The sequence below is a fragment of the Camponotus vicinus genome, unplaced genomic scaffold (assembly GCF_025532165.1).
Source record: "Camponotus vicinus isolate PSW18456_S1 unplaced genomic scaffold, iyCamVici1.0 SCAF_8, whole genome shotgun sequence".
Lineage (NCBI taxonomy): Eukaryota > Metazoa > Arthropoda > Insecta > Hymenoptera > Formicidae > Camponotus > Camponotus vicinus.
Window position 1 is genome coordinate 6,973,445 of NW_028141980.1, and position 288,358 is coordinate 7,261,802.

A 288,358-nucleotide genomic window follows, 5' to 3' on the forward strand; every position below is an offset into this window, starting at 1 on the left:
GTGTTCAATATTTAAAGAATTATTAAAAGAGTATTAATATTTAAAGGCGAGCGATAAATTAATATTTTACATTTTTTAAATGTATATCATTTGGACAACATTTTGCTGCCAAGCAGATGTCGGCTTGCACAGTCTTTTAATTTCTGCCACGTGTTTAATTATTAAATACTGACCAATGTCGCCGCGCGGTTTATACATGAACTTTACGTAAACTTCAAATGCTTTAAATGCTTTATAGCTTTTTTATCTATAATTAATTTATCGCTAGCCTTTTATTAATACTCCTTTAATAATAAAATCAGCGCCGTATTAATTGCGCGGCGACTATTGTCGGTATTCAATATTTCAAGACGAGGCAAAAATTGAAAAAGTGTGCAAGCCGACATCTGCTTCGCAGCAAAATGTTGTACAAACAATATACTTTTGAAATATGGAAAAGATTAATTTATCGCTCGTCTTCGAATATTAATACTACTTTAATAATCAAGTCAGTGCCGTATACATACTTTTTTGTCAGTGGATCTTCTCTTTATCTGTTATGTATCTTCTCTCTCTCTCTCTCTCTCTCTCTAGCTCTTTCTTTCTCTCTTAGCTCCTTTTTCTTCTCGATAAAAATCTTTTCTTTATCTTCCTTTTTATTCTATTTCTATTTCTTTATTTTTTGTTGTTATTAATTCTTTCTTCTTAATAACCTGAAATATGTATTATAATATTAAAAACGTAGCAGAAATTGAAAGGATTTGCAAGCCGACATCTGCTTGACAGTAAAATGTTGCAAGCAATATACTTTTATATTTTATGACGCGTCGACTTATATTAATTAGAATGCCGGATCCTCTCTCTCGATATTTAATATTATAATAACCCCGCTCACGAAATGTCATTAAACTGTCACCGAACTTTCAGCGATTACATTCACACCTCTCTCTCACGAAAGCATCGACCGCCAATCACATACGCGGTAAAAAGGCAACAATACAGGCGATACATATCGACTCGAAACGCAAACTTCTCACGTCTACATGACTTTTTTTATAGAGGAAGGACTAGCTCGCAGCGCGCGCTAACGCGCGCGCTTTCCACGGATCTAATTTTAATTATTTTTATTTTAAAATATTCATCCCATTCTCTCATTTCTATATCTCTCCCTTAACTCATTCTTTTTTCTCTTCTCATTATTCATCATTTTCATATCTTTCCTTCTCTCCTTATTTTATTTACTTATTTGTCTCATCTTTTATTTTTATTTTTCTTCTTATTTCTTACATAATAATTGGTTACACGCCAATCTCTTTGAATATGGTAGAAGAGAAAATATATTTTATCATTTTACATCATTACAATAACATTTTATCTTTCGTTTACAATAATAGCATATTAATATTACACATAATATAATTATTCATTTACTTATTTATATATTTAATTTTCTTATTTGTCATATTTCTTTATTATTTATAAATCTGTTTTATCTTATTAATTTTTTCTTCAAACATCTTTATTCTCTCTTATAATTCTTTTCATTTATTGAAACATAATTTATTATAGACTTTTTCTCCTACCGTATCTTTTTTAATTTAAGTCTTTAAAGTTATTAGTTTAATCCTTTTTTCTCGATTTTTAACTTTATTTCTACAAGTATTTATAACTTCTACAAATATATATATTTAAGTATATAAATGTAAGTATATTAATAATTAAATTATCAATTAAAATATTGCTGAAAGATAATTATTAATCTTTAATTAAATTAAGTTTTTTAAAAATAAAAATCTCTTTAATTTTTGTTTACTTTGTTATTTTTTTTTTATAATAGAGACTACAATCAAGACTGCACCATGAATATTTTGAAACATTATTTTATCTATGTTTTATTTCATGAGAATAAAGTATTTGTAATTCAGTTTTGATTATAGTTATAGTTACGAGTATGTTACTTCTTTGTTTGTGGTTACATTTTATATTAACCTATTTTATTGTTTAATTATTCAATATTTCTTTATAAACATAATTTTTTATTTTTTTAGATAGATTATCACGTTCTAAATAAATTTTTAATGAATCCCAAGAACGAACCCGTGAAAAGGCGACATATAGTTGTCCATGACTAAAAATATTTTTCCGAAGATCTATTGCAATTTTAACGAAAGTTTGCCCTTGTGATTTATTTATAGTCATAGCAAATGCTAGTTTCACTGGAAATTGTCTTCTTTTAAAAGTAAATGGGTACACATTTTCGCAATATAAAGTAATACGATTAAGAAAAACAATTTCTCCAATCTTATTACCTGTTAAAATTTCACAACGTAATAAGTTATTATCTAAATCTAAAACTAATAATCTAGTACCATTGCATAAACCTTCATTGATACTGAGATTTCTAATAAGCATGATAACAGTGTATTTTCTTAAGCGTAATTTATGAGGTGGAAAACATGTTGAATTTAAAGAGTTAAGATATTCTATCGGAATTATTTCGTATATATCTTCATTATTTCCAGTCGTTTCAAGAGTATCCACACTTGTATAAATTTTCTCTGTCATCTCATCTAACAGATTTATTACTTTTTCGTTTATTTCATCAACATCAACATTTCTTGCAGATAATATAACATAATTAGCCATAGTTTTATATTGTTTATGTATTATGATATCTCCGTATATGTCTTTAATCATATCCGAGTTTGCATTTGCTATACATTTTTCTGGAATGTGAACATTATCTGAATAATCATTTAAAGAACCATTACCTAAATTTAATAAAAATTGTGCAAATTCTTTTTCCTGTGGTAAAGTTCTCATATTTTGTGTCAATGAAAATATTTTAAATTGTTTCCATAGAATACTAAATTTTATTGATAAATTTATAATTTCACAACGTGTAGCTCTTTCTTTTACAGGTAATAGTTGTCTAAAATCTCCACCAAGAAGAATAATTTTACCACCAAAATATAAATCATTTTGCATTATATCACGTAATGTTCGATCCATTATTTCCAATACATAACGTGATGCCATAGGAACTTCGTCTATGATGAAAACATCCACAAGTTTCAATTTTTCAGCTTCCTTAGACTGAACTTTAATATTCGACGTAGAATCGGCAAAAAGAGGTACAGGTAATCCAAAAACTTTGTGTATTGTTTTTCCATTTGGAAGTAATGTCGCAGCAATACCGGTAAATGCCATTGTACTAACTATTTTTTCTCTACTTAGTAGATAATACAAGGTAGTATAAATGAAAGTTATACCAGAACCACCTGGGCCATCGATATAAAAATACCTATCACTATTATTACTTGTTGTAGCTACTAAAATAGTATCAACAATTTCTCTTTGTTCTATGTTTAATTGTTCATATTATTGCATACCTATCGATGTGTCCTCCACAATGTGTTCTTTGTCGTCTGTTTCTTGTTCCATTTCAGGAAAATTAGCAATATTTGATCCTTCCTTTTGAAGCAAATTAATAATATAATTATAAACTTTCTTTATTCCTATTATAGATCCAAATCGTCTTATATAATCTTCCGACATATCTTTTTTAAACTCATCCCATAACTTTTTCGGATGAACTGGTTGACAATGAATCAAAATTCGTACGAATAAATTACGAAGTCGTCTTGGCATCATCCAAATTTTTGCTTCATTCATTGCACGATACCATTCTTCATCATCTTCTATGAGTCCTAATGCTAAACATGCTGCGGTGAAAGTTTGATATCTTATTATTAACTGTTCTTAACTCTTGAAAGCTCGTAGCTCCTTTAACATGTAGTAATAGTATACGTAAATGAAACAATTCTATCTGAGACGGGCTGACGGAATACAATTAAGGTATCTTTGACGTTTTTCCCAGCGATTAATAGTTTTGCTATTAATTGTAACTTTTTTAAATACATAATGAGATGGAATATCACTGTATAAATATTGTTTCGCTCCCTCATCTCGAGCATTTAATTCAAAATAATCTATCAACATTGTTACTCGTTCTATAGCAGATCTTATCGCATTATTATTAATATTATCATCGATTATAACATTATGTTCGTTTGGTAAATGAACCGGTAAACGAAATATAGCGTGACTTTTTCTTGCAAAGGTTTACTTAAAATGCGCCAACACGCTTCTACAGGCCCAACATATCGAGCTTCGATAAAATCTTGAATTTCATCATGTATTATTGTTTTATCTACATTTTCTCCAATGATTATAGACGCAGCATCGTGACCCTTATAAATATATTTATACAAATATTTTACAGATTTTATACTCGAAACTATTTCAACATGACTATTAAATAAAAGTAAGAGTGTTGGATTATATGGAACAACATATCTATTATCAACAACATATCGTCTAGGTCTTTCGTACAGCAATCCATTATTTCTTCGACGATATTGTGGATAACCATCTTCATCCATAGTCGTCTCAGGTCGAAATGATTTTGGAAAATGTTTCGAACATTTATTGTCTATCAAACATCAATCTCCACATGGTCCATGAATCATATGTTTCATTACAATATTGTGTAAACTTTCATTTTCATTAGGATTAGGAATTTCTGCAGAAATAAATTTATCAACTATTTCAGAATTGATATTTTATAATTTTGTTTTAATGTAATTAACAAATGTATATGTGGTAATCCACGTTTTTGAAATTCTATTACATAAACATATGCCAAAACTTCACCAAAAAATTTTTGTCTAACGATAACATCGATTAAATAATTCTTTTTTATGTTAAATACGCGAGCACATATATCTGGTCTATCTGCAGGTTGTTGATTCGGAAGTAAATTCTCTTTGATTTCGCGCCAATTTGGATTACAAGTCATAGTAATAAAGATATCTGGTTTTCCATATTTCCGAACAATAGCCATCGCATCTTGATAATGTTGCAACATATTACGCGGTGAACCCACAAATGTCGATGGAAGTATAATCATTTTTCCAATGTGAGCATCGCTATTATTGGCAGCGTTTGCTAAATAATCAATTAATCCTTGATAAGTTTCAGCACGTAATTATTTTTGATTCTGTTTACAATAATTAATTCGATCTTTTTCAATTTTTATATAACTATCTACAAGCCATTGTTGAAATAATCGTCTTCCCATGACGAAAATATTAAAATTATTACGTATGGCTATTCGATGTTTTATATATGCAGCTCTACTTATTCGTTTATTACTATTTTTGCGTTGTAAATTATTATGCCAACCTTGATTACCATATGGATAGTATAATGGATAAATCCATGGTTCTACATTAGGATCCATCGTACTGACTTGTTGTAATGTTTTATTACTTTTATTATAAATTGTCACGTAAGTTTCCGGAATTTCACCATCCGCTGTAGTAGAAAAAACAGCTGCAATTTCATTTACCCTTTGTACATTGTATCGACCACGATCAATACCTTTTTTTGTCAAAAATCCTAATTGTAATTCATATATACTGTTATTTTCAGTTGTTTGCTGTTGCATTTGAATTTCTTCATGCATCATTCGATAAGATTTTGCGAAAATGTTATAGGTACGCATCATATTATCTATTGAATTTAAAATTTCTTCATCGAGATTCGAATTTCGATGTAACCGATACTCTGTTGCTTCATTATTATCCACGATAAAGAGTTGACCATAATTTGGCATTTCGTTAGTTACAGGATACAATGCGGTATTAATTTGATAATAGATTTGTCCTTGAATTTTAAAACAATATGGTCCAGGTCTTTGAGCACTAAAATCTGATATGTTCGCGTTAAACGACGCGAATGAAAATGCATTATTATATGCACGAATACGATTATAAAAATGTTTTGATTTTGGATGATTTTCAGTAAACAATTTATAAAGTTCACGCGGAGGTTGAGGTAAAGAATTTAACTCAACAGTCCCATGGCCACAACAATCATTAAACGAATTACCTTTATTAGCTACTTTTTCAGAATTGAAATGTTTCGCACCACAATGTTCGCAACATAAATTCATTTCTCCTATATAATGTTCTACAATATTTTCTAATTGAGTTATGTGATATGTATTAATGTCTATGTATCCTTTTTCTAAAGCTCGATTTTTTTCTTTCCATCTTACTTGTTTATTTTTAATTATGTTAACATTCATTAATTTTAATTTTGCTACTTTATTATCTATTATAATATTTTGTGATGGTATCTCATGTAAATTAATACAATTTTCGTACCTGTTGTTATCATCTAAGTTTATCAATTTATTTGATGTACCAGGTACAGGAGAAATAATATTACTATTTAAAGAAGTTCCCATACTTGAGTTATGATCATTTTTAATTATATCAATATCATCGTTAACATTAAATAATTTTATACCATCATTTATCGTATTAATTTCATTATTATTTTTTATTATAGAAACATTTTTATTTATTGATGTTTCAATCGTTTGAGATGCAATGTTAATTGTTTCACCTTCTGAATATACTATCTATTTGAATGAAATGGTTGAAACATGAGAATCTATTATAATGTTTTTTGAAAAATTTACAGAAGCTTGTGTTATATTTGAACAAATTTCACCAATATTTGATAAATATTGACAATCTTTTTTGGACATTATTCGCTTTATTTCCCGTCTCTCGGCCTGACGTTTTGCCTTTTTTTCTCGTTTATTACATTGATATTCTTCTTCTTCTTCAATCGATCGAACTATCTTTCTTCGAGGCATAATTATTGAAATAATAAACGTTAAAGCTAACTTTAATTCAATAATCCAAATTAAAGCCAATTATAATTAAACGATCTAAATTAAAACTAATTTTATTTCTGTAATAAAAAGATTTCTTTCAATTCAACAATAGAAAATTAGAATTAATTATAATTTAAGTTAAAATCAATTTTAATTTAAATCAAAGCTAATTTTAAATAAATAGTCTAAATCAAAACCAATTTTATTTCAAGTCAAAACTTATTTTAATCCAAATCAAAGTCAATTTTATTCCAAATATCCAAGCCAATTTCAATTCAAATCAAAACCAATTCCAACCCAAGTCAAAGCCAATTTCAATCCAAGTCAATGTCAATTTCAATCTAAGTCAAAGCCAATTTCAATCCAAGTCAAAGCCAATTTCAATCAAAGTTAAAGCCAATTTCAATTCAAATTAAATTTTAATTCAAGGTAAAGCAAATTTCAATATAAGTCAAGACAATTTTAATTCAAATCAAAATCCATATAAATTCGGGCTTCAAAATCAATTTCAATTCAACAATTTAAGTTAAAACTAATTATAATTAAATAGTTCAAGTTAAAGTCAATTTTAATTTGAATCAAATCTACTGTCAAATCTGATTAAAGTCAGTTTTATATAAAGTCAATTTCAATATAAGTCAAAACCAATTTCAATCAATTTTAACACTTAATTTTATTTCAATAATCTAAATCGAAATTAATTTTAATTTCAACAATTAAAAAATTGGAGGTGATTTATGATTTTAATTCAATAATTAAAAATTAAAATTAACTTTATTTTAATAATTCAAATAAAAATTAATTGTACTTTATAATAATCCTAATAAAAGCTACTTTATTCAACAATTAAAAATTTAAATCACTTTTACAAAAAAATTTTAATTAAAGTCAATATTTTATTTAATAATAAAACTTAAAAAATAAAATTAATTTCGATCAAACAATTTAAATTATGATTTAATGTAAAAATAAAAAAATATAGTTAATTTTAATTCAAAGTATTTAACAAAAATTAAACTAAACTAAAATTAACTTAATTTTAATAAAATTCAAATCAATAAAATAGAATATATTTACACGTATCATTAATAAAATAATATTAATAAAATAGTATATATTTACACGTATAATATGTAAATAATTAAATGTAACAACGAAACGTTATTTTTACAGAAAAAGGTTAAAAAAAAAATTATAATGTTTATTATGATATATATTTTTTTCTTAGTATTTTCTTTTTGTCTGTTATATATTTCCTCCTTTATTCCCTTCTTTTTTGCTTCTCCTGACAAAAAATCTTTCTCCCTCTATCTTCTTGTTTTCCTATCTCCTTTTCTCTATTTTTCTGTCGCTTTTAACCTCTTTTTCTTACTTCTTTTTAACTGTAAATAATCGTTAATTTATTTAGTTTTTTAAATATTTTATATGGTAAATCAAAGTATGTGTACATACATATTTACACATACATTGCGTAAATGATTGTTTATGTAATGAATGTTATTCAAAGCAAGGTTAATTTCAATCTAAAAGTCCAAAACAAAATTACAATTTAATCCAAAAATTAAAAAATGTAGTTAATTTCAATTTATATAGTAATTTCACACACACACAATTTATATATTTAATTTATTTAATTTCAATTTATGTAGTTCTATATTAAAAAATTAATTTTAATATAATAAATAATGTAAAATCAAAGCTAATTTTAATTTTTAACAAATTAAATCAAAATTTAAATTTAAATTAACAGAATAATATATATTGATACATATAACGTATAAATAATTAAGACTCGATTCTACAACTGACTTTAACCAGAGGTTAACTCGTTATAAATAAATCCTGATAAGGTTTATCTTTCTTCCTCTGTCTTCTTTTCTTTCTATCTTTTTTTCTCTATTTTTCTATTATTTTTAGTCTCTTCTTTTTACTATTTCTTAACTGCAAATAATCATAAATGATTATTTATTTATCATATTTTATACGGTAAAACAAAGTGGTACATATTTACACATACAATGCGTAAATGATTATTTATGTAACGAATTTAATTCAAAATAAAGTTAATTTTAATCTAAAAATCAAAATCAAAATTACAATTTAACCCAAATATTATATTATGCACAAAATACTGTTAGCTGTATTACTTACACAAGGAAAAATTTAGGATTAATTATTGTAAACGACAATCGTTTAATTAGGCTTATTTACATTTGGTTTTAATGTGACCTTGAGTATGTTACAATAAATGTTGAAAATGTTCACCATTTTCCTAAATACAAGCAGTGACACGTCGACGCATCGATTCATGGACATGTTCAAAAATGCCTGGCGTACAGCGGATTGTCTCGCCAATTAAAAACCAAATGTAAATAAGCCTAATTAAATGATTGTCGTCTACAATAATTAATCCTAAATTTTTCCTTGTGTAATACAGCTAATAGTATTTTCAACATAACTTCTGAAATAAGCATTTCCGCACCTATGTCCATATAACATTTTTTCATCCTTCAAGTGTAAGGAATATCTCCTTAAATTTTACATACCTTTTTAGAACACCCTGTATATGAACACACATACACATGTATGTATTATTTTTGTGTGCATGTTTATGTATATCTTCTCTCTCTCTCTCTCTCTCTCTCTCTCTCTCTCTCTCTCTCTCTCTCTCTCTCTCTCTCTCTCTCTCTCTCTCTCTCTCTCCCTCTCTCTCTCTCTCTCTTTCTTCTTTAAATTTAATACTTCTTTTCTAAGTTTATTTTATTTATACAAACTGTCAAAATTGGAAGCTGATTCAACAACGGCAAATAACATGAGTGAAGCAGGTCGCAGCGCATAAGCAAGGCAGCCAATCAGCATCGCGAAAAAGAAGTAATAATTCATTTTGAGACTTTCGAGTATCGACATAATATTTTTCCTTTTTGCTGACTGAAACATTAAATAAGGACAGAGCATTTGCAGCCCTAAAAGCATTAAGCCCATATCAGACTATAGATTGAAAATTAAAGATTGGAATTTGATTAATCAGAATAAAAATAATTAAAATTTCTAATTGATTAAATTTTAATCTTCAATCTTCGATCTGAATCTTTAATGCGTAGTTTGATGCGGGCTTTATAGTATTTTTGAATAAAGTGCTTAATCAATCCTAGAGAGATTAATGACATCATTGATTGATTACAATTATTCTTCTGAAGAATAAATGGCTGTAATGGGTCAAGGACGTCATTAATCACCTTCGAATCGATCAAACCTACTTTATTTGCAAAATTTAGACCAATTTGAAAAATTTAGACCAATGAATGATGTCCATTTCTAACAATGTAGATTAAATCTCCGTTTAATTTAATTTTTATTTCTTTCTAATAAGATAAAAAAGCAAGATAAACCAAGATTAAAATTAATCTACATTGGCAGAAATGAACATGACTGATATTGCGAATATAAAACCTAATAATTTTGTTGTAAAAATTTTTCTAACAACAAAATAGAAATAAAAGACTTTAATTAATTTCTTTATACAATATGCAAAAGTCTGTGCTCCGGTCCTCTGTGTCGTATCAAATACATTTTTAAGTGTTATAATTAAACATATAAAAACATTGGCATAACATAAGGACAGAAGCACAAACTTTTGCATGAGACATAATGCACATAAGGGAATATACCAATCAAAATCCTTTATTTCTATACTATTGTTAGAAATAAAGGTTATTGATTGATTGATATTCTTATGCGTTATATGCATAAAAATTATGCGTTATATATAAAAATCTGTACTCTAGTCTTAAAAAGGCAAAAGAAAGAAAGAGACAAATAATGCCGGCAATACGGAAGAAGCATATAACATCGACATAAGAATATATGGACGGAGCATTCTATGCGGGGAAGGTGATAATAGCGGTAAGAGGGGTAGTACCATGACTTCGATTAATTCCGTGAATGCAACTCGGAAATATTCGGCTTTGCGTACAAGTGATAAATGTGAAGTTGCACAAATAATTTATATTGATTGATTTGTTATAATGTTTTATTGGATTTGTTATAATGTTATTTAATAGAAGGAATTAATAGAAATAATCATTTTTTGGTTTTTAAAAGAAATCTTTATTACAATATAATATAATATAATATTATTATAGTATTTTGATTTTTTCGCTGATTTTTAAAAATATATCATCTGTCACACAAAGCGTACAAATATATGACAGATGACATTGACAGATATGAATATATGTATAAGTCAAATCTTTGCTGCGTTCCGATATTCATTGCCAATACTGAAAACCTATAGTATACGTGACGTAAACTATAGATTTTCAGTACTGGCAGTGAATATCGGAACACAGCTCTTATCGAAGATTATCGAACATTACCGAAGATTACCGAAGTCATGATAGTGATTCCCTTACGTCTATTATCACTACCCCCCTTGTCCTAGTTGGCAGTTTCGACTACGTCCATGTATTCCTAGGTCCATAATATGTAATACGTTCACATATTTATTAATTTTAGATACGTATATATATATATATATATATGTATATATATGTACATTAATTTTAAATTTATATATACATTTCTTTTCTTTAGTAAAACGTTTATAAACAGTTATTAATTATGAACATTTAAAAATTAATGAATCAAAAATTATTTCGATTTATTTTATAAGAATATTTTTTAAAAATCTCTTACAAAAATGTGAATGGACTTTCCACATAAATAAATAATTTTTGTGGAAAGTCCATTCACATTTTTGTAAGAGATTTTTAAAAAATATTCTTATAAAATAAATCGAAATAATTTTTGATTCATTAATTTTTAAATGTTCATAATTAATAACTGTTTATAAACGTTTTCTACTTATTAATCTTATTTATTCATTTTAGTTATTATTTAGTTTTATTTTATTAAATTTGATATATAAAATGAAATAATCAGATAGCATCTTTAATTATATCTTACCTATGTAGAGTATTTTTAATTCAATAGTACTTTCTAGCAACTCAATCAATTGAAGAAAGAGAGAGATACAATAACTATTTTTTATTTATTTAGTACATCTTTATTTTTCTCAATATGAACACCATATAATATTTCAAAAAATTCACGAAACAAGAAATGAAATATTGCTTTTATGTTAGAGCAAAAATAAGTTTGCTAATCAATCCGCCCTTCTTGTGGGGGTTGGGATTCATCTTTGTAAGTCGCGCCATTCCGTGCGCCCTGTTTCGCGATCCGCCCCACGTGTAGCGCTTCGCTTTTCTCTTCCGATGCCGGGGCCCGCTTACTTCCTCCTCCACGCGTCAGGACGTACACACGTGCGTCGTGTACATCCTTCCTTGTAAATCTCTTTCTTTTAAATATATACAGTTATATAGCAAGGTGTGTTCTGTCTTAACCTAATCCAAACAGGTTATGGGCCCAGGACACGCAGGATATAAAGAGACAAAAAGTGTGTGCGTGAGTATAGCCTAACTCTTATTGCCTTTGTAAGAAGTAACGCTCTGAAGAAGCACGCCATGTCGATTACTATCGGAACGCAAAATATCGAGAAGCTGAACGACACTAATTATGAATCATGGAAGATTCAAATAAAAAGTATACTCGTATGCAACGAACTATGGAAATATACGAGTGGAGCCGAGATTCGTACAACCGAAAATAGTGATCTGTGGACATTAAGAGACGAAAAAGCGTTGGCACTGATTCTACTGAGTACGTCGAAGAATCAATTAAAACACATCAAAAAGGCAACTACATCGCACGAGGCATGGGAGAAATTGAAAAGCACGTATGAATCTAAGGGCCCGGTAAGAAAATCCGTTTTGTACAAACAATTATATCGCATGAAAAAGGAACAAGGACAAAGCATGATGGAATATATTAATAGTTTTGTCGATAAAGTAGAGCAACTAGAAGATGCTGGAATAAAACTACCGGAAGAACTAACGTCGATAATGATGCTAAACTCATTACCGACTGAATATGAGAACTTCTGTGTTGCCATGGAATCGCGAGATAACATACCGACAATTGATTTTCTTAAGGCAAAACTCATCGAGGAAGAAGCACGACGCATCGATCAAAATGATTGTAAAAATCACGATTCGGAAAATAACGCTCTAATGGTGAATAACAAAGGATACAATAAAAATACAAAGGATACTCATACGAAACATACAAAAAACTACAAGTTCACAGGAAAGTGTTACAAATGCAATAAAATTGGGCATAAGTCGGCGGAATGCAAGAGCAAGTCAAAACGTCACGCAGGAAACAACGTGCAGGATGCTATGTTCGCGAGTGCCCAATATGCTGGACCACAAGGATCGATGCAATGGTGTTTAGATAGCGGCGCGACAAGCCACATGTGCCATGATAAGAAAAAATTTCACGAGCTAGACACGAATAAGAAGTGTAATGTCCATACCGCTACGGAAGACACCGTTGAATCCGGTGGCACTGGTGACATGAAGATGAAAGTGACATTAAGAAACAGTAAAATAAATGACATTAAGTTGAAAGACACAATGTTAGTGCCGAAATTTAAAAGTAATTTGCTCTCGGTATCCCGTATGACTGATAATGGCTATACAGTGACATTCAAGGAGAAGTGCGCGTTTGTGAATCGACAGGATGGCTCTACAGCGTTAGTAGCTAAAAGACAAGGTCAGTTGTATGTTGTAGATGAAGCTGAACAATCACAGGTCCTGGCGGCACGCGACGTTAAGGATGACAACCTCCTACGTTGGCACCAAAGGTTCGGCCACTTAAACCTAAGAGATTTAAATAAATTAAATTCTCAGGAAATGGTAATTGGTCTAAATATGAAAGGTAATTCCAAAGAACTTAATTGTGAAATTTGTAATAAATGCAAAATTCATCAGCTCCCCTATAAAAATTCAATTAAAAGAGAGAAAGAAAGGCTCGGTTTAGTACACTCTGACATCTGCGGCCCCATGAGTGTTCCTTCTTTAGGCGGAGCCAGATACTTTGTCACGTTCATAGATGACAAATCCAGATACGTGGAAGTCGTGATGTTGAAGAAGCGATCGGACGTAATAACGGCCTTCAAACCCTATAAAAAACGTGCTGAAAAGGAGACAGGTTGCCAAATAAAGAAGATTCGTACCGACGCAAAGGAATATATATCCAAGGAATTCAACGATTTTCTTGAAGAGGAAGGAATCAAGAGACAACTAAATGTCGAGTATTGCCCCCAACAAAACGGCGTTGCTGAGCGTGCCAACAGAACCCTAGTAGAAATGGCACGATGCATGCTATTGCAATCTGGAGTTCCCGATAGCCTATGGGCCGAAGCTATTAATACTGCAGCTTATATTCGCAACAGATGTCCGACGAAGTTATTGGAAAATTTGACACCCATGGAAGCCTGGTCAACTGAGAAGCCATACGTGGGTTTCATGCGCATATTTGGCAGTAAAGTCATAGCCCTCGAAAAGAAACCTTTTAGAGGTAAGTTCGAGCCAAAAGGAAAGAAATATATATTAGTTGACTATTCACAGGAATCAAAGGCCTACAGATTGTGGACTCCTGGTACAAAAACTGTAATAAAGGGACGCGATGTACGATTCATCGAAGACTTAGAGAGTCAAACGAGCAGCCCGGAAGAAAACTATGGAGTTTTACTGAACCCGGATTGGAATGAATCGACGAAGTCAATGGATACTAAGCCAACAAAACCGATCACCGTTCATGAAGATGAAGATGAAGAATCGAATGGTGACGTAACCTTCGAGCAAGAATCGAATGAAGAAAGTGAAGAGGACAGAGAAGAAGAACAGACTGTTACCCCGATAATCTCCAAAAGATGCTCCGGTCGACCGAAGTTATTAAAAACCGGAAAAAGGGGTAGACCGAGAAAACTATATCGATAAATAAGATACGATGAAGAAACGTCAGGTGAACCGTCAAATGTAGAAGAAATAAATAATAGAACTGATAAACAAGCATGACTAAATGCTATGCAATCGGAGTACAATTCTCTAATGAAGTACAAAACATGGGAACTCGTACCGCGACCCAAATCTAAAAAGATATTATCTAATAGATGGGTATTCAAAATAAAAAGGAAGCAAGATGGATCAATAGACAAACATAAAGCACGCTTAGTAGTACGAGGCTGCGAACAAAGACAAGGCGTGGACTACAGCGAAATATTTGCACCTGTGGCCAGATATGAGACGATACGCGCTTTCCTCGCCGGATGCGTTCAGGAGGAGATGCATGTACATCAGATGGATATTGTGACCGCTTACATACAAGGCAACTTACCAGACGAAATTTACATGGAGCAGCCTAAGGCCTTCAAAGTTCAAGGACAAGAGGACAAGGTTTGTTTATTGAAGAGACCACTCTATGGCCTGAAACAGGCGGGTCGATGTTGGTATGAAAAATTAGATAATTACCTAAAAGGAATAAACATGACGAATAGCAACGTGGATCCTTGCGTATACATGAGTACAAATGAAAATGACAGAGTAATTATTATAATTTATGTAGATGATTTACTTATAGCATCCAAGAGCCTTCATAAACTATAAAAACTAAAAGAAGTCCTGAGAAATGAGTTTTAGATGAATGATTTAGGTCCTGTGAATGATATTCTCGGAATAAATATAAAAAGAGATGGACCTACGGGAAAAATGAGGCTAACGCAGCGGAGATACATCACAGACATGTTGCAAACGTTTGGAATGGAAGATTGTAAACCAATATCTACCCCATTTGAACCAAACCAAAAGCTAACGAAAGGGATGCAATCAGAAGAAGAAAGAATAAGCATGAAACACAAGCCATATAGAGAGCTAATAGGGAGCTTAATCTACTTGGCGAATGCGACACGCCCGGATCTGGCATTTGCTGCTAGTGCATTAAGCCGATTTTGCACGAACCCAGAAGAGATCCATTGGAAACTCGCTAAAAGGGTGCTTCGATACTTGCAACACACCATCGATTATGGTATAACGTATATTAAAGACTGTAAGAAAATGCGAGCTTATGTGGATTCGGATTGGGCTGGCGATATAGAGGATCGTAAGTCATGTAGCGGAAATGTAGTTATGTTAGTCAGCGGCCCGATAAGTTGGGAATCAAAGAAACAGAAGTCTGTTGCTCTATCCACGATGGAGGCTGAATACGTAGCCCTCTCTGAAGTATGTAAAGAAATAGTATATTTATAGTAAGACGTCTATTAGATCATATAGGTTTTAAATCTTGCGTAGTGGACGCAACAGAGATATATTGTGACAACCAAAGCGCGATAGAGTTGAATAAAAATCAAGTGTTTCATGGCCGAAGTAAACACATCGATATCAGGTATCATTTTTCGCGAGAGATTAGAGATAAAGGAGAAATAAGCGTGAATTATTTGCCGTCTGAAAAAATGACAGCAGATATATTGACAAAGCCTTTAACCAAAGCGAAGCACGAAGAGTGCGTTAGATTGTTAGGTCTGAAAGAATAATAACTTTAAGGAGAAGATAGAATTTAGTGCATATGATTTATACTTAATCCAAAGAATTAATCCAAAGAATTATGTTTAGTTCGTATCAAACGATTAGGTCGTATTGATAGGAGGAGTGTTAGAGCAAAAATAGGTTTGCTAATCAATCCGCCCTTCTTGTGGGGGTTGGGATTCATCTTTGTAAGTCGCGCCATTCCGTGCGCCCTGTTTCGCGATCCGCCCCACGTGTAACGCTTCGCTTTTCTCTTCCGGTGCCGGGGCCTGCTTCCTCCTCCACGCGTCAGGACGTACACACGTGCGTCGTGTACATCCTTCCTTGTAAATCTCTTTCTTTTAAATATATACAGTTATATAGCAAGGTGTGTTCTGTCTTAATCTAATCCAAACATTTTATTATAAAACATTGAAATATATTTTAAACATAATAATCTTATTGCATAAGAAAATTTAACTTCACAGATGATCTAAACATTCTTGTAACATAACTATCGTAGCACACAAAGAAATCGATTGTAAATATAAAGTCAGAGTGTGCTTGTTACTTTAAAAAAATTGATTGTAATTATAAAGCCAAATGAAGAGTGTGCTTGTTGCGACTTTCCTTATTTATTCTATAATGAGCAAATTTTAAATAAAAAATAATTTGAACAAATGTTAATAAACTTAAAATCAATAAACATTCGCAAACAATTCTCTAATTTGCAAGTATATATGTATATATATATATATATATATATATATATATATATGTATATATATGTATATACTTATATATATATATACTTACTAAGTAATAAAATTCTCAACGTCTTTCAATTCAAAACATAACCTTATGTACAAAAAATTTTTTTTTGGTAACTCAGTTGTATTATCACTATATGTCCTTTTTGTGATTGGCTTTGTACCCTTTAAACATTGAGCGAAAGATATCGTTGATTTTTCGTCCGATACTTTTATGTCAGATATATTTTCTACCTCCAAATAGAAAACTTCATCTAAAAAATCAATTTATAAATTAATGATAAAAATAAAAATAAAATAAAAAAATTAAGAATAATAAAATTATGATAAAATTATCTTACTTGCAACTTTCACATATCCCTTAATTTGAACATGCTCTCCCTTCTTATAATAATTTTCATGTTCGTAATTTGTAATTTGTACCTCCAATTTATAAGTCCCGTCTGTGATTGATCCGTAACCATAACTCTTTAAATTATTAGTAAATGTATTAAAGTTAGTTTTTATAAATCCATTTATAACTGAAAAATAATTTATTTTCACGTTAAATTTATTTCAATTAATAGTATATTTAATTAGAAATAAAATTCGACTATAATTTCTCACATCTAAATATTCGTACTTTATAATGTAGAAATCCTATTACAATTGAAAAATATTTTTATATTAAATTTATTTCAATTTTAATAATATAATTAAAAATAAAACTGGAGTATAATTTTTACCATATCTAGATATTCATATTTTATAATGTAGAAAAAGTTTTGGACTTCATGTAATTAATTATATACAATATATAATATTTTTATAATCATGTACAAATTAGATAATTATCTTGATATATAATATACATATAAATACAAGACTATTATTGACACTAAATGTCGTTTTAATACTTACGAATACATGTATCTAAATACTCTGGAATATTCGAAATATTAATCAATTTAGGTTTTACTGCATCAATCTTCGTTTTTAAATTAAAAATGCCAAGATTATTTATTATAGTATTCGAACGAATAATTAATTCGTATGGTAAAGTACCATGATTAAAATCCGCAACTTTTGGCTTTCTAGCTTTTGCTCCGTCAATATGAATTATCTATTAAGTGCAAGAGTGTTATTAAGACAAATTAGATTAGAAATAAAATTATTAAATATTAAGTAGTAATTTATAGTTATAGTTTTTAGTTGCTTTATTCTATTTTTATTTATTGATATGATAAGTTGTTTTTTGTTAAATTACTCTTATAATTATTGTTAATTATTATTGTTCTAAATATAAATTCTAAATTTATTACTCGGTTCGGCTGCAAATGATGTTTGATTCTTTCTATTTCTGTATTCCACGCCACAATTTGTATGCGATGTTTATTATTATTATTTAAAAGAAATTTTAATAATCTATAATGTTGTGCTTTCCCAATTATTTTTGGTCCGTCGATTTCATCGATAAAACCGATTACTTCTCTGAAATATTCTTGATCAAAATTAATATTTCTTCTTATTTTTTAAGGCTTCTAAACTCGTTCCGATATCTTATGAGATTATGACGTCAGAGCTAGGAAATGACACACTAAGAATTCTTGTGTGTATCTCTCATAAATCTACATTTATATTATATTCATTTTATGGCTCTTTTTTTATTAACTTTCAAAGGAAAGGAATAATACTCGGAGCATTTTTGAAGTGATCTAAACTGTCATTTTATGTAAATATTCTATTTGAAAATGGCATGCAAAAATTCTCAGCGTATCATTTCTTGTCTTTGACGTCACGATCTCACAAGATGTCAAAAAGAGTCCTAAAGTTAAAACATTAAATAAGAGATTTAAAATATTAGAATTACTACACAAATAAATTTATTAACTTTTAATATAAATAACATTTATATTTTTAAAATAGAAAACATAAAAACTTACACAGTCGAATCTTCCAGTTGCACCATTTCCAACATTTCATTCGAGGAAAAATTAATAACTTCTATCTCATCTTTTTCATTTAAAATAGATATTTCTTGTTTATTATGTGTTAATCTGTACAAATTAATTACAAAAACTTTAATATATAAAAAATACAAATTTAATATAAATATTAGACAATTTAAATAGATGAAAATGAATAAAATAAGACAAATACACAAAGATTTAAAGATATTATTCTATGATGGTTAACCAATGTGTAATTTATTAATAAATGAAAGAACATTATTACTTAAAATTAAAATATATGAAATACAAGTAAAGAACAAATATAAATAGTGATTATAATATTATTTTTTACAATATTTACAAAACCATTTTAACAGAAAAGAAAATTTAGTCTTCATCATAAAATATAAAAAAGAGAAGAAGGACAAACTCACTCAATTGAATGTTCTGTAGCAGAAATTGAACCTTAGAATTAAGTTTTATCTTTAACAACCTGAGTAGATTCATGACGAGTTGATGATGATCCATTTCCTGTCAATCGCGACATTTTTTTCGTAAAAATAATATATTCTCTTCATAAAACTCACTCTTGCACGTTTAATATTTTACGTTGTTATATACAGATATGTGTTTTGTTCTATAGTTACTATAGAAAATTAAACAAAAAATTGTAGACACATAAATTTGTTAATATAAGGTGTAACAAAAAAATACTGATGAGATACTCTAATACAAATATACACACATCTACATATACAGGGTGAGCCATTTTAATTAACGCAGGCAATTATTTCGGAAACAAAGCATTTTAGAGAAAAATGTTTCAGACAAAAGTTTTATGGTTTCGAGGGGGCCATAAGATGGTATCATTGGTTTGACCTTGAAGAGTTATTTGAAGGTCACATGAAGGTCACTTTCAATTTCTTAAATGGAACCTACTATTTGTCATTGCATACTCTTGTAGCTTATCTCGAGAGCTTTCCAAAACACTATAATTAAGTACCTTTTCGTTAAGTACTTTTTGAGTTATGAGGCTTGAAATAATTTCTTAATTTTACATAAACCGTAAAATATCTTGTAAAATATTCATTTTTCGATTATCTTACCTTAATACTTTTACGTACAAAATAATGAGAGGAATCAACTGGTGTAAAGAAAACACATAGTTGTTTTGAAGAAAAAATATATAATTTGCAATTAACAATTCCATATTTTTTCTTAAAAACAACTATGTGTTTTCTTTACACCAATTGATTCCTCTCATTATTTTGTACATAAAAGTATTAAGATAAGATAATCGAAAAATGAATATTTTACAAGATATTTTACGGTTTATGTAAAATTAAGAAATTATTTCAAGCCTCATAACTCAAAAAGTACTTAACGAAAAGGTACTTAATTATAGTGTTTTGGAAAGCTCTCGAGATAAGCTACAAGAATATGCAATGACAAATAGTAGGTTCCATTTAAGAAATTGAAGGTGACCTTCATGTGACCTTCAAATAACTCTTCAAGGTCAAACCAATGATACCATCTTATGGCCCCCTCGAAACCATAAAACTTTTGTCTGAAACATTTTTCTCTAAAATGCTTTGTTTCCGAAATAATTGGGTGCGTTAATTAAAATGGCTCACCCTGTATACAGGATGACCCATTTTAACTTAGGCAGCCAAATAACTCGAAAAATAAGCAAGATAGAGAAAAATGTTTTAGACAAAAGTTGTATGGTTTCGAGGGGGCCATAAGATGGTATCATTGGTTTGACCTTGAAGAGTCATTTGAAGGTCACGTGAAGGTCACTTCAATTTTTTTAAATGGAACATCCTATATATTTTTATACATTCTTGTAGCTCATCTCGAGAGCTTTCCAAAACACTATAATTAAGTACATTTTCGTTAAGTACTTTTTGAGTTATGAGGCTTGAAATAATTTCTTAATTTTACATAAACCGTAAAATATCTTGTAAAATATTCATTTTTCGATTACCTTACCTTAATAGTTTTATGTACAAAATAATGAGAGGAATCAATTGGTGTAAAGAAAACACATAGTTGTTTCGAAGAAAAAATATGTAATTTGCAATTAACAATTCCATATTTTTTCTTAAAAACAACTATGTGTTTTCTTTACACCAATTGATTCCTCTCATTATTTTGTACGTAAAAGTATTAAGGTAAGATAATCGAAAAATGAATATTTTACTAGATATTTTACAGTTTATGTAGAATTAAGAAATTATTTCAAGCCTCATAACTCAAAAAGTACTTAACGAAAAGGTACTTAATTATAGTGTTTTGGAAAGCTCTCGATGTCAGCTACAAGAATGTGCAAAAATATATAGGGTATTCCATTTAAGAAATTTAAGGTGACCTTTATGTGACCTTCAAATGACTGTTCAAGGTCAAATCATTGTCACCATCTTATGGCCCCCTCGAAACCAAACAACTTTTGTCTGAAATATTTTTCTCTATCTTGCTTATTTTTCGAGTTATTTGGCTGCCTAAGTTAAAATGGGTCACCCTGTATATATATATACAGGGTGACCCATTTTAACTTAGGCAGCCAAATAACTCGAAAAATAAGCAAGATAGAGAAAAATGTTTTAGACAAAAGTTGTATGGTTTCGAGGGGGCCATAAGATGGTATCATTGGTTTGACCTTGAAGAGTCATTTGAAGGTCACGTGAAGGTCACTTCAATTTTTTTAAATGGAATACCCTATATATTTTTGTACATTCTTGTAGCATATTTCGAGAGCTTTCCAAAACACTATAATTAAGTACCTTTCCGTTAAGTACTTTTTGAGTTATGATGCTTGAAATAATTTCTTAATTTTACATAAACCGTAAAATATCTTGTAAAATATTCATTTTTCGATTATCTTACCTTAATACTTTTATGTACAAAATAATGAGAGGAATCAATTGGTGTAAAGAAAACACATAGTTGTTTTTAAGAAAAAATATGGAATTGTTAATTGCAAATTACATATTTTTTCTTCGAAACAACTATGTGTTTTCTTTACACCAATTGATTCCTCTCATTATTTTGTACATAAAACTATTAAGGTAAGGTAATCGAAAAATGAATATTTTACAAGATATTTTACGGTTTATGTAAAATTAAGAAATTATTTCAAGCCTCATAACTCAAAAAGTACTTAACGAAAATGTACTTAATTATAGTGTTTTGGAAAGCTCTCGAGATGAGCTACGAGAATGTACAAAAATATATAGGATGTTCCATTTAAAAAAATTGAAGTGACCTTCACGTGACCTTCAAATGACTCTTCAAGGTCAAACCAATGATACCATCTTATGGCCCCCTCGAAACCATACAACTTTTGTCTAAAACATTTTTCTCTATCTTGCTTATTTTTCGAGTTATTTGGCTGCCTAAGTTAAAATGGGTCACCCTGTATATATATATATATATATATATATATATATATATATATATACATATGTACACATATATACACAGATTTCTTATTAAATCTCATCTTTGTAAATTATAATTATATATGTAAATTATATATGTAAATTGTAATTATGAAACCATTCTCGATACAACATTACAACATTCAATACAACATTCTCAATACAATTCAAAACAAAGTTAATTTCAAACTGAAAATCCAAATAAAATTAATTTTAATGCAATAAAAAAATTAAGTTAATTTTAATTTAATAATCTATAAAATTGATTTTAATATAATAATGTAAAATAAAAGCTAATATTAATTTTCAACAAACCGAATCTAATCTCTGTTTAAATAAAATTTAAATGATAAAACAAAATAATACATTTATACGTACAATTATTTATATACAGGGTGTCCTAGACCACCCGTACACCCCTTTTCTTTCAAAAACTAAGCATTTTAGAGAAAAACGTTTTCGACAAAAATTGTGCGGTTTTGAGGGGAACATAAGATGGTGTCATTGGTTTGACCTTGGATGGCATCGTTAAGGTGAGGTCAAGGACACCTTTAATTTCTTAAATGGAACCACCTATTTTTTATTGCATATTCTTATAGCTTATGTCGAGAGCTTTCCAAAACACTATAATAAAGTATTTTTTCATCAAGTACTTTTCGAGTTATAAGGCTTGAAATAATTTCTTAATTTTACATAAACCATAAAATATCTAGTAAAATATTCATTTTTCGATTATCTTACGTTAATACTTTTATGTACAAAATAATGAGAGGAATCGATTGGTGTAAAGAAAACACATAATTGTTTCGAAAAAAAAAATGTAATTGTTAATTGCAAATTACATATTTTTTCTTAAAAACAACTATGTTTTTTCTTTACACCAATTGATTCCTCTCATTATTTTGTACATAAAAGTATTAAGGTAAGATAATCGAAAAATGAATATTTTACTAGATATTTCATGGTTTATGTAAAATTAAGAAATGATTTCAAGCCTCATAACTCGGAAAGTACTTAATGAAAACTAACTTAATTATAGTGTTTTGGAAAGCTCTCGAGATAAGCTACAAGAATATGCAAAAGCATATAGGGTGTCCCATTTAAAAAGTTGGAGGTGACCTTCACATAACCTTGACAACGCTATTCGAGGTCATAATAATGTTGCTGTGTAATGCGCCACATAAAACCCTATAACTTTTGTATGAAACATTTTTTTTTTAAATGCGTATTTTTCGAAATATTAAGGGGTTTCCACACTTTTGCTAAACCCTGTATATATAAATATATATATATATATATATATATATATATATATATATAGAGAGAGAGAGAGAGAGAGAGAGAGAGAAGAAAAAGGATTTGATTCAAAATTATAGAGGAAGAAAAATAAGAATAATCAAAAGGGAGGGAAAGAAAGAAAGAAACAGAAATAAAAATGGAGAAGGAACATAATATTAGATAATAATATTTTTCATATTATTAAATATATTGTTCAATATTAATAAATATTATTAGTATTGTTTGTTTAACTTTATTAATATTATTTATTTAATTTAATTATTATTATTAATATTTGTTTAATTTGATTAATATTATTTAATATTATTTTATTATTTATATTAATATTATATATTTAATTTTATTAATATTGTTTAATGTTATTAATGTTATATAATAAGTTAATTTAACTATAATATTAAATATTATTAAAATATATAGATAGATAGATAGATATCTTTATTCGTCCCCTTGGGGATTGAAGGCGCTTTTTCGAGGAGCGTACCCGAACCTCTTACAACCTTTTCACAGAATAAATACAGAATCATGCAAATCCAACTAAACCAAAAGAAAATACAAAGAAAATATAAGATAAAAACAAAAAATAAAAATGAATACAATATAATACAATAAATCAAGGTGTAAATAAAGATAAAGAAATATGGAAAAAATAAAAATAAAAATAAAAATAAACTAAAAATAAAACTAAAAATACACCATAAATCGTACAGCAGAAACCTAACACCTATGCTGTAATTCACCGCGCAGGGAAGACAACGCTTATCCGACAACCGCTCGCTTTGCTTACTACTAACTTATTACTATCTTCGGCTTATGTCTGCCTTACATTCTAACTTACGAACTACCCTATCTAACCTAACTAAGAGAGAGAGATCTATCCCTAACTTTCGACTTCCGGTCCCACATACTCCACATATTCTCTTTCACTCCACACACTCCCCTCCATTCACCATACCCTCTCCTTCCACCTCTCCTCCCTGCTCCCCCTTTTCCATCTCTCTTTCACTCTCTATCCCCCTCATCCACCATTCCCCATCCCCTTCCTGACCCAAAATCTCTTCCATTCTTTCCCACCAATTCCCCTCTTTTCCTTCTCCTCTACATTCTCCCAGTACATGTTCCCATGTCTCCTCACCCCCCCCCCACATCGCCTACACTTCCTCCTTTCTTCTGTTTCCCAATATCTCGCTCCTCTCATCTCATTATTCAGCCTAAATCTTATCACCCTCCTCCATCTACTCTCCCCCCATCCCTTTTCCAAATATGCCGGTATTCCCTCCTCTTTCACCTCCCCATACCATCTATTGTACCTTGAATCTCTAATCCTTCCCCATCTTTCCTCCTTTTGCATCTCTCTATCCCTCTGCTCCCATCCATGATATACTTCTTCTCCCCTTCCTCTTTTCTCCTCCATCTCTTTCACTCCTTTTCCCCTGTCCTCAAAAAATTTTCTCCTCTCCTCTTCCCACCCTGTCATTTCCCCTCCCTCTCTTATCTTCCTCTTCATTTCCTCAAAGCATCTCCTCGCTAAGCCTCCACCTCTCCCTTCTTCCAGCTTCTTTTCAAATCCTACTGCCCTTTTCCCCGTCCCTATCCTAAACTTCTCCTTCCCCGTTTCCTCCCTTACCATATACCCCGGTGTGCACCAGTCTACCCCTAACGTCCACCTAATCCATCTTTCCTACATTGCCTCCACCTCTTTCCATTCCCTCCACCCCCATATTTCTGCACCAAACTCCATTACCGTTCCTACCAACCTTTCACACAGCCAAATTCTTCTTTTCCAATCTCCCATAAATCTCCTTTTACCTATCCCCCACACCTGTCTTATCACTGCCCCTGCCTTCCTTACCCTGTCTTTCACATGCGCCTCCTGTCCTCCGTTCCTTTGCATCTTATATCCTAAATATGTGAATTCCTTCACTTCCTCTATCTCTTTCCCCTTCCATCTCCACTTTGCCGTCTTCCTCCTCCCTCCTCCTTTTCTACTCCTTGTCTCCCTATATACCTCTTCTATCCTAATCCTTAATCCTTCCCTAACCCCTCTCCCCCTCATTGCTTCCACCAACACTTCCCTGTCCACTGAGTCAAACGCCGCCTTTAGATCCACAAACGTCGCCACCACCATTCCACCTTTCCGCTTTAGCTGCCTATTCACCAGAAAATTTAAAACATAAATATTGTCTATTACTCCCATCCCCTTCCTGAAACCTGTCTGATTCTGAGGTACCATGTCTTTTTCCTCCATCTCCTCCTTCAACCTCTCCGTTAACACCCCCACATATATTTTGTATAGCGTTGGCATCAACGTTACCCCTCTATAGTCCTCTACCTTCTCTCCTGCCCCCTTTTTCACTAAAGGAACAATTATTCCATCCTTCCACTGCTCCGGCCACCCTTCTCCCCTCCAAACCCTGTTACAGAAGCCCCAGATCCATTCATCTATCCTTTCGCCCCCACACTTCCATACCTCATTTGGCACCCCGTCCGCCCCCGCCGTCTTCCCCTTTTTCAACTTCTCCAAAACATACCTTATCTCACTTCTCCTCAGATCCTCTTCTCCATCCTCTGCCCTTCCTCCCTTCCCTCCTCTTAACACCCTACTTTCTACCCCTCCTAACAACTTCATAAAATACTCTCTCCATTCTTTCCCTTCTATCCCCTCATTTACCCCTTTTCTCCTTTTCCTCTCCTTATTAACTATCCCCCATACCTCCCCTTCCGTCCTTACTTTCTGCGCCTCTTTAATCCATCTCTCGTTTTCCTCCTCTCTTTTCCTTTTACATAGCAACTTGTATTCCGCTCTCTCCTTCCTATACCTTTCCCCCTCCCCTCCCCTTTTCCTCCACTCTCTTAATGTTCTCCTCACTTCTCTCCTTTTACCCTCACATTCTTCATCCCACCATCCTACCCTTTTCCTCTTCCCACTTTCTCTTTCCCACTCCTTCAATTTCTCTCCTATCTTCCCTATTTTCATTTCCAACTCTTCATCAACTCCCTTATCTCTCATTAATTCCCAGTCTATCTCCTCTCTTATTTTTTCCCCTCCTCCTGTTGTCCATCTCCCCCCCTTCTTTCTTTACTTCCCCATCCTCTCCCCTTTGTCCTTTCTCCTTTTCCTTCTAAAAATACTACCACTGGATGATGATCCGACTCCACGCTATCCCCTACTTCCATCCTGACCACCCTTTTCCTTACCTTTTCCTCCCCTACCACATAATCAATCACTGATTCTCCTCTTCCCCCCGTATATGTAAATTCCCCCTCTTCGTCCCCTTCCACCATTCCGTTCAGTATTCCCCATCCCCTTTTTTCTAGTCCCCCTATCAATTTCCTTCCTTCTTCATTAACCTTTCCATCTTTTGATTTTCTTACTCTTCCTTCCTCCTCACCCTCCTCTACACCTCCTCTCAACTTCCCCGTCCTCGCGTTAAAGTCACCCCCTATTATTGTCCATTTGCTTTCCTCCTGCTCCTCTAGCCATCCCTCCAACGCTTCTAGCTTTTCCTTCATATCTCCCTTCACATACACTCCTACTATCCTCCATCTTTCTTCGCCCACCCATACTTCTACTGCCAACACCCCTTCCTCTTTTTCCTCTACTTCAATAACCGAGACTACTCCCCCCTCCTCTTTTACTCCAATAATTATCCCCCCCATCGGTCTTCCTTTTTTACTCTTTTTCTTCGCTAATTGTCTCTCCCACCTATAACCCTTTGGTAACATCCGCTTTACCCTGTCCCAGCTTTTCCCATCAACCCAAGTTTCCACCATTACTACAATCTCCCATCTCTTAATTTCTTTCCAAAACCTTTCCTCCTTATTCTTTACCCCCGCTACATTCCAGAAGCCTACTTTCCACCCCTCTCTTCCTCTATCCCCTTTCCTCCCTCCCTCTCCTTTTCTTTCGCCCTCACTCCTATCCTTTTCCCTCTCTTTCCTCTTCGTTTTTCTTCCCCCTTCATCTCTATTCTCCCCCTCATAATCTATTCTAACATCTTCAGCTCCCCATTCACTACCTCTCCTTTCCCCTTATCCATTTCTTCTCCCCTTAATTCCCCCTTCCAGTTCCTAAGTCTCCCCTCCTCTTCGTCCCATCTCCACCAACACTCATTGATTCTGATTTTTCCGTACCCTGTCCATACCTTATTGCCTTTTTTCCTTTCTTCCTCCGCTATTTCCCCAATTCTCCATTTCATCCTCCTCTCAGCCCACGTTAGATCGTCATCTATTCTGATCTTTTTCCCCTTTAGCTCCTTCTTTTTCTCCATCACCTGTCTCTTCTGCTCCCTGCTTCCTAGCCTTACCACCACCATTTCCCCTTCCCCCCCTCTTTCCCCCTAATCCTCCTAATCCACTCAATCTTTACCTCCGCCCCTATGGCCTCAAATACTTTCTTCACCCTCACTTCCGGCTCTCCTGTTCCCCCCTCCAATCTACGAATCACTATGTTGTTCCTCCTTTCCTCTCTTTCCTTTAGTTCTATCTTCCTACCTATTCCTTTCATCTTATCTACTGTCGCTTCATCCAGGCCTATGCAACCTCCTATACTCCCCACCCCCACTCCCTCTGCTTCTTTCTCCCTTTCCCCCAATCTGGTTTCTAACTCTTTTATTTTTCTTTCCATAGTCTCCATTTTTAGCCCTATCTCCTTCTTTTCCTCTCTCCACTCTTTATCCCTTTGCAATATCTCTAACCTCAAATTCCTAAACTCCTCACAAAATTTCTCCATCATTTTTTCTCCCATCTCATTTATCATTTTACCTATTTCCTCCTTCTCCAACCACATCCCCTCTTCCCGCAACCTCTCCGACCTTCTACTCCTCCTTAACGTCCACTCATCCTCCTCCTTTTCCTCATCTCCTGCCCCCTCCCTTTTCCTCTTTAGGAAGTCCTCAATACATCCTGTACTACCTCTCCTTTCCTTGCCCAGCTCCTCTATCTTCTTTGGCCTTCCTACTTTTTTCCTTCCCTCTTCCCCTCCCAATCTTCTCTCCTCACCCTCTTTTAATTTTCCCTCTCTACCGTCATCCTCCATCTCTTTTCCGTTCTTCACTATTCAAATTCTATCACTACCTAGAACTATCTTCCGCTATCCTACCTTGCTTCTTACAGACTTTATGGCCTAAGCGAACTGTCCCCGCCGACAGCACCTTCCCTAGTGTCTTTCCTAGTGACTCTACACCTGCCTTCTACTCTCTGCACCCGTTTCCTACACTCCCGTCTCCACGTGCCACCCTACCTCCTAACCTCACTGCCTCTTTCCTTCTGTATTTTCTCTTTAGCCTCCACTCCCCTTTCCTCCGCTTCCTCCTTCGCCACTCTTCTCTTTCTCCCTTGCAGCCCACGCCACACTCTCAGATTCTCCTCTCACTCTGACCGTTACTTTCTCACAATTCTCTGACCGCACACTCTCACACCTGTCACTCACACACTCTCCGGAACCGGAAGCCTATTAAAATATATATTAATTTCTTTATTTTTTTAAACATTATAATATTAATATTCTTTTAAATATTTTATTAAAAGTTATAGAAAAGACAAAAAAAAGAATTAGATAGAGAGATCTTATTGTGATTTCATTTAATATCTGGAATGGCGCGCGCGTAGCGCGCGCAATGTTATGTTCTAGTACAATAAAAAGGATATTTGCATATAACTTTCTACAAATTACAAACTATGCACGACGTTCAAATCGATATAATCAGAAGCTAATATAAAATATTTTATGTAAATTGTTTGATGTAATGTAAAATTAATAAATAATATTTATAAATATTTTCATAATACATTCTTTGCCTCAAAAGCATCGAAATAAGATTTATATCGATAATATAATAGGCACTTTCATCGCCCATTTCCATGAGACGTAACCATAATATGTATTTTTTTCGTCTCTCCGATACAAACGAGATATTTATACTGACAATGAGGCATTCTAACGATATTCATTGGAATATCGTGATATGAGTAAAAAAAAATATAAGATATGATATATGAATAATTTACCACTTTAGAAAAAGCAATTTACTTTCAATTTTTAAGAAAATGTTGCTTCATACATTTTACATTATTGAAATATTTTTCTTTACAAGGATTTCCTTCTAAGGCTATAGTTTATAGTAGTGTAGCGAAAGCTGCAGCATAAATTTCACGGCATACCCACACAGCACAAAACTCAACAAATACCTTTCAGAGACCTTCGCAAAGTGTTACAAAAAAGATCTCAAAAATGTCTCATATACATCTTAGATACGTGAAAATGCCCGCTATTTTGTCACAAATACGTTTATGAAAGGTTGCACAAACATTTTCTAGAGATTTTGCAAACGTCTCTGTAATGTTTTGCAAAACATTTTAATTACATTGCATAAAGGTATCTGACAATTGTTACCCGTACCCCTCTCCCGAAAAAAAAAACTACAAAGGAATACGAAAAAACTACTAAGTTACTAGTATAATAATAGTTCTTCAATAATACATTATTATTGAAGAACTATTATATTATACTAGTAGTTTTTCGTATTTTTTTGTATAGAGTTTTTTCCGGGGGGAGGTGGCATTGTGTAACAAGATTATTTTTATATGATGAAGAAACAAATCAATATATTTTTTGTTATTCCTTTCCTTATTTTATCACTTTTCATTTTATAACGTAAATATACAAATTTATAATTGCGAAAGACAAAGATAAGATATATTTTCGAAAGAGATGATTTTATTATATAAGATCTAATTGTATATAATAAATATAAAATTACAAAAAACATAAGGTGATAAAAGGTATATAAAAAAATTAATAATTATTGTTGCACATGAAACATATAATTTCTAATAAATCAGAAAATTAAAAGAATATAATTTTATAATGAGTAACACAACAAAAGACATTACAAATGCAATTTTATAATGAATAATATATTAAGCAGTAAGAATATTAAGGAATAAAAACGAAAATAAGAAAATAGAATAAGAATAAGAAAATATTTTTTTAAATAAAAAAAGAAATAAACGTTGTTGAAGCTCTGTCTTCAGGTATTAAATGACAATTTAATATCTTCTAACATTTATATTAAGACAGAGATTTTGTTTTAAGAGCTCTCATCAGATGATATAGTGGATTTCTCTTCTCATCAGTGCATTTAAAAGATTCCTTTTCGAATTTCTTAGACCTTAAAGAGAATAAACTTTTAAATACAGTTATTTGAAATTAAATACCTCTTATAGTCACTAATATAATAAACACTTACGTAGATCTCGATAATCTGAGCTTAGCATTTATTAGCCATCTGCTAATTATTGGTTTTATTGTTATTAAATCTTCATTTGGCCATCGACGTCTTACTGCTCCTAAAATATATGACATTTCACATAGAATCTAAAACTAGTTAATGTATAAGAACATTTAGAAGAACTAACTTATAATTTCCTTAAGTATATGTAAATTACGAAAACATTCTTCTTTTCGGCCGTCCCAACTAAATTCAGTGGCCACACTATCAGTTAAAATGTTTTTAAGTATGTTTGTGGTCATTTCTTTGCAGTCTCTTCCTCCAATCGAAGTAAAGTAATGTATTAACTATAAAAACAAATATAATATTTAAATAAATATCTTATTATTAAATAACTATACTTAAAAGATAAATAATAATAAAATATAATAATTAAATAACTATACTTAAAAGATAATTAATAATAAAAAATGGTTTCTACATTATTAAATTGTATTATAAAATGTACTATATATAATAATAATATATTATTTCGATTGTAGTAGACATAAACATAAAGTTAAAAATATTTACCACGTCTCTCGATAATTTTTTATTCGCTAATTTTTGATCAAAAGAATATAAATTTGTTTGAGTCTGAAAAGGAAATATTCCTTCTAAACCTTCTAATTCTGCATCCTCCTTTTGTTGTTTATTCACTGTATTTTGTCCATTATTAATAGTTAGTACTAGACCGGTTCTAACGCAGGGATCTCAGGGGGGTGAGGGGCGAGGGGATCTCAGCGGCGCGGGGGAATGACGTCACGCAGGATGGAGGGGGATGACGTCACGCGGGTTCTAACTCAGGTCCTATCAGGGATGACGTCACGCGGGTTCTAACTCAGGTCCTATCAGGGATGACGTCACGCGGGATTTCGGTGGCGCGGGGGCTGCGGGGCGGGGGACGCTTGGGGACGTGTTGGATGTTTTATGACAAGTATAAACAATAAAACAATATAAACAGCGATATTCCTTTGAAGGATTGGATCTTGGAACCTTTTTTTTCTTTTTTCTTTCTTCTTTATTTATTTTTTATTTATTTATTTTTTATTGCTGATGTTCGGCTGCTTTGTACCCTTGCCGCGCGTGTGAGAGAGAACGATAAGAGTGCGAAAAGAACGCGTACGAGAGAGAACGATAGCGAGACTTATAATTAGTGCGAGAGAGAGCGCAAGAGAAAGGCGTGTAAATAATTGCAATTTTTTTGTTACAATTAAAAATATATATAATTTATTTAAATGTGTGTATGTGTGAGTTTAATAAAAAGTATACAATATAAAAGAAAAATAATAATATATAAAATAGACCGGCGGGCTATGTTGGGGAAGCCGTTTCTGAAAACAGAAGAAAACATATGCATTTCATTAGTTTAAATTATTTAATAATTTATTTTAAAATACTTTTAATATATAATAAATTAAAAGATACTTACAATGTTATCCATGACTCATCTATTTTAATTTGTGCAAATAGGGCACATGTTGCAGGCCAATATTTGATTCAAACATTTTCTGCACCCTGTGCATGACATATTTTCCACATGGACATAAGCTATGGTTCTATGTTCTCGAACAGAACTAGTTTCTTCAAACTGATACGGTACTCTTAGAAAGCATTCGATACAATATTTTGATCCATTTTCCATATAGTAATAGGAAATGCAACATATCTTTGTTGCTTCGTTGAATGTTATTATTTCAGGTATGCTTAAATCTCGCTATTTCTTTTGTAACAGTTCATCAAGAATATCGTCACTATTGTCACTATCGTAATCACTGTCCTTCGCCAAGGGTTCTATATCAGATCCATCATCTTCCATCTCTCTCCTCTCTCTCTCTCTCCCCTCTCTCTATCTCCATCCTCTCCGCCACAACTGGATCCATCCAATAATCGTAATCATCATCCGTATTGTCGTCGATAATAATTACGTTTTCTTCAGTCACCGTATCATCGTCGATGATAATTACGTTTTCTTCAGCCATTGCACAAGACTACCGAAACACAGAAGAGCAACGAAAGAAATGATACTCTAGTGCAGCAGAGTCCTCTTCATTATATTTTTTTAACATACACAATATAAATAGAAGTATTCTTTGAAGGATTGGGCGAATGGAAATACGTAGATAACAACACATTTTTGAGATATTTCGGAGTCCGACCTTTTCGAGCAATCTGTGAATCATAGCGAGATAACAACACATTTTCAACCCTAGGTTCAGTTACAAAAAATTTTTTCTTTTGTGCCTCCAACAATCTCTGAAAGTTTGTTGGTTGAATATAAGAAGGATCGAAGCGCATCAGATCATAGTACGTGATTTGAAAGCGCATCGACACGTCGGTATAGCAAAAGTATAGTCAAAAAGTATAGTGTTCTGTCAGAAAGTATAGTGTTCTATCAGAAAGTGTGATAATATATATATATATATATATATATATATATATATATATATATTGTGTGATTATATATTGTGTGATTATATATAAAATGGAAAACATCGAACAGACTGAACGCGACCTAGTGGAGCAATCCAACCAAATTGCCACCTTGGGCGAATATTTTGCATGGCTACAACGATGCAACGAGTACATCGAGTCGCTGGAAGAGCAAAATCGGATCAAACGGCCACGATTATCGATCGGGAATCGACAATCGCTGATTGCTCGGATCGCGCGACTCGAAGGTGCAAAGACTTGATTGCGGAGACAGTTTATGCCCAGTGGTGGTAATTACAGTGGTAACAATAACGCGGGTGCCGGATGTAGCGCGCATCAAAATGAACTTGTGTGGCGCGAGATTGATACCGCGTTCGATAACCATATTCTGACCGGTGCTGTGATTAACGCAAACCATATCGAACCTCGTCAATTTCTCGAGGATGCCAAAGACATCGTGCTCGAGCAAGTGCAAGACGTTATAAGAAGACACAACAGTGTAAAAGTGAACACTATATTCAACGGTGAATTTGTGTCGGGTGATAAGCGTGCGAATAAAAGTATCAATACGAGAAACTGTGAACTCTTTCGCACGTCTGATTTACACGAGTGGTACGAGCGCCGCGTTATCGAGCCCACCCTAACATTGCTAGAAGAATTTCAAGAATGCGATAGTGGCTGGGCATTGTCGCGAATACAGAATTTAACTGTAAATATAAATAAGTATAATCCTATGCGCGCGGGATGTTATATTAAATTGCCGCGAGAAATTATGATGAAGAGAGTTGTAATTAATGTACAATCCAGAGACAATGCGTGTTTCGCGTGGGCAGTGGTGGCCGCTCTATACCCCGCTGAAAGAGACACGAATCGGGAATCTTCATATCCCCACTATACGACGGTGTTAAATGTACAAAATATTGAGTTTCCGATGACGTTGAACTAACTAAAAAAGTTTGAACATATAAACAATATCTCCATCAACGTGTACAGCATCGAGAAAGAGAACAGCATTGTCCCAATACGTCTTTCGGAGCAGAAACGAGATAAGCACGTCAACATGTTGTACGTGGAAGACGGTAACAGCGTCGGACATTTCGCATGGATCAAAAATCTATCGCGACTTGTCAGTTCACAGTTGAGTAAAAAGGATCACAAGAAATATATCTGTGATCGGTACGTATAATTTAAATAGTTTATGTAATTATAAAATATAATGCATTGTATAAATCTTTAATTTAAATATTCTTTTACAGATGCTTGCACTATTTCGGATCGGAGGACAAGTTGCAGTCACATACGGTAGACTGCGGAAAAATAAACGACTGCGCTATCCGATTGCCGAGCGATAAGGACAAGTGGCTCGAGTTCAACAATTACAACAGGAAAGAGCGACTTCCATTTGTGATCTATGCCGATTTGGAATGTGCGTTGACAAAGACTGACGAAGAAAAAAATTATCAGCATCATAAGGTATTTAGTATAGCGTATTATATGCATTGTTCGTTCGACGACTCGTTATCCGCGTACCATTCTCGCCGCAGTATTGATTGTATCGCGTGGTTCGCCGAAGAACTTAAAAATTTAGCGTTACGTGTAAAGACTATTTTAATGACTACAAATGTCTCCATGGTAAATTTAACATCGGACGAGTGGGAAAAATTTCACAGCGCAACGCATTGCCATACTATTTGCGAAAAACCGTTTACGCAAGAAGACGATACACGCGTACGCGATCATTGTCATTTGACCGGACGATATAGGGGTCCCGCGCACTCAAATTGCAATCTAAATTACAAAGAATCATTATATATTCCGATAGTCTTTCACAATTTATCAGGTTACGACGCGCATTTCATTATCGAGGGTATAGCCACAGCGTTCGAAGGGGAAATCGAATTACTTCCGATAACCAAGGAAAAATATATATCGTTTACAAAAACTGTTAAAGTTGCACAAGACAATTGGAAAAATTATATAAAATTAAGTTTTATCGATTCGTACAAATTTCTTACGGCAAGTCTCGACAAATTGGCATCTTATCTAGACAAAGACAAATTCAAAATTTTAAAATCAGAATTTCAAAATTTATCTGCAGAAAATTTCAGTTTATTAACACGGAAAGGCGTCTTTCCGTACGAATACGTCGACTCTGTAGATAGGTTGCAAGATACGTGTTTACCACCGCGCGAATCGTTTTACAGTTCTTTGACCGGTGAAACTATATCCGAGAGCGATTACGCACACGCCGAGAACATCTGGACGCGATTCTCCATTCGAACGCTAGGCGAGTATAACGATTTGTACCTGAAAATCGACGTCTTGTTATTAGCTGATATTTTTGAAAACTTTCGCGATAGTTCAAAAGTTACGGACTCGACCCCGCGTATTATTATACTCTTCCCGGATACACGTGGGATGCCATGTTAAAGCATACAAAGATTACGTTCGAATTGCTTACCGACATCGACATGGTCATGTTTATCGAACGCGGTATACGCGGTGGTCTGAGTCAGTGTTCCAACAGATACGCGCGCGCTAAAATAACAAGTACATGCAACAATCGTACGATCCATCGAAACCATCGTCGTACTTGATGTATTTCGATGTAAATAATTTGTACGGATGGGCAATGTGTCAACCGTTGCCCTATGCCGATTTTCGATGGGTCGACGACGTGTCGAATTTTGACGTAGCATCGATCGCGTTAGATTCGCCTACGGGTTATATCCTCGAAGTCGATCTCGAGTACCCGCAACATCTTCACGATACGCACACTGACCTACCGTTTTGCCTGACACGCGACAAGCCGCCCGGCAAGCGGCAAGACAAACTCCTCGCAACGCTATACGATAAGAAGCGTTACGTGATACACTACCGTAACCTACGGCAATGTATACCTACAGCGACACGGCCTTCGCGTTACAAAAATACATCGCGTATTACAATTTACACAATCTCCGTGGCTTCGCAGTTATATCGAATTAAATACACAGTTTAGAACACTCGCGAAAAATGATTTTGAAAAAAATGTATATAAACTGATGAATAACGCAGTATTTGGCAAGACGATGGAAAATGTGCGTAATCGTGTCGATGTAAAATTATTAACAAAGTGGGACGGACGATACGGAGCAGAAGCAATGATAGCGAAACCAAATTTTCATAGTAGAAGCGTCTTTTCGGAAAATTTGTTTGCCATAGAATTACGCAAACTTGAAGTGAAATTTTATAAACCAATCTATGTCGGCATGTGCATACTCGACATTTCTAAAACGTGCTTGTACGAATTTCATCATGAGTACATGTCACCGCTATATCGTGATAAATGCCGGGTAATGTACACCGACACAGACAGTCTTATATACCACATTGAGTGCGAAGATGTCTATGAAAATATAAAACGTGATATCGCTAGTTTCGATACGAGCGATTATCCAATTGATAACGCGTACGGTATACCGCTCGTGAATAAAAAAGTACCGGGTTTAATGAAAGATGAAAATAACGGCGCGATAATGACCGAATTCGTCGGGCTTAGAGCAAAAATGTACGCGGTGAGAGTGGACGGGAAAAAGGATACGAAGAAGGTTAAAGGTGTCAAAAGTAACGTTGTTGCGAGAACGATAACATTCGATTACACGCGGTGTCTGAATGACGAAATAGAAATGACACGACAGCAATCTTGCATAAGATCGAAATTACACAAAGTGTATACCGTCCGCGAGACGAAAATTGCTCTGAGTCCGTACGATGACAAGCGGTATATCGTACCTGATTCGACCGACACGTTACCATGGGGACATTATAGGATACCCTTATAATATAATGTAATGTAATATAGTATGTGATATAATGTAAGATATTATACTATAAAGAAATATTATTTTTGTATATGTATCTCATATGTATATGTATTTCATATATTGTATTATATACGATTATTGGAAAGGATGTATTAATAAAGATTTTTGTATTTTATATATTTCATGTATATTTTTTATATGTTGTACATATTTTTTCTTAAATTTAAAAATAAATACAATTTGTATGAATTAAATCACATTGTCCTTATGTATCCAAGAATTGTGCGAATTGTCAAATCCCAACCATTTCACGTAAACCTCGTTACCCCTCCTACGCAGTATTTTCTCCACGAGATACACGTCCGGATAATTCGCGCGATGCGAATTCGCGTACTCGTAGAACGCTCCAGCGATAGATTTTTTGCGATAATCCTCCAGTAGATAGCTTACGGGATGAGTATGTTGTACTTCTGCAATTTTAAACACTTCGGTTGTCCAATTTGGCGTGTAACCTTTCTCAAAAACTGTCTTGTACTTGCTAACGCGTACCGAGTCACCTACTTTGAATTTCGCCGGACCTGCGATATTTACATGATTGTACACAGTAGCCAAGAGTCTTTCAGCGATCGCGGGAGTAACGTCGACGGGTCGCATACGGATCGTTCGATGCTTGCGCGCGTTGTAATCCGATACGAGTCGCGGCAACGCGCTGATCCACTTGTAAGATCCGTTCAGCGTAAACATCTTCCACATGTCGTTTTTCAGCGTGCGATTGAATCGCTCAACGATCAATGCCTTCAATACTGGATATGTAGAATAGTGATTGATGTCATGTTTCCGCATGAGCCATTGCACGTCAGCGTTATAAAATTCCTTCCCCATATCAGTCTGTAAGTTTTTCGGACATCTTTTGCTATTTCGAATTATCTCAGCGATAGCGTCAGCTGTCTCGCTTCCGCCTTTACTCTTGAGTGGTACGGCCCACGCGTGCTTGCTCAACACATCGATGACAGTGAGTATGTAGTGGTAATTTCTGTTGAAACGAGAGTACGGACGCATCTCGACGATGTCAGCTTGCCACAGGTCATCGTATCCCCGCACTATGACATGTCTTCGGGGAAAATTTTTTCTCGCCGGCGCGTGCAATTCGTTCACCAACTGCCGTTTCTCTAAACTATGTTGTTTCTTCGCTTCCTCGGTTATTCCCGATCGCCGATCCATCGTTGTTTCGATTCGTCGATCAAACGATGTGTGCCTCGAGTATCACCGTGCGTTTTTTCATTCGTTGCTAGACGTTCCTGGCCCGTTCGATAGCCGTTCGATAGCCGTTCATAGCTGTTCGATAGCCGTTCGATAGCCGTTCGTAGCTGTTCGTAGCTGTTCGATAACCGTTCGATAGCCGATCGATAGCCGTTTATAGCTGTTCGATAGCCGTTCCCAACCCGTTCGATAAACCTTTGCAGATGTTTAATAATTGTACAATAGCCGCTCCTAAACCGTTCACCACAGCCGCTCATTACAGGTTGATAGCCGTTTCTGAATTAGTGTTAATCGCACGCCGAAGCTCGTTTATCGCAGTCTGTAAAGCTCGCACGTCCCTCTCGAACGCAGTCAGCTTCTCGTCTGATTCTTTCTGCTGATTCTTTAACGTTTTAACGCATTGTTCCACGTACAGTTTGTTGACTGCATCGGTATCAGCCTCAGGTTGCGCTACACGGCGAATCTTGCGCGACCTCGCGTCATAGTACGTAGCGACGCGACACAGAGTGTTTTGACGCAAGTAACTTGTCACCGATTTACCCCAATGATCGCTTGTTCTAATTGCTTCATTTCTCCGTTCGAATAATCCAAATTTGTTGATGGGCATTTTTTTCTCGATGCGAGTGACGTCGATCGACTGATCAGTTTTGTCGAGACACCGTTTAATTTATAATAAGACCAACTTCGCGAAGTTCATCGATGATCGACAGGATCTCGTTGTCGTGAGCGTTGTGGCCAGCTCGGCGCGAAGCGTCGAGCAATCGTAGACGATCCACTAGCTCGTTGGGATCGTTCCAGTGCACGTAATCGATCTTATTGTCGGTTAGCATCATCGCGCGAGGCATGAATACTCCCGTACCGCATTTTTTCTTTTTCGATTCGATCGACATCAACGGTGCAATTATGTGTTTATACTTGTATCCCCTGTTGCTCTTTAATTGACCTTGCGCATCAATTGACGTTTATGCGCACTCGTCGCCATTAATATGCTCTTATATTTTTGCATATCGTCCTCAGTGTATATGTCATCATCGGGAATTCTCTTGAAGATCAACTCGTATAATCCAGGTGTACCAATGTACCTCACTTTGTCTATGATTATAGAGTCATCTGCGCCGATGTCGAATCGTTTGTTACCGAGCCACATTTCATTCTTGTCGAAATAGACACCGTACACGTAATCGATCTGGTATTTTTTGTCGCCACTAAGGTGAGCGCCCATGTACTTTTGTGCCAGTGGCCCGAAGTGCTCTCGTAACATTTTTTGACCTTCCAACGTTTGTAACATGTTTCGAACAGATGGTGATTCGAGCGGGTTGCCCAATGGTTTCGAAAACATTTTCGATTGCGAGTGATTCGGGTATCGTGGGTTGTACGATTCTCGTTGTCGCGGACGGTGTGGAGGTTATCAACGGTTCATCCGATGTATGCGATGTCGATAAACGATTCGCCTTCAATCGTTGTCTCTTTTTCGGTGTCGTATCCTCCTCCTCCTCCTCCTCCTCCTCCTCCTCCTCCTCCTCCTCCTCTTCCTCCTTGTATCGCTTGATGGGTAACGTTTTAATTATAGCGTCAGCGTTACTCTCTGGCTCGTTTTTCACCGCGATTAAGCTAGAGTTGTCGACGATTTTTTGTAGTGGCTCGATAATAGGCCTAAAATGGGTCTTGACCGCAATATCGTCGTCGATCTTACCGGTCTTCAAAGCGCGATGTTTCTTGCGGATCGATTCGCTCGTTTTCTCAATCTCCCTCGCAATCTTTTCACGCTCACGAATATTATCGCTTTCAGCCATGTCGACAGAGTGTGTCGGCAGCGACTAATCGTTTTGCGGTATCGCGAACACGTTAAATCCTTTTCTATATCGCCCGTTCGTAAATGAGCTGTCCTTATCTATCACTAGGAATCCATACTTTTGTTGCCAACAAGTACGACATAATTCACTGAAATCCCCGTACGACATGTCGGTATTCACGTGATCGTTGTACACGTGTTTCAAGTTGGTACCGTCCTGTTTAAACAAGATCAGCAGGTTCGCGTTGTCGCGTATAAGATGTTTTGGTATTCTCGCGTACGTCTGACAGAGATAGAAGCAGTCGACGTTCGAGTGACGACCCATTGAGAAGTACTCTCTTATCGTATTTTGCTTGTCACACGCCACGTCATCGAAGACGAAAATCGAGTTTGGACGTGCCTCGCTCGGTGGAATGACGTCACTGTTATTGGAGAACGTAAAATAGCCGATTTCGTCGATCGGCGTCAACAAATTCTCCAGATATCGATATTTCGGCTGTTGCAGCGACTTCGAGTACACGTACACGTTCTCGAAACGTACACCGTGCGGGCTTTCCAGTAGACTTATCAGAACGTTGGTTTTACCACAATTCGAGGGGCCGCAAACGATCGCGCGTATAGTAGTCGGTAGCATCGTACCGTGCCTGCGCATCTCCGCGTTGTCCTCCATTGATTGTAATCTGACGTCGCAATTTGTCACGCATATCGTCAAAGGTTGTCGTACGAATCTCATTTTTTTCAACACTGCTGATTGGATCGAACGCCTGCCTATTTATAGGTGCACGAAATCACGAGTCGCTCAGTAGAGAAAAAATGTTCACCCTGCTAACAAATCCTTCCGATATTCGCGATTTGAGCGTCGAACTAGCTACAATTTGTGCCGAAAGCAGTTCTATTGAGAACATGCGGTGATTACGTCCACTACGTGTGGGACAAACTTCCGGAACACATAAAAGCGGATCCGAAGGTTCAGACATATCGTCGCTGTTACAATCAGCAAACATTACAATCAGCCGTGGCAGGAAACGCACATCGACGGTCCGGCGCCGTTGATAAAGAATTGCGGCGAATGTCAACGAAAATAGGTAGAGGCCTATTAAATCACGCGATAAACGCACTTCCGATCGAATTCCATATTCCCGGCTATCAGTTTTGCGGACCAGGCACGCGGTTGCAAAAGCGATTAGTCAGAGGCGATCGAGGTATAAATCCATTGGACGCGGCGTGTCGCGAACACGATATAGCATACTCTCGGAGCAACGATCTCACCGAGAGACACGCGGCGGATAGGATACTTGCTGAGAAAGCGCGGAATCGCATCGTTGCGAAAGATTCGACTCTCGGGGAGAGAGCCGCCGCCAACTGTCTGGGCAGCGATGAAAGCCAAGACGAAGCTCGGTATGGGTCTGAAGACGAAGACGAAGAAAAAAACGGTGAAGAAACGGATACTTCCGGTAGCGAAATGCGGCGGTGTATTGCCGATTCTACTAATGTTGGGTGCGCTCGGATCCCTGATCGGTGGAGCGGCTGGTGTAGCGAAAGTGGTGAACGACGGAAAAGCCGCGCAACGTCAGTTGCAAGAGATGCTACGTCACAATCGCGCCATGGAAGGTCACGGATTATATCTCGCTCCTTACAAATACGGACGAGGAGCCTCAACGAGAAAAAAAAAACGTCAAAGAGACGCTAAAAATGCCGCAGGGCGCAACTACCAACATACAATTGCTACAACTGGCAAAACGTATGCACATTCCATATTTTAGAGGTGTTTTCATGCGCAACTCGTTACCGATCGGTGGTATATATCAAAACGAGAGCGGCATCGTAAATTTGGATAGCGTCGAAGGACCAGGTACTCATTGGGTAGCGTATGCAAAGAGGGGGAATCGCGCTATATATTTCGACAGTTTCGGCAATCTTCGACCACCGAATGAATTGGTGCGATATCTCGGACGAAACGTAACGAAGATACAGTACAATTACACACCTGTTCAAACTTACGATCAGAGTATCTGCGGACAATTGTGCTTGCAGTTTCTTCGAACGGTCGATGCATGTGAATTTAAAGACAGATATTGCGCTATTTAACTCAGTATTCGTTAAACAGTTTCGTCGACATGTCTATGACGTTCATATTGACTGGGAAGAGTAGCGTTCTCACGGCAAACTTCTTTCCCATCGTAGATTTGAGCGACGGCGAATACGAGCTCGGTCTAACGGATTTTGAGACTTATCACACGATACCGAATGTGAATTCCTCGAATAATAAATTTTACTTTGGCGAAGACGACGAGGAAATTACGACTCCCGAGGGATCGTATGAGTTGCAAAATATACATGAATTTTTGAAACATGCAATTTCACGGAAACATCGCGATGAGAAACACGGCGGTGACTATGAAGATGGCGAATATTCGATAGTGCTCCGCGCTAATTACAATACAATGAGGAGCGAGATCAAATGTGCCTACAGAATAAACTTTACCAAACCTGACAACATTGGATCGCTGCTAGGATTCTCGAATCGTATTCTCGAGCCGCGAAAATGGTACGAATCAAACATGCCGATTAACATTCTCAACGTGAATATTATCCGTATAGTGTAACGTGACCGCGGGTGCGTACAACAACGGCATACTCGTTCATACGATACATGAATTTTCACCGAGGGTACCACCGGGATATAAGATATCGGAAACGCCTGCACAGGTCATTTACCTGCCGATCATCGCGCGGAGCATTACGGATTTAACGTTACGCGTTGTCGACCAGAACGGACGATTGCTCGATTTTCGAGGAGAAGAGATCACCGTAAGATTGCACGTACGTATGCGACGTATGAGATGCTCGTATTGAACGGATCGAAAGACGTGAGAGATAACGCAATCTTTACGAGACCAGCAACACCACCAACAACAACAACAACAACAACAACGTCGACGTTCGCTAATATCAAATCATCCAAGAAAAAGAAACTCAGCGCATCGAACGTTGCGTTTTTACAATCTTTGGGATTTGCGGTGCAAAACAGCTGAACGATGACCGACATTCTCAACATCGGTGATGAACCGATCTTTGACAATCGTATCATCAAGATCGAGACTCACACGTACAACCCGTTCGCCAATACAACGTTCGGACACAGTGACGAGATAAGAATACCCATACAACAACAGGATCTGTATACCCTGCCGTACGAGAGTTTCCTATACATCGAGGGACAACTAACAAAAAACAGAGCAACAGTTGAAGGAGAAAGTGATGCGGTACTGGCAAATAATTGCGTCGTATTCATGTTCGATGAGATTCGATACGAACTCGATGGTGTTGAGATTGATCGCAATAGAAACGTAGGAATAACTACTACGCTCAAAAACTTTGTAACGGCATCATCCGCTAGAAACGTGATTATGAAAAACGCCGGCTGGGATCCGTTGACCTATGAGAATGGACATTTCAATTTTTGCGTACCGCTCCACATATTATTGGGATTTTGCGAGGATTATAAACGAGTGGTGATTAACGCTCGTCACGAATTGATCTTAATACGATCGCGCAACGATAATAATTGTCTGTTTATGAATTCTAAAACGCTGGAGCCTGTAATAGACATATTCAAGATACAATGGCGAATGCCTCACGTGCTGTTGAGCGAGATCGAAAAACTATCGATGCTGCGTGCTCTGGAAAGCGGACGATATCTCAGCATGGGTTTTCGCTCGTGGGATCTGTACGAGTATCCGCTATTGCAGCTTACAACCAAGCATTCGTAGGCCATTAAGACCGCGACTCAACTGGAGAAACCACGATACGTTATCTTCGCTATGCAAATAGACCGGAAGAATTCCTTGACTAAGAATGCGACTCAATTCGACCACTGCAAATTAATCAACGTGAAACTCTATCTGAATTCGGAATGTTATCCGTACGACGATATGAATCTGGATTTCAATAAAGGCAGATGTGTCATTCTGTACGACACGTACGCGCGCTTCTGCAAGAACTATTACGGATACGAGTATCTCGAGCCGAGTCTCTCCATCTATGAGTTTCAACGTCAGGGTCCGTTCGTGATTATCGATTGTTCTCGACAAAACGAATCGGTCAAGAGCGCAACCGTGGATGTGAGATTGGAATTCGAATGTAAGGAGAACGTGCCGGCGAATACCACTGCGTACTGTCTCATCATACACGATCGTGTGATCCAGTACAATCCGTTGACCAACGTTGTACGCAAAATCACCTAAGCGATAATATCGACACAAGAGAGAGGGGAGGAGGATATAAATCAAAGTGCTGCGAGATGATTTTAGAGTTTGTCATTCCTCTCGACTGATGCATCGGGGAGAGAGAGAGAGAGAGAGAGAGAGAGAGAGAGAGAGAGAGAGAGAGATCTCGTCATGTCTATACCAACGTTTGTGGATCTGCAAGGATTTATCATCGACAAACTATTCTTCGTGAAAGAAGCGGCAGTCCTGAGGAAGGGATATGTTCTCTCGCATTATTTTTTCGCAAGTCCTGTACCGTGGAGCGTGCTAACAAAATCTGAGCAACGTCAAGTTTTATGGGTGATTAGAAATCATCACGGATTACAATGGGAAGACGGAAACGTTCCATATGACTTGGCTCAGCGTGTAATTACAACAGCAGTCGTTGGTACAATACACGAAAAAGAATCATCTGTCGTGTATGTTAAAGGACTTGAAAAGCGAAAATGGCTGACCGATATACTAGGCGATGTGGGAAACGGCTATATTATTGAAACCTTGGATGCAGATTATAAAGATATTGATTCTCTAAATAAATTAGATATTACCAATAGTATGCGATGTGGAAAACATGTTAAGAATTGTGCATTACAAAATGTATTCAAAATATTTAACTGGTGGTCGCAACGCCAGAAAGAATTGTAAGAAAAAAATAAAAAAAAAATGTAAACATTAATATGTTTTATCTCTTATTTCCCCTCCTTAATTCTTTCCTTGCGTTTCTAAGAATTTTTATCTGAGCGCCGTCTCCCCTTCTCCTAAATTTCAGAGCGTTAGAAGCATTGATCCCCCCACCACATTATACTTTTGGACGATGAGCGTTATGTACGAGGCATATTCATAAAGTAAGGGCCGTTTGGTCATTAAAAAAAATAAACTCGTGAGAAAAGGTTTTTATTGACAGTTTTAGTTTACTACATATTTACTTCACTTTTCCACATAATCGCCATTCAGTTCTAAGCACTTTTCGTAACGCTGCACCAGTTTCTTTAATCCCTCTGCATAGAAGTTCGCCGCCTGGGAATTGAACCAGTTGACAACGGCAGTCTTGAGTTCCTCGTCGTTTTCAAACCGTTGTCCACCAAGCCACCGTTTCAAATGCAAGAACGCGACGACGCGAGAAACTGTCGTCCGGCGTAATCCTCCTTCACGAAAACGCGCGTCCTCACACCGCTGCCGTAACCAAGAAGAAGATTCAAGATTTTCGTTGGGAACTTTTTGACCACCTTCCATATAGTCCCGACCTTGCACCTAGCGACTACTTCCTCTTCTTGCATTTGAAACGGTGGCTTGGTGGACAACGGTTTGAAAACGACGAGGAACTCAAGACTGCCGTTGTCTGGTTCAATTCCCAGGCGGCGAACTTCTATGCAGAGGGGTTAAAGAAACTGGTGCAGCGTTACGAAAAGTGCTTAGAACTGAATGGCGATTATGTGGTAAAGTGAAATAGATATGTAGTAAACTAAAACTATCAATAAAAACCTTTTCTCACGAGTTTATTCTTTTTAATGACCAAACGGCCCTTACTTTATGAATATGCCTCGTATATTCGGTTATTTCTTATACGATCAGTGTCGCGTTAACACCGCTCTCGTGGTTCACTTTTCATAACTCCCAGAGAAATGTACTACGTCGAAAGAAACAGCGGCATCGGAAGACGCGTGAATAATTACGTGCCGAGTCGTAATAAAACTTCATCGTTTGAGAACAAATGTGACGAGTAAGTTTCGTTTAACTTTTTTCTATTTTTCGATTTTTACAAAATGTATTATTACTATTACTTAATTTTAATTTTTCTGTAGCATTTCGTCGGAGCGTCGTGCGGTTCGTATACTAGATAGACGATACGCATTGACAGCTACGGAATTCAAATTCCTCGAAATTGGTATCAACGTGGGTCCACCGAGTTACGTGGAGATTGTCATAGGAGATCATCGAGAAAAGGAACTGATATTATCTCTCGAAACGTGGAAGGGACTCTACGAGCAACGTCGCAATATTCAAAATTTACTTCGGAACGACTCTAAAGATGACTACAATTTCATAAGCGTTGGACCGCTAACAGTGAGAGTTCGTACGATTAACGACGTCAAACTCATAAGTCTCGAATCTTCAAACGTATGCTTGATGATGGTCGAATTGACGTTACATCGTATGTTCGATCTCGATCAATGCATAGATGTAACTTTTGATCGATTGGATAAAATTATCCAAACAGTTGATGTCAAATTTACGCAATTCTCCAATATCGCGTCCACTGTAATAAATCCGAAAGAAATATCAAATGTAATACGCGCGAGTGATGCTTTCAACAAGCATCAACTCGTCGATTGCGAACTGGCAGCTTTAATTTTTAGTCCATAGTACGTAAGAAAAATATATATAAAACATAAATAAAGAGTTTTAAGTCTAAATCATGACGTAATTTCTTCGCACGCATTTCCATCCACCCAATCCTTCAAAGAATACTTCTATTTATATTGTTTATTAACTGGTAATATTGTATACTTGCGATAATACAGAGATGACAAAGAGAGAGAGAGATAAAAGGGATAAAGAGAGAAAGAGAGAGGGATATTCAGAGATTGTTGGGAGCACAAAAGAAAAAATTTTTTTGTAATTGAACCTAGGGTTGAAAATGTGTTGTTATCTCGCTATGATTCACAGATTGCTCGAAAACGTCGGACCCCGAAATATCTCAAAATATAAGTTTATGACTAATATTGTATACTTGCGATAATACAGAGATGACAGAGAGAAAGAGATAAAAGGGATAAAGAGATAGATAGAGGGATAGAGGGATAGAGAGGGGGAGAGAGAGGGATAGAAAGATAAAGGGATAAAGAGAGAAAGAGAGAGAGAGAGCGAGAGAGAGGGAGGGATAGAGAGAGACCCAAAATCTTCTTCAAAGGAATACCGCCATTTTTGTTCATACGTGCGTCCCCCGCCCCGCAGTCCCCGCGCCACGGAAATCCCCTCCGTCCCACGTGACGTCATCCCTGATAGGACCTGAGTTAGAACCCGCGTGACGTCATCCCCCTCCATCCTGCGTGACGTCATTCCCCCGCGCCGCTGAAATCCCCTCGCCCCTCACCCCCCCTGAGATCCCTGCGTTAGAACCGGTCTAGTACTAACTACTATTATTTCCATCAATTGTCAACATACGATTATCTAGCAAATCAATTTTTACCACTAATTGACTCAGTTTCTGAAGTATTTTCTGCATTAATCCTAGAACAGAAATAAATTAAATATTTTGTTATGTGTTTGCTAATATACAATATTTTATAATTAGTTAATATAAAAAAACATATTACCTATTAAGTAAATAATTTTTTCATCGGTTGATGAACTAAAGGAGGAAGTACTACTGTTTTCCTCACGATAAAAAGCCTTGTTCTGTTTTCTTATATTATGATTGACGCCATTAAAGGTTTGATTTGCATTCTCATCCATATTATTAACTTTAAACGATAATTTTTTATCATATTCTTGTGCATTATTTGCTCGTCTTAATAATAACTTATTTACACTTTTTCTTAACAATTGTTTCTTTAAAAGCGTTGAATCAGATTGCTTCATAATAGAAGGACACTCGTTTTTTTCTTCGCCATCACTATCTTTAGAAGAGTTTTCAGAGAGTAAAATCTTTTTCCTTTTCTCTGGTATTTCACAAACTTCATTGTCAGATAAATTAAAAGAATGTTTATTCCTCTCTTCTACATTCAAATTCAAATCTTCAAATAATGATGTACTAGCAATCGTAGATTTATTGTTTACTGGTGTTTTAACGTTCTTCATTTTTTGTTTTGTAGAAGTGTTACTAACTACAGGTAGGATATATTTCTCAGATAATGTTGACGGTACTTTTGGAAGTGATAGCATATTATATTTCTTCTTTTTATTATTCTTGATATTCGCATTGCCTGGAGTATTTAATATTTCATCTTCTGTAAATACAACTTTTGCACGAGAATGTCTACTTTTTAAGTTGGTGAAAACACCATCAATGTCAGAACAAGTTTCAGCAGATTTTAATTTTTTTACTGCGATTTCATAACAATCTGAAATAATTATTATTGAATAAATTACAACTTTTAATAAAAATAAACATCACATATAAATAAATATATTAACTTACCAGCTGTACTAATAATCCTCGATATGTCAAAGGAACCCCATTCCGATGTAGGAAGTTCCATTTTGTCAATAGCTAGCACTATTTTTTTATCATCCTTATAAGGAGGCCACTTTGTCATTGTTTTATCTTTATTTAACCAATTCTCTGGCACCATTGCTATTGTATTGTCTCCAAATTCAATAATAAAGTACATCATGACAAGGACCAAGACTTTTCTTGCACAAGTATAAAAACTGTATAAAAACAGAATCAGAAATAATTAATAGAATTTTATATAATCTATAATAGTTTTATATTTTCTTTCAAACAATATGCTGCACAATAATAACAGTGTTAAATATTATGATACTTGTGTTAAAATTATGATGATGAAAATAAATATAGTCATAAATCTTATCAGAGATAATACATTATGAATTTGCTAATACATACACGTATGTTATAACATATAGAATGTAAAATAAAAAATAACAAAAATAATTATAATGTGTTAATAAAGATTATAATAAAAATTAAGATTATAATTTAAAACAAAATCTATACTAAACTGTAATAAACTTTTCTTAATTTTTAGTATAATATATGTATTTACATCTAATATATAAGGAAATATAATAAATACAGTATAATAAACAGTATAATACAGTTAACATATTCCAATAAACATATGTATTTTGTTTCGTTTTACATCATTTTATGTATCACAATATACTATAATGAATCTATAATCAAATTTGTAAAACTATTGAAAAGTATGAATAATTGGTAAAAGAAAAAAATTATGCATATATGGCAGTCTGCATAACTTTGCCTTTATATGTCTACATGACCACATTTTTAAATTGGACATCTCTTCATTATTAGAAACAACATATATATTAAAGTTTTGTGAATGACAAGGTTCCGTATAAAGATTTGACGAATTACACATTATTTCTTTTCCTATTAACCAGCTTTTGTTTTTATATTGTATAAAATTATATATTTGTACACAGGTCCCATTATCTAGCAATACACAGTCATTATTTGTGTTATTAACATCTAAAGAATAGTGTTTTGTTTTCAAAATAGAAAATTGACGACAAGTCTTTTGACTAATTCCATTTAATAATGGTCCATTGCAATGATGTTTTTTTAGTTGAATGTTATTAGTACTTGTTAAAATTTCAATATCATTGCGACAATTTATATCAATTTCAGTTAGTCTTCTTGCAATTTGTTGCAAAGGCTTGTCACCTTTACGAATCAACTTTTTTATTTTAGATAGATAGTTTTCGAATCTAAATGCGCTGAATTCGTCTAATGGATCAAATGTTTCTACATACATCATCAGCTAGATGCAACAAGTTATGTACATTGTGCGAAACGTACTTCTTTCCATATATTATTTGAAAGCATTTAACAAAATGTCGTAATAATAAGTTCTTTTGCATACTGAATATTTTCTATCTTAGCAGATAAATTTGGACTAACTAAAATTGTTATGGCTGCATGTAATGTCAGAAAATGGGAATAAACATTCTCGTCTATAATACCTTTAAGTACTACAGGTCCTAAATATAATAAGAATTGCCTTAATTCCGTTGCTTTCCACAATTTAAGATAATTCAGACTTCGTGGTTTTCTAGAAAATTCAAATGGGACATGTTTTCTAAAATTAATTAACGCAGTTGAAATTTGTTTCTTTTGAATAATCGATAATTTAAAACGAAATGATTTCGTAGTCCACAATAGAAGTTTTCGAACTATACCCAGACAAACTAAATGCATATAGTCTAAAGGCACATTTTTTATTAAATCGAAGTTAGGAATATTACATAAAATAGTCTGCCCAATTTGATAATTATTATTATATGCCAAATTTCTGAAATTTTCGTCCGTTCTATGTTCTTCATTTCGATTATAGGGAAAACAATTTGTATCTATATATTCTCCTTTTATAACACATTTAGTATAACTATAATAACCATTGTGATATTTAACTTTTAAAATATAAGATTTCGCAGGTGCATCGCATATTATAGCTTTTACTCTAATATGGAGCAAAGTATTATTTAACATAATACCATTATTTATAAAATATGTTGCTTCATTCACAGTTTGTTAAAGCAAATCATTAGAATTCTTTGGTTTACCTTCACCACAGTAGATACCGATAAGAAAAACTTGTTTTGTAAGAAAATCGGAACATAAGATAGGCCACAAACTTTTTTCAGAGAATGTCCTAAAGGAACACCATCTATGTTAAACATCAGATTTACAGTGCGTGTTTCAAATCCTAGTTGTAAATATTTTTCAATTATCTTAATAATTGCTTCTTTTAATCCTAAGTAACAATATTGCCCGTTATCCATTGTAGAAATAATAGTCATACGAGGTGTTTGTAGTAATGTTCGAGCATCTTTTGGAAAAGGAGCTTCTGTATATTTGCACAAAATTTTAAGCAAAGCAGTAACTGCTGCAAGCGGAATTGTAGAAACAAACTCAACTGCCCACATTGAAATTTCGCTAACAAATTCTTGTCGATACTGATCTTCGGAAAAATTACTCAAATCATCGTTCTCTAAACCTCCACAGTCCAATGTTATATTTTCATTTTCATCGAAAGATACGTCATCATTTATTTCTTCTGCATAATTGAATGATTGTGGTAATGACGCTCTTTCGTTTGCTGGAATATTATTACTGTCAGCGTCGTATTTTTTAAAAATATATAAATATATACGCATATATAAATATACAATATATAGTATACAGTATAATACATGTGTGTGTGTGTGTGTGTGTTTATATTTATGTTTTTATATTCATAATGTGCTGAGTTTTAAAAATTATACTCTAGATACTATATAAAAAAATACTCTAGTCACATTTTATATTCCAAAATTTCAAATAGTTCAATAATTATTAACATCATATATTTTATTTAAAAATAAGAGATAAAATTATTATGTGTATAAGTGTAATATAAAACCTATATTTTCACAGCAAAATTATATTAACTATAAATAACATTAAATAAAAGTTGTATATTTAAAATTATTTATAGTTAATATAATTTTACTATGAAAAATAGGTTTTAAAAATAAACTTAACCAATTTTACATTCACCTGTATATTGAATTGATTCAGTTTCATTACTGGATTGTGAATTGCATAATTCATTATCATATGTTTCATCAATATTACATTGATCATAATTAGTAGAATTATTATTAGGATTATTTAGCTGATGTGGCAATTTTGTATGTACTCCTCTTTTCAAAGATAAGCATTCATTGTGAATCAAACGACGAATATGTCTTTTAGAATACGAACATTTACGTTTCATATTTGTGTAGAAATACACGGAAATATTTGAATTGAATGAGAACACAATACAATAATAGAATTATGTATAATAAAGATATAAAACAGCTTGAGAACAATAACAATCTGAAAACACTAAATAATATATAACAATTGTGTAATTGTGTGTCATAAAAACAATAATTATTTTATAAAATAAGATTTATCTGATTTCATCGCAAATGATTAACTCTAATGGACATATTATTGTAATATAGAATATATACGAGTATATATAACGTAATAAATAATTAATATAAATAATATATATAGATAGTTTATTGCTGCCCCTCAGGGATTACAAGGCGCTTTTACAAGGAGCGTTCCCGAACCTTTCACAATCCAAAAAATTTAAATCCCCCCGACCTGGCCCTTGTGCGACCACTACATTCTAATTTCCCACACCCTCCCTGCGTACCCTCCCCTTCCTTTCTCTCCATTCCTCATCCCCCTTTCCACTCTTCTGACCCTTCTCCTCCCAATCTATGCTTCCTCTCATGCCAGCACCGCTTTCCATCTTCCTCTTCCTCCTCTCCTTTTCTCCTGCGTTTTGCTTTCCCTATCCTGTCTTTCTTCCTTTCCTGTCTCCGTTTCCTTCTGCTCTAATCCTTCCTTTCCATTCTCCTCTCCTTTCCTTTTCCTTTCTGCACCGGACATGCCTGTACAAACTAGACAGAACAAAATTAGTCCGAAAAACAACGGTTATCGACTCCTCCTCTCTACACCCTCCCCTTCCACCCTTTCCCTTCAGCCTTCTCTCCTATCCCTCCCTACCCTTCTTCTTCTACCCCTGATCTCTTCCCCTTATCCCTACTCATCCCCCCTTCCTCCTCCTACCCTTCCCTTTCTCCACTTCCTACCTTCCTCACATTCTTTCCCCTCTCACCCCTTCCTTCTATTCATCACTTTCCTCCTCTGTTTCCTCTATCTCCTCATGCCACCTATCTTTCTCCAAATCCCATCCCCAAGCCTTCCCATCTATCCAGATCCTTCTATTTGTAACCACCACAACCCTCCCCCTCGCCCTCTCTGTCCTTGCCCTCTCCACTAGCTTCCACCTTACCCTCCTCTCCTCCAATGTCAAGTCCTCGTCTACCCCCACCCCCCAATTCCTCCTTATCTCCCATCCTCTCTCCAGCAATTCCTTCTTCTCTTCCATCTTTCTCATCCTCACAATTAATACCATTCCTACGCTCCCCCTCCTCTCACTAACCTCCCCAATTTCCACCCTTCTCCCCAATTCCTCCTTCATGATCCCCTCTATCACCCTCTTCCTTTCCTCCGCGCTGCCCCCCTCTACACCTCTCCACACCACATTCCTCTTTCTTTCTCTCCTCTTCTCCTCCTCCCCTTCTCTCATTCTTTCCCTCTTCTCCAACTCCCTTCTCTCTCTCTCCTTTCTCACTCTCTCCCTCCTCTCCTCAAACTTTCTCCACACTTCCCCTCCTGTTGTCCCCCTGCCCTCCTCTCCTAAATCGTCTCCTTTCCTCTCTCCTTCACCCCCCCATCCTTCTTCTTCTTTCTTTTTTCCTCCTGTTCCTCTTCCACCATCCTCCATCACTCTTCTTCCCTTTCCTCATCTTCTATACTTTCTTCTCCTCCACTCTCCCTTTCCCTCTCTACCCCCCGTCCCTCCTTTTCCCTACCTACCTCTTCCCCCCGCTTTCCCTCCCCCCGCTTCCTTTCTTTCCCCTCTTCCTCCTTCACCTTCTTCTTTTCCTCCACCACCTCTACTCCTCTGTCGTCCTCTCTCCCACTCCACCTGCCCCTCCTCTCCCCATCTACCTCCCCCCTTCCTTCCTCCTTCTCTCTTGTCCCCTTCCTCCCTTCTGTTGTATTTCCCTTTCCTACCCTTAACTCCTCCGTCTTCCTATCCTCCCCCCGTCCCTTCATTTTTCCGTCTATCTCCTTCATCCACTTCTTCTCCCCCCGCTTCCTTTCTTTCCCTTCTCCATCCCCTGCCTTCTCCTTTTCTTCCTCCTCATCTACTCCTCTTCTGCCTTCCTCCCCCTTACTCCACTTGCTCTTCCTCTCTCCGCCCTCCGCCCTTTCTCCTTCCGCCTTCCTCTCTCTCGTCTCCTTCCTCCCCACTATTGCATTCCCCTTCCTTGACTTTAACTCCTCCACCTTCCAACCTTCTTCTCTTCCACCCCCATCCTCCTTTTCTCTCCTTTCATCCTCTTCTTTGCCCTCCTCTCCTGCGCCTTCCCTCTCCGTCCTAACCTCGGCTCCTTCACTTTCCCTATCAACCTCCCCTCTCTTCTCTATCCCCTCTCTCCCCTTACCAATCTCTTCAGAACCAACTCCACCATCACCTTCTTCAGTTCCCTGACCTCTTCCACCAGCTCTCCGCCCTCCATCCTGCTGTCCGTCTTTTGCTTTTCCTTTTCCGCCGACACTCCCGAGCTCTTCGTCACCACCATCGATCTACGCATCGATCTCCCCGTCTCTCTATCCCTCGCTTCCTTTTTCGCATCCCTGGCGCCATCCATCTGTCACTCGCCTCCTCACTCCAGCCTTTGGCGCCATCTCCTATAAATAATATATATAAAAAATAATATATATATTAATATATATACAGGGTGACCCATTTTAACTTAGGCAGCCAAATAACTCGAAAAATAAGCAAGATAGAGAAAAATGTTTTAGACAAAAGTTGTATGGTTTCGAGGAGGCCATAAGATGGTATCATTGGTTTGACCTTGAAGAGTCATTTGAAGGTCACGTGAAGGTCACTTCAATTTTTTTAAATGGAATACCCTATATATTTTTGTACATTCTTGTAGCTTATTTCGAGAGCTTTCCAAAACACTATAATTAAGTACCTTTCCGTTAAGTACTTTTTGAGTTATGATGCTTGAAATAATTTCTTAATTTTACATAAACCGTAAAATATCTTGTAAAATATTCATTTTTCGATTATCTTACCTTAATACTTTTACGTACAAAATAATGAGAGGAATCAATTGGTGTAAAGAAAACACATAGTTGTTTTGAAGAAGAAATATGTAATTTGCAATTAACAATTCCATATTTTTTCTTAAAAACAACTATGTGTTTTCTTTACACCAATTGATTCCTCTCATTATTTTGTACATAAAAGTATTAAGGTAAGATAATGGAAAAATGAATATTTTACAAGATATTTTACGGTTTATGTAAAATTAAGAAATTATTTCAAGCCTCATAACTCAAAAAGTACTTAACGAAAATGTACTTAATTATAGTGTTTTGGAAAGCTCTCGAGATGAGCTACAAGAATGTACAAAAATATATAGGATGTTCCATTTAAAAAAATTGAAGTGACCTTCACGTGACCTTCAAATGACTCTTCAAGGTCAAACCAATGATACCATCTTATGGCCCCCTCGAAACCATACAACTTTTGTCTAAAACATTTTTCTCTATCTTGCTTTTTTTCGTTATTTGGCTGTCTAAGTTAAAATGGGTCACCCTGTATATACAGGGTGACCCATTTTAACTTAGGCAGCCAAATAACTCGAAAAATAAGCACACTACGAAAAAATGTTTAGAATCAAAATTTTGTCATTTCGAGGGGGACGTACAATGACGTTAAAATGAGCCCCCCCACCCCTCCCCCTGGGCGGTGAGGGGGGGCAAGTTTGAAATCTTAAATGGGAACCCCTATTTTTTATTGCATATTCGGAATCTTTGGCTAAAAACACATACAATTTGTCTGAAACATTTTTCTCGATTCATGATAGATGGCGCTGTAATCGACGAAATTCAATTTCTTCGATTTCTCTTACTGAGAACCCATGCTTACGATTCTGCAATAAATTAACAATAAAAATACCACGTTTTCATTGTTAATACTCGAAATTAGTCTTAAAACAAACTTCTCATTATTTTTTATTACTCATTAATTACTTCTCAAGAAACTGCTTTTAGCGTAACCCAGGAACAACGTCGTGGACGTAGCAGTTTTCTGTTCCCTTCGGGGTGCTTGATTAACGTGAGTCCCCTCGCCTCTCACAATTCGGGGTGCTTGAACGTGTGGTAACCCAGCCAGTGAAGGCAAGGTCGTGTGGTGACCCAGCCAGTGAAGGCAAGGTCGTGTGGTGACCCAACCAGTTAAGGCAAGGTCAAGTAGTGACCCAGCCAGTGAAGGCAAGGTCGTGTGGTGACCCAACCAGTTAAGGCAAGGTCAAGTAGTGACCCAGCCAGTGAAGGCAAGGTCGTGTGGTGACCCAACCAGTTAAGGCAAGGTCAAGTAGTGACCCAGCCAGTGAAGGCAAGGTCGTGTGGTGACCCAACCAGTTAAGGCAAGGTCAAGTAGTGACCCAGCCAGTGAAGGCAAGGTCGTGTGGTGACCCAACCAGTTAAGGCAAGGTCAAGTAGTGACCCAGCCAGTGAAGGCAAGGTCGTGTGGTGACCCAACCAGTTAAGGCAAGATTGCATTGTTATCAGCTCTCTCCGCATGGAGGAGATGCTCAAAGTGTGCACCATTATTTTCTAAGGATAACAGTAATCGACAGCGAAAGTTACGTTGTACATTTTCTAGCATTAAAGGAGTTATAGCTTCACAAGCTCTTCTTATTCTTTCCATCATATTCAATCTTGTCGTTGGAGCTTTACTATACACTGCATCTTTAACGTATCCCCATAAAAAGAAATCAAGGGGGTTCAAATCCGGTGATCTCGGAGGCCACAGAACTGGTCCACCCCGCCCTATCCACCGATTTGGGAACCTTTGATTCAAAAACATCCGTACAATACGAGCATAATGAGCAGGAGCACCATCTTGTTGATACCATAAATTTAGTCTAACTGCAAGGGGAACATTCTCTAGGTATGCTGGCAAATCATTTTCGAGGAATTCTAAATACATTGGACTATTAATTGGACGTTCAAAAAAATGAGGTCCAATGACTTGGCCATTGCAAATGCCTACCCATACATATAAACTCCAACGATGTTGATTAAGCACCTCACGATACCAATGTGGATTTTCTGGTGACCAATAGTGGCAATTATGCCTATTGAGACTACCATTGCTGATGAATGTTGCTTCATCACTGAAACAAACATTACTAAAAAAATCTGGATTCTGATCTAACATCTCAAGAGCCCATCTACAAAATTGTACTCTGAGTACGTAGTCGGCCTCACTTAATTCCTGTACCAGAGTAATATGATACGGATGGTAATTGACTGATCGTAACAATCTATGTGCCGTAGTTTGAGGGATTCCCAGTTCTCGTTCTATTTGACGGGTACTAATATGGGGATTTTGATGAACCATAGCCAAAACTGCGAGCAATCTAGGGTCATTATTATTATGAAGTCTATTCCTTCGCCTTTCGCGATGAAGTGGATTATTACGAGATCTCCTTTCAATGTTTATAATTTGTTGATCAGTAGGATGGCGGCGATTTGGGAATCGCTCCGCATAAGTACGGGCAGTAAGTCTGTAATTTCTACCACATTCGCCAAAGGTTATAAGAATATCGACTACTTCTGTAGGCGTATAATTTGCCATTTTACCAGAATTTTATCAGAGTACAAATGTTAAAAAAATACATAAACACTTGTGACTTTGGCACTAAATGGACAAAATTTTGGAGGGATACTTAGAGGAACTCCATCAGATGGAAAGTCCAAAATGTCTCGGTACTTTGGACCATTCAAGTTGCCTAAAGGGCAGGTTACGCTAAAAGCAGTTTCTTGAGAAGTAATTAATGAGTAATAAAAAATAATGAGAAGTTTGTTTTAAGACTAATTTCGAGTATTAACAATGAAAACGTGGTATTTTTATTGTTAATTTATTGCAGAATCGTAAGCATGGGTTCTCAGTAAGAGAAATCGAAGAAATTGAATTTCGTCGATTACAGCGCCATCTATCATGAATCGAGAAAAATGTTTCAGACAAATTGTATGTGTTTTTAGCCAAAGATTCCGAATATGCAATAAAAAATAGGGGTTCCCATTTAAGATTTCAAACTTGCCCCCCCTCACCGCCCAGGGGGAGGGGTGGGGGGGCTCATTTTAACGTCATTGTACGTCCCCCTCGAAATGACAAAATTTTGATTCTAAACATTTTTTCGTAGTGTGCTTATTTTTCGAGTTATTTGGCTGCCTAAGTTAAAATGGGTCACCCTGTATATATATATATATATATATATATATATATATATATATATATATATATATGTATGTATGTATGTATATATAAATAATAATAAAACAAATGCGACATTATTACACAATAGTGATTTGTTCACAATTTTTAATATCTAGCGCGCAGATCTCTTATTATTGTCAGATTCATTTATTATATAATTACAATTCGTTCTATTGAAAACAAAAGACACAAAAATCAGAATAACAAACTCGTGCATCACTCACCACATTCGACTTATTATATTGGTGGTTCTCAGGCAACCATGATTTATCAAGCATTTTATCAATAATTTAGTCGACCACTCTTGCAAAAACTATATGATTTCAGCTACTCGAAATTTCAATTTTATAAAGCAATATTACTTTTGCAATATTTCAAAGAAAAAACAAGAAATAAAAAAGCTGGTATGTCCGCGAAATTCGATCTTTCATCTTTGCGACTTATACTCAAAGAAAAGTACACTCACCGATAGAGAAGATCTTATTCCTGGAAAATCCTTGCTTTGGTTATCTCCGTAAACGTACACGGGATTTGCACACTTTCACTTGTGAACTTTTTTTATTATATATACACAGCCACGGTTTAATATATAATAATAGCCGATAAATGACGCAGACACTGCGAGAAGAGAGTGCAGGATCACGATCGAACATGTGATTGTGTCAGATCAGAGCTGCCAGATCCGAGATGCAAGCAACCGGCAACCGTGAGTGGAGGGGGTAACGGGCATGTGAGCTCACACGTACGCTCACGCTCACATGTCCGTTACCCCTCCACTCACGGTTGCCGGTTGCTTGCGTCTCGGATCTGGCAGCTCTGTGTCAGATATATAACTTGCGCAATGAGAGGGGGAGAGCCAATCATGTGGCTGCTGTCAAGATAACAGCGCCGGCGCGCGTAATACACGGCGCAAGTCTTCGCACCATAATCAAAATGCGCGCGGTACTCGAATCGTTCATCCGGAACCGTTAATAACGCAAAATCCTTTTACAATGAAAATTTTCTTTTGTCGTCTTGAAAGGAGAGTACGCCAGGATTTTCATTGTTTATTTTTATTTTAATTGATTTGTATGTAAAAATATTTCATAAACATCGTGTAAACGTTTCAAATGTTACGTTTCTATGTTATGTTTCTTAGATGTTTTAGTGACGTTTTAGTATAACTTAGAAACTGTTTTGAAACTTTGAAACGTTTCTGCAACATTTCTGTTGAGTTTTGTGCTGTGTGGGTATGCTATCAAGTTGTTGAAGCTTTTCAAATATTATTATTTCTAGGCAACAGCGATGAAAGTAATTTTTTAGGCACCAATTTATCATATGTACAGCCGAGTAGGTATCGTACATTCAAAGGTTGGTGTCATTCAAAAAAATCGCCAGCGATCACTATAGTTTGCTCCAATAATTTGTTAGCTTTCAGCGCTATATGATATGCTAATATATGATATGCTGATATGCTATATGATATGCTAATTATATAAGAATTATCAAAATATAGCACACTTTAAAATAAGAATCATCTTTTATAACGCTTAAAAATGGGTCCAATGATTCATCTTATCTGGATTTTTATTCTTATTAAACATGCTTTTTAGTTGAGGCAGTGTCTTTATGATCTCTGAATTAAATTTCGCTACCAGAATGCACATACAAATCGTATCTAATGTAAAATATTTTTGAAAATAACCAGGATACAAATTAAGATCACCTCTGGATTTTTTTTGCATAACCAGCACCCGAATTAAATCGCCTCTGGGTTTTGTTTAAATCAGCACACGAATTAGATCGCCTCTGGATATTTTTTTGAATAATTAGCTCACGAATAGATCGCCTCTGAAATAAATATTTTAACAATCAGAGCGTACATGCAAACCGCATCTGGTATGAAATATTTCTAAAAATAACCAGCACACGAATTAAATCGCCTCTGGGTTTTTTTAAACCAACGCACGAATTAGATCGTCTCTGGATTTTTTTTCAATAATCAGCTCACGAATAGATCGCCTCTGAAATAAATATTTTAATAATCAGAGCGCACATGCAAATCGCATCTGGTATGAAATATTTCTAAAAATAACCAGCACACGAATTAAATCGCCTCTGGATTTTATTAAACCAGCGCACGAATTAGATCGCCTCTGGATTTCTTTTTCAATAATCAGCTCACGAATAGATCGCCTCTGGGATAAATATTTTTTAATTAATAACTAGAGCGTACATGCAAACCGCATCTGGTAAAATATATAATCTGTATATACAGGGTGTCTCGAAACTATCACGAGATATTTTAAAGGCAGATTCTCTGGCCAATTTAAAAACGATTCTTCCTCAACGAAAATGTCGCGGCACTAATAGTTTTCGAGTTATAAATGATTGAAAATAAAGGGTTTTTCGCATACTAAGCGAATAAAATATTAATAAAGTGGGAATAAAATATGAGAATAAAATATTAATAAAGTCACATTCTTTACTTTAGTAAAATTAACTAAAGAATGTGACTTTATTAATATTTTATTCCCATAAGCCTTATGGGAATAAAATATTAATAAAGTTACATTCTTTAGTTAATTTTAGGTAGAGTTTACTTTAATAGAATTTTAATTTAAGGCTTAGTTAGAAAGATACATAATGACAAAAATTGGGAATATGCAAAAAATAATGATCTCCCTCGACATTTTCGCTGAGGAAAAATTGTTTTTAAATTGGCCAGAGAATCTGTCTTTAAAATATCTCGCGGTAGTTTCGGGACACCCTGTATATATATATGTGTGTGTGTGTGTGTGTGTGTGTGTGTGTGTGTGTTGTGTATATCTATAACTTACACAGAATATTTTCCACGTTGTAACGCTGTTTTCGCGAGGCTTGTTACGCGTACGATTGTTATGACGCCGCGCGACAGCGAGTATCTATGACGCGCAATACGAGAAAGAAAACACAGGAGTGTAATGCCTTAGTGTGTGCGTACATGTATACTGACGTATACTATTACACGCGAAATGGAAGAGAAGGATGGTATGATATTGTCTCTCCTTGTCACACAAACAGATTATAGCGCCTCCTATCGCGACATCGGGCAACTAATCTACGGGTCTGTTTTACTCTTTTGCCTCGATTTCACACAAACCCATATGCACAAAAATTTTCTGCACCGAAATTGTTTTTATTCGACTTTTAAACTTATTTCTAAAAGTTCATCTATATTCCTTCATATAATTACAAGCCTGGACTAATTCTATTTTGCACGCACAAACTGTAAAACTTTTATATTAAGAGAGTATTGTTACGATCTGACGTCAGAAGTCGATAAAAAACCTATAATTTTCTAATTTTCTTTCGTTTTTAACAAAAAATCAATAGCTCCGGTGTATATTACTATGTGTACTTTAATCATAGAAAAGGATTTATTATTCCGTACGATCTATAAAAAAATTTCGGTGCAGAAAAAAATAATCGTTTTGATCGGTAAAATAGGACGGTCCGACATCCTCTTAAGTCTTACGCCTTAAAATCTCATTGTAGACGCCGCTTTAAGCCAAGTTTAGATTGTAAGCCTTAAGTCGTAAGAAATTAACCAATCATATTCGATTACTATTTCACATTCAACTGTGATTGATCAATTCCTTAAGGCTTATTATACCTATTGTAAATCCGGCCTTAATGTGAAAGATTATTTTTCGTTTTTAAGGCAAATAATGAACCAACAAACGTTATAATTAGGCCAACAATCATCCCCAAACGATTCCGTATCGATTGAACCGCTTTTTAAACGAAAATGAGATTTCGCCGGCTAACTTCACGCTAATTTTTGTTTCTTTATTTCACAAAAAAATATAAACTAACAAACGCTGTAATTAGGCCAACAATCACCAACAAACGACCAACAAACGATTCGCTATAAAAAAAATTGAAAAAATCGAAGTTGGCCGGCTAGTTGGATGTGTAAGCTTTGTGGTAACTCTTGTGACAACTCTGCTTCTTTGAAGATCATTTCATTACCGATATTTATCGACTCAACTTTATACATTATTTATCACACCTTATTGTTTTGTTTTATTGATTTAATAATTTATTGACAACGCTATTCATTTATAAAAACATCTTTAAAAATTATTATTATTATTCGTGGTGTCGCAATAGTTGATACAACTAGTCTTGTTATAATATTGTCTAAATACATTTATTAAAATAATACAAAGTGTAAGGGTCAGTTTCACCATCGCCGGTTAACATAATCGGCCGATTAAATTTGTCATCAGAATTGTCAAAGAGACACAAGATGCAAGGCTACCAGATTGCGTACGCTGCATCCAGCGGCGGCACGATTTGAATTCCCACCACTTTCGCACACTAAGGCATAAGCTCTCATACGTGTACGCTCGACGTTCGACTACTTTCGGTTACCTTCGGTTACCTTCGGTTACCTTTGATAGAGAAAGACGGATAGATTAACTTCTATCTCCTTCTCTTTTGAGAAGGTCTATTGTATCCATTGGATCCATGAAATCTCGAGCTGACGAATTGACGGCAACATGTGCGATACTTATTATCGCACATGTTGCCGTCAATTCGTACTTATTAACACATAATATTTTCCTATTGATTTTTTTTTATAAAAGTTTATATGTTGTTTAAAAAAGAGAAAATAACATATACAAAAACAAATTTTACATATTTTTATCTAAATTTTTATCTAACATTTTTATCTCAATTTTTATCTAAATTTTTCCACTCTTGGCCAATATGTACGATTTTTTATTAAAAAAAATTTCTTTAAAAAAATAATTGTAATAAAATAATATTTAAATTTATTTTAATAGAATTGTACTTTGTTATTATTATTTTGTATTAATGTATGACGTACATCTTGTTGCTCAACGGAAACCGCGAGAAGGTAGTGGTCTCTTCCATTAAAAAAGAAATGTAAAAAATTTAATAAATGAATAATAATAAAAATAAAATAAAAATAAAATAATAAAAAAATGATAAATAATAAATAAAAATAAAAAATAAAATTATAATAAAATAAAATATAATCAATTTTCTAATTGATAATAATTTTAAAATAAATTTTTATATACATCACTTAAAAAATAAGTAGGTAAAGATATATATATAAAAATATATACAAGGTGTCCCATTTTAATCGATGACCCTGAACAACTTTTTTAATTTTGATTGTAGAAAAAAACGTTTCAGACAAAAGTTATATGGTTTCAAGGGGGACATAAGATGGTGCTATTAGTTTGACTTTGAAGAGTCACCTGAAGGTCACGTGAAGGCCACTTCCAACTTTTTAAGCGGGACACCCTATATGCTTTTGCATATTCTTGTAGCTCATCTCGAGAGCTTTCCAAAACACTATAATTAAGTTAGTTTTCATTAAGTACTTTCCAAGTTATGAGGCTTGAAATCATTTCTTAATTTTACATAAACCGTAAAATATCTTGTAAAATATTCATTTTTCGATTATCTTACCTTAATACTTTTATGTACAAAATAATGAGAGGAATCAATTGGTGTAAAGAAAATACATAATTGTTTCGAAAAAAAAAAAGTAATTTGCAATTAACAATTACATTTTTATGGCCTACTTGACCAAACAACTTTTGTCTGAAACATTTTTCTCTCCCGGGCTTGGTTTTCGAGATATTCGACTGGATGGATTAAAATGGGCCACCCTGTATATATATATATATATATATATATATATCTTAATATGTAAAACTGACGCTTCTATATATCATAGTACCGTCTAATATCGAATTTTTACATATACAGAAATAACTACGAATAATTACGATATATTGCATTATATTTATATTGGCGCCATTTATAGAAGCGCCAAGTATCAACACAATACTTTTAGCGCTTGTATTTGCCAAAGCTACGTATAGAGCGCGCTCTTTTGTTTATTCTTTTGTTAATTCTTCAGTTTTTCTTCTGCGTAATAACAGCACGTGCAGTAGTCTCATTGTTCGTATATTTCGTAATACATTAAAACGTGTTCAAATGTGTATGAAAAGATTTTTAGATTCGAAAGAGTTTGTACCTTATATTGTTATAATATAAGGCAAAATTTTATATATACCATAAAAACATGATTGGTAGACGACAAGATGCAATTTGGCAACATTTTACCAAATTAAAAGAAAACAATAAACCAATAAGAGCCAAATGTAAACATTGTAAGAAAGAAATGTGTTCTCTAGTAGCACGAATGAAGTTGCATATACATAAATGCAATTCTATAAATATAAATAAAGACGAAATATGTGATCAATTGGAATTGGACGATATCGATTATAATAATGAATCATTAAAAGTGATGAATCAAACAGAAAAACAAAATTGTAAGTATATACATATACGACATTGCATTATAAAATGAAATAATAATATTACATATCATAGTTATTGTAAAAATAAGTTATATACACATAGATACATGTACACACGTTTAAAATTTATCATTTTATAAAGTATAGCAATTATTTTATTTTTTAATTAATATAATATTAATTCGTTCTAATATTAATATTAATTTATTATAATATTAATTTTATTTATTCTCTAAAATATTATTTGAAAATTCTCTGAAATATTTTTTTAGTAATTAGTAAACAAAAATGATTGTCTAAATAATAATAAATAAACCAATAGTAAGAAAAATAATAATAAATAAGTGCAACAATTAATTTATTGATAATAAAACTTGATTAATAATAAATTTATTAAAACAGCAAATTGCAGCATTGTGTATTATTATATTAATCTCTCTGATTACATTTTTCTCATTTTTGCACATATGTATATTGTTTTCATAGAAAATAATATATTATTGTTAAATATTTTTCTTTATGCTTTTCATGTTTTTATTACTTTACTGTTAGAAAAATTTTATCAAGTAATGTAATAGAATTATAATATATTTAATGTGTTATTAATTAATTTATAAAATGTGTGTTAATATATTACACATTGCACAATTACATATACTATAAATAATTTTATGAAAATATTTGCATTTCTTTTCATATTTTGCATTTTTTTAAATTTATATAAATTTTATATATTTTTTTGTCAAGTATATCTACTAAAAACTAAAACAATCCTATTTTAAATTATATTGCTAAGATACCAACTTATTTTATTAAATGTTTTATTTTGTATACATAAATTCTCTAACATTAGCTGGAAAATGTTAATAATAAAATTTAAAATGCATATTTTAATTCCATTACAGACTCACAAAATAAACGAATTAAAGTTACTGATCCTGTAGAAAATATCGCACAATCTTTAGTATTATCTTCAATATCATCATCACTTTCAACTTCTTCAGAAATATCAAATTCTAAATTGGATTCTTTTATAAGAAAAACTACAAAAATGGAAAGTAAAAATATTGACCTCCAAATTGCAAAATTTATATATAGTACAAATTCATCATTTCGACATGTAGAACACAAAGAATTTAAAAAAATGATTAATCTTTTACGTCCAGGTTACAAGCCACCAACTCGTCATGAAATTGCTAACGAATTATTAAATGAGGTTTATCTTTCCGTGAGACAAAATATTGAAAAAGATTTAAAAGGTAAAATAGTATCTATGGTAATGGATGGCTGGAGTAATCTTCACGTTGAACCAATTATTTGTGTCTCAGTAACCGATATATCAGAAGGAAATATTCACTTAATTGATACAATTGATACAGCAGAAAATAGACATACTGCAAATTATTTACTAGATTTAGCTGTTACAGCAATCAAAAGTTGCCAAAAATTTGGTTGTTTTGTTAAAAGTTTCGTAACCGACAATGCAAGTAATATGACTAAAATAAGAAAACAACTCTCACAGCGCGAAGATTTAGACATGCCAGATATAATAACATATGGTTGTTCTGCACATATTCTAAATTTATTAGGAAAAGATATAGATGTGCCAGGTTTAAAAGATGACATAAAAAAAATAATAAAGTATTTCAAATATACTCATTTTTCAGCGGCTAAATATAAACAGGCAGGTGGCACTTCTCTTAATTTACCTATAGATGTCCGCTGGTCCGCATGTCCACTGGAATACTTTATCTGATTGTTTTGAATCATATTTAAAAAATTGGAATATTCTTGTCAAAGTATGTACAGAAAACCGTATATCAATTGATACAGAAATATATGCCAAAGTTCAAAATATTGATTTAAAAAGCAAAGTAGAAAAATATTTATTTAAACTGCAGAAAATTTCAAGTGCGTTGGATAAAGCTCAAAATGAAACTACTATGAAATGTACTATTGCAGAAGTTACTGAAATATGAATAGATTTATTGCAAAGTGTCGAAAAAGAAAACTACTATTTTTGAAATAGATTGTTTTAAAACTCGCTTTAATATGGCAATGACATCATTCCATTATTTAGAAAATTTATTAGATCATCGTTACAGAGGTCAAAAATTAAGTCAAAATCAAGTGGAGGAAGCATTAGAGTATGCAGCTGCATATCATCCTGAAGCAATGCCGTTTATAATCTTATATCAAGCACAAAGTTCACCATTTAGAAAATATTTATTTTTAACTCAAAATATGAACAATGTCCATCCAGTGTCATGGTGGTGTGCTCTTCGAAACAGCATAAATGATGCTATGTTTGATTTATCTATGCAACTGCATACAGCTGTTGCATCCTCTGCAGGTATTGAAAGATTATTTTCTACTTTCGGCTTAGTACACAGTAAAATACGGAATAGGCTAGGAACAGAAAAAGCGTCCAAACTGGTATCCATTATGAGAACTTTAAATTCAAACAGTATAATTCTAAATAATGATTAGAAATAATATTTATTTTAATGTAAATGTTATTTTAATTTTATCAATATATGATAGTTTATATAATGTATACATATGTATATGAAATATATATCAATGTTTTTAACATACATATGTGAAATAATTTTTATTACAATATACATGTATATTAAAATTATTTAATAACTTAATTACATGCTTTAAAAATATATTTAAATAAAACACATTTTTAAAAAATCATGTTTAAAACAAAATTGTATTTAATTTGATGTAATGTTTAAAACATGTTTTAAACATTTGTTTCAAATATAAATGTTTAAAACGTAACAACCCTGCTAGCGTCACATGTATGTGATGTTGTGTGGCATGGTTAATGCTGCTATTGGCCTTGCCCGGTCTGGTGATGTCAGGGTATTCCGCTAATATTTGGTGGAAGTTTGTCTCCCCTAGCACCGTCTTTATTTATGTGACACGGGAATAGCATCTGGAACCTGCTGCTGTGAGTCCTGTCTTTCCATCCCTTAGTTTGGCTCTCCTCATGTCGAGCAGAAGATCATAACGTGCCAGGAAATCAGATCCAATGATAGGCTGTCCCACGTTGGCGATGATGAATCGCCACGGAAAGGCTCGCCTTAAGCCTAGGTCCAGTTGTATTGTTATGAATCCGTACGTGGTTATCCTTGAACCATTTGCAGCGTAGAGTTCGTAATCCATGGGGCGTTGTCTGGTCCGTGTCATAGCATATGGGTAGACGCCGACGTCTGATCCGGTATCTATCAGGCATTTGATTTGCGTATGACGGTCTGTCATATAGAGGCGAAACGGTCCAGGGCTGCTGTCATTGGTCGCCATCAATGATCGCCCTTCTCGTTTCCCTGAAACGTGCAAGGTTTGGTGCACTTCTTGGCTTCTGCGCCGAATCGTCTGTGATAATAGCAGATGCCGTCTTTCCTAGGTGTCTTGCTTCTCGCTCTGTCCCTAGATCGGCTTCGTGCTCGGCCTCGTCCTTGTCGGAGTTCCTTGGCCATAGACGTCATTTGCTCTGTTAAGGTGGCCACTTGTTTGGTGAGCGCCTCCATTTGTGTTGCCCAAGGATTCTGTGGGCTTCCTGTTGCTGTTTCCGTAGCCAATACTAAGGCTTGGCTGTTTACTTCGTGGATCCTATCGGCTTGCTCTGCTATGTCCTGAAGCTCGTCGTCCTTCTTGGTGGCTAAGATTGCTTGCATGGTTGATGGTAGTCGTCCCAACCATAGTGTCTTTAGCAATTCGTTTGATACTGTTGTTCCCGCTAGGGTAGATAGGTGGCGTAGAAACTGCGAAGGCTTGCGATCTCCTAGCTCCTCTCTCTCGAGTAGTTGCCTTATCCGTTGCACCTGAGTGTCTGTTAGACGCTGAATGAGCGCGCTCTTTATAGCGGCATACTTGTTTGTGGAGGGAGGACGTGTGATGACGTCCTTAATTTCCCTCGCTTGTTTAGGCTCTAGCTTGGAAAGTACGTAACTGTACTTGGTGTCGTCATCGCTGACTCCTCCGAGAGCGAATTGTCCCTTAATCTGCGCGAACCAGAGTTCTGGATCTTCGGGCCAGAAGGCAGGGATTCGCACGGCTATTCGGCTGACACTAGTTTCTTCTTCGTCTAGCATGATCGTTGTATCCTTCTTTGGCATCTTCCTTCAGCAGCGTTTCTCCGTCGGGGTCACCAATTGTAGATTTCGTGCGGTGGTAGTCGCTCTATCACTGCCTGTGTGTTCGTAATTTCGCTGCCAAGGAAAGACAGTGATTCCCTAGCGCCGCGTATGTTCGCACGCTCGCCGGGTGAAGGATCCGCTGAATTGAAGAGAGAGAGTGTGATCTATATACAGTTTATTCAAGTCTATTTACAATGGTCCTGACAAGGACCGTTTATATGCAAGCGTTCTCGGTAGGAGATTCGTGGGGTCGTTTCGGTAAGTTTTATCGGCCCCCAGGAGTTGTTGTTGTTCTCGTCCACTAGGCTTCCGGTCAGCTCGGTCTGTGTAGTTGTCGTAGTAGTGCTCGCTTCCCAGTCGGAATCTGATTGGGTGCCTTGCTCTGTGGTTAAGCTGCCTGCCTGCGTTCCCCTATGGATGCGGCTTAAGGCATTGGTTTGCGTCCCTTGAGTCATCCTTGTCTGTGGTGAAGGAGGCAGTAGTGATAGCGGCTCGGGGACCGTCCAAGGTCCAGTTGGCGAGGTATATCGCCGGACACGTATGTCCCAGGTTTCCAGGAGTTGACGAGGAGGCCTGGTGAAGCGTGGAGGCTCCAAGGTGATCGGTCGCAGGATCCACGGCAGAAGCTCGAAGGAGACTCATCTCTCCGGTTCTGCGCCTCTCCACGGCTGTCGTGTCGGCCCGGGTGATCGGGGCGTTGACGCTGGCCGTGGTATCCGACTCCGCCGGTGATGAATGACGTAGAGGCGTAAGCCTCGTTGCCAAAAAGTTACACGTAGTCGAAGACTACGATTTCAAAAGAGTTTTTGCAGCTGCTGGTCTTTTACTGAGCGATCGCACTCTGAGACTTAGTGAGCTGAGACTCGATGTTTCGTCGCTGCGTTCCTTATACAGGGTGATTCAAAATAACCCCTGTGTCCCTGAAATGACATATTCTTGAATCAATTCAAAGACGATTTTTCCTTCGGCAAAATTTCGTCCGAAGCTTAGTTTTTGAATTATTAAAGGAAGTAGCTAACGTATGACGGGTCGAATACAAGAGGCAGGCAAGGGTGGCGCGATTCACCGTCAGACGCGGGTGCTTACGCGGGGCGCCTGCTGCGATCAGCTGGTCGCTATACACATACAGACACACATGCGAACACATACATTCTCTCTCTGTCTGTCTATCTGTCTGTCTGTCAGTCAGTCTGTCTGTCTCTCTCTCTCTCTCTCATTCGCTCACTCACCTGTAATTTTTTTTTTTTTTTTACGAGAGAGGGGAAAATGCATTTTATGCATACCCATCGGTCGATCCAGTGAGTTATGTGGGACTCGAGTACCAAGTCGAATTACCAACTCGGTACTCCCTACCCACTAAAAATTCCTCTCTTTTCACGAATTTCCTTTGACACACTGTCCCTCTGACTTCCCGAGATCTGTTTTCACATAACGTCAAAAAATAGTTATTATTACCTTGTTCGATGACTTTTGATGTATTGCTGTAATTGCTTGAAGGAGAAATGAATTTTCGGATAGATCGTACGTTCTCAAATTTAACGTAGATATCACGTTGCAAAAGACAAGAAATCCACACTAAATTATTAACTGAAAGTTTTTCTTCTTTCATGAACTGTATTCTTTTATAAACTTTAACGTAATCACATTTATTTACTCATTCGATGAGATGAGAAATTTACTAATGACTCTATCACTGATCACTATTAATCACTGTCGAATAATAACTGTTGGCGATTAAAAATCACTCGATGAAAGAAACACGCGCGGACACGTTACTACACGACGCGACGACGCGACAATGCGACGATAATTATTCGGCGACTGCAAGCAGTTTTTTGTCATGGTAGGTTGCGGTAGGTTAAGGTACTACTGGCGCTATCGAACGCGATCATGTGTTCGATTGAAGAATGCGGTAAACATAATAAACATTTAACATATTAATATTATTATTATCATGAATGTGTGTGATATCCATACATCGTATGATATCTATTTAAAAATTAATTAGATTAAATAAGTGTTTTTAAAATATTTATTACTTTTACTATTATCTTAAATAAATATTTAATATTAATATTTTATATGATAATATAAACGTAAGCGCTTACGGCTGTCGTAGTCATGGACGTAAAGTAAGGCAGAGAAAAACGTATATGCAACTTATATATACGTTTTTTACCGTAACAAATATGTCCCACTATAAATATGAAAATGATCTGAATCATTATTTAAACTAATAATATAATAATATATACAGGGTGGGGCATTTTAATCGCCCCAGGCGGATATCTGGAAAACTAAGAGAGATACAGAAAAATGTTTCAGACAAAAGTTGTATGGTTTCGAGGGGGGGCCATAAGAGGGTACCATTGGTTTGACCTTGAAGAGTTATTTGAAGATCACATGAAGGTCACCTTCAATTTCTTAAATGGAACACTATATTTTTTATTGCACATTTTTGTAGCTAACTTCGAGAGCTTTCCAAAAACTATAATAAAATATTTCTTCATTGAGTACTTTTCGAGTTATGAGGCTTGAAATAATTTCTTAATTTTACATAAACCATAAAATATATAGTAAAATATTCATTTTTCGATTATCTTACCTTAATACTTTTATGTACAAAATAATAAGAGGAATCAATTGGTGTAAAGAAAAAACATAGTTGTTTTTAAGAAAATATATGTAATTTGCAATCAACAATTACATATTTTTTTTAAAAAACCTTTTTTTCTTTACAGCAATTGATTCCTCTTATTATTTTGTACATAAAAGTATTAAGGTAAGATAATGGAAAAATGAATATTTTACTAGATATTTTATGGTTTATGTAAAATTAAGAAATTATTTCAAGCCTCATAAAACACGACATAAATCGGATCATTTTTAATCAAATTAATTATTAAATTTTAATTACATATTTAATTAAAAATGATCCGACTTATGTCGTGTTTGGTGTCATTCTAACCGTAAAAATTTTATTAATCCATTGCAATTATTTTCAAATCGAAAAAATGTTAGATATAAGTGTGAATGGCGGAGTAAGTCGACTTACATACACATACACACACATGCGTGCGCTTGCGATCATCTGATTACGCGTAAAGACTCGCAGTCGCGCGATCAATACGCGAAACAAGAAAACAGCGCTAGAACCGACCTTTTTAGCGCGTTGTTACGTGTTCAGAAAACGAGTGGAAAAGAATTACTAATTTTTTTAGTGTATTATAGTGTAGTTCTTATAATAGTGTGTCCATACAATGGGACGGAAATATGATGACAAACATTTGTCTCTGAATCGCCGTCGAGTTTCCTTCAAAAAAGGCTGGATTAAAAGGTTAGTCATATTATCATATATTCACATTTGTTATAAAAAGGATGAGCAAAAGAAAGAGAGAATGAATGAATGGTTGAGAGAGTGAATGAGTGAATGGCAAAGGAAAGCCGTAAAGCGATATATGATTGATCGTTCGCGTCGAGCGTCACTGAATATTGAGTATAAGATATCGATAGAGAAAGATACAACTATTTCTTGTTTTTTTCTTCATTTTCAACATTTAGTTTTTCTTAGTTTTCAACACTTGCAATCACAATCAATGCTAACGATCAATATATTGTCATTTGCGGCACTTATATAGATTTTTGGTCCTTATTTTTCGACATATTATCTTTTTTGTTTTCTCCATTCTTGTTTATAAATAATTAATAAAATTTAGTAAAATTAATTTTTTATAGTATTTTCAAACTATGTTTATTAAATAAAAAATTAGTCAAAAGGTTTGTTGGACCACGCAATAGGTGTAATGTATGCAAGAATAGACAATTATTTCAAATCATGTGATGAAACATGTAAAATTATTTATTTAATAAGACAAACGCTGCGTTTCGATCCAATTCGGATCCTTTTCAATGCCGAATAACGAAGTTATAAGAATAAACATAAAAATAAAATGAATAATAAGAGGCAATAAGGAGCCAACGCGGTTGTAGGGCGTGAAAAAAAAATTTTTCCTCCAGACAGTCAATTGAAACGATCTTTCTTCTTTATTTCATACGTTTCGGCCTCATTTCGAGCCATCTTCAGTGATTCTAATACAATCAAAAAATGCCAATTAAGACAGTAAAAAGGATGCGGTGTCAATACAAAAGAGAAAAAAAAGCATAATCACATACATACAATAGTCTATAGGAGTGAACGCTATCCCATCCAAGTCGATCCACCCGAAAAAGACCGATGCAAGCAGCACTCTCAACGGTAAAAAGCGCGAGGAGCGATGCACTGACAAAGTAAACATAACAGAGTCATATATTTGCAATAAAAATTGATTGACAACAGTCAAGGGCTACTCACTCGGACAACGAGAAGACCGACAGAGACGAAACGAACATCCAGCACGCAAACAATCAACTAAGTCGAAAATTCAAACAACAACGGAAAGCGCTATCAAACTGTGGTCGAACAAAAACAATCCATGTACATGGAGGGCAAACATCAGCTCATTAAATCTTAGATATGTTTTCAATAATCGACAGACACGATGTGTTCAACTTTAAAGTATCGCTTTGGAGGTTCAACGAATTCCTTTGGCGCTTGATATGAATCATTTCAGATATTAGTCTTTTACCTAAAAACATTTCCTCATCCAAAATGTCAACCTTATCAAAATCAAAAGTGTGATCAAGCGCTCTATGTTCCGCGATGACGGACGTAAGATTCCTTCTATGTTCTTTGATTCTCGTTTTCAACAAGCGTCCAGTTTGTCCCACGTAAGAAGCGTCGCAGTCCACGCAGTTAATTTTATACACTATATTACTGCGCGAATCTCTCTGCAAACCATCCTTACCGACCTTAATAAATCGGCGTAAGTTATTGATTCCCGTGTAAGAGAGCCTAACATTAAGATTCCCGACGCAATGTCGAAAACGTTCCGATATGTTCCTCACATATGGGACATTAAAATATGTAACCCTGCTTCCCCCACTAACATCATCTGTCCCGATCTCACAGTCCGTCAGAATGTTATTGCATTTGTCACTGAATCTGTGAAACAGAATATTAAGCCGGTCAGCAATAGTGTGAAAGATAAAAGAGAGCGGATATCCATTGTTCAAAAGAATGTTAATGACAAATTCAAAATTTTCTTTATGGAATCTTGGATGAGAAAGCCAGAAAACCTTATCCGTCAAGCCGATTATCGTACCCTTCTTCTGGCAAAGGGGGTGTCGCGACTCAAAGTGGAGGTATCTTCCGGAAAAAGTCGGTTTATGAAACCAATTAAATTCGATAAATCCATTTTCTAAAATGATTGTGATGTCAAGAAAATTCAAACGGTTGTCGACACTCTCCTCCATAGTAAACTGCAGCCTAGTGTGGAACGAATTGAACGTGTTCATAATAGTATTAGTATAAGTATCGAGGGGGGAGCCGCCAACACAATATCGTCAACGTATCTGAAATAAAATGGAAGATCCACATCAAGAGTCGCGATCGCCCTAGCTTCTAAATCTTGGAGCGTGATCTCCGCGATGATCGGGGAAAGAGGAGAGCCCATGGGCGTGCCAAATGTTTGTTGATAGCAAACATCATTAAACATAAAAAATGTAGAGTTCAAAATGAGGCGAACTGCCATTAAGAACTCATCGCGAGGTATCTGGCAATTCCCTACTATATAGTCCCATCTGACACAAAGACTGTCCAAGGCCATATCTAACGGTACGTTGGTGAATAGAGAGACGACATCCAGTGAAATCAATTTTACATCACCATCGACATATCTACCCTTGAGTCTGTCGACAACTTGTGCGCTATTGATAATTTGGCTATCAGGTCTCGGAATAGACTTGTAAATAATGTCATGTAAAAATTTGGCGAGGCCATAAAGAGGCGTGTTCTTAGATGAGACTATAATGCGTAACGGATTATTTTTCTTATGAATTTTCGGCAGCCCATAGGCCCTCGGTAAAACGCCATCCGTACAATTTAACGCTCTATATCTCGCAACAGAGATGTAATCACGAGCTCTCCATCTCACTAACAAATCATGCAAACTGCTAATCACCTTATTAATCGGGTTCTTATTTACTACTCTATACGTGTTTTTGTCTGCTAACAAAATAGACATATTAGAAAGATAATCGTCCTTATTCAACGCGACTGTTATATTGCCTTTATCGGCTCTCGTGAACAAAATGTCAGGATTCTCCTTTGTGAATTCTTTTACAGCATTCAAAGAACTCAAAATAATTTCATCAACAGGAGACTTTTTTGAAAAGGAATTATAAAAGGTACTTATAATAGGGAAAGATCTGTTTCTCAACGTCGTACGTATCTCTGTGGGCAGCCTGTTGATGTTATACTCCACATTCTTCAGTAATTCGACAGTCGTTCTTTCCTTGTCAACCACCGGTAAACAAAATTTCTCTCCAAGTTGTAGTAAACGTTTCACATCATGGGGTATGGGCGCTGAAGATAAATTAACAAACCATTCGTCTCTTAATTCCAAGATCGGAGAAACACGTGGCGAGAAAGATGAAGGATCAAGGTTGATACAAATAGAAGAGGGGGAGGGTAGGGGATTAAAGGAAAAATTCACATTATTATATATTGCTGAAGATTGACTAACTGGATGCGTCACAACTGCAGATTTATGATTCGGATGCATGTAAAAATAACGAATCGGACGAATATCTTTCAGTGTCTCTTTCAGTTGTTTATTTAACAACCATTTAAACTTCTTGTCTAGTTTCGAACTTACATAGAGATAGAAAGCGCGCTGAGACCTACTCTGTTTAACAAAAAAATTATTACAGATAGATATCGGTAAATTGTTAGATATAAGTCGAACAACAACAAACATCTCGCGGCGCAATGCTCGAATGTGTCTGTACGAATCCTTAATTTCGTTCTTCAATATATCCGTAACGAACCTAGACCTTAAATTAACATGTCGCCTGCGTGACACGGAATGGTGTAATTCATTATGATAATGGTTACAAAAACTCAGATGTTGTGGTGTTACATTGTGACTAATGCACTTCCTCAAAAATATAATACGCAAATTTAATCTAGACAACCGCTTGTTAATCCAAACCCATTTCTTTAAATAAGATACAGTCCTAAAACCGAAATAAAAGCTAACAAATTGAAAAAAGGTTGAAAAACGCATATTTTCAGCCAGCGCAATATTAACATAAAATTACACAAAGTTAAACGCTCCCCAAAATTAACAAATTAAAATGAATAATAAGAGGCAATAAGGAGCCAACGCGGTTGTAGGGCGTGAAAAAAAAATTTTTCCTCCAGACAGTCAATTGAAACGATCTTTCTTCTTTATTTCATACGTTTCGGCCTCATTTCGAGCCATCTTCAGTGATTCTAATACAATCAAAAAATGCCAATTAAGACAGTAAAAAGGATGCGGTGTCAATACAAAAGAGAAAAAAAAGCATAATCACATACATACAATAGTCTATAGGAGTGAACGCTATCCCATCCAAGTCGATCCACCCGAAAAAGACCGATGCAAGCAGCACTCTCAACGGTAAAAAGCGCGAGGAGCGATGCACTGACAAAGTAAACATAACAGAGTCATATATTTGCAATAAAAATTGATTGACAACAGTCAAGGGCTACTCACTCGGACAACGAGAAGACCGACAGAGACGAAACGAACATCCAGCACGCAAACAATCAACTAAGTCGAAAATTCAAACAACAACGGAAAGCGCTATCAAACTGTGGTCGAACAAAAACAATCCATGTACATGGAGGGCAAACATCAGCTCATTAAATCTTAGATATGTTTTCAATAATCGACAGACACGATGTGTTCAACTTTAAAGTATCGCTTTGGAGGTTCAACGAATTCCTTTGGCGCTTGATATGAATCATTTCAGATATTAGTCTTTTACCTAAAAACATTTCCTCATCCAAAATGTCAACCTTATCAAAATCAAAAGTGTGATCAAGCGCTCTATGTTCCGCGATGACGGACGTAAGATTCCTTCTATGTTCTTTGATTCTCGTTTTCAACAAGCGTCCAGTTTGTCCCACGTAAGAAGCGTCGCAGTCCACGCAGTTAATTTTATACACTATATTACTGCGCGAATCTCTCTGCAAACCATCCTTACCGACCTTAATAAATCGGCGTAAGTTATTGATTCCCGTGTAAGAGAGCCTAACATTAAGATTCCCGACGCAATGTCGAAAACGTTCCGATATGTTCCTCACATATGGGACATTAAAATATGTAACCCTGCTTCCCCCACTAACATCATCTGTCCCGATCTCACAGTCCGTCAGAATGTTATTGCATTTGTCACTGAATCTGTGAAACAGAATATTAAGCCGGTCAGCAATAGTGTGAAAGATAAAAGAGAGCGGATATCCATTGTTCAAAAGAATGTTAATGACAAATTCAAAATTTTCTTTATGGAATCTTGGATGAGAAAGCCAGAAAACCTTATCCGTCAAGCCGATTATCGTACCCTTCTTCTGGCAAAGGGGGTGTCGCGACTCAAAGTGGAGGTATCTTCCGGAAAAAGTCGGTTTATGAAACCAATTAAATTCGATAAATCCATTTTCTAAAATGATTGTGATGTCAAGAAAATTCAAACGGTTGTCGACACTCTCCTCCATAGTAAACTGCAGCCTAGTGTGGAACGAATTGAACGTGTTCATAATAGTATTAGTATAAGTATCGAGGGGGGAGCCGCCAACACAATATCGTCAACGTATCTGAAATAAAATGGAAGATCCACATCAAGAGTCGCGATCGCCCTAGCTTCTAAATCTTGGAGCGTGATCTCCGCGATGATCGGGGAAAGAGGAGAGCCCATGGGCGTGCCAAATGTTTGTTGATAGCAAACATCATTAAACATAAAAAATGTAGAGTTCAAAATGAGGCGAACTGCCATTAAGAACTCATCGCGAGGTATCTGGCAATTCCCTACTATATAGTCCCATCTGACACAAAGACTGTCCAAGGCCATATCTAACGGTACGTTGGTGAATAGAGAGACGACATCCAGTGAAATCAATTTTACATCACCATCGACATATCTACCCTTGAGTCTGTCGACAACTTGTGCGCTATTGATAATTTGGCTATCAGGTCTCGGAATAGACTTGTAAATAATGTCATGTAAAAATTTGGCGAGGCCATAAAGAGGCGTGTTCTTAGATGAGACTATAATGCGTAACGGATTATTTTTCTTATGAATTTTCGGCAGCCCATAGGCCCTCGGTAAAACGCCATCCGTACAATTTAACGCTCTATATCTCGCAACAGAGATGTAATCACGAGCTCTCCATCTCACTAACAAATCATGCAAACTGCTAATCACCTTATTAATCGGGTTCTTATTTACTACTCTATACGTGTTTTTGTCTGCTAACAAAATAGACATATTAGAAAGATAATCGTCCTTATTCAACGCGACTGTTATATTGCCTTTATCGGCTCTCGTGAACAAAATGTCAGGATTCTCCTTTGTGAATTCTTTTACAGCATTCAAAGAACTCAAAATAATTTCATCAACAGGAGACTTTTTTGAAAAGGAATTATAAAAGGTACTTATAATAGGGAAAGATCTGTTTCTCAACGTCGTACGTATCTCTGTGGGCAGCCTGTTGATGTTATACTCCACATTCTTCAGTAATTCGACAGTCGTTCTTTCCTTGTCAACCACCGGTAAACAAAATTTCTCTCCAAGTTGTAGTAAACGTTTCACATCATGGGGTATGGGCGCTGAAGATAAATTAACAAACCATTCGTCTCTTAATTCCAAGATCGGAGAAACACGTGGCGAGAAAGATGAAGGATCAAGGTTGATACAAATAGAAGAGGGGGAGGGTAGGGGATTAAAGGAAAAATTCACATTATTATATATTGCTGAAGATTGACTAACTGGATGCGTCACAACTGCAGATTTATGATTCGGATGCATGTAAAAATAACGAATCGGACGAATATCTTTCAGTGTCTCTTTCAGTTGTTTATTTAACAACCATTTAAACTTCTTGTCTAGTTTCGAACTTACATAGAGATAGAAAGCGCGCTGAGACCTACTCTGTTTAACAAAAAAATTATTACAGATAGATATCGGTAAATTGTTAGATATAAGTCGAACAACAACAAACATCTCGCGGCGCAATGCTCGAATGTGTCTGTACAAATCCTTAATTTCGTTCTTCAATATATCCGTAACGAACCTAGACCTTAAATTAACATGTCGCCTGCGTGACACGGAATGGTGTAATTCATTATGATAATGGTTACAAAAACTCAGATGTTGTGGTGTTACATTGTGACTAATGCACTTCCTCAAAAATATAATACGCAAATTTAATCTAGACAACCGCTTGTTAATCCAAACCCATTTCTTTAAATAAGATACAGTCCTAAAACCGAAATAAAAGCTAACAAATTGAAAAAAGGTTTTTCTCTTTTGTATTGACACCGCAACACTTTTTACTGTCCTTTTTACTGTCTTAATTGGCATTTTTTGATTGTATTAGAATCACTGAAGATGGCTCGAAATGAGGCCGAAACGTATGAAATAAAGAAGAAAGATCGTTTCAATTGACTGTCTGGAGGAAAAATTTTTTTTTCACGCCCTACAACCGCGTTGGCTCCTTATTGCCTCTTATTATTCATTTTAATTTGTTAATTTTGGGGAGCGTTTAACTTTGTGTAATTTTATGTTAATATTGCGCTGGCTGAAAATATGCGTTTTTCAACCTTTTTTCAATTTGTTAGCTTTTATTTCGGTTTTAGGACTGTATCTTATTTAAAGAAATGGGTTTGGATTAACAAGCGGTTGTCTAGATTAAATTTGCGTATTATATTTTTGAGGAAGTGCATTAGTCACAATGTAACACCACAACATCTGAGTTTTTGTAACCATTATCATAATGAATTACACCATTCCGTGTCACGCAGGCGACATGTTAATTTAAGGTCTAGGTTCGTTACGGATATATTGAAGAACGAAATTAAGGATTCGTACAGACACATTCGAGCATTGCGCCGCGAGATGTTTGTTGTTGTTCGACTTATATCTAACAATTTACCGATATCTATCTGTAATAATTTTTTTGTTAAACAGAGTAGGTCTCAGCGCGCTTTCTATCTCTATGTAAGTTCGAAACTAGACAAGAAGTTTAAATGGTTGTTAAATAAACAACTGAAAGAGACACTGAAAGATATTCGTCCGATTCGTTATTTTTACATGCATCCGAATCATAAATCTGCAGTTGTGACGCATCCAGTTAGTCAATCTTCAGCAATATATAATAATGTGAATTTTTCCTTTAATCCCCTACCCTCCCCCTCTTCTATTTGTATCAACCTTGATCCTTCATCTTTCTCGCCACGTGTTTCTCCGATCTTGGAATTAAGAGACGAATGGTTTGTTAATTTATCTTCAGCGCCCATACCCCATGATGTGAAACGTTTACTACAACTTGGAGAGAAATTTTGTTTACCGGTGGTTGACAAGGAAAGAACGACTGTCGAATTACTGAAGAATGTGGAGTATAACATCAACAGGCTGCCCACAGAGATACGTACGACGTTGAGAAACAGATCTTTCCCTATTATAAGTACCTTTTATAATTCCTTTTCAAAAAAGTCTCCTGTTGATGAAATTATTTTGAGTTCTTTGAATGCTGTAAAAGAATTCACAAAGGAGAATCCTGACATTTTGTTCACGAGAGCCGATAAAGGCAATATAACAGTCGCGTTGAATAAGGACGATTATCTTTCTAATATGTCTATTTTGTTAGCAGACAAAAACACGTATAGAGTAGTAAATAAGAACCCGATTAATAAGGTGATTAGCAGTTTGCATGATTTGTTAGTGAGATGGAGAGCTCGTGATTACATCTCTGTTGCGAGATATAGAGCGTTAAATTGTACGGATGGCGTTTTACCGAGGGCCTATGGGCTGCCGAAAATTCATAAGAAAAATAATCCGTTACGCATTATAGTCTCATCTAAGAACACGCCTCTTTATGGCCTCGCCAAATTTTTACATGACATTATTTACAAGTCTATTCCGAGACCTGATAGCCAAATTATCAATAGCGCACAAGTTGTCGACAGACTCAAGGGTAGATATGTCGATGGTGATGTAAAATTGATTTCACTGGATGTCGTCTCTCTATTCACCAACGTACCGTTAGATATGGCCTTGGACAGTCTTTGTGTCAGATGGGACTATATAGTAGGGAATTGCCAGATACCTCGCGATGAGTTCTTAATGGCAGTTCGCCTCATTTTGAACTCTACATTTTTTATGTTTAATGATGTTTGCTATCAACAAACATTTGGCACGCCCATGGGCTCTCCTCTTTCCCCGATCATCGCGGAGATCACGCTCCAAGATTTAGAAGCTAGGGCGATCGCGACTCTTGATGTGGATCTTCCATTTTATTTCAGATACGTTGACGATATTGTGTTGGCGGCTCCCCCCTCGATACTTATACTAATACTATTATGAACACGTTCAATTCGTTCCACACTAGGCTGCAGTTTACTATGGAGGAGAGTGTCGACAACCGTTTGAATTTTCTTGACATCACAATCATTTTAGAAAATGGATTTATCGAATTTAATTGGTTTCATAAACCGACTTTTTCCGGAAGATACCTCCACTTTGAGTCGCGACACCCCCTTTGCCAGAAGAAGGGTACGATAATCGGCTTGACGGATAAGGTTTTCTGGCTTTCTCATCCAAGATTCCATAAAGAAAATTTTGAATTTGTCATTAACATTCTTTTGAACAATGGATATCCGCTCTCTTTTATCTTTCACACTATTGCTGACCGGCTTAATATTCTGTTTCACAGATTCAGTGACAAATGCAATAACATTCTGACGGACTGTGAGATCGGGACAGATGATGTTAGTGGGGGAAGCAGGGTTACATATTTTAATGTCCCATATGTGAGGAACATATCGGAACGTTTTCGACATTGCGTCGGGAATCTTAATGTTAGGCTCTCTTACACGGGAATCAATAACTTACGCCGATTTATTAAGGTCGGTAAGGATGGTTTGCAGAGAGATTCGCGCAGTAATATAGTGTATAAAATTAACTGCGTGGACTGCGACGCTTCTTACGTGGGACAAACTGGACGCTTGTTGAAAACGAGAATCAAAGAACATAGAAGGAATCTTACGTCCGTCATCGCGGAACATAGAGCGCTTGATCACACTTTTGATTTTGATAAGGTTGACATTTTGGATGAGGAAATGTTTTTAGGTAAAAGACTAATATCTGAAATGATTCATATCAAGCGCCAAAGGAATTCGTTGAACCTCCAAAGCGATACTTTAAAGTTGAACACATCGTGTCTGTCGATTATTGAAAACATATCTAAGATTTAATGAGCTGATGTTTGCCCTCCATGTACATGGATTGTTTTTGTTCGACCACAGTTTGATAGCGCTTTCCGTTGTTGTTTGAATTTTCGACTTAGTTGATTGTTTGCGTGCTGGATGTTCGTTTCGTCTCTGTCGGTCTTCTCGTTGTCCGAGTGAGTAGCCCTTGACTGTTGTCAATCAATTTTTATTGCAAATATATGACTCTGTTATGTTTACTTTGTCAGTGCATCGCTCCTCGCGCTTTTTACCGTTGAGAGTGCTGCTTGCATCGGTCTTTTTCGGGTGGATCGACTTGGATGGGATAGCGTTCACTCCTATAGACTATTGTATGTATGTGATTATGCTTTTTTTTCTCTTTTGTATTGACACCGCATCCTTTTTACTGTCTTAATTGGCATTTTTTGATTGTATTAGAATCACTGAAGATGGCTCGAAATGAGGCCGAAACGTATGAAATAAAGAAGAAAGATCGTTTCAATTGACTGTCTGGAGGAAAAATTTTTTTTCACGCCCTACAACCGCGTTGGCTCCTTATTGCCTCTTATTATTCATTTTAATTTGTTAATTTTGGGGAGCGTTTAACTTTGTGTAATTTTATGTTAATATTGCGCTGGCTGAAAATATGCGTTTTTCAACCTTTTTTCAATTTGTTAGCTTTTATTTCGGTTTTAGGACTGTATCTTATTTAAAGAAATGGGTTTGGATTAACAAGCGGTTGTCTAGATTAAATTTGCGTATTATATTTTTGAGGAAGTGCATTAGTCACAATGTAACACCACAACATCTGAGTTTTTGTAACCATTATCATAATGAATTACACCATTCCGTGTCACGCAGGCGACATGTTAATTTAAGGTCTAGGTTCGTTACGGATATATTGAAGAACGAAATTAAGGATTCGTACAGACACATTCGAGCATTGCGCCGCGAGATGTTTGTTGTTGTTCGACTTATATCTAACAATTTACCGATATCTATCTGTAATAATTTTTTTGTTAAACAGAGTAGGTCTCAGCGCGCTTTCTATCTCTATGTAAGTTCGAAACTAGACAAGAAGTTTAAATGGTTGTTAAATAAACAACTGAAAGAGACACTGAAAGATATTCGTCCGATTCGTTATTTTTACATGCATCCGAATCATAAATCTGCAGTTGTGACGCATCCAGTTAGTCAATCTTCAGCAATATATAATAATGTGAATTTTTCCTTTAATCCCCTACCCTCCCCCTCTTCTATTTGTATCAACCTTGATCCGTCATCTTTCTCGCCACGTGTTTCTCCGATCTTGGAATTAAGAGACGAATGGTTTGTTAATTTATCTTCAGCGCCCATACCCCATGATGTGAAACGTTTACTACAACTTGGAGAGAAATTTTGTTTACCGGTGGTTGACAAGGAAAGAACGACTGTCGAATTACTGAAGAATGTGGAGTATAACATCAACAGGCTGCCCACAGAGATACGTACGACGTTGAGAAACAGATCTTTCCCTATTATAAGTACCTTTTATAATTCCTTTTCAAAAAAGTCTCCTGTTGATGAAATTATTTTGAGTTCTTTGAATGCTGTAAAAGAATTCACAAAGGAGAATCCTGACATTTTGTTCACGAGAGCCGATAAAGGCAATATAACAGTCGCGTTGAATAAGGACGATTATCTTTCTAATATGTCTATTTTGTTAGCAGACAAAAACACGTATAGAGTAGTAAATAAGAACCCGATTAATAAGGTGATTAGCAGTTTGCATGATTTGTTAGTGAGATGGAGAGCTCGTGATTACATCTCTGTTGCGAGATATAGAGCGTTAAATTGTACGGATGGCGTTTTACCGAGGGCCTATGGGCTGCCGAAAATCCATAAGAAAAATAATCCGTTACGCATTATAGTCTCATCTAAGAACACGCCTCTTTATGGCCTCGCCAAATTTTTACATGACATTATTTACAAGTCTATTCCGAGACCTGATAGCCAAATTATCAATAGCGCACAAGTTGTCGACAGACTCAAGGGTAGATATGTCGATGGTGATGTAAAATTGATTTCACTGGATGTCGTCTCTCTATTCACCAACGTAGATATGGTACCGTTAGATATGGCCTTGGACAGTCTTTGTGTCAGATGGGACTATATAGTAGGGAATTGCCAGATACCTCGCGATGAGTTCTTAATGGCAGTTCGCCTCATTTTGAACTCTACATTTTTTATGTTTAATGATGTTTGCTATCAACAAACATTTGGCACGCCCATGGGCTCTCCTCTTTCCCCGATCATCGCGGAGATCACGCTCCAAGATTTAGAAGCTAGGGCGATCGCGACTCTTGATGTGGATCTTCCATTTTATTTCAGATACGTTGACGATATTGTGTTGGCGGCTCCCCCCTCGATACTTATACTAATACTATTATGAACACGTTCAATTCGTTCCACACTAGGCTGCAGTTTACTATGGAGGAGAGTGTCGACAACCGTTTGAATTTTCTTGACATCACAATCATTTTAGAAAATGGATTTATCGAATTTAATTGGTTTCATAAACCGACTTTTTCCGGAAGATACCTCCACTTTGAGTCGCGACACCCCCTTTGCCAGAAGAAGGGTACGATAATCGGCTTGACGGATAAGGTTTTCTGGCTTTCTCATCCAAGATTCCATAAAGAAAATTTTGAATTTGTCATTAACATTCTTTTGAACAATGGATATCCGCTCTCTTTTATCTTTCACACTATTGCTGACCGGCTTAATATTCTGTTTCACAGATTCAGTGACAAATGCAATAACATTCTGACGGACTGTGAGATCGGGACAGATGATGTTAGTGGGGGAAGCAGGGTTACATATTTTAATGTCCCATATGTGAGGAACATATCGGAACGTTTTCGACATTGCGTCGGGAATCTTAATGTTAGGCTCTCTTACACGGGAATCAATAACTTACGCCGATTTATTAAGGTCGGTAAGGATGGTTTGCAGAGAGATTCGCGCAGTAATATAGTGTATAAAATTAACTGCGTGGACTGCGACGCTTCTTACGTAGGACAAACTGGACGCTTGTTGAAAACGAGAATCAAAGAACATAGAAGGAATCTTACGTCCGTCATCGCGGAACATAGAGCGCTTGATCACACTTTTGATTTTGATAAGGTTGACATTTTGGATGAGGAAATGTTTTTAGGTAAAAGACTAATATCTGAAATGATTCATATCAAGCGCCAAAGGAATTCGTTGAACCTCCAAAGCGATACTTTAAAGTTGAACACATCGTGTCTGTCGATTATTGAAAACATATCTAAGATTTAATGAGCTGATGTTTGCCCTCCATGTACATGGATTGTTTTTGTTCGACCACAGTTTGATAGCGCTTTCCGTTGTTGTTTGAATTTTCGACTTAGTTGATTGTTTGCGTGCTGGATGTTCGTTTCGTCTCTGTCGGTCTTCTCGTTGTCCGAGTGAGTAGCCCTTGACTGTTGTCAATCAATTTTTATTGCAAATATATGACTCTGTTATGTTTACTTTGTCAGTGCATCGCTCCTCGCGCTTTTTACCGTTGAGAGTGCTGCTTGCATCGGTCTTTTTCGGGTGGATCGACTTGGATGGGATAGCGTTCACTCCTATAGACTATTGTATGTATGTGATTATGCTTTTTTTTCTCTTTTGTATTGACACCGCATCCTTTTTACTGTCTTAATTGGCATTTTTTGATTGTATTAGAATCACTGAAGATGGCTCGAAATGAGGCCGAAACGTATGAAATAAAGAAGAAAGATCGTTTCAATTGACTGTCTGGAGGAAAAATTTTTTTTTCACGCCCTACAACCGCGTTGGCTCCTTATTGCCTCTTATTATTCATTTTAATTTGTTAATTTTGGGGAGCGTTTAACTTTGTGTAATTTTATGTTAATATTGCGCTGGCTGAAAATATGCGTTTTTCAACCTTTTTTCAATTTGTTAGCTTTTATTTCGGTTTTAGGACTGTATCTTATTTAAAGAAATGGGTTTGGATTAACAAGCGGTTGTCTAGATTAAATTTGCGTATTATATTTTTGAGGAAGTGCATTAGTCACAATGTAACACCACAACATCTGAGTTTTTGTAACCATTATCATAATGAATTACACCATTCCGTGTCACGCAGGCGACATGTTAATTTAAGGTCTAGGTTCGTTACGGATATATTGAAGAACGAAATTAAGGATTCGTACAGACACATTCGAGCATTGCGCCGCGAGATGTTTGTTGTTGTTCGACTTATATCTAACAATTTACCGATATCTATCTGTAATAATTTTTTTGTTAAACAGAGTAGGTCTCAGCGCGCTTTCTATCTCTATGTAAGTTCGAAACTAGACAAGAAGTTTAAATGGTTGTTAAATAAACAACTGAAAGAGACACTGAAAGATATTCGTCCGATTCGTTATTTTTACATGCATCCGAATCATAAATCTGCAGTTGTGACGCATCCAGTTAGTCAATCTTCAGCAATATATAATAATGTGAATTTTTCCTTTAATCCCCTACCCTCCCCCTCTTCTATTTGTATCAACCTTGATCCTTCATCTTTCTCGCCACGTGTTTCTCCGATCTTGGAATTAAGAGACGAATGGTTTGTTAATTTATCTTCAGCGCCCATACCCCATGATGTGAAACGTTTACTACAACTTGGAGAGAAATTTTGTTTACCGGTGGTTGACAAGGAAAGAACGACTGTCGAATTACTGAAGAATGTGGAGTATAACATCAACAGGCTGCCCACAGAGATACGTACGACGTTGAGAAACAGATCTTTCCCTATTATAAGTACCTTTTATAATTCCTTTTCAAAAAAGTCTCCTGTTGATGAAATTATTTTGAGTTCTTTGAATGCTGTAAAAGAATTCACAAAGGAGAATCCTGACATTTTGTTCACGAGAGCCGATAAAGGCAATATAACAGTCGCGTTGAATAAGGACGATTATCTTTCTAATATGTCTATTTTGTTAGCAGACAAAAACACGTATAGAGTAGTAAATAAGAACCCGATTAATAAGGTGATTAGCAGTTTGCATGATTTGTTAGTGAGATGGAGAGCTCGTGATTACATCTCTGTTGCGAGATATAGAGCGTTAAATTGTACGGATGGCGTTTTACCGAGGGCCTATGGGCTGCCGAAAATTCATAAGAAAAATAATCCGTTACGCATTATAGTCTCATCTAAGAACACGCCTCTTTATGGCCTCGCCAAATTTTTACATGACATTATTTACAAGTCTATTCCGAGACCTGATAGCCAAATTATCAATAGCGCACAAGTTGTCGACAGACTCAAGGGTAGATATGTCGATGGTGATGTAAAATTGATTTCACTGGATGTCGTCTCTCTATTCACCAACGTACCGTTAGATATGGCCTTGGACAGTCTTTGTGTCAGATGGGACTATATAGTAGGGAATTGCCAGATACCTCGCGATGAGTTCTTAATGGCAGTTCGCCTCATTTTGAACTCTACATTTTTTATGTTTAATGATGTTTGCTATCAACAAACATTTGGCACGCCCATGGGCTCTCCTCTTTCCCCGATCATCGCGGAGATCACGCTCCAAGATTTAGAAGCTAGGGCGATCGCGACTCTTGATGTGGATCTTCCATTTTATTTCAGATACGTTGACGATATTGTGTTGGCGGCTCCCCCCTCGATACTTATACTAATACTATTATGAACACGTTCAATTCGTTCCACACTAGGCTGCAGTTTACTATGGAGGAGAGTGTCGACAACCGTTTGAATTTTCTTGACATCACAATCATTTTAGAAAATGGATTTATCGAATTTAATTGGTTTCATAAACCGACTTTTTCCGGAAGATACCTCCACTTTGAGTCGCGACACCCCCTTTGCCAGAAGAAGGGTACGATAATCGGCTTGACGGATAAGGTTTTCTGGCTTTCTCATCCAAGATTCCATAAAGAAAATTTTGAATTTGTCATTAACATTCTTTTGAACAATGGATATCCGCTCTCTTTTATCTTTCACACTATTGCTGACCGGCTTAATATTCTGTTTCACAGATTCAGTGACAAATGCAATAACATTCTGACGGACTGTGAGATCGGGACAGATGATGTTAGTGGGGGAAGCAGGGTTACATATTTTAATGTCCCATATGTGAGGAACATATCGGAACGTTTTCGACATTGCGTCGGGAATCTTAATGTTAGGCTCTCTTACACGGGAATCAATAACTTACGCCGATTTATTAAGGTCGGTAAGGATGGTTTGCAGAGAGATTCGCGCAGTAATATAGTGTATAAAATTAACTGCGTGGACTGCGACGCTTCTTACGTGGGACAAACTGGACGCTTGTTGAAAACGAGAATCAAAGAACATAGAAGGAATCTTACGTCCGTCATCGCGGAACATAGAGCGCTTGATCACACTTTTGATTTTGATAAGGTTGACATTTTGGATGAGGAAATGTTTTTAGGTAAAAGACTAATATCTGAAATGATTCATATCAAGCGCCAAAGGAATTCGTTGAACCTCCAAAGCGATACTTTAAAGTTGAACACATCGTGTCTGTCGATTATTGAAAACATATCTAAGATTTAATGAGCTGATGTTTGCCCTCCATGTACATGGATTGTTTTTGTTCGACCACAGTTTGATAGCGCTTTCCGTTGTTGTTTGAATTTTCGACTTAGTTGATTGTTTGCGTGCTGGATGTTCGTTTCGTCTCTGTCGGTCTTCTCGTTGTCCGAGTGAGTAGCCCTTGACTGTTGTCAATCAATTTTTATTGCAAATATATGACTCTGTTATGTTTACTTTGTCAGTGCATCGCTCCTCGCGCTTTTTACCGTTGAGAGTGCTGCTTGCATCGGTCTTTTTCGGGTGGATCGACTTGGATGGGATAGCGTTCACTCCTATAGACTATTGTATGTATGTGATTATGCTTTTTTTTCTCTTTTGTATTGACACCGCATCCTTTTTACTGTCTTAATTGGCATTTTTTGATTGTATTAGAATCACTGAAGATGGCTCGAAATGAGGCTGAAACGTATGAAATAAAGAAGAAAGATCGTTTCAATTGACTGTCTGGAGGAAAAATTTTTTTTTCACGCCCTACAACCGCGTTGGCTCCTTATTGCCTCTTATTATTCATTTTAATTTGTTAATTTTGGGGAGCGTTTAACTTTGTGTAATTTTATGTTAATATTGCGCTGGCTGAAAATATGCGTTTTTCAACCTTTTTTCAATTTGTTAGCTTTTATTTCGGTTTTAGGACTGTATCTTATTTAAAGAAATGGGTTTGGATTAACAAGCGGTTGTCTAGATTAAATTTGCGTATTATATTTTTGAGGAAGTGCATTAGTCACAATGTAACACCACAACATCTGAGTTTTTGTAACCATTATCATAATGAATTACACCATTCCGTGTCACGCAGGCGACATGTTAATTTAAGGTCTAGGTTCGTTACGGATATATTGAAGAACGAAATTAAGGATTCGTACAGACACATTCGAGCATTGCGCCGCGAGATGTTTGTTGTTGTTCGACTTATATCTAACAATTTACCGATATCTATCTGTAATAATTTTTTTGTTAAACAGAGTAGGTCTCAGCGCGCTTTCTATCTCTATGTAAGTTCGAAACTAGACAAGAAGTTTAAATGGTTGTTAAATAAACAACTGAAAGAGACACTGAAAGATATTCGTCCGATTCGTTATTTTTACATGCATCCGAATCATAAATCTGCAGTTGTGACGCATCCAGTTAGTCAATCTTCAGCAATATATAATAATGTGAATTTTTCCTTTAATCCCCTACCCTCCCCCTCTTCTATTTGTATCAACCTTGATCCTTCATCTTTCTCGCCACGTGTTTCTCCGATCTTGGAATTAAGAGACGAATGGTTTGTTAATTTATCTTCAGCGCCCATACCCCATGATGTGAAACGTTTACTACAACTTGGAGAGAAATTTTGTTTACCGGTGGTTGACAAGGAAAGAACGACTGTCGAATTACTGAAGAATGTGGAGTATAACATCAACAGGCTGCCCACAGAGATACGTACGACGTTGAGAAACAGATCTTTCCCTATTATAAGTACCTTTTATAATTCCTTTTCAAAAAAGTCTCCTGTTGATGAAATTATTTTGAGTTCTTTGAATGCTGTAAAAGAATTCACAAAGGAGAATCCTGACATTTTGTTCACGAGAGCCGATAAAGGCAATATAACAGTCGCGTTGAATAAGGACGATTATCTTTCTAATATGTCTATTTTGTTAGCAGACAAAAACACGTATAGAGTAGTAAATAAGAACCCGATTAATAAGGTGATTAGCAGTTTGCATGATTTGTTAGTGAGATGGAGAGCTCGTGATTACATCTCTGTTGCGAGATATAGAGCGTTAAATTGTACGGATGGCGTTTTACCGAGGGCCTATGGGCTGCCGAAAATCCATAAGAAAAATAATCCGTTACGCATTATAGTCTCATCTAAGAACACGCCTCTTTATGGCCTCGCCAAATTTTTACATGACATTATTTACAAGTCTATTCCGAGACCTGATAGCCAAATTATCAATAGCGCACAAGTTGTCGACAGACTCAAGGGTAGATATGTCGATGGTGATGTAAAATTGATTTCACTGGATGTCGTCTCTCTATTCACCAACGTAGATATGGTACCGTTAGATATGGCCTTGGACAGTCTTTGTGTCAGATGGGACTATATAGTAGGGAATTGCCAGATACCTCGCGATGAGTTCTTAATGGCAGTTCGCCTCATTTTGAACTCTACATTTTTTATGTTTAATGATGTTTGCTATCAACAAACATTTGGCACGCCCATGGGCTCTCCTCTTTCCCCGATCATCGCGGAGATCACGCTCCAAGATTTAGAAGCTAGGGCGATCGCGACTCTTGATGTGGATCTTCCATTTTATTTCAGATACGTTGACGATATTGTGTTGGCGGCTCCCCCCTCGATACTTATACTAATACTATTATGAACACGTTCAATTCGTTCCACACTAGGCTGCAGTTTACTATGGAGGAGAGTGTCGACAACCGTTTGAATTTTCTTGACATCACAATCATTTTAGAAAATGGATTTATCGAATTTAATTGGTTTCATAAACCGACTTTTTCCGGAAGATACCTCCACTTTGAGTCGCGACACCCCCTTTGCCAGAAGAAGGGTACGATAATCGGCTTGACGGATAAGGTTTTCTGGCTTTCTCATCCAAGATTCCATAAAGAAAATTTTGAATTTGTCATTAACATTCTTTTGAACAATGGATATCCGCTCTCTTTTATCTTTCACACTATTGCTGACCGGCTTAATATTCTGTTTCACAGATTCAGTGACAAATGCAATAACATTCTGACGGACTGTGAGATCGGGACAGATGATGTTAGTGGGGGAAGCAGGGTTACATATTTTAATGTCCCATATGTGAGGAACATATCGGAACGTTTTCGACATTGCGTCGGGAATCTTAATGTTAGGCTCTCTTACACGGGAATCAATAACTTACGCCGATTTATTAAGGTCGGTAAGGATGGTTTGCAGAGAGATTCGCGCAGTAATATAGTGTATAAAATTAACTGCGTGGACTGCGACGCTTCTTACGTGGGACAAACTGGACGCTTGTTGAAAACGAGAATCAAAGAACATAGAAGGAATCTTACGTCCGTCATCGCGGAACATAGAGCGCTTGATCACACTTTTGATTTTGATAAGGTTGACATTTTGGATGAGGAAATGTTTTTAGGTAAAAGACTAATATCTGAAATGATTCATATCAAGCGCCAAAGGAATTCGTTGAACCTCCAAAGCGATACTTTAAAGTTGAACACATCGTGTCTGTCGATTATTGAAAACATATCTAAGATTTAATGAGCTGATGTTTGCCCTCCATGTACATGGATTGTTTTTGTTCGACCACAGTTTGATAGCGCTTTCCGTTGTTGTTTGAATTTTCGACTTAGTTGATTGTTTGCGTGCTGGATGTTCGTTTCGTCTCTGTCGGTCTTCTCGTTGTCCGAGTGAGTAGCCCTTGACTGTTGTCAATCAATTTTTATTGCAAATATATGACTCTGTTATGTTTACTTTGTCAGTGCATCGCTCCTCGCGCTTTTTACCGTTGAGAGTGCTGCTTGCATCGGTCTTTTTCGGGTGGATCGACTTGGATGGGATAGCGTTCACTCCTATAGACTATTGTATGTATGTGATTATGCTTTTTTTTCTCTTTTGTATTGACACCGCATCCTTTTTACTGTCTTAATTGGCATTTTTTGATTGTATTAGAATCACTGAAGATGGCTCGAAATGAGGCCGAAACGTATGAAATAAAGAAGAAAGATCGTTTCAATTGACTGTCTGGAGGAAAAATTTTTTTTTTCACGCCCTACAACCGCGTTGGCTCCTTATTGCCTCTTATTATTCATTTTAATTTGTTAATTTTGGGGAGCGTTTAACTTTGTGTAATTTTATAAAAATAAAAGTTAAAGAGTAAAAACACAGTATAGTGTACATAAGTTTCGGAAACGCAAAAACGGGAGAAAAACGATGTTTACAAAGTCAAGAGGGTCAAAAGCAAATACGCAACATAACGGAAAAATTGGAAAATTAATTAAATAAGAGCTCAAAGTATTAACATTCATGATCGAAATATTGCAAAAGAAAAATCTGAATAAAAAATCTTATGTCCGTAATAAACAACAAAGAAGCTGTGAGCAGCGCGTTTCGATCATGAATGTTAATAATGTTTGCGCTCTTATTTAATTAATTTTCCAATTTCTCTGTTATGTTGCGTATTTACTTTCGACCCTCTTCACTTTGTAAACATCGTTTTTCTCGCGCTTTTGCGTTTCTGAAACTTATGTACACTATACTGTGTTTTTACTCTTTTACTTTTATTTTTATGTTTATTCTTATAACTTCGTTATTCGGCATTGAAAGGGATCCGAATTGGATCAAAATGCAGCGTTTGTTTTGTTAAATAAATAATTTCACATGTTTCATCACATGATTTGATATAATTGTCTATTCTTGCATACATTACACCTATTGCATGGTCCTTTTGACTAATTTTTTATTTGATTTTATCTAACGGACCTTTTTATCATTTAATTTTTTTATGTTTATTAATATTTTATTAGAATTAAATTATTAAATTATTTTAAATAAATAAACAATAAATATAGTAATTTTAAAAAAATATGAAATACAGGGTGTCCTAGACCACCCGTACACCCCTTTTCTTTCAAAAACTAAGCATTTTAGAGAAAAATGTTTTCGACAAAAGTTGTATGGTTTCGAGGGGGCCATAAGATGGTACCATTGGTTTTACCTTAAAGAGTCATTTGAAGGTCACGTGAAGGTCACTTCAATTTTTTTAAATGGAACACCCTATATATTTTTGCACATTCTTGTAGCTTATCTCGAGAGCTTTCCAAAACACTGTAATTAAGTACCTTTTCGTTAAGTACTTTTTGAGTTATGAGGCTTGAAATAATTTCTTAATTTTACATAAACCGTAAAATATCTTGTAAAATATTCATTTTTCGATTATCTTACCTTAATACTTTTACGTACAAAATAATGAGAGGAATCAATTGGTGTAAAGAAAACACATAGTTGTTTTGAAGAAGAAATATGTAATTTGCAATTAACAATTCCATATTTTTTCTTAAAAACAACTATGTGTTTTCTTTACACCAATTGATTCCTCTCATTATTTTGTACATAAAAGTATTAAGGTAAGATAATGGAAAAATGAATATTTTACAAGATATTTTACGGTTTATGTAAAATTAAGAAATTATTTCAAGCCTCATAACTCAAAAAGTACTTAACGAAAAGGTACTTAATTATAGTGTTTTGGAAAGCTCTCGAGATAAGCTACAAGAATGTGCAAAAATATATAGGGTGTTCCATTTAAAAAGTTGGAGGTGACCTTCAGGTGACTCTTCAAGATAGAACTAATGGCACCATCTTATGTCCCCTTTCAAGCCATAAAACTTTTATTTGAAATATTTTTTGAAAAAACTTCTCCTTTTCGAGATATTCGCGTGTATTGATTAAAATGGTCTACCCTGTATATAAGTAATCTCGAAAAAATAGCAATTTCTAAAAGATAACGCAGTCTTTTGTTTATTTATCAATCTACAACTAAAAATTAACTACTTTTTAACAGTAGTTAGTAGAAATATTAGTAGTAGTAGTTAGTAATAGTAATAGTAGTAGTAGTAGTTATTGAAAAAGATATTTTATGCCAGAGACGGTCTATTCGTGTGCTGGTTGCTTTTAAAAATACCTTCTCCCAGAAACGTTTGCATGTGCGTTCTGGTTATTACAAAAAGATACTTTTTATACCAAAGACGGTATATCCGTGTACTGATTGCTTTTAAAAATATCTTCTCCCAGAAACGGTTTGCATGTGCGTTCTGGTTATTAAAAAAAGATATTTTTTATACCAAAGACAGTATATCCGTGTACTGATTGCTTTTAAAAATATCTTCTCCCAGAAACGGTTTGCATGTGTGTTCTGGTTATTAAAAAAAGATATTTTTTATACCAAAGACGATATATCCGTGTATTGATTGCTTATAAAAATATCTTCTCCCAGAAACGGTTTGCATGTGCGTTCTGGTTATTAAAAAAAGATATTTTTTATACCAAAGACAGTATATCCGTGTACTGATTGCTTTTAAAAATATCTTCTCCCAGAAACGGTTTGCGTTCTGGTTATTAAAAAAAGATATTTTTTATACCAAAGACGATATATCCGTGAACTGATTGTTTTTCACATCAGATGCGATTTGCATGTGCGCTCTGGTTATTATAAAATATAAGACATTTATGTTGTTAAAATATTATCTATTGTATCATATAATATAGTTAATTTCTAATTAGATATAGATTTATAAACAAAAGACTGCACTTATTTTACAGAGATTTTACTTTTTTCTAAATTATATAAAGTGATATAATAACTGACACATCTTATTTTTGTAAAAATATTTAACATTATTTTTTCTTGCAGGCGACGGTTGCTGAAGCTGATAAAGAGCCAAGAGGAAAATGACTCCAGGAGTAGCACGTTTACTAAGGATACTAGCAACGAATCCATCGATTTTCAGGAATCGGTGGAATTATTCTCCGACACGATGGATTCAAAAGTTAGTACCCAAACTTTAGTACCCACGATGCAATGCCTGGAGTCAAATTTAAATGCAGGTACGTATTGTCGAAATGTCGAAATTTGCAAAGATAACAATAATTTTGTTATCGAAAATGGCCCTCTGGATACAGATCGTATCCAAGAAAGCATGCTTGAAGGCCGTCGCATTGTCGACATTTCTTTTATGTGGAGTGAAATCCACAGAACATTTGATAATCACGCGCGAGGAATAGAGTGCCAATTTAAAGATTGGAAACTCGTAAATTCTCTTCGTCGTGGGCTAATGACGCAGTTGTTCTTCAAATGCCAAATGTGCAATTATGAAGCTAACATCTGGTCAGAGCCCACAAAACCGGAAACATTGGATATTAATACAGCTGCTGTAGCAGGAACTGTTACAGTAGGAATTGGTTATGCCCAGCTCGAAGAGTTATGTGCAGCCATGAATGTTCCTTGTATGTCCGAGCCGACTTACATAAAATATAGAGAAAATTTAGTCGATGATTTTCAAAAAACAGCCATAGAAAATATGAAAATGGCTGGTGAAGTTGAAAAACAACTCGCTATTGAAAGAAACGAAGTTATAAACGGTATTCCGTACATAACAGTCGTGGCGGATGGTAGTTGGATGAAGAGATCGTACGGCAATGCTTATGATTCTCTTTCCGGTATTGGAGCCATAATTGGTTACCGCACGAAAAGGATTCTCTTCGTCGGTGTCCGCAATAAATTTTGCACACTATGTAATGTAGCAGAGCAAAAAAGTATAGAACCAAACGCTCACAAATGCTATAAAAATTTTGATCGGAACGCAAGCTCTACAAGCATGGAGAGCGATGCCATCGCGGAAGGTTTTAAATGTAGCCTTGAAATGCATGGTCTGATTTATAAAACGGTTGTTGCCGATAGTGACAGTAGCGTTTATCAGGCTATTCTTGATAACAGACCATACCGTGACCATTTAGTTACAGTAAAAAAAATAGAATGCATCAATCACTTGCTTCGCAATTTATGCAAGAAGCTAAAAGCTGTGACTGAAATGACTCAGCCAAAAATGCATAGACAGCGTGGCTTTGTAGAGATGCGAAATATTGCACAAAACAACATTTTAAAAATACGAAAAGAAATAATAAAGGCAGCCGCTCTACGAAGAGAAGAAAGACAACCTCAACATTGTCAGGCTATGGAATTACAAAAAGATATATTGAACATTCCTAGCCATATTTTTGGCGAACATAAGCGATGTGAAGCACGTGGTCGTACATGTGAGAATTGTGATGAAACGAAAAAAAATTATGTACCATTTCTAAAATTACACGGTCTCTATCCAAAAATAGAAAGTGCTGTCATATATATAAGTGCTTATTCCGACAGATTATTGTTCAATTTAACAAATAATCCAGCAGAATCGTTTAATTCGATAATCTGCAAACAAATTGGCGGAAAGCGTATTAATTTCGGCAAACGAGGCTCCTACAATGCTAGAATTGCGGGAGCAGTTTTGCAATACAATACGCAACAAGTACTTACACAAGTACATCAAAGCATGTGTAACACTGTTCCGCCTATTGTCGAGAACTTGGAAAAGCGACGACAAATAAAAGTTGCAAAAACCAGAGAATCTCGAGAAGCACAAGGAAGGCAAAAAAAATTTAAACGAGAGCCAGGAACAGATCGTCATTACGGTCCGCAATCGCAAAAACCGGATCTTCCATCCGATATATTCCAACTTCAGCAAAACCACTTAGAAAGATTGTTGGAAAATGCGATGAACTGGCAAAAAATTGAACTCGATACAAGAAAGCAAAGTGAATCACAACTATGGTTATCATTGAGACAAGAAATATTGACGGCATCCAATTTTGGAACCATATGTCGCATGAGGCCGACAACGTCTTGCGCAGCGACAGTAAAAGCCATTTTATATCCTTCCTTCATTGATACCGTAGCCACAAAATATGGTCGCGACAATGAAGAAGTAGCAAGGAAAGAATTGGCCATACAATTAAATAAAGAAATAAAACCTTGTGGATTTATTCATTGATACTGAAAATCCATGCTTGGGTGCTTCCCCTGACGGACTTATTGATGAAAATGGTCTGGTGGAAATCAAATGTCCTTTGTCAGCTGAAAATTTAACAGCGGAAAAAGCCATTGAGACATTGCCTTCTTTGAAAGGCATCTTTGATAAGAAAAATCCACATAAAATGAATTGGAATCACCGATATTTTTACCAAGTTCAAGGTCAATTGAACATAACAAAGCGAGAATATTGCATTTTTGCTGTTTGGACGCCAAAAAGCATGAAAATATTGCGCATTGATAAAGACAACATTTTTTGGAGAAATCGAATGCTGCCTTTTTTAACACGCTTCTATAACGAATGCATGCTTCCAGAAATCTTGGACAGTCGTCATAATAGACATATGCCAATAAGAAATCCAAGATATATTATGGAAGCTAAAGAAGAAGCAGCAAAAAAATTATGTCGAACAAGTAGACGAAATGTTACAGAAAGCGAAAATGGCATGGAAGAGAGCAAACGATTCAAACCGAACGTTTCGCCAAAGGAAGTAACAATGACTGATACTGTTACTATTGTTCCGAATAAAGAGCAAGACAATGACTGTATTATAATAAGTCATTCAAGTAGCAAAAGAGATATAACTGAAGACGTTATGATAAAACATAAAAGACTCTTAGATCACACGTTTACTTCCCTTTCTTCAGTAAAAAATAATGTCTTGCCTATAACAAGTGAATTAAATGATGAATCATTGGATTTATTTTTACGCATCGTAAGAGAAACTTCTTCTTTCGAAACACAAAGTGTGCTATATTTAGAATATCCTCACATAATTGTAGCTAGTCATAGTGACAAAAGCTTACAAATAATTGGAGGAAATTGTAGTAATCACTGGAGATGTATTTTCTTTGACGGCACCAAACTTCACGTGTACGATAGTTTACCTGGCTGTACATACGATAAATTGGTAGCGAAAGAAAAAAATTACATACGTCTTCGTTATCCGACTGTAAGCTCAAGTGACATAATTTTTGAAAAGGTTGAAACACAACCTGATGGGACGAGTTGTGGAATTTATGCTGCAGCTTTCGCCACAACTGTAGTCTTAGGAGGCAATCCTTGCGAGGAAAAATATTCCAAAAATGTTAAATGCATGAGAGAACATTTTTGTACAATTATAGAAAGCAATAAACTGTTGCCTTTTCCGAAGTGATAAGTAATTTATTATTCAAAAATGTGTCCTAATATTCATAAAAGTATATGAGCAAAAAATATTCCTCAATGTTTAGAAATTATAATCGGAGAGACGAAATAAATAAATAATACATTTTGGTTGCGTTCTCAATGGGCGATGGAGGGGCCCTTTCTATATTATAAATATCCAAAATATTGTAACTGTCAAAAAATTTTGTTGCAATATTTTGGAGAAGGTATATTTGGACAGAGGATATATATGTATTTGCATTTATATATAAATATTTATATTAACATTTATATAAATATAAATTTTAATATATGCTTACGTCATAATTACACACACACACACACACACACACACACACACACACACACACACACACACACACACACACACACACACACACACACATGTACTTATGTCTTAAAAATATATAAACATTCACATGTATAGTAAAGAAGTTTATATTACTGACAATGAGCTCTCGATCATATCGATTATAACGATATACTAACGATGATAAAGATTTATCATTGTATTCAAAAAGCTTGTCATAATGTGCAAAAGAATATCATCAAGAAAAAAATCTCAATGCAAAGATTATCTTTATTAATTAAAATTGGAGAGACGAAAAAAAAATATATGGTTGCGTCTCACAAGAATGGGCGATGGAGGGGCCTACTCTTTATTTACAATATTCAGAATATTGTAAATTGAAAAAATGAATAAATTCATTATTCTGTCGCGATGAGATAAATATATAATGTATTGTAAATGTTTGTAAATTTATATTACAAATATATAAACACGTACATATACAATAATTATATGTATAATATATTTACATATATATATATATATATATATACAGGGTGACCCATTTTAACTTAGGCAGCCAAATAACTCGAAAAATAAGCAAGATAGAGAAAAATGTTTTAGACAAAAGTTGTATGGTTTCGAGGGGGCCATAAGATGGTATCATTGGTTTGACCTTGAAGAGTCATTTGAAGGTCACGTGAAGGTCACTTCAATTTTTTTAAATGGAACATCCTATATATTTTTGTACATTCTTGTAGCTCATCTCGAGAGCTTTCCAAAACACTATAATTAAGTACATTTTCGTTAAGTACTTTTTGAGTTATGAGGCTTGAAATAATTTCTTAATTTTACATAAACCGTAAAATATCTTGTAAAATATTCATTTTTCCATTATCTTACCTTAATACTTTTATGTACAAAATAATGAGAGGAATCAATTGGTGTAAAGAAAACACATAGTTGTTTTTAAGAAAAAATATGGAATTGTTAATTGCAAATTACATATTTCTTCTTCAAAACAACTATGTGTTTTCTTTACACCAATTGATTCCTCTCATTATTTTGTACGTAAAAGTATTAAGGTAAGATAATCGAAAAATGAATATTTTACAAGATATTTTACGGTTTATGTAAAATTAAGAAATTATTTCAAGCATCATAACGCAAAAAGTACTTAACGGAAAGGTACTTAATTATAGTGTTTTGGAAAGCTCTCGAAATAAGCTACAAGAATGTACAAAAATATATAGGGTATTCCATTTAAAAAAATTGAAGTGACCTTCACGTGACCTTCAAATGACTCTTCAAGGTCAAACCAATGATACCATCTTATGGCCCCCTCGAAACCATACAACTTTTGTCTAAAACATTTTTCTCTATCTTGCTTATTTTTCGAGTTATTTGGCTGCCTAAGTTAAAATGGGTCACCCTGTATATATATATATATATATATATATATATATATATATATATAATATATACATTTTATACATATATAAAATATATTATGCATGAATATATAAATCAATAAAAATATATATTGTCTCATTTCAGTATATTGAACGCAATGCAAAAGATTGCATTTTCTATTATGCATGTTTCAAACAATAATGTCGGTAATGGCGGAACTAAAAATGTCGATATTATCGATATTATCGACATTTTTAGTTACGTTTAGATGGGGGCGCTAATCCGTCGGAGTTCGCCCGTCGCTTTAGGATCCCCTTAACTAAGAGAGAGTGAAGTAGCACATATTTCTCTTTCTCTCTCAGGATTTTGAAGAAAAATGTCGGACAATCTAACCTAACCTACTTATGTCCAGACTCTGATTAGAGGGTCTCTAGGCGCATATAGCATACGTGACCATTGAACTATAGAACTAACTGGAACGAGCGCTGCCTTTGTTATTGCCCGGTGACCTCGAGCCGAGGGAGACAGTATCTATTTGGTAGAGACCCTCTAATCAGAGGTCCGAATTCATAGTCGTTTCTCAAATCTTAAGACTAGAGAATTTCTTAAATCTATCCTAATGCGACCATTTCATTGGTTGAATAGGATAGCTCAACCAATGAAATGGTCGTATTAGGATAGATTTAAGAAATTCTCTAGTCTTAAGATTTGAGAAACGACTATGAATTCGGACCAGAGTCTGGACATAAGTAGGTTAGGTTAGATTGTCCGACATTTTTCTTCAAAATCCTGAGAGAAAGGGAGAGAAATATGTGCTACTTCACTCTCTCTTAGTTAATGTCTCATAACTAGAGGCGTGCGAATCTGCTCTCACTCCCGCTCGTTCTCGACAGCGAAACTGGATTCTCGAGACTCAGATTATCGAGAGCGCTGTTATCGAGAATAGAGGCTCGAGAACGAGAAATCTCGAGGATAGAAATCTACCCCCACTCCGTCTAATAGAGCATCGAGACTCGGGACTCGCTCGTTCTCGAGCCTCTATTCTCGATAACAGCGCTCCCGATAATCTGAGTCTCGAGAATCCAGTCTCGCTGTCGAGAACGAGCGGGAGTGAGAGCAGATTTGCACGCCTCTACTCATAACCTCTTATTTATACTGCGCGTATGAGTGTAAAGTAATAAATAATGGTTGGATGTGCGGCAGAATTTTATTAATTAATCGTAAATATTACGATAGCAAATCGATGATGATGCATCATAGTTTAAAATAAAATAATGTATTACTTTTTACATGTATAATATAAATAATTAATATATACAATAAATATTTTTTATGATGTGTATATGTATATATATATATGTTACTTATTTCCTATTTCTTATTATTTTTTTAACTATTAATTGATTACTTCAATTTAATTACTATCAAAGTTTATATTTTCAACTCACTCACTCACTCTCTCTCTCTCTCTCTCTCTCTCTCTCTCTCTCTCTCGTAATGTTTAAAAACATTTTTCTTATTCTGTTATTCAGATTGTTATTTTTTATATATTTATAAACTCAATCAAATTTTTTTCTATACCTTTTTATATGTAAGAGATTATTCTAAACAAACTGCAAAGTTAATAATATTAAAACAAATTAAATAAGAAAAATTAAAATTTCCATGTATTTTTTTAAATATTTAATAATTTATTATATTTGATAGCAATAGAAATTTCATAAAACTGGCGCGAATTGAAGAAAAATGGCGGACCAATCAGAGCTTGCTATCTTATGTCCAGACTCTGATTAGAGGTTCTCTACTATTTGGTATTGCCGTCTCTCTTTTTCATGTATTATCTTAGCTAAAAATATACATCTGCGCATTAAAGTTGTGTACAGAATTTTTTCACCAAAAATTTAGCAAAATAAAGCATTATTTTATTTCGTTTATTGTCGTCATTATATTTCCTTAAATAATCCATTTCATTACAATAATATTTTTTATATATTTATTGTTCGAACATATACTGACTAAGGTATGGACACAGATAGTCATAAAACTATAGGAGAAATATACTATAGCATGTTAGTGTAACAGAGACAGCGATTCCAAATAGCGATGGCCTTCGCCGCACAAGCAGGCTCAGCTCGTTAAAGTCACTAGATATACAAAGTACCGCAATCACTCGCCATTTTGGCTCCAATAAGTGGTTCATTCAAATTATATATTTACATGACCCCTTAATGATAATATATTTTTGGCAATTAATTTCAGCCATTTTTTGCATTTTTTGTTGTTATTTTCGCTTTTTGGGATGCGAAATAAACAAAAACCTTTTTTGCTTTGATTTCTATAGCCTTTCACGCAACAACCTAGTCACGAATGCTTCTCAGATTTCACATACAGGTTAGAAAATTGCACTTAAAGTGTACATACATACGTAACAAAAGTGTGCACTTGTACTTTTTGGCGTCATTTTGGTTCGAAATCCTTATACATTGAGTCTTATGGATTGCGGTACTTTGTATATCTAGGTTACGTTCCAAAACGTAAGTAACTGAAGGAAATTTTACTCGATGGCCGATTTGAACCAATCAGAAAGGCTTAAAAGAGTTTCGGAACGGCCATTCGAGTAAAATTTCCTCGGTTACTTACGTTTTGGAACGTAACCCTAGTGACTACGGCTCGTAACAAAGGAGCGCTCATTCCAGTTAGTTCTATAGTTCAATGTATGTGACACAACTGTAAATATGCATATATGCGCTTTACGGAATTCCAACAAGTAGTAGATTTATTTTTAATATTTCCTTTTACTTAACAAAAAAATGTAACATGTATTGCGAAAATATTAAAAGTATCTAAATAAGTTATTTATTTATTTATTTGAGCCGAATTCCTAATTATAAGGCTGCGTTCCACTTAACGATCGCAACGCTCGCAGAATCATCTTATCCTTGTTGTTTGCTAAAAGTTAAACAAAGGCACATCACGTTTACGAGTGCCGCGATCATTAAATGGTCATTAATAACATGTTTTCCGTGTTATTACAATTGGATGTTTCGATTGGCTCACGCTGGTTGACGCGACGCGTGACACGCTCAATGGGAACGAGCCCACAGAGACCGACAATTTATTTCTCAGGTTCGTAACCCTGAAACCAAAGGGTGCGTTCGTTTACGCAGTCGCTGCCGCACACAGATGTCATTCGTTTATCTATAGTGTACGTGATGTAAACTATAGATAAACAAATGACATTTGCGGCAGCGACTGCATAAACGAATGCACTCAAAGTTTCGCATTGTCACCGCGTGAGGTCTCCAATATCAATTCGGAGTTTGCCCGTCAATCCAGCCGACCCTTAGTGTATATATCAGAGGTCTTGACAATTTTGATTATTATTATTATTATGGCAGTGAAATTGAATTTTATCTTATTCAATCAGTGCCAATTCAAATTGTAAAAAAAAAAGAGGCGATTTTGATTGACGGACCGACCTCAATTAGTCGATTTAAAATGACGTTCGTCAAGTGAAGAAAAATCTTCAAAATTTTTCTTTTTATATATTGCATTTACAACAATATAATATTTTCCACAGTGACTATTATGGTAAAGAAATTATGATCTTTCTTTCTTGTTATATCAAAATCAATCTATGCTGATACAATCTGATAGAGAGTCTGCATCTTTTATCTATTGTACAGAATTTGTCGTATATATATATATTGTATAAATAAATTTTTTTATTATTTTTTATAAAATTTAATGTTTATTAACAAATTACACATATGTACAATTTAATCGTAAAAGTAATCTGTATCATTTTCCATCACTTTCTTCCATCTTTCTAGCAAGTGGATTCTGGATCAATAAAAAATTTGATCTTTACTTGCAATGAATTCATCAAGCTATTTTCTTTCTCTGTGTCTAGTGAATATGCCAAGTGGAACAAGACAATTTAACTAAGTTCTCTTGATCGCCATATGAGGCCAAGTATTATTGTGCAAAAATTTAACTAAGTGATGACCTTTTCCTATAGAAATATTTTCTATAGTTTATTCTTTCCAACTTCTCATTCAAATAAAATAACACAATAATAGTAATCTGCAATTTCAATTTTATCGGATTTATAGTAAATCACTTTTATGTGATTATCTTATTCAATCTAGTGCCTTTAAACTATTATTTGTTTTGATGCAGCATGCTTTATTTAATAGAAAATTTTGAAATGTTGAAGAAATAAGAAAATAGTTTGATGAATTTATTGCAAGCAAAGATTGGACTTTCTGTTGGTCCAGAATGTATAATTTATTTGAAATATGAAAGAAAATGTTGAAAAATGGTGGATTTATTTTGAATTGTACATAATTGTATATAATTTGTTAGTAAACACTGAATTTCATAAAAAATAATGGGACTTATTTATACATCATAAATATATATATAAGTGAAAGAATTTACAAAAAATGTACATAAAATATATTTAAAAAAGATTTAAAATTTTCAGGATGACGATATAGCTGCTTTGCAGAATCTGGAACAGCTTATGACAGAATTCTTCTCTCTAGAAACAACTAATGAAAGAAAACGTACAATCGAACATAGTTTTCAGGAATTTGCTGCACAGATTGACTCCTGGAAACCGTGTTTGCATTTTTTATCCTCTACAAGCAATCACTATGTCAGTATGTTTGCTTTGTCTACTCTGGAGGTAACTGTATAATATGATTTTGTAATAATATGATTAATATTTTCTGATAATTTTTAATCTATGAATTATTTGACAGACAACTATAGGAAGACGATGGCCTATCCTTCCATGGGAGGATAGGGCTCTCACAAGATCTACTTTGTATACATTATCATTAGAAAGAGATGTAGCACCCTTTGTAAGAAATAAAGTAGTGAAATTGGTAGTGGATATAGCAAGACATGACTGGCCACATTTTTATCCCGATTTTTATTCTAACATTTTACAGGTTTGTATAAACAGAATTGTTTTTCTTTCTTTTCACATAAATAATTTATTTTTAATGGATATGGCTGTGTATAATATTTTCTAATTTTTATAATAGCTATTAGATCACAAACATACAAGATTGTTAGGACTTATATATTTGAGAACAGCTTCGGAGGAATTAGCCACACCGAGGGAAGATCTGCCGATTCACCGAAAAAGCGAATTGTTCAGATTATTGAGTTCACAAGTGCCTCTGACTTTGGATACACTTACAGGTATAATTATATTATAGGAATCTAGAAATGTATATTGTATTGTGTACGAATAATTTTATAATTTCTCTTTTTTGTTTTGTTATATTAGTTCTTTTAAAAGAGACCACAAAATTGCAAAGTCGTTCTGGAACTGTGACACCACCTCCGTCACCTACCAGTGGACAAAGTCTCGCACCTACACGTACAGTATTAGATGTTGAGGGATTGGCAACAGGCACTAGTGAAGTTTGCACAGCTACTCTTGAAGTTTTAGCACATCTGTTTAGTTGGATAGATCTATCAAGCAGTATCTCTACTAATTTATTGGATGCTATTTTTTCCTGTGCTAAATATTACGATGCAATGGTAGGATTTTACTTCAATGGCTAGAACATGAATTAGCAGAAAGAAAAATATTAAATATATATCTACATTTCACTAGAATGGCAAACAAATAGAAATGGCTGTTCAAGCTTTGACAACGATTAATGAGCTTTTGTATAGACCGCTCTGCTCGCCTGACGCGACTGACACATTGTTATTAGAAATATTTCAAAATGGTATTGGTTTATTCCAATTAATGGAACGTCTAGATTCTATAGAGGAAAAGTATGGCGAATTTCCTTCTAGGAAAAATCTATTGTGATATTCTTATACAATATAATATGCCAACATAAAATACAAGATAAAATATATTCTTTCAGCTATACGGAAAAATTGACGGAGTTTTTACAATTATTTGTAACGAATCATCTGAAGAGGATGGAGTCAAGCTCAAAATTTCCAGTAAATACATTATTAGAAGTACTGTGTCATCATACATTTCAACAAGTTTCCACCGTGAACGGTTATTTGCGTTGTTTAGACGTTTGGACTACACTTTTGGAGAGTACTCAGCCGCGATATTCTGCCGTCGCATTAGCCCTCGCTGAACGGATCTTGCAAAAAATGAGTTTTAAATTTAATGCTCGAGTATTAAGAGATCTCGATACGGAAAGTTTGGACGAGAATGTAGGTATAAATCTGTGCATAACTTGTATAAATATAATTTAGAGATCAGAGGTAATATCAAGTACTTTATTAAATCTTATAATTTCTCTTTTTGCAGGAAGAGACAGAGTGGCAACATTTTCTGAGATGCAATGTAGAATGTTTAGCAAAAATTGCCGACATCTCGCCTGTTCCAATATTTACACTATTGGTAATTTATAATTATATACAGGGTGTCGCAGACCACCCGTATCAGCCGAATATCTCAAAAACTGAGCGCGGCAGACAAAAATATTTCAGACAAAAGTTATAAGGTTTCAAGTAACGCATTACATGGCGATATCGGTATGACCTTGAAGAGTGTTGTCAAGGTCACGTAAAGGTCACCTTGAATTCTGTAAATGGAATCCCCTATTTTTTATTACATATTCTTGTAACTTATCTCGAGAGCTTTCCAAAACACTATAATAAAATATTTTTCCCTTAAGTACTTATTGAGTTATAAGGCTTGAAATCATTTCTTAATTTTACATAAACCGTAAAATATCTTGTAAAATATTCATTTTTCAATTATCTTACCTTAATACTTTTATGTACAAAATAATGAGAGGAATCAATTGGTGTAAAGAAAACACATAGTTGTTTCGAAGAAAAAATATGTAATTTGCAATTAACAATTACATATTTTTTCTTAAAAATAACTATGTGTTTTCTTTACACCAATTGATTCCTCTCATTATTTTGTACATAAAAGTATTAAGGTAAGATAATCGAAAAATGAATATTTTACAAGATATTTTACGGTTTATGTAAAATTAAGAAATGATTTCCTCATAACTCGGAAAGTACTTAATGAAAACTAACTTAATTATAGTGTCCCTCGAGATGAGCTACAAGAATATGCAATAAAAAATAGGGAGTTCCATTTAAGAAATTGATGGTGACCTTCACGTGACCTTGACACTCTTCAAGGTCACCGATATCGCCATGTAATGCGTTACTTGAAACCTTACAACTCTTGTCTGAAATATTTTTGTCTGCCGCGCTCAGTTTTTGAGATATTCGGCTGATACGGGTGGTCTGCGACACTCTGTATAATAAATTATATGTAAAATTATATATAATTATATATATATATAATAATATATATCTATGTCAAATGTATTTTTATAAATGACAATATATTAATATTAATTATAATATTAGTTATAATTTTTTTTCAGTATCGTTCATGGAGAGAAGGATTAATTATTTTTGGAGAATTAGGTGCTGCTGTCGCTAATGGTCAAGTTATTTTATTAAATGATGCAGATGCAGCAAATGTCCATGCGCATTTGAGAGATCTTGCGTCGACTACACAAGCTTTAACCAGATTGTATTCTCTTTTTATTGGTAAGCTATTTTAAACAACTTTATTAATTTGTTTTGTGCTAATAATACGATTATTTGTATCGATAGGAGATCAAATGAATATCGATCAAGCTTTAGCTGAAGAAATTATATCGCAAACTTTAGATGCATGTATATTTGCAAGAGATAATCAATTATATAAAGCAACACTTCAACCAGCTGTCATCGTAATAGATCTTGTAGAAGTGTAAGTTCTTAACTACATCTCGTATATAATTTTTTAAATATGTACACCAGTGCTGGGATTTACTTGCAACTTTCGGCCAGATTTCTTAGCTTACGCCTACTATTCCCCTCTTACCACTCGCGCCACTCGTAACTAAGGAGCGTTCAGGAACATGCGCATCACAAATGTAATGTGGCAATCTATCTAAGTTCTTTTTATTGTTTATTAATAGTAAAAATAATTATTCTATTATTAATTACGTTTCAACACAAATATTTTAAATTTTTACAGAACATATACGTAAGTAATGATAGAATAATTATTTTTATTATTAATAAACAATAAGGAGAACTTAGATAGATTGCCACATTACATTTGTGACGCGCACGTTCCTAAGCGCTCCTTAGTTACGAGCATCCGGCGGCGCGGTCGCTAAGGCACGAGCGGTAAGAGGGGAACAGTAGGCTAAGAAATCTGGCCGAAAGTTGCAAATAAATCCCAGCACTGATGTACACTAACAACTATATAATAATATAATCGTGAAAGCATTCATTATACTTTCATTTGTGTTTAGACATTCCCAGCTTTTGGCTTCTCTTCAAGCATGGTGTCATTGGATAGTCAGGAAACCAGAGAAAACAAAGGAAACACTCTGTCAACGTTGCATCGATTCATGTATTTGGGTGACGACATATACCGCTTCCTGTGATCATTCACCACCTGTAAATCTTGTTCATTCCGCCGTTCATCTTTTTCAAAGTATCATCGCTATTTTGAAACCAATCCTATGGGACCAACCGATTTTTAGGAATTTAATTTCTACGGGCACATACCCGTACTTAAAACCAGATACAATCAAAGTTCTGCGAAGGGCATTGATAAATGGAATTATATTACCACCCGGTGATGTAGCGTTAAGGCAAAGATTATTGGGTGAGCTACCAGATTGTAAAAACTATATAAAACTATATAACTATAAAATATACAGCTTTTATTTTTATAAAAAGATATATAAAGAAAATCTTTTATTTAGATACTATGATATTGGCCTTGTCCGCACCTCTGGGTATGCAAGGACAACCAGTGCCTTTAGAATCAACAATTTCAGTTACGATAACGCCGCTAACTCAATTATTAGAAGATTGTGCATCCTCGTCTACAACTATAAAGAAAATGTTACATTCGTGTTTAGAATCGATCATAAATAGGGCATTAGAGTTATTGTCTTATGTTATAAGATGTCAGGTTATATGTGAAGTATTACTTGGCTTCTTACATTCGGCATTTTCAGTATTACAACAACAATTAGGTCCTGAATTTATGCAAAATGCAGTTCAAGGCATGCTGCAGCTTTATACCAGGTTTGTACAAGATATTATTACATTACAGAAACAGAGGTATTTAATCAAGATGTAATAGTAGATTGCGTTATCGAAGATGATATTCAAAAATATGCCTTTGGTTTTCCTTATTTTAATAAATAATATATTTTAATAAATATATATTTTAATATATTTTCATTTATCAACATTTTTCTAAAAAGTTTTTAGAATTAAAATTGCTCTCTTATCACTTTTGTGAACAACAAATGAAAAAATTATACAATTAATATTATACATATATAATATTATACATATGTACATATTATATATTTTATACAAAAAAATTATATATCTAAAGCTCAAAAAGTATTTTAATCACTTTATTTAACAGAATAATTGCTTAATTTACAGAGAAAATATTTCTGCTGGTCCTGCATTGGATCAGTTGTTAGAAATTTTGATACTCGTCGTATCAGCACCTAGCAACGCATTTAAGGCATTTGTCCCTTCTGTTACAAGTCTATGTTTAGGTCAAGTATGGCCTGCAATCGGAAACAGCCTAAGTGCTCATCCGGATACAACATTAGTTTTATTAAAACTCTTCCATAGGTAATATATTAATAGCATATATTTTTATTTCTATTTTAAAAAGAGAGAGGAGAGATCAATCTCTTCAAAAAATTATTAATTTTTAGTATTCTTATGCATCGATGGCAATATTTCTATAATACCTCGATATTACGTACTCTTGGACATCCCGATGAAGACGAACCTATCGAGCATAAAGAAGAATTAGTAGCAATTTTAGAGGCATTTGGTCAAGCTCTACTTCAGTCGGATGTCAATATATTTCGACAGAGTTTGCAAAGTCTCGAGCAATTAAATATCAGATGGCGACTTTATCAACGAGCCATATTTAAGGCTCATCTTCTCGAGAGGTTTTTGATGGCATTGTTCACAGTTTTATTTCAACAGTAGGTATTATATTCTTTATCGATAATATATTTCTTAGTATTAATTATATTTATAATGTATTAATTTATATAGGTCTCACAATTTGCTGGCGGACGAAATAGCTGTCGCTATTCACAGTCTAGCATCTGTCAATATAGGGTGGTTCTTTGGCCATTTTTTGCCAACGTTTTTGGCAACTTGCGAAGGTGTCGACGATATGCAGAGAGCCACGTTGTTGGGAAATTTTGATAAATCCACGGTACATTTAATCTTTAGCATTTTTTTAAATATAAAAATATATAATACGCTTGCGATAAAACAAAACAAACTTTTTTTTCTTTTTTTAGGATCAACCAACTTTGACAAGATCAGTTCTTCAGCTTATTTCAGACTTAAGATGTTATCAACTGTGCAGACCGGGCTGAAAGGAGCATATTAGGACGAAATTGCAATTTAAAATTATTTCATAAGACTTTTACGATGGCATTTATAAATGAAATCAACATTTTTATCAAATCTCTCCTGTGTGTGAGTGCCTCTAGATACAGATATAAGGGACATTAACTATGATAAAACAAAGAAAAGCAAAAATTTTATAAACATTTACTGTTCTGTGTATGTCACTGCCATGCCATCCTTTTGTGATATTGTAAATGCCATTATATTATGTGTAAAACATGCCGTTTTTATATGTCTATAACTATACTTATAATTTTCAGATTTTTTATATCTACTTTTCCACTTTTTATAGAAATATGTAATTCTAATATACGTATTGGCAAAAATTGCAGCGAAAAATAATATTTACCACAGAGATTGTGAGTAAATTGTTAATAACTTGTTCACATTACATATATTGATCATTAATTGATTCAGATGCATTACCTACCATTTGTTATAAACATAGAATTTTTGTAACATAATACATACATACATACATGAATTAAATGCCACATAAATTATACAAACAATTATTGTGATTAAAAATGTAAAAACTGTTTTTTCTTCTAATAAAAAATGAACGTTCAAAAAATATATATTATTTTTGCATTAAAAAGAAAATAAATTTAATTTTCTCTGATATTTTTCTTCATATTTTTTAAACAACTATATAAAGTTTTTGTATTTTTAATTTATCTTTTTCGAAAGTAATTTTAATAAATTAATGAGATCTTTGCGGCAAATTACATCAAACAATATGATTTCGATAATTTTTAGTTAGCATAAAAATTATGCATCTGATTAAAAATTATCTAAATTTTGTCATATTTGATATCATCCCATACGGAAAATAATTGATATTAGATATTCACTAGATACTTTTCATGGACATTGAGGATATCCACGATATATGAAAATATATAAAAAATAGCTATTAAAGATACTGTAGATATCCAAATGTCCGTAATTCGAGGTTTCATAGGCCGGTATTCATAGTCCGTTCTTATATTTAAGATCGTCTTAAGAACCCATTTAACCAATCAATGACCGCATTGCAGCTATTTGATTGGTTGAATGGGTTCTTAAGACGATCTTAAATATAAGAACGGACTATGAATACCGGCCATAAATATCTACAGAATATGTAAACCAATTTCCTACAGATATCCATACAACATTCAGTGGATATTTATTATATATAGATACCCACACGGAAAAATTTATCTAATAGATATCTAATAAATGTCTAAATGTCTATGGGTGCCTTCCGTTTCACATATAAAACGCATAAGCTGCAGAGAAAACTATTCCGTTTCATTTAATGCGCGCATTGATAGCGCATAGAATTTCTTAGAATCTCCCCACTTCCAGCGCATCAATAACGCATCAGGGCAGCGATCATGTAACTTTTCCCCTAGGGCGGAAAGGCGAAAAGTGAAAAGTTTCACGTGAACTCATGATCATGTAACTCGACAAAACGTAGAAATGTGAAACTTTTCACGTGAACTTTTTCGCCATCAAATTTGCTGGCGGAAAAGTGAAAATCTAGTAACTTTGTAATATATATCTATTGTGTTACTATTGTGAGATACAAGAAACGGTTATATTTCTAAAGGTATAGGATATTCCATATTCTGAATCCTCTTTTATTGATAAAAGTTCCTTTAAAAGTTACTTATAAGCCTTCTGATTGGCTGTACCATAGTAGGTGCTTTCCATTTACATCAAAACTCAGATAAATCTCACTTCTGTCTTTCTTCAACATTCATGTTAAAGAAAGACAGAAGTGAGATTTATCTGAGTTTTGATGTAAATGGAAAGCACCTAGTGATTACAAATAAATCATCAATAAATCATTTTCGCGATTTACAAATCTAGTAATATTAGTAATTTTGTAATCTATAAGTTTTAGCAGAGAGAAGAATGAGAGGTGTCATGGCCCGCTTTTAGGTGATCCCTGAAAGCGATACGCCCTCTGTGGACCTTAAAAACGTGCACCTAAACTACGAAGCCAAGGTGCACGAATGTTCTCAGAGGGTAACATATAAGGTGCACAATTTCTGGTTCTGTTCCGTGCTATGTGCACAAAATGGCGGTAGCACCAGTGCTGTATAGCAAGACGCTTAGGGCCTCCGCACAAGGTGTTCCGTATCGCATTACGTTACGTTAAGTATAAATCGTAAATTTAACTCCGTACGTAAAATTAAACTTCAGTTAACGCACAGAAGAAATCGTAACGTAAAGACATGTCTTTAAGATATGTAAATGTATGTCTTAAAGATATGTCTTATAATATAAATCGCATAAATTTAGTTAAATATAATTATAAAATTTTTATTATCAGACTAATTAAAAATTACCCGATTTACGTCGTGTTTGATATCATTTTAATCGCAAAAATCTCTTTAATTCATTAAAATTACTTTCAAACCGATGAAATTAAAAATAAAAGTTTCAATTTTTATTTTATAAGATGTTTACATTTTCGTGAATTGCGAATGGATAGAGGAAGCGAAGAAACCGATTGTAAGAGACTTCGGAACTCTTTGATGATAGGTCATCTCGCTCGCTCTCTACTCATGGTCTTGCTTTCTCTGTCACACTTGGCAGTCGTGATAGATAGCCCGGAATGATAAGCGGACCCAAGAATCGAGAGCGAGCGAAACAGCAACAAGAACGAGCGAGACAGTAATAGGAGCGAGCGAGACAGTAATAGGAGCGAGCGAGAGGAAAATAATAGCGCGCAAGAAAAATCCGATTCTCGAGCTCGAGTCCTCGTTGCTCGTGCTATTTCTATCTTGCTCACTCCTATTACTATCTCGCTCGCTCCTATTACTATCTCGCTCGCTTCTGTTATTGTTTCACTCGCTCTTACGTACTCATATACTGTCATGTTCATCTCGTTATCAAGCCTGCCGCTGGCAAGCGGCCGATGACAAATTGTGACAAATAAATAAGTTAATCATTTTAAGATATATTTATAAGGGTATGCGAGTAACTTTAATGGAATAATAAAAATTTTGCGATTAAAATAACATCAAACACGGTATCAATCGGATAAATGTATTTAAATATATATAATCAAAATGTTTATTATCAGACTAATTAAAAATTATCCGATTTACGTCGTGTTTGATATCATTTTAATCGCAAAAATCTCAATAATTCATTAAAATTACTTTCATATCGATAAAATAAAAAATAAAAGTTTCAGTTTTTACTTTATAATCTCGTAAATTGCGAATGGATAGAGGAAGTGAAGAAGCCGATTGTAAGAGACTTCGGAATTCTTTGATGATAGGTCATCTCGCTCGCTCTCGACTCGCGGTTTCGCTGTCGCTCTCGCACTTGACAGGTCGTAAAGATAAGCGGACTCGGCTTCCTCGCGAATGTAAACATCTTATAAAATAAAAACTGAAACTTCTAATTTTTATTTTATCCATTTGAAAGTAATTTTAATGAATTATTGAGATTTTTGCGATTAAAATGATATCAAACACGACGTAAATCGGATAATTTTTAATTGGTCTGATAATAAAAATTTTGATTATATATTTAACTACGTTTATCCGATTGATACCGTATTTGATGTTATTTTAATCGCAAAATTTTCATTATTCCATTAAAATTACTTCTATACCCTTATAAATATATCTTAAAATAATTAACTTATTTATTTGTCATAATTTGTCATCAGCCGCTTGCCAGCGGCAGATTTGATAACGAGATGAGCATGACAGTATATGAGTACGTAAGAGCGAGTGAAACAATAACAGAAGCGAGTGAGATAGTAATAGGAGCGAGCGAGAGAGAAATAGTATGCCAGGCTGCAAGAAAGACTCGATTTCCGAGTCTTCGTTGCTCGTGCTATTGCTATCTCGTTCGCTCTTATTGCCATTTCGCTCTCTCTTATTATCTTCTCGCTTGCTCACATAACTCCCGTATACGCTACACACGCGCGCGCGCGCACACACACACACACACACACACACACACACACACACAACTATATATATATATGTATATAAAACTTTGCTCACTTGAAATATCTACGCTATTTTTACAGATATGAAAAAATTGTAATTACGAAAATTGTACGATTAAAAGGACCATGATATGCTAGTAATATTGTTTTCGTAAATGGAAGCGTTTTAGAAATTTCAAGATTATTTTCATATTTTTTAATGGAACCATCCTAATTTTTTTATATAAATCGATTCTTCGCAATATTCCGTGTAAAAAGTTATAAAGATAGTATAGTCAAAAATTGAACAGTTAACGAGATATTTGATTCTTTAAGTTGACATAATTTTATATAAATTATAAAATATCTGATAAAATGTTCATTTTTCGATTATTTTACTTTAATAATTTTATGCATAGAATAATAAGAGGAATCAGTTAATGTAAAAAAAACATATAATTGTTCTTAAGAAAAAATATGTCGCTGCTCATTGCAAATTCATATATCAAAAAAAAAATGTATATATATATATATATATATATATATATATATAGAGAGAGAGAGAGAGAGAGAGAGAGAGTGTGTGTGAGAGGATCGCAAATTCGTCATTTCTCATTTATATTAAAATTTATTTGATATACGTAAGCATCTTGCTATACAGCACTGGTGCTACCGACATTTTGTGCACATAGCACGGAATAGAACCAAAAATTGTGCACCTTATATGTTACCCTCTGAGAAAATTCGTGCACCTTGGCTTCGTAGTTTAGGTGCACGTTTTTAAGGTCCACAGAGGGCGTATCGCTTTCAGGGATCACCTAAAAGCGGGCCATGACACCTCTCATTCTTCTCTCTGGTTTTAGTCTCCGCCTTTGGTAATTTCACTTTTTACGGATTTAGCTATATAATCGCACAGTAATTCGTGAAAAAGTTCACGTGAAATCATTGAGTGAAAAGTGAAAAATTCCGCTCAAAATTACATGATCGATGCCCTGGGCAGCGATTACGTATCTTTTCCCCTAGGATGGAATCGTGAAAAGTCAAAACTTTCACGTGAACTCGACGATTCCACCGAATCATGAAACTTTTATTAGAGACCCTCTAATCAGAGTCTGGACATAAGATAGCAAGCTCTGATTGGTCCGCCATTTTTCTTCAATTCGCGCCAGTTTTATGAAATTTCTATTGCTATCAAATATAATAAATTATTAAATATTTAAAAAAATACATGGAAATTTTAATTTTTCTTATTTAATTTGTTTTAATATTATTAACTTTGCAGTTTGTTTAGAATAATCTCTTACATATAAAAAGGTATAGAAAAAAATTTGATTGAGTTTATAAATATATAAAAAATAACAATCTGAATAACAGAATAAAAAAAATGTTTTTAAACATTACGAGAGAGAGAGAGAGAGAGAGTGAGTGAGTGAGTTGAAAATATAAACTTTGATAGTAATTAAATTGAAGTAATCAATTAATAGTTAAAAAAATAATAAGAAATAAGTAACATATATATATACATATACACATCATAAAAAATATTTATTGTATATATTAATTATTTATATTATACATGTAAAAAGTAATACATTATTTTATTTTAAACTATGATGCATCATCGATTTGCTATCGTAATATTTACGATTAATTAATAAAATTCTGCCACACATCCAACCATTATTTATTACTTTACACTCATACGCGCAGTATAAATAAGAGGTTATGAGACATTAACTAAGAGAGAGTGAAGTAGCACATATTTCTCTCTCTCTCTCAGTATTTTGAAGAAAAATGTCGGACAATCTAACCTAACCTACTCATGTCCAGACTCGGATTAGAGCACGGTTTTGTATACAGGTCTGGGCACTCCTATACTAGCTCTACTATAACCGGTGTGAGCGAAGTGACGCCAATATGGCGACTATAATAGGCCGACGCGCAAGCGCAGTTGACATGTTTTGTCATACAACATAGTGCCGTATATTTGTGGCTGTTTAGCACACGGTCTCTTCGTATCACATATTATATCATATATAAGTACTATAAATTTTCATTTCCTTGCACAGAGCATGGTTCTGAGCTCCTATCTTATGCAATTACATACTATTTACGCTTAACGATGAGGCAATATTCTCAACAGATAAATAAAAAAAAATGCAAGAAAAATAAGTGCCACAAAAAAGAGGCAAGCAAAATATTATAAAAGTTAATAATTAACATTTATTTTTTGTTATAACATGTTACGTTTTATGAAAATATAATGTTATTAATTTTATTATAATAATTGTTTAATTTTATAATAAATATAAATAATAATTGTTTAATTGTTTAATATAATAATTGTTTAATTTTATAATAAATTATTATAAAAATAATTTTATAATAATTTTATAATAAATATTGTTTAATTTTATAATAAATGTTTAATTTTATTATAATAATTTTATTAAAATGTATTAATGTCAATAAAAAATATAAATTGTAAAACAATTGTTAACTTTTGGGTGCCGAGAACGTGTCTACGCTCCTGGTAATCGGCCCACTGTAGACACCTCAATATAGTTAGCAGACAAATTCAATATTTCGCATTTTCTATTATTGCATTCATTTGGGAATCATTTGGGCAAGTTTAGGAAAGCATTTTCATAGTTTGGGAAATAATAGTTTATTTATAATTAATAAAAATATGTTCGGCGTATAGTTAGCAGAAATAATTTTAAAAAATTTTTTTTTTTTTTAATCAACGTAGAATTATTTGGGAAACACTTCTGTAACGGTCCCATAGTTTGGGAAATAATAATTTCAATGTAATAAATAAACGATCATATAGTTAGCAGACAAATTTGATATTCTTTATTATCTATTAAACCAATCGCTTGGGAATCGTTTGGACACATTTAGGAATAGATTCTCATAGTTTAGGAAATAATAGTTTATTTATAATTAATTAAAATAAATTGAGCGTATAGTTAGCAGTCATAAATATTTAAAAAAAAATTTTTTTTTTAATTAACGTGAAATTATTTAGGAAATATGTCTGTATAAATATTTTTAACGTTTGGGAAATAATTATTTCATCTGAAAATCGGTAAATATGTCGATGAAAAGAGCCCGCCTCGACCTCCGGGAACTTAGCCGGGCAACTTCGACTTTTTAAATTTTTTTTTTTTTAATCGTTTGTTGGTTAATTTCTTACGACAAGCATGGAGCTGACACACACACACACACACACACGGGGGTGCAAGGGGGGCCTTCGGCCCCCCTCCCGCACCCACCCCGTCCCCCTCGCTTCGCGTGAAAAGTTGCAAAGTGGAACCTCGCTTCGCGTGGAAAGTTGCAAAGTGAAACCTTGCTTCGCGTGGAAAGTTGCACCCTCCTGCACCCACCCCGCCGGTAGGGGTGCCTACGGTAGGGTGCAACTTTCCACGCGAAGCGAGGTTCCATTTTGCAACTTCTCACGCGAAGCGAGGGAGACGAGGTGGGTGCGGCAGGGGGGCCGAAGGCCCCCCTTGCACCCCCCCGTGTGTGTGTGTGTGTGTGTGTGTGTGTCAGCTCCATGCTTGTCGTAAGAAATTAACCAACAAACGATTAAAAAAAAAAAAAAATTAAAAAAGTCGAAGTTGCCCGGCTATGTTCCCGGAGGTCGAGGCGGGCTCCTTTCATCGACATATTTACCGATTTTCAGATGAAATAATTATTTCCCAAACGTTAAAAACATTACAGACATATTTCCCAAATAATTTCACGTTAATTAAAAAAAAAAATTTTTTTTAAATATTTATGTCTGCTAACTACACGCTCAATTTATTTTAATTAATTATAAATAAACTATTATTTCCTAAACTATGAGAACCTATTCCTAAATGTGCCCAAACGATTCCCAAGCGATTGGTTTAATAGATAATAGAGAATATCAAATTTGTCTGCTAACTATATGATCGTGAAATTTTTATTTATTTATTACATTGAAATTATTATTTCCCAAACTATGGGACCGTTACAGAAGTGTTTCCCAAATAATTCTACGTTAATTAAAAAAAAAAAAAAATTTTTTTTAAATTATTTCTGCTAACTATACGCCGAACTTATTTTTATTAATTATAAATAAACTATTATTTCCCAAACTATGAAAATCCTTTGCTAAACTTGCCCAAATGATTCCCAAACGAATGCAATAATAGAAAATGCGAAATATTGAATTTGTCTGCTAACTATATTGAGGTACTGTAGACGCCATATTGTCGTCACTTCTGCTCACATATTTTCGCCGATGTGCCCAGACCTGTATACAAGACTGTGGATTAGAGGGTCTCTAACTTTTATTAGTGTGGAAACGTGAAATTTTTCATGTGCACTTGTTAGCCATGAAATTTGCTGACAGAAAGGTGGAAATATAGGAAAATAGTGATGCTGCCTATAACCTGCAAAATTTCTATTGTACAAGTGACATGTGTATAACTGTTTAGTTATTACTTAATTAATTAATAGTTACATAAAAATTATAATTAAATATTTATAAAATTATAATAAAAAACAAATATTATATAATTACATATAAATTATTATTAATCTGCCAGATTCTTTTTTCTTGTGTAAAAACGCGTCGAATAAGCATAATTTTATTGATTTTTGAGGTGAGGCCCATATTCTAAATAATTACCTTAATATAATTATTTATTTCTTATATAATAAATTATTAATTATTCATTAATCATTATTAATTTCGTATTCTTTAGCATAAACATGGCACTTGCTTTGTGGCAGTTGCAATTAATTGCAGAACAAGAAGAAAGAAATATTTTGAAAATACGAAGAAGACAACTACGTGATGCATTCAATCCCTTTGAAATTTTGGGGGGGGGAGTCACAATTTATTCTTTTATATCGGTAGATAAAAGAATACTTAAAACAATATATAAACATATTGATTTTACATATATAATTGAATTAATGAAATGAAGCTAGATCTATAATAATGATTTTTCAAAGATATGATCAAAGATATACAGGGCGATCCCGAAAAACCTTCTGTCTGTAAAATGACGTATTCCTGACACAATTCTAAGACAATTTTTCCTTTACCAAAATTTGATTTGAAGCGTAGTTTTTGAATTATTAAAGGAAGTAGTTAACGTATGACGGGTCGAATACAAGAGGCAGGCAAGGGTGGCGCGATTCACGGTCAGACGCGGGTGCTTACGCGGGGCGCCTGCTGCGATCAGCTGGTCGCTATACACATACAGACACACATGCGAACACATACATTCTCTCTCTGTCTGTCTGTCTGTCTGCCTTTTTTTATTTTATCGTAGGGAAAATGCGTTACGCATACCCCTCTCCTAAGAGGATGGAGAGGGGTTATGTGGGACTCCGGTTACAGATGTTCGTGACCGTATACCCACTAAAAACCCTACGGTGGCCACCAACTGCGTCCTTCGAGGGGGTCACGGGGGCGCCAGAGGCATTCTTCCGCGATCCCCCCAGCGCACCAACCCCTCGGGGTTCCTCCATCATAGGCACTCAGTGCCAGATCTCCCATAACAGTGGCACAGGGCCACACTGCGCCGCCGTTATCATCCCTCATGACCTTAACCAGAGGGATCCTGTATCCCCCACAGGATCCCCTGGGCCTATCTCGGAAACGTGGGGGAGTGGGAGGGGAAACAACGTCCCTCCGTCCCTTACGGACCGAACCATATCCCATCCGGGTAGTGGGCCTGTCTATCCCCTACCCTTAAAAACTAATAATACTGCCGAGGGGCATGGGAGGGGATCTATGGGCGTCTCAAACGACGTCTCGCCCTCCCCCGAATCTGCACTTCTCCCCCTTTTCGGGCGGGGGGCCGTAACTCGCCCCGCCTTACTCTTTCTGCTTTCTCCTTCTGCGACATAACACTCTCGCAGAAGGAGGAAAAGGCCTTCCAATTCTCCTCCTTACGGAGGATCGCAGCGATCAACGCAGGAAGGGACAAGTCCCTACCTATGCTTTGGACCAGGGCACGGCGCTCCTCTGCCCACGCAGGGCACTCCTCCAATGTGTGCTGCGCCGAGTCCTGGTCCCCACTGCAGTGGTGGCACTTGTGCGCTCCTTCTTAATTCTGCACAGGTACCTACCAAAGCAACCATGCCCGGTAAGCACTTGTGCCATTCTATAGGTGACGCCACCCCAACCTCTCCCGAGCCACTCCGGCAATAGGGGGAGTATGGCACTAACGGCTCTCTGTTCCCTCGCGTCCGGCTCGGACAGATATCTCTGCCACCGGATCACGAGGGAATGTCGTGCCTGCCGCCTCAAGACGGTCCTAGCCCCCGCTGTGAGTCGAATCCCTTCCTCTCTAAGGGCCTTGACCCTTCGATACATCTCGGAGTGGGTCTGCCCTAACAGCTCCAGCGGGGGGATTCCCGCCAGGACCGTCGCTGTCGCGTACGCCGCCGTGCGGTATGCTCGAGCCGCCCTCAGCGCAATTATGCGCTGCGCACGGCGCATCTGTATCTTGATGCGCCGTGACGCGATCACTGCGTCGGCCCATACAGGCGCACCATATAGGGCGACCGAGTTAACTGTATTCACATACAGGCGGCGTACCCTCCCCCCCCGGCCCACCAAGGTTTGGCAGCAGCCGCGATAATGCACCGGCTGTTTTTATTATCTTGGGGACCGTTTGTGCGAAATGTTCGCCGAAGCTCCACGCTCCGTCCAGGTGGAGGCCCAAATACTTAATGTGGGCACCCACCTCGATGTCGTCACCTTCCACTTTTACAACGCCTCGAGGAGGACGCCCCAGAGAACCATCGTGAAAAAAGATGGCCTCTGTCTTATGGGGAGCCACCTCGAGGCCCATTCTCCTTATGGAGCGCACAACGCAGGCCACACCCAAGTTGGCCAACGCCAGTGCGTCGTTCCATCCTTTCCCCCCGGCTACCACTAACGTGTCATCTGCGTAGCAGATGACGTGGCAGCCGGGGGGGAGTGTGGTACGCAATACCCCATCGAATCCGAGGTTCCACAGGTGTGGGCCCAGCACAGAGCCCTGTGGAACCCCGCAATACACCTCTCTATCACCAAGGGACCCCTCTTGGTCCCTGTAGATCAATCTCCTGTCGCGGAAGTACTCCCTAATTATTGCCTTTACATAGTGAGGGACCTGGTGTTGATCCAGACCCCTCCCTATCCACCTCCAAGGCAGGGTGTTGAATGCGTTGGCGATGTCCAACGACACCGCCAACGCCACCCCGCCTTCCCCAACAACCTTATCCGAGAGGGCCCTAAGACGACTAACCGCATCTATAGTAGAACGGCCCTCCCGGAAACCAAATTGGCCATCGTGCAATCCACTTTCCTTCCGCGACAGGAGCTGGGCGAGACGACCGGCTATTATCCTTTCAAGGATTTTGCCCGCCTCGTCCAGCAAACACAGGGGTCTGTATGCAGAGGGGTCCCCCGCCTCCTTCCCCGGTTTCGGCAGGAGGACCAAACGGGCCTCTTTCCATGCCGTTGGGAAGACCTTCTCCCTCAGGCATCTATTATATAGGTGCCTGAGGGGTTCTCCCAATGCATCACGGGCAAGGGTCCAAATCTTACCCGCGACGCCATCCGGACTGGTCTGTCTGTCTGCCTGTCTGTCTGTCTGTCTGTCTCTCTCTCTCTCTCTCTCTCTCTCTCTCTCTCTCTCTCATTCGCTCACTCACCTGTAATTTTTTTTTTTACGAGAGAGGGGAAAATGCATTTTATGCATACCCACCGACCGATCCAGTGAGTTATGTGGGACTCGAGTACCAAGTCGAATTACCAACTCGGTACTCCCTACCCACTAAAAACCCCTCTCTTTTCACGAATTTCCTTTGACACACTGTCCCTCTGACTTCCCGAGATCTGTTTTCACATAACGTCAAAAAATAGTTATTATTACCTTGTTCGATGACTTTTGATGTATTGCTGTAATTGCTTGAAGGAGAAATGAATTTTCCGATAGATCGTACGTTCTCAAATTTAACGTAGATATCACGTTGCAAAAGACAAGAAATCCACACTAAATTATTAACTAAAAGTTTTTCTTCTTTCATGAACTGTATTCTTTTATAAACTTTAACGTAATCACATTTATTTACTCACTCGATGAGACGAGAAATTTACTAATGACTCTGTCACTAATCACTATTAATCACTGTCGAATAATAACTGTTGGCGATTAAAAATCACTCGATGAAAGAAACACGCGCGGACACGTTACTACACGACGCGACGACGCGACAATGCGACGATAATTACTCGGCGACTGCAAGCAGTTTTTTGTCATGGTAGGTTGCGGTAGGTTAAGGTACTACTGGCACTATCGAACGCGATCATGTGTTCGATTGAAGAATGCGGTAAACATAATAAACATTTAACATATTAATATTATTATTATCATGAATGTGTGTGATATCCATACATCGTATGATATCTATTTAAAAATTAATTAGATTAAATAAGTGTTTTTAAAATATTTATTACTTTTACTATTATCTTAAATAAATATTTAATATTAATATTTTATATGATAATAGTAAAAGTAATAAATATTTTAAAAACACTTATTTAATCTAATTAATTTTTAAATACATATCATACGATGTATGGATATCACACACATTCATGATAATAATAATATTAATATGTTAAATGTTTATTATGTTTACCGCATTCTTCAATCGAACATATGATCGCGTTCGATAGCGCCAGTAGTACCTTAACCTACCGCAACCTACCATGACAAAAAACTGCTTGCAGTCGCCGAGTAATTATCGTCGCATTGTCGCGTCGTCGCGTCGTGTAGTAACGTGTCCGCGCGTGTTTCTTTCATCGAGTGATTTTTAATCGCCAACAATTATTATTCGACAGTGATTAATAGTGATTAGTGATAGAGTCATTAGTAAATTTCTCGTCTCATCGAGTGAGTAAATAAATGTGATTACGTTAAAGTTTATACAAGAATACAGTTTATGAAAGAAGAAAAACTTTCAGTTAATAATTTAGTGTGGATTTCTTGTCTTTTGCAACGTGATATCTACGTTAAATTTGAGAACGTACGATCTATCGGAAAATTCATTTCTCCTTCAAGCAATTACAGCAATACATCAAAAGTCATCGAACAAGGTAATAATAACTATTTTTTGACGTTATGTGAAAAGAGATCTCGGGAAGTCAGAGGGACAGTGTGTCAAAGGAAATTCGTGAAAAGAGAGAGGTTTTTAGTGGGTAGGGAGTACCGAGTTGGTAATTCGACTTGGTACTCGAGTCCCATATAACTCACTGGATCGACCGGTTGATATGCATAAAATGCATTTTGCCCTCTCTTGTAAAAAAAAAAATTACAGGTGAGTGAGCGAATGAGAGAGAGAGAGAGAGAGAGAGAGAGAGAGAGAGAGAGAGATTGATTGATTGATTGATTGACCTTTATTAGCTTTCTCAACTATTTGTAGTATACAATTTTAAATTACATTAAATAACATTAAATAATATATATTCCTTTAACATTCGCTTAAATGGTTCGATCCTATCACAATGTTTCATTTCGGCTGGTAAATCATTATATAATTTCACTCCTTCATAAAACATACTCTTTTGCGCACTTCTTGTTCTGCGAAATTGTATTGCAATATCTCCGGCCTGTCGTGTTTGTCTCTCACTTACATTTCCTACTATTTCTAGTCTATTTCGTAGCTGCTCTGTCAGCAAATTCCTTACAATCTTAAAAATAAATGAACATACATTATAGTATAGCCTCTGTCTTACGGACATGAACTGCAACGCTTGCAGCATATGTTCCACTTTGGTATACCTATCACACTGTAATATAACCCTCATTGTCCGATTTTGCGCTACTTGCAATTTATCCAGCTATGTTTCTCCCATATTCATTAACAACGTTGCACAATATTCGAAGTGAGGTGCTATGATTGCCTTATATACAATACATCTAATATATGCCGATATACAATTTCCTATTCTATTTAAAAAACTCGTCTTCTTTCCTATCTTTTTTAACATATAGCCACAATGATCTTTAAATCGAAGTTTATCATCAATAATTATTCCTAGGTATTTCATTATCTCTACTCGTTCTATCTCAGTTCCGTCCAAGCATTTCAATACAATATTTCCTTTCAGTTCCTTTCTTACACTCTTAACTATCACATATTTCGTTTTTCCTGCATTCATTTTCAATTTATTTGTATTCATCCATTTTTCTACCATATTAAATGCCATATTCATTTCTGACTCTAACTGCTCACTACTTTCACCAGGTATATATATTAATGTATCATCCGCAAACATTTTTATACTACATCCTTCAGGGCAAATTTTAATTATATCATTAATATATACAATAAATAACAAGGGTCCTAGTACAGATCCTTGCGGCACTCCATATTCAGTGGCAATTAATTTAGACCATTTATCGTTGAAACGAACCTGCTGCGTTCCATTATTTAAGTATGATTTTAACCATTCTAAAACCATCCCTTTAATTCCATATTGATATAATTTTTCTATTAATCTTTTTCTATCTATTGTTTCGAAAGCTCGCTTAAGATCCATAAATATTACTCCAACCATTTTTCCTTCGCTAACTATTAATTTCCATTCGTCAACAACAGTTTGAATTGCCGTTTCACACGAATACTGTTTTCTAAAACCTGATTGATGTTCTGTTATAATACTATTAGATTCCAGATACATTTCAATTTGCTTCTTTACCACTAATTCTAACACTTTCTCATATATATATATATATATATATATATATATATATATATATAGAGAGAGAGAGAGAGAGAGAGAGAGAATGTATGTGTTCGCATGTGTGTCTGTATGTGTATAGCGACCAGCTGATCGCAGCAGGCGCCCCGCGTAAGTACCCGCGTCTGACGGTGAATCGCGCCACCCTTGCCTGCCTCTTGTATTCGACCCGTCATACGTTAACTACTTCCTTTAATAATTCAAAACTACGCTTCAAATCAAATTATGGTAAAGGAAAAATTGTCTTAGAATGGTGTCAGGAATACGTCATTTCACAGACAGAAGGTTTTTCGGGATCGCCCTGTATATCAAAAGATAATAGTGTTTGTCGAGTTAATATAATATGACATGAACAATAATTTGCCACATTAACATTTATATCACAACAATTCAGTTCATCAAATATATTCAAAAATTAAAACTTTTTAAGTAAGATATATTTAATTCACAGGCTTTCAAAAGTTGCTACATTGGAATTATGCAACTCTATACGACCTTACGTGCAGGAAGGTGTGAGAGCAACGGCAATTCCATTGGAACTGAAAGTAAAAAATTAATACAATTTAAATAATTAAATATAAATAAATATTTTTTATAAATAAATAAATATATATATATATATATATATATATATATATATATATATATACAGGGTGTCCTAGACCACCCGTACACCCCTTTTCTTTCAAAAACTAAGCATTTTAGAGAAAAACGTTTTCGACAAAAATTGTATGGTTTTGAGAGGAACATAAGATGGTGTCATTGGTTTGACCTTGGATGGCATCGTTAAGGTGAGATCAAGGACACCTTTAATTTCTTAAATGGAACCACCTATTTTTTATTGCATATTCTTATAGCTTATGTCGAGAGCTTTCCAAAACACTATAATAAAGTATTTTTTCATCAAGTACTTTTCGAGTTATAAGGCTTGAAATAATTTCTTAATTTTACATAAACCATAAAATATCTAGTAAAATATTCATTTTTCGATTAACTTACCTTAATACTTTTATGTACAAAATAATGAGAGGAATCGATTGGTGTAAAGAAAACACATAATTGTTTTGAAAAAAAAAAATGTAATTTGCAATTAACAATTCAACCAAATTCATGTGCCACATGACGCACGCTAGTTCCAGGATTTTCATAAAATGCTTCCAGAATCCTTTCTTCATCTCGTACACGAAGACGCACTGCTGGACCGGTTATCCCGATATTATGCACGACACCCAGTTTCACATAATTATTGCACAACAGTAATATTGTACGTCCACTTGGTTTTCGTACACGCCCGGGAAATCATTCCACATAAATTGCGGCCGCGCGATAAGTATTTTCTCCGGCTGGCTCGTATGCCACAATCATATCCGTATATTCCTGCAGAGTACACTTCATTTTCACTGTTAATTTACTACGTGAACACATGATTTTTACTAAAACTGTCTCAGCTCTCACAGGCTGTTGCCAGAGTGCATACGCCAGCAGCATGCAACTACAGCTGAGCGGACATGTGAGTGTAATCATAATGCGCAAGCGCCGAGCTCACACGTACGCTTACACTCGCATGTCCGCTCAGCTGTAGTTGCGTGCTGCTGGCGTATGCACTTTGGCAACAGCCTGCGAGAGCTTAGACGGTTTTAGTAAAAATCTTGTGTTCGCGTAGTAAATTAATAGTGAAAATGAAGTGTATTCTGCAGGAATATACGGGCTAGCGGGAGAAAATACTTATCGCGCGGCCGTAATTTACGTGGAATGATTTTCCGGGCGTGCACGAGAGCCAAGTGAACGTACAGTTTTACGAGTTGTGCAATAATTATGTGAAACTGGGTATCGTGCATAATATCGAGATAACCGCAGTGCGTCTTCGTGTACGAGATGAAGAAAGGATTCTTGAAGCATTTTATGAAAATCCTGGAACTAGCATGCGTCGTGTGGCACATGAATTTGGTTTTTCGCGATACGCGGTACATCACGCTTTACGTAACGCTTACGCTTACGTGTAACGGATTACGCTCGTATCATTACCAACGTGTGCAACACATTTTATCGAGGGATTTTCAACCACGGATCAATTTTTGTGAAGGTACTGTCATCATCAATTTTTTACATTTACGATACATTCAGCGTACAGTAAAATTTTGAACAATTTTCACAAATATTTAAATTGAGAGTGGAATAGGCCTATGGGGGAAACCACTATAAAAAAAGCGCACCATGCTATCTACCGCAAGGTGGTGTGGAAATGATAGCGCATCATTTTCTCGCCACTAAAAGGACGGGTCATTTTTCGGCACGGTATTGCGATATATCGCCCGCCACCATCATGTCTCGGAGAGCGATCCGCCCATCGCTTCGCCGCGCGCCTAGTATAGGATTACAGTGGGACGACTCTCGTCGCCGCGCGCTTCTACTCACGCAGATTGGCCGATATTCTTTATTTAATTTTTCGTTAATTATTGCGAATATCACAAAACAGTACAAGTCCTTCCTTCTTAATTTGAGCCAAACCTACCTCCTTACTTCGTATGGGCTAAAATTTCCATGACTCCCTGTATAATGTAATATAAAGTAGTTATTTTTAATTTTTTGTTATTAGAGTAATATTAATTAATTGATATTTTATTTAATTTATTTCTATTTTAAAGCTTTTAGCAACCTTAAGTTTGTTAAGTTCGGGATCTTATCAGAGGAGAATTGGTCAGGATTTTTTATCTTGTATGTGCCAAGCATCAGTTAGTAAAGCGATACATGAAATTGTTAATGCACTGAACGCCATAATGTCACGATGGATAAAATTTTCTACTCAGAATGATGAAATTCAGTTTGTCCAGCAACAGTAAGTTGTAACTTTTAACTACATAATATTTTAAATATATTGTTATTCTTAAAAAGAGCATAATTTTGCTATTATTTGTTTTATGTTTTTCAATTTGATCTGAGGTATAAAAAAACTTAAAATTTGTAAAAAAAATTATATGAACTTATATCATACTTTTGTTTTGTACAAAACTAAATTATATATTTACTTGATTAATACAAATTTCCCAGGTGTGATAGGAGCTATAGATGGAACGCATGTAGCGATTTGGCCTCCTACAAAAAATAGGGAACATTTATATATAAATAGGAAGCTATTTCATTCTTTAAACGTTATGATTGTAAATACAAATTATTATTATTATTTTATTTATTAATTATCTTCTTATGAAAAACAATAAGGTTTACGAATATTTATGAATTTCAAAACACATATGCCTTGTACAATACAACATCTAGTATTCTTCCACTGAATAAGAAAAGTGCATTTCGAAATTCACAAATATATTCGTGAACCTTATTGTCCACACGACTGCATATACGTACATCTTTTCTCACTGTGCTTTTTATTTATTTTATATTTTATTTACAGGTGTCTGATTATTATTGCAAAATATTGGCTGTTGTTGCAAATCATGGTGGTCGTACACATGATGCTAGAGTATGGAACTCATCCCGTTTATGGAGGCACATGTTAAATCAATACGAAAATGAAAGAAGAAATGTGTGGCTGTTAGGTAAGAAAGTGTGATTTTTATATATTAATATATAAATTATAAAATTCTTTATTCTTTATCTACATAACATGAAAAAGTGTGAATCATTCAATATTCATTCAGAATTACATATTATAATTGAGATGATTCATAAAGTTATGTTATAATATAAATTAATTTTTTTAGTGTATGCTTGTGTTAGTATATTTAATTTCTATAATTTATGACTTTAGGAGATTCTGGATACCCATTGTTGCTATTCCTCATAACGCCAAAATTAAATCAGCCACCAGGGTCCCCAAGTGCTGCATATACGGAGAGTCATGTGAGAGCACGATGCTCTGTAGAAAGGACAATAGGAATTTTAAAAGGAAGATGGAGAAGTTTGCGTAAAGAAAGGGCGTTACATTATTCACCAGAATTTGCTGGTAAAAGAAATATAATTAATTTTAATATTTTATAAAAATTATATTTAAATTTACTATAAAATCTTGTTATTATTTTTTAGCACTCATAGTAAATGCAACATGTGTTTTGCATAATATTGCTAAACAATATAATGTTGCGGATGTTGAAATATATTTAGATGACGAAGATATTAATGAGGAAAATATCGGAATAGATAATGTACCTCAAAATATGCGCGCCAGAGGACATGCAACACGTGAAGCGATCATTGAGAGATATTTTACATAATTCCGTAAATTGGTATAATCTGTAAGAAATATTTATTATATTATAAAAACCAAAAAATACATTTTTTAAAATTATGCGAATAAATTTTATATGAACAAAAACACAAACTTTCTATATTTATATATATTGCACAAAATCATATAATATTTCTTATACTAACAATATAAGTTCTTATACTATTGATTCTGCAGACTGTGCCAAAATATATTTTATTTCTCTTAATTGGGCTAAAATATTTCCTTGCATCTTTAATGTCTTTTTCGAAGTTTTAATTCCTTTTTCTTAATTTTTAATTTAATATGTTGTACGATAATTCATGAGTGGACTTTTCTGCAATTTGAAGTAAATATTAAGTAATCCAATAGTAATATATATAAAATATTTTTTTTTTAGATACCTTTTCTTGTATTATTTATTTGTATAAATGTATTATTTTTCTTGTTTTTATTAACTTTTAATGCTGATTTTGGTGGAACATTTTCTATATCGTCTGTTAGCGAATGCGCGAGAATAGACCGGGAAGTGAGCGCGGCGCTAGAGAAAGAGACTCCGACGAGGAAAGGAGAAAGCGATAAGTCTCGATATATATCTATGTACAAAAGTCTTGTCCTTTATTATAATCTAGTTAAAATTACACTGTCTTTTAATTTAAACGACGAAATGAAGATCGTAAAATTCAAGCTAAATTTTTAAATCCGCAAGCAACGGAGAAGATCGATATATTCCACAAGCGACGGAAAGAACGTTTTTGATAACAGAAAGCTAAATGAGCGCGTCGGAGACTTTTCGACAAAAGGCGCAGTGCTCCGCGATCGCGTCAATTTATACTCAAGCCCTTCTCGAAAGATCCCGATTTTTCAAGAACTCGGCGGTTACTGAGACAACGTTTAAATTGAATGATCTAACGGGTTATTTGTTGTTGTTAGATCTTTCGAGAAGGGCGAACGCTGTTTTTGGATTTTCGCTGACAAAGCGATATCTCGCTACCGGCTGCCAGGGGCGCCGAATGAGTAGTCGGGCCCTCGAGTCTCCTTTTTAATGGAGTACAATTACGCGAGTCTTAATGAATTTTTTAATGCTCGACGTGTTTCGAACATTCCGCCCGCCTCGCCGAAAGCGTTTGGCGAAATTAGGCTATTTGGGCAGTGGATGCGCTGCATGCAATAGGAGAATTTATTTTACATTGAATATACATGTGAATATATCGAAAATTGAAGCTTTAATTTATTTTAAATTTATTACTAATTATTTTAAATTTATTACTCGCGAGATCGGATCTATTACGGTTGAGGTCCGTAATCCTCGCTGCTGTTGACGGGTAGCACTACGAGTTTTACCACCGGTCGTACGAACTCGGAAGCTGTGGTGCGCACGGTGACGACGCGAACTTGGCCATCCTCTCCGGGGTAGACCTTCGTGATTCGCGCGAGTGGCCATTTCATTGGTGGTGTGAGCTCGTTCCGGAGGAGACATAGTCGGCCGACCTGGAAGCCCGCCTCTTCGCGCAACCACTTGGGACAGTGAGTTATGGAGTGAAGGTACTCCTTCGACCAGCGCTCCCAAAAGTGATCTCGCATTTTTTTGCAGGAGCTGCCAGCGGGATAAGCGAGTCGCCGGTTGATCCAGCAAGGACGGCTCGGGTACGGCAGTCAGGGCGGCTCCCACCAGGAAGTGTCCGGGCGTCAACGCAGCTAGATCCTCAGGGTCGTCCGAGAGCGCCTGCAGTGGCCGCGAATTTAGGCACGCCTTGAGCGAGGAGAGTGCTCATCTCCTCGTATGTTAGTGTGGCGTCGCCAAGCACCCGTCGAAGATGGTGTTTTAACGACTTGACGGCGGCCTCCCAGATACCACCGAAGTGCGGCGCTGAGGGAGGGTTGAACTTCCACTCGATTTTCTCGGAGGCGAGTCTGTTGATGACCCAGTGACTTTCGGGGGTGCCAGCGGTGAAGAGAGCCCTCAACTTAGAATCGGCTCCCACGAAGGTGGTTCCGCAGTCACTTCGGAGACTGCGACAGAGGCCGCGGCGAGAGACGAATCGTCTGAGAGCCGCAAGGAAGGCCTCGGCCGTATAGTCGGAGACCACTTCAAGGTGTACGGCTGGAAGCAAGGCAGACGAAGACCGCTACGAATGCCTTGTAAGAGCCGGTGTCCACGCCCTTTGGTGGTGCGGAGTTGAATCGGCCCGGCGTAGTCGACCCCGGTGTGAAGGAAGGGCCTCGCAGGTATCATGCGTTCTCGTGGAAGGTTGTCCATCAACTGCTGTGGGGTTGCCGCCCGCCATCGCACACAAATGAGGCATCGCGAGATAGCCCCTTTAACGATTGCTCGACCTCGTGGAATCCAGTATCGCTGGCGGATTAGAGACAATGTGAGCTGCGTTCCGCCATCCAACGCTCGTCGATGACAGTCGTCCACAATTAGCCGGGTGAGGTGCGAGTCCTTCGGCAGGAGGACGGAATGACGCTCGTCGTAGGCCAAGATGGAGTGCTTAAGCCGGCCACCAACCCGCAAGAGGCCCTCAGGATCTAAAAAGGGATTAAAACGGACGAGTGAGTTTGATTTTCTGAGCGTAAGACCCTGACTTATTAATTTTAATTCGGCCTTGAAATTTTCAGATTGCACTCGCCGGATCCAGGAAACTCGAGCCTCCTCTATCTCGTCAGCAGACAGAGTCGTTCCGGGGAAGCGCCGGCGAGTGACCGCTGCACGACCTGCCTTCACGTTCAGCCACCGTCGGCACCAGGCTGTTATGCGCAGGAGTCTCTGCAGGGAGGAGAAACACAGCAACTCGGCGGTCTCGCTCGTTGGTGCCGCTGTTGCTTCGGCGTGGACTCGGGTGCGCCTCTCCTCCTCGATGTTATGGCTGATGGTAGTCGGCCACGCAGCGGTTTTTAACCTTAGCCAAGGTGGACCTTGCCACCACAGTGGGTGACTCAGCAGCGCCCTGGGAGAGAGACCACGGGAAGCGCAGTCGGCTGGGTTGTCCTGGTCGGAAATGCAGGACGTGATGCCACGTAGCCTGCGGGGTTGTCCTCTGGATCTCGGAGACGCGGTTCGCGACGTGGGTTTGCCACCTGGTTGGGTGGCCGCGAATCCAGCCCAGCGTGACGGTGGAGTCCGTCCACAGGTGAAGTGGTGCGGCTAAGTCGAGGATCGCCATGGCGTGTTTGGCTAGGCGGCAGAGAAGGACGGCAGCGCATAACTCCAAGCGAGGTAACGATACCTGCTTGAGTGGTGTGACTTTCGTTTTGGCGATGATTAGGCTGATGACCTATGAGTCGTTTAATTTTGTCTTCAGGTACACGACGGCGGAAATACGCGCGTTCAGAGGCGTCGGAGAAGCCATGGACCTCGAGGTGTGTGCAAGAAGGGGCCAGACTGATCCAGCGAGGTACTCGGATTTGCTCGACCGGTATCTCAGCATGGAAGTCGACCCAGTTTGATGCGGAGACATCGTCGAGCGGGGCATCCCACTCGAGTCCTTAGAGCCAAGTAGATTGGAAGGCGATCTTGGCACGGACCACGACCGGCGCCAACCAGCCAAGAGAGTCGAACAGTTGCGCCACCAAGGACAGCACGGATCTCTTGGTGACGGACGGTAACGCAATGTGCCGGGTGGCGAAGGAGAAATCGTCCGTAGCGGGGTGCCACTGCAGCCCCAAGGTGGAGTGAGCCTCGTGCGGTCGCCAGTCACGGATTTTGCGCTGCAACCGATGCTCCAGCGGGAGCCTGAGATTAGAGCCGAGTCGTTGGCCGACCACTTCCGGAGAGGAAAGCCGCTATGCAGATGTCACGGACAGCTGCTTGCACATCTCCCGGGTCTCCGTGAATGTCGATGCTCCAGTCAAGATGTCGTCCATGTAGACGTTTCGTCGGAGCGCAGCTGCTCTCAGAGGATACTGCTCACCCTCGTCCTTGGCCAACTGTTTCAGGGTGCGCATCGCCAGAAACGGCGCACACGCCAGACCGTAAGTCATCGTGCTCAGCTGATACTCCGCTGGACTGTCTTGCTCGGAATAACGCCACAGAATTCTTTGCAGGTCCCTATCGTCCGGATGTACCAGGATCTGCCGGAACATTTTTTCGACGTCGGTGGCGAGGACGTATCGGTGTTGTCACCAACGGAGTAGCACGTCGGCGAGAGGAGGCAGCAAATTCGGGCCCACCATAAGATAGTCGTTCAGAGTTCTGCCCGAAGCAGCAGGTGTGGAGCCGTTGAAGACCACGCGCAGCTTCGTGGTGACGCTGGTCTTCCGCAGAACGCCGTGGTGAGGTAGGTAATTCACCGACTCATTTGATTTGGCGGCAGGAGTTATGCGTGACATGTGGCGCAAGTCTTCGTACTGCCGCATGAAATGGAGGATCCCGAGCGAAGTGCCTCTTCATGCTGAAGAGAACTCGCAGAGCCGAGGAGCGCGTTGCTGAGAAGTCTGGCAGAGGAGAAACCGGCAGACGCACGACGTATCGATCGTCGGCGGTTCGCGAATGAGTCCGGCGAAAAAGTTCTCGCACTCCTGATCCACAGGCGAGCGAGCTACAGCGGCGTCAGAGAGCTCCTCCTGCTGCCAGAACTTCTGTACGAGAGCGCTTAGATTTTCCTCGGCCAGGCAGTGATGCGCTAGCGTGCGACGCAGAGTGGCTGTTGCGCCGACGGCCCCAGATAATATCCAGCCTAATGCCGTTTTCTGTGCCACAAGTTCCTGTGACTTGCCTTGCCGAAGTCCTTCCTGGAGAATGGTGGCGTAGACATCAGCTCTCAAAAGGATGTCCACGGAATCCGCAGTTAAGAAGTCCGGATCGGCGAGCTCCAGTCCGTTGATGTGCGTCCACGCTTGACGGTCGGCCTTGATTCCGCCTTCATAAAGGGTGAGCCGGGGGAAGACCAAGGCGGTCATATTTATTAAAGGCCCGTCGCACAGAGAGCGGATTTGGAGAGCGACCTGACCGCGCGCGAGGCCCGTCTGCTTACCACCGACTCCATACACCGCGACTGAGGTAGGAGATCGCACCAGACGAAGACGCTGGGCTAAGGCTTCGGAAACGAGTGAGGACTCCGAGCCCTGATCGACTAGGGCGCGCGCAGTGTGGACGCGGCCGAATCGGTCCGTGACGCGAACGCGCGCGGTAGCGAGGAGCACCGACACCGTCGCCTCGGCTTTGCGTTGTGCTAAGTGCGACATTTTAGCGACTTCGACCGACGGACACGCCTCGTGGAGGGTCGAGTGATGACGCGCGCGGCACAACGAACACGTCTTTTGAGAAGCACACTCGCTTACTTTGTGCTTTCCGAGGCAGTTAAGGCACAAATCGTTCGCCTCGACGTGACGCTTCCTTTCCTCCGCCGTCTTGTTCTGGTAGAGATCGCAGAACATTATATAGTGGTCCTGGCTACACAGGGAGCAGCGACCTCGTTTGCTGTCCTGCTTACGTGCGTGGAGAGTGCGGGTTTTCTGTGTTGGACTCGGACTCGACTTGGAAGAGGCGGCTTCGACCTTGACTGGTTGCAACGATTCCAACGTGTGTAACCGACGATCCAAGAAGAGCTGCAGTTTGTCATACGAAGGTGGATCGTTTGAGTCACTAATGAAGTTCTCCCACTCGCGACGAGATCGAGGATCGAGGAGATCGACAACAAGGTGCACAAAGAAGTCTTCGCCCTTCGTGATCGGGCGCCCAATGCTTTCCAGTGAGCCCACTGTGCTCTTCACGCTGTGATAGAGTTTGCGCAGTTCAATCACCGACTCGCTCTTCAGTTTTTGAAGCGACGTGAACTGGGAGATGTAACTGCGCACCAGGAGACACTTGTTCTCAGAGTAGGCAATGAGAGCATCCCACGCGCGCTCGAAGTTCTCACTTGTCGTGGGCAGGCTTCGGATTAATAATTCTGCCTCTCCCTTAAGGCACGCCTTCAGATAATGGAGCTTCTCGACTGGTGTTGTGAGGGTGTCCTTTCTGATTAGAGACTGGAAAAGTTCGCGGAAAGCTGGCCAATCCTCGTACTTTCCGGAGAAATGAGGCAGCTGGATCCGTGGAAGAGTAGTGCGAGGAGCCTGAGAGGACGGCTCTAGCGCCTTCGTAGCAGCTTCCCTTTCCTCGGTCTTGAGGCTACGCAGAAGGTCCAACAGCAGACCTTTATTACCGAGGTAGGCCTCCACAACCAGAGCAGGTATGTCGAGCTTTATGTACTCCGAGTCTGCGATTTGGTCTAGGTAGTTTAGAAGCTCGTCGTTGTGTGTGTCAAATTTGGTCCAATACCTCTCCAAGGACTGCAGGCGCGCCTCCACGGCGCCCACAGTGATTCTGGCAGCGCCCAGCTTCATCAGGTTCTCGTGAGTGCGGGCGATTTTGCCGTAGAGATCCGTTGCGGCGGTAATTATCAACTCTGCCTTACGACTCATGATGGCTTGAATTTCAGATGGCTGATCTCCGAAGCACAGAGGAAGCACACCACTTTTCACTCACACGGCGTCGTAGGAAAAAAACCGGTCACGACGATCCGGCTCGAAGGACCAGCAAATGTTAGCGAATGCGCGAGAATAGACCGGGAAGTGAGCGCGGTGCTAGAGAAAGAGACTCCGACGAGGAAAGGAGAAAGCGATAAGTCTCGATATATATCTATGTACAAAAGTCTTGTCCTTTATTATAATCTAGTTAAAATTACACTGTCTTTTAATTTAAACGACGAAATGAAGATCGTAAAATTCAAGCTAAATTTTTAAATCCGCAAGCAACGGAGAAGATCGATATATTCCACAAGCGACGGAAAGAACGTTTTTGATAACAGAAAGCTAAATGAGCGCGTCGGAGACTTTTCGACAAAAGGCGCAGTGCTCCGCGATCGCGTCAATTTATACTCAAGCCCTTCTCGAAAGATCCCGATTTTTCAAGAACTCGGCGGTTACTGAGACAACGTTTAACGATCTAACGGGTTATTTGTTGTTGTTAGATCTTTCGAGAAGGGCGAGCGCTGTTTTCGGATTTTCACTGACAAAGCGATATCTCGCTACCGGCTGCCAGGGGCGCCGAATGAGCGGTCGGGCCCTCGAGTCTCTTTTTTAATGGAGTACAATTACGCGAGTCTTAATGAATTTTTTAATGCTCGACGTGTTTCGAACATCATCATTTTCTTCTATTTCTTGGTATGACATGTTCTGCTCTTCTATTACATTATTATTTGAACACACATCATTTCTTGAACTACATTCTTGCAACATTGGTTCATCATCAATTATTCCACCCTCTGGGATATTATCCATTCCAGCTGCTTCTGGAGTTAAGAACTCTAAAACATCTTCTTCAAATGTAGAAAATTAACTTTTGGAGGTGGTCCATCACCTGTCCTTTGTATGCAATTTCTTCGTTTGCCTTCTTTTTTCAAAATATATGATTTTACATCTTTCCATGTCTAAACAAATTATATATATGTATATAAATTATTATATATGACTTTTTTAAAAAATTAATTATAATTTTATCTTAGTATTTCATTTTAAAATTAGAAATATGCATATTTTACACAATAGAGATATACATTTTTTACCTTCGCCCATTCTTGTCCACTTTTCTGAGGACCTATGTCAGCTGCATTAATGCTATCAGCAATATTATTCCATATATCTTTCTAAACATATTAATGAGTTTTGTGTTCAATAATCTTTATCTCTACTATATGTATGCATATCTATTGATACGTAAATAATTATATTTTTAATTTACCATTTTCCGTTTGCTTTCACTTTTTCGATCTATTCAACCCCTTGCTAATTCCGCATTATTTTTTAAGTAATTCAACAACATTTCTTTTTGTTTTTGTGCGACGTTCATTTTGATATGTTACTACTTATACTTCGAGGAGACGGTATTAACAATGTCGTTTGTTTTTTATTATTTAGTTTGGCGCACTTGGCGCTAATAGCATCTCCTGCCCAAACGCAGTCTATATATTTCTTAATTTTAGATATTCGCGGTTTAGTTATACTAGTAATTTTTGATAGTAATACTAGTAATATTTATTACCTAATGTCACATGTTTGGTGATTTCACTTTTCACATATAATACGTAATGGTTCTGTTATAATTTCACGTGAAAAAATACATACGGAATTTGGATAAGCGGAATCGTGAAAAGTGAAAGCGGAAACGTGAAAAGTGAAAAATTTCGCTCGAAATTACATAATCGACACCCAGCTACTACAGGTTGGACTCGAAGAAGTTAATGCGAGCATGCGCAGAGAGTTAACAACCTCGTGTATATGTACACATGTGATACATCCCTAGTAGCACAAAACTGGCAAAATATTGGTATACCTTGGCTCAATATTGGTTATATTGGAAATGTCTTATCCAATATTTCCCAATGTAAAACTAATATTGGTTGTTAACAAAATGCAAGTGTTCTACCAATATTGCAGTGCCCATGATGACTAATAATGGCTACTAAATAAATATAAATGTGTTGCCAATATGGTTGCATCCATTATAATACCAATATTGGTTATGAAGTAAATGTAAATGTGTGCCAATATTGCACGTTCACACATTATATGTGAGCTTTGCGCATCGTCACTAGGTGGCGAAAAGGAAAACACCTAACCCGAGAGTGGGACTCCATCTAAAGCAGTATATAAGGCCGCGGCACAGGTCCCACGAGTCACGACTTATCAGTCAAAGAGACGGACTATTATAGCCGCACCTCCTCTAGCTTTTGAGAGGAGCTCCAGAGCTCCATAAATTAACCACAGACGGTTAATTTTTTTTTTGATGGCGAATTCCGTCACATATTAGAAACTGATCTATATCCAATGTAAAAATATTTGGGTATGTATAATTAACCAATCTTGGTTAAAGATGAAAATAATATATTCGTCCAATATTACAATTCAATATTGGCTCAAAATGAAATCGCGTCTACTTTGCAATATTAGACCAACATGGGAAATATTGGATATATATTGTTAGCCAATATTGCTCCAATAAAGTGTGCTACTAGGGATATACAGGGTGATTCAGAACAAACGTTTGTCTTTAAAAAAATAAATTGTCGAGTCTATTCTAAGACGATTTTCCCTTTACCAAAATTGTCTACGAGGCTTAGTTTTTAAATTATTAAATAAAATAGTTTGCGAATTACGGAACGAATACAAGAGGTAGACAGGGACGGCGCAACTCACCGTCCGATACAGGCGATCATGTGGGGCGGTCGACGCGATCAGCTGATTGCTGCACACGATGAGTGTAACAATCAGTGTGTGTGCGTGTGCGTGTGCGTGTGCGTGTGTGTGTGTGTGTGTGTGTGTGTGTGTATGGTGTATTTATGCACGCGTATCCACACATGCACCGTACTCTCTCTCTTTCTCTCTCACTCTCTCACTCACTCACTCACTCACTTATTCTTACCTTAAGGGGTAAGGCCACTGTAGAATTTTCAAAAAATCGATTTTTTTTTGCTTAAAAGAAACTTTGAACCTTTTAGAATATAAAACAAAAAGTTATTCATGAAAAAATTTTTTTTCCCTTGAAATTTCCCGCTTTCCCCGAGCGCCTCGAGCGCCCCTAATACGACTATGGGCGTTGAGCCACTTACCTGCTCGGAAAGTACGAACTAATCCCTTACCCATGGATTTCTAACTTCTCTAATACACTAATAGATGTCTCTAGAAACTATGTTTACTATATTTGAGAAATTTTCAAGCAAAAGTACGTTAGTATAGCGTCAGTAAACGGTCGAGAAAGATATAACTTGCTCGCTGCTCTCCGTTTATCCAGTCGTTTTTTTGTGTGTCGCACTGATTTTTTACTGTTTATGTTATAGCTTAAAATATATATAAGTTAAAATGAGTGATAAGAAGGTGTATTCGGGAAGAAAAGGTACAAAAACATCATATCCAACGCGACATCGTAAGCAAGCGTCAAAACGACCATTGAATAGATTTGAAGCAGAAAGCGATACCGAAGGAGTGAGCTCTTCTGCCAAGAAATTGAAAGTTTATAATGAAAATTTTGATGTTGATTACGGATTTGGATATAGAATCATAAATTTTTTATTGGTGTTTTCGACTATTGCTCAACACGTGAAGTGTAAAACGTGTAGCTCGGACATAACCTTTCAAGAAAGAAGCCCACGTGGTCTCGGTTTTAAAATAGTTATCGTTTGTCCGAATTGCCCAGAAGTCGAAATTCCAAGTAGTAAATATATTAATAATGCTTATGAAATTAACAGACGAATAGTGCTGGCTATGCGACTACTGGGCATAGGACTACATGGTATCATAAAGTTTTGCGCTTTCATGGAATTGCCACGCCCCATCTTTCATTCTTTTTATGACCGTATTGTAAGTATGATTTCAATTGCAACAACCACTGTTCGAGACGCTTCTATGAAGAAAGCAGCAGAAGAAGAAAAAAGAAAAAGTGAGGAGAACGGCCAACTCGATGGAATAACGGTTTCGGGTGACGGTTCTTGGCGGAAGCGTGGCTTTTCGTCGCTCTCCGGAGTAACTTCGTTGATCGGATGGTATACGGGCAAAGTCATCGACGTTCAAGTAAAGTGCAAGTATTGTAAGGGCTGTGAGAGCTGGAAAAGTAAAGAGGGTACAGCCGAATATGAACAGTGGTATGCTAATCACATTAATGAATGTCAATCAAATCACGAAGGCTCATCTGCAAAGATGGAGTTAGACTCCGCGGTCGAAATGTTCGCGCGCTCTGAAGCTTTATACGGAATGAAATATGTCAATTACGTAGGTGATGGTGACAGTAAAACCTATAAAGGCATCGTAGATAGTCATCCTTACAATAACTGTGAAGTAAAAAAAAAAGAATGTATCGACCATGTGCAGAAGAGAATGGGGACTAGATTAAGAAATTTAAAAAAGAAAGTAAAAGGTCTTGGAGGAAAGGGAAAATTAACTGCAAAATTGATCGATCAGTTAACTATTTACTATGGCCTTTCAATACGTCGCAATCCGAGTTCAATAGAAAATATGAAAAACGACATCTGGGCAACCGTATATCATAAAATGTCCACCGACGAGCATCCGCAGCACGAGAAGTACTCAGCAACTTGGTGTGATTGGAAGAAGGCACAAGCAGCGGGGACCTTAGATACTTTTCATCATAATCCGCAAATCTCAAAGGACGTTTTTAAAGCAATTAAGCCAATATATGAGGAACTGAGTCGCGATGAATTACTGAATCGTTGTTTTGGGGGTTACACCCAAAATAACAACGAGAGCTTCAATGCGACGGTTTGGAGTTTGGCTCCCAAATCGTATTCCAGCGGTAAAAAAGTACTCGACATCGCTGTTAGTATCGCCGTGTGCTGGTTTAATGACGGAATGAAAAGTATTTTGCAAATTATGAAAGTGTTGAAGATGGATTTGGGTGTCCAATCATACAATTTTTGTTTGGAATCAGATGCTAAGCGTGTCAAATACGCCGAGCAGTCTTTAACCGACGCAGCAAAAAAGGCGCGCTCTTCGCTTAAATCATCAAGAAAAGAAAATGAAGATGAAAACTTGAACTTGGAAGGGCAACTTTATGGTCCAGGGATTGCAGATTAATGGTAAAAAATTTTAAACACTTATATTTCTCATTTCTTCATGTCTAAAACTCGTTTTAAAACTTTAAACGCGTTTTTCTCAAAACACGGCTTTTCAAATCGGCACGCAGCAGAACTCCTTCAATTTTTAATATTTTCATTTGAAATTTTAACCACATCTTTAAAACAATATTATGCAGTGAAACACGTACGGAATTTTCAATAAATTAATTAGAAAATTTTTTATAAACAAATAAGTGACGTTTTTTTCGTCGAAAATTCGATTTTTTTGTTCAAATGCGTGCCAATTTAACAAAAATCAATATTTTCAAAATTCCGTACGTGTTTCACTAGCAATACTTATGTAGATTAAGAGAATATTTTTTATTTTGTTCCAGAAAAAAAATTACTCCAGTTGTGCTGCGTGCCGCGGAGCGCCTCAAAGTGAAGGTGCGTTGGAAAAACGACTGCAGCACCGCCATTTTGTAATATTTTTTAATAAAAATTTTTTTAATTGTACTTCAATATATAGCCAATAACATACTTAAACAGTTTTTTGCTACTACCTTTCCTTCTATCCTAAAAAAAATCATAAAAAAACCATTTTTTTTGGGCAGTTACAGTGGCCTTACCCCTTAATAATGAGATTCTTCATACTGCTGATAAATAGCAGTGCCCAGTGTGTTGCACGATAATAATCGTCGTCGACGAGACGTCGTTTCTTCAACACGCAGTCTGACATATCGTCAAATAAGCGAAGTTTTTTCTTTCATCACTTTCGACACTTTTACAAATTTACTCGCGCACTTAATTACTCACGATTGATAAAAGGAGGAATTTACCAACGGTTACGGCACGAATTTAATAAACGGTTAACGCATTTAATTATTAATTACACACTCGATTAAAGAAACGCGTTAACAGAACGCGATACTCGATGCAAAGCGCGCGACGCGACGACCGACGACAAGCAGGTCAGGTTAGTACTAGCGCCTCTAGCGGCTAGAGGCGCTAGTACTAACCTGACCTGCTTGTCGTCGGTCGTCGCGTCGCGCGCTTTGCATCGAGTATCGCGTTCTGTTAACGCGTTTCTTTAATCGAGTGTGTAATTAATAATTAAATGCGTTAACCGTTTATTAAATTCGTGCCGTAACCGTTGGTAAATTCCTCCTTTTATCAATCGTGAGTAATTAAGTGCGCGAGTAAATTTGTAAAAGTGTCGAAAGTGATGAAAGAAAAAACTTCGCTTATTTGACGATATGTCAGACTGCGTGTTGAAGAAACGACGTCTCGTCGACGACGATTATTATCGTGCAACACACTGGGCACTGCTATTTATCAGCAGTATGAAGAATCTCATTATTAAGGTAAGAATAAGTGAGTGAGTGAGTGAGTGAGAGAGTGAGAGAGAAAGAGGGAGAGAGAGAGAGAAAGAGAGAGAGTACGGTGCATGTGTGGATACGCGTGCATAAATACACCACACACACACACACACACACACACACACACACTGATTGTTACACTCATCGTGTGCAGCAATCAGCTGATCGCGTCGACCGCCCCACATGATCGCCTGTATCGGACGGTGAGTTGCGCCGTCCCTGTCTACTTCTTGTACTCGTTCCGTAATTCGCAAACTATTTTATTTAATAATTTAAAAACTAAGCCTCGTAGACAATTTTGGTAAAGGGAAAATCGTCTTAGAATAGACTCGACAATTTATTTTTTTAAAAACAAACGTTTGTTCTGAATCACCCTGTATAATAGATGTATACCCAGATAGCCAAATGGAATGAAGTTGCTGTCATGTTGCCAATAATTGTTGAAGCAACTAATTTTAACAAACTAGAAACAAGGTGAGACAGCATTATGTCTGTTACGTTGAACTCACACGTTGAATTCGTGTTTTCATTCATGGACATGAAATGAACATCCGTCGTACATCCGATTTGAGACATCCGTTAACGGCAATATTTGGACGTCCACAAGATGTCTTGGACGTCGAGGCGCGAGCACGCAAGGATGTGTTAGTTCGTTCGTTTACCGCTACATGAATATTGGACGAATATATTATTTTCATCTTTAACCAAGATTGGCTAATTATATATACTCAAATATTTTTACATTGGATATAGATCAGTTTCTAATATATGACAGAATTCGCCATCAAAAAAAAAGATTAACCGTCTGTGGTTAATTTATGGAGCTCTGGAGCTCCTCGCAAAAGCTAGAGGAGATGCAGCTATAATAGTCCCCACTCTTTGACTGATAAGTCGTGACTCGTGGGACCTGTGCCGCGGCCTTATACAGGGTGAGCTTTTTTATCTTGAGATATCGAAATATCTCGTAAAGTCTAAAACATACGATAAAATGTTTCAGACAAAAGTTGTATGGTTTCAAGGGGGACATAAGGCGATGTCATTAGTTTGACCTCAAAGAGTCACCTGAAGGTCACGTGAAGGTCACCTCCAACTTTTTAAATGGGACACCCTATATGCTTTTACATATTCTTGTAGCTCATCTCAAGAGCTTTCCAAAACACTATAATTATGTTAGTTTTCGTTAAGTACTTTCCGAGTTATGAGGCTTGAAATCATTTCTTAATTTTACATAAACCGTAAAATATTTTGTAAAATATTCATTTTTCGATTATCTTACCTTAATACTTTTATGTACAAAATAATGAGAGGAATCAATTGGTGTAAAGAAAACACAGTTATTTTTAAGAAAAAATATGTAATTGTTAATTGCAAAAATAACTGTGTTTTCTTTACACCAGTTGATTCCTCTCATTATTTTGTACATAAAATATTTAAGTAAGATAATCGAAAAATGAATATTTTACAAGATATTCTACGGTTTATGTAAAATTAAGAAATGATTTAAAGCCTCATAACTCGGAAAGTACTTAATGAAAACTAACTTAATTATAGTGTTTTAGACAGCTCTTGATATGAGCTACAAGAATATGTAAAAGCATATAGGGTGTCCTGTTTAAAAAGTTGGAGGTGACCTTCACGTGACTCTTTGAGGTCAAACTAATGGCACCATCTTATGTCCCCCTTGAAACCAAACAACTTTTGTCTGAAACATTTTATCGTATCTTTTAGACTTTACGAGATATTTCGATGTCTCAAGATAAAAAACTCACCCTGTATACTGCTTTAGATGGAGTCCCACTCTCGGGTTAGGTGTTTTCCTTTTCGCCACCTAGTGGCGACGCGCGAAGCTCACATATAATGTGTGAACGTGCAATATTGGCACACATTTACATTTACTTCATAACCAATATTGATATTATAATGGATGCAACCATATTAGCAACACATTTATATTTATTTAGTAGCCATTATTAGTCATCATGGGCACTGCAATATTGGTAGAACACTTGCATTTTGTTAACAACCAATATTAGTTTTACATTGGGAAATATTGGCTAAGACATTTCCAATATAACCAATATTGAGCCAAGGTATACCAATATTTTGCCAATGTTTTGTGCTACTAGGGATATAACATCCATATATCTATATCCATTAAGTAGCTGTCAGAAATATCCACTAGATATTCACATATTATCCACATATCTACATTTACACACAAAAAATACGGGCCACTAAATTTTAGCACAATTTTTTAACATCTTTCAATAACAATAAGTTAGCGGAAAATCATCGTATTAAGATAAAACAAAACTCAAATTAAAGCTTGAACATTTCTTTTAAAAAGCAAAAACACAAATTTGAGTTACAAAAAATATTTTACAAAAAATATTTTAAAATGACGGATGTTGAAGATAGACTTTGAAAAATGAGAAACAAATTTTTTTTTAACTGGTACAAAATTTTACAAAAATTTTTGTTTCCTGGTAAAAATGTATGGATTTTTAAGCTCATTTATTTCCTAATAAATTCATATTTTAATCCATTTTTTAAGATCTTCTTTGATAAAGTTATATCGCTTTGAGGAACGATTTGAATCTGACCGGTCTATCTTTATGCATCTTGGATCGAGTTACACTTTAATTTCTTTTTTGAAAAAGTTTTCCATGATAATTTGTTTCTGAATTGCAGATTTTACAAGGAAAGTTTCATTTTGTAACATTTTCTTCAAAACGGTGTAACTATCAAAAAAAGTCGTAGAAAATTTATTAAAATATGGATTTGTTAAGAAATAAATAAGCTTAAAAACATTTTTGCATCAGGAAGCCAATTTTCCTGAGCAATGCAGCAGTTAAAAAAAAATTTGTTTCGTATTTCTCAAAGTCTATCTTCAACATTTGTCATTTTGTAAAATATTTTTTGTAACTCAAATTTGGTTTTTTCAGTTTTAAAGAGGACTGTTTAATTTGAGCTTTATTTCATATCAATACGGTGATTTTTTGCTGATTTGTTACCATTAAAAGATGTTAAATTATTTTGCTAAAATTTAGTAGTTCGTTTTTTGAGTGTGAGTATATATTCACCAAGTACCTACCAAAGATATCCAATGGATATTCATATATTTCCACGAGTTTCATGCCTTGCTGCTAGGTGACGAAAAGAAAACCGCCTAACCCGAAAGTGGGATCCATCTAAGACAGTATATAAGGCCGCGGTACTGGTCCTGCGAGTCATGGCTTATCGATCAAAGAACGCATTAGCTCGAAGACTGGTATAACCATATCCAGTGTTGCCAACTCGGATCGTCGTAATCCCACTAGAGAGCTTCGTAAATTCCGCTGAAAACCACTAAACTCCTCTGCGTTCTTTTCCACCAGAAATCACTAACGGTACATGTTTTCCCACCAAAAACCGCTGCATGTATATATACTTTGTCCAGCGACAGTCACGCTCTCCTCACGTCCCCACTTTGTCCGCGAAATCGTAATTTGACTCGAGTATTACTTCCTCTTCATCAATTGAAAATTACGAAAAGTTCTTATAAATTTCCTTCGAGATGAGTAAAGACTCAAAAGATAAGCGATATATTCAAAAATTCAGAAAAGTCTGGCTCACAGACATACAATTGAAAGAATGGATCGTTCAGGTAGATAGTCTTTATATGTCTAGACAATTTGATAAAGTTTGTCATAGAAAAAATATTGTTACATCTTACATCAAGGTTATATATTTTGTAACAAAATTTAATGGAAAAACAGGTAGCGGGCAACGATACGAAGGCTCACTGCAGATTCTGCAAATGCGACTTAGCGGCCAAATACGTGGATTTAATCAATCACAGCAAAACAAATAAACACACTCAAGCTGCAGAGCCATTTTCTTCACAACGACAACAAAAATTGTCTTTTTGCGAACAATCGTCGAGCTTGTTAGCTGCCGAAGGATCGATGGCACTTTTTCTCTGCGCACATAGCGCAATCGCTTCGTGTGATCATTTGGGTGAAATGTGCAAGCATAATTTTAATGACAGTGAGGCAGCAAAAGGTATAAAAATGCATAGAACAAAATGCAGTGAAATAATAAAAAATATACTCAGTCCTTATTTTAACAACGAGCTGCTCAGCGATATTGGAGACGGAAAATATAGTCTATTATTGGACGAGTCGAACGACGTGTCCGTGAACAAGTTGTTAGGTATCGTTATAATACATATATTATAGCTACAAACAGGGAAAAATAATCGCGAGTTTTTTAGCACTGACCAAACTGGAAACATATAATGCCGAAGGTATCGTCAACGCTTTAAAGAAAACTCTTGAGAAGATGAGATTGGATTTAAAAAACTTGTTGGCTATTGGAACTGACAATGCTTCGGTTATGATCGGGATAAATAACGGCGTTTATGCAACATTGAAAGCGGAAGTTCCGTCGCTGATTTTGATCAGGTGTCTTTGCCACTCGTTGCAGCTTGCCGTGTCACATGCCATGACCGATACTCTTCCGCGCAATCTCGAGTTTTTAATTCACGAGACCTATAATTGGTTTTCAAAATCCTCTATGCGTCAAATAAAATACACTCAGCTTTACGAAACGATGAACTGTGGTAAACGCCCTTTACAAATACTACAGGTTTCCAACACGAGATGGTTATCTATAGAGGCGGCTGTAGATAGAACGTTGCACCAATGGCTCGAGTTGAAAACTCATTTCAATATGACGAGACTTTCGGAGAAATGTTACTCCGCGGAGATTCTATACAACATGTATTGTGATGAAACAAACATGTTGTATTTGTTATTTCTAAAGCCAATTTTGTCTGAGATACAAGTTGTGAATAAAGCATTTCAAAGTGAGAAAAACGATCACGTGAAACTTTTAAACGATCTTAACATCGTCGTGCAAGGAATTTCGAAAAAACTCGTGTTGCCAACGTGTAAAGTAGATCCTCTGCTGAGTTCCATCGAGGATTATCTCGATCCTAAGCCATATTTGGGACATTCATTTGAGAAAAAAATTGAGCAGCTTAGAAAGGACGGAAAAATTAATGTTCATGACGAGCAAGGAATCCGCGAACGATGCAAATCATTCTTACTCGGCCTTTTCAAGCAGCTTAAACAACGATTACCTGAGAATGTAGTTATTCTTAAAAAAATATCGCTGCTCTCAGTGGACAATATATTGAAGGCGGTTAAAGAATCAATACAACCAATACTGGAATACATGGGCGCCTCAAGTAATATCGATGCTATTGAATTACAACTTTCAAAAATCAATTTGATTGATTGTCAGAACAAAACTGATACCATTACATTTTGGGATGAGGTGAATAAATACAAGGACGCATCTGGAAATAACCCATTTGCCGAATTGGCCACTTTTGCTTTGTCGATGCTTATTCTGCCATATTCAAACGCGCAAGTTGAGCGGATATTTAGTCAATTAAATCTTGTAAAAAATAAAGTATGAAATAAGATGTCGGTCGAAATGACAAATGCAATTTTAACGATTCGTTTCGGACTAAGAAGAAACAACAAATGCTGTCACAACTACGTTCTGCCGTTAGAAGTAATACGGAAAATTGGTTCCAAAGAAGCTTACACCAAACAAACAGCTGATGAGTCGTATTCGCAAGCAATTGACGGGAATGACGATATCATCGATTTTTATTTCGATTAACATAATTACTTTTAAAATGTTTATAAAAGACATATGCCACTAGATAATTTTGAGTTTATTTAGTTTATTTAATCTATTTGAGTTTATTTAGTTCGTTATAAACGTTGTTTAATTTATTTCAGAGATTATACAATCAATAATGTTGAGTTCTTTATTTTATCAGAAATGTGATAGTATATAAGACTGATTATACATAATAAAACAAATAATTTTAAGTTTATTTAAGTTTGTTTTCATTTATGTTTGAATTACGAGATTACGATTCTTCTGCGAGAGATTCTATACTGAGATGTAGGTGATTGAAATTTTTATAAATTAACAGATATTGCTAAAAATTTGAAATTTCAGTTTGAATGTAGGTTATTTAGATTGTGGTTTGGTTTAGGATTTAGTTTGGGATTTGGAATTTGAATTGAGATTTTAGGCGAGATTTTTGGTATGTGTAAATTTGGTTTATTTGTCGAAATTACATGTGCATAAAAATAAATCAATTATTAAACCACCAAATTAGATACCGATATCCGATATTTTTAATAATGTTCCATATTACCCACCCTTAAGAAATTTCTCATTAAAAATACTAAATTATTTTAAAATTATAAAATTTATCTCTAAAATATTAAATTACATTAAAATTATCAAATTTCCCATTAAAAACACCAAACTTTTTTTTAAATCGTCAAATTCCCGTTAAAATTACCTTAAAATCACCAAATTTCCCGTTAACCACTAAACCGATAAATCTTACCGCCAAACATCTTCGAAAACCACCAAATCTAGCGGAAAAACCACCAAGTTGGCAACACTGACCATATCTCTTCTATCTTTTGTGAGAGGAGCCCCAGAACTCCAAAAATTAACCACTGACGGTTAATTTTTTTTTATGGCGAATTCCGTCATATATGTATCATAGAAGAGAGAATAAATATCCATGCAAAAATAAATATCAATACATAATAGTAAATGTATCTAAATTAATAATAAATGTATCTACATAAATATCCACTGAATATTGGAACGGATATCTACAGGATATTGGTTTACATACCTAGATAGCACAGAACATTCTATGGACGTTCATTTTATGTCCATTTTACATCTGCACGTCCATGGACATGAAATGAACGTCCATCGTACATCCGATTCTAAACATCCGTTAACGGCCAATATTTGGACATCCACAAGATGTCCGGTTTTGGACGTCAAAGTTTCGCGTGAGCACGCAAGGATGTGTTAGGGTGACGTCCCATGGCGCGTATGGCGATACGCGCGTATCGGGCGTATCGAACTTGGACCAATAGCAAATGATCCGCCGTTTTTTATACGCTATGATCCGCTTAAGTTGAGCGGATCGAGCGGATCACACATATACATCTATATATGTATTGTGACGTTGCCGTCCCGACGCGCGTCCATCCGCCCCGGAAATCTTGACGGGGCGCGAGCCGAGCGGCCGCGCCAGAAAAAGATTGCGAGAGCCGTATCGAAATCTCCGGAGAGACGAGCCATTAGTATATTTCGCGCTATTATTAATTTATTTTTTTGTATCATTTTCTTGACGTCGGGCAACCCGCCGGAAGGAAACCGGAAAAGGCCCAAGAGGAATCCTTGTCACAACAGCCGACACGACATTTTCTACCTCCGACTCGAGAACGGAGAAGGCGCCGGAGGAACAGGGCAGCGCAGAGTCGCGGGTGGATTTTGCCCCCTTCAATTAAAGGCGGAAAAGCGGTAAAGAACCAGCTGTCTTGAACCGAGATAACCGGACCGGATCGGCGCCACCCTCCGTCCTCGGAAAGACCTGCATCCGGAAGACCGCGGATAACAGGGTCGCCGAAATTCGGAATTTTAAATTATCGGGGCCGATACGGCTCCCGATACGGCGTTGTCGCGGGGTGCAGTAATACCTCGCGGCGTGTCGCGGCGCTATTGGCCGCGAATCCGCGCACCCCTGCGCGCAGGATTGACGCCGCTATCGACCCTGGATCGCGAGATCCAGGGAATCACTCTGGTGCGGTCGCTCTTAGCGTAAAGTTGCTCTTCTCCAAGTGTTGTCGTTGTCGTATTGGGTATCGCCGAGGAGATCAAGACGAGAGGACGAGACCGAGGATCACCCCCTGTTCACGGGAGCGAGTATCGGTGAGGTTGTCCATCGCTAAATTGTAAGCCACGTACGCGATTCCGTCCGCGGACCGGCCGCTCTGTCGCCGTCGCCATTTTCGTGTCTCGTTGTCGCTCGGGTATTGTACCGAGCTCGCGATTTTCGTGTATTTCGGGCGACAAGCGACCGAGGCATCAAGGACGATCGTAACATCGGCCGTAGCTGATAAGGAACCGTTCGTCTCTCTCCGGGATTCGGGGTGTCGTGAAACGCGTAGTGACCGGCTCTCGTATATCGACCACGTGCGCGGTAAATCGCGGCGAATGCGTTCGCTATCCGTGCTGTCAAAAAGAGTTGTCGAAGCCGCGTAAGACATCCCCGCAATCGATCTTCGGGCAATTTTCGTTAGTAATTTGCGTGTATGTGAGCGTGTGACCGTGTGCGTATCGCGACATGGCAAATGTAGTGCTGTCTTCGTCGCACTCGGTACTTGTATGAATTGCGTTTATCGCGAGGTAATTGTCGTACGTGTGAGTGTGTCGCGGTGTATAATAAATTTCAGCGAATTAAGAAAGTGTCGAAATTCGAAGGTTTCGCATAGATAAAAAGCGTTACGCCGAAAAGAAGTGAAGCGGCGTCCGACGGCTATCGAATATTGATCGAATCGAACGCGCTTGTCGCGAGCGACAATTTCTCGTCTTCGCAGATTGCTGGATTATTCTCGCTCTAAGGTTAAGCCTCTTTTCGAACCTATTGCTGTCGACTAAATGAGCGAGCGAAGGAATAATGCATAAAGATCGGTAAAATTTAGTCGTTAATGAGATTGTCGAAATTTCCGTTACGATCTCGAAACGCCGTTCGTTTCGCAAAGTCCGGCCATAAAAACGGGCCCAAAGGATGATGAATATCACAGCTTTCTTATAGTCTCGACTTCATATTGTTATTGTTATCACCGCTGTCGAAGAATTTTCTGTGGTACGTTCCGCTATTTCAAATCTTCGAAATGATGTCAACTGCAGTTATATTTCGATAATTCAGTCTCGCTAATTTATGTCATTATTATTATTTCTTTCTGGAACTCGTTATTTCTTTTACTTTATATTCTTTTCTACTATATTTCATTTATTTAAATAAATTTGTTATATTATCTTTTCTATTAAATTCGCGTAATTTATTTGAGTGTTCGTTTGTCGTGAGCGTTAAATCCCGTTGTGTTCGTCAATTTTCGTAATCACCAACCGCCTCGCATAAAATCAGTCAATATCCTTTTCAACGGATCCCCTCTATCGTTAGGTGAGCTAGTCGGCCCGTAGCGAAACAGGCTAACGTTTTTCGCGCTATTCTGACGATTTTGCGAATTGATACGTGCAAGACCGTATCTGGCGCCCAACTTCGAGATCTCGAGACGGCCTTCGCTTCGCCGCGGCCCGCGCGAGAACACCCTCCATCTTAGTTCCTCCGAGCGCGAGCATCTCTATCCGCCTTGTGTTTTTGACGGCGTTTTCGCTCCCCCTTTAACATCCTCCTCTCCAACACCCGAGGAGGATTGAAAAATTAAAAATAAAAAGCGTCGCAGTATATAGCTTTATTAGTGAGGTTAGATGTATGGATTATATATCTATGATATTGAATGTACATAAATACGTTAATAAATAATAAATCACAATAAAAAAACTTGCAGATTTTAAAAATGGAAAAAGATACAACACCTGTAAGTATTTCTAATAATTTCTAATAATTTTCTAAATATTTGCGTTTTTTAAGTAAGAGCGATAAATCAGAATATTTTGAGATTAGAATTTAGTCATTGATATATGATACAGATTAAATGTTATATTGTATTTATTTTATTACATACATTTATTATATACATTTATATATTTTTATTTTATTTGTAGCCTATAAAGTGCGGATATTGTGGATGGATAATTGGAATGGGCACAAACTTATTAGAACACGAATGCTTAAAATCTTATGACGAAGACACAGAATTATTACATATAAATGAGTGTAACATCGCTAAGATTAGTAAGTATTCTAATAATAAATACATCATAATTTTCTTGTAATAATTTTCTTATCAATACTAGACAGCAGTTCTAAGAAATAAATCTTTTTTTACAGTTCACAAGTCTCAGTTATCGCAAGCAATAAACAATGATTGTTCGAAGCGCGTCGAACATCGACAATTAATAATCGGGTAATTATTACTGATTCAAAAGGGGGGTCGGGCCCAACAGCTCGCTCGGCGCCCCTGGCAGCCGTTAAGCGATACATCGGTTTGCCTGCGCAAGAAAAACAGCGCTTTCTTCTCGAAGGATCGAAAGCCAATAAACAACACGTTGGATCGAAAATTTGAACGTTGTCTCCTCAACTGTCGAGTTCCTGAAAGGTCAGGATCCTTCGAGAAGAGCTCAAGTATATATTGACGCGATCACTTGGCACGGCGCCTTTTATTTAACGTACAGTTCATAGCTAGCGAAACATTCTGGGTTTCACCGTTGCTTGCGGTGTGAAATATTCGGCGAAAGTTCTCCGCTCATTTCTTTGATTGTTAGGTGCGGGACGGAAAATTTAAAGTGTAATTTCTTAATCTTGGAACAAAACCTAGCAAATAAACTCATTTAAATCTATAGCCGGATTCCTCGGTTTCTTTGTCCCGCTGCCGATTCCTTGTTCGGACGCTCCCTTCCACTCTCGTTCTCATTGCGTTTACGCTATCAATGATAATGAAATAAACAATGATCCAAACAGTGATTATAATGAATGCCTTGTTGCTGCAGTACAAGCAAGACCAGGATTATACGATCATCGTATTCCATTAAAAGAAAGAACAAGTTTAAAAAAAAAAACTTTATAGAACGAAGTCCTCAATGTGTTGGGAGGTATGTTCATAATCTATATAATAGAATATCATTTTGTATTCTGTATCAAGCATTGAAACAAATTAACGAATGAAAGAAATAATTCACTTTTGTAATTTTCTTTAAATACAGAAAAAGAAAATAATATAGAGTTAGTGCAAAAAAGATGGAAACAACTGCGCGACAGCTACGTGAAAGCAAAACGTAAAGAGTACATTCCAAGTGGATCAGCAAGTAATTCGAAAATGTCAAAAATAGGATTCAGTTTGTATAATCAAATGAAATTCCTTGACGACGTTGTAGGAAAATCATTGTAAATATTTTTTTGTCTTTGTAATATTTTAACAATATTTATTATTTCTTTTCAAGAATTTATTATTATTAATATTTATTATTTTGTAATATATAGAAAATAAAAATGAAATATTTACATTAGCATATAGATAAAAGTTAACAAAAAATCAATAAAAATGATTTCTTTTTAACCTTACAAAATTATTTGATTTGTAACATTTTTACATTAATGTATTTTTTACTATGTAGGACTATCACGAGTTTGCCGGATAAAACATGTATTGATGAGCGTGCTGATATAGAATCGCCAATTGAGAGTCATGGAGAAAAGAGCCAATCACCTCTACAAATTAAAATACCTCAAACATCAACTTCTGGAAGTGAACAGTCGTGGACACCGAACAATTCTCCAGCACAGAATCAACAGAAAAGAAAAAGTTGGTTTTAATTTTAATTAAATTGTATTTAAAAAAAATATTTTTTATTTAATAATAATTGTTTAATAATCTAATTTTGGTTGAATAGAAGAATATTAATTAAATGTAGAAAAATCAAATAACGATAATATGTTACATTAAAATTAAAGTATGTTGAAAATTTAACAAAATCTGTACTTTTTAAATAGATATATTTCAATAAATATAACAATGTTTTTTACTTTGTACTTGAAATACTAGATAGAAGTTTAGTAATAAATTAAAAAATGTAATTTGAATCAAATAATTTTACGATGCTCAAAAAATGATTTTTATTCAACTAAGTTGTTAATGTTAAGAATATTAATTTTTTTAGAATCAAAAACCTGTGACGATACATCAGATCTAAAAAGAGTCATTTTATCAGCTCTGGAAGACGGACAAGAAAAAAAACCAGATGCAGTTGATGGATTTTTGCTTCAAATAGCAGACAGATTACGAGCCCTTCCATTACGTGAGAGAGCTCAATTAGAAATAAAAATACTATCACTACTATTCGAAGTAGAACAACATTTATCTCTACCTTAAGATTTAAAAGAGAAATAAATTTTGTTCTACTTCTTTTCTTTTTTCTATCAAAAGTCCTTTTTGTATTAATATTATTATAAGTATTTTTTGTATTAACTATTATAACTACGTATGTTAACTATTAAAACTATAGTATTGTTACGTCCAAGGGATTTCACGATTCTTTTCTTTCCCATAACTGGCGCACACGTGCATGACTTCCAAAAAATCGTTAATGTCAGTTAAATTGGAATAGGATTCTCAGTATGTGCTCCAAAAGCGACAGCCAGATATTAACAGGCTATAAAATCATAAAGAGTAGCATCCGGTCACAGTCAAGGCGCCAGCCAGTCAGCCGAATTTGATATTTTCCGATCACTTGAAAACTCATAAAATCCAAAAAGCTATAGAAAGTAAAAGAAACTATTCATGAAAACGCGAGTGACCGGATGTCGCGACGCGACACACGTACCCATCTTAATTTCAAGGGGGTAGTAAAAGTCATCCCTTGTCTTTAGCAGACGCATCCTGCAAGACATAAATTACCACCACCTCCAATACTGAGAATCCTAGGTCTCCCCGTTTTGGAAGATGCTCTCCTATTCGCAAACGAATGTAATAAAATTCTGATTTGTTACATTTGTTCTAAACGCTCATAAGAGAGGGCAGGGAAGAGACGATGGAAATCTAATGAGAGTTTCTATTCGTTAACTTCCCTGGGTCCTCACTCTAGGAGAGGGTAATCCAAAAACAATATATAAACGCGAACTTCGAACAAATGCACACACTTCTTAAGTATTCTTCATCCTTAAGCCTCCATTAATCAGTTATTTAATCGGCTATTCATTCAGTATCTCAGCATTTTTGTATTACTCAGTCACTACTCTCAAAAATCTCGGGGTTATTTGTATTAGCAAAAACAGTCAGTAATCCCATCGAGTCTGTGCGCGTTTGCTAAGTAACAGTGCAACTATACTGTCATTCCTGACGCCAAGAGGCCCAGCAACAACCACCAGCCAGCGCTAATCGCAATCGCGTTCTCCGAAACAAGTAGTAAGTCTTTTCTTTTGTTTATGATCTCTCTCCTTTTTCTTCTCTTTACTTATTATAATCGCTTCCCTAGTGGAACCCGTTTCAAGGAAATCCACTAGAGCCAAAGCAAAGCGACTCCGATATCGTCGCAATCGCCGAACCCGCAGACTACTGGCTCGGACTGTGGCTAACCCTTCTTTTACATTAGATTTAAACGAAATAAATACGAATCTTCCTATCACCCGAATCTTCTTGGGTAACATCCAAGAAGATACGCGAGACTCCTCATATCTCCCCCCTCAAACCTCTCCTCCCAATTACTCCCCGTATCTGTCTCCTGGAACCCTTGCTCCTAGTTACTCTGCCGTGTACGACACGGAACTCGACCATCCACCTGAATTTCCGCAGTTGTCGCCTTTTCCTTCTCCAGCCCACGAAGCAACTCCCGATTCTCATCTCTTCTCTCCTCCCGCTCTTCCTCCCCCTATTTTCTCCTGGATCAATTTTCGTGATCGAACCGCCGCAACGATTCTCTCCTTAACCTACCCTGAATACACAGATCCTATCCTCCCAGGTACTTTCACCTTGGGACCTGGCCCCATACACATTCCTAGCTTTAAGGCTTTTCTCCGCACCGCTCCTCCCGATATTTCCATTCCCTGTTTCACCCCCTTTACCGAAAACCCCATAGCCTTTCCCATAGAATACTTCCGGGAAAGGTATCCTCCTGATTTTGATTAGATCCTCTTCGTCTCGCACACACACACACACACTCACGTACATACACATACTCACTTAATATTGTTACAGAATCATGTACTAGACCGTATCGATTTATGATTAAAATTTTTATATAATCTTTCTTTATAATGTATAATAAATTCATTTAAATTTATTTTTTCGCGTCCAACTCAATTGATCCCTCACTTCTCCCACGCTCCTGAATCGCACTTGGTCCCGTCCCGGGTAAAAAGGATTAAATTCCTTTATCAAAAAGGGGACCGTCGAGCGGTCATTTGGACCAGAAATAGCGTAAGATCGACCCTTACGGTCGTTGACCTATTTTTGGGCCTCCCGCAGGCTCGCTCGACCCGAGACATCTGCCCTTAAGGCACCTGTTCTCGGGATACAAGTGTCACGTCCTTCCTTCGGCCCATCTTTCCTCGGGCCTGGACGTAACATACGTAAATTTTGGGAGCTCGTCCGGGATTGATATGTGTGATTCAAGGAAACGGGAATGAGTGACGGGACTCGAGGTAAAGCCGATAAAAAAGAAGTGGAAAAATTTTATAAACTCGCTCTAGAAGAGAAGAAATCTAAATCTAAAATTGAAATTAAATCATCTACTTCAGGTTTACCTCATACATCTACTCCAAAAAGAACTATCGAATCCACACCAAGACACTTTAATTTTTCTTTAGAAAACACAGACACAAGTATAAACAATACTACTTTAACAGCCGACACGCCTGAGCCAAAATCTGACAACTCTGGTGATATAACTTGCCAAGAATTTTACACTCTTACTAATACTCTTATTTATAAAGCAGAAAAAGATTTTGATAGGTCCGAAACCATGACTCACCAAAACCCATTTGCCACCTTAAAATACGCGGTTGAAGCTGTTCCTTTTTTTGATGGTAAAAATATTCCGCTCAGTTATTTTATCGAAGGATGTGAAGAAGCTAAGTCCATGTTACCTAAAGAAGCTGAAGCACAATTTACCAAAGTTATAAGAACCCGAATAGTCGGCGAAGCCCGACGAACCATCCAAAATCAAGATTTTAACACAGTATCAAATTTAACTTCATATTTAAAACAAATTTACGGACCTTCCAAAAATGTATATATATTGCAAGGAGAATTAGGACGCGTTTATCAAAAGAATGAAGAAGATGTAGTCACATACGCGAATCGAGTAAAATTGCTGGGAAAACAGATTTTAGAAGCATACCGCAGTACTAGTCGTTCTTTACCTGACCAGAATATAAAAGCATCATTAGAAGGAGACATGTGTAAATGTTTTATCCGAGGGCTCAAACCCGAGATAGAACAAAGAATCGCAAGAGACTTAGACGTGCATGGAACCGTCGCTGACGCATTAAGGATAGAAAGAGAGCTTCTAGCAATGACAGATTTACGGCAGGGACAAGACACTAACTCAGGTCAAAACAAGCCGCGAATACGAGAAGCTTGCCAGATCTGTTATAAAGAAGGACACGTAGCTAGCAACTGCAGGAAGCTCACGCAGTCATCCTCTTTGGGTCAAATTCAGAGAGCCTTAGGAACCGAAATTTTGATTTGCCAAATTTGTAAAAAACGCGGACATGGTGCAGATAAATGCCGCCTGCGCGATCCTCAATATCGTCGACCAGTGAATGTAATCCAACCGCGAATCATAACTTGTCAATTATGTTCTAAAAATGGACACGACGCAAAACTGTGTCGTCAAAATAGCAACAATAATCAAGCTAACAAAACCTCCGTAATTTGTCAATGGTGCGATAAAACTGGTCATTCCGCTAATAATTGTTGGAAGAAACAAAATGAACAACGCAATTCAATAAATAAAACTACTGTTACTTGTCAAATTTGCAACAAAATCGGACACGTCGCTAAGGATTGCCGCACTAGAACAAATCCAACACCTCCAACCAACTCTTTTTGCCGATATTGTAAAGAACAAGGGCATCTTCTTGAAAATTGTCAACTACGGATCGCAAGTAATAATCGTCGGAAAGAAAAGGATCAGGGAAACTACAATGGGCCCTCGACGTCGGGTGTGCGACAGGGGCCCGAGCGAGCTTCACACCCGTCCACTCAGCAGGACGCCAAATAAATCGACAAAACCCAGATGTACGACCTGTGACAGTGACCCTCGCTAAAGACAGTCGCGTGCCTACTGTTCAGGTCAATCTCAACAAAACATCCGCTCATATAACTCTCATGCTAGACACGGGATCCGGACCGAATATAATTAAAGAAAAATTCATACCTAAAGATATTGATATAAATTTCGATAATATTTTGAAACTAAATGGTATAAATAACTACCCTGTTTACACACTCGGAGAAATTATATTAACGCTTTTCGGAATATCTGTATCTTTTCACATGGGTGACCTCCTTTTGGACACGTAACTATTCGACACCGCACGGTTGGACACCGCATGATTGGACACCGAACAATTGGACACCGCACGGTTGGACACCGCACGATTGGACACCGCACGATTCGACACGCAAGATTCAACACCGCACGATTCGAAACCGCACGATTGGACACCGCACGATTGGACACGCACGATTCGACACCGCACGATTCGACACCGCACGATTCGACACCGCACGATTCGACACCGCACGATTCGACACCGCACGATTCGACACCGCACGATTCGACACCGCACGATTCGACACCGCACGATTCGACACCGCACGATTCGACACCGCACGATTCGACACCGCACGATTCGACACCGCACGATTCGACACCGCACGATTCGACACCGCACGATTCGACACCGCACAAAGAGCATGGAGCAGACACACACACACACACACACGGGGGGGGGGTGCAAGGAGGGCCTTCGGCCCCCCTCCCGCACCCACCCCGTCACCCTCGCTTCGCGTGAAAAGTTGCAAAATGGAACCTCGCTTCACGTGGAAAGTTGCATCCTATCGTAGGCACCCCTACCGGCGGGGTGCATACATGTCCAAATGTGCAGTGTCGAATCGTGCGGTGTCGAATCGTGCAGTGTCGAATCGTGCGTGTCGAATCGTGCGGTGTCGAATCGTGCGTGTCGAATCGTGCGGTGTCGAATCGTGCGGGGTCGAATCGTGCGGTGTCGCATCATGCGGTGTCGAATCGTGCATGTCGAATCGTGCGGTGTCGAATCGTGCGGTGTCGAATCGTGCGGTGTCGAATCGTGCGGTGTCGAATCGTGCGGTGTCGAATCGTGCGGTGTCGAATCGTGCGGTGTCGAATCGTGCGTGTCGAATCGTGCGGTGTCCAATCGTGCGGTGTCCAATCGTGCGGTGTCCAACCGTGCGGTGTCCAACCGTGCGGTGTCCAATCGTGCGGTGTCCAATCGTGCGGTGTCCAATGCTGCCGTGTCCAATCGTGCAATGTACGTGTCCAATCGTGCAGTGTCCAATAAAACGTGTCCAATAATGCGTGTCCAATCGAGCGGTGTCGAATCGTTACGTGTCCAATCGGGATACGCCCTTTTCACATCGTATCTGACGACTTTCCAATTCCACAATCCGGAATACTTGGAAATGATTTCTTCAAACTAACTTCTTCAAAGATAGATTACGCAGAAGGACATTTAGACGTTTCTGGAATTAATGTGCCTTTTTTCTCTCCCAAAACTATTACAGTGCAACCAAGATCCGAGTCATTATTTTACGTAAGAATAGTCAACCCTGAAATAAAAATAGGATACATACCAAGATTAAAGGTGGAGCATGGAATTTATCTGGGAGATACAATAGTAGAGAACGTTTCTGGAAAGGCTTATTTGAATATCATAAGCACTTTAGATGAAGAAGTGGAAGTTCGTGTACCAACACTACATTTAAAACCATTAGACGAATTGTTCGACGATCATAATTCGAACATTGAAATATTCGACAAGGAAAAATCAACAAGATCACTGGAGGATTTCGGAAACATCGACGAAACTCAAGATAATATTATTCTTAATGAAGATGCTGAAATCAATACCCTTAATGAAATCCAAGATGAAGATGAAACATTTAAAGAAATAAAAGGAAAAAGGATAAATCAAAATAAAAGAATCAAAACTAAGAGAGGAGATAAAAATCATCCAAATAAAAATTCTAATAATTCAAAAATCCCCGAAGAAGTAAGTTACCAAACCTCTTCCCAAAATTTTAATAATCCAACCATCCTTGGAGGGGGAAATTACCAAACCCTTCCTGAAAAATTGATTAATCCATATATCCTTGGAGAGGAAAATTACCAAACCTCCTTAGAAAAAAATAATTCTGGAATTTCGGAGGGAAGTTTCCAAACCTCGTCAGAAAATTCCAGCTCCGTCGATTGCGAGGAGGGAAGTTACCAAACCTCACTACGGAAATCGACACCTTATTCTAAAAAAGAGAGAAGTTCTTCATCCTCCCTGGACGCTACATTTCCAAAGGATGGACTATTTGCAGAAAATAATGACAATAATGAATTAGAAACCTCTCATGTTACAATAAAAGACCTCCTCCGAGAGGCTCAAAAATATAATTCGAATATTAAAAATATTGAAAATTCTCGAAAAATTTTTCACAAGAATAATCCGTCTTCGAATCTTTCTACATCTTTATGTAAAAAATCTCAAGAAATAATAGATAAATTTATGCGAAAACGTAAGTCTAAACACAAGACTGACATCGCAGCCTCTAATTCGCAATTGCTTGGTACTTTCTGAGGAAACTAAGGAAGATCGACTCTCTAAAATTATCGATTTATTACGATTAGAACATTTAAATAAAGAAGAACAGGAAAACATAATAAAACTAATAGCAAATAGTCAAGACCGTTTCTATATTCCCGGAGAAAAATTAACTGCAACTACGTTTTGCAACATCAAATAACGACCACAGATGATCACCCGATAAATACTCGACAATATAGATTTCCGCAAATACATAAAGAAGAAATAAACAAGCAGGTAGAGGACCTCCTACAGGAAGGCATAGTAAAACCTTCGCAATCGCCTTACAATACTCCCATATGGATCGTGCCTAAGAAAGACGATTCTAAAGGAAACAAAGCTGGAGAATGGTTCTCGATTTTCGAGCTTTAAATGAAAAAACTATTGGAGACGCTTACCCACTACCTAATATCGTTGATATACTAGATCAACTAGGGGGAGCGCAATATTTTTCCGTATGTGTATCTCGCATCCGGATTTCATCAAATAAAAATGGATCCTGCCGACAGTCACAAAACCGCTTTTACAACTCCTTTCGGACATTACGAATTTGATAGAATGCCTTTCGGTTTAAAAAACGCTCCGGCTACTTTTCAACGCCTAATGGATTTAGTATTAACAGGATTACAAGGCGAAGAATTATTTGTATATATGGATGACATAGTTATTTATGCCAAGTCATTAGAGGAACATGAAAGAAAATACAACGCTTTAATAGAACGTCTTGGAAACGCTAATTTAAAACTACAGCCCGACAAATGCGAATTTCTGAAATCGGAAGTAACATATTTAGGACACGTAATTAGCAAGGATGGAGTAAAGCCAGATCCAAAAAAATTAGAAGCTGTAAAATTATTTCCGAGACCGAAAACACCAAAAAACATTAAACAATTTCTGGGACTTGCAGGATATTACAGACGTTTTATACCTAATTTCTCTAAATTTGCCAAACCGTTAACAGCTTTATTGAAAAACAATACGAATTTTGAATGGACATCCGAACAAGAAGAATCATTTCAAATCTTGAAACAAAAGTTATGCGAAGAACCTGTATTGCAGTATCCTGATTTCTCTAAACCATTCATATTAACCACAGATGCTTCAGGAATAGCCATAGGCGGGATTCTATCACAAGGAGAGATAAACAGAGACCGACCGATTGCATACGCATCACGTACTCTAACAGATAACGAGATAAAATATGATACTTATGAAAAGGAAGCACTAGCCATAGTTTATTGCGTAAAACATTTTAGACCATACTTACGGAAGGAAATTTACTTTAGTTACTGACCATAAACCTTTAACGTGGTTCAAAAACGCGCAAGACGCGAACATGCGAATACTACGCTGGAGATTGAAATTAGCAGAATACGATTACGATGTTGTATATAAAGCTGGAAAAACTAACGTAAACGCAGATACATTATCACGAAATCCCGTAAATCTCATGGAAACAGAATGTAATATTATAAAAGATAAGCCGTTGAATCCTAATAATTCGCAAGATGCAGGAAAAATTTCTAGGATGCTAGAAGAATCGGACGACGAGGAAGAAAGCGAAGACAACGATTTTCATTTATATCTTTCAGAAGCCGAGACAGATGAATCATTTTACGACCATACTAATGCCCCACCATCCATCAAAGAAAACGAACCACTGCCATCCAAACGAGATCGAATACAAACCAGAAGCAAATTATAAATCAAAAGGAACAAAATAAAAATTTTCAAGATATGGAAAGAAGAATAGACCCACCAGATAAAGACAAAGATAAAGAAGAAGAGGAAGAAGAAGAAGATGAAGAAGAAATTATCAATCAAAATTTAAGAAAAACAAGAACAAAATCCATTGAAAATAAAAGTAATACCATAGAAAGTCGCGAATTATTATTTTTACGAAAAGATAACGTAATGTATTTCGTTGACACCAACGGAAAACCTTTAGACTCAGGCTCGCAAAAACTCTTTGAGCGGAACGGTCTCCCGAATCTTGGATCCCTTACCTTAGGTAAACCTAAGGCCATAAAATATAAAATCTACTTCCACATAACTCTGCCCATTACAGAAGGACAACAAGAAGGCCCTACGATGACTCTAAACCAAATATCGATCGCCATAAATAATCTATGCGACATCATTCAAGATTTAAAGTTAGAAACAATTAGTATCGCAAAAACGGAAACAATTAATAATGTACCATGGAATAATATTAAATCGCGACTTCAATCAGTATTCGTTAACGCACCCACTAAATTAATTAAATGTAACGGATTAGTCAAAAATCCATCTAAAGATCTACGACCTGTTATTATTGGAGAAATACACTGCTTACCCACAGGAGGACACCGTGGCGTTACGAAAACTTACAATAGAATAAAACATAATTATTATTGAGAACTTGAAAGCCGACGTTCAAAGATACATCCAGCAATGTTTACAATGTCAACTCAAAAAACTTGTTCGAGTCAAAACTAAACAACCTATGATAATTACAGACACACCAGGATCTTCTTTCGACAAGGTCGCTATGGATATCGTAGGACCATTACCGAAAACTGAGAGAGGTAACGAATATATTTTAACGCTACAAGATCAATTAACGAAATATTGTATGGGAATACCACTACCAAATCAGACTTCCGAGACTATCGCAGAAGCTTTCGTAGATCGATTCATTTGCGTACTCGGAGCACCGAAGGCAATATTAACGGATCAAGGACGAAACTTTATTAGTGAACTACTAAAAAGGATCGCTAAATTATTTAAAATTCGCAAGTTTCGAACAACAGCTTTCCATCCTCAATCAAACGGATCGTTGGAGAGATCTCATCATGCACTAAGAGAATATTTAAAACAATATGCGAACGAACAAAAGCAGTGGGACAGATGGGTTGGTCTTGCAATGTTCAATTACAACACTAGCGTACATGAAGCAACTAAACATATTCCATACGAATTAGTTTTTGGCAAAATAGCAAGAATTCCATCTAACGAACCCCTTACTTCAGAAGATAAATTAGCAAGCTACGATGAATACTTAGTAAATCTCGTTACACAACTTCACGCGATTCAGGGAAATGCTCACGATAATGTTATCCAAGCAAAAACTAAATCAAAAAATTATTATGACAAGAAAATAAATCCACAGACCTTTAAGCCTGGAGACCAAGTATTTTTATTAAAAGGTCCTAAACCTGGTAAATTCGAAGATCAATATACCGGATCTCACGAGGTTTTAGAAATTCTTAACAAAAATAACATAAAAATTAGGATAAAGAAAAACAGTCGAATAGTACATCCTAACCGCTTACGAATCTCACACATCAAGCCATCGAAAAGCCAATAACTAAATAATAATTAAATACAATTTCAGATGGATCCCAGAATCAGAAGACTAATTGCAATAATAATACTCCTAACAATGCAGTTTCTTCGAACGTTCGGAATAATAGGATATGATTGTGGGTCATCATCAGCGAATCTAACGACCTTATCCTTATTGAATATAGAAGAATGCGATATCTCTCAAAAACAAGTTAATTCTAGTTCAATTTACGTGCAATTACTGCAAATTAACGATTTCAAATCAACCCGAGTCATACAATGCAAAGTTGAGATCGATAGATTAATCAGAAAATGTGGAATGTTCTCCCATACTATGGATGTACATAATGGAAAATATTCTTACATTGAACCAATAACCCGCCAAACTTGTAGACGCATGCACGACTACGGCAGCTTCCAGCTGGGAAGCACATACATAACCGGCCTGAAATCGAATACGACCACCGCACGCCCAGTAACACTGGCCGGAACCGTAGATAATGACAGTAAATGTTCTGGAGGATCATATTCCGATCCTTATGGAACGTGGTCAGATGTTCTTGTAATGGGATCAGTAAAAATTACATTACATGACTACACCGCTGATGTGCGAATCAATAGTAATCAAGTACAACTCAGATCAGGTATGACTTGTGAATTTGGCTCCGTAGAATGTATAGACATAGAAGGAGGAGATACATACTGGGACCCAGTTCCTGTTGGCCCTTGCAAATTTTCCGACTACAGTATAATATATGAAGGATACGCTGACAAAATAATCGACGAAGAACTACATCAAACAGTCTATTCTCTCACCACTCAGGACATAATATTTGCTTTAACCAGCGTAGGGAGACATGAAGTTTGTGGATATTCATTAATACGAACAGAGCATCCTAAATTATTAATTTTTGAAACCGTACGTGGCACCGTAGTTTTTAATAGACAAACTCGCACTTCTAACTTGGATATCTTCGCATACATGAACTCAAAATTTGTCTATGTGGAGAAACACATTCGTACCCAAATCAATCAACTTTATCATAATATCTTGTTACAACAATGCAGTCTGGAACGAAAAATGATGCAAAACGCCTTAGCTATCGCTACACAATCACCAGACATTTTTGCATATCACTTAATGAAAGGACCTGGATATATGGCTCTACTAGCTGGAGAAGTAATTCACATAATAAAATGTGTACCCGTCGAAGTAACACTCATTCGAACAGAACAATGCTATAATCAATTACCAGTAACTCGGAAAAATCAAACCTACTATTTAACTCCTCAAACTCACATATTATTACGACAAGGCACTCAGACAACGTGTAATTCTTTCGCGCCTGCTATGTATCTCTTAGGAGATGCATGGTATAAATTGACGCCCAGACCAGTAGATACCTTACCACCGACCATCATGAAACCGTTAACAAAGCCAACATGGAAATATATTAGTCCAGGATCACTTGCCCCCAGTGATATATACACGGAAACCGACTTAAATGATCTCAGAGACCATATAATGTTCCCGGCAGAACGACCCGCAGTTCTAAATACCGTAGCCCGAGGAATCATGGGAAAAACCATCTCTCTGCAAGGAGGCTCCATCTCCAACCTATTAGACAAAAACACAATAGAGAAAATAGCCTTATCTGCATGGGAAAAATTTTGGAGCAAATTCTTGATTTTCGGAAATATTAGCGCGGGATTACTTGGAATCTATTTGAGCATAAGAATTATTAAACTAATATTAGATACAATAGTACATGGATATGCCTTGCATACGGTATACGGATGGTCACTATATTTATTAGGGGCCATCTGGGACTCTCTAACCCATCTATTGTTACACTTAAGAACAAAACCACCATCACAAAAAAGGGCACCCACCGCACCTACCTTTGAATCCCAACCCAGCAGGACGTCTGAGACGGCTCACTCCGAAGGCTGTGCAATACCAACGCACGTTTATCCTTCTCTCTCTTCAAAAGAAAATACTTCTTATTCACTTCAAATCAAAGAATCAAAATCTTAAACGAACGTCAACATTTATCTGAACCACACCCTGACACCTCAATTTTATATATATATATATATATATATATATATATATCACATTTCAACAATAATACATACAAAAAAAAAACCAAACCCTATTATCATAAGCAATTTTAACCATTCTACAGAATAAAAATCAAAAAATGGAGATCAAGTGCATTGAAACCAATCTCTTAACCCGAGGACGCTTGGATGTGACGATAGTAAAGGTGGAATCACCGCTCCTTTTTTGCGTTCAACTAAAAAACAGTGCAAAGGATTTAAAAGAATTAGAAGAAGAACTGGAATTCCGGATGGCCAGGAAAGCTATCTATTTACACATCTGGCCCGAAGACTTCAAGGAAAATATGACCGTCGCAATAAAAGATTGCAAATCTTGGCGACGGGGCCTTATAAAGAAAATTAATAGAACCAACTGGATGATTAAAGTCTGCCTAGGAGACTGGGGCCGATCGACCTGGCGGCGTATGAGCGAAGTTTACCTCCTAGAGGACAGATTCAGAGAACTGCCTTGGCAAACTATAATCTGTGGCTTAGCTTACACCGGTCCTGTCCTAAACGTCCGAACTTGGCCAAAGGAAACCAAAGACCTCTGCCGATTACTTCTCGAAGGGCGAAAAGGATGGATTCATATAGTCCGCCCCCTTAGTGAAGGGACGGCACTAGTTAAACTAAACGTAGAGGGAATACCCCCTAGTACTTCATATTCTCTCCGAGATGCACTTATTTTATTAGGTCACGCCCAACTTAGCACTAATGTAGCCGTAGATGTAATTCCTACCGTATAAGAAAACGATAGAACCTTAAGAGAACACACTCCATACATTATATTATTAAGCATTATTCCATATTACTAGTTATTATCTTATGTATTTACCCCATATAATCATTCTTAATCAACTAAATAATAATAATAAAAAAATAAATAAATAATAAAAAAAATAAAATAAAAAATAATAATAAAAAAATATATATTTTTTTTTACTCGAGTGAATATTCAAAAAAAAAGAATAATAATTATATATATATATATATATATATATATATATATATATATATATATATACATAAGCATATATTATACATATATTTTTATAAAAATATTATAAGAATTATAAACATTCTATAAGAATTTTAGTTATAGAATTATAATTGTCGATTCATCACAATATAAATTTAACATAAGACTGATATTCTTTTTTTTAGCACTCTAAGGAGCGCGAAAGTGGAACCATTTTTTTCTCTCATTAATAAATATTGCTTGATCATCAGAAAAGCTAGTTTTTACCCCTTTCTCGTGGGTCTCCAAAATGCAATCTCTTGACGGACAAGGAGCAGACCACCACAACGACTATCGCAACTTAGCTGAACTCCGGTGCGTCACCATAACAAGAGACGACGTTTTTCAAGACATCATTAATTATCATAAAGTTTGCAAGGAATGCTTTATGGCAATACCATCGAACTACCAAGAGCAATACATGCTAATACCACCGCATAGCTTAGTCCATAAATGCTCAGCCGATCAAACAACTTGCACAACCTGCAACATCGTAATCTTACGAGTCAACCCTGCATGGGCATGCCTATACTGTCTAGAAGAGTACCTACACGTTGACATGACGTACTTAGTCGAAGGATGGGGACGCCCTGTGACTACCCGATGGATAGAAGAATAAAAAAAAGGAAAAAAAAACCTCCATAAAACCCGGCCCGAGCGCCTGGCATTGTCTCGCTACTGATGATCAGGTAGTTAAATCTATAAAAAAGGAAAAGAAAAAATTTTTTATTTTTTTTGTTTTGCTAAGAAATGACAAAAGTATTAATAGTAATAATGAAATGGAGTTCCACTTTCGCATAGATATTATAGAAAAATCGATAGTTCAGCAATCCTAATAATAGAATTAATAGCGTATTAGTAATAACATACACATAATTATACATATATACAATAGCGACAGGCACGACTCTCTTGAAAAAGCACCCAAGTATTAAGTTACGAAATTCAATGGCAAGAAAAGAATCGAGATAATTCCATCTGCAAAAGTTGTGTCCTACATCCCCAACATTTGTCTAACGCCGGGGGTGTTACGTCCAAGGGACTTCATGATTCTTTTCTTTCCCATAACTGGCGCACACGTGCATGACTTCCAAAAAATCGTTAATGTCAGTTAAATTGGAATAGGATTCTCAGTATGTGCTCCAAAAACGACAGCCAGATATTAACAGGCTATAAAATCATAAAGAGTAGCATCCGGTCACAGTCAAGGCGCCAGCCAATCAGCCGAATTTGATATTTTCCGATCACTTGAAAACATCTCATAAAATTCAAAAAGCTATAGAAAGTAAAAGAAACTATTCACGAAAACGCGAGTGACCGGATGTCGCGACGCGACACACGTACCCATCTTAATTTCAAGGGGGTAGTAAAAGTCATCCCTTGTCTTTAGCAGACGCATCCTGCAAGACATAAATTACCACCACCTCCAATACTGAGAATCCTAGGTCTCCCCGTTTTGGAAGATGCTCTCCTATTCGCAAACGAATGTAATAAAATTCTGATTTGTTACATTTGTTCTAAACGCTCATAAGAGAGGGCAGGGAAGAGACGATGGAAATCTAATGAGAGTTTCTATTCGTTAACTTCCCTGGGTCCTCACTCTAGGAGAGGGTAATCCAAAAACAATATATAAACGCGAACTTCGAACAAATGCACACACTTCTTAAGTATTCTTCATCCTTAAGCCTCCATTAATCAGTTATTTAATCGGCTATTCATTCAGTATCTCAGCATTTTTGTATTACTCAGTCACTACTCTCAAAAATCTCGGGGTTATTTGTATTAACAAAAACAGTCAGTAATCCCATCGAGTCTGTGCGCGTTTGCTAAGTAACAGTGCAACTATACTGTCATTCCCGACGCCAAGAGGCCCAGCAACAATCACCAGCCAGCGCTAATCGCAATCGCGTTCTCCGAAACAAGTAGTAAGTCTTTTCTTTTGTTTATGATCTCCCTCCTTTTTCTTCTCTTTACTTATTATAATCGCTTCCCTAGTGGAACCCGTTTCAAGGAAATCCACTAGAGCCAAAGCAAAGCGACTCCGATACCGTCGCAATCGCCGAACCCGCAGACTACTGGCTCGGGCTGTGGCTGACCCTTCTTTTACATTAGATTTAAACGAAATAAATACGAATCTTCCTATCACCCGAATCTTCTTGGGTAACATCCAAGAAGATACGCGAGACTCCTCATATCTCCCTCCTCAAACCTCTCCTCCCAATTACTCCCCGTATCTGTCTCCTGGAACCCTTGCTCCTAGTTACTCTGCCGTGTACGACACGGAACTCGACCATCCACCTGAATTTCCGCAGTTGTCGCCTTTTCCTTCTCCAGCCCACGAAGCAACTCCCGATTCTCATCTCTTCTCTCCTCCCGCTCTTCCTCCCCCTATTTTCTCCTGGATCAATTTTCGTGATCGAACCGCCGCAACGATTCTCTCCTTAACCTACCCTGAATACACAGATCCTATCCTCCCAGGTACTTTCACCTTGGGACCTGGCCCCATACACATTCCTAGCTTTAAGGCTTTTCTCCGCACCGCTCCTCCCGATATTTCCATTCCCTGTTTCACCCCCTTTACCGAAAACCCCATAGCCTTTCCCATAGAATACTTCCGGGAAAGGTATCCTCCTGATTTTGATTAGATCCTCTTCGTCTCGCACACACACACACACACTCACGTACATACACATACTCACTTAATATTGTTACAGAATCATGTACTAGACCGTATCGATTTATGATTAAAATTTTTATATAATCTTTCTTTATAATGTATAATAAATTCATTTAAATTTATTTTTTCGCGTCCAACTCAATTGATCCCTCACTTCTCCCACACTCCTGAATCGCACTTGGTCCCGTCCCGGGTAAAAAGGATTAAATTCCTTTACCAAAAAGGGGACCGTCGAGCGGTCATTTGGACCAGAAATAGCGTAAGATCGACCCTTACGGTCGTTGACCTATTTTTGGGCCTCCCGCAGGCTCGCTCGATCCGAGACATCTGCCCTTAAGGCACCTGTTCTCGGGATACAAGTGTCACGTCCTTCCTTCGGCCCATCTTTCCTCGGGCCTGGACGTAACAGTATGATAATCTATACCTCTCGCTGATTAATCAAGTAGATTAAAAGTCATTATTCATTGCCTTCTCCCATTGAAATAACAATGCACCCGTGCTCATAAAATATTTTGAATAAGCATTTCGAACTTTAATGCCACTGTTAATGAATGATCTATCTTCATTAATTGGCAATGAGCTAAGTCCTTCTGAAATGATGTTGTGATCTTTAGGAGTTATATGTGCATATGTGTTGTTAGAAAGCAATTTTTTTTCATTAATGATAATAAAATTGTGAAGTACCACTGTTGCTTGAACAATTTTTTTCGCATTTGCAATGCTTGCAATTATAGGTCTTTTATATATCCTCCATCTTGCTGATAGAATCCCGAAAGCGCTCTCTATAACACGTCTTGCTCGACTGAGTCTATAATTATAAACTTTTTTTTTTAGATCCAATTTACCACTTCGCGGATATGGTCTCATCATATGAGTGGTTAATGGAAAGGCTTCGTCCGCTAACAACACATAAGGCAGTGCTGATCCATCAATTTCAATAGGCTTAGCATTCGGTAACTTAAATTGTTCTTCTTCGAAAAGTCTTCCCATATCACTATCTCTAAAAATTCCTCCATCACTCTGTCTTCCTTCCCCACCAATATCAACCATAGTAAAACGATATTTCGCATCACTAATGGCCAACAGAACGATGCTGTGGTATCCTTTATAATTGTAATGTGTTGAGCCGCTATTTGGAGGAGCCTGTAATCAAAATTACATACGTATATAAATTTTATGTTATTCGTCGTACATTAATAACACAGGACCACAAAAATTTTTTTTTCATGCGCGGGACATGACACCAGGTCTCCTCTATGTTTTTTGGATCGCTGATCACGAATCCGGCCTTACTTTTACTCGATTGGTTAACATAACCTCAAAAAACCTAAATAACCCAATAAATCAAGCTTACAAGCTTCATAGCACGCTTGACCTGAACTTTTAAACTCAATAGCCCCTTTAACCTAAGCTCTTTAACCCCAGAAACCCTAAACCTAAGACTTTCACCCCATAGCCCCGAAATCTAACCTCAAAAAACCCCATAAACTCAATAAATAAGCTCACAAACTCGATAGCTCGGTTGACCTAAACTTTTAAACCCAATAGCCCCTTTAACCTAAGCTCTTTAACCCCAGAAACCCTAAACCTAAGACTTTCACTCCATAGCCCCGAAATCTAACCTCAAAAAACCCCATAAACTCAATAAATCAAGCTTACAAGCTCCGTAGGGCCTTAATATATCTAATAAATCATAAGCCGTGCCATAAGCAGGGATGTTATCAAAACTGGGATTTTAGAAGTAGAACATAACGACTCTTATATTTATTTTATTTCTAAATCTTATTTTCAACTCTTATTGCTCATGTGTTATTTTATTTTCGTGTGGTTGGCCTAACGAAATAATATTGGTTAGTATGTCTATATTACTTGTTTACATGTAGCACAAGCGTTGTTAAAGAAGCATTTTGAATATATTTTGTGATTGTTTTAATTAATTAAGTAATTACTTAACTATTTCATCACCCCTACTTATTATTTCATTTGTGCTTAACCTTTGTGTTTATCTAATTTTACAGTGCTATAAATATTTTGTGCTAAAAACCAATCATATTTGTTATGAGCTTTTATTTTTGTTGATTTAACTTTATTGTAATTACATAAACTTTTTTTTGTATTTATATTGACGATTTAACATCTTTAAATTTGACTGAAATTTATTTTATGGTTCGAATAACTTTTAAAATATTTGTAAGTGACATTATATAACAAGAAGAAATGTCACATTGTCCAAAAAAAGATGTTTTTTGCATAGTTTGCGGACAGTATGTACTCAAAGCAAATAGGAAAAATTTTAACGATGTCATTAGTAATTTGTATATAGAATGCTTTGATATCCAAATAAATGATCCAGTTTACTTGTGGACACCACAAATAATATGTTCTTCCTGCAAAAGTGGTCTTGAACGATGGAAAAAGGGAGATCAGACTGCTAAGCGATTTGAATCTCCTATGCTTTGGCGTCAACCTCAAAATCATGATACAGATTGCTACTTTTGCTTATGTGATATATCTAGGATTAATAGTAAGAAAATAAAGTCATGGCCTTATCCAAATGTGAATTCAGTGACTTTTCCTATTTCTCGATTTGACAATGAAATAATATCTGAAAATGCTTTATCTGAAGAAAATTTGAATGATTCGGAAGGTAGCCATAACAGTGAAGAAGAAGTAGATGCAGATAAACAGCATAAACAATTTTTTAATCAAGATGAATTAAGTGATCTTATAAGAGATTTAGGTCTTTCAAAAGAAAGTGCTGAACTATTAGCATCTCGTTTAAAAGAAAAAGGCTGCTTAGCTCCAAAAACTTTTGTTACCATCTACCGAGATTGGGATTTGCCTTTTCGTCAATATTTTTCTTCAGAGAATGGATTAGTATATTGTAATAATATAGAGGGTTTGATTGGTGAATTCAAAAGTATCTCCTACAAAGCCGAAGACTGGCGGTTATTTATAGACTCATCTACGAGAAGTTTAAAAGCCGTTCTCCTTCATAATGGGAATATTTATGCTCCATTGCCCGTAGCTCATTCAACGACACTCGAAGAGAACTACAAGGATCTTGATTTTTTATTGAGCAAGTTACAATATAGTCAGCATGAGTGGCAGTTAGCTGGAGATCTTAAAATTATGACAATCATACTAGGACAGCAAGCTGGATACATCAAATTTCCTTGTTTTTTGTGCGAATGGAATAGTCGTTTACGTGAACAACATTACATTAAGAAGAACTGGCCAGCGAGAAAAACTTTAACACCAGGTGAGAAAAATGTTTTGAGAGAGAGTTTGGTACCACGATACAAAGTGCTTCTACCGCCTTTACATATCAAGCTCGGACTCATCAAGCAATTTGTGAAAGCTATGAAAGCCAAAGATAGCGAAGCTTTTAAATACCTTCTTACAAAGCTTCCCAAGCTCTCAGAAGCAAAAATCAAGGAAGGGGTTTTTGATGGTCCCCAAGTTAGAACTCTTTTAAAAGATGGTGAATTTGAGAAAAAAATGACATCAGTGGAGAAGGCAGCCTGGAGAAGCTTTAGAGAAGTGACTCAAAAATTTCTTGGTAATACGAAGAGTTCTGATTACAGGGACATAGTTCAAAAAATGGTAAACAATTTTAAAAATGTAGGGTGCCTTATGAATCTGAAGATCCACTTCTTAGACTTACACATAGACTACTTTCCTGAGAACTTGGGTGACTTTAGCGAAGAACAAGGTGAGCGTTTTCACCAAGACCTCAAGGATATAGAGAAGAGATACCAAGGTGTTTGGGATGAGCATATGATGGCTGACTATTGCTGGTGTTTAAAAAGAGATTCGCCAACCCCGCATAAAAGAAAATCAATACGAAGATCGTTTGAGACGAAAAAAACGCGATACGAAAAGCGTTCCGAATAGAACAGTACATTTAATTTCATCAGTTTATTTCATTCTATTAAATGAAATATTAAATGATTAAATTTTTAAAAATTGAAAGACATTAAAAAAAAATTTCAGTCTAATTGCTATTTAGTATAAGTTTCCTTTTTCCTGGCGTAGGTGCCCCTAAAGATCAATAAACATTGAAACAAATGTTGATTTATTTTTAACTGATTGTATTTAATTAATATTGTTTTTATTTTGTTCCTGGCGTAGGTGCCCCTGCTCTGAGCAGGTAAGTCCTGGAAAAAGTGGTACCTCCACGTGGTCCAGGATGACGCTAAATCCACTTCAACAAATTACTGTATTTCGGGGTAGTAAGATTACAAAGTCTGAGAGTCGAAAGACTGCAAGGCAGCTCCCTCACGTGCTATTTTGATATCCCCTAGGTTCTGTCGCCACACGGAGTTTAAAGAACTCAACTTAAAGAGGTACTGAGTAAAAATATTTATTCTATGAGGCTATGGGTTTTTCAAAGTGAGATTAGTGAGTTATAGGGTAAAAAGCTTAGGTTTAGGGTTTATGGGGTTGAAGAGCTTAGGTTAAAGGGGCTATTGGGTTTAAAAGTTTAGGTCAACCGAGCTATCGAGTTTGTGAGCTTATTTATTGAGTTTATGGGGTTTTTTGAGGTTAGATTTCGGGGCTATGGGGTGAAAGTCTTAGGTTTAGGGTTTCTGGGGTTAAAGAGCTTAGGTTAAAGGGGCTATTGGGTTTAAAAGTTCAGGTCAAGCGTGCTATGGAGCTTGTAAGCTTGATTTATTGGATTATTTAGGTTTTTTGAGGTTATGTTAACCAATCGAGTAAAAGTAAGGCCGGATTCGTGATCAGCGACCCAAAAAACATAGAGGAGACCTGGTATCATGTCCCGCGCATGAAAAAAAAATTTTTGTGGTCCTGTGTAATGAGAGGTATTCTACAATAAATATGAACCCACATTCTTTGACTAACATTTTTTTGGGACAAATTGATGATATAATAAATATGTAGTATTAAAGTTATCTTTATCAAAATTCATAATAAAAAACCATCTTTCAATGCACTAACTTGTAATCTGACGTGCTTTCCATCGATACAGCCTATACAGTTTGGATAGTTCCAAAGTTGTTCAAATTCATCAGCAATTTCTTGCCAACTCTCTGGATTGTCCTGAACAAAAACTGTCTCCTTCAAAACATTCCATATTTCCTTGCAGGTCTCTGATATGATCTTAGACACAGTGTTATGGCCAATTCGATAAACATATGAGATTGATGCCATGCTGTCTCCTGATGCCAGATATCGAAGCGTAATATGCAAACGCGTTTTAGGAGGAATTGGATCTCGAACCACATATTGTTTACTGATGGAAGGGCCGACTAATTTAAGTAATTCTTGGAATAAGATAGGATGCATTCGAAAATAATGGACAAATTTTTCTTTGTCTTCAGTGTCCATTTCTTGTACGAGATTGTCACTCGCTCCTTGTAATATTCGCCGCTGTACAGTAAATATAGATCTTACCCAACATTGTCGGTTTTTTTTAGAGTTTTCTTCATTTATCACAGTAATGTAGAGTGCATACAATTTAAATATTTTACGTCGCAATTCTTCTTGATAAAAACTACTGTAACTTTGTTTATATTTCTTGATTAAACAGAAAATGGCTAATAACACAGTTTCGGAATCCATTCTTTTCTGCTAAAAAAAACAATCTTTTTATTTCATCCATCAGCAAATTGTGATTCTACAAACTATATAAAGAATATAATACTTACTGTTGAAAACTGTGACGTTATTAAAATTTTTTAATGCACGCGTGCTTGTGTGCGTGTATTCAATACGCAAGAGTTCAGTTCCTATTGTCCCATGAAGCGGATTACGCGGAAGCGTAACCAGCAGATCACCAATCACAGGGCAGTTTCAACAGAATCTTTAAAGGGGCTCTATCAGAATAATCCCGTGATTGGCGATCCGTTAGTTCCGCTTCCGCGTAAGGCTGCATCCCGATGGAGAAAGAAATAGCGGAACGGAATAGTAACGGAAAGGAAACTAGGTTGAAGGCTAACCAATCAGAATGATTCCGTTCAATTTCATTCCGCTTTTTTGTAGCCGGGTTCCCCATGACAAACACTTTACGGAACGGAACGGAAACGGAATAGAAGACATAACCTATCCGTGAAATGTTAACGCAGCATATACATATTAATAATATATTATTTATTATATTATTTTACAATTATTTCATACGACATGGCAAGTATTCATTATATTTCATCTACCAACAAAGTGTTAGGCCCTATGTATGCAATAGAGAAAATATTAAGCATAAATATTAAATATTAGAAATAGGAATTATTTTTAAATAATAAAATCAAAAAGACTCTGTGATATAGGATCTGATATCTGATTTCTATTCCTAATATTTAATATTTATGATTAATATTTTCTCTATTGTGCGAAGAGCCTTACGTATTTATAACAATATATATTTTAATTTTTAGGAACAATATAAGTGTGGATATTGCTAGTGGATATTAAAATCTGAACAACTTGCACAGCATTCTTGCTTTGCAAATAATCTAGACTCACTAGTAGTTGATAATGAAAAAACCGTTTTCATAAGAGGTAATATAAATTTCTCTAATATATTGTCTTAATAAATTGTATAGATTATTTTACTAATAAATAATTATTGCAGAAAAGGATGGGACTACCGAAGATAATATATGCGATAAAGATAAGCTGGATGAGGATCTCATCACAGCTGTAAAAAATAAACCTGCGTTATATGATTTTCGCTTACCATTGAAACAAAGAGGAAGAAAACAAAAGGATGACTTGTGGAATGAAGTTAGTGTGGATTTAAAAGGTAAATTTTAATCACATTAATCACATTAAGCTACATTAAGGCCGGTATTCATAGTCCGGTCTTACATTTAAGATCATCTTAAGAACTTATTCAACCAATCAAATAGCTACAATGCAGCTATTGATTGGTGGAATGAGAGCTTAAGATGATCTTAAATGTAAGACCGGATTATGAATACCAGCCTAAGGGACATGTTTATCTGTCTTTGTGTGTGTGTGTCTTTGCGTTTTATTTAGCACATTATTACAGTGCTACAAATTATATGTCGTAGGCTCATATACACCGAGCGAAGCTGAGAAAAGGTGGAATTATCTAAAGGATTGTTATAGAAAGGCCAGAAATTTATATAAAAAACGACAAGCTCTTGAACAAAGAAGTGGCGCTGCTGGTATACCCAAATCTGAAACAATTATGCCATCCTTTCGTCATTATAATTTAATGACGTTCTTAAATGATACCTTAGAACATCGACAGTAAGTAGAATAATGATTACTGAATTAATAATGTTAATTACGATAATTATTTAACACTGATGTTATAATAATTTCTTAATATTTTTTTCAGAACTATAACTTCTTTAAGATTAGCAGATTCTCAAGCATCTACATCAAGCCAAGCGTCTATATCAACTATCAATGATTTCGATAATGTGGAATCAAATTTGAACGATAATACTTTGGAGTGTAGATCAGTTTCTCCATCTTCAGATTCTACTTCAATATTAGTAACATCAAAAAGTAAAATTTCTTTATTATATTTAGAAATATTAAATATAAACATTGAAGTATTAACTAATTCATGTATTGCTTTGTTAACAGGAAAGAAGAAATCTACACATTTTGATAAGTATTGAGGCTCTTATAGAAGCTTTAAACAAACACAATGAACCAAGCCCGATTGATGGATTTGTACTACGTTTAGCTGAAGGTCTACGTAGACTTTCATATAGACAAAGATTAAAATTAGAAATAGAAATTTTAACAAAACTTTACGAAATTGAAGAGTCGGGAGAAGTTTAAAAAGAAGAGCATATGAGGATTCTCGTAAAAATTTTAATTTTTTTTTCTTTTATAGTTATTTTTCATTATTTTTGTTTATTTACTAAATAAGTACATAAAAGTTTTTTGTTTGAAAAATTAAAAGTATTTAAAAGTTTATGAAAGTATTTAAAAGTGTTTAAGTTTGTAAAAGATTTAAAAAGAACTTACCTTGACATTAAAAATATTGATAGTATTGCTTATTAATTAAGATATAATGTGATAAGTAAAAAAGTCTGAGATAATTATAAGATGATATAAGACTGTTTTATATTAAAAGACTTTATACGTATATGTAATTAGATATTTATGAAGTATTCAAGAACAAATATTTATTTTAAAATAAAAATTTATTTAAAAATCATTTGTATAAGCTTTTGTCCATTGTTGTGTTATAGCTCCAGATGTATAAAGTATTGCGCAAATAGATCTCTAACAGTACTTCCACGAAATGTATTGATTTCTTGTACAGGACTTTCGAAACTGCATAATGCTTGACAACAATTTATATCTTGTACAGAATATGATCTATATTCTATAGGAAAATTTAAATCTCTTTTCATTAAAAAGTTATGCAAACAGACAGTTGCTTGAACAATTAAAATTGCATTATTAACATTTGTTGCAATAGGCCTTTGAAAGATTTTCTATTTTGCTACTAAAATGCCAAAAGCGCATTCTACAACTCTCCGCGCACGACTTAATCTATAATTAAATACTTTTTTCTTAATATCTAAATTACACGATCGAGGATATGGACAAAACATATACGAAGTTAAAGCAAAAGCTTCGTCTCCGACTATAACATAGGGTAATGGTACACTGTTTTCTGAAAATAATCTTGGTTTTGGTAACTTAAAGTAATTATTTTGTAATTGATGCTTCAGTTCGCTGTCATGGAATATTCCTCCATCGCTTCGTCTGTCTTCAGCACCAATATCTACGATAGTAAAACAATAATTGGCATCAGCGAGTGCCATAAGTACAATGCTATGAGCATTTTTGTAATTATAATACGTTGATCCACTATGAGGTGGAGCCTAAAATTTGAAAAATGCAAAAATGAGGTTAAACTATTAATATACCAACTATTAATATAACAAAATAAATATTAATGTACAAATTTTATATACCTGAAGTACAACGTGTTTTCCGTCAATGGCACCAATGCAGTTTGGAAAATTCCACAATTTTTCAAACTCATTTGCTTTTTGTAGCCATACATTTTCTGAATTTTCAGGAAAAACTTTATCTTTTAAATTATTCCAAATAGCATGACATGTTTCAGACACAATTTTAGACACTGTATTTAGTCCAATTCGAAATGCAAATGAAATTGAGTGCATACTGTCGCCTGTTGCCAAATATCGTAAACATATTTCTAATCGTGTATGTGCTGGTATTGGAGATCTGACAACACTTTGTTTTGTAATACTTGGCTCAATTAACCGTAATAATTCAGTGAATGAATCAGTATTCATACGTAAATATTCAAAATATTTGTCAGGAGCAGTATTTGCCATTTCTTTGATCAAATTATTACTATCGCCTTGTTGATATCTTTTTTGTTCATTAAAAATTGATCGAACCCAAATTCTTCGTATATTGTTTTTTCTTTCTTTTTTTTTAAATGTTTGTATATTAAAATGGCTTTAATTAATTTTTTTCTTCGAATGTATTTATTCCAATTTAATTGTGGGCTACATTTCCATTCTCTTATTTCAGTTAATAAAAACATTTTCATAACATTTAGTGAGTCTAGATTATTTGCGAAGCAAGAATGCTGTGCAAGTTGTTCAGGTTTTAATATCCACTTGCAATATCCACACTTATATTGTTCCTAAAAATTAAAATATATATTGTTATAAATACGTAAGGCTCTTCGCACAATAGAGAAAATATTAATCATAAATATTAAATATTAGGAATAGAAATCAGATATCAGATCCTATATCACAGAGTCTTTTTGATTTTATTATTTAAAAATAATTCCTATTTCTAATATTTAATATTTATGCTTAATATTTGCTCTATTGCATACATAGGGCCTAACACTTTGTTGGTAGATGAAATATAATGAATACTTGCCATGTCGTATGAAATAATTGTAAAATAATATAATAAATAATATATTATTAATATGTATATGCTGCGTTAACATTTCACGGATAGGTTATGTCTTCTATTCCGTTTCCGTTCCGTTCCGTAAAATGTTTGTCATGGGGAACCCGGCTACAAAAAAGCGGAATGAAATTGAACGGAATCATTCTGATTGGTTAGCCTTCAACCTAGTTTCCTTTCCGTTACTATTCCGTTCCGCTATTTCTTTCTCCATCGGGATGCAGCCTAATCCGCTTCATGGGACAATAGGAACTGAACTCCGGCGTATTGAAAACAGCGGAACATCTCTGATTGATCGCGGAGTTCGATACGCCCGATATGCGCGTATCGCCATACGTGCCATGGGACGTCACCCTAAGGGTGCCGTCATATGCGACGTAACTTGCGTAAGCGTAACTTGCGTATTCTAGTAACTTTTAATTGAAGTTACGGCATTTTGAAAGTCGTCTTTCACATGGGGCGTATTGTGCGGAATGCATAACAAACACAACCAATTCTAGATTAGATTTTTCGTTGTACACTCTAATGGAAATGCTAAGAAGATTTGCGATTGGTCTTCGTAACCTACACGTCTCGAAAAGTACGCATCATGGGGAACCGATGCTCTGTATATAAGTATGTATGAAGCGGAATGTATGCAATATTTATAAAGTTAAAAAGATTGAAGTATATACATATTTACTTCAATCTTTTTAACTTTAAAACAGTACATGTGTTCTTGAGGCCACTTTAAGGACGATCGGTGATACCAGTAGGCACTATTAAAAAAAATATTAATTAAATCTATTATTAATCTAGTATTAATCCTAATTATGTTATAATAATTTAGTTAAAATTAAAATTTAAAGTTAAAATTTGAATATTAGTATTTACATATTTAGAAAGTAATTCAGAGGTTTTAACCCACAGAAAAGTATATAATAATGGATCCTAACTTAATATTAATAATTATTTGGAAACGATGGCAAAAGTGGAAGAAGATTTGATCGTTATTCATATTTTATTAAAACTTTTTGATGCCTCTTCAACCTACACTATCCTGTGTCTTGAACAACACTGTACGATACGCTTATTAATACACATACATCAGCGTTTCTTCCGCCAAAAATTGGATTCGGCATAACGATAATAGCGTAAAGAGCGTAAAATGACTAGGCGGAAGCTGATACTTAAATGAAACGATATGGTCGGCGCAAGTTACGCTTACGCAAGTTACGCCGCATGTGACGGCACCCTTAGTTCGTTCGTTTACCGCTACGCGACGTGCGATGCGCTATCTTTCTCGTATTTAAGTTTTAGTTATGAGAATTATATAAAGTTTGCAAAGGATAACAAATAAGATTAAACATATACTGTTCAATTTAATTTCTGATCTCATTGCAGGAGCTTTAGAAATTGAATATTAAATTGATTTTATAATATCGGACAAGTAAATGTCCGGCGAATAATCGAAAATAATCCCTTACCTATTTAAACGTGCTTGTTGCACTTTACATTTTAAATTACCTATTTAAAATGTAGAGTGCAATAAGCAAGTATAAATATAAATCAAATTTTTATATGAAATTTTTATGTAAAATTTTATATAAAATAGATAAATTATATTATTTAATTTTGTTGGGCCAAATGTTTTATATGTTGTAAAGGATGCATAATGCGATTTATTTATTTTTGTATAATCAAAAATAATTTTATATATATGATTAAATTAGGTCAAAATCCATACATAATTATATCTACACAATTATATATATTTAAATATAAACTTTTTTCTGGGTTTATGAACTTTTGATGTTTATTTCAACAATAATTTTGAAGAGTAGGGCACTGAAAATGACGTTCATTTCAGGTTCTTTTTTGAGTATTATTTTGAACGTCCGAACGTCCGAAGTTGTGAAAAATTGACGCCCTATGGACGTTCAATGGATGTCCGTCGAACTTAATCCACACGTCTTTTGGATGTCGCAATGTCCAAACTCGAACATCCAGTGGACGTCTTTGGGACGTCCATGTGCTATCTGGGTATCCTGTAGATATCTATGAAACTTCGAATTGCGGACATTTGGATATTTACAGCATCTCTAATGACTGTTTTTCGTATATTCATGGATATTCTTAGTGCCCATGAAGAATATCTAGTGGATATCTAATACCAATTATTTTCCATATGGGTACATTTATTATATGTATATTAATATTTATTTTTGGAAAGATATTCATTCAATGTTCTGCATATAGACAGAAAGAAGACTGAGAGGTGTCATGGCCCGCTTTTATTTTTTTTTATTTACCAATATATATACAGGGTGAGCCATTTTAATTAACGCACGCAATTATTTCGGAAACAAAGCATTTTAGAGAAAAATGTTTCAGACAAAAGTTTTATGGTTTCGAGGGGGCCATAAGATGGTATCATTGGTTTGACCTTGAAGAGTTATTTGAAGGTCACTTGAAGGTCACCTTCAATTTCTTAAATGGAACCTACTATTTGTCATTGCATATTCTTGTAGCTTATCTCGAGAGCTTTCCAAAACACTATAATTAAGTACTTTTTTGTTAAGTACTTTTTGAGTTATGAGGCTTGAAATAATTTCTTAATTTTACATAAACCGTAAAATATCTTGTAAAATATTCATTTTTCGATTATCTTACCTTAATACTTTTACGTACAAAATAATGAGAGGAATCAATTGGTGTAAAGAAAACACATAGTTGTTTTTAAGAAAAAATATGGAATTGTTAATTGCAAATTACATATTTTTTCTTCAAAACAACTATGTGTTTTCTTTAGACCAATTGATTCCTCTCATTATTTTGTACGTAAAAGTATGAAGGTAAGATCATCGAAAAATGAATATTTTACAAGATATTTTACGGTTTATGTAAAATTAAGAAATTATTTCAAGCCTCATAACTCAAAAAGTACTTAACGAAAAGGTACTTAATTATAGTGTTTTGGAAAGCTCTCGAGATAAGCTACAAGAGTGTGCAAAAATATATAGGGTGTTCCATTTAAAAAAATTGAAGTGACCTTCACGTGACCTTCAAATGACTCTTCAGTGTCAAACCAATGATACCATCTTATGGCCCCCTCGAAACCATAAAACTTTTGTCTGAAACATTTTTCTCTAAAATGCTTTGTTTCCGAAATAATTGCGTGCGTTAATTAAAATGGCTCACCCTGTATATACATACAGGGTGTCGCAGACCACCCGTATCAGTCGAATATCCCAAAAACTGAGCGCGGCAGACAAAAATATTTCAGACAAAAGTTGTAAGGTTTCAAGCAACGCATTACATGGCGATATCAGTTTGACCTTGAAGAGTTATTTGAAGGTCACGTGAAGGTCACCGTCAATTTCTTAAACGGAATGCCCTATTTTTTATTACACATTCTTGTAGCTTATCTCGAGGGAATTCCAAAACACTATAATAAAATATTTTTCCCTCAAGTACTTATTGAGTTATAAGGCTTGAAATCATTTCTTAATTTTACATAAATCGTAAAATATCTTGTAAAATATTCATTTTGCGATTATCTTACCTTAATACTTTTATGTACAAAATAATGAGAGGAATCAATTGGTGTAAAGAAAACACAGTTATTTTTAAGAAAAAATATGTAATTGTTAATTGCAAATTACATATTTTTTCTTAAAAATAACTATGTGTTTTCTTTACACCAATTGATTCCTCTCATTATTTTGTACATAAAAGTATTAAGGTAAGATAATCGCAAAATGAATATTTTACAAGATATTTTACGATTTATGTAAAATTAAGAAATGATTTCAAGCCTTATAACTCAATAAGTACTTGAGGGAAAAATATTTTATTATAGTGTTTTGGAATTCAGTGGAATCCAGAGAAAGATAGAGATGTATGTGGGAGGAGGTCGGACGTGTCTTTACGCCCATTTGATCAACGAGCGACAGAATCCATCCGTGGCAACGGCATTGACGCATATCCTGTGGAGAGAGCATTCACACATTTTTCAGCCTAACGAATAATTGCTAGAAAACAATATTCGCAGACTAGAAAAATATGTGAGGCGCAAGTGGCTGGATCGGGAATCGAACCCGAGTCTTTCGCTTTCCGGGCAACTGCTCTAGACCACTGAGCTATCCAGACCTCACACCTAATGCTGCTTTTTAACACAGTGATATGCGACTCCAGAGCGATGTTGGTATCTCACTCGATGGATGCAATGCCGATTGCCACGGAGAATTCCTGAAAGGTCGCTCGCTGACCAAATAAGTGCCGGTGGAGATATTCGCGTGCATGCTGGCTTCCGACTGGCCTTCCGTATGAAACGGCACCGATGAGCACAACGCCGTAGAATGACCACATCCCCCAAGATCCCTCTAGTATATACTAAAATCCCCACTGTACCAAATAGCAGTGGCGGATGGACCCTAAGATAGGGCCGGGGCAGGCCTCCAAAAGCCTTATAACTCAAAAAGTACTTGAGGGGAAAATATTTTATTATAGTGTTTTGGAAAGCCCTCGAGATAAGCTACAAGAATATGCAATAAAAAATAGGGGGTTTCATTTAAGAAATTGAAGATGACCTTCACGTGACCTTCAAATAACTCTTCAAGGTCAAACTGATATCACCATGTAATGCGTTACTTGAAACCTTACCACTTTTGTCTGAAATATTTTTGTCTGCCGCGTTCACTTTTTGAGATATTCGGCTGATACGGGTGGTCTGCGACACCCTGTATACAGGGTGGGGCATTTTAATCGCCCCAGGCGGATATCTGGAAAACTAAGAGAGAACATACAGAAAAATGTTTCAAAGTACAAGTTCAGTCATACAAAAGTTATATGGTTTCAAGGAGGACATAAGATGGTGCCATTAGTTTGACCTTGAAGAGTCACCTGAAGGTCACGTGAAGGTCAACTCCAACTTTTTAAATGGGACACCCTATATGCTTTTGCACACTCTTGTAGCTTATCTCGAGAGCTTTCCAAAACACTATAATTAAGTTAGTTTTCATTAAGTACTTTCCCAATTATGAGGCTTCAAATCATTTCTTAATTTTACATAAACCATAAAATATCTTGTAAAATATTCATTTTTCGATTATCTTACTTTAATACTTTTGTGTACAAAATAATAAGAGGAATCATTTGGTGTAAAGAAAACACATAATTGTTTCGAAAAAAAAAAATGTAATTTGCAATTAACAATTACATTTTTTTTCTTAAAAATGACTATGTGTTTTCTTTACACCAATTGATTCCTCTCATTATTTTGTACATAAAAGGATTAAGGTAAGATAATCGAAAATTGAATATTTTACAAAATATTTTTTACGGTTTATATAAAATTAAGAAATGATTTCAAGCCTCATAACTCGGAAAGTACTTAATGAAAACTAACTTAATTATAGTGTTTTGGAAAGTTCTCGAAATGAGCTACAAATATGCAAAAGCATATAGGGTGTCCCATTTAAAAAGTTGGAGGTGACCTCCACGTGACCTTCAGGTGACTCTTCAAGGTCAAACTAATGGCACTATCTTATGTCCTCCTTGAAACCATATAACTTTTGTATGAAACATTTTTCTGTATCTTTCTTAGTTTTCCAGATATCCGCCTGGGGCGATTAAAATGCCCCACCCTGTATATACAAAGGGTGATTCAAAATAACCCCATTGTCCTTGAAATGACACATTCTTGAGTCAATTCTAAGACGATTTTTTCTTTGGCAAAATTTCGTCCGACGCTTAGTTTATGAATTATTAAAGGAAGTAATTAACTTATGACGGGTCGGATACAGGAGGCAGGCAAGGGTGGTGCGATTCACCGTCAGACGCGGGTGCTTACGCGGGGCGCCTGCTGCGATCAGCTGATCGTTACATATGACATACACACACATGCGAGTACATACATTCTCTCTCTCTTTCTCTCTCCCTTCCTCCTTCCCTCCCTCACTCTGTCTCTCTCATTTGCTCACTTGAAGTCATTATTACTGTTACTTCAATTATTATTTACTTTTTATTATTATTCATATTTTCGCTTTAATTATATTATTTTTTAAATTGTACTGTTCTTTTTTTTACGAGAGAGGGGAAAATGCATTTTATGCATACTCACCGGCAGTGTTGTCAGACGGGTCAGGTTTTTCGCGCATGCGCGACAGTAGTGGCGGCTAACCAGTGATGTACCACATGTGGAAGATTTGGCGGGCTCGAGGAAAATTACTTGGCATACAGACATATAGTTGAGTAAGACACAGTTATTAAAAGTTTTGTGATAAATAGTCGTGAATTATTCGTATAGTGTATGATAAAAATGTGTGCTGTTGATCACCCAAAACAATTTTCTAAGAGAAAATTTTTTCGGGCGACCAGTGGCACACCTTTTTGTCTGTATTAGATACTCATTGAGACCTCGTTTGCCGCGCATGCGCGAAAAATCTGACCCGCCTGACAACACTGCTCACCGGTCGGTCCGGTGAGTTATGTGGGACTCGAGTACCAAGTCGAATTATCAACTCGGTACTCCCTACCCATTAAAAATCCCTCTCTTTCGCGAATTTTCTCTAACACTGTTTATTTGACATCCCGGAATCTGTTTTCACACAACACCAAAGAATAAATTGGTCTAAAGATCATTTGCTGCATACTCCGATTTTTGGTCAAACAATGCCTCGCGATAGATATCTTGCAATTCTACGTTGTTTACATTTTCACAATAACGAAGATGACTCAGAAATCGCACATCATCCTTTACTGAAAATAAAGCCAATAATAGACCACCTACAAAGTAAATTCTCAGCAGCTCTAATTCCAGGCAAAAATCTGTGCATAGATGAAAGTCTTGTGTTATGGAAAGGTAGGCTTAAATTCAAGCAATATATTCCCTTGAAGAGAAATCGTTTTGGCATCAAGCTTTTTGAGTTAGTAGACTGCGAGACTGGATTCATATTAGGCTTTATTGTTTACACTGGTGCAAACACTGATTGTCAAAAGTTTGATTTGGATGTTACTGGCGATATTGTCGCTCACTTTTTACAACCTTATTTTTATAAAGGTCATGTTGTATATATAGATAATTGGTATACATCTCCTACTTTGGCAGAATTTTTGCATGATCGTGATACAGGTATGTGTGGCACAGTAAGTAAGTTTACTGCCGAATACTTTTTCTATAATAATTGGTGTCCTTGAAATATTCTTGAGGGTTACATTTGTGACACATATGAATATTTTTTCCATACTCAACGCATCAAAAAACGTGGGTATACCAATTTTGAGGCCGAAAAAGCAACAACAATAAATTTAACCTTGAATTTTGAGGCCGAAATAGCAACAACAATAAATTTGACTTTGAAATGCGATTTTCAAGGTCAAGTATGCTTCCAAGATTTTTTTCACAATTTTTTTCGTATTCAGCGCATCAAATTACGTAGGAAGACACCCTCAAATCGTCAAACTAAATTTTTTACAGTGGACTTTCCGTTACGGCCGGGACTAGTCGATATATCGACCAGCAATTTGGTCGGGCACGCCACGTGAGAAACTAATTGATTTTAAGTACAAATTTTGTGTAAAAAAAAGGTCAATTTCAACGTAAAAATCTCCGTCCTTAAAAGGTTAAGAAGGAAAGACTTGTACTGCTTTGTGATATTCGCAATAATTAACGAAAAATTAAATAAAGAATATCGGCCAATCTGCGTGAGTAGAAGCGCGCGGCGACGAGAGTCGTCCCACTGTAATCCTATACTAGGCGCGCGGCGAAGCGATGGGCGGATCGCTCTCCGAGACATGATGGTGGCGTGCGATATATCGCAATACCGCGCCGAAAAATGACCCGTCCTTTTAGTGGCGAGAAAATGATGCGCTATCATTTCCACACCACCTTGCGGTAGATAGCATGGTGCGCTTTTTTATAGTGGTTTCCCCCATAGGCCTATTCCACTCTCAATTTAAATATTTGTGAAAATTGTTCAAAATTTTACTGTACGCTGAATGTATCGTAAATGTAAAAAATTGATGATGACAGTACCTTCACAAAAATTGATCCGTGATTGAAAATCCCTCGATAAAATGTGTTGCACACGTTGGTAATGATACGTAACGGACGTAATCCATTACACATAAAGCGTGATGTACTGCGTATCGCGAAAAATCAAATTCGTGTGCCACATGATGCACGCTAGTTCCAGGATTTTCATAAAATGCTTCCAGAATCCTTTCTTCATTTCGTACACGAAGACGCACTGCTGGACCGGTTATCCCGATATTATGCACGATACCCAGTTTCACATAATTATTGCACAACTCGTAAAACTGTACGTTCACTTGGCTCTCGTGCACGCCCGGAAAATCATTCCACGTAAATTACGGCCGCGCGATAAGTATTTTCTCCCGTATATTCCTGCAAATAGATATACATAAGATTTTTACTAAAACCGTCTGAGCTCTCGCAGGCTGTTGCCAGAGTGCATACGCCAGCAGCACACAACTACAGCTGAGCGGACATGCGAGTGTAAGCGTACGTGTGAGCTCGGCGCCTGCGCATTATGATTACACTCACATGTCCGCTCAGCTGTAGTTGCATGCTGCTGGCGTATGCACTCTGGCAACAGCCTGCGAGAGCTGAGACAGTTTTAGTAAAAATCATATGTTCGCGTAGTAAATTAACAGTGAAAATGAAGTGTACTCCGCAGGAATATACGTATATGATTGTGGCATACGGGCTAGCGGGAGAAAATACTTATCGCGCGGCCGCAATTTACGTGGAATGATTTCCCGGGCGTGCATGAAAATTAAGTGGACGTACAATATTACGTGTTGTGCAATAATTATGTGAAACTGGGTGTCGTGCATAATATCGGGATAACCGGTCCAGCAGTGCGTCTTCGTGTACGAGATGAAGAAAGGATTGTGGAAGCATTTTATGAAAATCCTGGAACTAGCGTGCGTCATGTGGCACACGAATTTGGTTTTTCGCGATACGCAGTACATCACGCTTTACGTGTAATGAATTACGTCCGTATCATTACCAACGTGTGCAACACATTTTATCGAGGGATTTTCAACCAGGGATCAATTTTTGTGAAGGTACTGTCATCATCAATTTTTTACATTTACGATACATTCAGCGTACAGTAAAATTTTGAACAATTTTCACAAATATTTAAATTGAGAGTGGAATAGGCCTATGGGGGAAACCACTATAAAAAAGCGCACCATGCTATCTACCGCAAGGTGGTGTGGAAATGATAGCGCATCATTTTCTCGCCACTAAAAGGACGGGTCATTTTTCGGCGCGGTATTGCGATATATCGCACGCCACCATCATGTCTCGGAGAGCGATCCGCCCATCGCTTCGCCGCGCGCCTAGTATAGGATTACAGTGGGACGACTCTCGTCGCCGCGCGCTTCTACTCACGCAGATTGGCCGATATTCTTTATTTAATTTTTCGTTAATTATTGCGAATATCACAAAGCAGTACAAGTCCTTCCTTCTTAATTTGAGCCAATCTACCTCCTTACTTCGTATGGGCTAAAATCTCCATGACACCCTGTATATATATATATATATACAGGGCGATCCTGAAAAACGTTATGTCTTTAAAATGACGTATTCTTGACACCATTCTAAGACAATTTTTCCTTTACCAAAATTTGATTTGAAGCGTAGTTTTTGAATTATGAGCAAAAATAGTTAGTAAATCACGCGTCGGGTACAGAAGGCAGGCAGGAGCGGCGCGGCGTACCGCGAGCGCGGGCGCAGCTGACCGCCCGACGAGTGATTATCACCGCAACTATTTTATCTTATAACATAAAATTATGCTTTAAATAAAATTTTGGTAAAGAAGAAAATGTCTTAGAATTACGTCAGAAATACGTGTTCCTTAAAATAACGTTATTTTAATAATGAAAAGTTGTTCCGGATCGCCGGCCGTCCGACGTTGCAATCAGCTGATTGCTACACGCGATGTGTGTATGGCGGAGTGTGTGCGTAAGAGAGAGAGAGAGAAAGAGAGAGAGAGGGAGGGTAGGAGGGACAGACATTCATACATACGCACGCACTTTTTTTCTCGCTCTCTTTCTCTCTTTTACGCAACACTCATACACTCTCTCATTCAGTCTCTCACTCACACTCTCTCGGTCACTCACTCACTCACTCACCTGCTTACTCACTTGCTCACTCACCTTGTAGCAGCGTAGCGAATCTTCATGCTATGTATTGTTGTTATCTGCTGCACGGTTATGATTGCTAGAGATGCGCGACACATCGAAATTTTTTCGATTATTAGTCTCACACTCGATTGACACAATACAGATTACACGATAACGAGTTTACTGTTTATTCACTCACTATTGATTTATCGATACCAAAAATTACTTTCAAAGAAACGCGAATGCAAACAGCACATGACTCGACGCGAAGCGACGGACCGCGGAGACTGCGCGACAACAAGAGTTATGTTGCCAGAAACGCGACACGCGACGTAATTAAAATTACATTATTCTTGCGATTGACTTAAATCTTCGCATCGTGAATGCAATAATTTCGAAAACGTAATAACGTACAACACATGCTTTTTAAAATAATAATTATTTATTATAATTAGAAATAGTTATTATTTATAATAAATAATTAATTTTTTAAGTATGTCATTATACGTTTCATGTTTTCTACCGCATTTGCAATGCGAAGGTTTTAGCCGATCGTTCGTCTTATCTCGCGTCAATCACGCGCCACGCGCAAGTCGTTTGTTAGATGTCGCGTGTCGCGTTTCTGGCAACATAACTCTTGTGGTCGCGCAGTCTCCGCGGTCCGTCGCTTCGCGTCGAGTCATGTGCTGTTTGCATTCGCGTTTCTTTGAAAGTAATTTTTGGTATCGATAAATCAATAGTGAGTGAATAAACAGTAAACTCGTTATCGTGTAATCTGTATTGTGTCAATCGAGTGTGAGACTAATAATCGAAAAAATTTCGATGTGTCGCGCATCTCTAGCAATCATAACCGTGCAGCAGATAACAACAATACATAGCATGAAGATTCGCTACGCTGCTACAAGGTGAGTGAGCAAGTGAGTAAGCAGGTGAGTGAGTGAGTGAGTGACCGAGAGAGTGTGAGTGAGAGACTGAATGAGAGAGTGTATGAGTGTTGCGTAAAAGAGAGAAAGAAAGCGAGAAAAAAAGTGCGTGCGTGTGTATGAATGTCTGTCCCTCCTACCCTCCCTCTCTCTCTCTCTTTCTCTCTCTTTCTCTCTCTCTCTTACGCACACACTCCGCCATACACACATCGCGTGTAGCAATCAGCTGATTGCAACGTCGGACGGCCGGCGATCCGGAACAACTTTTCACTATTAAAATAACGTTATTTTAAGGAACACATATTTCTGACATAATTCTAAGACATTTTCTTCTTTACCAAAATTTTATTTAAAGCATAATTTTATGTTATAAGATAAAATAGTTAGCGACTCATGCGGTGATAATCACCCATCGGGCGGTCAGCTGCGCCCGCGCTCGCGGCACGCCGCGCCGCACCTGCCTGCTTTCTGTACCCGACGCCTGATTTACTAACTATTTTTGCTCATAATTCAAAAACTACGCTTCAAATCAAATTTTGGTAAAGGAAAAATTGTCTTAGAATGGTGTCAGGAATACGTCATTTTAAAGACATAACGTTTTTCAGGATCGCCCTGTATACATATATATATATATACAGGGTGAGCCATTTTAATTAACGCACGCAATTATTTCGGAAACAAAGCATTTTAGAGAAAAATGTTTCAGACAAAAGTTTTATGGTTTCGAGGGGGCCATAAGATGGTATCATTGGTTTGACCTTGAAGAGTTATTTGAAGGTCACATGAAGGTCACCTTCAATTTCTTAAATGGAACCTACTATTTGTCATTGCATATTCTTGTAGCTTATCTCGAGAGCTTTCCAAAACACTATAATTAAGTACCTTTTTGTTAAGTACTTTTTGAGTTATGAGGCTTGAAATAATTTCTTAATTTTACATAAACCGTAAAATATCTTGTAAAATATTCATTTTTCGATTATCTTACCTTAATACTTTTACGTACAAAATAATGAGAGGAATCAACTGGTGTAAAGAAAACACATAGTTGTTTTGAAGAAAAAATATATAATTTGCAATTAACAATTCCATATTTTTTCTTAAAAACAACTATGTGTTTTCTTTACACCAATTGATTCCTCTCATTATTTTGTACATAAAAGTATTAAGGTAAGATAATCGAAAAATGAATATTTTACAAGATATTTTACGGTTTATGTAAAATTAAGAAATTATTTCAAGCATCATAACTCAAAAAGTACTTAACGGAAAGGTACTTAATTATAGTGTTTTGGAAAGCTCTCGAAATAAGCTACAAGAATGTACAAAAAATATATAGGGTATTCCATTTAAAAAAATTGAAGTGACCTTCACGTGACCTTCAAATGACTCTTCAAGGTCAAACCAATGATACCATCTTATGGCCCCCTCGAAACCATACAACTTTTGTCTAAAACATTTTTCTCTATCTTGCTTATTTTTCGAGTTATTTGGCTGCCTAAGTTAAAATGGGTCACCCTGTATATATATACATTTGTTTATAAGAATTATGCCATTTAATTTTTCACATGAAAAAATATATCGATATTTTCTTACAACTTATAAATGTATAATATATTTATCAGTTAAAAAATATATTAAATAGATTAATATTTATCAAATAAAAAATATATTTATCAGTTAAAAAATATGTGTATAATAAAAAAAACTATAAGGGAAAAACATTTAACGCTGTCGCACGCATTGAGATATCGAGAAACGAGCAGCGTCGCGCGTCGCCCGTCTTTCCTTGGCAGCTTGGTAGGAAGGAGACAGAAGACTGTATTCTGTCGTCTTCTACTATCTGAAGCTAGCCAAAGCACCGAGCTCACACGTACGCTTACGCTCACATCCTCGTTACAACGTGTTGCATGTTGCTTGCGGTGGAGATCTGGCAGCTTTGTGGCGGACGGCTTGGAAATGCTAGACACCCTCGAGTTCCCGGTTAAACAGGTCGTCGGCGTTCCCTTCGTTACGGGCAAAAGACTTATCAAAGAGTCTCTAAAACGGGAACATCTGGTTTCGTGGGGTTCAGGTTCAGAGCTGTCGTCAAGCCAAACTCCTACTGAACCAACCCCTTTCCAAAAGGACGGATGAACTCCTAGCCATGAATAGAAAGAAGCTCAATGTCTCCATTGGTCTACTCACGGGCCATGTGGCCCTCAGGGTCCATCTATTTAACCTGGCCGAGCAGAAAGATTGCCATTTATGCGGCGAAGAAAAAGAGGACATCATTCACATTCTGTGATACTGTCCCGCTCTTGGTCTTAGGAGATATAGACTCTGGGATCATATGTTTTCTAAACCCAGCAAACTACAAAACATGAGGGTAGGCGATCTATACAATCTTCTTACAAGGGTGAAGTTAGATCGCCACTCATAACCTCAATCAACTACGGAGATTTCAAAGGAACTTTTAGATCTAGGTAACAGACGGGACTGCCCTAGCCCCACCCGTTTTTTTTATTACTACTTACGTTTCTTATATTACTACTTACTACTACTATTCTGCGCTTTAAAAAAGAACACACCGTTTAGTTCTTTAAAATTATGCATTTTTAACACGCTGCAACTTGATAAAAAAATTTTTTTCGAGACATTCAACTCAAATTTCATAAACTACATTTTACCTACAAAACGTTTTTTTTTTAATTTCCCTACGATTTTTTTTGACCTAGTAATACGATTTTGAAAATAAACTAGTACTTTTTAAATACGATGTCGATACTCAGCGAAAAATCACCGTAGACACAAAATAAAAAAAGCATTTTGAAGTTTGAACTTTCAACTTTAACGCGCTATCGTTAAGCCCGTATCTGACAATGCAATTTTTCGTGCAACTTATTGCAGCGACTTAATTGCCACAACTTAATAGTTGCAGCAATTATTTGAATGTTGATCACACTACAGGCAACTAAAATAAGGTTAACTGAACTATTGTCAACTACAGAACAAAATATATTAAATAAGATTATGTTGGTACAATATATAAAATATTGTTGTCTCTTTTTAAAGCAAATATATATGTAACATATACAGGGTTTAGCAAAAGTGTGGAAACCCCTTAATATTTCGAAAAATACGAATTAAAAAAAAATGTTTCATACAAAAGTTATAGGGTTTTATGTGGCGCATTACACAGCAACATTATTATGATCTCGAATAGCGTTGTTAAGGTTATGTGAAGGTCACCTCCAACTTTTTAAATGGGACACCCTATATGCTTTTGCATATTCTTATAGCTTATCTCGAAAGCTTTCCAAAACACTATAATTAAGTACCTTTTCGTTAAGTACTTTTTGAGTTATGAGGCTTGAAATAATTTCTTAATTTTACATAAACCGTAAAATATCTTGTAAAATATTCATTTTTCGATTATCTTACCTTAATACTTTTACGTACAAAATAATAAGAGGAATCAACTGGTGTAAAGAAAACACATAGTTGTTTTGAAGAAAAAATATATAATTTGCAATTAACAATTCCATATTTTTTCTTAAAAACAACTATGTGTTTTCTTTACACCAATTGATTCCTCTCATTATTTTGTACATAAAAGTATTAAGATAAGATAATCGAAAAATGAATATTTTACTAGATATTTCATGGTTTATGTAAAATTAAGAAATGATTTCAAGCCTCATAACTCGGAAAGTACTTAATGAAAACTAACTTAATTATAGTGTTTTGGAAAGCTCTCGAGATAAGCTACAAGAATATGCAAAAGCATATAGGGTGTCCCATTTAAAAAGTTGGAAGTGACCTTCACATAACCTTGACAACGCTATTCGAGGTCATAATAATGTTGCTGTGTAATGCGCCACATAAAACCCTATAACTTTTGTATGAAACATTTTTTTTTAAATGCGTATTTTTCGAAATATTAAGGGGTTTCCACACTTTTGCTAAACCCTGTATAATACAAGACTTATGTTAAAAATATACTACAATTGCATGCAACTAGTTGCCAGAATTAGGACTGGATCTAAATCTTGTGCAATCACTGCAACCAAATTGCTTTTCAAAATTGCATAGTGTGATATAGAAAAAATTGCTGCAATTTATCGCAGCAATCAAATTGCTGCAACAAATTGCATAGTCAGATACAGGCTTTAGGTTTTTTAAATTCTTTATCTTCTTTGTTCTGTGCTTTAAAAAAGAACATTTTGTTCCTTAAAATTAATAAAATTACATATTTTTGACACTCCGAGTTCGAAAAAAAAATTTTTCTCAAAAAATTTAACTCAAATTCCATAAACTACAACATTTTGCCTACAAAACGCTTTATTTTAAATTTTCCTACGATTTTTTTCGACCAAGCTACATGACTTCGAAACCAACATTCTTTTTATATGAAATGACGTGTACCATCGGCATTAGCGTTATTCAATGTGCACTTGAGGAGGTTGCCAGGATTTTGTACATTGTGTGTATGTGTGTGTGTGTACGCACGCACGCACGCGCACACACATACACACACAGAACAGAGAGGGTATGGAGTCATTAACCCTTTCACTACGGCGGTTCGCTCCGCCGTAGTGCCGCCATTAAACGAGTCCCCGCGCCAAAAGTGTATACATTGCGCGTGGACAGTCTTTGGCGTTCGGGTTTACACCTGAACAATGCCGCTTTAACATGCTTTTGGAAGAAATGGGACTTTTCTTTAAAACAAAATATTAATAATTTCTACATAAACAATAATTGTTTTAAGTAAAACATAATTAATATATATTATGTAATATAAATTAACATATATATAACAATAATTTGACGTATTCGAACTTTTTTATTTTAAAGTTTCTAATATTCTCGTTAACTGACTATTGCTGTATGATACTCAAAACTGATTCAAAAAATGGAAGACGAATAAATACAGTGTGTTTTCGAGAAAACTCCGGTTCTCGAGAAAAACTCCGGTTCTCGAGAAAATCTCCGGTTCGTGAGTTTTCGAGAAAACTGATTCGAATCATATGATTTATTTTTTCCGTCAAATAATTTGCGCGACGATTACAAAAGGTGCTACTATCCACAAACTAGTTCGCGAATGCCGCCGGCTATAGCCGGCGCTCGTCTCTGCGGGTCACATCGTGGATGTCGGCTATAGCCGGCGTTCGTCTCCGCGAACTACTTCGTGGATGCCGGCTATAGCCGGCGTTAGGAACGAAAGGGTTAAATACTGCGGGAGTGACGAACTGCGGGGTCTTTATCTCTGTTGTGTAATACACACACACACACACACACACACACACACACACACACACACAATGTGCAAAATCCGACCGGCAACTTCCACACTGCACATTGGATAACGCTAATGATGGCGGTATACACTATTTCACATAAAAAGAATGTTGGTTTCGAAGTCATGTAGCTTGATCGAAAGAAATCGTAGGAAAATTTTTAAAAAAAGCGTTTTGTAGGCAAAATGTTGTAGTTTATTTGAATTTTAGTTGAATTTTTTGAGAAAAATTTTTTTTCGAACTGCAGTGTCAAAAATATGTAATTTTATTAATTTTAAGGAACAATGCTCTTTTTTGAAGCACAGAACAAAGAAGATAAAAAATTTAAAAAACCTAACGATAGCGCATTAAAGTTGAAAGTTTAAACTTCAAAATGCTTTTTTTATTTTTTGTCTACGATGATTTTTCGCCCACTATCGACATCATATCTAAAAAGTACTTTATTTTCAAAATCGTATTACTCGGTCAAAAAAATCGTAGGAAAATTTAAAAAAAAGCATTTTGTAGAAAAAAATGTAGTTTATGGAATTTGAGTAGAATTTTTCGAAAAAAATTTTTTTACAAGTTGCAGTGTGTTAAACATGCATAATTTTAAAGAACTAACCAATGTGTTCTTTTTTAAAGCGCAGAATAAGGAAGATAAAAAAATTTTTTAAAACCAACTGCGTTAAAGTTGAAACTTCAAGCTTCAAAATGCTTTTTTAATTTTTTGTCTACGATGATTTTTGGACGAGTTTCAGCGGTTTGAAAATAGCCCAATTTTTAGAGTTCAAAAAGTGTTGCCTATTTTTTTTGACTAGTGTAGTTATATGTATGTTACGTCCATACGAAGAAGTAATTTAAACCTAGAGATGAAAATATTTAACTATCGACTAAGTCATCCTCGAAGAACAGTAGAATGTGCATTTGGCATTCTAACTTCAAGATGGAGAATTTTTCGAAAACCTATAGTAATATTTGTTCATAATGCAGTTTCTATTGTTAAAGCTACAGGTTATTTGCATAATTTTTTAATGATGAGCAATCTTGCACTTCCTATAAAAAATAGAATATTAAATATTGGTTTTAAAGATAGACATGTGAATATTTTCAAAACTTACAAATCCCTACGATTGAAAATAATACATTTAAATGTGGAAGTGCTGTTCGAAATCTGTTTATGGAATATTTTTGTACTTCTGGGAATATATATATTAAACAACAATGGGGAAAAAGCAAACAGAAATAATTTTTTTTGCATATGTGAGATTACTTAATGTGAGATTGCATTTTAATACTATATGAGATAGTATTTTAATAATATATTTTATTTTCACAATATTTTATAATAACATATTATTGACGACATTGCTCTTTATTTGGTATTGTAATCAGACTCATGAACTTCGATGTCGAAATGTTTCGTAGGTGAGACATTTTTCCGTTTCTTTTCTGTTCCAGTAACAGTTCCGTGCTATGGGGAACCTGGCTACGAAAAAGCGGAACGGAATTGAAATGGAATCATTCTGAGGCTGAAGTCCCATGGAACGGAAATATTCAGCGGAACGGAATGCGCGGAGCCAACGCGGCCAATCACAGCCATAGAAAAAGCACCGCAAAAAAAACGGAATGGCTGTGATTGGTCGCCCTGGCTCCGCACTTTCCGTTCCGCTGAATATTTCCACTTCATGGGACGCCGGCCTGAGAGTGACGTCCCATGGCGCGTATCGGGCGTATCGAATACCGACCAATGACAGACGATCCGCCGTTTTTGATACGCTGAATTCATTATTCGAGCGGATCGCTATGCGATGCATCACATGTACGTGGTTTGTAAACACATTTCAGGAGGAATTGGATCTCGAACCACATATTGTTTAACAATGAAAGGACCGACTAATTTGAGTAATTCTTGGAATATGATAGGATTCATTCGAAAATAATTGACAAATTTTCTTTTGTCTTCAATCTCTATTTCTTTTACGAGATTGTTACTTGCTCCTTGTAATAATCGCCGATGTAAAATAAATATAGGTCGTACCCAAAATCGTCGCTTTTCTTTAGATTTTTCTTCATTTACCAAAATTGTATACAATGCATACATTCGGAATATTTTGTATCGTAATTCTTCTTGACAAAAAATACTATAACTTCATTTAAATTTATTTACAAAATAGAAAATGGCTAGTAGCACAGTTTCAGAATTTATTTTGTTTCTGATAGAAAAAAACAATCTTATTTCATCAGATTGCTAAGATAATAATTATTTGGAAAAAAACTTTTGAAGACTTCACTTTATAGATGCATGCATGCTTGTGTGCGTGTGTTCAGTACGCCGGAGTTTGGTTCCTACTGTCCCATGAAACGGATTACGCGGAAGCGGAATCAGCGAATCACCAATTATGAGACTGTTTCGACATAATCTTTATCAGAATAATCCCGTGATTGGCAATCCACTACCGCCAGTGTTGCCAACTTGGATCATCGCCACCGCACTAGAATGCTTCATGAATCCCGCTAAAAACCCGCCAAAATTTCTTTACGTATTTATAAAAGAGAAAAATGCTATAATTGTAATATTATAAATAAAGACATTACTTTTTGTTTATTTGGGTTTGTTTTTAATAATTCACTTCTTTTATTTGGATTTATATTTAAGTTTATTTACAGAAATTTAATTTGTATATACTATAATACTAACAAATTAAAAAAGCCAACGAAACGAGTCAGTATTGAGTCATATAATCATTCACGTTATCATAAAATTGATGCATGCGAGATGGTATATGTTTCTTTTTTTTAGTCCAAAGATTATCTTGGTTTGGAAAAAAATCGAGAATTTGATGTCTTCATAATATATTGATTGTTGGAAAAAATTGGTATTTTCAGTAATATTTCAACACATAACTCATCTTTGAAAAATTTCTCACTAAGAATGCCAAATTACTTAAAATTATAAAATTTACAACATAAATGTCGAAATATATTAAAATTATAAAATTGGCCATAAAAAATATCAAATCATTTCAAAACCACCAAATTTCCCACCAAAAACGCCTTGATATCACCAAATTTACGGCTAACCACTAAATAATAATAATAAATCTTACAACTAAAAGTCTTCCAAAACCACCAAATCTAGTGGGAAAACCACAAAGTTGGCAATACTGGCTACCGCTACTAATCCGCTTCATGGGACAGTAGAAAATCAAACTCCCGCGTATTGAAAAGCGGAACATCTGTGATTGGTCATAGAGTTTGATACGCGCGTATCGCGATACGCGCCATGGGACGTCACCCTGATTGGTTAGCCTTCCACCTAGTTTCTTTTGGTGGGAAATTTGGTGGTTTTGAAATGATTTGATATTTTTTATGGCCAATTTTATAATTTTAATATATTTCGACATTTATGTTGTAAATTTTATAATTTTAAGTAATTTGGCATTCTTAGTGAGAAATTTTTCAAAGATGAGTTATGTGTTGAAATATTACTGAAAATACCAATTTTTTCCAACAATCAATATATTATGAAGACATCAAATTCTCGATTTTTTTCCAAACCAAGATAATCTTTGGACTAAAAAAAAGGAACATATACCATCTCGCATTTTATTGTTCTGTTCCGCTATTTCTTCTTCATCGGGATGCACCCTAACTGTGTCGCAGTTAGAACGCTTCGTGATGGACACAGTATTACACTGTGTCCTCTGTGTCGTTAGCTGGAAAACGCCCAATGTAGGCTACGTTCCACTTAACGAACGCAACACTCGCGGAATTATCTCATCCTTGTTGTTCGCTAAGGGCCCTGGCACACAAAAATATGTAAGCAGGAAAACGTAGTCAGTAAGGAAATCGACCAATCGGAATTCTTACGTTTTCTTATGTTTTAATATGGCTGCCTTACTGCTAAATCATGATTGGTCAATTTGCTTACTGACTACGTTTCACTGCTTACGTTTTTTTGTGTGCCATGGCCTTAAGGCCTATTCTACAATATGTCATATGTCGCTATCGGGCGCATGTGTACTAGGTTGTCGGTTGTCGGATAAAGGCACCGTAAGTCAGCTGTCGTTGTTGTAAAAAGAGATGGTCATGTCCCATCTTTTCCAACTTATGATCTTTCCAACTAACCTATTATAGTATAGTATTTTTTGGTTAAAATGGGATCCAACAGTATTGATGAAATTATAATTGATTTTGTTCGTGAAAATAAATGTTTATACGACAAATCATACCTCAATTTTAAAAGTATTACCCATAAAAAAGAAATATGGTCAAAAATATGTGGAAGCTTAAAAAAATTTATATCATATAGATATCAATCAATAAAATCAATCAAGAAAGTACTTCTTTTTTCTTCATATTATTATTATTATTATATTTATAATACAAAAATCATAATACAATGTTTTTCTGTACAGTTGAAGCAATTGAGAAACATTGGTCCTCATTACGAGGTATGTTTGTTAGAGAAAATAGAAAACAGAAGTTGCCATCGTCAGGATATAAATTAAGAAAAGAATGGAAGTTATATCGAAACATGATGTTTTTATACAGGGTGATTCTGAACAGACGTTTGTCTTTAAAAAGATAAATTGTCGAGTCTATTCTAAGACGATTTTCCCTTTACCAAAATTGTCTACGAGGCTTAGTTTTTAAATTATTAAATAAAATAGTTCGCGAATTACGGAACGAGTACAAGAGGTAGACAGGGACGGCGCAACTCACCGTCCGATACAGGCGATCATGTGGGGCGCGCGACGCGATCAGCTGATTGCTGCACACGATGAGTGTAACAATCAGTGTGTGTGTGTGTGTGGGGTGTATTTATGCACGCGTATCCACACATGCACCGTACTCTCTCTCTTTCTCTCTCTCTCTCTCTCTCTCTCTCTCTCTCTTTCTCCCTCTTTCTCTCTCACTCTCTCACTCACTCACTCACTCACTTATTCTTACCTTAATAATGAGATTCTTCATACTGCTGATAAATAGCAGTGCCCAGTGTGCTGCACGATAATAATCGTCGTCGACGAGATGTCGTTTCTTCAACACGCAGTCTGACACAAATAAGCGAAGTTTTTTCTTTCATCACTTTCGACACTTTTACAAATTTACTCGCGCACTTAATCACTCATGATTGATAAAAGGAGGAATTTACCAACGGTTACGGTACGAATTTAATAAACGGTTAACGCATTTAATTATTAATTACACACTCGATTAAAGAAACGCGTTAACAGAACGCGATACTCGATGCAAAGCGCGCGACGCGACGACCGACGACAAGCAGGTCAGGTTAGTACTAGCGCCTCTAGCGCTGCCAAACATAAACGTGTAGCATTACGCGCTAGTACTAACCTGACCTGCTTGTCGTCGGTCGTCGCGTCGCGCGCTTTGCATCGAGTATCGCGTTCTGTTAACGCGTTTCTTTAATCGAGTGTGTAATTAATAATTAAATGCGTTAACCGTTTATTAAATTCGTACCGTAACCGTTGGTAAATTCCTCCTTTTATCAATCGTGAGTGATTAAGTGCGCGAGTAAATTTGTAAAAGTGTCGAAAGTGATGAAAGAAAAAACTTCGCTTATTTGTGTCAGACTGCGTGTTGAAGAAACGACGTCTCGTCGACGACGATTATTATCGTGCAACACACTGGGCACTGCTATTTATCAGCAGTATGAAGAATCTCATTATTAAGGTAAGAATAAGTGAGTGAGTGAGTGAGTGAGAGAGTGAGAGAGAAAGAGGGAGAAAGAGAGAGAGAGAGAGAGAGAGAGAGAGAAAGAGAGAGAGTACGGTGCATGTGTGGATACGCGTGCATAAATACACCCCACACACACACACACACTGATTGTTACACTCATCGTGTGCAATCATCAGCAATCAGCTGATCGCGTCGCGCGCCCCACATGATCGCCTGTATCGGACGGTGAGTTGCGCCGTCCCTGTCTACCTCTTGTACTCGTTCCGTAATTCGCGAACTATTTTATTTAATAATTTAAAAACTAAGCCTCGTAGACAATTTTGGTAAAGGGAAAATCGTCTTAGAATAGACTCGACAATTTATCTTTTTAAAGACAAATGTCTGTTCAGAATCACCCTGTATAGATCCTCATAGCTTCTTCATATAGCTCATCGGCGGTGAACATCTAGTTTTCACATTTTTTTCCTTATTAAATTTTCTTTCGTAATTTTATTTCTTATTTTTTTATTTCGTTTTTGTTATTTCATTAACAGGACAAAATCATCATACATTTCCTCAATCAATGTGCTCTCTATAAAAAAAAACATGTTCTCCAAAAGTAAATAATTTGTTACCGCCCAAAAAATCTGTAAATTTAATACAGATAAATTTCTCTATCATTCCACGATCATGATTATAGTGAATCCAATGTATGTGTCGAAGGTTTATATTACTGAAAGAAAACTATTATTTTAATATTGATATTAAATACAATACAGTAATATTAAATTTAATACAATAATAAATTTCTAGACAATGGATAAATAGTGACAGTGAGGACACTATGATAACAATTGATCATGAATTAATAAAAAGACCTGAAAGTACCATGTCCAGCTGCAGTAGTATAAGCAGCATACAATTTTCGAAGGCAAGTACGAGTTCTAATTCCAAAAATTTGGAAAGTTCGTCTATATTTAAATCTATAAAAAAAATTCTACCGAAAATAGACAAATTTGCTAAACGCGTAGAAAAAATAAAGATGATCAAATTGATCGTGATTTGGCGGAAGCAAGCTCTGCAATTTTTACGGGTGTGAAAACAATTTCATCACAAATGTGTGATGAAAAACATAAAACAGATGGATACATGTCTGCTTTAGAAGAAGGATTAAAGTATGTTCCTGCTAAAAATAAGACTCAATGTCTTATCGAAGTACTTCAAATAATTCAAAAGTACGAAGAAAGACCATAAAATATAAGTTAGTAATTAAGTTATATAAGTTATATAAGTTAGTAATTATATTTTAATATTTTTTGCCAGTCTTTTTTATACTTCATATACAGGATTATATAAAAAATCTTGAGTGTAAAAGTATTGCCTTTTTAAATAAATATACAGGATATCTGGAAATTTTTCGCAGTCCCGAAGTGTGAAGGTAGATTGGCTCGAATTAAGAAGAGAGGTCTTATACTATTTTGCGATATTCGCAATAATTAACGAAAAATTAATTAAAGAAGATCGGTCAATGCGCGTGGCTAGAAGTATGCGGCGGCGAAGGCGGTCTGACTGTAACATAATGGCGGCGCGCAGCGAAGCAGTGATTAGGGAGGGGAGGAGCCTTCGCCGCGCGCCTACACACTCATCGTTCCTCCCCTTCCCAATCATCGCTTCGCCGCGCGCCGCCATTATGTTACAATGAGACCGCCTTCGCCGCCGCATACTTCTAGCCACGCGCATTGGCCGATCTTTTTTAATTAATTTTTCGTTAATTATTGTGAATATCACAAAATAGTATAGGACGTTCCTTCTTAATTCGAGCTAATCTACCTTCACACTTCGGGACTGCGAAAAATTTCCAGATATCCTGTATATTTATTTAAAAAGGCAATACTTTTACGCTCAAGATTTTTTTGTTTCATATTTTATAATTAGAAAACCTATTTTTGTTTGATATTTTATAATTAGAAAATCTATTTTTGTTTGATATTTTATAATTAGAAAATTTATTTTTCTACTCTTACAAAAGTTTTTTTATAATATATTTGTTATTTCTAAAGTTATTTCTAAAATATTAGACGTTGGATCCAACGCAAAATAAAAAAATATTAGAAATAAAAATAAATATTAAATATTAGGAAAAAAAATTTTGAATTATTTTTGCTTCGAATAAGGAAACAGAATGGATTAATTCTAATTTTTATTTGCTAATTAATACTGTTCGAGATAGCTCGTTGTGAAAGAGCTTAGAGCACGAGGAGGCGAATGAGACGAGAGGAGTCGAATATGGAGACAGAATAGTCAGCGGAGTCGCTTTTGCATTTAATATATATAACGTCACAGTTTAATTTAACGATAAGTATGTACAAAGAAAACTATTAATAAATCACAAGCTAAATCAGCGAGCAGCCGATTTACCACTCCGCAAGTGTTCGCGAGCGAATCCGACAGTGCGTTGATAGGACCGGAAGGTCGTAAAGCGAAAAAAGTGCGCCTCGTTCACACAAAAGACTGACGTTTATTGGAGTCAAAATTAAAAGACAAGTGTTTAGTGCAGTGATTTCGATTAGCGAAACAGCGGTGTAACAAAGTGAGCGCGGTTTCGCGAGCGGTATCGCGAGCGGTGTAGAGACACAAGAGCGAGAAAAATGCGTTGTCCAAAGTCGTAAGCGGTCGTGTAATGCGGTTAATCAGCGGTTTGATACAGAGATTGCGAAAGTCCAAGAGAATAAGCGGTCGTTATAAGCGGTTTTACTATGCGGAGCGGTTTTAACTAAGCGGTTTGACAAAAAGTGCGAGACTTCGGCTTGCTCGCGTGCGGTGCCCGTTATAAGGCGAGCGGAATTTTGGGCCCGTTGCGACGTGGCCCAATAAATTTAATTGTTTAGCGGTGACCTCATGGCGCCGCGCGTAATTGGCCGCCGATGAGGTCTGACGTCGGCTTTTTCGCGGTTGCCATGCGCGCAGTCTTTTTAGAACAGCTGATTGGCAATCAGCTGATCGTGACGTATGGGCGCGCATGCCCGTACGTTACGCTGATTTTGTCGACGGTTGACGTTGTTATTGTCACTGTTTATGACACGCGTTTCTTATGCTCCAAAAAAATTGGAGATAATACGAACGATCGAGTTTTTCTGAAAAATAGATATCTCGAGAAGTTTCTCGACGCCCGTTAAATTCGAATCCTCGAGTTATAGAATATAATTTGCAATATTTGCGAAATTGAATTCCAGATGATTTTTATGATTTTCGAACATCCCGCCCGCCTCGTCAGTACGTGACGAAATTTGCGAGAGTGTTCGGGCTCGGGCAGATGTCGCGAACGGTCCAATTGATGAATTATTGACAGCGATCATGAATGGAATGCGTGACGTGGTACAAGACACGTGTTGTTCAGTTCGTTCGAGTCTTTCGCGAGAATAGTAACGTGCGAGTGTAATGAGATTGAGGAATAGTGAACGTCACGAATCGCAATGTGAAGTGCTGTAACAAGTGATTCTAGAAATTAATCGCGTGCGGTGTAACGAGAATTCGACGATTAATTTTTTCATCACTTGATGATGCGCGGTGAGTAGTGTTGCGGATAACGCGGCCACAGACACGATAAACGAAACGCGGAATGAATGTGACGGACAGATGCAATATATACAATATATACAATGTGTATGAATGAACAGTAACGCGAGACAAAGAACTTTAAAAGTTGCGGCGGTCTCGCGTGTCCGGAGGTGACGGCTGCGTCGTATTGTACGCCCCAGGAAGCTGACCAGTGGGACGTTGTGTCGCCATCGGTGACACCCGGCAGTGGCTCGCAGAAACCGATGCAGCGGAGAAGAGCGGAGGGTCGTCTCGGGCTCGGTGAACGGTTGGCCGACGGCGTTGAGCGATCCGACGGCTCGATGCTCGGGAAGCTCTCCGTCGGGCACGTCGCGGCTGTTGCGTGGCCAGAAGGCTTCGTCCCGGAGGAGCCAGGCTGGGGTCATCCACCGCAGCGGATGGCTGACCTGGTCGCTGAATACTGCGGATGGACCTAGAAAAGTGCGGATGTGAGTTCACAGATTTGATGTGAGGGTGGACGCGCACAGTTATAGTCGCGGCAACGATCTTGGCTTCGCCGGGGCGACCTTGCCCTTGGCAGCCAATTAGTGTGGTGCGGTTTGACCCTTTTGTTGATCGCTTCTCCTGCGGGACTCCAGCCAGGATGCTGTCGTCGGTGGCGGCCCTCTTTTTGCAAGGGATCCCGCCCGCCGTGCACGGACTGCGAAGTGAGAGCGGTGTGAGAGCGTCAGGAGCGGACGGTTCCTTCCCCGGCTCTCGGGGTCGCTGAACTGGCTCGTTCAGCTCGAGGTTGGCGGAGCTGTTGCGATAGCGGAGAGTGGTCCTGCTGCCTCCTGACAGGATCCAGCCCAGAGTCGTTTTCTGGGCGATTGGCTCGTCCGCACGGCCCTTGCGGAGTCCATCCTGAAGGATGGCTGAGTGGACGTCGGCGCCGAGCAGAAGATCGATCGGATCCTGGTCGAAAGGTCTTGGATCAGCCAGAGAGAGTCCGCGGATATGCGGCCAGGTGGACAGGTTTCGCATCGTCGGCCCGGAATATGAGGAGAGGCGCGGCAGAACGTGCGCGACGACGGAGAGAGTAGCTCCGGTCGTCTCAGAAGAGAGGCTCACGGAAATCCTTCCGCGGGTGGCTCTTGATGGCGCTCCTCCGATCCCAGCGATTGCAATCGAGGAGCGGGCTCGCGGCAAGTGGAGGCGTTGTGCCAGGGCTTCCGAGACGAGAGAGACTTCGGATCCCTGGTCGACCAAGACGCGGACAGCTTGAGGCTTCCCCCTGGAGTCGGCGATGGCCACGCGTGCGGTGGCGAGGAGGGTCGCCTTGCGATCTGATTTTGGCAGCACAGCGGAGAGTGAACTGACCTCATTAGAAGACGTTGCGTGATACGCATCATGCAGCAGAGTGTGGTGCCGAGATTGGCACAAGACGCACGTCTTAACTGACTGGCATTGCGCCATGAAATGAGTGCCGAGGCAGTTGAAGCACAGTCGGTTGGCTTCTATGAAGGACTTCCTATCGCTCGCGGACTTCGCCTTGAATTGTGAGCACTGCATGAGTGAGTGCTCTCCCTTGCACACGACGCACTTGGAGGCGTTGGAAGTGTGCTGTGTGAAGTGCGACTTCGCTGACCGTGCGGCATCTTCGGACCTTGCGGCGGACCTTGGCTTGGCGGCATTCAAGGTAAGTATCCTTTTGGATATGAAGTCTGTCAAGGTGTCGTGGCTCGGCGGATCGATGGAGTCACACGTTGAGGACTCCCACTCGAGCCGAGTTTGTGGATCGAAGAGCTCGACAATTAGATAGTTAAAGAGGTCCATCCCATGGGAGGCAATGGGCCTGTCGATGCTCTCCTGCGCGTTGACGGCGGTGGTGACGGCGTTGAAGATTCGGCTCAGCTCGTCGGCGGTCTCAGCCTTCATCCTCGGCACGGCGGTGAACGCGGCGAAGTTGGAGCGGATAAGTTCTCGCTTATTTTCGAAGTGTCGGCTTAAGATTGACCATGCTCGCTCATAGTTGCTCCCGGTAACAGGTAACGGACGAATTAAACTTTCCGCAGGTCCTTGGAGGCAGGAGCGGAGATAGTGGAGCTTTTCCACTGCGGATATGGACGAGTTATCGCCGATTATTGACAGAAACAAGTCGCGGAACGCGGGCCACTCCTCGTACGCGCCCGAGAACGTCTGGAGTTTGATGCGCGGCAACGAGATTCTTGAAGCTTGCTCTGGACCTGGCTCGCTTTTGGACGCGGTAGGCGCTTCGCCCTTGAGTTTTTCGGCATAACTGGCTAGCGTGCTGCGTTGCGTCACGTATGTATTCTCCGCGACATCAATAAAATCAGATTTGGCGTACTCACTGTCGAGATATTTCTCTTTCAGCGCAGTCCTGATGAGTTCGTGCTGAGCCTCGAACTTGTTCCACAGCGTCTCGAGGAGGTGGAGGCGAGCTTGGATGGCTTCGGCGGTGATGTTTGAGACTCCCATCTTGCGCAGATTGTCCACGGAGCGAGACATTCGCCCGTGGACATCATTCTGCGCCTCCAGCAACGCCTTCAAATCGGCACTCATCTTCACTAATTGTCTTTCTGTTCAGGTTCGCGCACTGGACGACACACGTGAATTTCACCCACGAACTGCGGAAGCGGATGTTAATCCGGCTCGAAGGACCAGAAATGTTCGCGAGCGAATCCGACAGTGCGTTGATAGGACCGGAAGGTCGTAAAGCGAAAAAAGTGCGCCTCGTTCACACAAAAGACTGACGTTTATTGGAGTCAAAATTAAAAGACAAGTGTTTAGTGCAGTGATTTCGATTAGCGAAACAGCGGTGTAACAAAGTGAGCGCGGTTTCGCGAGCGGTATCGCGAGCGGTGTAGAGACACAAGAGCGAGAAAAATGCGTTGTCCAAAGTCGTAAGCGGTCGTGTAATGCGGTTAATCAGCGGTTTGATACAGAGATTGCGAAAGTCCAAGAGAATAAGCGGTCGTTATAAGCGGTTTTACTATGCGGAGCGGTTTTAACTAAGCGGTTTGACAAAAAGTGCGAGACTTCGGCTTGCTCGCGTGCGGTGCCCGTTATAAGGCGAGCGGAATTTTGGGCCCGTTGCGACGTGGCCCAATAAATTTAATTGTTTAGCGGTGACCTCATGGCGCCGCGCGTAATTGGCCGCCGATGAGGTCTGACGTCGGCTTTTTCGCGGTTGCCATGCGCGCAGTCTTTTTAGAACAGCTGATTGGCAATCAGCTGATCGTGACGTATGGGCGCGCATGCCCGTACGTTACGCTGATTTTGTCGACGGTTGACGTTGTTATTGTCACTGTTTATGACACGCGTTTCTTATGCTCCAAAAAAATTGGAGATAATACGAACGATCGAGTTTTTCTGAAAAATAGATATCTCGAGAAGTTTCTCGACGCCCGTTAAATTCGAATCCTCGAGTTATAGAATATAATTTGCAATATTTGCGAAATTGAATTCCAGATGATTTTTATGATTTTCGAACAGCAAGCAACGGATCAGAAAATTCGTTAAAGTCGCGAGCAACGAGAATACGTGAGCTTAACAGCAGAACTTTTGAAAAAAAGGCCCCTCGATCTTTTTGACGGCGGTTTATATAGGCTCCTTCTTCGAGAAGGATCTGGATCTTTCCCGAGAGTAGCGGACGTCCTATTATAGTTTTTATTTTTACTTTGACTTTTCGTTTTGAACATTGTCAGAGGGCAAAATTGTTATCGCGGGCCTCTGTCAAGCAACTCGCGGTGGTCGCCAGCGATTGGACGCCAGTGGCGTAGTGATGTGGCGCGATAGGCGCGAGGTGACGGCATGGATAGAGCTCGCGATTCGCCAGCGGTTTTGGCTCTCTATACGTCACTGACACGCCAAATATGATAGTTAGTAATGCGCAATTTCTTGCTTCGGCTTAATCCTCAACAAATACGTTAATTAATAATGATGCATTAAACACCTTCTATTTTTCTTTTTTAATTGAAACAATTCCACATTTTTACTTTTAATATTAAATATTTATGTCTGTTCTTAATATTTTATTGTGCGTTAGGTTAGGTCTTATACATTAAAGCTAATATTTTTTTTTAGTATTAAATGATTAATCTTATGTATTTAGAACCTCAAGTTTTGCAAACTATTCTTTATATACAATGTTTAAATAATGTTTTTTATACAGGGTGGGCCATTTTAATCTATGCACCCAAATTTCTTTGTACCTAAGACAGATACGGAAAAATGATTCAGACAAAAGTTTTATGGTTTCGAGGGGGCCATAAGATGGTATCATTGGTTTGACCTTGAAGAATTATTTGAAGGTCACATGAAGGTCACCTTTAATTTCTTAAATGGAACCTACTATTTGTCATTGCATATTCTTGTAGCTTATCTCGAGAGCTTTCCAAAACACTATAATTAAGTACTTTTTTGTTAAGTACTTTTTGAGTTATGAGGCTTGAAATAATTTCTTAATTTTACATAAACCGTAAAATATCTTGTAAAATATTCATTTTTCGATTATCTTACCTTAATACTTTTATGTACAAAATAATGAGAGGAATCAATTGGTGTAAAGAAAAAACATAGTTGTTTTTGAGAAAAAATATGTAATTTGCAATTAACAATTCCATATTTTTTCTTAAAAACAACTATGTGTTTTCTTTACACCAATTGATTCCTCTCATTATTTTGTACATAAAAGTATTAAGGTAAGATAATCGAAAAATGAATATTTTACAAGATATTTTACGGTTTATGTAAAATTAAGAAATTATTTCAAGCCTCATAACTCAAAAAGTACTTAACAAAAAAGTACTTAATTATAGTGTTTTGGAAAGCTCTCGAGATAAGCTACAAGAATATGCAATGACAAATCGTAGGTTCCATTTAAGAAATTAAAGGTGACCTTCATGTGACCTTCAAATAACTCTTCAAGGTCAAACCAATGATACCATCTTATGGCCCCCTCGAAACCATAAAACTTTTGTCTGAATCATTTTTCCGTATCTGTCTTAGGTACAAAGAAATTTGGGTGCATAGATTAAAATGGCCCACCCTGTATATTAAAATAGTTTGTGAAAAGAATTAAAATTTTTTAATTTTATAGACTATTTTCGATTTTTTACTTCATTTCAATAAAGATGTAAGATTGCGTATTAAAAAAAATGATTGCAAACCAAAATTTTTATACATTTTTTATTTTAAGTTTCTAAATATTTATATTTCACATGTGCCTTTAAAAACTGTAGTTTATAAATAATATGTTGCTACATTATACAAAATATAACATAAGATATAACATATAATTAATATAAAAAAAAAATATATATATATATATATGTATACATATATACAGGGTGTTGAAAAAAAGGGTCACATATTTTGATAGCAGGTAGTATTGATCAAAACAAGAAGAAAAGGTCTAATTAACATGGGTCCTAAGACTAATATCTTCAAAGATACAAGCTATTTTGTTATTTGAGCTCTTTGTCATTTTCTTATTAGTCGTGTCATCTTTAGAATGTAATGAACAAGTGCGTGATTCTCTAAGACGTAGGGCTGAAAGATGCGTGAGAGTGAATGGCAATCACATAGAGCACCTCCTCTAATGCTGAGTCAGCATTAAAATTTTTTTGTTTTTTGTAAAAAAAGAGTTTTTATTTTGTTATCATACATTCAGTTTCTTTACTTCAGTTTTTTTATGGAAGATAAATGATTACATTTCATATTAAAATAAAAATTGTTTCTTTATCTCTCTTTGTTTATTTTTTATTTTTTAAGGCACCTAGAAAAAAGATATCCCCATTGTACCCCACTCTCCCCTACTCCTTTGTTCATTACATTCTAAAGATGACACGACTAATAAGAAAATGACAAAGAGCTCAAATAACAAAATAGCTTGTATCTTTGAAGATATTAGTCTTAGAACCCATGTTAATTAGACCTTTTCTTCTTGTTTTGATCAATACTACCTGCTATCAAAATATGTGACCCTTTTTATTCAACACCCTGTATATGTATATACAGGATGTCCCATTTTAAATAATACGCTCAAATATCTCCGAAACGGTGCGTTAAATAAAAAAGTTTCAAACAAAAGTTATATGGCTTGAAGGGGGCCATCAGCTGGTGGCAATGATTTGACCTTGGAGAGTCGTTTGAAGGTCACGTGAAGGTCACCTTTAATTTTTTAAACAGAACCCCTATTTTTTATTACTGATTCTTGTAGCTTATTTCGAGAGCTTTCCAAAACGCTATATTAAAGTATTTCTTCATTGAGTACTTTTCAAGTTATGACGCTTGAAATAATTTCTTAATTTTACATAAACCATATAATATCTAGTAAAATATTCATTTTTCGATTATCTTACCTTAATACTTTTATGTACAAAATAATGAGAGGAATCAATTGGTGTAAAGAAAAAACATAGTTGTTTAAAAAAAAAAATGTAATTGTTAATTGCAAATTACGTTTTTTCTTTATTATAGTGTTTTGGAAAGCTCTCGAGATGAGCTACAGGAATATGCAAAAGCATATAGGATGTCCCATTCAAAAAGTTGGAGATGACCTTCACGTGACCTTCAGGTGGCTCTTCGAGGTCAAACTAATGGCACCATCTTATGTCCCACTCGAAACCATACAACTTTGTCTGAAACATTTTTTCGTATTTTTTAGACTTTACGAGATATTTCGATGGCAATGTTAAAATGGAACACCTTGTATACATATTAAATTATATATACTATTTTATTAGTTATATATTAAATTTATACTAATATTATAAATTTATTATATTTGTTTTATATATTTGGTGAGGTTTTATCCACCATTTTCTCACTATTCTACGTCTTCTTTTTAATCTCATTTTTATAATTTGTGTCCAAATTAATAAAAAATTTAAATAAATTCCCAAAGTTTTATTATCCATTATTATTCATAACCTTAACACTTAATACTTGCAACTCAATTGTAGAGTGGCATGTCGCATTTATATCGACATAAAACATGCGATTAGCGATTAGTGACATCCGACTTCGACATACGACGTATTGTAAAATAGGCCTAAAGCCTCCGCTACAATGAGTCGTAAGTCATAAGTCATAAGCAAATTGAACAATCATGGTTGATTATTTTTTAAATAATCGACTATGATTGGGCAATTCGCTCACGACTTACGATTTACGACTCATTGTAGAGGAGGCCTTAAGGCCCATTCTACAATGAGTCATTAATCGTTAGTCGTAAGCAAATTGACCAATCACAATCGATTATTTCGAAAATAATCGACTGTGATTGGTCAATTTGCTTAAGACTAATGTTAATGAGTAAGTGTTGATGTGTATTGCAATAACACTCACAAATTGAATCAATCACTTTTATTCCTTTGTGATGCACGTGGTTACAGTACGATGTTACGTAACGAGAGGTAATGTATTACTGCGCGCGAAGTCACGATAAAATAAAAAACTAACTACCAACCTAACCGAATCGCTACGAGCGCGGGCCTCAGATCTGATGCGCGCGTGAATGCGGTTTCTTTAAATTATAAATGATTTTATAACAACTAACGACTAATGATTCATTGTAGAATGGCCCTAAAAGTTAAACACATTGGACGTTTTCCAGCTAGCGACACAGAGAACACAGTGGTTGTGTTCTAAAATTCACTGTCAGCGCTACAAACTGCATTTCAAAATTCATGGCAACACGCTACGGCAGTGCTGTGAGAGAATGACGTCATTAATTCTGTTGTCACTTCCTGCCGCAGCTACTGTGGCTAGAAAGGTGAAGCAGTTACAATCTCTAAGATGGCGGAGACCATGGAATTGTTAATAAGACTGTTATTTATTTATTTTACAGGGTGTTCGGAAATTCAACCGACAAACTTTCAGAGGATTAGCGACACAGCTAGCTACACAAAGGAAACAGTGTAACACTGTCCACCACGAAGCGTTCCGACACAGTGTTACACTGCCTGACACAGAAAAATGCTAAGCACAAGCGTCCAATATTACTAACATTGTAAGATCTATAGATACTATTTAAATTGTGGTAATAACGTCTTTGAACATAACCTTTAAATAATACATAATGCATATGCCACAAGTTATACGTATAATTATATACGTTACAATAAATTTAGAGAGTAGATAGGTGGATTTTATTTTAGAAAAAAATTGATTTATATAAGACAAAAAAAATAAATACAATAAAAATTTTATTATTTATTTTCATAAACATTTGTTATATATTATACAAAACCATTTTAATCAATATACGCGAATATCTCAGAAACACTGCGTTAAATCGAAAAATGTTTCAGACATAAGTTGTATGGCTTGAAGGGGAACATAATATGGTACCATTGGTTTGATTGTTAATTGCAAATTACATATTTTTTCTCCGAAACAATTATATGTTTTCTTTACACCAATCAATTTCTCACATTTTTTTATGCATAAAAGTATTAAGATAAGATAATCGAAAAATGAATATTTTACAAGATATATTTTACGGTTTGTGTAAAATTAAGAAATTATTTCAAGCCTCATAACTCGAAAAGTACTTAATGAAAAAATACTTCATTATAGTGTTTTGAAAAACTCTCGAGGTAAGCTACGAGAATATGTAATAAAAAATAGGGAGTTCCATTAAAAAAATTCAAAGTGACCTTGACAACGCCGCCCAAGGTCAAACCAATGGTATCATCTTATGTTCCCCTTCAAACCATACAACTTATGTCTGAAACATTTTTCGATTTAACGCAGTGTTTCTGAGATATTCGCGTGTATTGATTAAAATGGTCTACCCTATACAGGGTGACCCATTTTAACTTAGGCAGCCAAATAACTCGAAAAATAAGCAAGATAGAGAAAAATGTTTTAGACAAAAGTTGTATGGTTTCGAGGGGGCCATAAGATGGTATCATTGGTTTGACCTTGAAGAGTCATTTGAAGGTCACGTGAAGGTCACTTCAATTTTTTTAAATGGAATACCCTATATATTTTTGTACATTCTTGTAGCTTATTTCGAGAGCTTTCCAAAACACTATAATTAAGTACCTTTCCGTTAAGTACTTTTTGAGTTATGATGCTTGAAATAATTTCTTAATTTTACATAAACCGTAAAATATCTTGTAAAATATTCATTTTTCGATTATCTTACCTTAATACTTTTATGTACAAAATAATGAGAGGAATCAATTGGTGTAAAGAAAACACATAGTTGTTTTTAAGAAAAAATATGGAATTGTTAATTGCAAATTACATATTTTTTCTTCGAAACAACTATGTGTTTTCTTTACACCAATTGATTCCTCTCATTATTTTGTACATAAAACTATTAAGGTAAGGTAATCGAAAAATGAATATTTTACAAGATATTTTACGGTTTATGTAAAATTAAGAAATTATTTCAAGCCTCATAACTCAAAAAGTACTTAACGAAAATGTACTTAATTATAGTGTTTTGGAAAGCTCTCGAGATGAGCTACAAGAATGTACAAAAATATATAGGATGTTCCATTTAAAAAAATTGAAGTGACCTTCACGTGACCTTCAAATGACTCTTCAAGGTCAAACCAATGATACCATCTTATGGCCCCCTCGAAACCATACAACTTTTGTCTAAAACATTTTTCTCTATCTTGCTTATTTTTCGAGTTATTTGGCTGCCTAAGTTAAAATGGGTCACCCTGTATATAATTTTTTATTATGTTTTTCAGAATTTACGTACCCAAACAGCACCAAGTCGACTGTTAGTTGACTGTCAGTCGGCAGAAAAAGTCTAAAGTCGACTTCAAAGTCAGACTGAATGTCAACTTAAAGTCGACTAACAGCCGACAAATGATTCGACTATAGTCGACTGTCAATCAGCTAATAAGTTGACTTAGAAGTCAACTTTATGGCGATTATAAGTCAATTTTCAGTCAATTTAATATCATGTCCATTAACTACTAAATTTTTATTTTAATGTCATTTCTCAAAAACTTGATCGATTTAATTCCCATACGGAAAATAATTGGTATTAGATATCCACTAGATATTCTTCATAAGCTTAAAGATTTCCACGAATATATAAAAAATATTATAGATACTATTGTAGATGCTGTAGATATCCAAATGTCCGCAATTCGAGGTTTCATAAATATCTACAAAATATGTAAACCAATATCTTGTAAATATCTGTACAACATTCAGTAGATATTTATCATATAAAGATACATTTTTTATTACGTATATATTGATATTTATTTTTGGATGGATATTCATTTAATGTTCTGTATATACCCACAAATGGCTATTTGCCGACTGATAGTCGATATTTTTTAGTCAACTTGAAGTCGTCTCTTTAAGTCGACATTTAGTCAACTATCTCTAGTACGGTTTATTGTTGACTTTAACTATCGACTATGAATCGACTTAAGGTCGACCATTTTCAGAATATTAAAAGTCGCCTTTCAGCAAAGCGAAAAGTTAATTAAATTAGGCATTTTCAATTAAATTAGACATTTTCAAAGACTTGATTGATATAATTTCATTATTCTTTAATTGTATTATATGTAACAATATTATATAATTAAAGTATTTACATCAGGGAGCCGATTTTCCTGAGCAATGCAGCAGTTTAAAAAAGAATTTGTTTTCTATTTAAAGTTTATTTTCAGCATTCGTCATTAGTAAAACATTTTTTGTAATTCAAATTTTGTTTTTTTAGTTTTTAAGAGGACTGTTTAATTTGAGTTTTATTTCATATTAATACGGTGATTTTTTTTGCTGATTTATTGCTATTGAAAGATGTTAAAAAATTTTGCTAAAATTTAGTGGCCTGGTTTTTTTCTGTGTGAGTGTATATTCATTAAGTAGCTACCAAAGATATCCAATGGATAAATTGAAATAGTCATATAGTTCCACGAGCTTTACGCCTCACCGCTAGGTGGCGAAAAGGAAAACGCCTAACTCGAAAGTGGAATTCATCTAAGACAGTAATATAAGGCCGCTGCACACGGCCACAAATCACGGCTTATCGGTCAAAGAGAGTGGACTATTATAGTCGCATCTCTTCTAGCTTTTCCAAGGAGCTTCAGAGCTCCATGTAATTAACCGCAGATGGTTAATTTTTTTTTAATTCCATCATATATGTATCTATATACAGAACATTAAATCGATCAAGTTTTTGAGAAATGACATTAAAATAAAAATTTAGTAGTTAATGGACATGATGTTAAATTGACTGAAAATTGACTTATAATCGCCATAAAGTTGACTTCTAAGTCGACTTATTAGCTGACTGACAGTTGACTATAGTCGAGTCATTTGTCGGCTGTTAGTCGACTTTAAGTTGACATTCAGTCTGACTTTGAAGTCGACTTTAGACTTTTTCTGCCGACTGACAATCAACTAACAGTCGACTTGGTGCTGTTTGGGTAGATACATATATAATGGAATTAAAAAATAATTAACCGTCTGCGGTTAATTATATGGAGCTCCTTGCAAAAGAAGTTAGCCTTTGCTAGAGGAAATGCGGCTATAATAGTCCGTGGTCTTTGACCGATAAGCCGTGATTCGTGGGACCTGTATCGCGGCCTTACATTACTATTTTAGATGAATTCCACTTTCGGGTTAGGCGTTTTCCTTTTCGCCACCTAGCGGCGAGGTGTGAAGCTCGTGGAAGTATATGAATATTTCTAATAATTAGAAATTTGGCTCAAGTAATCAAAAAATTAAAAAGAAAATGGCATAAGAGCCAACGCGAGGTAGTTGGAACGCAGAGAAGCAACAACACTTCTTTCTTTTTTCAATATTAGTTTATTAAGAAACACATTATAATAACAAAAAACGAACGTTTCGGATCATCTTTTGATCCTTCTTCAGCGCGATGTTAACAATTTATATTACAGATAGTGACGCGTTACATTAAACGAATTTGTTCTCGACGCGTAGGTGACGCTAAATTGCATCCCGCGGAGGTCTAGTAAGCGCTCTGCTTCTAACAGTCAATTAAATATACTATAGTTATACTATGCGACGTCACAGCAGATCTTACAAATCGAATAAAAATAATAAAATAAATACCGAAAGATATTACACGTGAATTTAAAATTAATAGTTAGAAGCATGGCTCACCAAATTCCACGCTTTTTACAATTAATAATATAGTATGCCGCTGTGCGCCCCATGTCGATTCGAGATTCGATGACAAACTGTATAAATATGTCCTCGGTTGTCAGGACGTAAACATGGACTCAACCAAGGACATGCGCAGTTGGCTCAACGATAACAAACATACCGACGCGTGAACAAACGCCTCATATTTTCGATAAATTATCGATTATCGTCGCAAATGTATGATGCAAGCCCTCTGTATCACTCTGCAAGTTCAAGCTATTTTTTTGGCGCTTGATAAATAGCATTTCAGAGACAAGCCTTTTGCCCAACGAGGACTCCCTGTCCAAAATCTCAGATTCTTCCCAATTAAAATCGTGACTGAATTCCAGTCTGTGATTAGTTATAACCGAAGGTTGTGACATATTTCGTCGAATGTGATTTCGGTGTTCAGAAATTCGTTTTTTTAACTGTCTGCTAGTTTGGCCGACATATGACGCATCGCAATCATTGCACGAGACTTTATACACTACATTGTTGCACGAATCTTTTGGCATTATGGACCTTGACAAAATTACAAAGTTTATTTAAGCCAAAATAAGAAACTCCCGTGCCATGATTACGAAGAACTCGCTTAAATTGTTCCGAAAACGTTGGAATGTATGGGATTGTGAAATATGAAGAGGGTCTTTTCTCAGGTTGGTCCTCGTCGGGCTCCAAGCCTGTTCGATTCAAGGCCAATAGCAACTTCAGACGTTCTCGTATTACATGGAAAATGTAAAATAGAGGATAGCCATTGTCCAAGAGGACGCCGACTATCAGCTCAAAGTTTTTTTGATGGAATCTCGGATGCGATAATAAAAAGGCACGATCCACCAATCCTACGATTGTTCCCCTCTTATGGCATAGTGGATGATTCGACTTATAATTTAGATCTCTCGGAAAAAGTAGGTTTGTGATACCAATCGAATTCGATTAAATTATTGTTCACGATTATCGTAACTCGTCAAGAAAATTAAGTTTATTATCAACTCCCTCCTCCAATGTGAATTGAAGCCTTGGGTGAAAAGAGTTGAAGATACCCAAGACCTCATTGAACATAGAAGAGGGAGCCGCCAAAGCTATATCATCCACATACCTATAATAGAATGGTAGATTGAAGGGAACTCGTCCAATTGCTTTATTTTCCAAATCTTGCAGAGTGATATCGGCAATGATGGGGGATAGGGGAGAGCCCATGGGAGTTCCAAATGTTTGTTGGTATATTTTTCCATTAAAAGTGAAGAAAGTAGAATTTAATATAAATCGAACTGCAGTCAAGAATTCGTCGCGGGGAATGCTGCACTTTTCTTTTATTAAACGCCATCTCTCTGAGACGCTATCCAACGCTAAATCTAATGGGATGTTAGTAAAGAGAGAAACAACATCCAATGATAGTAATTTAAAGTGGTCATTTAACTGTACACCTGATAGTTTTTTGACTAATTCAAAGCTATTGGCAACATGTGCCCTGGGGATAGCGTCATAGATGATGTTACGTAAAAATGCAGCTAATTAGTATAGGGGAGTGTTGATTGAGGAGACAATCACCCTAAATGGACAGTTCGGCTTATGAATTTTTGGTAATCCATAGGCTCTCGGTAACACACCATCAGTGCAGTTTAAACGCTTGTAAGTCATATCGGAAATGTACCCACACAGCACAAAACTCAACAGAAATGTTGCAGAAACGTTTCAAAGTTTCAAAACAGTTTCTAAGTTATACTGAAACGTCACTAAAACATCTAAGAAACATAACATAGAAACGTAATATTTGAAACGTTTACACGATGTTTATGAAAAGTTTTTACATACAAATCAATTAAAATAAAAATCAATGAAAATCCTGGTGTACTCTCCTTTCAAGACGAGAGAAAATTTTCATTGTAAAAGGATTTTGCGTTATTAACGGTTCCGGATGAACAACGAGTACCACGCACATTTTATTAGAAATTATATATGTTCCATGTGCAACAAGAATTATTTAATATTTTTATATATCACCTTATATTTTTGTAATTTTATATTTTATATATTATTAGACTTAATGATCTTATATAATAAAATCACCTCTTTCGAAAATATTTTATCTTTGTCTTTCGCAATTATAAATTTGTATACTTACGTTATAAATACTGATAAAATAAGGAAAGGAATGTCAAAAAATATTTAATAAATATATATTGATTCGTTTCTCCATCATATAAAAATAATCTTGTTACACAATGCCACCTCCCCCTCGGAAAAAACTCTATACAAAAGAATACGAAAAAACTACTAGTATAATCCCAAACATAGGACATCCTATGGACATTCATTTTATGTCCATTTTACGTTTGCACGTCCATGGATATGAAATGAACATCCATCGTACATCCGATTTGAGACATCTGTTAACGGCCAATATTTGGACGTCCACAAGATATCCGATCTTGGACGTCAAGTTTCGCGCGAGCACGCAAGGATCTGTTAGTTCGTTCGTTTACCGCTACGCGACGTGCGATGCGCTATCTTTCTCGTATTTAAGTTTTAGTTATGAAAATTATATAAAGTTTGCAAAAGGTAACAAATAAGATTAAAAACTGTTCAATTTAATTTCTGATCTAAATGCACGAATTTCAGATATTAAATTGATTTTATAAGTTGGACAAGTAAATGTCCGGCGAATAAACGAAATAATCCGTTCATTACCTATTTAAAATGTAAAGTGCAATATGCAAGTATGTTATAAATAAAATTTTTATATGAAATTTTTATATAAAATTTTATATATATATGTAATCAAAATGTTTCGCAAAACATTACAGAGACGTTTGCAAAATCTCTAGGAAATGTTTAAGCAACCTTTCATAAACGTATCTGTGACAAAATAGCGGACATTTTCACGTATCTAAGACGTATATGAGACATTTTTGAGATCTTTTTTGTAACACTTTGCGAAGATCTCTGAAAGGTATTTGTTGAATTTTGTGCTGTGTGGGTAGTTATGATTTTTCCATCTCACTAGCAACTCATGGAGACCATTAATCATTTTTCTAATCGGATTTTTACTTAAAATCAAATAGGTGCTTTCGTCATTAAACATATCTGTCATCTTTTTTAAATAAATCTCCCTCAAGGGCAACCGTAACATTTCCCTTATCCGCTCTTGTAAAAATAACGTTGGTATTTTCCCGTAGGAATTTTTTTGTAAAGTTTGCCGCGCAAATAAGTGTCTCATCCTCCTCCGACACACCAAAAGAGTGGCCAGCTATCTTATTAATTATTGGGGCAGAGCGGTTCCCGATAGCAATTTGATCACCAATCGGAAGCCTTCTAATGTTATGTTCAATATTTTTGACCATTTCAACTATTACTTTTTCATTACTTCCAATTTGTAAGCAAAAATTATCCCCTAGTTGTAACAGGCCTTGCACCTCTCTCGGAATGTCGGCGGAGGAAAGATTAATGAACCACCCATCAACCAAATCGAGAGCGGAAGGCATTTCTTCGCGGTTAAAAACAGAAGGACTAAGGTCGATCATCACCGAAGTCATATTTGATTTTTTGTCAATCGGTTTAAACGAAAAGCAAGGTTTTACAACGCCCTCCGCTGGTCGAGCGGCATCAGACTGGAGATTCACACGCGGCGGTATCGCGGGATGTGATTCGAAAGCACCATAATAGCAAATCGGTTGAATCTGACTATCGACAAAGAGTCGATGTTTATGGATCAATCAATTCAGTTTTTTATCCAACCTCCGATGTTCACCAGTGAAATAGATATGGAGGGACTTGCATTGTCTCGAAAAAAATTCATTACAAATATAAATCGATAACCGCGAGTATACATAGCGGGTAGTTTTATATGTTTGTATGCGCAACGCTCGAACGCGCCTGTATGCATCATCGATCTCATTACGCAATACGCTGATACAAAAACGATTCACAATCTGACTAAATCTTCGCAATAATTTATCATGATACAAATTTTCGCCACGGGACACACATCGGCTAACATGAGGTGGAACAATGTCATTGCTTATGCAGTTCTTCAAGAATTTGATCTGCAAATTTGTTTTAATAATTTTCTTTTGAACATTGATCCACTTCTTAAGTGCGTCAACCGCGTTCACATCAAATTCGTTTAATGTAACGCGTTACTATCTGTAATATAAATTGTTAACATCGCGCTGAAGAAGGATCAAAAGATGATCTGAAACGTTCGTTTTTTGTTATTATAATGTGTTTTTTAATAAACTAATATTGAAAAAAGAAAGAAGTGTTGTTGCTTCTCTGCGCTCCAACTACCGCGCGTTGGCTCTTATGCCATTTTCTTTTTAATGAATATTTCTATTGTTACATATAATACAATTAAAAAATAATGAAATTAAATCAATCAAGTCTTTGAAAATGTTTAATTTAATTAAAAATGTCTAATTTAATCGACTTTTCGTTTTGCCGAAAGGCGACTTTTAATTTTCTGAAAATGGTCGACCTTAAGTCGACTCATAGTCGATAGTTAAAGTCGACAATAAATTGTACTAGAAATAGTTGACTAAACGTCGACTTGAAAAGACGACTTCAAGCTGACTAAAAAATGTCGACTATCAGTCGGCAAATAGCCATTCGTGCTGTGTAGGTACTTACATTGTAATAACATTGTACCTACATTGTAATAACATAATTTTTTCTTTAAACCCTATAATGTATTATAAGATCAAAACCGCCCTCTACTAAGATTTTCAGAAATTAAACCTACACTGATCGCTCCAACAAAAATTTTACACAGTGTTACGCAGTGTTATACAGTAATTTAGCGTGTCCTAGCTGGAAAACGCCCATTGTTATGTAATTATACTATTTTCGATTTGAATTTTAATTAAATTTTCCAGTAACATCTCATGCCGAGTGGGTGGTTATGTGCTATATACTTATATATAACTACACTATATTTGATTTGAATTTTGATTAAATTTTTCAAACACAAGTCAAAATTGAACTTGTGTGTGTGTGAAAAAAAGTGGAGTGTCTTCATATAGATTCAAAAATATATTATTATATAGATTCAAAAATTTGTAATTTCAAAAATGTAGTTTTTATTTTAATATAATAAAAAGAACTATTATGTTTCTATTTTTTTCGAAAGTAATTTTAATGGATTAAGGGAATTTTTATAATTAATATCCTACACGGAATAATTTATCTAATAGATATCTAATAAATGTCTACATCCCAAATAGCACAAGACATCCTATAGACATTCATTTTATGTCCATTTTACGTTCGCACGTCCATGGACATGAAATGAACGTTCCTCGTACATCCGATTCCAGACATCCGTTAACGGCAATATTTGGACGTCCACAAGATGTCCGCTCTTGCTCAAAGTTTCACGCGAACATGCAAGGATATGTTAGTTCGTTCGTTTACCGCTACACGACGTGCGATGCGCTATCTTTCTCGTATTTAAGTTTTAGTTATGAGAATTATATAAAGTTTGTAAAGGGTAACAAATAAGATTAAAGATATACTATTCAATTTAATTTCTGATCTCGTTACAGGAACTTCAAATATTAAATTAACTTTATAAATCGGACAAGTAAATGTCCGGCGAATAAATGAAAATAATTCGTTATCTATTTATACTTACTTATTGTACTTTCTATTTTAAATTACCTATTTAATATGGCTAGAAAAAATAGGGATGTATGTGGGATGAGATCAGACGTGTGTATACACCCATTTGGTCAACGAGTGACAGAATCCATGGCAACTGCATCGACGCATATCCTGTGGAGAGAGCATTCACACACCTTTCAGCCCAACGAATAATTGCTAGAAAACAATATTCGTGGACTAGAAAAATATGTGAGGTGCAAGTGGCTGGATCGGGAATCAAACCCGAGTCTTTCGCTTTCCGGGCAACTGCTCTAGACCACTGAGCTATCCAGACCTCACACCTAATGCTGCTTTTTAACACAGTGATACGCGACTCCAGAATGATGTTGGTATCTTGCTCGATGGATGCAATGCCGATTGCCAAGGAGGATCCCTGAAAGGTCACTCGCTGACCAAACACGTAGAGTGTTTAAAATATAGAGTGCAATAAGCAAGTATAAATATAAATAAACTTTTTATATAAAATTTTTATGTAAAATTTTATATGAAATAGATAAATTATATATTTAATTTTGTTGGGCCAAATGTTTTATATATTATAAAGGATGCGTAATGCGATTTATTTATATATAATCAAAAATAATTTTATATACAGGGTGTCCCATTTTAACTTGGACAATAAAATATCTCAAAAACTAAGCCCAGCAAACAAAAATGTTTCAGACAAAAGTTGTATGGTTTCGAGGGGGCCATAAGATGGTACCATTGGTTTGACCTTGAAGAGTCATTTGAAGGTCACGTGAAGGTCACTTCAATTTTTTTAAATGGGACACCCTATATGCTTTTGCATATTCTTATAGCTTATCTCGAGAGCTTTCCAAAACACTATAATTAAGTACCTTTTCGTTAAGTACTTTTTGAGTTATGAGGCTTGAAATAATTTCTTAATTTTACATAAACCGTAAAATATCTTGTAAAATATTCATTTTTCGATTATCTTACCTTAATACCTTTACGTACAAAATAATGAGAGGAATCAATTGGTGTAAAGAAAACACATAGTTGTTTTTAAGAAAAAATATGGAATTGTTAATTGCAAATTACATATTTTTTCTTCAAAACAACTATGTGTTTTCTTTACACCAATTGATTCCTCTCATTATTTTGTACGTAAAAGTATTAAGGTAAGATAATCGAAAAATGAATATTTTACAAGATATTTTACGGTTTATGTAAAATTAAGAAATTATTTCAAGCCTCATAACTCAAAAAGTACTTAACGAAAAGGTACTTAATTATAGTGTTTTGGAAAGCTCTCGAGATAAGCTACAAGAATGTGCAAAAATATATAGGGTGTTCCATTTGAAAAAATTGAAGTGATCTTCACATGACCTTCAAATGACTCTTCAAGGTCAAACCAATGGTACCATCTTATGGCCCCCTCGAAACCATACAACTTTTGTCTGAAACATTTTTGTTTGCTGGACTTAGTTTTTGAGATATTTTACTGTCCAAGTTAAAATGGGACACCCTGTATATGATTAAATTAGGTCAAAATCCATACATAATTATATCTACACAATTATATATAATCAAATATAAACTTTTTTCTGGGTTTATGAATTTTTGATGTTTATTTGAACAATAATTTTAAAGAGTAGAGCACTGAAAATGACGTTCATTTCAGGTTCTTTTTTGAGTATTATTTTGAACGTCCGAAGTTGTGAAAAATTGACGTGCTATGAACGTTCAATGGATGTCCGTCGTACTTAATTCAGACGTCTTTTGGACATACCAATGTCCGAACTCGGACATCCATGTACTATCTGGGATGTCTATATGAGGTTAGGTCCATATCCATATCCTCTATAGATAACTAGTAGATGTATATATATCCACATATCTATATCCACTAACAAGGGAAGTGCATGAAGTGTTAATCGCGAATGGATATGTGTTATATATCGTTTGAAAGGTCTTGTCAAGCTGAATTCATGTGTGCAATATTTCGCTTGAATGACGCCTTTAGAGGGCGCTATGCGCAATATAAATTACATAATTATTTGGGTTTCTATAAAAGCTGATTGGAGTTTTTGCTTCAAAAATGGTATCAAATAGAAGGTCTCTAGTAGTATAATCAATTGTATAAGTTTTATTTAGGATATTTTATTTAATACAACATAAATTGCATTTTCTATTTTATTTTAAAAGTACAAAAAGCCCAAAAAACCAAAAAGTTATTAGTAATAAGATACTTTATTTAATATAACATAAATTGCACTTTTTATTTTATCTTAAAAACAAAAATAAAGTAAAGAAAAAAGAAAACCAAGAAACTAATAATATTAAAATTTTACAAAAATATATATTCCATTTTTTATTTTAGAAACAAAAATAAAACGAAAAAAGAGCTGCAAAACTAATGGTAATGGTAACGATCAAAAAAGCAATTGTAGCAAAGAGATTTACTACAAAAATCGTATGAGCACTTGATGCAAGTAGAATTTTGATTACAAATCTGGCAAATGGGTTCTTCAAATGAAAAGTTTATATCTTTCAATCCTTTGAACTCTATATACGGAACATCAAACCCGCCTTTAAACCATGCATACCTGAACATCGGTTGATAGACTGGAGATTGAAATTGGTTTAAAATCAAGCTATGGATTTTTAATATATTTTCACGTCTGTGCAAAAGAGTTTGATTTCCTGTAAGAAAAGCGTGTTCCGTGAAACATTTGATAAAATCTTTCCATTGATGAAAACAAAATATATCAAGTGGTTGCATGAAACCTGTTGAACCTTCTGGAAAACTTTTAATAAAATAGTAACATTATCATCGATGAAATTTGTTCGACTTTTGAGCGCCCCACGAATCTACAACTAGAACAGCCTTTTTTTCTGGATTTTATTCAACAATGGGTTTAAAAACATTTTGAAAGAAGTCTCTTACAAGCTCCTTGTTTAATTTGCCAGATTTGGAACATCGAATTACGAGATTTTCGTAATTGGGAAGTTGTATGGTCGTAGGAAATTGACCATTAACTTCCTGGAGACAAATCAGCATTGGTGACATCAATTTTCCCTCCATAGAAAGAACCGGTTGAATAGTATAAAAATGAGTTCGAGTATTTAATTGAGGGATCACAACTGTTGTAATTGTTTCATTTTTTATTGGTAGTGTGTGATTAGAAAGTGGCGTGTAGTTAAATCCTGATTGATCGGTATTGAATATTTCACTCGCATCAAAATTTGAATAAATATTATCAACAAAATCGAGATGAAATTCAACGCTTTTATCCATAGTTTGCTCGGCTTCACATTGTTTCTTGACAGAAGTAAATAAACAGATTTTTCTAGATGAAAAACCAAAACTTTCCTTAAATTTATTGACCCATTGCAACGACGCTTTGAAATCTGTCAATCCAATTATTTTAGCATGGTACAAAGCCCGTCGAGTAGTTTGATCATGAACTGGAATTCCTTTCAAGCGGGCCTGCATGAACTGCTCTAAACAATATTTTGTTATAGATAACCATTTTTCCCGATGTGTACCCTGCTGTTCAACATATTCTTTGCATCTACTTATGTAAATAGGATGTTTTATTTTGGGGAATCGAGCTTTAATTGTATTAAAAGACCATTTTGGATATTCTATACATGTTTCTACAACACGCCGCGCATATTCAAGAGGTATAAAAGCTTCGTTGAAAGGTAAGCTTTCTTCTTCATAAATTGGCTCAACTTTGTCATTTTCAAAAATGGTATCAGTATATACATCTATAATTATTTCAAACTCAAATTGGTCTTCATTATCCATGGAATTGACCATGGACATGATTCTCTCTGCTAATTGAACCTTTTTACGAGATGGGTTGCCCTCAATAGTGGCATAATTTACAAGTTTCTGCTTGAGAAGTTCAAATACTGTCCTAATAGCCATTTTACAGAATATAAAAAACAAAGAAACAGCAATAACGCAAAAAAAGAAAAAATGCAAAAAATATACGAACAAATCTGGTATTAAAGCTTTAAAGTTTTATTAAAGTTTTAAAGCTTTGAAAATCTGCACTTGGAAAGTAAATAGAGCTTTTTTATTTCAAAAAACGTAATGTATGCTATGAAATCAGAAATTGGGCTTACAGCTGACTTCCCAAAAGGAAAAAAACTTATGAGACTTGGTGTCACATTAGTTCATAACAGTAGGCAGTGCTAGTACATAGCATTGGCAGGGTTGCAAATTTTTTAAATCATGTGATTTTTAATAATTAATTAAAAATTTTAATTACAAACTTAAAATTCCTATAATTGAATAATAACCTTTGTTTTTTAATTATTAATTAAAATTATTGATGTTTAATTGATAATTAAAACTTTCAATTACAAATTAAATTTTCCTGTAATTGAAACCGTCGTTTCAATTATCAATTACGGGCTAGTTTAATTGATAATTAAAACTTAATTATTAATTAAACGATTAATTAAATGACGAAATTAATTAATTATTTGCAACCCTGAGCATTGGTATGTTTATTGTGGCCATTACTTGATATTTCGGAGTAGGGGAGCCAGCTCAGCTCTATAACTTACATTGCGCATAGCGCCCTCTAAAGGCGCCATTCAAGCGAAATATTGCACACATGAATTCAGCTTGACAAGACCTTTCAAACGATATATAACACATATCCATTCGCGATTAACACTTCGTGCACTTCCCTTGTAAGCTACCAGAAATATCCACTAGATATACACATGTTATCCACATATCTACATTCACATACAAAAAATATGGGTCACTAAATTTTAGCACAATTTTTTAACATTTTTCAATAACAATAAATCAGCGAAAAGTCATCGTATTAAGATGAAACAAAACTCAAATTAAAGCTTGAACATTTTTTTTAAAAAGCAAAAACACAAATTTTAATTACAAAAAATGGTTTACAAAAATGACGGACGTTGAAGTTAGACTTTGAGAAATAAGAAACAAATTTTTTTTAACTATTGCATTGCTCAGGAGAATCGGTTTCCTGGCACAAAAATGGGTTTTTAAAAGCTCATTTATTTCCTAATAAATTCATATTTTAATCAATTTTCTACGATTTTTTTGATAAAGTTATATTGTTTTGAGGAAGGATTGGAAGGAAATCTGACCGTCTATCTCTATGTGAAGCATCTTGAGTTACACTTTAATTTCTTTCTTGAAAAAGTTTTCCATGATAATTTATTTCTAAATTGCAGATTTTTACAAGAAGTTTTATTTTGTTACATTTTCTTCAAAACGGTATAACTTTATCAAAAAAGATCGTAGAAAATTTATTAAAATATGGATTTTTTTAAAAATAAATAAGCTTAAAAACATGTTTGTACCAGGGAGCCGATTCTAATGTGCTAAAATTTAGTGGCCCGTATTTTTTGTATGTAAATGTAGATATGTGGATGATATATATATATATGTATATGTATATATATTGTGATGTTGCCGTCCCAACGCGCGTCCATCCGCCCCGAAAATCTTGACGGGGCGCGAGTCGAACGGCCGCGCCAGAAAAAGATTGCGAGAGCCGTATCGAGATCTCCGGAGAGACGAGCTATTGTTATATTTCGCGTCATTATTAATTATTTTTTTTTTATATTATTTTGTACGTCGGGCAACTTGCCGGAGAATATCGAAAAGAAAAAGAAGAGAACATCGGGAGAAGAAAGAAGAAAAATCTTTTACGACAACCGACATAGCACCTCCAGCTTCCGATTCGAGAGCGGAGATAGCGCCCGAGGCTCAGGACAGCGCAGAGTCGCGGGTGAAATTTGCCCCCAGCGACACGAGGATGAACATGTAGAAGAGAAACAGCTGTCAAGGACCGGGACTGCAGAGCCCGGTCGGCGCTACCCTTCGAGGACGGAGGACGAACGATCGGCGTAGGAAGACCGCCGCTGGCAGGGTCGCCGAAATTAAGATTTTTGAATTATCGGGGCCATTACGGCCCCCAATACGGCGTTGTCGCGGGGCACAGTAATACCTCGCGTGTCGCGGCGCTTCCGCGCTTTCCATTTCCTTGGCCGCGAATCCGCGCACCCCTGCGCGCAGGATTGACGCCGTTATCGACCCTGGATCGCGAGACACTCTGGTGCGGACGCTCATAGCGTACAGTTATCTTTGCAGTCCAGTTTTTCGTTTGTCGTTGTCGTATTGTGTGTCGCCGCCGAGATCAGGGCGAGAGGACGAGACCGAGGAGCATTCCCTGGCTACAGGAGCGAGTATCGGTGACTAAGTTTCCACCGAGAGTTCGAATCGGGTCAGAGTTGGGTCAGAGTAGGGTCAGAGTCAAATTGGCTTGCCTGTTTCCACCGGATCAGAGTTGATCAACGTTACATTAGAGTTGCGACAAGGTCCCTTCCGTGGTACGCCACCTTGTCGATGGAGGGACTCGGGTGATCCAACGATCCGCTGTGGTAGTACCGATGGTCCGACTCTCGGGAGGGCCGGCGGGAAGGATCACTCGCTAAAAGCGTACCAGGGCACCCGGCTTTGCTCCCCTTTGCAGGGGACAGTCTGTCCTCAAAGGGTCACTGAGACCCGATGTCGGTAGGGGAAGGAGACCCCGACTACAAACCCCGGCTGCACGGAGCCGATAGGAGAGAGTTTCTACTCCCCCCACCGTGCAGGGGTGTGTGCTGGGTGCTCCCCGCGTTGTGTGGGGGGAGGGGGTGAAGGGGGGCCTTATGTCTGGGGGTGACGTCCTTCTCAGGGCGTGCACTCTGGCATGGGGTCTCCTGGATCCCCAGTGGGGGGATGTGGTGGCTGGGGGACGTTCCCGTGTCCGGGGGGGCATTCTAGGATGTCGACCCGGTGCGGTGCGTCCTTTCAGCATCCCACAGTGGACAGAGGGGGGCCGGCTGGGCATGCCCAGTCGGATGGGCCCTCTGTCCAGGGGGAATGTGGGTGCCGGTCCTGTGTACAGGTGGCGTCCATAGCTGGGCGTCCCCCTGCATGGGGGGGAAGCGGCGTCCCACAGTGGGGAGGGCCTCCATCGCCTGGCAAACGACCTGGAGCGTGGCTCCAGGATACGCGCCAGGTAGGAGAGGCGACGGGTCGGCAGTATTACGTCCGGAGATATCCGGACAACCGGGCTTGCCTGGGCTGCCGGCCTGGGTCGCACCGGGCCACTCGGACGTCTCTGAGCTCGGGTCAGTGCAACGGAGGAAGCAGCGGCTGGGTGTCCCTAGGGGGGAGTTTCCCCCCCAATGGTCCCCCACCGCTGCCAGCCGCTAGAGCCGCTCGGACGTATTCCGAGGTCGGGGTCTGGTGGTGAGTAGGTGTACCCGGTGGTTGCCGTGACCGTTTCCCTTTCCGAAACGGCAACCACCGGGACGGCGCTAAGTCCCAGATCTCAAGAATCTGGGGCGGGCAATCAGCCGGTCGCCACGGCGGGTAAGGCGGAGTAGGGGAGCGGCTGCCCCGTCCCAACCGTCCGTGGGGCCCCCCGGGTGGCGCCGCTCCCAGCAGTGCCCACGAGATCGGAGGCGTGGGACCCCCGAAAGACCATGAGGGCGTTAAAACCCCCATGGGTCAGTAAAGGGCCGGAACCCAGTGCCGACGATGCCTTAGGCCATCGGCCCGTGGTATAGCTCGACCCCCTGGGGGAACTCAGGGTCCCCGTCGAGAGTGTTGCCGGTCATGTTTCGGGACACTTCCGGCGGGGGTGAGGGTACACCCCCGGTCGAGGGAGCTGCTGAGGGAGAGTGGGATTAATTTACAATGTCTTACTCTAATACAAATACACCTTTAAAAAACAAAAATAAAAATACACGAGTGCGGGGAGGAGAGTCGTGAGGGAGCAAGGGTAGGTGATCAAGCCTTCCCTCCTGCCACGCAACGGTCGACCAGGTCATCCGGGAAAGCGTCGGCTAGCAAAGTCCACGGCAGAAGCAGCAAGACTGATCCATACAGTTCTGCTGCAAAGGTAAAGGATCCACGTGTCTATCTAACCAAGATGGACATTGTGGACTACAAGGTGGACAAAGAAAGGTCCACCTTCAAAATCACCTTGGGGACGGATGAAGGATTCCTCCAGAAAGAAGCGGTCGATCCACGGCCAGGTCCCAGTGGGCTGGGTAGCCCCCCCCCGCCGCAGAAAAAACCCGGAAAGGAGGATCTCCAGTTCCAACGGAGATCATGGACTCCGTGGGCTCTCAGGAAGAAGTTGTCGATATCGACAACGACTCTCTAGAAGGGAGCGACATTGACGTCGAGATTGACGAAGCCGAGGAGCCCGTGCTGGTTGAGGAGCAGGAGAAGAGGGGAACCTGCTACCACGTGAGAACATGTGGGGAAGAAGGAGAGAGAGGAGGAGAAAGCTCGTGCGAGGAAGGAGGCAGAGAAGGAGCGACTAGCGGCCGAGTCTCTGAGCCAGACTGCCCCGAAGGGCAAAAAATGGACACAGCTCCGAGACGAACAAGAGGAGCTGGAGGCAAGGCTGGCCGAGACGCCTACAGAGGATATAGCCTCCAGATTGGTGGAGCGCTCAGTAACGGTGTTTAACATAGCCAAGTGCTCGAACAACCTTAAGGGAAGTCTCGTAAGGGAGCTGCAGAAAACCGCGGTCATTATGAGGGCGGCCAGGAACATGATAGCCACGCGAGCAAGGAAGGTGCACGGAGAAAGGGACATAGAGGCTCTTCAGAAAGATCAAAGAGCTCCAGGCCGAAAACACCCGGCTCAGGAGGGAGGTGGAGCTGATCAAGGCTCGCCCCCACCTTCTCTGACGGTCCCTGAATCCGTGTGTCCGGCTCGTCGAAACCGCTCCAACAAGAAGAGGAGGCTGATAGAATCGTCGGAATCGGGGGAGGAGGGGAGGCTACGCCCCTCCCGCCTGCCAGGCCCCTCCCCCCTCCGATGAACAATGAGAACTTCCCTCCCCTCCGTCAGAGGAAGGGAAAACAGGAGAAGAGAGGAAGGGGAACCCTTCCCCCAAAAGAGGAAGGGGCCTATATCACGACAGGCCTTACCCTCGGGGGGAAGGCTAGGAAGGTGGAGGCCTATCCGCCCAACCTGCCCGAGAAGAACAGAGCAGAACATAATGCTCTAATGGAAGCCCTCACTCCCTTCTTGGAGGGGATGAGCCTCCAGGAGAATTTGGACCGGTGTACAGGGAGCTCTGGGAGCAAGCCAACTCCATAAAGAGCAAGCTGTGCTCCCTGAGGGGGGAGGAGTATATCCCCCCTCTCATGCCATCGACCTCCTATGGTTTTGGCCCAGACCGCTCCGGGATAGTCAACCCCGCGCAATTCACTGTGGATCAGTACGTCTCCCCCTCGGTCATTGACAGGGAAGTTAAAGCCTCCAAGTCTCAGAGGGGGGGCGTACAACTCCAAAAAGAGGCGGGGCCTCCGACGCCTATGGTGTTCACCGCTGTACCAGTGGTGACATCTAAAGGCAAGAAGAAGAAGAAGAAAAAAGCGGCTTTTTACTCCAAATGCGTATAACTCGGCGAAAAATCATCGTATCGAGATGAACAAAAAAGCATTTTAAAGAGGAATCTTTACTATCATATGCTTTTGACCCCATTGACCTGCGACATTTGATTCTCGCCACGTGTCATGGCAAACTCAAACAATTATTTTTCAATTTTGCATGTTCTCGTTTCGTCATCCATCATTTTTAAAAATGTTATCTCGCGACATTTCGGAGAACCTAGTTTTAAAGTAGAGATTTCAAGCTTCATTTTCATTTTTTATAGACTTTTCTATCTTTATTATTTACAAAGTTATCGTCATTTGAAATTTGGTGATTTTTTTCAAATTTCAAGTGTACCGCTTTTTTTGGAACTGAGTGTATACAGGGTGATTCAAAATAACCTAATTGTCCTTAAAATGACACATTCTTGTCAATTCTAAGACGATTTTTCCTTTGGCAAAATTTCGTCCGACACTTAGGTTTTGAATTATTAAAAGAAGTAATTAACTTATGACGGGTCGGATACAAGAGGCAGGCAAGGGTGGCGCGATTCACCGACAGACGCGGGTGCTTACGCGGGGCGCCTGCTGCGATCACCTGATCGCTACAGACACATGCGAATACATACATTCTCATTCTCTCTCTCTCTCTCTTTGCCTCTCTCTCTCTCCCTCCCTCACTCTCTCTCTCTCTCTCTCATTTGCTTACTCACTTTAAGTCATTATTATTCTTATTTAAATTATTATTATTTACTTTTTATTATTATACATTTTCGCTTTAATTATTATTATTATTTTAAATTGTACTGGTTTTTTTTTTTACGAGAGAGGAGAAAATGCATTTTATGCATACTCGCCGGGCGGTCCGGTGAGTTATGTGGGACTCGAGTACCAAGTCGAATTACCAACTCGGTACTCACTACCAACTAGAAACCCCTCTCTTTCGCGAATTTTCTCTAACACTGTTTATTTGACATCCCGAAATCTGTTTTCACACAACACCAAAGAATAGTTATTATTACCTTGTTCGATGCATTGCTGTAATTTCTTGAGAAATGAATTTTCCGACAAATCGTACTTTCACTCAAATTGAACGTAGATATCACGTTCTAAGGGACAGAGATCCACACTAAATAATTAATCGAAAGTTCTTTTTTCTTTTATAAACTTTAACATAATCACATTCATTCACTCACTCGATAAGATGAGAAATTTACCAATGACTCTATCACTAATCACTATCAATCACTGTCGAATAATCACTGTTGGCAATTAAAAACCACTCGATTAAAAAAACACACGCGCACATACGTTATTACACGACGCGACGACGCGACAACGCGACGATATTTACCCGGCGACAGCAAACAGTTTTTGGTTCTTCAATCAAACACATGTTCACGTTCTACAGCGCTGTTAGTACCTAAACCTACCGTAACCTACCATAACCAAAAACTGTTTGCTGTCGCCAGGTAAATATCATCGCGTTTTCACGTCGTCGCGTCGTGTAATGACGTATGTGCGCGCGTGTTTTTTTAATCGAGTGGTTTTTAATTGCCAACAGTGATTATTCGACAGTGATTGATAGTGATTAGTGATAGAGTCATTGGTAAATTTCTCATCTTATCGAGTGAGTGAATGAATGTGATTATGTTAAAGTTTATAAAAGAAAAAAGAACTTTCGATTAATTATTTAGTGTGGATCTCTGTCCCTTAGAACGTGATATCTACGTTCAATTTGAGTGAAAGTACGATCTATCGAAAAATTCATTTCTCAAGAAATTACAGCAATGCATCGAACAAGGTAATAATAACTATTCTTTGGTGTTGTGTGACAACAGATTTCGGGATGTCAAGTAAACAGTGTTAGAGAAAATTCGCGAAAGAGAGGGGTTTTTAGTGGGTAGGAAGTACCGAGTTGGTAATTCGACTTGGTACTCGAGTCCCACATAACTCACCGGACCGGCCGGTGAGTATGCATAAAATGCATTTTCCCCTCTCTCGTTAAAAAAAACTACAAATAAAAAAATAATAATTAAAGCGAAAATGTAAATAATAATAAAAAAATAATAATAATTGAAGTAACAGTAAAAATGACTTCAAGTGAGTGAGCAAATGAGAGGGAGAGAGAGTTAGGGAGGAAGGGAGAGAGAGAGAGAGAATGAGAATGTATGTATTCGCATGTGTCTGTATGTTGTATGTAGCGATCAGTTGATCGCAGCAGGCGCCCCGCGTAAGCACCCGCGTCTGACGGTGAATCGCGTCACCTTTGCCTGCCTCTTGTATCCGACCCGTCATAAGTTAATTACTTCCTTTAATAATTCAAAATCTAAGCGTCGGACGAAATTTTGCCGAAGGAAAAATCGTCTTAGAATTGACTCAAAAATATGTCATTTTAAGGACAATAGGGTTATTTTGAATCACCCTGTATATGTATATACAGGGTGATTCTGAACAAACGTTTGTCTTTAAAATATCAAATTCTTGAATGACTTCTAAGACAATTTTTCCTCTTGCAAAATTTTGCCCGGAGCTTAGTTTTTAAACTATAAAGGAAAATAGTTAACTACTTACGGAACGAGTACAAGAGGTAGGCAGGGACGGCGCGATATAGGCGATAATTTGCAATTAACAATTCCATACTTTTTCTTAAAAACAACTGTATGTTTTCTTTACACGAATTGATTCCTCTCATTATTTTGTACATAAAAGTATTAAGGTAAGATAATCGAAAAATGAATATTTTACTAGATATTTTATGGTTTATATAAATTAAGAAATTATTTCAAGCCTCATAACTCGAAAAGTACTGAATGAAGAAATACTTTATTATAGTGTTTTGGAAAGCTCTCGAGATAAGCTACAGGAATAAGTAATAAAAAATAGGGGTACCCATTTAAAAAATGGAAGTTGATCTTCAAATGATCTTGAAAGTGATCTTTAATGTCGAATCCAAGGTCACTATTGGATAGCCCCCTTTGTTCCCTACAACTTTCATCGGAGTTGTTTTCCTTCAAACGTTGATCCTGAAAAGTTATAAGGGTGGAACTTTTAAAATGGGACACCCTGTATATCTGTATGTAATATCCCAAACAGCACAAGATATCCTCAGGATGATTCTGAATATATCCTAAATATTCTCGGGATATACGCGGGATTTATTCAGGATATGGTATAAAGCCAAACAGCTTAGGATATTTTTTGGATCTCTTAAGGGAGCCCTGCGGAACTGTAAGAGATATTTTAAGGATATCCTTTTGTGTTCCTCATTGCATCCCAAATTAGTTCAGAAAATATGTGATTGATACTATATATGTGCTATTTGAAGGATTAATTTAGATTATATCCAGTATATGTTTTTAGGATTATTTAAGAAGAAATTTAAAAAATTATATATGCGTTGCACATACCCACACAGTACGAATGGCTATTTGCCGACTGATAGTCGATATTTTTTAGTCAACTTAAAGTCGTCTTTTTAAATCGACGTTTATTATTGTGGCCTGTTTTTTTTATGTGTGAGTGTATATTCACTAAGTAGCTACCAAAGATATCCAATGGATAAATAGAAATATTCATATACTTCCACGAGCTTCACGTCTCGCCGCTAGGTGGCGAAAAGGAAAATGCTTTGTGGCGTAGGCGTGTAGGCGAGTTAATCGACTCAACAATTAATAAAAATATAAACTTTATTCAAATAAACTATACATATTGTTGCAAAGAGATCTTCTTTAGTCTTAAAGCTTTTGATCGTTAAAAAACCGAGGAAGAGATAGAACTCTAGAGAGTAAGTACATAAGTATATATATGTATATAGGGTCTTAAGCGTCGCGACCTAGTGAGTTCCCAAAAGCGGCGGACGGCTAGTAACATGGTAATGGTGCGTTCAGTGTTGAGGCAGATGCCCCCCTCCAGAGCGGCCTAAATATTTAGGTCGCGAATTTGACGTTTTTGGTTTTTGGAGATGGGTAAGTCTTCGGGGGTGGTGCGGGTACGATGGGAAGGTTGTCCGGGAAATTTTCCAAATATGCTGATTTGAGTCTCTCTGATGAGACGTTGACGTGCTCTCCTTTGATCTTGATTTTGAAAATCCTGTCGGAAATTCGTTCCAAGACTTCGTAGGGTCCTTGGTATGGGCGATCTAGGGGTCTTTTGATTGAGTCTACACGCACAAAAACGTGCGTGCATGTGTATAAATCCTTGAGGATAAAGGTCCTTGGTTTGCTGTGATGCGCAGTGGGTAATGGGCGAACGTTCCGAATCTGTTGGCGGAGGAGTTCAATGAAAGATTGTGGGTTTGGTGGAGTGTCCTCATCGATGAAGAATTCGCCGGGAAGACGGAGAGGTGTTCCGTAGACCAACTCGGCTGCACTGACTTTAATGTCTTCCTTCAGGCTTGAGCGAAGACCCAAAAGAACAGTTGGTAAGGTGTCGACCCATTCGGGGTTGGCATGGCAGCGTATAGCGGTCTTTAGTTTTCTGTGAAACCGCTCGATAGCTCCGTTAGAGGCAGGGTGTTATGCCATCGTCCTGATTCTTTCCGCTCCCAAGAGATGAGTTAGTGCTTGAAACAATAAGGACTCAAATTGTGAGCCGCGATCAGTCGTTAGCCTTGCTGAAGCGCCGAAGCGAGCTACCCAGGATGAATAGAAAGCCTTGATGATAGTGTCGGCAGTAGTGTCACAGCGATAGGAATAGCTTCCGGCCAGCGAGGACCTGTCGATAGCCGTGAGGCAGTATTGGTAGCCGTGCGACGGCGGAAGAGGACCGACAACGTCGAGGTGAACGTGGTAAGATCTCGAATCGGGGACCGTGATATGCTCTGGTATGTTTCTGTTGTGCCGTTAGATTTTGGCTCGTTAGCACGCGAGGCATGTCTTGACCCAATAGGTGGTGTCCTTGTTGAGTGAGGCGAATCTTCGTGTGATGAGTTTCTTGGTAGCTTTAGCGCCAAGGTGAGCTAAACCATGAACGGTGTTGAAGATCGTTCGACGGAGAGATCCGAGAACGTATGGTCGTACTTCGCCTGAGACGTCGCAAAAGATGGTGCGATCGGAGTCGTCGAGGCGCAACTGTCGTAGCTTCAAGTTGCTTTCAGATTGCAGTAATGTTTTTAGTTCTTCGTCGCTACTTTGTTCCCGTGCTAGATCGTCTGTAGTCACTACTACGGACATGTCGATTGTTTTCAGACGAGAGAGTGCATCCGCTATTATATTGCTTGAGTCTGGTAAATGGACGATTTGCGTAGAAAATTGTCCAATGAAGTCGAGCTGACGTAGTTGACGAGGAGATACCTTAGATGGCTTTTGATCAAAAGCAAAAATTAGAAGTTTGTGATCCGTTGCGATCGTGAAATCTCGATCTTCAAGCATGTGTCAAAAGAATTTAATGCTGGAGTAAATTGCTAAAAGTTCGCGATCGTAAGTGCTATATTTACTTTGAGCGTCGGTGAGTTTCCTGGAGTAGAATTCGAGTGGGACCCACCTGTCTTCCTGGAATTGTTGTAGAGTGGCGCCCATGACAAAGTCCGATGCGTTGGTGTGCAACAGTAGGGGTGCTTGAGAGGATGCTGCATTCTTGATGAACCTCCTGTAGAAATTTATAAGGCCCAGAAATCGATGGAGTTCCATAACAGTTCTAGGCTTTGGATAGCTAATTATGGCGGATACGCGGCCCTTTAGCGATGTGATACCATTTTTATTGATAGTGTGGCCTAGGTATTTCACTTCCTCTTCTCCAAAGATGCATTTAAATGTATTGATAGATAGGCCATGCTCTTGGAGTCTGATCATGACTTCTTGCAGGTGCTCTTCATGGAGTTAAGGCGTAGCTGAGGCAATTAGTATATCGTCTATGTAACAGAAAACATAATCTAAGCCTCTTAACACTGTGTCCATCAGTTGCTGCAAACTTTGCGCTGCGTTGCAAAGGCTGAAGGTCATCCATTTAAATTGAAAAAGGCCGAACGGCGTTATGACAGCAGTTTTTTGATGATCCTCCGGTGCGATGGGTATTTGATGGAAGGCTTTAGTTAAATCGAGGACCGTGAAAACACTGCAACCTCGGAGTCGGTGAGAAAAATTTTGAATGTGGGGAATAGGATACCTGTCTGGTATCGTGATTTTATTTAAGCGACGATAATCGCCGAAGGGTCGCCAAATACCATCCTTCTTGCGAACCATGTGAAGCGAGCTCGCCCAGGGGCTAGATGATGGTTGACAAATACCTGCGGACATGAGTTGCTCGAACTCTGCTTTGGCCGCTTTCTCACGCATTGGCGATAAACGACGAGCTCGTTCTGCAACCGGATGTCCTTTCGTAATGATGTGATGTTGAACATTGTGCTTAGGCTCTTGAACATTCGTAGATCTCGTAACGGCGATAAATTCTTGATGCATTTGCTTATATGGATTGTCATGAATCACTGTTGATAATGACGGTATGCGACATACGGATAGGCTGCCTGTCACTCCTAATTTAGTGGTTCTGTCTAGGAGTCTCCGGCCACGAAGATCTACGAGCAGATTGAAATTGTTGAGGAAATCAGCTCCTAGAATTGTTTGTTGTATCTTTGCGATAACGAATCGCCAGGTGAAGGCTCTGCGTAGAGAGAGGTTTAAGGTAAAAGTTTTCTCACCGTAGGTATCAATGGGTGTGCCATTTGCAGCATATAACTTGGCTTCCGAGGGGGTCGCTCGTCGAACTAGGATTTTCTTAGGGATCACGGAAACACCCGCTCCAGTGTCGACTAAAAACCTCATTCCTGAATTTTTATCTAGGATGGCGAGACGGTTTGACGTGAGTAGAGCTTCTGAGGTCGCCTCGATCCTCGGAACCTCTATTAGTTTTCCTGGGCCGCCGGCTGTTTGCTCCAGGTGCAAGGGGGTTGACATTTGCGTGCGTTGGTACCAAACCTTTTATGATAATAACATGGCTGGTTTGTCTCCGTGTCACTGTTGTGTGCGGGTGAGCGGGCGTGGCCATGACGACCACGACTACATGAGCGTCCTCGTAGGCGCAGGTTCTTTTTAAAGATTTTAGCGACTGCTTCTACCTATAACGTTAGTCCGCTTAGTGAACTTTGTACCCCTGCAGGCTCACCTTGAGATGTAGTTGAAGTAGCTTGAGTACCCTGTTGCGCTGACTACTGCTAAGGATGGCTTCATCACTTCCATGGCCTTGTCTGCCATCTCCGCGAGACGATTAAGATCTTTGGTGTCTGAGACTGCTAAGATGGCTCGTATCTGATCTGGTAGCTGCTCTATAAACAGTGAACGTAGCACTGCTTCGCTGCACTGGCCAGTGGCTAAGTTCCTCAGGTGATGCAGGTAGGCCGTTGGCCTTTCGTCGCACATCTCGTTGCCTCGAAGAAGGCATCGCAAGTGTTTTTCATCGCCTTCGTCGTACGAGTCAATAATTCGTCTCTTCAAGGCCTCGTACTTGTTATCGTCCGGCGGCGTTAAAATTATGACTGAAACGCTATCCAGAACCTCGCCTGATAGTTGCACTGCCACGTGGCGAAACTTACTTGTATCTGATGTGATATTATTATTCAGGAAGGTAAGCTCTACTTGCGCGAACCATAAACGTGGATTCTGCTTGCAAAATGGCGGTAAGTGCAGTTGACGAAAAGTAACGGCCGTCAACTGAAGCTCATTTTCAGTGGCTTGCTGCATCCTCGCGTGCTGAGCTCCCTGGGCACAGTATATACAGTAGCGCAACTCTGGCAATTTCAGCGTGGGTCAAAATGAACTGCACATGCGCGGACTTGGTAGGTAACCAATCACGGCAGTGACCTTCTGTCTTGCTTGCTCTCTCTTTGTCTCTCTTTCTAATCTATTATACACACACTATACAGGGCGAGACATCTGACATCGGAACATACACTATACTGGGTGACTTATTTGAAATATACAATTTCTAATCAGTCACCTAGTGTATGTTCCGATGTCAGATGTCTCGCCCTGTATAGTGTGTGTATAATAGGTTAGAAAGAGAGAGAAAGAGAGAGCAAGCGAGACAGAAGGTTACTGCCGTGATTGGTTACCTACCAAGTCCGCGCATGTGCAGTTCATTTTTACCCACGCTAACATCAAAGGTGCCGACAGAGAGTTGCGCTACTGTATATACTGTGCCCTGGGGCTCCTCTGACGTTATGGCGGAACCCTGACTCGATTCACCGCGAGTGGGTGAATGCACGATCGGCATAAAGAAAAATCGTGATCAAAAAAGAATAGCCACTTGTTGCGTGCACACGTTCTCACGTATATATATAGATCACGTCGGGGTCACCAAATGTGGCGTAGGCGTGTAGGCGAGTTAATCGACTCAACGATTAATAAAAATATAAATTTTATTCAAATAAACTATACATACTATTGCAAAGAGATCTTCTTTGGTCTTAAAGCTTTTGACCGTTAAAAAACCGAGGAAGGGATAGAACTCTAGAGAGTAAATACATAAGTATATATATCTATATAGGGTCTTAAGGCTCGTTCCCACTGAGCGCGTCACGCGTCGCGTCACCAACGTGAGCCAATCAAAACATCCCATTGTAATAACATGTTTTCCGTGTTATTACAATGGGATATTTTGATTGGCTCACGCTGGTTGACGCGACGCGTGACGCGCTCAGTGGGAACGAGCCCTTAAGTCGCGACCTAGTGAGTTCCCAAAAGTGGCGGACGGCTAGTAACATGGTAATGGTGCGTTCAGTGTTGAGGCAGATGCCACAGCTTAACCCGAAAGTAGAATTCATCTAAGACAGTAATATAAGGCCGCAGACGGTTAATTTTTTTTAAATTCCATCATATATGTATCTATATACAGAACATTAAATCGATCAAATTTTTGAGAAATGACATTAAAATAAAAATTTAGTAGTTAATGGATATTACCCAAACAGCACGTGGACGTCTTTTAGATCTCCTAAGGATGTCCTGCACGGATATAGGAGATATCCTGAAGATTTTTGTTTGTAATCCTCGTACATTCTGAGAATGTCCTGAGGAATAGTAAATGAGCGCCTCACATAAAGTCTAGATATATCCTCAGGAGATTCTATTTCAAAGTCCTAAAGATATTTACAGGATGTCCATAGGAAATCTTATAACTCTTGAAACGTCTACAATACATCCTAAATTGGTCCAGAATACATCATTAAGGTGTTTTATATGCTATTTTTAGGATTAATTTAGGTTCCCCTCCGGGGTACGCCACCTTGTCGTGGTGGAGGGGCTCGGGTGATCCAACGATCCGCTGTGGTAGTACCGAGGGTTCAACCCTCGGGAGAGCCGGCAGGGAGGATCACTCGCTAAGAGCATACCAGGGCACCCGACTTTACCCAGGGGACAGTCTGTCCCCAAAGGGTCGTTGGATCCAATGTCGGTAGGGGAAGGAGACCCCGACTACGAACGCCGGCTGTACGGAGCCGATAGGGGAGGATTTCTATCCTCCCTCCGTGCTCGGGTGTGTGCTAGGTGCTCCCGGCAGAGGCTTCGGCTTTGTGGAGGGAGGGGCTGAAGGCGCACCTTGTGTCTGGGGACGACGCCCTTTTTAGGGCGTGCGTCCTGGCATGGGATGTGCCGGATCCTCAATGGAGGGATGTGGGTGCCGGTCCTTCTTGTGTCTGGGGGTGACGCCCTTTTAAGGGCGTGCACTCTGGCATGGGGAGGATGCGGTGTCCCATGGTTTCTCAGTGGAGCCATGCCGACAGGACTACCCATACCGGACGGGTCCGCTGGGTGTTGAGAGTAGGAGGTCGGCAAAGTCACTCAGAGGTAATCCGAGCTCGGGTCTGTCGGCCTGGCCACTGGAGCCACTCGGACGTATTCCGAGCTCGGGTCAGTGGCAGAGGATTGGTCCGTCAAAATACCTCTTCGGGGGTATGGAGGCGGTCCGGCTACTGGGGCCGCTCGGACTTATTCCGAGGCGGGGCCCGGCAGCAGAGGGATCCGACAGTCGTCGCGACTGCTTCCTTTCCGAAGCGGCGGCCGTCGGAACGGCTGTGTCCGGCACTAGGCTGTCTGCCGGTGTCGGACGGGCGCGCTGGTCGCCGGGTAAGGTTGGGCCGGGGAGCAGCGACTCAACCTCAACCGTCCGTGGGGCCCTCCTGATAACCAAGCTTGGCAAGCTGTAGCGCGGTGCCCGCATTGTCGGAGGTACGGGAGGCCTGAAAGACCACCCTTTGCGAGGTGGGTTAGTAAGGGCCCGGAGTCCCGTGGGGGAGTCGAGTTTCTCCTCCCCCAGAGACATAGTCCACCTCCCGGGGGAACTTGGGGCTCGGTCAGGAGTGTTGCCGGTCATGTTTCGGGACACTCTCGGCCGGTGAGGGTATACCCTGGTGGATGGAACCGCGCTACACCCGGGAGAAAACCAAAAATGAATTGCCGAAATAAAATTATTGATGACGGGGGAGCGTTTCAGCCAGTGGACCGAGATGAGGTGCGAAGAGCCTCTTTACGGGGTTCCCGGTCGCGAAGGACGTCACCTAGTGATGCAACCCGCGACCGGAGCAGGGGCCGTTCCACCATGGCCCAGAGCGGGTCGGAATACGGCTCTGCGGACGAATCCACAGAGCGTCCGACTTCGCTCAAGGAGAAGACAACGGGAGAGGGAGGCAATGAGTTTACCGTCCCTGCCCCCGTCAGAGACCGCGCCGGGCCTTTGTGCTCGAACGGCCGCAAGAGAAGGGGGAGCGGGGCGTGGGTGGCATCCTCTTCGGAGGGTGCTCCGATGGAGATGGACCTCACCGAGTGCGATCCGACATCTAAGCGCGCTCGGAAGGACGATGACGCTGCCTACACGCACTCTGAGCCCGCGAGTCCCCCGTCTCGGGGGAAAAAGAGCTCTCGAGGGAGAGGTAGGCCCCCGACAACCGGGGAATACGTTGGCCTGGCAAAGGCTCAGGCCAACGTAGACAGGTTGGAGAACGAGGAGCTTATGCTCAGGGCTGAACGCGAACTCCTCGACTCCTGAACCGGAGAGCCCAAAGTGACCCGGGCGCGGAAGGTCCTCTTAGGGGTGGAGGTGGCCTCTGAGGAGAGGTCCGAGGAGATCCTCGACCCCTCGAGCCTCTCTGCGGCTGACCTTTCAGGCCAGCTGCAGAAGAGCGTCGAGGCCCTTTACACGATCGTCTCCTTCAAGAAGGGGTACAAAGGTACTTCCATTAAGGTCTTGAGGGAGGCGGCTGGTGTAGTGAATGCGTTCGGCACTGAATTGCTCGGCCGCACTCAAAACGACGAAAGCCGTCGTATGAGGGAGGACAACATCTGCCTGAGCAAGGAGGCCCAAGAACTCAGGCGGCAGTTGAACGAGCTTAAGGAGAGGATGGCCAACATGGCGGATCCGACGGGGTCCGTGCCACCCCCGGCTCCAGCAGGCTCTACGCCAATGGAGGTGACTCCCTCCTCCCCACCTCGGCGCAATAAGCGCAAGAGTGTGGAGGGAGGATCAGACCTCCCCACCCCTCTTCTCCCACTCTTGGGAGTCGCAAGAGGGGGAGAGGGGGAAGTCCCCCGACAGGAATGCCGGCGATCGAGGGACGTCTGCTTTCGGAGAAAATTCGGCCTCCTTTGGAGGTCGACAAGAAGGCTGCAGCGGCCAAAGCGAAGACTTTCGCAGAGGCGGCCGCTGCACCTTTCAAAGGTAAGGCTGGCGGTGGTGGAGGGGGGAAAGGGACGCAGCCTAAACCCTCCTCTTCCTTCCAGTCTTCCACCCCTAAAAAAGGTGGGAAGAAGGGTGGGGCGAAGGCGCTCAAGGCCTCCCCGGTTCCCGGTACTTCCGGTACTGCTAAGCCCCCGCAGGCGGCGGCCAAACCGTCCGAATGGACAATGGTCGAACGCCGGGGGGGGGGGGAAATCCGGGGGTACGGCAGGCAAAGCCAAGGCCCAATCCAAGGCCGTGGCCCCCTCCTCCAAGAAGACCCCACCCTCTAAAAAGGGAGGGGCCAACACCGGAGGTAAGGGCAAGGGCGGGAAGACCCCTCAAACGAGGGTCCAATCCGCCAAGCCTCGCAAACTCCGTCCTCCTAAGCAGGCTGCCGTGCTTCTAAGTGTGGAGCCTGCGAAGGAGGGCGAAAAATCCGTGTCGCTGGGGGACGCGGTGTCTGGGGTCCGTTCCAGCATTAAGCTGGCGGACTTTGTAATCGCGTCCCTCAAGCCAAAAAAGACGGTGGAGGGGGGATCCTATATGAGATCCCCGGCCAGGAAAACGGCGTTAAGGCCGACAAGCTGGCCGAGGCATTGAGGACTTTACTGGAGCCCAAGGGGGTGCGGGTAACCCGCCCGGTGAAACTCGCAGAGTTGCGAGTCGCCGGGCTGGATGACTCTGTCACCCCCGAAGAGGTTAAAGCCGCGATTGCCACAGCTGGGGAATGCCCTGCAGAGGAGGTGTTGGTTGGTAAATTCAACCGCTCTCCCGCGGGCCGGTTGGGGTCCGTATGGGCCCGATGCCCGACAATCGTGGCCAAGAAGATCATCGACGCGGGCCCGCTCACCGTTGGGTGGGTCAAGGCCCGCATCGAGGTCCTCGGTGCCCGGCCCCTCCAATGCTACAAATGCTTGGGGACCGGTCATACGAGAGCAAACTGTAAATCGGAAATTGACCGCAGCGGTCTATGTTACCGCTGCGGTCAACCAGGCCATAAAGCCTCGGGATGCTCCGCCGAGCCCAAGTGCCTGTATTGTGCGGGCAGGGGGCTCAAGGCGGAACACTGCCGGGAAAAGCTGCCCTCCCCTCCTATTGAGAAGGCCGTGGACAGGGGAACCACGCCGCCGACTACGGCGCGGACCCCGGACCCCGAGCCGGTTAAAGGCCCGGTTGTTGGCCAGAAGGAGGCGATGGACACGGCTTAATTATCCAGGACCATCGCCTTCTACAGGCGAATCTGAACCACTCTACCAGGGCGCAAAATCTCTTGCCCAGACCCTGATGGAGTGGAACATTGATTTGACCGTGGCGGCCGAGCCGTATCACGTCCCCATTAGATCCTTTTGGATCGGTGACGTGGACGTCATTATCGGCAAGTGCGGCGCGGAAACTCTCCCCCTCTCCCTTATAGGGAGAGGAAGTGGCTACGTGGCCGCGCAATGGGGAGAAATTGCTGTGGTGGGGGTGTACTTTTCGCCCAACCGCGATCTGGCCCAGTTTAGCACATACCTGGACCGGCTGGCGACAGTCATACGTCGCCAGCTACCCGGTTCAGTGTTGGTTGCGGAGGACCTCAACTCCAAGTCGGTGGATTGGGGTTCCCCTGTGACAGATGCGCGGGGCCGGGTGCTCGTGGAGTGGGGGGCGGAGCTGGGCCTCATGGTGCTCAATCGAGGCTCGGTTCATACCTGCGTGCGGCATAACAGCGGGTCCGTGGTAGATGTGACCTTCGGCTCCCCGCCGGTCGCGCGCAAGGTGGTCGGCTGGAGAGTGATGACGGGGTCGGAGACGCTGTCCGATCACCGATAATCCGGTGGGACTTTTCCGGCCCCTCTCTTGGCGACCGTGCCCTCCCGGGGATGCACCCCTGCCACCACGCTAGGCGCTGAAGCGCCTGGATGAGGACACCCTGATGGCAGCTGCTTCGGCCAAGGCCCTGGAGGAGCCAGAGCCGGGCCCCTGCGACGTTGACGGGAAGGTTTCCTGGTTCCGGGAGGCAATGACGCAAATTTGCGACGCCGTTATGCCCCGGATCCGGGCCCTCCCCGCGCGGAAGGCGGTGTACTGGTAGTCGCTCGAGATTGCGCAATTACGCGCAACATGCGTAAGGGAGCGACACCGGTACACCAGATGTCGACGCAGGCGGCACACGAAGGCCGAAGCGGTAGCGCTGCACGAAGCCTACAAGGAGGCAAAAAAGGCACTGCAGCGCGCCATCAAGAGGGCCAAAGATAAGGCCTGGGCGGAGCTCCTGGAGACCTTCAATAACGATCCATGGGGGCGCTCTTACCTGATCGTAAGGAAACGTCTGCGGTCAGGGGGGCCCCCGATCACAGACGGTCTCCACCCCCAGGTCTTGGAGTATGTGGTTTCTGCCCTTTTCCCCAATAGGGGAGGGGCGCGCCAGCCTCCGAGACAGGCGGTCCAAGTACAAGATTGGACCGCCAATCTGGGGGTGACTGAGGAGAAGCTGGCCAGGGCAATCAAGAGGCTCCGGGCAAAAAATACCGCCCCGGGGCCGGACGGGATCTGTGGCCGTGCCTGGGTCTTAGCCCTCGGGGTCCTCGGGGACCGACTGAGGCGGCTTTTTACAGCCTTCGGTCGGGGCGATTTCCCCCCAAATGGAAGGAGGCAGGTTTGGTCCTCCTCCGAAAAGAAGGGCGTCCCGCGGAGTCTCCCTCCGCGTACCGTCCGATATGTCTGCTGGATGAGGCGGGCAAACTCTTCGAGCGTTTGCTCGTTGCCCGCCTCAAACGGCACCTCTCCTTGGTGGGCCCCGATCTGGCCGACTGTCAGTTCGGATTCTGAGAAGGCCGATCAACCGTGAACGCGATTTTACGCGTACGGGCCCTCTCGGATGAGGCTGTCTCCCGAGGTGGGGTGGCGTTGGCGGTATCTCTTGATATCGCCAACGCCTTTAATACCCTACCTTGGGAGAGTATATGGCGTGCACTCGGATATCACCGGGTGCCGCTTTATATGCAGGAGGTAATCAGGAATTACCTCCGGGACAGGTCCGTGACATATCGGGCGCGGTACAAAGTACCACATAGGAAAGAGACACAGTGCGGGGTTCAGCAGGGGTCGGTCTTAGGACCACTTCTGTGGAACCTCGGCTACAACTGGGCGTTGCGGGGTGTCCTCCTCCCGGGCCTGCGATGCAGACGACACTTTGGTTATGGCCCGAGGGGACAATTGGGAGGAGGCCACCCGCCTCGCACGAGTAGAGGTGGCACTGGTTGTCGGCCGTATTCGCGCATTGGGGTTGATGGTGGCGCTTCATAAGACCGAGGCAATGTATTTCACAAGGCCTCAACGGAAGCCGCCACCTCAGCCCCACATAATCATCGAGGGAGTCCGCATCGAGGTACGGCCTTATATGAAATATTTGGGGCTGTACCTTGATTGCCACTGGTGCTTTAGAGAGCACTTCCGCCGCATGGCCCCTCGGGGCAGTTATAAACTCCTTTGGGAGTATATTGCCCAACATTGGGGGGCTAAAGGACAGAGTCCGCCGCCTCTATATAGGAGTGGTCAGATCTATGATCCTATATAAGGCCCCTGTGTGGTCCAAAAATTTGGTGGCCAGCCGACGCAGTACAGCCGTGGTGCTTGGACTCAGCGGAGGCTGGTCATCAGGATCACACGGGGGTATAGGACCATCTCCTGCGAGGCGGCACTAGCGGTGTCGGGGTCCATTCCGTGGGACTTGCTGACGGAGATGTACGCCTCCGTACACGAGTGGCGTACCGCTCTCCGCCAGTGGGGTGTTGTCCCGATACCGCGAGCGGTGGAAGTTGCTAGGCACCAGGCCCGGCAGCTAGCTATTTCAAAGTGGAAGGAGAGGCTGGCTATACCAAGAGCCGGCCTCCGAGCTGTCGAGGCCATCCGCCCGGTCCTCGAGGACTGGGTGGATCGGCGGCATGGCGGACTCTCATTTAGGTTGGTGCAGGTACTCACCGGGCATGGCTGCTTTGGTGAGTACCTGCATGAGAAGGCTAGGCGTGAGCCGACAACACAGTGCCACCACTGTGCGTAGGTAAGGGACACGGCGCAGCACACCCTGGAGGAATGTCCTTCTTGGGATGTGCAGCTCCGTGTCCTCAAAGACATCATTGGGGACGATCTCTCGCTCCCGGCTGTGATTAAGGCCATGGTCGGGAGCGAGGATGCCTGGAGCGCCATGGTCTCCTTCTGCGAGGATGTCATCTCGCGGAACGAGGCCGCGGAGCGGGGGCGAGAGGATGATCCGTCCTCCGCTCCCATCCGCAGGAGGAGGGGAGGTGCGAGGAGAAGGGCATATGCCCGGCTTCCTTAGCGCGGGTTAACTTTCCCCGCACCTCCTCCAGTGGCGGGTCGAGAGGGACTCACTCCCCCTCGACTAGGGACTTGGGGGACGTGCTGTTGAGGGCGCAGACGTTCCCCTCTATAGGTCCCTCCCTGGAGGGGCGACGAGATTGCGTGGCCGCGTCTCGTCGTATTTGTCGAGGGTTGGGGTGTATAACCCCAACATTTGGTAGGGACCCCTCTCTGTTAACTGGAGAGGGGTCTTGCGTGCAGGGGGCTCGCGGCCGAGTGCGTAAGCGATCCTGTGGCCCCCCAATCGCGCGCGATAGCGGCCACCATGGGGTTCTAGCGGGTAGTCAAGGTTATCCCTCGGAGTCCCGCATAATCTCCGTCTTTCCCTAAGGGCGGGGGTATGCGTAAATGCATTTCCCCATGTAAATAAAAAGAATTAATTTAGGTTATATCCAGCATATTTTACATCGCGTTGCTTGATTTGGCAGTTTATGTGCCGAATATGTTTGTATATGCAACGCATATATAATTTTTTAAATTTCTTCTTAAATAATCCTGAAAATATATGCTGAATATAATCTAAATTAATCCTTCAAATAGCATATATATAGTACACCGAAAAATTTGTATTCTCAACTTGAGAATATGCCACTTACCTTTAGAATATATTCTACTAAAATAGGCGCCAAGAGAATCTTCGGTAAATGTTTACTTTAGGTTACACAGCTCGAAAAATTTTTATTTTCACATATGTTGTAGAGGATACATTCCTAAGTAATACACCGTTTGAATTTTGCGGCGGTGTCTTTTCGTTTCTGAGATATGCACTTTTGAAGTTTCATACTTTTGTCATCTTTTCGTTATATCCTATTTATATATTTACATTTTTTGTTTACATTTGTTCATCACGGTTTCATATTATGTTTTACTTGTATGTTTATATTTTTTTGTTTACGTTTGCTATCTCTAATTAATATTTTAATATAAATATTCTTATAAAAAAAAGGTAAAGGTAATTTAAGTTTATATAGAATTTAATACAATTTAATACAATTAAAAAATATCACAAATGTATGTGCACACACACACGCGCGAGGGGGGTGCAAAAGGGGGGCCTTCGGCAACCACCCCGCCGGTAGACAAGATGGACCTCGCTTTACAACTTACAGCATATATTCATTGTGATTGAACTCTTCGCAATGCGTCCCCTATCGGCGGGGTGGTTGCAGGAGGGGGGGCCGAAGGCCCCCCTTGCACCCCACGCGTGTTGTGTGTACACATACATTTGTGATATTTTTTAATTGTATTAAATTGTATTAAATTCTATATAAATTTAAATTGTTGAGCCCTTTTTATGCATAATTACCTATATTCTCTCTTCTTAAACATACGTGATGTGGTAAAATTATATTCTATTCATGAAACTTTTTTTGTTAATAACTATTTAATAAATAACAAACGGCTGAAACCTTTTGAAAGTTATTCAGAAAGATGACCTCGGTAAATGTAAACAGAAAAATATAAACATATTTAGAATGTAACGAAAAGATAATACAAGTAAGTATAAAATTTCAAAATCGCATATCTCAGGAACGAAGAGAGATCGCCGCAAAATGCAAACGGTGTATTACTTAGGAATGTATCCTCTACAACATATGTGAAAATAAAAATTTTTCGAGCTGTGTAACCTAAGCTAAACATTTATCAAATCTTCTTAAATTAAGAGGAAAATCTTCTAAAGAGATATTCTTATTAGATATTCTTAACATACAAAGAAAAATGTTTCTTTGGATTTAATAAATTTTGCTGAAGTCAAATAAATTTAATTATTGGTCTAAAAGCTTTTTTCCGTCTAATTTCAAATAATCTGTTTAATATTCTGAATCCCAATAAGGAATCCAGATTATTAAATAAATTATTTTAAATTTAGTTTGAAATTAAACTGATAAACAGTGATGTCAGAAAGAGGATGCGGCTCAAATGCACACAATCAGAGATCTGTGTGTGAGCGTCCTCTTTTTCGCACCACTGCTAAGAGAAAAAAATATACTTTAGATCTTACGTTAATACAAGTCCTTTATATATTTTATTATCCTTTATGATTTTATGATAAATATTGCATACGAGAAAAGATAAGAGTGGTGTCGTCGCGTAGTGGCAAATGAAGAAACATGTGCCATTGCACTGCACGCATGTCGCACACGCGGAAATCGAGTTGTGGCGCAGAAATCGCAAATTAAGAATATATTCTTATTCATTAAGAATATTTATTAAGAGAACTTATAAAGTATACATTTCAAGAATACAATTTTTTCAGTGTATCAATCACATATTTTCTGAACTAATTTGGGATGCAATGAGGAACACAAAAGGATATCCTTAAAATATCTTTTACAGTTCCGCAGGACTCCCTTAAAAGATCCAAAAAATATCCTGAGTTGTTTGGTTTTATACCATATCCTGAATAAATCCCGCGTATATCCCGAGGATATTTAGGATATATTCAAGATCATCCTGAGGATATCTTGTGCTGTTTGGGTATTTATTCTTTATTTTAATATATTTATTCACATACACATCCAATAATTTAATTTATTCAATATGCATATGTTCTATAATTTAATATATATGTATAATGCGATGTATTAAGTATATAATTATTGGAGTATTGGAAGATGTCAGACAATAACTATTGCTATCCTTGTTCTTTCATCATATGTATGATGAAGAGAAAAAAGAATAGTAGCCGGTTTTTATCTGACATCTTCCAACAGTTATATTCGTGTGCGCAGTATATTGGTATTGTATCTATACAGATGTTACCTATACATACGAAGTGTAAGAGAGAGAAAGACAGAGTAGATAGTCTTTCCTTGTCAAGCCGCCAGTATGTTACCACAGAAATTTCCCCATATGTGCGTTAGATACATAGAACTTATACTAATGGATGGGCCTTGCCTATAAACCAACAATAGGCAAGTGCGCGCGAGAAGGATCGACAGAGAGATGTATATATTCTGTCTCAACTGTGGCACCTCCACTCCGTGTGTTCTCTTAGAGGAGAAGAAGCGCAGAAGAGCGGGGTTAGCAAAAATATCCTAAAATTCATTTTCATATTGATCTTATGAACATTGTTACTTGTGCTCTTTTTTACCATGGTAATGAAATGTTATGTTTGTAAACGACAATATGATAAAAATAGTGAAATATCGTTTCATGCGTAAGTATGCATATTAATGAAACAATACATTATATATTATAACAGATGTGCAATGAATATAAATTTATGTTCTCAGATTTCCAAAAGCAACAAACATTCGAACAGCTTGGGAAATAGCATGCAAATTACAACAACCTGTATCTAAAACAGCTCGTATATGTTCTGAATATTTTACAATAGATAGTTTTATACCAAAGAGAGATTATGGTATGAAATTGTTAAAACCATCAGCGATACCATCAATATTCCCATGGAACCAAGAAGATAATTTAACAAATAACAAGTAAGATTTAAAAAATTGTATATAATATATGCAAAAATTATATTATAATAAAATTGTACTTGTTATTAAACAGTTCCAGCCAAGTTTGTATTCAACACAATGTGGCTTTTAGACTTTTACATTGAAAGAGAATCAAGATTGCGCACATGAAATTGTATCTTCTTCATGGTATGCTTTTGCAATTTCTTTTAGAAATAATTCATATGTCACTATTATTTATCTAATAATACATTTATTGCATAAATTATTTTAGTGAACTAACCATTCCATGTAACGAAGAATATAATTTACCAAGAACGCCATCCACTAAGAACAGCAGCACAGAATATAATTTATCTTTATTAGAAATACTATCAAAGCAGTATGTTCTATTACTTTTGAAATCTAATGAGATATGTTTGCGCAAAGAAGTATGTGTTATATTTATAAATTATTTTATAGACAATTAGAAGATACACAGATTCCCAACATTCCTAATAAAATATGGCGTCCTGCGAGAATAGGCGATCTCACACCAGAACATTTTTTTACACCTCGAAGAGCTTTACGGAATTTACAATTGATACAAGAAAAAACCAATGAGCAAGCAAAGAAAATAAAGATATTGCAAGACAAGAATAGAAGATTGCTTAAAAAAGTTTCAACATTATAGGATCTGATCTCGCATTTGAAACAAAACAATCTCATTTCTGAAAATGCAGCTCATGGATTAACGGTACATTAAGATTGATATATTTCATCATGAATTTATATATATTCTTATATAAATTCATGATGAAATATATCAATTATAAATATATCAATTATATATGTATATTTTTTATATCATGAACTTTTATACACATTTTACCATGAATATGTACATACATGTTATATCCTCATGAATTTTTACATTTATTTAAAGGTAAACATAGATATAAGATTTTATTATATTGGGAAAAGTACAATAAATAAAACTAAAAAACAAATAAGAAAAAAAATGACAAAATTAATATTATTTCATAATGAATAAATATTCAATAAATTATTTGGAAACTTCATAAAATGTATTATTTATTTAATTCAATTTTCCTAGCAGTTTTTGTTTAATATTTCTTAAATATTTATTTTGTTATTTATAATATTGTAGACAATTTTTTGTTTTAGTAAGTATAATATATATTACTCATTTTATTTAATCGTTTTTATTATTTATATGTATTTATATTTTTTTATTTATTAAAAATTGAAGTACATGTATTACATTCAATAAAATAGATCTGCCATATATGTATGTTCTGCGGCGCGTATCATATCAATAATAGGCTGCGGTCAAGGGGACGCTGAAGCAAGGATGCCAGATCGCATACGCTGCGTCCAGCGGCGGCACGATTTGTATCCCCACCACTTTCGGACACAAAGGCATAAGGCTCTCATTGAGAACTTATGCCTTTGTGTCCGAAAGTGGTGGGGATACAAATCGTGCCGCCGCTGGACGCAGCGTATGCGATCTGGCAGCCTTGCGCTGAAGATGCTTTGAAGCGTTTGATTGACCAATCAGGGTAAAAGGAGTAAAGATTTCTTTAACCTGATTGGTCAATCAAACGCTTCAAAGCATCCTCAGCGTCACTTTGACCGCAGCCATATTAATTATTTCTGATTTTCCATTTTTATACACTGCTGTGCACGAAAATTGCAACACTCTGAATGGCAATACCTTTCATGGTGTTGCAATTTTCGTGCACAGCAGTGTATATCTTATTTTCATTTGTTGATTTTATTATTATTATTATTATTATATATTTTTCTTTAATTATACAAAAAATTTAAGTAGATGTTGCATCAAGGAAATTTTTACAAAGAAATAAAAAGGAGCAAGGTACCAGACCATATAGTTACGGACCTATGGCTACAGTTGAGACAGAAAAATATCTCTCTTTGTCGATTCTTGCGCGCGCCATGGCCTCTCCATCAGTATAAGCTCTATGGTTAGATATAAATCTAGTAATATCCGCTAAAGCGTTATTTCTCCTTGAAAAAGTTATATTTTTCCATGAATTTTTTTTTTAATATATTCCTTATAGAATGAAGTTGGGCGCTACAAAGCCAGATTTTGCGTTTTGGCTCTTAAAAATTTATAATAAAATACGCGAACTCTCGTACCTAGCTGCACCTGACCCGCTACTAGGCGCGCATCTGCCATTTATTAGCAATTTTATTTTAACTTTTTATCCAAAAAATCGCTCTATAGCGACCTGCTTGGTGCCCTACTAATTACAAATATCATAATTTTAATATAATTCTCTCTATATTTACTATATATTGGCTAAAATAACGCTTTTGCGAATTGATAGTTTCCGACTCTCCGCGAGAGGTCTCCATCGTGCCTTTAGCCGACCTTTAGGGCCCTCACACACGAAATTGCATAGCTGCATATGCATAGCATAAGACCATATGGACCAATGAGCATCGAGTATTAAGTCGCCATATTGACTTACATAATACTCGATGCTCATTGGTCCATATGATCTTATGTTATGCATATGCAGCTATGCAATTTCGTGTGTGATGGCTCTTAATTGTATTATATGTAACAATAGAAATATTCATATACTTCCACAAGCTTCACGCCTCGCCACTAGGTGACGAAAAGGAAACCGCCTAACCCGAAAGTGGAATTCATCTAAGATAGTAATATAAGGCCGCGGCACAGGTCCCACGAATCACGGCTTATCGGTCAAAGAGAATCGGTTGCAGATTATTATAGCCGCATCTCCTCTAGCAAAGGTTAGCTTCTTTTGCAAGGAGCTTCAGAGCTCCATATAATTAACTGCAGACGGTTAATTATTTTTTAATTCCATCATATATGTATCTATATATAGAACATTAAATGAATATCCATCCAAAAATAAATATCAATATATACGTAATAAAAAATGTATCTTTATATGATAAATATCCACTGAATGTTGTACAGATATTTCCAGGATATTGGTTTACATATTTTGTAGATATTTATGAAACCTCGAATTGCGGACATTTGGATATCTACAGCATCTACAACAGCTAGCTATTTTATTTATTTATATTCGTGGAAATCTTTAAGCCTATGAAGAATATCTAATGGATATCTAATACTAATTATTTTCCGTATGGGAATTAAATCGATCAAGTTTTTGAGAAATGACATTAAAATAAAAATTTAGTAGTTAATGGACATGATATTAAATTGATTGAAAATTGACTTATAATCGCCATAAAGTTGACTTCTAAGTCGACTTCCCATACGGAAAATAATTGGTATTAGATATCCACTAAATATCCTTCATGGGCACTAAGGATATCCATAAATATACGAAAGACAGTCATTAGAGATGCTATAGCAGGCCTGGCCTCGTGGACGCCCACGGAGCACGAGAGGAGAACATACCCCCTCTTCTCGCGGCTGCCTCTTCCTGTCTTTCCTTTCAGGCCCCTCGATCCACCTATCCTCATACAGCACACAAAGATTGCATACACATTGCAGTAATCTTTCACCGCAATATTGCAACATTGCAAATTTACTGCAAAATGTTGCTGCACCATTGCTGTGGGATTGCAGCAACGTTAAAATGTCCGCTTTTAGGAATATTGCAATGTAAGATTGCAGTAATGTTACGGTGCAATGTATTTGTAATATTAAAACGCGTTTTGCTACAAATGCAGACCATTTTAAATTTAATAAATAAACTTTGAAAATATTTAAAAAATGTTTAAGAAAGATAGAAAAAAAACATTTCCCTTTAAAAAAATTGCATTCTTTTAAAAAAATATCTATTAGTGTTTTTTATTAATAAATTTATTAATAATTAATTTTTTATCTATAAATGTTTTTTATTAAATATTTATCTCAATAATATACATACAATTATTTTACATACCCACAACACCAGAATATTTTAATACGTGCAATAAATGAACTATTTCTCATTTATCCATTCAGTGAAGAAAAATCTGTTTAATATTCTGAATCCTAACGAGGGATCCAGATTATTAAATAAATTATTTGTTTAATAATCTATATCCCTTATTAGAATTCAGAATATTAAATAAATCAAGTCAATATATTAGAAATTAAACCGACTCAAGACAAGAAATATAATTACTGCATTAGTCCTTTGTAGATCTTATATCCACTTTAGACGAAAATTCGAATACGAGTTAGTTAAGTTTGGTGTCGCCACGTAGCGGCAAGTAAAGAAACACATGTTATACATTTTCGTTATGTTAAAATGTTGCTGCAATATTGCCAAAGTAATATTACAAAATAATATCTGCAATATTTCTGCAGCATTACACCCCAGGTAGCAAGCACACGTCATTTTGACGTTCCAAACTGGTCATTTTTGGTCATATGTCGTCAAAATGACTGATTTGTTACATGACTTTATATTGACGTCTTGATATAACATTATTTTGACGTCATTTTTCAGTCATGAAGTGACGATTTTTTTATTATTAATGTCATTAGTTAGTACATCGATCCCATAAAAAAATCTTTTAAAATTTTTTATATAACATGACTTTCGCGATCAGACTTTAACAATTGTTGAAGTAAAATTCACTGTAAAACCAGTAAATTTCACTGTAAAACCAGTAATTGCTAGTTCGTTCGTTTACCGCTATGATCGCTATCTCTCTCGTATTTAGTTTTAGTCATAAGAATTATATAAAGTTTGCAAAGAGTGACAGATAAAATTAGAAATATTACTTCGATTTAATTTCTGATACAATCTCGATAGAAAGGATTCAGATATTAAATCGATCTTATAAGTCGGACAAATAAATGTCTAGCTACTTAATGAAAATTATTCGTTCGTTATCTATTTAAAATAACAAGTTCAATATACATGTAATATAAATAAAATAAAATTTTTAATATAATAAATATTTAGTAAATATAAATAAAATTTTTAATTTTATATATATTTATTTATATTTATATATATTTATTTATTTTTATATTTATTATATTTATATTATATTTATGAAATAGATAGAGAGATGAATTGTAGTTTAATATTACTGGCAATAACGAAAGAAATATTACTGAGATATTACTGATTGAAATAGTCAAAATTATTAACTGATTCTTTCAATAAAATATCACTGATTTACAGTGCTGTACTTATAACTGCTGTAATCAGTGACTATTTTTTTTTCTGTTTTTCAGTGATAATACACTGATTCACTTTTAAAGAGTGCTTTATTCGACAACACTATTAAATATATTATTATGCTAAGAAAAGGACGTCAAAATAGGTACATTTTATGACGTCAAAATGTGGTACATCATGACGTCAAGAATCTGTGACATTAGACCGTCACTTTTACGTTATAAAAACGTCAATTCGTGACGTCAAGAATAGACAGTGAATGACCAATTTGAAACGTCAAAATGACGTGTGCTTGTTACCTGAGACTGCAATGTGCAATGTTGTAACATTGCAGCAATGTTGATGCAAACTTCTGTGCTATATGGGTCCCCTCTATAAGGCTGTCGATTCTCGCGCGCTCTTCCTTATTCCACATATTCGTCAGCTCTACACTCATTGTCAGCATGTACAGTACACGTACGCGACCCGCGCCAGTGGAAGGGGAAGCGGGGAAGCACGAGTTATAGTTCGTGGGCCAGGCCTGTACTATAGATATCCAAATGTCAATTTCTTGTAACATTTCTGCTAACATTCTGTTATCATCATTTGATATAACGAATTTTTTATACAATCTGCAATCTTACTGTCGACAAAAATTTGTAGCAAAAATGGACAAAATCTGTTTGAACAGACTTTGCTGACTGGGTATTAGATAAATTTTTCCGTGTGGATTATTAGCTGACTGACAGTCGACTATAGTCGAGTCATTTGTCGGCTGTTAGTCGACTTTAAGTTGACATTCAGTCTGACATTGAAGTCGACTTTAGACTTTTTCTGCCGACTGACAGTCAACTAACAATCGACTTAGTGCTGTTTGGGTATTGGTTTACATATTTTGTAGATATTTATGAAACCTCGAATTGCGCACATTTGGATATCTACAGCATCTATAATAGCTATTTTTCATATATTCGTGGATACCCACACAGCACCAAGTCGTCTAAAAGTACTGCTAAAACTGGACACTTTTTGTCACAGACATCTTTTACTGACATCGTTAAGTCGACGGAAAGATGGCTAAAAGTCATCTCATAACCCGAATTCAGTGACTTTTTAGTCTTGTCCATATGATGACTAAAAGATGATTTGATTCATTCTATATAGATTATCGACACTTGGTAGTAAGAACTTCAATACACGCAATGGGCTATTTCTCCCATTTATCCGCCTAATTTCTAATAATCTGTTTAATATTCTGAATCCCAACAAGGAATCCAGATTATTAAATAAGTTATTTTAAATTCAATTTGTCAGAAATTAAATTGATAAGCAGTAATGTCAGGAAAAGGATGCAGCTCGCACGCATACAATCATTCTGCGTGGCACATATATGTGGCTCTCTCTGATTGATGCGTGCGAGCAGTATCCTCTTTCTGGCATTACTGCTCGTAAAAGGCAAAAATATGCTTCAGGTCTTATATTAATTACTAATTCTTTACATACATTTCGTGATAAATATATATCCAGACAGCACATAAATATCCGAAGGACATCCATAAGACGACCGTTAAGGATATTAAGGATATCTACAGATGATTCGTTTTACGTTCTTCGGACATTCAATGGACGTTCGTGGTATATCAGTTTATGAAATTGGTGGACATACTTTATTCCCTAAATGATAATATAATTTATCTATTTCATATAAAATTTTACATAAGAATTTCATATAAAAATTTTATGTATAATTTATACTTGCATATTGCACTTTACATTTTAAATACATAATGAACGGATTATTTTCGTTTATTCGCCGGACATTTACTTGTCCAACTTATAAAATCAATTTAATATCTGAAATTCGTGCATTTAGATCAGAAATTAAATTGAACAGTATATTTTTAATCTTATTTGTTACCTTCGCAAACTTTATATAATTCTCATAATTAAAACTTAAATACGAGAAAGATGGCGCATCGCACGTCGCGTAGCGGTAAACGAACGAACTAACACATCCTTGCGTGCTCGCGCGAAACTTTGACATCCAAGACCGAACATCTTGTGGACGTCCAAATATTGGCCATTAACGGATGTCTCAAATCGGATGTACGATGGACGTACATTTCATGTCCATGGACGTAAAATGGACATAAAATGAATATCCATAGGATGTCCTGTGCTGTCTGGGTATTAAATACGAGATAAGTTAAGAGTGGCTCGCCGCGTAGCGGCAAGCGAAGAAACATGTACCACATACTATTATGTCTTTTTTATGTAATCTTTTTCGACAAAACGAAAAGATGTCTTCGTTATCTTTTAGTATAATGTGCTGTGTGGGTATCTTTAAGCCTATGAAGAATATCTAATGGATATTTAATACCAATTATTTTCCGTATGGGAATTAAAAGGATCAAATTTTTGAGAAACGACATTAAAATAAAAATTTAGTAGTTAATGGACATGATATTAAATTGACTGAAAATTGACTTATAATCGCCATAAAGTTGACTTCTAAGGCCTCTGCTACAATGAGTCGCAAGTCGTAAGTTGTGAGCGAATTGACCAACCATAGTCGATTATTTAAAAAATAATCAACCATGATTGGTCAATTTGCCTACGACTTACGACCTACGACTCATTGTAGCGGAGGCCTAAGTCGACTTATTAGCTGACTGACAGTCGACTATAGCCGAGTCATTTGTCGGCTGTTAGTCGACTTTAAGTTGACATTCAGTCTGACTTTGAAGTCGATTTTAGTCCCGATAGTCTACAATAGATAATTTAAGCCCTAAGCCTTAAGAAATTGACCAATCACAGCCGAGTATTCTCTTCATACTTGACTGTGATTGGTCAATCTCTTAAGGCTTAAGGCTTAAATTACCTATTGGCCTGGTTTACACCGTACGTCTTTTGATACGCGAATCAAAAGTAATGCGCACCAAACGTTTAATTCGACTGCGTTTACATCAGATGTATAAATACATGCGCGCGCTTTAAGGAATCCAGCTAAAGTACGTAATAAAGTACGAAGAGTCGACAAGTGATACACAGTAGTGTTATATTATCCTTCTCTATATTATCCTATTATATTAATCCTTCGTTCTTTGATGCATAATAGAGACCCTCTAATAAGAGTCGCGAAATAAAGAATCCAATTTTGATTGGTGGCGACATTTTTCAGCAAAAACCAGAAGTAGCCATGGCGCGAAATTTAATTTCTAAAGTATGGTGTTTCAAATAAAAGAAACAAGTTCATAGATACAAGTTGATACATGAAAAAAATTTATTATTTTATTTAAAAGATAAAATAATACTAAATTCCACAAAAAAACCTCGCAGAGATACGAAGCATTGGTTGGGTTTCAATTTTGTCGTCCTACATTTGCAGTCCATTTTGCTCTTTGTTCGGGATTTCGAGGAAAGATTTTCATTATATAACCCTTTTTCGAAGAATTGTTACAGTCTGGCGCAGAACAACCAGTCATTTTATAAATTTTGAAGTACGTTAATAATATAATCTTCCTGTACAGACAACTGTTTAGATGCACATGTGTTTCTAGGTTAATGTGTCATGTCGAACATGACACATAATAATGATGTAATGGTGTTCACAGTTGTATTATATTATCCATGGTTCCGGTTTTTGCTGAAAAATGGCGTTGTCGACCTAACTTTACCGTGTCATTTCGCGACTCTTATTAGAGGGTCTCTAATGCATAAGTGTTTACAGCGCCACACATATGCTTGATACGCGTATTATTTTGATATGATACGCCTTCTCGATGCGTATCGTACCAACTCAAACGGCATTGTTTACACCATACATTTAGTACGAACATAACATTTGATACGCGTATCCATGGTGTAAGTAACAAGGTGTGCTATCTTCTCGGACGAATTTTGGTCACATTCTGCGCAGCACCAAGTTTCCGCCATCTTACAAAATCACCATGGCAACGCGACGCTGAATTTAAACGAAATATCATGAAATGTCATGACACAGTGTCATTATGCACAGTTTTGCAGCAGTTTCGTGAGTTTTGTGAATGCAATACAAAAAAAATCCTTTTTATATTATGTTTTTTTCTATTATGTTTAGTTAGAACAAGATCATACATAAGACTTCGAATAATTAATAAAAAAATTTCGGCAGAAAATAATAGAATAAAACATAAAAGAAAAATGACAAAATTCACAAATAAAAAGTAATTTCATTTTTATTATATCTTCTATATTGTTTATTATGTGTTATGTATTCTCTATCGTTTATTATATGTTTATTGTTTCTTATATGTGTTTATGTGTCTTATATTTGTTTATTTATATTTATGTGTTTGTATTTATTATTTTCTAAAAATATATTCACCATAATTATAATTACACACGAAAGATTTTTCATTAAAACCCTTTCTCTTGCCCGAATCTTCGTTTTAATATCCATTTAAATTATACAAGATGGCGGAATCTTGTCACGCTCTCTTATTGGTCAGTAGAAATGCCTGCGCAGTAGCACACCTTGTTACTTACACCATGCGCGTATCAAACGGTCGGCGTAAACCAGGCCACAGTAGGGACACACAGCGTCGGCACCTTTGATCTTTTTCAGCCGATCTTTAGCCGTCTGCCATGTTTTTAGGTTGCAGTTCTGTATCAATAATATCGAAAACCCTTGTCATATATAAATTTTTTATTAATTTTTGAAAGATATTTTTTTATGCAACTTATAAGTGTAGATTTTAATTGTCCTGCCATACACGTTGTACGCGGTAATAAATAACAAATTGGCAACTTCCAATTTTTATAAATACCACGAAGTAAAAATACTGTTGCGGTAACACAGAGTTCAAAAAATCGCTGATCGCCTAAATCCATTAAACCAACTACTTTATCTTTGCCTATATCGTAAAATAAATGTGCTTTTAATGCCATTTCATCAATACATAATACACAGTATTTATCTAATTCTTCTAAGTTATTTATATACATTGAAAGATTATTAAATAAGTTTTCATTTAATCCAATATCAAAACTCATATTCTGTATATATCTATTTAAGGAACGTTTTGTTGGTAAGTGAAATATGGTTCTTAATTGATAGTATAATTTTGGACCTTTAAAATATAATTCTAAGGCCAACTTTTTTAATTCATTTGAATACTTGAACCTTTTCTTTTTATTTAAAAGTGCTTGGTTCCGTACAAAAGTTGCACATTCTGCAGATAAAAACGTTTCGCAATATTTACACCATTCGTCAAGCGAAAGCTCTTGCGTTTTTATTGTTTTTTTCAAATTTTTAATTTTATTTTCTAAATAATACGTAGGATTTTGTAATTTTTTATTTTTACGTTTAAGATCTTCCGTAATTTCGTGATGATGAATCCAATAGGCTGAAGTCTGTATACCTCTTGTAGTAAAACCTCTTCTATTTACTTCATCTAGCTGAATAATTTCTTCTGTTTGAGATTCTGCATTGTCCAGATTTATAACATATGTTTGTGTTGCTTGATCTATTTTATTTCTTTCATTACTCAAGCAGACCAATGTATCTAATGGATTTAAAAATTAAAACATTAATGCATAAAATAAAGCATAAAATAAAAATAAATATTTAGTATAATGCTTATAATAATACTAAGTACATAAATTATATGTGATTATAAAAGTTTTGTACTATTTTGGTTCGGTTGTACTGCAGATTGGAATATTGTTGGGATCGGTTGTACTGCATTTTCTATATTTTCTTGAGGCACATTTTGGTTCAGTTGTATTGCAGATTGGAATATTGTTGGGATTGCATTTGGCATCAGTCTGTTCTTTAAGTCATTTAGAAAATGATTTTTCTCAAAGTGAGCTGCATATAAACGATAAGAAGAACCATATAATTTTTCAGCTTTTGATACTAAATCATTCCGCATAGCTGCTTGAGCCCAAATTATAACTCTGCAATATGTAATATAAACATTAATCATTTAAATTTAAAACAACTTTACTTATTACATTTTCTTTATATATTTAGATATACATATTTTTATATTTTAAAATAAAATAAAATAAAATTTATATGTATTATCAAAAAACAATTATACAAAACATGCATCAATAAAATCAAAATATTTTTTATCTTTATTTTTATTATTATTTTCTAAAATAAGATAATTAAAACTACTACCTACCTTTCTTTATCTTTTGGAAAATGAAAGAAATGTTATATTGTCACAATTATTATTCAGACAATTTTGTGCGGCACACTTTCTGTATATGATTCTTGCAGTCATTTTTAAGACGTTTATCTTAACATAAGTGATTGTATAGGTTATGTTTCACTACAGTAATGAAAATATATTGGGACCCTTATGTCGAACGAGATTGGTGTGACCTATAAAAATGGCCGCTTACGATGCGCAAGCAAATCTGCGCGGCTGACTCGAGAACAAAGGACTGTCCCTACTGTATGTAAGTATACTGTGATCAAACGGTCGGTGTAAACCAGGCTATTATAGACCCGGCCTTAGACTTTTTCTGCCGACTGACGGTCAACTAACAGTCGACTTAGTGCTGTTTGGGAACTAATCACATTAATGATAAAATAATCGTCAGTTCATGACTGAAATATGACTTCAAAATAATGTTATTAGGCTGCTTTCACATGGAGCGTAACTTGCGTACGCGTAACTTACGCCAAACTCATCAACCAATCACATCGTATTAGTTATCATACGCAAATTCACCTAGTTATTTAACGTAATGCCGATACGCTAAATTCAATTTTTTGCGTAAGCCGCCGAAAGTCGCATATAGGCAACATCAGTCAGATCAGTGTATTTGCGCGATTTGCACAGAAAAAATGAACCAAATTCGGGTAAGAACAAATTTTAACAAATTTTATATAAAATAAAAATTATCCATTCTCTCAATTTAGATGTAATTCATCGCTTGCACAATATAACGAAATAATTTTAAGGTCCCAGTCAGCAAAGTCTATTTAAACAGATTTTGTCAATTTCTGCTACAAATTTTTGTCGACAGTAAGATTGCAGATTGTATAAAAAATTTGTTATATCAAATAATGATAACAGAATGTCAGCAGAAATGTTACAAAACCTGCTGACATAATTTGATAGCAGAAACTGAACAGGATTTGTTTAAAATTATCATAGCAGATTGGTGGCAGAAATCGAGCAAGATCTGCGCAACACAGTTTGATATCAGATTGGTTGCAGAAACCGAGCAGGATCTGCGCAATGAAATTTGATATCAAATTCTCGGCAGATATCGAGTAGAGCCTGCTGATATAACTGACGGCAGATTGATGGCAGAAATTGAACAGGATCTGTGCGACGCAATTTGACAACAGATTGTCGGCAGAAACCAAGCAGGATCTGCGCAATGAAATTTGATGTCAAATTATCGGCAGAAATCGAGTAAAGCCTGCAGATATAACTGACGGCAAATTGATAGCAGAAATTTAACAGGATCTGTGAGGCGCAATTTAATAGCAAATTGATAACAAAAATCGTGCAGGATCTGCGCACACAATCTCTGATAGCAGATTGACGGCAGAAACGGAACAGAGTTTGCATGATTCGATAGTTCCTTCACTTACCGCTACGTGAGCTGTACTTTCTCGTAATCTAATTTCTGTCAGAAATATATATAAAGTCGCGAATATGAATAAAAGACTAAAAATATAGTAATTATCATTTTAATTTCTATCATTTTAATTTCTGATATCTGATACAAGCAGATGAGATTCAGAATATTAAACTGATTGGAATCAATATGATAAATGGTAAATTATTCATGTACTGCCTATTTGAGGCATAAAGCATATGGCACGCCGTTTTGCTATTTAATATCATCATAAAAATTCTATCACATTAAAATAATACTGAAGAAAAAGGAATTATTATTATGTCTAGACATATTTATAATTCATCAAATTATTATTTAGCTATGACATAATTGAAAATGCAGAATTCAAATTATGTCTAGACAAAAAATTAATTCTAAATTTATTTTATGTTATAACATAAATATTTTTCGGGAATAAAAATTATGGACATAATTTTAATTCCCAAATTTTTATTATGTACATAATTTCAATTACCGAATTAAAATTCACGAATTAAAATTATGCACATAATTTTAATTCCCGAATTTCCATTATGTACATAATTTCAATTACCGAATTAAAATTCACGAATTAAAATTATGCACATAATTTTAATTCCCGAATTTCCATTATGTACATAATTTTAATTCCTGAATTAAAATTCACGAATTAAAATTATGTACATAATGGAAATTCGTGATTGGTGGCAACCCTGCACGTCTACGCGCGGCGTTAAGCCTTGTGTCCACGATGCTAGAAATCGGTTCGAGTCCTCGGATCGAAAAATGTGTAGCCAATTAATATGCAGTTTTTACGGAAAGGCAGCAATTTCATTGGCTACACATTTCTCGGTCCGAGAACTCGGACCGATTTCTAGCATCGTGGACACAAGGCTTTACACATATGTCCCCGTCCTACGAACGCAATCTCAATGTATAATGTGTCTTTTGCCGCGTTTTTACATAATCTTAAAGTTCTATGTTCAGTTAATGACATTTTCTCGTGTTCCTCGATGACTATTTTCAATAATATGGTTTTCAATCTTTCATGTAATCAGATAAAATAATTGTTTTTACGGTAATTATTCAGTTTAGGGACCTCACCTCAAATATCGATAAAATTAGACTCATTCGACGCGTTTTTGCACGAAATGACCGAATCTGGCAGAAAAAAGTGTCGCTCTGCTCCGCGAAGCGAAATATTAATGCTTAAAGTTGAGGACCAATGAAATTGCTGCCTTTCCGTAAAAACTGCATATTAATTGGCTACACATTTTTCGATCCGAGGACTCGGACCGATTTCTAGCATCGTGGACACAAGGCTTAACGCCGCGCGTAGACGTGCAGGGTTGCCACCAATCACGAATTTCCATTATGTACATAATTTTAATTCGTGAATTTTAATTCAGGAATTAAAATTATGTACATAATGGAAATTCGGGAATTAAAATTATGTACATAATGAAAATTCGGGAATTAAAATTATGTGCATAATACAAATTCTGGAATAAAAATTAGGTATATAATTTTAATTCATGAATTTTAATTCGGGAATTAAAATTATGTGCATAATTCAAATTCTCTATAAATATTATGTCTTAACATAATAAAAATTTCTTTCCATTTAAAATTTAATATGAAATCTAGGATTAAAATGACAGTCACACGTAATTTTAATTTTCAATTTTTATTCTGTTATAACATAATTTTTATTTACCGAATTTCTATTAGGACATGACATAATTTTTAAATCGTGATTTTCTATTATGTTGTAGCTTAATTTTAATTCACTGAATTATTATGATAGCTTACATAATTTATATTCCTACAATTATTATTTTGTTACGATATAAATAAAAATACATTAATATTATCTCAACATAATAAAAATGAATTAATATTATGTCTTGACATAAAAATAATTCCACGTATAGGCTATATATTTCTTTATGGTCCATATTTTGAATCCTCTTTCATCGATGAAAGTGCCTCTAAAAGTGGCTTATAACCAATCAGAAGGGTTATAAAATCACTTTTAGAGGCACTTTTATCGATAAAAAAGAATTTAGAATATGGACCTATGTATTTTGAATTAATTTTGTCAAGACATAATTTTAATTCATTTATATTATGTTATAACATAATAATAAAAATGATGCCGAAAAACTATCTACTTCAGTTTAAATCAATTATTGAATTTTTATTTTAGGTTAAGAAAATCTTATTAATAAATAGCAAAACGGCGTGCCATAAAAGCAAGAATTTAATTCTAAATAAATTACATCTCCAGTTTTACAAGTTACATTTACTTTTATCATTTACTTTATTATTAATTTAATTTAATTTAATTAGTCCTTCGCTATATGAGATATAACTACGATATAACATTTATTACATTAACATATATTACGATATAACATATGACATATATGTCACTTTAGAAGAAAATTGTAATTAACTTGCCGATAATATTCTTATTTAGGACTTGTAATAATCAATTTTGTTGCATTTATATAATATTAATAAAAGTAAGCGCAAATCTTGTGCAGTTTCTGCTGTCAATTTGCCATCAGGTTGCATGCGCAGATTCTGCTCGGTTTCTGCTGGCAATCTAACATCAAATTGCATCGCGCAGATCCTGCTCGATTTCTGCCGACAGTTTGTTGACAGGTTATGTTTTACAGACTCTGTCGCCAAAACAAAAGCTTAATGTGGACACAGATGGCTACGGTTCTAGTGTGGGATTCTGATCGAATTTGCTGCCAATCTGCTGCCAACCTACTAACATTTTGCTTACTGGGATTATCTCTGGTTAAAATTATTTTCAGAATCTTTCATAACAATTTTTTAGATTTATTTTTATGAACATTTCTGAAAGATGTGTCAATTCATATAGAAAATCTTAAAATTTTCTGGGTTTTAGAATTTTTATACGAATTGACGCACCTTTCAAAAATGTTCAGAAAAAGAAACCTAAAAATTGTTCTGAGAAATTCTGAAAATAATATTCACCAAGTAAACCTTAAAATTATTTCGTTATATTGTTCAAGCAATGAATTATGTCTAATTGTAAGTATTGAATGAATATCTTATGGCCCAGCGTGTCCAATAATTACTCTGTCATTTGCATGCTGGACGAGTTTGAGCAACCTGTTGTGGCTTATGTATCTTCACTTACATATTTCTTTTTTAATACAGCACAAATGTGGATACTGTGGATGGATTTTTAAATTTACCACAAACTTTGCTGAGCACGAGTGCTTCAAAGATTATATGGAAGAAATAGATCACATCAATGTTGACGAAAACTATGTCGTGACAATAGGTATGATTACTATACATATCTTTTCACTCACTCATTTCACTCTATTAAATAAATCAAATAATATTATTATTTAACAGTTAAAAACAATGCAACGGTTGACAAAAAAGAAAATTTAAACGAACTCTTAATCGAAGCAGTTAGAAGCAAACCTGGCTTATATGATCTTCGTGTACCTGCTTTAGAGAGGACAATGTTACGCAAAAGAGCATTATGGATAGAAGTGTCGAACATACTACAAGGTATATTTTATCTAGAAAAATTTTTTCCTTATTTTATTGCATATATAAATGAATTTTAAAATCAATTATTTATCAAGGTTTCCTCAGTCCAGAAGAGGCTAAGGCTCATTGGAAGTATTTACGAGACAATTATATTGTTGCGACGTAAAAACAGTGGGCCCACTACAAAGCCTCGCCGAGCGAGATAATCGAGACAAGATCGCGCTCACATTTTTTGTCTCGCCGCTTTGACAAAGCAAAACGCCGCGTTTGATGTATGCGAGCACCGACGAATCCGCCGATGCGATTCCGAAAACCAATCGAAAACATCCGTGCAATAGTAACCTCCCTTACACGGGAACCTTCTAGATCCGAACAGCGTCGTAAGCGCTCAGAAAGAATTCGTCCGTCGTAGCGTTAACGTTAAGAAGCCGAGCCTTCAAGCGTTATATTACAAGATATCTTTTATTACGAAATAAAGGCCGAGACCTTTCGAACTAGAGGCCGAGACCTCGTCATACAAATAGTGTTGACGGATGTAAAATCGTATATACAGTGAATAAACTCTAATTCGAAAATAATATGTGAAATTAATTCTCACATACCTACAACATCTGGTGCCTCCTGTGAGGTCGTTTGCGGTGCAAATGCGAACGACCGTTGAACGATTAGCGACCTGAACTATAGTGATCACATCAAGGCGAACACGGATTCGGGACTATAAAAATCAGCGGCTCTTCCAACCAGCCACGTCAGTCCGAGAACTGATTGTGAGCCACACGTTGCGAGACAGGAAGACGGGATCACGCAGCGAGAGACAGGTCAACGGCAAGTACATTCCACGTATATATCAGGTTGTCGATTGAGCAATTTTCCATCCTTTACCTTTTCCGAATTACATCATGGCTGATCGAATTAAACTTCTCGTTCAGAAACGAACGTCGCTAAAGTCGCAAATTACTAGTCTAACAAATCTTGTCGAACGGGAGCCGTATGATAAGACCGCGTTAAAATTACGCATGACTCGCATTACGGAACTTTATCACGCGTACGAAGAATTTAATGACGAGCTCATATTGTTAGATCCGAACAGTCAGCATAAGGACGAATTTGCGAACGTTCAAGAAAGATTTTATTCGCTAGCGAGCAAAGTCGAAGATATAATAGATTCTACCGCATCGACCGCGAGTGCCAGTACCTCGAGCAACGTAATACAACCCGGCGGCTCTGGGACTGCAGTGATTATGAAGCGGCGAGTAAAATTACCGGAAGCGTCTTTGCCTAATTTCGATGGTCGCTACGAGAATTGGTTGTCGTTTAAAAACACCTTTCTCGCTATGATAGATACACAAGCGGATCTATCCGATGTAGAAAAATTACAATATCTAAAATCGGCATTGAAAGGCGAGGCGGCTAATAAATTAAAGATTTTGTCAATTGAAGGCGCAAATTATCACAAAGCGTGGGAGTTGTTAACACGGTCTTACGAAGTAAAACGGATTTTGATTTCACGCCATCTTTCGTTGCTATTAAATTCGCCCGTTTTAGAAAAGGAAACGACCGACGGTCTGTCTAAACTTGCTGACGACGCACAACAGCATGTCGCATCTTTGGCCGCGCTGGGAGTCAATGTAGAGTCCGAAGTACTCGTAAACGTACTCGAGAGTAAATTACCAAAAAACACAGCCGAAAAATGGGAGGAAACGTTAGATCGAGACGAGTTTCCGAAGATCGACGATCTGTATGAATTTTTGTATAAAACCGCCGTTCGCGTGTCTAAACGTGCCCGAGAAACCAAACGAGACGAGAACAAATTTATACCTCCCTTTAAAAGGGGACGAATATCTAATAAGGCATTCGTGACTGACGTAACAAAGGATTGCACAGCTTGTAAAAATAAACAACATCCGTCATTTAAATGCATTAAATTCAAGCAGTTGACTGTGCCTAAGCGTATTGAATTCGTGAGAAACGCGATGCTTTGTTATAATTGCTTACGTTCTCATCGAGGTAAAGCTTGCAATTATACTAATTGTACTATTTGTCAAAAACGACACAACACACTTTTACATCTCGACAAAAACGCGGCCGCATCGACAACGACCAACGCGACAGTAACAAAAGAAGCGCAAACCGCATGACTAGAAAGGAACGGCGATAAGGCAACGTGTCTTGCAGCGATTTTACCTGCTTTTACGCCTCAATTAATGACGACCGCGACGATATTTGTACAAGATCACGATCTCAATAGGATTAAGTGCCGCGCATTATTAGATACATGCGCTACTGCCAATTTTATTTCGGAAAGACTCGCGAAATATTTGAAGCTCCCTATAACATCATGCGCACTACCGGTCGGTGCAATTAACTCTATGAATACGATATCAAAGGATGTCATTCAAATCACCATTCAATCTTTACACAATGAGTTCCGCAAGGAGTTATTATGTTTATCGATCCCGACGATATCAGATTTAGTGCCATCCGAGATTTTCCCACGACATTCCATCAAAATACCGTCGAACATCAAATTAACCAATCCGGAGTTCCATCTACCACGTCCGATTGACTTATTAATCGGTGCCGGAACAACATTGTCGCTATTCTCAATCGGTCAAATTGATCTGTCTCAAGGAAAGCACGATTTATATTTGCAAAAGACTCGCCTCGGCTGGGTCGTCGCGGGCGGAATGGCATCGCAGAATAGTCCGAAAAATGTAATATGTCAATTATCTAGCTTGGAACAACAGATCACTAAATTTTGGACGATCGAGGAACTAGTAATCGATACACCGAGATCTACCAAGGAGCTCGAATGCGAAGCGCATTTTGCAAAAAACGTAACCCGCGATAGCAGCGGCCGCTATATGGTGCGATTGCCATTTCATAAGGATGATAAACGCCTCGGTGACTCGCGAATCGTTGCATTCAAACGCCTGAATTCTCTCGAGCGAAAACTCGATTCAGACGCGATGTTAAAGACCGCCTATTCACAAACAATGCAAGAATATTTAGATTTAAAACAGATGTCTCCGATAAATGATCCATCTGACGACGAGTTTTATATGCCGCATCACGCAGTTATCAAATCTTCGAGCAACACTACGAAAATCCGCGTGGTATTCGACGCGTCGGTGAAGTCAAACACTGGCAGGTCTTTGAATGATATATTAATGGTAGGCCAGACTATTCAAGACACATTGTTCACGCATCTCACTCGATTCCGCACATATAAATACGTTCTTACCGCGGATATAGGAAAGATGTATAGACAGATATGGTTACACGAGGATGATCGAATATATCAACGCATACTCTGGTGTCAAAATGATCAAATAAAAACCTTCCAATTTAACACTCTCACATTTGGCGTATCTTCATCGCCTTATCTTGCCATAAAGACGATTCAGAGACTTGCCGAGGATGAGCACGACGCGTTTCCTATGGCCGCCCGAATTCTTAAAACACATTTATACGTGGACGATTTATTGACCGATACGAATACTATCAGCGAAGCTCGTGCGTTACGGGACGACATAATTACATTACTTTCTCGGGGCGGCTTCAATATTCGGCAATGGGCGTCGAACGACGAACGTATTATCAACGATTTAGCACCCGATGCGATTAATTTGAATCTTGTACTCGATAAAGATAATTCTTTAAAAACACTAGGCATAGCGTGGCGCGCATACGACGACATGCTACGCTATTCAGTGCGCTCGATTAATCGCGTCGAAAAAATCACGAAACGAATTATTTTTTCTGAGGTAGCTAAGATTTTCGACCCGTTAGGTATACTAGGCCCTATAATATTACATGCCAAAAAATTAATGCAAAATTTGTGGCGGTGTAGATTAGACTGGGATGAGTCTATTCCACCTAGTATACACACTGCATGGACAGATTTCGCGACACAATTAGATTCACTTAAATAATTATCTATTAATCGTCAAGTATTAATTCCCGACTACACCGATATTCAAATTCACGGATTCTGCGATGCGAGTAACGTGGGTTACGGTGCTTGCCTATACATTCGTTCGAGCAATCAATACAACAACGTACGTTGTCGCCTACTTTGCGCTAAATCTCGAGTCGCGCCAATGAAACCTGTGACGACACCGAGGCTCGAACTATGCGGCGCACTTTTATTAGCCAAATTATATCGCGAAGTACACCGTGCGTTGGGACTCTCCCTTAACAAAACAGTACTATGGAGCGACTCGACGATTGTACTACATTGGATTAAAACTTCACCTCGCCTTTTAAAAACATACGTGTCTCACCGCGTGACTCAAATCCAAGAAATTACTGATTTACAAGTTTGGCGACATATCAGATCGGAAGACAACCCAGCCGATGCACTATCGAGGGGTCAATTGCCGAACGCTTTTCTCGACAATCGGTCATGGTTCTCAGGACCATCGTGGCTGACTGGCGGGGAAAGCGAATGGTCCGATAAAGGCCTAAAATTAAGCGAAATACCAGAACTAAGAAAAAACACGTGTTTTGCAACGGTCCCTAATGATTTAAGCATATTTGAAAAATATTCGTCATATTCACGATTATTAAGAGTTATCGCGCTGTGTATGCGTTTTCGACTAAAGAACACATATCACGGTCAGTTATGTATAAAGGAAATAGACGAAGCGGAAACTAAGATAATAAAATTAATTCAAGCTTCTTATTTTACACGTGAACTGAAAGAACTTATAAATAAACGCTCAATAAATAAGAGTAGCGTTGCCGCATTGAATCCGTTTATCGACGAAAACGGTATCATTCGCGTCGGCGGACGCCTCAAACTGTCAGAATTAACCTTTGCGCAAAAACATCCGATTTTGTTACCAAGTCATCATTTCTTAACGGATCTAATTATTAAGGAAACGCATGAAAAATATTATCACACAGGCATTCAAACGACTTTATACACGATTAGGCGCAAATTCTGGCTACTTGATGGTCGAAATCAAGTCCGTAAAGTCGTGCGGTTATACATACGTTGTTTTCGCTTTCACGCCGATACAACCGATTATAAAATGAGTAACTTACCAAAAAATCGGGTGCGTAACACATCTCCGTTCACTCATACGGGGATCGATTATTGCGGCCCGTTTTATATCAAGGAGAAAAAATATCGGAATCGAAATAAAATCAAAGTATATGTATGTGTATTCGTATGCATGGCCGTCAAAGCGGTACATTTAGAGGTCGTGAGCGATCTAACCACCGACGGATTTTTAGCCGCTTTACGGCGTTTTATGTCGAGACGAGGTATTCCGACACATGTTTATTCAGACAATGGAACCAACTTTGTGGGAGCGAATAATCATTTAAGAGAATTATATGTTCTTTTCAACTCCGATGAACATAAAAATCAGACGAATCGGTTCTCTACCGAACATCATATCACGTGGCATTTTATACCTCCCATGGCTCCACATTTCGGTGGATTATGGGAATCCACGGTGAAGTTATTTAAACACTATTTTAAACGTGTCGTCGGAGAACTTCTGTTTACGTTCGAAGAACTGAATACATTCACGGTAGAAATTGAAGGAATCTTAAACTCGAGACCTATATCCTCTATCTCCTCCGATCCTAATGATCTATTAGTCCTAACACCTGCGCATTGCTTAATCGGTAGACCATTAATTTATATGCCGGAGCCTGATCTCTCGTCTGTCCCAGCCAACCGTTTGTCCACCTGGCAACATATAACCAAGGTGCGACAGGATTTCTGGGCACGATGGAGCCTGGAATATCTAAATGAACTTCAAGTTCGACGTAAATGGATAAGGAACGGAGAAAACATCGACCTCGGAATGATCGTGCTCATCAAGGAGAAGAACCTCCCGTGTATGCAATGGGCCTTAGGCAGGATCGTGGAAATCCATCCAGGAGAAGATGGAATAGTGCGAGCCGCTACCGTTAAAACTACAATAGGAACATTAAAGCGAGCCGTAAAATGTCTATGTCCACTTCCAATCGAACACTACGTACAGAACGATAAGACAAAAACTGTATGAATTGTAAACAACTTTATTAATGTAACATAATTATGGATACATTGCGATTGATCGGTACCCTCTCAACGGGGGGAGTATATTGCGACGTAAAAACAGTGGGCCCACTACAAAGCCTCGCCGAGCGAGATAATCGAGACAAGATCGCGCTCACATTTTTTGTCTCGCCGCTTTGACAAAGCAAAACGCCGCGTTTGATGTATGCGAGCACCGACGAATCCGCCGATGCGATTCCGAAAACCAATCGGAAACATCCGTGCAATAGTAACCTCCCTTACACGGGAACCTTCTAGATCCGAACAGCGTCGTAAGCGCTCAGAAAGAATTCGTCCGTCGTAGCGTTAACGTTAAGAAGCCGAGCCTTCAAGCGTTATATTACGAGATATCTTTTATTACGAAATAAAGGCCGAGACCTTTCGAACTAGAGGCCGAGACCTCATCATACAAATAGTGTTGACGGATGTAAAATCGTATATACAGTGAATAAACTCTAATTCGAAAATAATATGTGAAATTAATTCTCACATACCTACAACATATATAAAAGCTCGTAAGAAGGTTCGAGCGTATGTACCTAGCGGATCTAGCGCTAATGCCATTGAAAATAAACTAAAAAAAAACCTGTTAAAATATTATTTTCATTTATTTATTTATATATTTTCTTATTTATTAATTATTATTTATTATTTACATACTTTTTATTTATACACGCTGCACCTCATCCATTTCACCGTACATTACGTTTAACCATATGATTACGCACATTTTTAAGTACCTAAGGGTGCGGTCCCATGGAGCGTATTACGATACGCGCGTATCGGGCGTATCGTAATACGCTCCATGGGACCGCACCCTAATTCACATGGCGCGTATTTAGCAATACGCCTAAATAATAATAACCAATAGAAAATCGATTTTAGTATTTCTGCTATGTTCTACAACAGAAAGTCTAATCTTTATTGGTTAAATTTGTTACGCTTTACGCAAAATTTAACGAAATACGCTCCATGTGAAAGGGCTTTTTTTAAATGGCGTAAGTTCTGGCATATTACTAGAATACGCAAGGTACACAGCAGTACGCGTGTACGCAAGTTACGCTCCATGTGAAAGCAGCCTTAAGACGTCAATATAAAGTCATGTAACAAATCAGTCATTTTGACGACATATGACTAAAAATGACCAGTTTGGAACAAAATGACGGGTTAATAACTTTTTCAATCTTTAGAAACGCAGCCAATCAATGAGCTTAAAATTTTTGTCGTACCAGAGAGAAGACTGAGAGGTGTCATGGCCCGCTTTTAGGTGATCTCTGAAAGCGATACGCCCTCTGTGGACCTTAAAAACGTGCACCTAAACTACGAAGCCAAGGTGCACGAATGTTCTCAGAGGGTAACATAAGGTGCACAATTTCTGGTTCCGTGCTATGTGCACAAAATGTCGATAGCACCAGTGCTCTATAGCAAGGTGCTTACGTATATCAAATAAATTTTAATATAAATGAGAAATGACGAATTTGATATCCTCTCTCTCTTTCTCTCTCTCTCTCTTTATATATACAGGGTGACCCATTTTAACTTAGGCAGCCAAATAACTCGAAAAATAAGCAAGATAGAGAAAAATGTTTTAGACAAAAGTTGTATGGTTTCGAGGGGGCCATAAGATGGTATCATTGGTTTGACCTTGAAGAGTCATTTGAAGGTCACGTGAAGGTCACTTCAATTTTTTTAAATGGAACATCCTATATATTTTTGTACATTCTTGTAGCTCATCTCGAGAGCTTTCCAAAACACTATAATTAAGTACATTTTCGTTAAGTACTTTTTGAGTTATGAGGCTTGAAATAATTTCTTAATTTTACATAAACCGTAAAATATCTTGTAAAATATTCATTTTTCGATTACCTTACCTTAATAGTTTTATGTACAAAATAATGAGAGGAATCAATTGGTGTAAAGAAAACACATAGTTGTTTCGAAGAAAAAATATGTAATTTGCAATTAACAATTCCATATTTTTTCTTAAAAACAACTATGTGTTTTCTTTACACCAATTGATTCCTCTCATTATTTTGTACATAAAAGTATTAAGGTAAGATAATCGAAAAATGAATATTTTACAAGATATTTTACGGTTTATGTAAAATTAAGAAATTATTTCAAGCATCATAACTCAAAAAGTACTTAACGGAAAGGTACTTAATTATAGTGTTTTGGAAAGCTCTCGAAATAAGCTACAAGAATGTACAAAAATATATAGGGTATTCCATTTAAAAAAATTGAAGTGACCTTCACGTGACCTTCAAATGACTCTTCAAGGTCAAACCAATGATACCATCTTATGGCCCCCTCGAAACCATACAACTTTTGTCTAAAACATTTTTCTCTATCTTGCTTATTTTTCGAGTTATTTGGCTGCCTAAGTTAAAATGGGTCACCCTGTATATATATATATATTTTTTTTTTCTTATATATGAATTTGCAATGAGCAGCGACATATTTTTTCTTAAGAACAATCATATGTTTTCTTTACATTAACTGATTCCTCTTATTATTCTATGCATAAAATTATTAAAGTAAAATAATCGAAAAATGAACATTTTATCAGATATTTTATAATTTATATAAAATTATGTCAACTTAAAGAATCAAATAACTCGTTAACTACTCAATTTTTGACTATCCTATCTTTATAACTTTTTACACGGAATATTGCGAGGAATCGATTTATATTAAAAAATTAGGATGGTTCCATTAAAAAATATGAAGATAATCTTGAAATCTTTGAAACGCTTCCACTTACGAAAACAATATTACTAGCATATCATGGTCCTTTTAATCGTACAATTTTTTCATATCTGTAAAAATAGAGTAGATATTTCAAGTGAGCAAAGTTATATATATATATATATGTGTGTGTGTGTGTGTGTGTAGCGTATACGGGAGTTATGTGAGCAAGCGAGAAGGTAATAAGAGAGAGCGAAATGGCAATAAGAGCGAGCGAGATAGCAATAGCACGAGCAACGAAGACTCGGAAATCGAGTCTTTCTTGCAGACTGGCATACTATTTCTCTCTCGCTCGCTCCTATTACTATCTCGCTCACTCCTATTACTATCTCGCTCGCTCCTATTACTATCTCGCTGGCTCCTATTACTATCTCGCTCGCTTCTGTTATTGTTTCACTCGCTCTTACGTACTCATATACTGTCATGCTCATTTCATTATCAAATCTGCCGCTGGCAAGCGGCCGATGACAAATTGTGACAAATAAATAAGTTAATTATTTTAAGATATATTTATAAGAATATGCAAGTAATTTTAATGGAATAATGAAAATTTTGCGATTAAAATAACATCAAACACGGTATCAATCGGATAAATGTAGTTAAACATATAATCAAAATTTTTATTATCAGACCAATTAAAAATTATTCAATTTACGTCGTTTGATATCATTTTAATCGCAAAAATCTCAATAATTCATTAAAATTACTTTCAAATGGATAAAATAAAAAATAGGAGTTTCAGTTTTTATTTTATAAGATGTTTACATTCGCGAGGAAGCCGAGTCCGCTTACCTTTACGACCTGTCAAGTGCGAGAGCGACAGCGAAACCGCGAGTCGAGAGCGAGCGAGATGACCTATCATCAAAGAATTCCGAAGTCTCTTACAATCGGCTTCTTCACTTCCTCTATCCATTCGCAATTTACGAGATTATAAAGTAAAAACTGAAACTTTTATTTTTTATTTTATCGATATGAAAGTAATTTTAATGAATTATTGAAATTTTTGCGATTAAAATGATATCAAACACGACGTAAATCGGATAATTTTTAATTACTCTGATAAACATTTTGATTATATATATTTAACTACATTTATCCGATTGATACCGTGTTTGATGTTATTTTAATCGCAAAATTTTCATTATTCCATTAAAATTACTCGCATACCCTTATAAATATATCTTAAAATGATTAACTTATTTATTTGTCACAATTTGTCATCGGCTGCTTGCTAGCGGCAGGCTTGATAACGAGATGAACATGACAGTATATGAGTACGTAAGAGCGAGTGAAACAATAACAGAAGCGAGCGAGATAATAATAGGAGCGAGCGAGATAGTAATAGGAGCGAGCGAGAGAGAAATAGTATGCTAGGCTGTAAGAAAGACTCGATTTTCGAGTCTTCGTTGCTCGTTCTATTCCTATCTCGCTCGCTCTTACTGCCATTTCGCTCCCTCTTATTACGTTCTCGCTTGCTCACATAACTCCCGCGTACACTATATACAGGGTGTATCAGACCACCCGTACCAGCCAAATATCTCGAAAATCAAGAACGACAGACAAAAATATTTCAGACAAAAGTTGTAGGGTTTCAAGTAACGTATTATATAGTAATATTGGTACGACCTTGAATAGTGTTGTCAAGGTCACGTGAAGGTCATCTTAAATTTCTCTTAAATGGAACCCCCTATTTTTCATTACATATTCTTCTAGCTTATCTCGAGGGCTTTTCAAAACACTACAATAAAGTATTCTTTCATTGAGTACTTTTCGAGTTATGAGGCTTGAAATCATTTCTTAATTTTACATAAACCGTTAAATATCCTGTAAAATATTCATTTTTCGATTATCTTACCTTAATACTTTTATGTAATGAGAGGAATCAATTGGTGTAAAGAAAACACAAAATTGTTTCGAAAAAAAAAATGTAATTGTTAATTGCAAATTACAGACAAATTCAAGACATGTCTTTACGTTACGATTTCTTCTGTGCTTTAACTGAAGTTTAATTTTACGTACGGAGTTAAATTTACGATCTATACTTAACGTAACGTAATGCGATACGGAACACCTTGTGCGGAGGCCCTACATAGTATATGATACAGCGTATCACTATCGTATCTGTACTGCGTACTATTCGGTACATATCGCACAATAGGAACTGTACCATATCAGTACGGAGTACTGAGCATGTATTGAAACCTAAAATGAACCAAACTGAAATATATATATAATAATTAATTAATTGAATATATTAGTAAGAACTTTTTATTAAAATTATTATTCTAAATATTTAATATATTAGGAGTCATCTCTGGATTATTGTTTAAATAGAGGAGTCCTAGCCTCACTATCTTGGCGCGCGTAACCGACGCAAGCGCGGCCGGACGGAATTCTTTTGATTGGTCAACTGTGCTAGTTACCCTATGAAGGATTCACACTGCGTTTATGCAGTATGGGCGCAATGTGAATCCTCCATAAGATAATCAGCACAGTTGACCAATAACGGAGTCTCCTCCCAGCGCGACTATTTTGTTTTTCACTGTGGCATCTTTCTTCTTGGTGATAACGTGAATCCGTACGGACGTGTTTTACTTTCTTCCGTGATTTTCAAGTTATTACAAGGAGTTTTCTATATTTCAAGGATATTTCAAGGATTCAAGGGGTCACTTTCATTTATCCAGTATCTGAGGTAAGTAATTTTTCATCTGACAATTAATTTGATAAACTTTTTATATAGTTTTAATGATAGATTAAAATTCATCCGATACCGGCTTTTCATTTTCAATTTTCTTTCCATTTTTCATTCATTTACGCCTTAGAATCTAAGACGTGAATGAATGAAAAAAGGGAAAAGAAATTGAGAATGAAAAGCCGGTATTGAATGATTTTTAATCCATCATTAAAACAGTGCTGGGAGTTATTTGCATATTTTGGCGCGATTTCGTGATTCACGCGTATTGCCCCCCATTCCCCGCTCGCGCGTTAGCAACGAATTGTTAGATACGCGTAACTAAGGAGCGCGGCGCTTCGTCTCAGGAGCGTCCGTACATGTAAGAATGCCCAAATATAAAAATAAGACAATACTTTTCTAAAAGCACCGCAAAAATTCTCAAAATTAATATTTTTTCTTTAATATTTAATATTTTACTTATATAAAATATTATTATATTTAGAGAATTTTTGCGGCGCTTTTAGAAAAGTATTGTCATATTATTATATTATGACATTCTTACATACGGACGCTCCTCAGACGAAGCGCCGCGCTGCTTAATAACGTGTATCTGGCGTCTCGTTGCTAATGCGCGAGAGGTGAATGGGAGGCAATACGCGTAAATTACGAAATCGGACCGAAATGTGCAAGATCCCAACACTGTCTTAAAACATATATATGACATATATACCCAGACTAAGCATTCTCTTGGGGAAGTGAAGTCGAAAATTGACGGGGCTCCAGATAACCACATTCGAAATCGGGACATAAAACGTCTTGAAGATGTCATTAAAATGACTTTAAGACGTCTTTAAGACGTCTTATGTCCCGATTTTGGATGTGGTGTTGTCTGTGATCATAGCTGATCTGAGTTATGAGCAGTTGTCTTTAACATCTATCTATCTTTATTTGTCCGAAATCATGTGCTTGCACGAGATGACAATGAGCGTCATGAAATCTACAGATAAAAAAATATTTTGATGCATATATTAAAATATTAATATATTTATATATTTTGGGAAGAAATATTTTCATTTAAAATTGAAACAGCTTCAATAAACGTATATTTAAAAAAACACATAGATAGATATGTTAAAGAAACTTTTTCTTTAACATATTCTACATTAATTAATGTTACATATTCTTTATGCGATATATCGGCACGTAAAAGATTTTTTTTACATACTATACAATTTTTAAATTTTTTTGTCGACAATACTTTTTTATAATCCAGCCAGTAATGTATAATCTATTTTCCTGTTACGGATATGCTTTATGTGTTTTTTCTATATTTTTAATTTGAAATGATTCTATTAAAAAATCCTTTTCGATGGTTTGTTCTGTAATATTATCTATATTATTTACAAGTAGCATTTTATACAGATTGTTTTAAATTAAATACTAAATCGCCATTATTTATACTTTTGCAATTACAGTAAAATTATTAATTAATAATGTTTCATATGATCCGCAGAATTGAGTACACGAAGAATTTATATTTGTACGTTTATAGCTATAAATAATACTAAAAAGATTTTCTAAAGAATCTTGATTAATATTTCTTGTTTTTAAAAATGTTATTCTTGCATTATCAATAATTTTCCATATTTTTTTAAATTTACGTAAAGTAAATATCTATTTTTTTGGTTGATTTTTTCAAATTCATGTAAAGTAAAATAAAAAAATTTTAGATGAAAACGATATTAACTTTTAGTTTGTATAGATTTTTATATTTTTAATACATTATTTTTATAAAAACATTTAAAAAATAATATAAAATAATTATATATATGTTATTTACCAATTATTTTTAAATAATATTATTTTTCAAAAATTAAAATTTTTGTAAATATAAATAAAATTATTGTATTGTAATTTAAAGCATTATTCAAATATATTGAACTTCATTCTACGTACATTGATTGTAATGAAGATTTTCATTCATTAAACAGTTTTTTAAAATCTATCTTTGGGAAATACTTTATGTTCTTTAGTTGCATATTAAAAAATGATCTTTAAATTGGGATTAAACTATGAATTATATATATAATACTGTTTACAAAATTGTATATCCAAATTTTTTGCATTTTTCAGGCGCCTTCTATAATTAACTATTTTTTCTTTCATCTGGTTTCTGTTTTGCTAGCATTATAGCTTCTTTGTATATTTTTTCGGTTTTGGTGTTAAGTAAGATTGTTATAGAAGCAAGTATACTTCTTGAAGTTTTTGATGTACTTGAACGATTAATTGTTTCATTTATTGAATTATTTTGAATATTTTGTTGAAACGCACCTGTTTCTGCACATATTAAATTATTTATCGAAATTTCACTTATATCCCTACTAATTTCAGATTGTAATTTATTATCAGTTACTATATTTGTTCCACATTGTTCATTTCATAAGTCGGAGCCATTTGTTTCAAATTGTGAATGCTCAGTAATATTTGTATCATATATTTCTGCTTCAATTGCTTCTATATTATATATATTTACATTAGATACTGCATTATCTTTCAATCTTCGACGATTTAGAGTATAGATATAATCTTCAAACAAGAAATACAAGTGATATATTTTATATTTCCTTAATCCTCTGGTGAAACATTTGAAATAATATCATTATTTACAGCTTCTTTCGATGCTAATGTGACATTTTTTGGAAAGAAATGATCAGAGGCTCTTGAATTTGATTTACAGCATGGTAAAATGCAGATCCATTCAACTTTTACCATATTAGACAAAATTAAAACTGTAAATTAAAAATAGAAATAATTCAAAATATAGTATTTCTTTTCATTATTATTAATTAGGTATATCATAATATGAAGTACAATTATTAACTATTTATTATAATTTTATATTATTATTATTAATTAATTAATTATTATTAATTTTATATCATTATTATTTATTAATTATTATTAATTTTAAAACTAAAATTAATAATAGTAATATAAAATTATAATAAATAGTTAATAATTGTACTTGATATAATGATGTACTTAATTAATAATGATGAAAAGAAATACTACATTTTGAAATTCTTTTATTTTTAATGTACAGTTTAAATTTTGTCTAATATGATAAAAGTTGAATGGATCTGCATTCTACCAGGCTGTAAATCAAATTCAGGAGCCTCTGATAATTTCTATTCAAAAAATGTCACATTAGCATGGAAAGAAGCTGTAAATAAAGATATTATTTCAAATGTTTTACCAGAGGATTAAGGAAATATATTCCATAGTATAGGATAGTTTAATCTTTAATTTATATTGTCAATACACCATTATGAATTCTCAATTGATATTAATGATTTAAATGGTTAAATGAAAACTCAATTTAACAAATGTGTTTCATTGTACGTATTTTCAATCATTTTCGATCACTTTACACCGTTTTATTCTTAATCTACAGGTAAGATTGCTGAGGTAATTACAACGGACGAGATTTGCAGAATTTGTTAGAGGTATTTTATTTATTCTTATTTATTAAATATATACGACTATTTTCCGAAAGAATCCTAATAATAAATTATTTTCTTTAATTACTTGCAAGCATTGTCTATACATAATTAAATTTTTATTCTTTTCAGGGTTTCATTATATATATTATTAAGTTTTGCGTCGACTAGAAAAACTTGTCTATTTTGGTTTAGGCTTTTCCACTTCAAACTGTATTTATTCTTCCTCGGATAATTTTTTCGTATCATTTATTTATTTCGTTCATACTTTATTTCATCGATATGTTGCGTTTGGCGAATAGGCGCAGTCGCAAGCCTTATCATTTACTATCTGCAGTCTATCGTCGTCGTTTGGAAAAATTAGAAAGAGCTGCACGTAACGAATGTTTACAACAGCAGAATGTAGATATTGTTAATGCTAGAGCCGATTCAGATTTTGTCGATGAAGGTCAAATTCTTGCGGAATGTAGTCCGACTGAGGAAGATGAAATTTTTGTCTCTTCTAATGCACCAGCTGATGATGTGCAATTTGCTCTTAATGAGGTCGATGAAGTATTAAGTTCTTCAGACGTTGTTGAATCCATTTCAGATAATGATGATGCGATGCATATTGAACCTCAAGACATTGATAATTTTCAAGAGCGCCTTGCTGAAGTCTTCGTACGTAGTGATATGTCTCATACACAAGTAAATGCTGTTTTACAAGTTCTTCGAACACATCCTTGTTTATCCACATTGCCAAAAGATAGTAGAACGCTTTTAAAGACTCCACGGACCGCACATCCAATATTTAATATTGCAGGAGGTGAATATCTCCATTAAGGATTTGAGATAGGAATTATTTCCATTCTTCAACAAACCTCTCCGGAACTGATTCCACTTGATACTTTAATGATAGACTTTACCACAGATGGTGCAACATTAGATGGGCAGGGCAAAATTCAAATGTGGCCAATACAAATTAGGATTGCAAATATTCCTCGAAGTAAACCCGAAATCGTAGGCATCTGGCGAGGCTCATCTAAACCAACTAATGCGCAGGAATTATTCCAATATTTTGTGGATGAAGTTCGGAATGTATTGAATCGTGGAGGAGTTGTTTTTCATAATCAATTAAAACTGATTGAATTAAGGTGTTTCATAGCTGATTCTCCTGCGCGGGCTTTTATACTGGGTCATAAAGGCCATGGTAGTATATTTCCGTGTTTGAAATGTTGGATTCGAGGAAATTGGCTTCGTCGTGGAGTAGTAGCTTATCGTGGTATTCAGCACAGACCCCGTACAGACGAAGAGTACAGACAGCACATTGATGGAGAACATCATACAGATTCTGATTCTGCTTTGCTTACTTTGGGGATGGGATTGGTAACTCAAACGGTCTTCGACTACATGCACACCGTTTGTCTTGGTGTCGTCCCAAAAATAAATAGCGTTCTTGTTGATGGAAAATATAATCCAAATTTAAAACTTTCAGTTAGATTACTTGAAATTATGACGACACGTTTACAGCAAATAAAAAATTACTGCCCTAAAGAATTTTCGCGGAAACCGCAATTAATGAAAAAATATGGAGGGTTTAAGGCTACGGAAAATCGCCAACTTCTTTTATATATTGCCCCAGTTGCTTATTACGGACTTATAAATCCTGTTGCGTACAAACATTTTCTTTTATTACATTCCGTCATTCGAATTCTTGTTAGTTCTTCCTTATCAGAAGACCATCTTAATTTTGCACATACAGCATTAAGCATTTTTGTGAATAGAGCAGAAGATATATATGGTCCAGAATTTCTTTCTTACATTACTCATTGTATTTTACATCTCGTAGATGACGTGAGACGCTTTGGCTCTTTGAATGAATTGTCCATGTTTCCATATGAAAATAATATGATGTATTTCCGCAATGCTTGCCGCAAGCCTCATCAACATTTGCAGAAAATCGTAAATAGGCGATTTGAAAAGTCCCAAGTCAAACAAAATGTTAATATAACTGAGGAAGTGGTGCGTTCCAGTAGACCCTGGGTTAGTCCTGTAGTAGTAGATAGGCTAGGCGGGTTCTAATCCAGGTCCTCTTAGGGGGGGAGGCGCGAGGGGATCTCAGCGGCGCGGGGGAATGACGTCACGCAGGATGGAGGGGGTTTTCGGTGGCGCGGGGGAACGACGTCACGCGGGACGGAGGGGATTTCGGTGGCGGGAGACGCTTTTGTGTGTGTGTGTGTGTACTTAAGGGGATCCTAAAACGACGACCGAACTCCAACGGGATAGCGCCCTCATCTAAGCGTAATTAAAATTGTCGATAATACCGACAATTTTAATTTCGCCATTACCGACAATAGTATATATACATAAACCATATATGTATATTACAAAGAATAATTTTTAATCGTGTTTAACATGTTAAAATCAGATAACATCTTTCTGCTTCTTTATCGCACGCATATCGAAGCATGTAGATAACAGAAAAATATAGATGTGTCTGGCATGTCATATGTATAATTTAAACACAATTTCATGATTATTCATGACTATACATATATATATATTATATTGATTATGTATCTTCTCATGTATCTTACAAGAGCAATAACACATTTGACCATTTGTGTACATATGTATATATAAATATATACATTTCTATATGTTATATTCTATATATTCTATATTTTTATATATTTTTTACAATATAAAATATAAAAATTTATTATTCTGTTACGAGTAAGACCATGTATTGTAAATGTTTGTAAATTTCTATTACAATTATATAAATAATTATACATATATATAATGAAAGAAACATTTACATGAAAAAAAATTTAATTTAATAAAATATATTTTTGTTAATTCCATTATACTGATTATGTGTTAAAAAACAATCTGTACTGCATAGATTGTAACTTATATAAAGTTACATTATATATATATATACAGGGTGACCCATTTTAACTTAGGCAGCCAAATAACTCGAAAAATAAGCAAGATAGAGAAAAATGTTTTAGACAAAAGTTGTATGGTTTCGAGGAGGCCATAAGATGGTATCATTGGTTTGACCTTGAAGAGTCATTTGAAGGTCACGTGAAGGTCACTTCAATTTTTTTAAATGGAACATCCTATATATTTTTGTACATTCTTGTAGCTCATCTCGAGAGCTTTCCAAAACACTATAATTAAGTACATTTTCATTAAGTACTTTTTGAGTTATGATGCTTGAAATAATTTCTTAATTTTACATAAACCGTAAAATATCTTGTAAAATATTCATTTTTCGATTACCTTACCTTAATAGTTTTATGTACAAAATAATGAGAGGAATCAATTGGTGTAAAGCAAACACATAGTTGTTTCGAAGAAAAAATATGTAATTTGCAATTAACAATTCCATATTTTTTCTTAAAAACAACTATGTGTTTTCTTTACACCAATTGATTCCTCTCATTATTTTGTACATAAAAGTATTAAGGTAAGATAATCGAAAAATGAATATTCACCCTATATATATATATATATATATATAGTAGGTATTATCACACATGTAACTTTTTATAAAATACAATCTATGCAGCACAGCTTGTTTTTTTCACATATAATCGAATTAGAAAAAATATTATATGAAGTCACATATTTTAATCATGTGTACATATTTGGTTTGTTACATGTGTGTACAAATGTTTATATTTATAATAAAAATTTACAAATATTTACAACATATTATCTCGATTGGGACAGAATACATTTGTAAAAAATATGGAAATATAGAATATATAAAATATAATAAAAGTGCAAAAATATAGAAAAATATAGAATGGGCCCCTCCATCGCCCATTCCCGTGAAAACGCTACCAAAATATTTTATGTATTTAATTCGTCTCTCCGACAGTAATTTATAAGCGAAATTGAAGCGCGTTTTTTATTTGTCTTACTCTTACGAGTCAGAATATAGATCTTTTTGTTAAATTATAACATTTCATTTTGAAAAAGGCAACAGTTTATTGCTTTTTATAATTTTATAAAAATGTTTATATTTTTTTAATAACCAGCACACGAAAGATAGGGATGTATGTGGGAGGAGGTCGGACGTGTCTTTACGCCCATTTGATCAACGAGCGACAGAATCCATCCGTGGCAACGGATTGACGCATATCCTGTGGAGAGAGCATTCACACATTTTTCAGCCTAACGAATAATTGCTAGAAAACAATATTCGCAGACTAGAAAAATATGTGAGGCGCAAGTGGCTGGATCGGGAATCGAACCCGAGTCTTTCGCTTTCCGGGCAACTGCTCTAGACCACTGAGCTATCCAGACCTCACACCTAATGCTGCTTTTTAACACAGTGATATGCGACTCCAGAGCGATGTTGGTATCTTGCTCGATGGATGCAATGCCGATTGCCATGGAGGATCCTTGAAAAGGTCGCTCGCTGACCAAATAAGTGCCGGTGGAGGTATTCGCGTACATGCTGGCTTCCGACTGGCCTTCCGTATAAAACGGCACCGACGAGCACAACGCCGTAGAGTGACCACATCCCCCAAGATCCCTCTAGTATATATTAAAATCCCCACTGTACCAAATAGCAGTGGCGGATGGACCCTAAGATAGAGCCGGGGCAGGCCTCCAGACATTTGCCTTGACGATTGCCTTTGGATTACATTTTTTTAATAACCAGCACACGAATAGATCGCCTCTGGATTACATTTCTTTAATAACCAGCACACGAATAGATCGCCTCTGGATTATATTTCTTTAATAACCAGCACATGAATAAAGCGCCTTTGGATTACATTTTTCTAAAATAACCAGCACACAAGTAGTTCGCCTCTGGATATTTTGTTTAATAACCAGCACATGAATAGATCGCCTCTGGATATTTTTTTTTAATAACCAGCTCACGAATAGATCGCCTCTGGGATAAACTATTTTTTTCATAATCAGAACGCACATGCAAACCGCTTCTGACAAGAAATATTTTCTGAAACAA

At 36.9% G+C, this 288,358-nt stretch overlaps 12 protein-coding genes, 2 long non-coding RNA genes and 8 pseudogenes across 16 annotated transcripts in view; 15 read left to right on the forward strand and 7 right to left on the reverse strand.

Moving 5' to 3' along the window:
• The window catches only part of LOC145975956 (uncharacterized), a 2,013-nt gene extending 1,014 nt beyond the window's left edge, over positions 1-999 (reverse strand). Inside the window, exons 1-2 of the long non-coding RNA XR_014440139.1 lie at positions 788-999; positions 507-692 (exon numbers count right to left, since the gene is read on the reverse strand). This is a non-coding gene — a long non-coding RNA (uncharacterized LOC145975956). The remainder of the gene's footprint in view (positions 1-506; positions 693-787) is intronic.
• Positions 1,000-17,871: 16,872 nt separating this feature from the next.
• On the reverse strand, positions 17,872-19,496 carry LOC145976245 (uncharacterized). 2 transcript variants are annotated; one of them, XR_014440224.1, is made up of 4 exons: positions 19,330-19,496; positions 18,887-19,000; positions 18,266-18,434; positions 17,872-18,066 (listed from the first exon to the last, which is right to left on the reverse strand). It is a non-coding gene; the product is annotated as an uncharacterized LOC145976245 (long non-coding RNA). The 2 variants fall into 2 exon arrangements; XR_014440225.1 differs by having other exon boundaries at positions 18,266-18,444.
• Positions 19,497-32,445: 12,949 nt separating this feature from the next.
• LOC145976372 (uncharacterized) lies at positions 32,446-36,933 on the forward strand. The gene is made up of 4 exons (XM_083107434.1): positions 32,446-32,504; positions 34,332-34,514; positions 34,595-35,066; positions 36,880-36,933. Exons 1-4 carry the CDS (start codon positions 32,446-32,448, stop codon positions 36,931-36,933), a joined length of 768 nt encoding a protein of 255 aa, XP_082963560.1.
• A 9,153-nt stretch (positions 36,934-46,086) lies between these two features.
• On the forward strand, positions 46,087-46,828 carry LOC145976373 (uncharacterized). The gene is made up of 2 exons (XM_083107435.1): positions 46,087-46,184; positions 46,267-46,828. Exons 1-2 carry the CDS (start codon positions 46,087-46,089, stop codon positions 46,826-46,828), a joined length of 660 nt encoding a protein of 219 aa, XP_082963561.1.
• A 766-nt stretch (positions 46,829-47,594) lies between these two features.
• On the reverse strand, positions 47,595-54,445 carry LOC145976374 (uncharacterized; annotated as a pseudogene).
• Positions 54,446-67,750: 13,305 nt separating this feature from the next.
• Positions 67,751-68,566, reverse strand: LOC145976376 (uncharacterized). The gene has a single exon (XM_083107436.1). It carries the CDS (start codon positions 68,564-68,566, stop codon positions 67,751-67,753), a length of 816 nt encoding a protein of 271 aa, XP_082963562.1.
• Positions 68,567-73,087: 4,521 nt separating this feature from the next.
• Positions 73,088-75,682, reverse strand: LOC145976377 (uncharacterized; annotated as a pseudogene).
• Positions 75,683-76,386: 704 nt separating this feature from the next.
• On the forward strand, positions 76,387-81,981 carry LOC145976378 (uncharacterized; annotated as a pseudogene).
• Positions 81,982-82,671: 690 nt separating this feature from the next.
• LOC145976379 (uncharacterized) lies at positions 82,672-85,275 on the forward strand (annotated as a pseudogene).
• A 691-nt stretch (positions 85,276-85,966) lies between these two features.
• LOC145976380 (uncharacterized) lies at positions 85,967-88,561 on the forward strand (annotated as a pseudogene).
• A 691-nt stretch (positions 88,562-89,252) lies between these two features.
• LOC145976381 (uncharacterized) lies at positions 89,253-91,856 on the forward strand (annotated as a pseudogene).
• Positions 91,857-95,116: 3,260 nt separating this feature from the next.
• Positions 95,117-98,384, forward strand: LOC145976160 (uncharacterized; annotated as a pseudogene).
• A 4,887-nt stretch (positions 98,385-103,271) lies between these two features.
• On the forward strand, positions 103,272-110,853 carry Ebo (exportin ellipsoid body open). Of its 2 annotated transcripts, none has more exons than XM_083106202.1 (16): positions 103,272-103,688; positions 104,587-104,790; positions 104,867-105,058; positions 105,155-105,314; positions 105,403-105,659; positions 105,736-105,902; positions 105,998-106,304; positions 106,402-106,494; positions 107,507-107,675; positions 107,742-107,880; positions 108,434-108,792; positions 108,893-109,220; positions 109,593-109,790; positions 109,877-110,155; positions 110,229-110,394; positions 110,483-110,853. In XM_083106202.1, exons 1-16 carry the CDS (start codon positions 103,686-103,688, stop codon positions 110,558-110,560), a joined length of 3,099 nt encoding a protein of 1,032 aa, XP_082962328.1. In that variant the 5' UTR covers positions 103,272-103,685; the 3' UTR covers positions 110,561-110,853. The 2 variants fall into 2 exon arrangements, with proteins under 2 accessions (XP_082962328.1, XP_082962329.1); XM_083106203.1 differs by having other exon boundaries at positions 103,273-103,458.
• A 23,084-nt stretch (positions 110,854-133,937) lies between these two features.
• LOC145976382 (uncharacterized) lies at positions 133,938-135,953 on the reverse strand. The gene has a single exon (XM_083107438.1). The coding sequence runs from the start codon at positions 135,951-135,953 to the stop codon at positions 133,938-133,940; it is 2,016 nt and encodes a 671-aa protein (XP_082963564.1).
• A 3,435-nt stretch (positions 135,954-139,388) lies between these two features.
• Positions 139,389-141,116, forward strand: LOC145975788 (uncharacterized). Its single transcript, XM_083106494.1, has one exon. It carries the CDS (start codon positions 139,389-139,391, stop codon positions 141,114-141,116), a length of 1,728 nt encoding a protein of 575 aa, XP_082962620.1.
• A 4,916-nt stretch (positions 141,117-146,032) lies between these two features.
• On the forward strand, positions 146,033-147,942 carry LOC145976383 (uncharacterized). Its single transcript, XM_083107439.1, has 3 exons — positions 146,033-146,122; positions 146,235-146,670; positions 146,732-147,942. The coding sequence occupies exons 1-3, from the start codon at positions 146,033-146,035 to the stop codon at positions 147,940-147,942; spliced, it is 1,737 nt and encodes a 578-aa protein (XP_082963565.1).
• Positions 147,943-156,663: 8,721 nt separating this feature from the next.
• On the forward strand, positions 156,664-158,265 carry LOC145976384 (uncharacterized). The gene has a single exon (XM_083107440.1). The coding sequence runs from the start codon at positions 156,664-156,666 to the stop codon at positions 158,263-158,265; it is 1,602 nt and encodes a 533-aa protein (XP_082963566.1).
• A 6,920-nt stretch (positions 158,266-165,185) lies between these two features.
• On the forward strand, positions 165,186-166,241 carry LOC145976386 (uncharacterized). The gene has a single exon (XM_083107441.1). It carries the CDS (start codon positions 165,186-165,188, stop codon positions 166,239-166,241), a length of 1,056 nt encoding a protein of 351 aa, XP_082963567.1.
• A 9,523-nt stretch (positions 166,242-175,764) lies between these two features.
• Positions 175,765-177,635, forward strand: LOC145976387 (uncharacterized). The gene is made up of 5 exons (XM_083107443.1): positions 175,765-175,888; positions 176,597-176,767; positions 177,039-177,240; positions 177,332-177,504; positions 177,586-177,635. The coding sequence occupies exons 1-5, from the start codon at positions 175,765-175,767 to the stop codon at positions 177,618-177,620; spliced, it is 705 nt and encodes a 234-aa protein (XP_082963569.1). The 3' UTR covers positions 177,621-177,635.
• An 84,221-nt stretch (positions 177,636-261,856) lies between these two features.
• LOC145975838 (uncharacterized) lies at positions 261,857-265,178 on the reverse strand. The gene is made up of 4 exons (XM_083106580.1): positions 263,417-265,178; positions 262,915-263,183; positions 261,965-262,789; positions 261,857-261,888 (listed from the first exon to the last, which is right to left on the reverse strand). The coding sequence occupies exons 2-4, from the start codon at positions 263,156-263,158 to the stop codon at positions 261,857-261,859; spliced, it is 1,101 nt and encodes a 366-aa protein (XP_082962706.1). The 5' UTR covers positions 263,159-263,183; positions 263,417-265,178.
• On the forward strand, positions 264,088-268,631 carry LOC145975839 (uncharacterized). Its single transcript, XM_083106581.1, has 4 exons — positions 264,088-264,102; positions 268,053-268,179; positions 268,257-268,418; positions 268,496-268,631. Exons 1-4 carry the CDS (start codon positions 264,088-264,090, stop codon positions 268,564-268,566), a joined length of 375 nt encoding a protein of 124 aa, XP_082962707.1. The 3' UTR covers positions 268,567-268,631.
• Positions 268,632-283,665: 15,034 nt separating this feature from the next.
• On the forward strand, positions 283,666-285,444 carry LOC145975840 (uncharacterized; annotated as a pseudogene).
• The last annotated feature ends 2,914 nt before the right edge of the window (positions 285,445-288,358 follow it).

Bases quoted from the DNA above. Each gene is read 5' to 3' on its own strand.
- LOC145976372 (XM_083107434.1), top strand. From the start codon at position 32,446: ATGGACATAAGCTATGGTTCTATGTTCTCGAACAGAACTAGTTTCTTC. The intron at 32,505-34,331 runs GTACTCTTAGAA...CAACGTGTACAG, and splicing joins AGTTTCTTCAAACTGATACG to CATCGAGAAAGAGAACAGCA. The intron at 34,515-34,594 runs GTACGTATAATT...ATTCTTTTACAG, and splicing joins AAGAAATATATCTGTGATCG to ATGCTTGCACTATTTCGGAT.
- LOC145976373 (XM_083107435.1), top strand. From the start codon at position 46,087: ATGTACTACGTCGAAAGAAACAGCGGCATCGGAAGACGCGTGAATAAT. The intron at 46,185-46,266 runs GTAAGTTTCGTT...ATTTTTCTGTAG, and splicing joins TTTGAGAACAAATGTGACGA to CATTTCGTCGGAGCGTCGTG.
- LOC145976376 (XM_083107436.1), bottom strand. From the start codon at position 68,566: ATGCCAAAGAAGGATACAACGATCATGCTAGACGAAGAAGAAACTAGT.
- Ebo (XM_083106202.1), top strand. The intron at 104,791-104,866 runs GTAACTGTATAA...ATTATTTGACAG, and splicing joins TTGCTTTGTCTACTCTGGAG to ACAACTATAGGAAGACGATG. The intron at 105,660-105,735 runs GTAGGATTTTAC...ACATTTCACTAG, and splicing joins CTAAATATTACGATGCAATG to AATGGCAAACAAATAGAAAT.
- LOC145976382 (XM_083107438.1), bottom strand. From the start codon at position 135,953: ATGAGTCGTAAGGCAGAGTTGATAATTACCGCCGCAACGGATCTCTAC.
- LOC145975788 (XM_083106494.1), top strand. From the start codon at position 139,389: ATGAGTGATAAGAAGGTGTATTCGGGAAGAAAAGGTACAAAAACATCA.
- LOC145976383 (XM_083107439.1), top strand. From the start codon at position 146,033: ATGAGTAAAGACTCAAAAGATAAGCGATATATTCAAAAATTCAGAAAA. The intron at 146,123-146,234 runs GTAGATAGTCTT...ATGGAAAAACAG, and splicing joins TGAAAGAATGGATCGTTCAG to GTAGCGGGCAACGATACGAA. The intron at 146,671-146,731 runs GTATCGTTATAA...CGAGTTTTTTAG, and splicing joins GTCCGTGAACAAGTTGTTAG to CACTGACCAAACTGGAAACA.
- LOC145976384 (XM_083107440.1), top strand. From the start codon at position 156,664: ATGAGTGACGGGACTCGAGGTAAAGCCGATAAAAAAGAAGTGGAAAAA.
- LOC145976386 (XM_083107441.1), top strand. From the start codon at position 165,186: ATGAACTCAAAATTTGTCTATGTGGAGAAACACATTCGTACCCAAATC.
- LOC145976387 (XM_083107443.1), top strand. From the start codon at position 175,765: ATGAAGCGGATTACGCGGAAGCGTAACCAGCAGATCACCAATCACAGG. The intron at 175,889-176,596 runs GTAAGGCTGCAT...TAATTATTGCAG, and splicing joins TCCGTTAGTTCCGCTTCCGC to AAAAGGATGGGACTACCGAA. The intron at 177,505-177,585 runs GTAAAATTTCTT...CTTTGTTAACAG, and splicing joins AATATTAGTAACATCAAAAA to GAAAGAAGAAATCTACACAT.
- LOC145975838 (XM_083106580.1), bottom strand. From the start codon at position 263,158: ATGCGGAATGATTTAGTATCAAAAGCTGAAAAATTATATGGTTCTTCT. The intron at 262,790-262,914 runs GTACAAAACTTT...TAAATCCATTAG, and splicing joins AGTACAACCGAACCAAAATA to ATACATTGGTCTGCTTGAGT. The intron at 261,889-261,964 runs GTTGCATAAAAA...TTATTGATACAG, and splicing joins ATTAAAATCTACACTTATAA to AACTGCAACCTAAAAACATG.
- LOC145975839 (XM_083106581.1), top strand. The intron at 268,180-268,256 runs GTATGATTACTA...ATTATTTAACAG, and splicing joins AAACTATGTCGTGACAATAG to TTAAAAACAATGCAACGGTT. The intron at 268,419-268,495 runs GTATATTTTATC...TTATTTATCAAG, and splicing joins AGTGTCGAACATACTACAAG to GTTTCCTCAGTCCAGAAGAG.